Source organism: Malaclemys terrapin, chromosome 1, assembly GCF_027887155.1.
Source record: "Malaclemys terrapin pileata isolate rMalTer1 chromosome 1, rMalTer1.hap1, whole genome shotgun sequence".
In the NCBI taxonomy this organism is placed as follows: Eukaryota; Metazoa; Chordata; order Testudines; family Emydidae; genus Malaclemys; species Malaclemys terrapin.
The window spans coordinates 160,017,349-160,304,305 of NC_071505.1; the positions used below are offsets into that span (position 1 = coordinate 160,017,349).

At 42.7% G+C, this 286,957-nt stretch overlaps 3 protein-coding genes and 1 long non-coding RNA gene across 14 annotated transcripts; 3 read left to right on the plus strand and 1 right to left on the minus strand.

The window, feature by feature from the left end:
* Window positions 1-5,435: 5,435 nt before the first annotated feature.
* On the minus strand, window positions 5,436-18,563 carry LOC128846379 (uncharacterized). The gene is made up of 3 exons (XR_008446780.1): window positions 18,449-18,563; window positions 6,680-6,848; window positions 5,436-5,517 (listed from the first exon to the last, which is right to left on the minus strand). It is a non-coding gene; the product is annotated as an uncharacterized LOC128846379 (long non-coding RNA).
* Window positions 18,564-18,736: 173 nt separating this feature from the next.
* On the plus strand, window positions 18,737-228,564 carry BBX (BBX high mobility group box domain containing). 6 transcript variants are annotated; one of them, XM_054045385.1, is made up of 17 exons: window positions 18,737-18,815; window positions 21,819-21,891; window positions 95,066-95,135; window positions 118,140-118,310; window positions 118,853-119,095; window positions 131,098-131,296; window positions 146,051-146,118; window positions 156,349-156,429; window positions 159,440-159,520; window positions 167,653-167,733; window positions 171,949-172,029; window positions 174,302-175,232; window positions 176,262-176,400; window positions 181,148-181,296; window positions 205,297-205,494; window positions 206,228-206,420; window positions 217,183-228,564. In XM_054045385.1, the coding sequence occupies exons 4-17, from the start codon at window positions 118,149-118,151 to the stop codon at window positions 217,268-217,270; spliced, it is 2,694 nt and encodes an 897-aa protein (XP_053901360.1). In that variant the 5' UTR covers window positions 18,737-18,815; window positions 21,819-21,891; window positions 95,066-95,135; window positions 118,140-118,148; the 3' UTR covers window positions 217,271-228,564. The 6 variants fall into 6 exon arrangements, with proteins under 6 accessions (XP_053901360.1, XP_053901364.1, XP_053901353.1 ...); XM_054045389.1 differs by lacking the exon at window positions 18,737-18,815 and adding an exon at window positions 19,330-19,414; XM_054045378.1 differs by lacking the exon at window positions 18,737-18,815 and adding an exon at window positions 19,717-19,791.
* Window positions 58,467-60,957, plus strand: LOC128846369 (SRRM2 protein homolog rsr-2-like). Its single transcript, XM_054045429.1, has 2 exons — window positions 58,467-59,384; window positions 60,432-60,957. The coding sequence occupies exons 1-2, from the start codon at window positions 58,844-58,846 to the stop codon at window positions 60,923-60,925; spliced, it is 1,035 nt and encodes a 344-aa protein (XP_053901404.1). The 5' UTR covers window positions 58,467-58,843; the 3' UTR covers window positions 60,926-60,957.
* A 19,054-nt stretch (window positions 228,565-247,618) lies between the features above and the next one.
* LOC128830556 (tyrosine-protein phosphatase non-receptor type substrate 1-like) lies at window positions 247,619-277,741 on the plus strand. 6 transcript variants are annotated; one of them, XM_054016416.1, is made up of 8 exons: window positions 247,624-247,709; window positions 249,690-249,857; window positions 250,915-251,330; window positions 270,886-270,970; window positions 272,369-272,731; window positions 273,301-273,612; window positions 274,702-274,797; window positions 276,353-277,741. In XM_054016416.1, the coding sequence occupies exons 4-8, from the start codon at window positions 270,886-270,888 to the stop codon at window positions 276,481-276,483; spliced, it is 987 nt and encodes a 328-aa protein (XP_053872391.1). In that variant the 5' UTR covers window positions 247,624-247,709; window positions 249,690-249,857; window positions 250,915-251,330; the 3' UTR covers window positions 276,484-277,741. The 6 variants fall into 6 exon arrangements, with proteins under 6 accessions (XP_053872393.1, XP_053872391.1, XP_053872390.1 ...); XM_054016415.1 differs by having other exon boundaries at window positions 249,705-249,857; XM_054016417.1 differs by lacking the exon at window positions 250,915-251,330 and having other exon boundaries at window positions 249,705-249,857.
* The last annotated feature ends 9,216 nt before the right edge of the window (window positions 277,742-286,957 follow it).

Sequence of the window (286,957 nt, forward strand, 5' to 3'; positions counted from 1 at the left end):
TTGTAAGGTGAAATTCTTTATCTTAGGCTCTAAAGTGCAAGGAAAATTATAAAGAACTGGGTAAAGGTTTTTTCCCTCTTTTCCCCCTCCCCCATTTGTTTATTAGTTTGGTTACTAGGTTACTAGTTTAAACCCAGATCTGGCTTTGTCTTTGAGTTCCTCTGATATTGGCTTTGTGCAGTTATTGTAATGTTGCTTTAATAGGTTGATATTAATAGTATATGTGCACCCATTGTACAGGTTCCAAATAAAATTCACCTTGTGTAGAGGGTCTGCATGTGTTACATGTCCCTGTCTGTGCCCAATCTGGCTCTTTACAAGGTATAAAGGCTTCCCCAGTTCAATCCCCAATGTCACGGAGATGAGCTAAGGAGGGAAGACGTGGTATGAAAAGTCGTACTAGGCAAAGTCATGCTAGGCAAACTTGTTAGCTGTCTCTGTTCATGGCTCTCAGGAGAGTTTTGGAGGGAGTTGAGAAAGAATGTGAGAGGCTTACCTTCTAGATTCAGCACTATGTTACATCAAGATGGCCAGCAATGAAACAGAAACCTGCAATGGACATGCCATGGTCTGGTTTCAGGCAGGAAAAAGAAGGCATTTCTTGTGCACGATGTGCAAACTGGTGGCTGTACTGGAGGAAAAGATTCTTGAATTGGAGCAGCAAATTGAGATGCTACTGACTATCAGAGAAGCTGAGGAGCTCCTACACAGACAGGTTCAGGAAACACCAGTACCTCAGGTTCAAGGAAGAAAGGAGCTGGCCACCAAGGAATCAGAGAGAGAGAGAGAGAGAGAGAGAGAGAAAGTCACAGAGGAGGACTGATGGCTCATACCATTAGAGGCAGGAGGTCACAGTGGTATTCTACATGGCTGGATGAAGATGGACAGGCTGTCGCCACCAGAGAGAAGAGAAACAAGAGGAATTCCTCACAGCTGGAAGTTTCAAATCTATACCAGGTCCTCAATATGCAAACTACCTCTCAAGATCCAGCAGCTCCAAGGCAATGGAGAGATGTTTGGAACACATATGTGGAGGGCAGCTCGGCCCCACCTTTAAGAAAATCAAGCTTGCCCAAAAAGAGCTCTCCAGCCATCCAGGGAAGACAGATGATCTTGTTGGAGATTCGGTACTAAGAAGAATCCAAATAACATTCTGCAATGGACTGGTGGAGAACAGGACAGTGTGCTGCCATCCATAGGCAACTTTCCCCAGTGCCAGTGGGTGCTCGCGCCCCCCCTTCAACCCCGGGCCCCGCCCCGACTCCACCCTTTCCCTGCACCTTCCCCGCCCCCACTCCAACCCCTTCCCCAAAGTCCCCGCACCAACTTCGCCCCTCCCTGCCCCTATTGGATCCCTTCCCCAAATCCCTGCCCTGGCCCCGCCTCTTCCCCGAGTGCGCCGCATTTCCCCTCCTACCCCTCCCTCCCAGCGCTTGCTGCCATGAAACAGCTGTTTCGCTGTGACAAGCGCTGGAGCTAGGGGAGAAGCGGCGCGCTCAGGGGAAGAGGCGTAGCGGAGGTGAGCTGGGGCAGAGGGCGGGGTGGGGCGCTGCCGATGGGTGCAGAGCACCCACCAATTTTTCCCCGTGGGTGCTCCAGCCCCGGAGCACCCACGGAGTTGGCACCTATGCTGCCATCCCAGCATCAAGACACACAATGTCATTCTAAGATGGGATAAGCTTCCGAAGTCAACAGGCAAGGATCCATTGATGATGGTTCATATTGGCAGCACTGACACTGTGTCACAGGATATCTCACAGATAACAGATGACTTCAGGGAACTCAGAAGTGTGCTGAAGAAGAACGTCCTAGTGATCTTCTCTGAGATCCTTCCTGTCCCATGAGTGAAGGAAGGCAGAAGATTCTGGAAGTGAACTACAGGCTAGGTAAGTAGTGGAAGACAGAGGATTTTGGTTTTGTGGATCATTGGTCCATCTCAGAAGAGGAGGCTGTATAGTTTGATGGCTTCCACTTCAGTAGAAGGGGGCTCCATCTCCTTGGGGACATGCTGGCTAGAGTAGTCAGGAGGATGTTGAACTAATAGCAAAAGGGGAGGGTAAAAAGAGGGATGATATGAGCACTCAGCACAAAATCAAGATGTTGAGAAAAATTTAATTTGATTAATTTTTTTAATAGTGTGATTAATCGTGATTACTTTTTTTAATCGCTTGACAGCCGTTCTCTCTCTATCATATATATATACACCGGTATATATGGGATTTCAAGCAATTAAAAAAATTAATCATGATTAGTCGCACTGTTAAACAATAATAGAATATCATTTATTTAAATATTTTTGGATGTTTTGTACATTTTCAGATATATTGATTTCAATTACAACACAGAATACAAAATGTACAGTGCTCACTTTATATTTATTTTTATTACAAGTATTTGCGCTGTAAAAAAACAAAAGAAATATTATTTTTCAATTCACCTAATACAAGTACTTGTAATTATGTACACAGAAAACTGCATTCAAAACTAAAACAATGTAAAACTTCAGAGCCTACAAGTCCTCTCAGTTCTGCTTCTTATTCAGCCAATCACTCAGATAAACCTATTTGTTTACATTTGCAGAAGATAATGCTGCCTGCTTCTTGTTTACAATGTCACCTGAAAGTGAGAACAGGTGTTTCCATGGCACTGTTGTAGCCGGTGTCGCAAGATATTTACATGCCAGATGCACTAAAGATTCATATGTCACTTGAGGCTTCAACCACCATTCCAGAGGACATGCATCCATGCTGATGGTGGGTTCTGCTTGGTAACGATCCAAAGCAGTGCGGACCAACACATGTTCATTTTCATCATTTGAGTCAGATGCCACCAGCAGAAGGTTCATTTTCTTTTTTGGTGGTTTGGGTTCTGTAGTTTCTGCATCTGAATCTTGTTCTCTTAAGATTTCTTAAAGCATGCTCTCCACCTCATCCCTCTCAGATTTTGGAAGGCACTTCAGATTCTTAAATCTTGGGTCAAGTGCTCTAGCCACCTTAAAAATTTCACATTGCTGTCTTCTTTGCATTTTGTCAAATTTGCAGTGGAAGTGTTCTTAAAATGAACAACATGTGCTGGGTCATCATCCGAGACTGCTATAACATGAAATATATGTCAGAATGCGCATAAAACAGAGCAGTGGACATACAATTCTCCCCCAAGGAGACGGCATGAATAGAAACAGATTTCCCATTGATACTTTTATATAGATCTGACTTGCAATAGGATTCTTATTGATTGAGATGATGATGTGGGTATTGAAGGCACAAAAATCAGATTAACATTAGTCAAAATATAAATCTTATTTGATTAATAAGAAGATGGATTAAGAACTGTTATGTTTACCAAGTGAAAATTATCATTTCAAATAATTTATTGATTATTTTTATTCAACTCCTTATATTTTAAATAATATTCATCAAATTATCGTCAGTTTTAATTTTATCCGTTTTTTTATTCTTTAAAATATATTGTATTTAATACGCTTCTTTTTTTCCAATCACATATTAACTGTTTCATAGTATGATCCATAAAAATGAATCACTAAAAGTGAAGTGTGTGTGCAAGTGCATGTACGTACACACACACACACACACTTTAAAAGACAATGTCTGTACAATTAAATTATAATTTGCAATGTGGTCAGTCTTTCCTCCAGAAACCTCTCTGAAAAATATTGCCAGGAGGAATCCCATTAAGATTCAGTAATCACTGGAAGTTGAAAGAGACTTTTCATATGAAAAATCATCAACTGTTATATTGCAGAACTTTATGAACTTCAAAATGATATGGTCTAAACTGTCCTATTGAGCTCTAGCCTCACTTTCCTAGCATCAGATCAATATAATTTCTGTTGAAGAACAAAGTCTGTTACAACAACCAGAAAACATGGTATGCGGACACATTTGTGAGCAAATTTCTGCTTTTCTTAAAACATTTCCTTACTGAAATGAATATATAAGGAGTATTACAGAAATTCCTGCTACATCTAGTAGGACTTCAATTTTACAATCTTGGACCCTCCCAATCCTTCAAAGACTTATGGACATGCCTAACTTTTCACACTGTGAGTAGTCCAATGCATTTCAATGGGATTGCTCACTGTATGTAAAGTCACTTACCTGTGTAAGTCTTTGCAAGATAGAGACCTTAGGATTGATCCTCCAAGTATCTCTGCATATGTGGCCCCATGAAGACAATGGGGCTCTGTGCAGGTATGGGATCTGCCTACATGGAACAGCTCTGGGTAGTCCCATTTCCTGAAAACATTTCAGTAGTGTGTAACTCTACAGTGGAAGTACAATTAAAATAATTGCCTACTTATTCACACTTATATCTAGCCAATGATTTAACATTTAAAAAAAAACAAAAAACTTTATTTCTAGAACTTTCTAGTTCTTTGTTGGTGGCACATTTTGAAATTTTTGAAATGCCTTCATGTAGCACCAGGACCTTTTCTGATTTCTGTCTGATGCATAGATTGCACAAGAAACAATAATAGGAAAAAAATTCTCTTTGTGAGAAGAAGTTAGAAGCGTCTTCAAGAAGGATGCCCAAGAGAACCATCTTAGCATCTAGAGGAGAAAATTGATTCTTGTCCAAATTATGGACTCCTGCAGCTCCCACTGAAATCAGTGGGACTGGTAAGTGCTCAGCATCTAGCTCTCTTTTCCAACAGTTCATCCACTGTTTCTTGTATAATTTTCAATGTTGTTGTAATTTTGCAGAATTCCATATTAAAGGCCTGAGTCTGATCTGTCCTATCCTGGTGGAAATCAGTCGACAGTAATGGACTGACTTCTAAAATTATGATTTGTCATGGTTTACTGGTGCAGGACTGAATCTTTTCCATCCTAGGCTGTAGACCAATCTAATTTTTTGGAGCGGGTTGGATCTCGATATTTGGGGGGAAGATACAAAGATATAGGAAGTTGCGTTTTTTAAATGGCATGGGTTGAAGCTGCTCAGAAGTTTAGGATGTTGGAATTAATCCTTGTTGTGATGATGAACAGAGGGCCAGTGAGTTGGTCAAAGGTGCATGATAAATTCATTTATCACATCATCCCACAATGTATTACATGGATATAATTTCTGTGCAGACCTTCACTCCAGATGCACATTGGCTGGGGGGAAGTTGGGGCCCAGGTCAGAGAGCAGCCACTCACCATGGCATGCTCCCGGGTAGATTTCTATTTAGAAGTTATTGCTGGTAAAACCCGCAATAACTACCCAATCTGCACCTTCTACCCCACTGCAGAGAGTATTTGTGAGTGGGCGACGGGTGGGAGGGCACAAATATGGAGGGAACAGCCATTAGCAGCACAGTACCTTTAGATCATGGAGATGAAGAGGTGGAGAAGTGGCTGAGCAGAGAACATGCTCTGCTGGGATGATATCTGAGTCCCCCAAGGATCTATTCCTCCATCACGCTCCTTTCCCTCACATGGGGGATGTCACTTTAATCCTGGGTGTTCTGGTTTGCATGGCTGGGGACATGTTTTAACATCCCACGGGGCTTATCTGCAATATAGCATATAGTCTCATGGATGGGAGAGACAGTCCATCCCTGTTCAGAGGACCTACAAAAGACCTATGCACCACTTACTCAAAGTTGGGCCTAAGTAACATGTACGGTAATTGGTGCACAGACTTTATGATTGTCCTCTGCACAAAGGTGAATGTCATCCTGTGATCTGAGCAACAATAAATGTTTATTTAAATTGTACTTAAAATTCTCTTAAAGTATTTGTCTTCCTTTTAAAACCATGGGCCACCAGTCTTCTACCAAAACACCTAATTTTCTTCAGTCGGACACAGATACAATATGGCCCCAGTATCTGCAGCAAGCAAACATTTGAAAATCCATATATAAATTGTTAACAGCCCCAATGTAATGTATTCAATAAATATTTTGACACATTGTACATGTTTGTATTTTAGGAAAATACTATAGTGGAAATGGATGCTTACAAAAAGATTGACACAAGAAATAGTAAAGCATAAAATTATCATTCTCACATACTGAGAGAGTTTTCTTCTCAGAAATGGGTTCTCCTCTTTTTTTATTGGTTGAGCACCATCTGTTTGCTCTGTGCTGCACAACCTATATAGAAAAGCCTGCATAAATATTTTCAAAAATACCCAAGTGATTTGGGAGCCTAAGGCCCACTTTTTTTTTTTTTAATGGGGCTTACGTACTTTTGAAAATTTTATCTACGTTCTCTGCTCCATGGAGCTTGCAATGTAATGTCAATGGGAGTCTTGCCATTGACTCCAAAAAGGTTCTGGATCAGGCCTCATCTTTTGAGGTGCTAAGTACCTACCACAAGGAGTTGAGTGCTCACTACCTTGTGGGACCCATAGACTGCTCTAGATTACCAGAGACAGATTACCACAGGATACTGTTTGCAGGGAGGTAACAGCACAGCTGCATAAATGAGCTGGGTTTTATCATTCACTCCTAAAATGGTTGAAGCTGAGAAAGTGGGAAGGGCAGTATTTAACATATATTTTGTTCTATTCGTAGCGTGTTAAGATGATCCATGAAAAATACCCACACCATTTTAAAGTCAAATACTGCTGTCTTTGTTCATTCCTAATTCAGGCAACATTCCCGTCATCTCGAGTGGGACTGTGCCATAGAATCAACCCTACGACTAGCAAGCCAAAAAAAATGACCCACCTTATCTTCTTACACACAACTGTGAAGTCTTTTCAAATATAAGGTGCTCCTGTGGGGGTCATATTCAACAGTTGAGAGAGTCTTGCTGCTGCTATGAAATCCACCCACACGTGTATCCCAAGCTGCTGGGAGCAAGTGTCTCCACATGAATGCATCAGAAGAGGGTTATCTGGTAAGAAATATATAGAGAGAGCATTAGTAGTCCTGTTGCTTTGGGAATCAATGTGAAAACTACAATTGACTTCAATGGCCTATAGTGCATAAAATTCAAATCTGCACGTCTTCCAATTTCCGCAGCAACTGAGGCAGGGGCCATCTGTGGCACTTGTGGCCCTCAGCCAGCAGTTGTTCCAATAGGGCGAAATTCACCCCTTCACAGACACAGCACAAGGCCTATGCACCTCCTAAGCCATCACACTAGATCTAGTGCAGGGGTGGGCAAACTTTGTGACCCGGGGGCCACCTCTGGTTAAGGAAATTGTATGGCGGGCCATGAATGTTCACAAAATTGGGTTTGGGATGCGGGATGGGCTGAGGGCTCTGCGTTGGAGCCAGAAATGAAGAGTTCAGGGTGTGGGAGGGGGCTCCGGGCTGTGGTGGGAGGTTGAGGGTGGGGGGGTGGTGAGGGCTCCAGCTGTGGGTGTGAACTCTAGGGTGGGGCTGGGGATGAGGGGGTTGAGGGTGCTCTGGGCTGGGACTGAGGTGTTCAGAGGGTGGGAGGGGAATCAGGGCTGGGGCAGGGGGTTGGGGCATGGGAGGAGGTCAGAGGTGCAGGCTCTGGGCAGTGCTTACAGCAAGCAGCTCCCGGAAGCAGCGGCATGTCCCCCCTCCAGCTCCTACGTGGAGGCGCAGCTCTGCCCCGTCTGCAGGTGCCGCCCCTGCAGCTCCCATTGGCCATGTGGTAGCTGCGGGGGCAGTGCTTGGGGCAGGGGCAGTGTGTGGAGCCCCCTGGCTGCCCCTACATATAGGAGCCGGAGGGGGGACATACTGTTCCTTCCGGGAGCCGCGCAGAGCCCCCAACCCTGCTGCCCGGCGGGAGCTTGAGGGCCGGATTAAAATGTCTGATGGGCCATCTATCTCAACAGGTGTGAATTTCATCCTTGAAGAATAAGTGAGCAAGGCTGTTTCTCAGAGGCTAGTTTTTCTGTGTCAGCGTACAATAGATGAGTGTGTTTAAAATATGCTTTTAAAATGTATTTAGTTATTTATATTAAAGAAAGGGCTCATAGTGCTTGTGAAAGATGCTAGTGCCTTGACAGCCCTGGAGAGTCAAGCCTTGATTTTAACCACAGATATGAAATAAGCTTTTAACAAAATGAATCCCTTTCATAAGATCTTTCATTGGGTCAAAGCAAGAAGTGGCAGGATTTTGTAACTTCACTAGTACCACAGACTAACCATGACCCTCCATGGAACCCAACTCCAAGCTGGAAGGATACAGTGAGGTTAAAGCTTATATCAAGTACCATGTGCCAGGACAGGATGAATGCTGTAACATTCAGAGCTAGTATTTTTGTGGGAGTATCTAGGTTGGTATGGATGATCATAGCTATTGGGATGATAGATGGACCACCTGAATGGAGCTCGTGGACCACAGTTCGAGAACCTCTGATATATACTAAATGAGTCACAGACAAGACTAGGATAATTGGCAATAGCATCAGTATTGAGTCATCATGGTAATAGAGCTCTTGACTGTTGAGGGAAATCAAACCCATCTTCACTTTTCAAGCATATACACCTCTATCCCGATATAACACGACCCGATATAACACAAATTCGGATATAACACGATAAAGCAGGGGCTGCGCACTCTGGCGGATCAAAGCAAGTTCGATATAACGCAGTTTCACGCGGTATATAACGCGGTAAGATTTTTTGGCTCCCGAGGACATTATTATATTGGGGTAGAGGTGTATAACTGCTTGGGACCAAGAGCAGCTAGCTATGTATTTGGCTAAATACTCCAATAACACCAAGGTTTGTAGAATAAAGCCATCAGCCCCATGGCTGTGGTTTATGCCGGGTTATTGCCATGTGACTGAAAGCAGATCATCCCGTGACTCACTGTGGAGGTCATATCTTGGAGTATTTTAGTGTCACTATAAAAGGGCTCTGTAAAATTAGAGGTTAAAAAATAAAAATAAAGTCAGGAAAATATTTTAAATATTCTTACACTAATGAAAACAGCAGCAAGATTACTCCACCTTAGGCTGGCCTTAGGAAAATGCTGAATGGTCTAACAGGGAAAGCAACCTCACTGCCCCCTGTTAGAATCACCATGGCCTGCTGGCCCAAATGACAGGGCATCACTTGGGAAAGCCTGTTATCACTCATGACAATAATTAAATGTCCTAATGTATTTGGGGGCCCTTTTATTAAACTAGTACAATCAGTCACATAAAAGTCCTCGGACCAGGACTACCCCAACCTTAAAACATACAAGAATACAGGTTTGAATGAATTAATTTTGCCTTGATTTAAATGCTACTGCATTTGCATTCAATGTAAGGAGAACTTCTGGAAAAAGAAAAGCAATGAAATAATCCACAGGGAAAAGACAGGGTGAACCGCAGATGAGAAAGCAGGGAGAGTGAAAAAACAAATGCAGTGACAGTGTGGAAAGGAGCAAAGACAGTGAGAAAATGTATTGACTATAACCTGTACAGTGTTCCTACTTGAGTCAGTTTGTCTTTGGGGTAAAGAGTCTTCGATCCCTATGTATGGGATAGAATATAAAATGTCTGTATGTATGATGAAATGACTCAGCAGAACCAAAACACAGAAGCAGTCAGCAAGAGTTTTTTCTCAAGGGATAATGCTTTATAATCAGAAATCAAATCAAGTTAATATATAAGCAACAACAACAAAAAGAATAATAGAAAATCCCCAGCATGGGGTTCAACCAGTTCTATGATGAAAAGGATCCTACAAGTAAAATGGCTCCCCTGCTTCCTTATTCTCTCTGCAGCTAATAGTGGCTTTGGCCTGGACTGCTCTTCAAAGGAGAAGGTGCTCAAGCTGTTGCAATACACAGAACTGTTCAAGTACAAGCATAACTGTGTGGAGACATTGAAGTCCAAAGCAGTTCAGCCAGTCACCTAAGTGAGGGTGTTACTGTATTTAGGACCACTTCTGGGCAGTCACTTTGGCTAGGTGGTTGCTTCATACAGGCATAGGTGCTGAAATAGGGGTGCTGCTGCACCCCCTGGCTTGAAGTGGTTTCCATCACATACAGGGTTTACAGTTTGGTTCAATGGCTTGCAGCACCCCCACTATACACATTGTTCCAGCTCCCCTGCATACAGGGAACTTAACATTGTAGAATGCTTGGCATTACCAGAGGGTGGTAGCTAACTAAAGGTGGGGCCTTCAGCTTTCAATGTTTTCCAAGGAAGATTAATATCAAATAAATTCATTGTGTATAATTTTAATGGTTTATTTAATTGTTCTCAATAGACAATTTTGTAAACATGATAAATATGCATTCTAGGAACGGTGCCTGTAACCCAATATACCTGGCTGCACATTTGTAGAAATGTACCCGTGTGAGACAAATACATGTCTAAAAAAGAGAATACCAAACCCATGAATGTGAATTTGGCTGCATAGCCATGCAAACTTACCTGCAGGAATAAAACTGAGCCCAGTACTCACTTGACTGGTGAAAAATGGACAGGTCCAATTGTGGAAATCTGACTCATGTTGGTGAGCATTTATACATGCCACTGGAGGGAATGGGACTACTCGTGTGAGTAAGTGCTCACCAACATGAGCTATAGCTCCACAATCTTGCTTTGCATAATCAGGCTCTACCCATATGCATTTGAGGTCCCTATTCATGCAGCATTTTCCTTTCATTCAATAAGCTGTCGGCACATAGAGTTAAATGGGTTGAAATTTTTCATCCCCAATATTTTTCTTGCCAATGAAAGGGAGTTCCACCAAAAATGAAAATTTAATGGAAAAATGTTTTATTATTTATTATTATTTTATTGCTGCATCACCTCAGACTTTGGATCCCATTAACTATGTTTGGTGGTAAAGGTACGCAAGACTGGACTGATAGTCAGTCAGTCAGTCACACACGCACACCCCTCCCCCACCCACGTTAAAATATTCTCTGCAGACAAGTGACATATTGAGAATACTCCATAGCCCATTTATGGAGGTTATTGGGAACCCTTCCAATGACTTTGAAGGGCTCTGGATCAGGCCTATTTTTGGGGACAGAATGGGGGGAAGCCGTTGTCTGTGCTGTGTCAGTTGTATGGATAAACAAGGAGAGGCTTTTGCTCATTGCTGTCAGGCTAGCACCTTAGTTCAGCATTATTCACGTATACAACAGACCAAAAATAAATACGTTTTTTAAAAGTTCCATTTAATTTTGACATCCAAGGGGCTCTGCGCAGGGTTCAGCGGGTTGACCCATGTATAGGAGCTTGCAGGATTGGGGACTAAATGGGCAAGGCTTAAAAATACTGTAACAATAAAGTGAAAGTAGGCAAGGAAAACACGGCCAGGTGTGCATCAACACAAAGGATCATAATATGACTTCAGTGGGGGTCTGTGCAGCTGCAGGAGTCCACCTGCAAAGAGTTCTTGTAAATAGAGCAGAAAGATGGTCTAGTAGTTAAGGCAATGAACCTGGCATCTTGGGAGACGTGGGTTTAATTCCACGCGTGGCAACAAATTCCAGTGTGACCTTGGGTATCTCTGTGCCTCAGTTCCCCTTTGATAAAATGGAGATATTTTCCTGCCTGATGGGGGTGTTCTAAGATTAAGAATATTACAGTCTGTGAGGCTCTCAGATTCTACAGTAATGGGGGTCAAATAAGGATCATGGATATAGGATCAGGGCCATGCTATGAAGGCAGCCCCAATGATTTCAGTGGGACTGCTTGAGGAGTACCATGGTAGGGAACGTGAGTGAAGGTTAGGTAAGTTAAAAACACACAATTAGGCATCAGGTCAAGGAGCAATATCATTTGGAAATTGGGGATGAGGTCAAATATATGTAATTTTAAAAAAGTGTATTCCTTTCTCCTTCCCCATATGTCTATACATTGAGTCAGACCCTCACCCTACAAAAGCATCTGCTTGTGCAAAACTGTTATGCCCTTGCAGGGTCCCACTAAAGCCATTCCTCTGCAGGATCAGGGCCCTAGCTCATAAATTCTTTGAAGCAGGCACCTGTCTTTTTCTGTGTCTGTAAAGAACCTAGCACACTTATGTCCATGATAATATTATTATTAAGTATTAATTAATGTGATTGATTACATCATTATCCTATTGTGATCAAATAATATCTGTTTTCAGGTGCAATTAAGGTTTGGGTACTTAGTCGTCTGAGGCACTAAACTGGTCCATCGTGACACCTGTTAAATTTCCTAAACAGTCCTCAGCGCCCAATCCTGCAATAACATCCATATACACACAGAGGTCTGCCTGCCTCAGTTGCAGGGCCTATATTTGTATGTCTGGGGAGACTGATGGAATTGTTACAGGAAAGGGCCTGTAATGCTAGAACTTACGTTCCCCAAAGGTCTGACAGTCCAAGTTTAACCTTCAGAGCAAGGAGAAGGACACATCTGCCATCTTGAGCACAAGCTGGGAGGCAGGCAACCTAGGCTCTTTTCTCTGCTCTGAAACAGACTTCTTTTGTATCTAATGTAATGACTCACCTTTGTAAAGCATTTTGAGCTCTAGGGATGAAAACTGCTCTATATGTGTAAAGCATCATTATTATTATTATTGTTATCGTTCAGGCCTTAGTGCAAAGTGTGATGAGGAATGTTTATACACGGTTGTTTCAGATGAGAGTCCATGTTTGTTTAGGTTTTTGTATTATGTAAATTTGTATATGTACTCAGAGACATGGTGGAAAAATATTTAAAAAACAAATGCAAATTTGTCTATACTAATCCATGCCTTTCCTCTTCTCAAGTAAAGAAGATGCAGTGGTACTTAAGGGAGAAGTGGTGGATGGGTCCATGGACAAGAGCTGTCAAGAGCAAATCGTGGCATAACAAGCACAGGGGAAATGAAAGATCCTGGAGAGCAAATACAAGCTGGTTATGGAGTTTTGCCATTGATTCCTAGATTGTAAACTCCTGGGGGAAGGGAACATGTCTTAACATTAGGACCCAATTCTACAAGGAGCTCTTCATGGGCAGACCCCTACGCCCTTGCAGAGCGTCATTTACTTCACAACTTGTATATGGGAGCAGGAGTCTGCCAGCGCAAAGCTTCTTGCAGAACTGGGAATTTAGGCTCAAATCCTACAAAGACTTAAACCTTAATTTTACTCATGGGAGTAGTTCCAATGAAGCCAATGAGTCTATTAATTTGTTTAAAGTTAAGCATATCCACAAGTCTTCACAGGACTTGGGCCTAAGCTTGCAATGTATGGTGCTATATGCATGTTTTTAAATGATATTTTATGTAAATATTTTTATGTGGGATGGGAGCAACAAGGCAGCCTGAATTATTTCAGAATGAAAACTGATAGCACTTGGGGAAGTGCTAAGCACACAACTCCCATTCATTTCAGTGGAAGTTGTAGGCACTCAGCAGTCCTCAGGATCATGCCCTTAAGTCCAAATCTTGCTGGCCTTATTCACTGGAAGGATTTGGCACCTTGATTATAAATTCTTCTGGACAGAAATAGTTTCTTCTTCTTTGGGATCCAGTCCTGAGGTTCCTGGAGATCAATGGGAGTTTGGACAGAAGGAGAATGACTGAACTCCAGTACCTCCATTTTAGTGAAAGGTAAATTAATACATAAGAATTATAATAAATTTATATACGTCAGCAATAAGCACAGAGAGCAGAAAAGAGGGTAATCAAAAGAAAAGGTGAAAAGCTATTCAGCGGTATTGGAATGTGAAAGACATAAGAAGGAAGGTTAGAGCAACCTGAAATTAAGCTAAACTAAATAGTTTTAATTACATTTTATGTTTGAAGTGGCTAAAAGTTGTAATTGTGATTTATATATTTCTTAACGCTTATGGCATTAAGATACACTGCACAGTGACAGGGAAAATCCACTAGGTTTAGCACTGTGTTGACAAGGGCCTCACTATTACAAATGTTTAGGTGCATGCTTAATTTCAAGCATGAGAAGTCCCAGGGCCTCTTCAAATGGTTAAGGTTAAGCATGTGCCTAAGAGTGTGAAGGATCAGGGCCTATATCTGTAAGGCAAAGAGGCCAAAATGAGGCTGAAGGCACCAGATTATATGTGCTCTGTTCTGCTGAGGGAAGCAAAGAGGCTCCAGCTAGCCTATGACTCAGTTCTCCTGCAAGGGTAGACTCATCCGCTTGCTGAAGGAATGTTTGTTTTTTTTTCTGTTAGGGAGGTGAAGAGGGAAAACAATCTTTAGGGAAACACAGGTAATAAGAGAGGGCAGTGTATAGAGCACTGCACTGACAGGAGACCTGGATTCTATTCCTGGCTTTGCTACTGACCTGCCATGTTACCTTCAGTAAGTCACTTCACCTCTGTATCTCCCCCTCCCAACCTTGGTCTGTCTTGTCTATTTAAATTGTAAGCTCTTCAGAGCAGAAACTGTTTGTAAAGCACTTAGAATGATGGGTACCTGGTGTGGATTGGGGCCTAGTTTAGCCATTTAAAATAATAAAAAAAGAGAAAGGGGAAAATAGTAAGAAAAAAGTAGGAAATACATATGGAGATACAAAAGATGAAGGTTCATAAGGAACAGTTGAGGCATGGAAAGGAAAAATATAGCCTGAAAACGTGTATTCTAATTATAAATAATAGTATGAGGGAAACTGTGAACAAGGTGGAAGAGATGAAGACATCCAGCCATAGTGTTAAATTGTATCCTCTTGTGGAGACACCAGTGGAGGTTTGGCAGGCCTGTAAACACTGCATAATGATTCTCACCCACTTTCCTTGAATCCAGAAGGTTCTGAGGTGCTGCATAAGATGCAACAGCTTGCCAACTCTGTGGGTTTCAAGTGGCCCTCCTGCACTGGTCCTGTGGCCCGAGTTACCATTTCTGATCTGAAGGGGATATTCTATAGCTGTTCTGTTGTGGATGGAAACCTCTTCTTCCTTCGGTGTATGCACATAAATTATGGTTAATGTTAAAGTGTTTGTTTTGGGGGAGGAAAATAGGCCCTCCACTGTATAATTCTACTCCAGTGTTTCCTAACCTGGAGGATGCCAAGCTATGCCTGGGGCTGTGGATAGATATAGGCCACAGGAAAAGTGCAGGAGCCTGTTCCACCACTACATGATGCTGTACCTGCCTTACCCTTCCTTCCCCCCACAGCAAATATGCTTCCACAGCTGTGTATAAAGCCTAACAACGATAAAGCATATACTCCCATAGCTGTCTTACAGCCTTCTCTCTCTCTGCTCATGCAACAATGGTCACATGTAGCCACCACAGTAGAAGCTCCCAGGGCTCCAGCGTCTGCAGGCTCAGGCAGACGCTAGCTAGCTCAAGCTTTTCTTTTCCCATGCCAACGCACTCAGCACAGACAGGAAATCATCCTTATGCCAGCCCTACAGAGCAACCAAAGGTCACCTCTGCCCCACAAGCAGCCTCTGGTAGTGGTGGAATGGATAGGGAGAGGAATAATAAAGGGCCCACTCCTGTACCCATGGAAGTCAATGGACTTCCCAGCTGGCCTCAAAAGAGGAAAATACAAACATAAAACATAGAAAGGGGGGAAAAGAGAGTGGGGACAAATGATAGGATATACCGTGTTAATTGTGCCAAAGCATAGCTACTGGGGTACCACGGTACAGTGAGGGGCACCTAAACAACAAAACCCAACAATGGGATCTTCTCATCTAGGCCCCAAATTCTTCAGCATGTAACACCCAGTCAGAATTCTGTATCTGTGAAGAGCCCCAGTGACTCAAGTAAGGCTCTGCATGGGTGCAGTAGTCCATTCATTTGGAACACAGTCCAGGATCAGGGCCCTACTCTTTGGATTCTTTATTCAGATTTATAGAAATGCTTAAGAGGCTGCCTGGTCATACATTCTAGGCACCCTTGACATAACTTTAAAAATACAAGTTCAGCACAGCAGTACAATTTAAGATACTCCAAGGTGGTGGGCTAACTTAAAAATGCAAATCTCACACACACAATTCCTCACTGACTCTTCTTCCACCTTATAACTCTTGACAGTAGTGTGTGAACATCAGAAATATCTCCAAATGGGTGTTGTGAAAAATCCATCTGCTTAAAATAATATATACAAAACATAGGAAAGACATTCACTATCTCTCCCCCCCCCTCGCCCCCATTGTTTATAAAAGGTGGCAGAGTGATAGCCCTAGAAAATTAAAGTCCTCTCTTACAATATATGATAGGTACATCAAGGGCAATAGAACTCAAGCTTCTTATACTCCATACTACTAATGCACCTCGGTTCACTTGTGGAAGGACCATCTATCTCTAAGGGTGGTACTTTAGAGATAGATGATCCTTCCACAAGTGAAGGGTGATATGGTACCTTAGTTTCTATGGGAAGTGATTTTCCACTGACTTGCACCTTATGGAATCATTTACACCTGTGCAAAGTGGATGAAAATTTGCATTCTAATTAGTAGCATTTGACATCCATTTTGCAGAGGTGTGACCAACCACACAAGGTGCAAGTGGGGAATCAGGCCACATAGATTCGCTTCTTTGCTGAGATTGCCAATAAGGGCACCAGTTGTAATGTAGAATCCTATTATGAACTGGAGCAACATCATCAATTCATTTCACATACACCACCAAACAGCCGCACTAATTAATTTTGTTCAGTAATAACCTTGGCTGGATTTGAACTGTGATCAAGAAGTGAAAGGTGCCATGATACAATATTAATCCCCATGCTGTAAGGCAGTAAATAAGGTACAGGTACTAGAACTGGCACATAGGAACTTTAGGTTCTATTCCCAATTATGCCACTATTTAGCTGTGGCCTAGTTTATTTAACCTCTCTATGCATTAATTTCCCCGTCTGTAAAAATTACCAAATGTGCTAAGAACTATGGCCAAAATTTCCAAAAGTGACTAGTGATTTGGGATGCCTTGATTTTTTTACTGTCCGGCCTAAGATACCTAAATTGGACCGGATTTTCAGAGGATGACTCTCAGCCCTTAGCACTTTCTGAAAATCAAGAATGAAAACATTAAGTTGGGCACCCAAAAACCACTAGTAATTTTGAAAATCTTGGCGTATAATTCGTATTCAATTATCATGTCCCCAGCCATCCTTATTTACAACAAGAGCAAGAGTATGTGGTTTTACTATGCTGTTTAGAATTTTGCCCTTCTCCTAAGAAGAGTGTGATGCAGTGAAGGCCAAGTGTATCTCTTAGCCACAAAGAAATTAATATATATTTACACACATATACCCTCCTACAAATCTACTTTCTGTTATTTTAGTGAGATACATCATAATAAATAACTAATTTTAAAATGTTTGTAACTAAGGTGCACTGGAATAAAAGCAAGGAGAGGCCAAACAATAGGGAATGGGAGTTGAGGGGAATCAACCCCTTTATTATGAAGAACCCAGCAGTGGGAGCAGGTGGAGAGGACCAAAGGATAAAAAAACGCTCTTATATCTTAAAAATAAATGAATATGTTATCTGCATGAAGCTGTCACTCCCATTTTATGCTATTATTAGTTATTATTTATGATTTTGCCAAATGCTGCTTGGAAGACATAATCCTAGCCCCCAAGAACTTGCAATCTGAGGGACGGTTTCTGTAAATCATAAAATAAATGACACATTTTGTCTTTTAAAAATACTTAAGTAAAGTGCAGATGCCACAGGTTATCAGACATAATGAACAATAATACGGTGAATCAGGTTACAGAGAATGTTTTCCTTACAATTATTTTGTTTCATTTAAACAGAAAAAGGAGCTTTTCATAGTTGTAAGACGTGTCAGCAGGTTTTTCGAGGCTCAATTGCAACAGTGATGCAGTTACACCAAAAGTTGCTGGTGTCATACTGTTGTTTTGTTTGTGAAGGTCTGAGATTAAAAATAAATGTCTAGATTTACTTCACATCCATGTAAATGGTAATCTGTGAGAGACTCTTACAGGACTGCATGCATCACAGGGGAAAGAACATATGTATGGCATGCTGTGTAGATTGTATTGTTATAATCTCCTAATTTATTTAATCAGCTTCAGTTTCCATATTAACCACTAATTTTAAAAAACAACATACTGTTTATGTTAAATTGGTAAAGGCCTCTGAAACACCTTTTGGAGAGAGAGATTATTAACACAACATGCAGTACTAGTCCTTCATAGTATCGCTTTGCAATGTTATTGTCCGAAACCCTTTTGATAGTTCAGTGAGTAAATGACCATTTCAGCAAACTGTTTATCTTCATTGTTTTCAGACCAGTGTGATGGGATTGATTTTCTGTATTTACTTACTAACTAGTCATTGACTATATGGATGCATTTCAGCCTTTCTGAACTTCTCTGTTCTGTATGTTTTGGCCTCTGAATGAATTCATCCCGAGTAAAAATAAAAAAGAGAGATAACCAGCAAGAACTGAAATCCTGCCTTTTGCTACTTGTTTACCAGCTCAGACTGGCAAATCATAACACAAAGAATTGCTCTTCCATGGGGCACTATACAGTGGCAATAAAAAAAACCCACTTCGGTATCCAGTGGAGTCGTAGTTTATTACCACAACCCTCCCAAGTCAACCAATGGACACCAGTTTCAAGCGTTTTAACTAGTGCAGATCATCCTTGCTCTCACTGACCTGAGTTTGCTGGTCCTTCTACCTGCCCTGCTAGGCTGTCTACAGGTCCTGAAACATTAGTAAAAGAAACGAGATGATCTTTGTGTGTGAGTGTGTGCATATGAGTGTGTGTGTGCGTGCGAGTCTCTCGCTCTTTGGGTGTAACAGGCCAGCTGTATGGCTGGCAAACCTGTCCCTCAGTCCCTGAGCCAATCGCAGGCTGCCTTATATAAAAATGAATGTTTTCAGTCTCTCCGGGTTGCATGTACTGTATGTGGAGCAGTGTACGGTGAAAACCGAGGCTCTGCTGAGTGCTCTTCTCTTCACTTTCACATAGAGAAACACTGACTGGCCACTGAAACATACACACACACAGACACACAGAGAGGTAAGTGCACACAACCCACAGCCTTTCCCTTCGCAATCCAGGCAGGAGAGGTGCCCTCTTCACACACTTTCCTTTCTATTACTCACTTCACAGCACTGGGGCAGCCCCCAAGGACTCCTCCAGCAGCAGCAGCCGGTAGGGTGGACTTGGAGGCAGGCAGAGACCTTTACATGTCCTGGGGTGCTGCTGCCACGATTTCCAGTCACTTTTCCTCCCTCTTTTCACCCCAGCCTTCATTTCAAACTTTGGGTGGGGAGGGGGTTTGTTTCTGTCGCCTCCTTTCCTCGTTAAAAGGCCGGGCGTGGAGGGGGGGGGGAAGGGGAGGTGAATTGCAATGCAATGCATAAGGAAAAAAAAATACACCAGGGGTAGGCCAGCCAGTGCCAGGCTGCGTTTGAACCAGTACCTCTCACCACAGAGAGGCAAGAGCAGCAGCAGCAACAACGGAGGAGCGAGGGGTGGGGGAAAGAAGCTGAAATAGAGAGGAGGGATAACAACAACAAACCAGCCACACCGGCTGTGCGTTTGTGGGGGGCTTGACAGGGAAATCGCGGCAGCCAGAAACGAAACTTCATTCCAGGGGCCGGTGGGGAAAAAAAGTGCGTTGATTTATTTTCGGGGCCAGGTTTCTCTGTGGTTTTGTGTCACTTAAAAGAGAGAGAGAGAAGCCAATAACCACCAGGCTCAGTTGTTCGCTTTGAGAGTTGGGAAGCTATATTTTCCGGTAGAGCCATCCGTGCGATGCACTCCTTCCCTCCTCCCCCCCATGTTGTAATTTGCTAGAGAAAAAGTGGGGCTAGTGCAAGCCGGGGAGGAAGAAAGAATAAAGGGGAGCGGGGGAGGGACGGAGGAGGAGAGAGGCTGTGTCAGGATTTTGCATGAATGTGGGATTATGTTGTGTCAATAAGTTTAAGGTGGAGAGAGAGAGGCTGGGGGGGAAGGAAGGCCTTGGCTGTTTAAAGTCCTATTTCTGAAGGTAAGTTGTGACATTGGATGGTCGCGATGACAGAAAACTTGGAGATAATTTGCCCAGGGAGGGGGTTTGTGCCTTTAGTGGGGGTTACTCAGTCATCAGAAGCCAGATTGGTGTTAAACTGTTATTTGCTGCTGCGATATCGGGTCGCTGGTAAATTACAGAAATCAGACTCTTCCCCCCCCCCTCGTTTCTCTCTCTTCCTCCTCTCTCTGTTATTTGCAATGTATGAAACTTACATGGCTGGGAGGAGAGAACCGAGCCAGTGTAGGTTTGCAATGGGGGAGGAAGGGAGGGAATAGCATTGATCCTGGGATCTGTAAAACAGCAGGTTTGTGTTTAGAAATATCTTTTTACAGCCCGCTGCCGCTGAACGAGGAAGGTAAAATGAAACGATGCAAAAAGAAGCTGAGACAACATGTACGACAGAGACAGAGCGAGTGAGAGGCACAGACAAGCTATTTTTTGCTTTCCTTTTCTGTAGAAAGGGGAAAGAAAATGCCTGGGTCTCTCCCACTCCCTGTGAGCAATGGCTTGCTGCTTTTATTTTAACTGTGTGAGGGGCAAATTAGCGACTTCTCATGAGAGGATCTTGTTTAAAAGTTTTTAAGAGGTGAGAGAGTATGTGTTGGGGAAAGAGGGGGAGCCTTGTGGAAGGTGGTGGCGAGAAACCAGCCAGGCTGCTGAGGATGGTCACTTGGCCTGGGGCTTTGAAACCATTGCCTCTCCTACTAATGACACGTTCAAGTCCCAGATCTAGGCGCAGCAGGGGTGGGGGCAGCTTGCCACCCTCTCAGCCCACTCCTCGATATTAACACGCTGTGGAGATGGAGCAGGGACAGGAGTCTAGGTCTCCATGTGGCTCTTTGCAGCAGCAGCACTCCTCCCCGGTGGCAGCAGCGGGATCATCGCCCGGGCCCGCGGGGAGGAGGAGGGGAGCAGTAGCAGGGAGGTGTTTTTTGCCAGTCTGATTCACCAAATCTCGTTGGGGAGGGAAAGCTGGAGGACTGTGGGGAGCTGCCCCGTCGTCGTCCCCCCATTCTCCCCCTGCCTCCCTCCCTTCCTGAAAGGTGTTGTGCAGACTTTTCCCCCTGGGAGGGTGAGATTTGTGCACTACATTATTGCTCCTCTCCTCCCCCCCCCCAAAGCAAGATGGACTCTCTTCTCTCTCTCTCTCTTTCTCTCCCCCCTCTCCCTGTGTCTTGTCAGCCTTTAAGATCGACATTTTGTAACTAAGATGCAAACTTGATGGTGACCAGGAGGAAAAAGGGAAAGCCGTGGGTCAGTCTAGCCTCTCTCCATATTTAATACCTTTCCTTTCACCCCACCCCAGAGCCCGGATTCTAGTGGCTCTATACTTTGCACAGGGGGTGGGTAGCGGTGGTGGCTTGCAAATGCATTTCCCCATGCACTGTCTGGATTCAGGTCTCTAATCTCCGTGTGGATTGCGATGGTGGAGGGGCTTGTTTGGCGATTTCAAGACTCTCTAGATCTGGAAAAGGGGAATGGGCATTACCTGAAACAGTGCTACAACGTTGCAGCCGCCTCTCTCTCTCCCTGTGTATATCTCGTACCTGAAATCTGGGCTTGCTGATTTCCTAATATTATTATTACGTCGCTGAATTTATCCACGCTGGGGATTGAGCGAAAGCACTTGTGTAAATCGTTGGGCTTTATTGTGGTTTATTTTTGTGACCAACTTTCTGCCTTTTATTTTGATACATCGCAAATTTCATGGTGAGAGAGAGAAAATAACCCACCCCGCTGATGCACACTCAGATGATTTGTTCCATTTGCCCAGTCCTAATGCCCTTTAAAGACATGGTGCATCTTTTGTTTGCTGTTTAAGGTTTCCTGCGACTGTCAACCTGCTTCCCGTTTTAAGGAGAACTTATACGAGGGGGAGGGGTGTGTGAGGAGGAAGCAAGTTTCAAGTTTTGGGAATTTCTCCTCTTGTTGGCGTTGTGGCGAGTTGCAATATTGTAAAATCATGGTGTACTGATGATGTGCCTGTATTTGATACTTTATAGGTCACTATCACATGACCAAGGCTTCGAGACAGCTTCATCTTCCTCTGTCTGTAATTTCCATTTGCCTTCCTGGGTAAGTATGTAAACTGTACAGGGGGGAAATAGTGTAATTGTTGTTAATGAGATACAGGCTAGCTTCTCGTTCCTTTTCATGGAGGAGATGCTTGTTCAGGTTTTAGCACCTCAGAAAACATGTCTTCTTTTGGGTGCCCACGGGAACTGTCAGATTACAAAGTTTGTGTGTTAGGAATGCAAGGGGATGAGTATTATGAACATGAAAATTAGAAGGCCCTCAGTATTGGGATCTTATTAGCTCATTTATGAAAGAAAAGCCCTTGGCTTTCAAAGAATAGTTGAATTATGGCAAAAGTTTTAAAACAACGATTGGAATATGAAAAGTGCAACTTTGTGGGCTAAAAATTTATTAACCATATACAGCCTGTGAAACTTGAGGCTGGCAGTGGAGATGGGAAAAATATGAAGAGGCTTATGTTTAAGAAATTTAGGAGTTGGGGGATAGTTGTAATACTAGGGTGACAGGCATTAACTTGGTTTTAACATGCAAACCCCACTTTCCTGGTAATTCTTGTGCTTTCTGTATCTCTTACCATTTCTCTTCCTGGGATTGGTTAACACAGGTAGCTACTGAATTTGAAAGACAAATTTTAGTGATTAAATTGCTAAAATTTCCAAAGTACTTTTAGGAACCAGAGCATTTTTTGTTCATTTGCTTTGGAAGAGTTTGACACTATTGAACCAACATATTGTACTTGTTTCAAACAGAGGTTTGAATCTGTGGGGCCAAATGAAGAGCTGGTATAAGTGGGTGTAACTCAAATAGTGTCGGTGCAGTTGAACCCACTGACAGTGGTCTGAATTTGGCCCCGATGATGGAAAAACATAGCAACATTGCAAATATTGAATATATATAATTAAAAAAAACCCCAACACACACATTTAGGAGGCGAGTTTAGTTCTCATAAAAGCTCATTAATAACACAGTCTTGATCTTCAGCAGCCCCTGTATGGCAAACATGAGGTATGTGATGATCCCAAATAGGCAAAGGAGGCTGTTGGGAGTCGCTGCTTTTGTGGGATCTTTTGAAATGGTTGCAGCTACAATACTAACTAGTGGGATACTGGCACCAGAGAGACTGTGCCCCATGACTTGTCAGAGTGTTGGAGGGAGGTAGATTCTGTTTCTTTTCCCAGTTCCTGCAGAGATTAACACCCACATTCCAATAATTCAGCCTGTATGGGGAGTAGTGAGTGGGGGTATATACATGCCTTTCATCCTTTGACATAAACTATAATGTCGAAAGAAATTGAACACAAAATAAACTAATTACAATTTTATTACAAGACCAGTTGCACTGGAAAAATATAGTTCTCAAAAACTGCTAACCAGATTTTATAATCTTATTGATAAGAATCCATTATGTGCAGAATAATTGATACAACAGTCTTTACAAAGTGAAATCGCATATAAAATTCAAAAGCTTACTGATAGGACCCAGACTGTTGCTCAAAGCTGAACACACACACACACATTTGACTTCAAATGTAAACAGAGAATTTTTTCTATATCTATATCTATCTATCTATCTATATATATATAGACTTTTGAAAAAATTCTGTTTACATTTGAAGTCAAATTAGAATTCTGTACACTACAAAGGGCTTTCTCTTTATTTGGTATAATGGTGTAGGATTTTTGGGAAGAGCAGAACTTTGAGACCTTACATCATAACTGGCATTGTCCTATTACTGTCCTTGGTCCTAGCACTTAATATATAGCTTCCACACAATATTCAGATGTGTGGGTGCATAGAATTCTGTTCCATAAATAATGGGCTGATCGTGTTCTCCATACAGCTCTACAAGAAGTGGACAGTTTAATTCTACTCATACTTACAGAATCAGTGTAAATGCAGCTCCAAATAGCATTGAAATGGTATTTACAAATTAGGAAGCAGAGAAATAGTAAAATATCCTAGTGAAGAGGAGGGAGTAATGGAAACTTTAAGGAAGCACTGAATAAATTTTTGTTGAAATTGAAAAAGTAATATAAAAATGTATCTAGTTAATGGTAGAATGGAGATTTCCTCAAGTTTGGCTGTTACCAGATACTTTCATTTACTTTTGGGAATTCTTCTGTTAGATGAAAGTAAAGATTTTTTTTTTTAATCACATGGTTTTAGGAGCTATAATCACTGTATAATTTGATTTTAAACAGAGTTTAGTAAACAATTTTCATACAAATCCCAATATAATGCATAGGGTCAGATTTTGATCTCAGTTACAAACTAATCTACAATACTCCCAATGAAGTCAGGTGTTGTGGGGGTGCACGGGTGGGGAATTGTTTCCTCCAGGATCTATGGGCAGAAGGACCAATAATCTCAGACACTGGCACATAATCTCAAACGTTGGGCATATCATCAACATACACGACTTGTCTGAATTACTGGAGCAAAATAGTAAATAAGGTTTCAAGTAAACACATAATTAAAAATAATGTAAAATCCTCTTTTTGGTGTTTTTGATCAGCACAGAATGTTTTAGTGAGCAAATCTAAGACCTGTATTACAAACCTACTGCATGCCCATGGAAGTTACCTTCAGCAAAAGGCCTGTAGGAGAGAGAAATTCATTTATAGGTATCTTCCTGTCCAATGTCAGGAGGAAAGCCCTAATGTCTCCTAGTTGTTCTTTGAGTAATTAAAGATATTAAATGTCAGTTTTCTACATTTAATATCAGTGATAAAAATATTAAGTATAAAAATGATTTTCTTTCATCCCAAAGGATCTCAAAGCACCTTACAAACTGACCCCAACCCAGCAGATCACATAAGTAATTTTAAGCAAATGAGTAGTCCCATTAAAGTCACTCATGTGGTTAAAATTATACCTGTGCCTAGGTGATCTGCTGGAGAGGGGGCCTAAATACTAACAACAGCACTGAAACATCACCAACACTGGAGTGGAAAGTGACTGTCATCTTGCATACAACACACAATGTAACAATGTGAGGATAGGAAATTTCGGCCAACAGAATTGAGGTAAATCTTTCTTTTACATAATGTGCAAAAGGAGGATGTATACACACAAAGTAGCTAAGTCCTCTGTTTTACTTTTTATGGTAGATCTATCAGTGCAAAGTAATTAGATACATGTGTGTATAGGTTGTTTATGACTCCATTTACCCAGCACCCGTGAGGTGAAACATGGCATCTGTTTAACAGTGCATTGCCTCCATAATATGCAAGATTTCGTGTATATTCAAAAGTGGTTTAGAGTGGAAGGATGGCATTAAAGATTAGGCCCTGGAGTGGGACTCAGGAGATCTGGGTTCAGTTTCTGCTTCTGCCACACATTACCTGTGTGACCTAGGATAAATGGTTTAGTTCAGAAAGTTTCAAAAGTGGCCACTGGTTTGCCTGACTTAATTTTTCAGTGTGCTGCCTTGGGCTGAGCAGGCACAGTTCCAGTTGAGGTCAATGGGAGCGACAAGTGTTAAGATTGAGTCACCCTGAACTAGAGACTGCTTTTGAAAATGGAGGCTTTTATCCCCTGCTGCTTCACTTTTCCATCTGTAAAATGGAGACTGTTAATATTTCCTTGTATCATAGGAGTGTTGGAACATTAAACTCATTCATATTTGTGGGATATTACAGTGATGTGAGCAATAGAAGTACCTGTAGATAAATCACATAGTGCACATGCTATAGCACAGTTTTTCTTACTGATTATTATGTTTCATAATTACAAATGATATTACTCTAAATATCTTTTATGTTTCCTTTTTACTTAATAGGCCACTTAGCTTGATTTAAATACTTCAATTATAGGTATTAAAATTACCTCTAGAAAGTAAATATAAAAAAGTCAACTTTCTTTCATTTAGAGTATAATTTATTTAGTTAGTTTATTTATGTGGTGTCTTGTTCAAACCCATTTTATTTTTCAATTTTATATTAAAATGTTATTAGTTCAGACCCCCATTTGTAGGTCCACAATAACAACCAGCTCTCTGAGTTTAGCTGATGGTTTCAGTTCTGTTGCTAGTGGACATTTGTCAATTTCACAAAAAAAGACTATCACAGCTGACATCCTCCTTGATAGTTTCAGAAGAGCCCAGGACTGAATGAGCATAAAGATTAAGCTAATTGTAGGAGTGAGCCACCAAGTCACTGTTGAACCACATTGGTGAGGCAATGTGGGGAAGTTTGCATTCACATTGCTGTTCTTGTTCTAAAAATAAACAATAATAATTAGCAGTGATAGGTCCTGATTCAGAAAAGCACTTACACCTGTGCTTCCAGCAAAGTACTTGAACCACTCTGTAGTCATAAATCTCAGAGGTGGGCCAGCATTATTATCTCCATTTTGCAGATGGGAAAACCGAGGTGTAAAGAGATGAAATGGCTTGCGCAAGGTCACAAAGCAGTCCAGCACTAGACCCAGGAATAGAATCCAGATCTTATTCCTACACCAGTGCCCTGTTCCCTGGAACATGCTGCCTCCAAAGCCCTGATTCAGGTAGTTGCTTAAGCAGGTGCACTGAGCATGTGAGATGTCCAATTGACTTCAGTAGGACTACTGATATGCTTAAAGTTAGACACCTTCGGTACCTTTCTGAATTGGAGATTTGAACTTATAGGACGCCAGCTGTGTCTATTTGCTATTTTGCCAGTAATTCACTTAAAGTTACTAGCGCAAAAAAAATAAAAAAAAAATTGCAACTAATATTCAGCTGTAAGTTTCTCATTATAGTCAGATTTATGGACAGGAACTTCTAAATAGCCAGCAATTTATTAACCTGAGGCTTTTGCCTTTTCCATTATGTGCATCAGTATTTAACCAACAGTGGATAATTTTTTACTTCCCAGCATCAAGTTTTAGAAGATGTTGCCTTGCAGGCATGTGGTAGTAAAAGAAACAAAATGTACTAAAACTCACCCTCCCCTACAATGAAATTATGTTAATATTTATAATTTATTTAATTTAAATCAGCATTAACTTTAATATGAAACGTATAACTTCCTGAAGCATCTACTTTGGCTATATGACCATATTTTGGTAAATAAAGGTGATTTAGCAATTTGAACTTTTACTTCTGAGCTCAGTAAACATATTTCAGCGTATCAGATATTCAGATTTGCTGGTTACTACTTCTTGACTGAGGATATGTTAGCTTTGATTTAAAATAAAAGCTCTCTTGGAGGAGAGGAAAAATAAATGCACCTATTTGTAGTGTGCGCTCACAATGATAGCGGTGCTTTATTATTTTTAATATTTATAAACTCAGTTACATAAGAGATTAATGAACAAAGAAAAAAACACACTTTTGACAGAGTTTCCAGCACTTCTACTTTCTTCTTCTCTAGCATAGATATGCATAATGTTAGAGCAGGTCCATATGATTTTTTTTTTTTTTTTTTTTTGGTATGAATAGGAAACTTCAACAATTCAACATGTGAAAATATACTGGCTTCGGGTACCTCTGCCTGCAAGAAAGTTTAATGCAATGAAAACTTAGTCATTAGCAGGGGAAAGAAAGCTAACTGAACTTTATAAGAGTAGATTCAGATTGTTAGTTGCTTAGGAGATATAGAATTTTTTTTATAAGAAGAAGCCTTTTCCAATAGTATTTTGGTGGAAGAGATTTTATAAGTGATGTAGTTCTACACAGGTGAAAAAAATCACTTTGAAAATATGAAGTAGCACTCCACTGGTCTGTAATGTCACTAAGGGCTGTGACAATCAGGGGCCTCATTCAGCAAAATATATATTCAGTGGGTTTCCATGAGATGGGAGCTGTAGAGCTTAATTCAGAGTCGAGAGACCAAAAATGTCGGTCTGTCTTTGCTATGGATCTTAACAAGTTTTTGTCTCCCCTTTCCCTTGCTGGTTTGCAAGTGAACGGGAAGGTGCATCTCCTCCAGTGCTTGTTTTTCTGAAAGGTAATAAATATGACAGGCTGTGTCAGATTCTGCTCTCAGCTTCACCTTTGTAAAACCAGAATAACCCCAATCACTGTAATGGAGTTACTCTGTGTATGCACAAGTGTAACTGAAAGTTCCATGTCACCCAGTATGCCTGAAAGAATGTATGCTAAGGGATTCATCCTGCTTCCACCAAATTCAATGAAAGCAGGAGCAGACTGTAGAGGGCCTGATCCTGCTCTTATTAATGTCAGTGACAGCAGAATCAAGGCCATACAAGGGTACAAATGAAGAAGGCGCACACAAACTACCAGTGCCCTGGTAGATTAGGACTGCTAAATACACCATGCTGCTGTTGCATTGAGGTCTTTGAACCCAGGCCTTTTCAGTCTCTGCAACATAATATTTTCAACGAGCTCCATCAAGACCTTTCAGAATATGCTTTGGCATAGGTCTCATTTGTTCTCCAGTTTTATTTGTGTCTGTATGCCACTTTGTCAGGAGTTACCCACACTGCTAGCAAGAGCTCTTGAAGCTGGGTAATACACATCACATGATAATAGTTAGGATTATGTCTCTTGCAGAGGAATAGTCAGTCGTCTTTCTCCAGCCTGTGTTCTTTTTATGCTATTTTTGTGTGTATGGGATTTTTGTGGTTGTTAAAGCAATACATATGAGGATGTCATCACAAGAGATTTGCAGATGAACCTGGGGTAGAGGAGAAGCAGGGTGGCTAGATTTCCTTTCACTTACACCAGTTTAAATCTGGAGTAACTCTACCAAAGTCAGTGAAGTTAAACTCGTGTGAGATTCTGATCCAAAGTCTGACAGCGAAAGCCTCAGAAGGAAGTCTTCCCCCAGTAGTGTTTTTCGCCAGGTTGCTGAAACTGTATTGTTGGGTTTAGCCAGGTTGGATTTGCTTTCCACAGATGGTCTTTGAGCCGGCTAGGCAATGAAATATGCGACAGTGATTTTTCTTAGAGAGAGGATGATACATTGGGAAACTAAGGCATTTTTGGCCTAATTGTCACTGAATAACAGACTAGGGCCCAATTCTGCATCTGGATCCGTGCAGTTTGATTCCTCACAAGCCACAGTGACTTCAGTGGGGCTCTGTGTGAGCATAGGGATTCACCCATATGCGTCCAGGTGCAGGATTGGGTCCCTAAAGTTGTTAGAAGCCTCTAATTTTCCTCAGAGGAAGCAGCACATACCTTTGCTTCACATTATTATTAATTATCATTTATATTACAATAATGCCCAGAGGGCCCAATCTGGGTCATGGGCCCATTATGCTGGAAGCTGCACAAACACATAGTAAGAGACAATCCAAGTCCCGAGGAGCTGACAATCTGAAATGACAAGAAGTATAGGAAAAGAGAGAAGGGAAGAGAGAGAGTCAAAATATACAGACTTCCCCTACCTAGCTGAGAGGGTATTCTCCCATTTTATGTTTTCCAATCTATTTGTTGCTGAAGTATATGGCGCTCGCATTATGATTTGTTGCAGTAAAACATGCCACCCTAATTTGACCTTGGTCCCAACAAGAAGGATCTTCTCTGGGCCAAGCTTTCATTTATGCCTTGTTTAAACTACACTGCCAGTAATGCTTCCCTAACAGATAGGTATAAGTGTAGGGTTAGGAAAACCATTATGCTTCTAAGATTTGATGTTTGGGTTTCAATACTCATCAAGAAATCTTTAATAAACCTTCCATGTAGATTTTGACTGCTTGTTATTAAGGGAGCATGCCACTACCATTGTAGTTCAGAGCAAGATCAGCTATGAAAATCTCAGACACCCTGGATGGCTAAGTAAGGGGAGCTTTTGGTAAATCCAGAATAGAACTGTGTATTTGGGAAGAAGTATTATCACATCCACCTTTCTGAAATGTCCAACTTTAGCATTTCTTTCTCTTTACAAATGGTTTCTTCCTGCCCAAGTTTCAAGTTGACTATCCCTGATTTATGCCACGTGGAAAATGACATGCATGGCTCAAATCATGCCAGTCAGTGGGCATTCCAAGTACCATACTTGCAAGATCAGAGCATAATTTTAACTTGAAATGGTCTGTAAAATAGATTTAAAAAAAAAAAAAGTAGAACTCCTTTATTTAGTTTGTGTGGAATATTATTTCTGTACATCATGTTAAATATCAGCTATACACACTATTCTTAATATATTTTGAAATAAGTATGCAAAATTGAAGCATGATCAAATACTGATTATGAGGCTGGTGTACAAATTAATAAGCAAATTAAAATAGCATAATTAATTTCCAACTTCATTAGAAGAAACAGAGACATGGAGGGAGGGGGAGAAAGGGGAGGAATTAGATGTTTGCGAAATGAAAAGTGCCAAAACTGGTGGTGAAGTAGGTTACACAAGTAGCTATTGAAAATGTAGTATTCTGGTCCTATTGATAAGAACTTTCTTAATGCATAAATAGCAACCAGAAGTTCCAAAAATCATGAAATCAAGGAGGTTAGATTAAATAGAGAAAACTAGTTTTTCAACTGGAACAAGCAGAGGTAGCTTTAAATTTTGTTTATTGGTATACAGAAGATTAACAAGAGGAGGTAAAATATGAAGGGCTAAATGCTGCCCTTGGAAGTATGTGTGGAACTCTCATTGACTAGAAAGATAATTGCATGTGTGCATTTGGGGGTGAAATCTAGCTTTAAGTGTTTGAATGCAAATTTGGTAATACAGCCATATTTGCTTTAAAGCCGTTGTTTGTGCCTGTTGCCAAATTACAATACTGCTTTATTTCTAATTTAGTAATTCAGTATACAAAGTAGTCCATGGTGTTTCACTGCACTCGATATGTTGACAAGCAACTGCAGGGTATGTAAAATGAGTTGGACAGTCAAAAGGCACACTGTACGGCAAGGCTAAGAGTTTCAAAACTGATGCAGTGATTTGGACACTCCATTTCCATTCAAATTAATTAGAATTGAGCATCCAAAGCCCTTTGGCAGCTTTTAAAATCACAGCCAAACTGTTTAACTCTTAGAAATGACTAGTTTAGGGTGCCCAGATAGCAAGTATGAAAAATCGGGACAGAGTGTGTGGGGTAATCAGCACCTATATAAGAAAAAGCCCCGAATATCAGAACTGTCCCTATAAAATCGGGACATCTTGTCACCCTAGACTAGTTTGACTGTTCACAGGAACAGTCCTGTCACCCTGTCAAAAGCAAACTTTGGGGTGTGTCCCCTTTAAATTCTTTGCAGGATTATCTGATATTGGTTAGTTACAGAAGACCCATCGGTGGGAAAGCCACTGATCATGTTAAGTAGAAACCTTAATGTAAATTGTCAAGCGTTCCATCTCCATGTACTGTGTGGCATTTGGCCCAGACTGAATCAGAGAGAGTCTGAAAAAAAGAGGCAGCTCAGAAGGCCTAATCAGATATTCCACTGCTTCTGAGAATGGATTTCACCTCAAGAATTGTGATTAGCAGCCAGCTGTAGCCAATAGCCAAGTGGCTAGTTTATATGGGCAAAAATCCCCTCACTGGTGGATCTGTAGAGTAGCACTTAGTTTGCTATGGCTCTCCCTTTAGTGTGGTCAGACAGGGAGAAAACAAACCGAAGCTGTCAGCAGGCAAAGTGTCATCAGGGTCAGACACACCCTGTCCCACTGGTAGGTGGAGATAGGAGCTGTGCATTTCAACTATCTGTCCATCCCCCATTAAAGAATGCAAAGTTCCACATTTGGATTGTAGGCTCAGAAATGTACAAGTCACACAATTCCACCAAATATTCATATTTTAGATGCTTTTTTATTTTTTTGAAAGACCGGTTATCCATTTACAGGTCTATCCTAGCCCTTCCCTCAAAACTTGGGTTTTGTCACTTGATCATGTTTTTCCATATTTTATCCTAATCAGTGATGTTGGTATTCAGTCTTAACAGGTATGGTGACTCTTATATAACCAAATATTCATAGATGAGGTTAAATACATACATAGAAATTAAGAGAAAATTTGAAACAAAGGTCAAAAAGATAATGTAAATTCTAAGTAGTTGGAACAGTCTATTTAAAAAAAAAAATCTTCCTGAAAAAAGTATAAACCCGGGTCATTTAAAAAACAGATGGGAGAATTACTGAATATTATCTATTCTTTTTCCTAAGAGAACAGGGCTAAATAACAGGAATCAGTCACAATGAACCGGTCACCATTCTCATTTGAATATACATTTGGAACTAGTGCAATCATGTCCAGGGTCTAGGGAAAGCCAGATATTTGGGTAGCTTATTATTTATTATTGAAACTGCAAATTACGGAGATGTTCTCTGAAATCCCCTTAAAAAAATAGCACTTATTTAACATGAGTGTTTTGAACAGAATGTTTTACTGATGTGACTGATTTTTAGTTACCTCAGCTTCATATGGTTGAACCATCCTTTTCCTAACTGGTGTGGGTCTTAAAAAAACAAAACGAAAAAACGCATGTAAAATATTTTGGATATTTTTCACAGGAGCTCCCACAGTGTGAGTCGTGCCTAGTGTTTGACCCACGATTTTCAATAGTGATTTTTGGGTGCCCAAGCTGAAACACCCTAAAGGGACCTGATATTCATAAAGTGTTTAGCACCATTCTCTGAAAAATCAGACCCCTGTAAGGTCTTAAATGCTGGACACCCTGAAATTGAGCCACTCAAATTCACTGTTCATATCTGACAATATGTACTATTACACCCTTTTAAAATGGTCTCATAGTCTTTGGGCCTAACTCAGACCTAGTGTAAACGGTGCAACTCTATCAGCTCTTACAGCAAATGCAGGCAGAATTCAGCCTTTTGTTTATAATAAAAGCACTAGCTAAGCCCGCTAGGAGTAGTGCATGTTAAAAATATTGCTCTGACTACATTGATAGCATGTAGTTGGGAGGAACTATATCCATTTTTTATATCTCATGGCTACAAATAAAACTTGCTGACTGTTTCCCTTCCCTTTGATCTATCTGATTATTTCCCCAACTTGATGAAAACATCCCATCAACAGTCCAACATTTCTCTTAATATATCCTTATGTTTGGGCACTTACAGAAAATCTCAGCTCCATTATCAAATGACATAATCCCATAACACAGGAAATATACCACAGTGAGTCTGATCATGCTCCCACTGAAGCCAGTGACAAATTTTGCCATTGACTTGGTGGATATAGATGTAGGTTCATAAGGAATACCTTCATGAATCTTTCCTACATCAATAACATTTCTTAGGGCTCAGCTACACTTTAAAAAGTCTTACTATGGTTGAGGGGCTTATTAGTTATACCAGTAAAAGCCCTAGTGTGGATTCAATGATAACGGTGTATAGGTCCCTGACATCCATATAGTTTATTCAGCTTCCCAAACCAGAATAAACTATACCAGTTTAAGCACTTTTATATGGGTGTAATGGTGTCTGCACTAATAGGTTTTTTTACCACTTGAATTATACGGTATAATTTATCATGTAAATTCACATAAAGCCAGATTGATGAGTTAAAGAGAGACTAAATTAGTGCACTTTTCTAAGCTAAAGAAAGGGTGAGTGAAGAATGGTTCAGTGGATAAGGTTTTTTGGACCTGTCCTGCAGACTGAGCAGCCCTTAAAAAGTTCTGTGCACTCTTATCACCAGCCTACCCTGTTTGGTATAAAAGACCTGGGCACTCATCTGGGTTCTGCCACTGATTTGCTCTGTGGCATTGGACAAGTCAATTTGGGCTAGATTCATAAAAGGACTTAAATGCCCAACTGCCTCTTTTGGTACTTCAATCCAACATTTAGGTACTACTGACATTCTCAAAACCGCTGCTCAGCTGCTGCCTAACACAGTAGGCACCAAAGTTTCCCCTGGTAGACGTGCAAAGACAGCTAAGTACTGATGCCGTTCTACAGCTAATGAGCAGCTCAGAGCCTTAGCTCATGGCTAAGTGCTGGTGAGATTCTCAGGCTTGGCATCCTCCTGCTTCTCTTGCCTGTGGGACCCAATCTGGTAAGCATGCTCAATCCCCTTTGTGAAGCTAGTCCTTCCTCTTTCTCAGGCCAGGCCTATACTATGCACTTTTTTCAGTATAAGTGTGTTGCTCAGGGGTGTGAAAAATCCATACCCCGAGCAACGTAGTTATGCTGACCCTTAACCCCCCATATAGACAGCACTATGTTACCGGAAGAGTTCTCCCACCGACATAGCTACCGCCTCTCGCGGAGATGGAGTTATTAAGCCAATGGGAGTCCTGTTGTCTATAGAGTAGTGTCCCCCAAACTTTGGGGTTCACCCCCCTAGGGGGGCGCAGAGGAACATTCAGAGGGGGGCGTGGGGTAGGGAGGGAGCACCACGTTTCCAACTCCGCTCCGCCCCCAAACCAGCTCTGCTCCTCCCTCAACCCCATTCAGCCTCCAGACCCACCTCCGCCGTCACTCCCTCTCCGCCCCCAACCCCAGCTCCCCTCCGCCCCCAGCTCTGCCTTCAGCCCAAGCTCTGCTGCTGAGGAAGCCTTGGCTGCAGTGTAATGGGGAGGTGGGGGCGGGACACACACAGACAGATTCCGTTAATGGTGGGGAGGCCGTGTGCCTGAAAAAGTTTGAACGCCACTGGCTTAAAGCGTCTTCACCAGAAGCGTTACAGCGGCTCAGCTGCATTGGTGCAGTTGCGCCGATGCAAGTTTGTAGTGTTGACCTGCCCTAACTCTGTTTCCCTATTTGTAAAGCAGGGACAATAATACCTTCCTGACTTCATAAAGCATTTTGCAACCTATGGATGGAAAGCTCTGTGCTGTAGAGCTGGTCAGAAAGTTTGTGTGTTTGAAATTGACTCCCTTCTGCCTCCTCCCACCCCCCAAAAAAGCTTTTTTTCCATTTTTTAACCCTCTGTTTCATGTAATGAAATTATTTAGTGTTAAGGTTACTACTACCTGTTGCTGTTAGGCTCATGTGCTGTGTATGCCAATTCAATTTTTGTTTAATATGCTTGCAGATCACCTGTAAGATCTGGAAAAGACATTCTTCTCAGTTTCCCCGAAAGCTTAAATTTGGCTAGATTGATTTGTGGCTTTCTGTCCTGCCATAGACAGGAAATGAATCTCTCTCTAACCCAACGTGATATTAAATATACAACTAAATACATGTACATTAGGAAAGGCTTTCAAATTATACAAACCAAAGCAGGGGAGGTCATATTTTGTCAAACAGGGAAAATGTATTATAAAGTAATAATACTTAGCACTTTTATTGTGAACTTTACAGATATTAATTATCTGATCCTTACAACATCCCCATGTACAAGTTAGTCTCATCTCCATTTGGTAGATGGAGAAATACACACAAGGATGTTAAGGTGAAGCCACACAGTAACTAGCAAAGCCAGACAGTACTCCTGAAGTTCCTAACTTCTAGCCCTATGTTAAATCCACTAAACAATGTTGCCTCATTGGAGCCATAAACTAAGTACTGTATATGCAAATTCCTCATGTCTGGAAGAGAACTATCCCCCCAGCTAGCTAGCTAACTAAGGCGTGCGCTCGCTCTCTCTCTCTCTCTCTCTTTCTCTGTGTGTATATATATATATATGGTATTTAGTGTCAGCAGTGACATTTCTCAAGAGACCCTATCATTTCAGTATTATTAGCTATGTGTATGCAGGGTCAGACTAAATCTTTTAGTGTCCTGGATCAATATTGTGAAGTGTTGTATTTTCAAGATCTTGTGATGCATGATAAAAACATTGTGTTCTGCATCACATCCTTTAGAGCAATGGGGCCTGGTTCTGTTGATCCAAGGTTCCACCTTTAATCCTCTGCAGTACATACGTTGCCATGCACTTTTCATAAATACATAAAGATTCTGACAGGCAATGAGGTCTACTACTCTCAAGATCGGCATCACTGGTTTGGAAACAAAGACTGTCTCTTTGACATGTTAGGGTTTTGTGAAGGACTTAATGATAATAATAAGTCCCAAAATGTCCTTTTTCAGCTTTCCGAAGTTCAACAGTTTAATAACAGGCATAACAAATGACTGTCTACATAAAGCAAATCGGCCTGAAAAGCCTTTGCTCTCACTCACTCTTTTCCGTGGCTTACACTGTTTTCAGCTCTAGGTTTTTATGCTGACCCAGAACTCCAAAAACATCCTGCCTCTTAATAGATACCTCATCTGAGCACACTTGAACTCCAGTTCACAGCAAATTCTTAACGCCAAAACCTCACCCCCAGGTGTTCTAACCAGCACTGTAGTTGAGATTGTAAAACAGTTTCCATTAAACTCATTCAGAACTTTCCAAAACTTACAACGTCTGGGAATCCTGTAATACACTTTAAAAACCAGACAAACATGGGTACCGGAAAAAACAGTTGAAGTCTGGAACTTGGAATGAGGACTAATACTTCAGTTTGGCTTGAAAAAAAGAATTGGTTTTATTCAACAAAAGTAAGAGTTCTTGAAAATGGCGCCTTAATCATACATAGTAGACTCAGGTCTTTAAGCCTACAGTTGCTCACTGGGGGCCTGATCCTGCAACTGCATCGACATGTGCAGGTTCCTAAGCCCATGCAATTGCAGGAGCAAGGCCTTATATGTGTGTACAGCTAATTAAGGACCTGCTGCCACATTCAGATCTGTTCACACAGACTCCTGTGCACATGCAGAGTTCTCTTAAAGCTAGTGGAGCTCTGCATAGGTGCTGCAGTCTACCTGAGCAGATTTGATTGTGGTTAGGGGTCTATGCTCAGAGGTTTGTCTAGCAAAGCTGATGGAATTTGTAAACTGCACAAGCTGAATCTACTTTGAGTCAAGGAGCTTGTAAATCAGGGGTCAGCAACCTTTCAGAAGTGGTGTGCCAAGTCTTCATTTATTCACTCTAATTTAAAGTTTCGCGTGCCAGTCATACATTTTAACATTTTTAGAAGGCCTTTTTTTTATAAGTCTATCATATATAACTAAACTATTGTTGTATGTAAAGTAAATAAGGTTTTAAAAATGTTTAAGACGCTTCATTTAAAATTAAATTAAAATTCAGAGCCCCCCGTACCGGTGGCCAGGATCCGGGCAGTGTGAGTGCCACTGAAAATTAGCTTGTGTGCTGTCTTTGGCATGCATGCCATAGGTTGCCTACCCCTGTTGTAAATTCTGCGGAGTCACTCTAGGTTTTTTTTTTTTCCTTTTCTTTTTTCTTTTTTTTTAAGAGACACAACAGGTAACTGAATGGAAAAAAATTACAAAGTTAAGGATACACAGCATCATAAGGAGTCAGAAAAAGCTAAAGTTATAGTTACAACAGCACTGTTAACGTGGCTAGGTGGTATATATGTAGTTTTTTGCTATTTTTTTCTGGTTAAATGTATTGCTTAATAAATTATTTTATACCACTCCTTGAGAAGACAAAATCCACCCGCCCAGAGGGAGCAAGAGACTTTTCTGGTTGCTTGTCATCAACTTCAGCAGAATCTAAGTTTTCATTTAAAAAAAAAATCTTGCCCCTGTGATTGTGGAGAATAACCTTCCAGATGTCAACCAAGTGTAAAGCGAAACCATAATGTCTGCCTGAGTCTGCAGATGGGGCCAGAACTTCTCCTTCCGTTCTGCTTAGAGACTTTTCCAATCTGTAGCAGAGTGAAAAACTATTCTGGTCAGTTTTCCGTATTGCTGTTTGATGTCCTGTGGACAGCAGTGAAACTGAAAAGAATCAGATCCTTTTCAGTCTGCTGCTGTTTGGGAAAGCTGTCATCAGCAACATAGGCAGTCACTGGATTTATTCCCTGGGAGGAGGACTCGCAAATGAAGACTGGGAGAGAATAAGGTAGAGGAGAGAAGAGCCAATCCATCTTTGCAGCAACCAGGAGGCTCCTGAAGCAGCTGGGCTCTTACACTTTTTTCCAAAGCACTTGGTGCAGGCCACTATCGGAGACAGAATACTGGGCTTAGATGGGCTGGGGGTCTGGTTCAGTCCAGTGTTCCTAGCCAATGCTGCTTCTCCCTTTCAGCTGCCAGGGGGTTAGCTTTGTAACCTAACACCTGCAGGCAAATATTTTTAAAAATAGAGCTCCCTGCTAGAGTGAGGGATAGATAGCATCCTGGTGGGAATCCCAGTACCCATCACTTTCCCAGCACCTGGAGCAAGGGAAGGAACTTGTCCCCAAGACACTGCTTGCTTGCTTCCTTCCCCTGTCTTTCCTATTGGTCTTTGACTGCTAGGCTTAGTTCTCTGGCTATTGGATTGGGCCTTTTAAAATACAAGGGGTAAAGGGATGTGATGGCTAGCCAGACAGAAAGCGACTTGCACACTAGTCAGGGAAGTATATGACCCCTAAAAGTTCTTCCCATTATAGGAAAGAGAAAATGGTGTACTAAAATGAATGCTGGTAGAGAATCGTTGCCTGATCATAGGTGTATAATACCACTTTGTTCCACTCCATTGACCAAGATCTCATGGTTGCTTCAATCTGCTCTAACAGAAGTTAAAAAACAGAAGTTTTAAAAAAATACCCTGAGTTTGAATGAAAGAATGTTTCTCTCTCTCTGGGAAAAGGCCTGAGGATCTGTAATTGTTGCTTTTGAATGTACATATTAAACCCTGAACCAGCTACTATACTAAAGCCTTTACCAAAGAAGTTTAGCTGAAGTCTCATGAACAGGTGTGCTTACCCGGGCCTATCAAAAGCCTTCTCTGCACCTAAAGAGAGTCCAGAGGAGTTAAAGTTTGCCAGAGAGGCTCTGCTTCATCTCAAATGTATACCAGTGTAACTTCCCTGAACTCCGTGGTAAACACTTCCTTATTTACCCTGGTGTGAGAGGAGAATTGGTTCCTAAGTTTTCTCACATTGCTATACCTCTGCCTTTCTCACAGATCATTTGGTTCTGGCCTAAAAAGCCTAAAAAGAGGCCAGTATCATTTAGGTTGTTGAGGAGGGTTATGGACATCCATACCCCACTTTCCTCTATTCACTTTTCTTTCTGAGGATTGGAGTGGCAGAGGTTTTATTTAAATATAAGCAGGGACCTAGCAACCAGCAATTCAAAGAAAACCTTGCCTCTGGCTGTCCACTGCTTGTACCCTGTGTGGTCATTGGCACTTGTGCTAAGTGGGTGTGGAAGGCTATCATTCTGATTGAACTTTAGACCCACTTACCACAAGTGTCAGTGATTGCACTGGGAGTTGGTTAGAATCTAAAACAAAATGATCAATTTCCAGTTTACCTCACCTAAGACCTCCTCAACCTTCGAAGAACACATAAATGGGTTAAGTCCGTCCGGGATGGCAGCCATAGGCAGGGGAGAGGGAATATAAGTAGAAAGTCAGCCAGGCCTACAAAAGGTTCGCAGGAAGTCAGCTCTGCAATCAGGTGGCTAGAAGAACACAACTTTTGAAATAACGTCACCAACATCATCAGCACAATTTGATGTCAGTAGGGCTGCTCACGCTACTCAGAGTTAAGCACATGCACAAATTGTTGCAGGACTGGGGCTTAATGTGCTGTTGGATTCCATAAATATTTCTGATTGCCAAGGACAATAGTCATCTGCAGGGATTTCCCACCTAAATCTATGGAATTTCTGTGTGGGATTTATATCAAATATGTGGAATTTATATTAGTTGTGGTGATTACAGTTGACCTGAGTGGATTTTTTATTAATTTTAGACTTTTCCACAACATTAAGTGCCTATCCAGAGCTCAGTGTTCTTGACTAATATTAAAAACACAATCCACATGAACAATAAATCAGCATCCTTTTATCACACACAAAGCTGGAATTAGTAAACCAGGAAACAGTCAAAATAACTCTGCCCTTGCCACAAATACCTCCCCCCCCCCCTCCCGTTTTAATATTGGGTAAAGTAAAACACAAGGAGAGGCACTCATAAATATTTATTTGCTTAAACTGATCTGCAGCAGCACCAAACTTCCTGGGAGATCCACAGACCCCCACAAGGTGGCAGGAGCTAACTGCTCTAGATCACAGACATGCACACAAGAACAGATTTCTCCCATTGTTGCATGCACCCAACTCCTGTTGAAGCTAATGGGAGTTGGGTGGATGTGACTGCAGGGGTAAAAAAAAAAAAAAAAATCTAGTCCCAAAGAAACAAAACGACCCAAACCAAACCCCTCCCTCTTTAAACAAAATACTCCACTGCACACACTTCTCACCCTGGGGAGAAGACGGGAGAACCATCTTTTTGTTTGGGTGTTTGCAAAACAGAAATTTGGTCCATGTGTCAGGCTGCGAGGTGCTGTGGTAATAAATATAATAACAACAAACACATGTCAGATGTAAATTACATTGCTTAATGCACTACTTGAAGGTGCTCAGATACTATGGTGATGAGCACGGTATAAGAACTTGTATGAAAAGAAAAACTAATTTATGTTGGTGTTACATGGGCTTCGGACTAATTCAAGAAAACAGCCTAACACAGGAATACTGCAAAATGGGAGAGAGACGTCACTGAAGAAATTTGACTTTATAAAGCTGCTAAATGGCAGGGTATGAAATTCAAAGTTTGAGAAATTGGCAGTGAGTGTGCATAACCTGCAAACTCACCCTGAGAGAACTCACCTTGGGAAAGTTCATCATGAGTGCAGACACAACAGCCAGGGCAGAGGAACTGGGTGGAGGAGAGAAGACATTCTCTTCTGCATTTATAAAAGCTCTCCAAAAGATTTCCTGTGGAAACCATGAAGAATCAAAGCAGCATGATGGGGGTTTGGGGATAACTGAAAGGCATCAAAGTGCCTACTTCTAATTAGGAAGCCAATATAGGCTGGGGGATTAGGCCCTGGACAGTGATGCAGGAGACCTGGGTTTTCCTTTCAACTGTCCCACTAGCCTGCTGGATGACCTTGGGCAAGTCACTTTTCCTCTCTGTGCCTCTGTTTCTGCATACAATCCTCCTTTGTGAAGCACTTTGTGTTCTGTGGATGAAAAGCACTATGTAAGTTATTATTAACCCAGCTTCTTTCATCAAATACATGAATCCAAAGATAACTGGATCTGTAGGCATAGCTGCTTAAGCTCACGCTTTTGGTCTGAGATTTATGCTTTTGTAGGATTTCTCAGGCCTATCTCCAAATCTCATGACTTTTAGCTATGAAAGTGACAGTGTGCTGAGTACAGGAAGGACAGTGATGGGCCCTGATTAAGCAGGCCACAGAGAATACAATTTTTGAGACTTGCTGCTGATCAGAATCTCTTAAAGTTGGGGAATGTTTTCCTGACTTTGTTTAAAATCTATGTCGGGGTTTTGTTTTTATCATGAGACGCCACCTTGGGGACTAGGGCAAGGGGAGAAGCTAATACACTTTGGGGACGGGGAAAGGAGAGAGGGTCAGATAAAATTCTGCTGAGTTTCAGTGTAGCAGCCAGGTATTTTGGGGAGGTTGAAGACAATCCTGTTTATGTGGCAAGAGATTTCAGGATCTCTATTCAATCTACTAACCCCCAGAAAAAAGATATCTCGTGACCTTCTGAAGCAAGAGCTATATCTTCGGAATAGAACTAGCTTTTATTACTGTATGAAATTTGAGCGTCCTTCCCTCTCTCCACCCATCCTCTAATGCTATATGTAGAAAGAAGAAAGGCTATGAAAGTAACCACCATGTTAAGGATATCTGAAATACCTGCATTGGATGTCTTGGCATGAATCCTTCCATGCTGAGCTATGAAATCAAGTTGATCCTTTCCACTATGCTGATGGAGATGGCTTCTGAATTGATTAAGGACATTTAGACTCCATTCACAGTTGCCTCACCAAGATGCTCAGTTGAGTCAGATGCATGCTCATACAGCCTGCTTTCCAGAGGAAAGGCAGGTCAAGGCACAGAGATGTTCTGTAAATCACATAAGGTTATCATGAACTACCATGCTGTGGTAGCACCCACACTTGTCTCAGGCTTTAACCCATTAGAATGGTATGCTACTGGAGATTGGAGGGAACATGTCCTCTTTTAAGTCTCTGTATTCTGTGTATGAATTTCTAGGAAAACTGACTCTTTGGGTTTAATTTTTCCACGTTTGTTCTTAGTCTAGAGGTGAATACGTTTTGGAGAGAGTGATCAAATTCTGTTTGATCATTTTTATGATTTTCAGTGTAAAACATGGTGAGTCCCAGTAGTTAAGCTTTTAAGGTGCTTTTTATGTTTTATGTCTACATGTGGTTGTTTTAATGCTCTCTCTCTCTCTCTCTCTCTCTCTCTCTCTGTGTGTCTCAAAACTAAGCAAAGATTTAACTCTTGATGAGGATTATAGTGAAATATATGACGTTAGCCTGCAGACAGATTTGAAGAAATCTGGTTCACAAATGATGTAAAAATATGATGAGACCATATGTAACATGAGTTCTATTTAAATTGCAGGTGCATTTAGAATGATTACAGTGACACTGAAGGTCTGCACAGATTGCTGAATAGTTTTGCAATTAGTTGACCCTGCTGCATAATTCCCACTTTGCTGAAAACATTGGGGGCCCCTGCATAGGCATTCCTCCTCCCTAATGCACATACCCACCTCCTAGTCACCTTCCCCATTGCCGTCTCCAGACCCTGTCTTCAAACTCTCAGCCATGCTGGTGGTTTTAGTTAGTGAAGGGGCACCTGTGGCCATTTCAGCTTCTAGGGCATGTTCCAGTAAGGTACTGAATGCTTTTAGCTCTCAGTGACTTCATTGGGAAGTCAAGGCATTCTGCACCTCACAAGTGACCACCTAATGGGATAAGAAGAGGCCTGTAGTAAATGCCTAACACAATTGAGAAGTCTGTCCAGCCAGGCACATTACTGGCTGTTTAACAGGCTGGGTTGGATACATTCTGCATCCCTCCTGCCTCTTGCTTGTTTCAGGTTTTAGGTCTAATGGGCTCTACAGCACACAGGGCCTTAACAAAAGGTTAAAGGTTCTGTATTCCTACCAACCCTCACCTTCCCAAGCCATCCATTTCAGGTACAACATAGCTTGAATTTAACAATCAATAAAACTTGACATAGTATGTCTTAGGGTTTGAAATCATTTTCTCCAAACTGACCAAGATGTCAAAGATGATTCAGTTTATGCATTTCCTTTTAGTACCCAGGAATTGGAAATAACACTTTTTTCACTCAGAATTTATTTTGACATTAAATTGTCTTCAGATTAAAAGTGAACTCCGTGAGGTTTGCAATTGGGCTTTTTTTATGCAGTTGTTCTGTGTAGTTGTGCTCAAGTAGAAGAATCATCAACTTAATTTTTATGTATGGTTTTCTTTGAGAGAGTAAAAACACTAGTAGAAATAGTGAAATAAATAAATCACCATTGAGGTAAAGGTACCGATATCAATCTAAGGTATTTATAGAGCGTCAATCAACTTAGTATTTAGGAGGTGGTGTAATCCATTGCTCAAACAGACAAAGCCTGTCTTTCAATGGTTTTGGAGAAAATTGGGTATGTTTAAGTGACATCAATTGTCCAGCAAGTTATAAATGTTACATGTGTGACTAATGCTTTGAATATGTGGCCCGACCCCAAGGTCCTTACCCAGTCATAATCCCATCGAAGTCCATGTACATACCGCCTGTGTACAGCAAGATCTCTTTTTTTTTCCTAAGTAATCTCTTCTAGAGAAAATATTAGGATATTATTTTTTTTTAAATCAATACAGCATTTTAGTGTGTTGAAGGTTTAAGTAAGTGCCCATAGACAGGGGATTATTATGTCTTTGTGGTTGAAATAGTGCAGTGGTCTACAAATTAAGTAGCTGAAGTTCATAACCCACATCTATACTAGAGTCAAAAGATTAAATTGATAATTGTAGGATTGCTTTGGGGAAAACAAACAAACAATAAAACCCAACAAAAAAAAAACAGCACGGGACTCAAATCTCCCTGTGTTGTTAGTTACAATACACGGTTTTATATAGAAGAGACGGGTAAAATTCTGATTCCAACAATGCCTTTCACTGTGGGCAAATAGCAGCAACTAGCCCCCTGCTTTATCACATATCCCATCCAAAATACGATGGGGTAAAAATCTCTATGGAATACCTGTGGGGTCCAGGGAGAAGTAGGAGACTGACAGCCAGTAATTTCTCTACCTCCCCCACTTCTGCAGCCCCAGCAGGTGTGCATGGGGGGCCTTTCTGTCTGAATTTAAACCCCTGTGCTGCTTTAATAATACTGTTGCCACTTTTGGTCTGAGTGATTAGCCAGTATTCAGGAATTCTTCTATTAATTTAGTGGCATCAACCCATTATGCTGGGAGTTAGGTTATAAAAGTTTTTTTCACAGCCCTGAGTGACTTAGGCCTGGTCTACACTAGACAGTTAGGTCGGTTTAATTAGATTGGTCAGGGTTATGAAAAATCCACCCTGCTGAGCAGTGTTGTTAAGCCGACCTAAGTCCCTGTGAAGACTGCACTAGATCAATGGAAGAATTCTTCTGTCAACCTAGCTTCCGCTTCTTGGAGGTGGATTACCTATACCGTACTGACAAGAGAGTCCCTCCTGTCAGCATAGGTAGTGTCTACACTAAAGTGCTACAGCAGCGCAGCTGTAACATTTTAAGTGTAGGCAAGCCCTTAGCTAGGTCAGTCTCATTTTTAAATATAGATCAGGCCTTAGACACGCACAAGAAGTGAGTCACCAAGTCATATAGAGAGTCTGAGAAAGAGTTGGAATTGAACCCCTGTCACTTTGAAACCACTCTAGTGCCTTAGCCACTACACTGTGCTGCATCTCTGTATAGGAAGATGAGACAATTTGGGACTATAAAAATTTACATTCTGCAGAAATGGAGGGTTTATTTATTTAGTGTGTGTGTATGTATGTGAGCTAATCTTGATGCAGTAGCTGGATCCTGTGTAGCCACATTTGAATAACAGCCAAGGCCCCCTCCTCCTTCTACAGGTTCTCACTTAAATACCTCGCAATCATGACTGGTGTGCATTTGCTATGTACCGATAGTCCTCTCTTAGTTGATTTTCCTTGCAAAGAAGTATGCTGCATTTATATCTATATCATTTAGTAGTTTGTATAATGTGTTTACTTTTAAGTCATTAGCTTCAATTACCACAAGAGAGATTTTCTTAAGGATATAAGTGATCCACTGTTTTTAGCAAATGCTACTTCTGAATATTGGTAATTTGCCTTGTGTTTTTATGCTATAATGTTAAATGTTGCAGAAGAGAAACACACACACACACACACACCTCTCAATTTTTGATTGATCAGGAAAGGTGAATCAGTCAGTTTTAAACACCATGCCTTACAAGCATTGTATAAAAAGTCCTCGATAGAAAGGGATTTAGAAAAGCCAGTGATTCACATGTCAGCTTACTGTACTGTTTTCGGATACAAATGGATTTCATAGTGAGAACAGGTAAGGCAACTGTTTATTCAGGTGAGCAAAATTTCAGTAAACAAAATTTTTATCTCTGAAGGTGAAATGATCTAATTTTAAAGTGAGATTGCAATTAGCTAAAGCTAATCAATGATTTTATAAAGGTAAAATAATTTATTGTAAATATACACAGCTTAATCCAGAAGAGATGGACTATTGGCTGGATGACTTATGCACAAGAGATCTGTACCATGATTGGGGGGGCGGGAGGGAAGAAACCATAATATGGATCAGTTTGCATACTGAATACTCCTGAATATGGTGGTTCTGTGGTCTCACAGGCCTTAGTCCTCACTGCTTCCATACAATTCTGTAAAACTTGTATTGACTTCAGTCATAGCTGCCAAAAGGTTTGGCTGGGACTGTTCCTCGCTTCGGGAATTAGTTCTAGGGTGTTTTTTCCCCTGTCCTGGCCATTGTTCTGGGGACTGTGGGTTGCGGGGGCCGCAGCTCCGCTTGTCTGATGGCTGAGGCAGCATGTGATCAGCTCCTTGCTCCCCCTGCTGGCCCTCATAACCTTTAGCACCAAGTTGCTCCACTGTTCTCAGTGAGACTGTGAAAGCAAAAGGCAGCTGCTTCCACTGAAGCTGAGAAGCACAGTGCAGATACTTGGGTTGGGCAATCAGTGCTTTACATTGTGTCAGTGAGGCCAAGCTAGGAATATCCTTGGTTGGACGGAGATAGGATGATCCTTCAGGAGAGAGAAGGGGAGCATAATGGAGTGGGGAGGGGAAAAGGTTGTAATAGTTAAGGGACAGTTTCTGACCTAATCTGTGGTGTTCTGGGATCCTTCGTGCATGTACACACTCTCTTCCCTCTCGCCCTTCCCTTTGAGCATTCTGGTGAAGCTTTAGTTATTTCCTCTGCCTTTTTTTCACTCTTCTAGAAAGAAAGTTTGTGGTGAAAAATACAAGCTAAAATTCACCAGAACGGGCATTAAGGCCTCCTGCAGTGTCTAGACACCTCCCTGTGTTCTCCTTCCCTGCCTATCCCAAAGAGGCAGTTCTTACTTAAACTGGGGGCTGAGCAGGCCTCTGGCTTCTCCCAACTGTGAGAAATAGAAAGATTGCTTAGAGCCACCTTTGCCCCACCTGCCCCTTCTCCGCCCTCCCACTCCTGCACTTACTGCAGGAAAGGAACATCTCAGAATTGGAGCCTGGGACTTCAGTGGAAACAGGACAGGCCTCTACAGTCTTGAACTGTAACCAAGACACAAGCAAACCTTCAGGCCTCTGACAGGCATAATACTAATGAACGAGTAATGCTGCAGCCCTGACTTCAAGTAACAGTAACAGCTTTAGCGTTAGAACAACTGGTACTGAATTCTCTCTGGCTTCTGCACTTGTGCATTGCTCTTGATTGTTGCCTAATAATAAGCATACAGGTAAGTATCATTTTCAGGCTTTACAATATACAAACTGACCAGTGCTTTTTTTTAAATTGTAGTATTAAGGTGTTCTTAATAAGACTTTTTTTCTTTTTTGAATGTTGTAAGTTGAATTTCCCAGGAATCCAGTGTTGTGCAAAGGATTTAGTCAATGGCCTTTGAAGCTAGAGGATTTTCAACGGAGTAAAAACTGCCGTATTTGGCCCAATCATTATACGATTCAATAAAACAATTACGCGTACTCTAACAGGAAATTATTCAAACAAATAGTTGCATGCAGTGTCTGGTTCTAATTGAGCTTGCTGTTTTATCAGTTAGCTCCCCATTTAGGAGAGATGATAGCAAGCATAAAGCTAATACAAATTAGTGGGGTGAGATGGATTTCTTTGCAACTGCTCTTAGCGGCTTTGCCTCTTTTTAAAACAAATATTTATTGAATACTGCAACTTTAACAGTGCAGCAAGTGCTTTGAGCTTTGAAAGAAAAGTGAATATCACGTAAAGCAGCACAAGGATATGCCTTGTACATATTGTTTCTTATGTTAGAGCTATAAAATGAACAGAAGCATATATTAATGCAGTTTTCTAAAAATCTTTTTTGCTTTTAAATCTTAGATTCACTCCCATTATTCCTAAGCAAAACAAAAAACACCTTAATTTATAGAAGAGTTAAGGTTGAAGATATATTTTAATTGAGTCCAGCTAACATTCCATGCCATTACAGAATTATAAAAAAAATTCTGCACCTGAAAACCCAAATGTTAATAAGTCTCAAAATAAACAGTTACCCACACAATATTTGTCTCTTGTAGGGGTTTGCTCTGCTGCCAGTCACCATAGTATATGAGTGCCTTCCACACAGAATGAAGAGCAATAGTGGAGACCCTAGCACACTATTTTTGGGGTAGGTAGGAACTCTGCTTGTGGTAGGCTTTTGGTTTTGATATTTTTACATTTTATTTATTTACATTTTTCTCTTTTTAATCATCCCCACCTGATCTCATAGTTGACTATCACTTTGCCCCATTAGGGGTTTCTTTGTAATGGCAATATGTTATTGGATGCACACTCTATCTATCAAAAGTGGAGTAAAACTTTCAAAAGGTATATAGTACCAGGTTCATTAATTTATGTCTGATCTATAGGTTCTCACGGTGTGATACGTTTATGGGAATTGAAGAATATTTTTATGCACAACTGGAATGATCTGTGTAATGTTATGAAACACTGAGTGTTGATTATATGTTGTTTTTTTAAGTATGATGGATTTGGATGTTGTATTATATTGAGTAGCAACTAGCAGGATTTTTTTAAACTAGTGAGTAATGTTGTAGTGTTTGTTTACGGTATTGGAAACTGATCCCTTGAATAGGAAGTGGAATTAGTAGAAATCAGAATTTATTGACCTTTGCATATATATGTTTTGCAAATTTTAGGAGGCAAGATTAAAGATGGGTAGATTGGAATTGCAAATCTGGTGCAGTGATGGTGAGTGATTATATGGCAGTGGTGAATTGGTTGGATATCTTAACTGACAATAAGTTTGTACAGACATTGTGAAATTTTCTGGGTGTTTGTAGGAAGCCAGTGAAAGATGCCTTCACCCTTATTTTGTTTGTAACTGTTATTTCTGCCCTTCATATTTTTCCCAAAAAATCTTCTACAATCTTGGTCTCTTTCTCAGTAATTTTAGTGCTCAGGAAAAGTACCAGATTGACTGACCTCTCACAAACTCACTGAGCCTACTAGTTCCCCAGTCTTCCAATTTTGGAACTAATCATTCTAAACAGTTTGGTAAATTAAATCGCCACCTGTCCTTAATCTGGGGTGGGAGTTAGAAACTGTATCAAATAAATTTTGACAGTCCTAGTTAAGTAGTAGTAAAATGTCAGGGTACTGTTGATGATGTGACATCATATCCATTAGATTGAAAAGGTATGAATTAGAAATTCAGGCAGTAATTCAAAACATAGCTTGAAGAAAAGCAACAAGCAAACTGGCAGGTATTGATTTGCCAACATATATGTCAGCACATTCTGTGCTTTTTTCTGTTATACAATAAATAATTCCATAACCAATTAACTGATCCCATTTGATGGTCGCCATTCACTAACTCTTCACTTAATTTTTCCTGCAAGATAATCCTCAGCATAATCTAAAACTCCAGGGACAACTTTTTCAAACAGTTTTCTTTGTTACTCTTCTGCTAAAAATCCAGAGATGGTAACCTCTGAGTAAAAATATATTTGTTATTTTGATGCTCTCAGTCAAGAAATATCGAGAGAAGCAAAGATATAGAAAATAATAATTTGAACTACATGAGCCCAGGAGGCAGATGCTCCTCAAAGAAGGTTCATAAATACTAAGTATCAGAGGGGTAGCCGGGTTAGTCTGGATCTGTAAAAGCAGCAAAGAGTGCATCCGACGAAGTGGGTATTCACCCACGAAAGCTCATGCTCCAATACGTCTGTTAGTCTGTAAGGTGCCACAGGACTCTCTGCTGCATAAATACTAAGTTCATCTTGAAGAAATGAGGCATTTTGGACTGAAAACGAAGCAATGCTTACGGCAGTGGCTCTCCAACTTTTTGCCTAGTCCACCAATGGTCTGAAGAATGAATCATGTTGAGTACTGAGCACTGGAGTATTGAGAGCAGTGGGGCATCCGTAGGCGCATTCTATTATGAAATGGTTTGCAGAATAATTCAATTGGAGAATTACTGGTTTAAGACCCAGTTCAGTAAAGCACTTAAGCACATGCTTGAGTTCTTTGAATCAGGGTGGACATAAACACATATTTCAAGTGATGCATGTGCTTAAGTGCTTTGTTGAATCAGGCCCTTAAACTATTTAGAAGTTCTCCTTTATTAATAAAAATGATGATATATTTGAGTTTTAGTGTTTAGTATTTTAGTGGGAGTTTTTTTTAGTGTGTGTTGTTTGAACTATCTAGCTTGGCCACTCATCTTAAGTATGCATGAGGATGCTCCTTTGCATTTAAATACTCCTAAGTGCATGCAAGCAATATGAATTTGAATTGATGAAGAAAGCGGGAAAGAGGCTCATTTACTTTGACCCAACTAGTATCTGTATGAACTGATTGATAAGCACACTTGAAAAAGTATTGACGCTAAAAGTGTGAGATGCCGTTTGCAATGTTGTTTTTTTTAAGCACACTGCAAAGATGGGCTTGGTTTGATCTCATTCACACAGGGATAAATGAGGAGTAAGGCCCAGATCCACCCAGGGGCTTGCACACACATTGCAGATTTAGGCACCACTCTGATCCTGCTTGGCTCCTGCCTAACCCTGTGGGTACCTAAACTCACTTGGCACCTACATTTTTGCTATAAAAGTTCTCTTGGAGCCTCAGTTTCTGCCTCTGGGCATGTGCAAAATACCTCACTCTAGGCAGGTCTGGTCACTTTTTTTCTCTTGTCCAAGCCCCAGCAGGATCATCAAGCCAGGTGGGGATAGGTGTTCTCCCACCTGTCTTGCCTGTAGGGCCCAATCTGGTAGGCATGGTGTTCCAACATTCAGAGCTGGTTCTAGTGGTGGGCAAGTGGAGCAGTTGCAGTGGGCACCAGCTTCTGGGAGGACTGTAATGTGGTGACAGTTGGCTGGCTTTTCTGTCTGTCTGTCTTTCTTTTGGAGGGTTAAGTGTGGAGGGACATTTTCCACCCGGGCTGGCAAAACGCTTTGGGCTTCTCTTGGCAATGCTAAGCACTGTAATTGCCAAGTCCCTTTGTGGATCCAGGCCTAACCACATTGAAGGCAGTAGAACTATTCTGGTGTGAAATCAGCCTGAGATCAGAATCAGGCCCAAGATCTCAGCTATGTCTCATGTGTTCCCAGAGCTCTGACACAGCAGTGCTGTGACTTTGCCTGTGATTTGAGAAGTTTGGAGGCTTGTATACAAATAAGCACACCAACTGCGGCTCCGGAAAAAATGTAGGTGTGTGGAATTGTTGGTGCTTGCAGCTGTTTATAAAACTGCATTAGAAAGATCCTTTTTCTACATGTAAATTGTGACCTTTTGTCATACCACTCAACCAGTATGGCACAAGTTCCAAGACTTTCCGCTTTATAGTGGGGGTGACTGGATGATACATGAGCTCATTCTCATAGTAATACGTACTGCTGGAGTCAAGATGGTGCCACATGTATTTTCCCTGTTTAGTAATATTTTGCTACAACAGAGGAATGTTTTAGATGCTTCTAATTTACTTATGTTAATCCCTTCATTTTGCCTCTGTTTTTTGTGCTTGCACTTCCAACACAAACAAAGCTAAGCAACTGCAGCATGACGTGTGAAATTCTTTGCAGAGTGTTATGTGTTGCACAATTAAAACGACTTGTTCATATTAAAGGGTTACAGACTTAAATACTTAAGAAAAAGACTGTCTCTGGGTAGCATGATGAAAACAGCTAATGAGTGTGGTGCAATAGCCAAAATACAAAACAAAACCAAAAAAAACCCCAAGAGGTTAGGTTGCAGAATAATAGTGAAAATATTAAATGCTATTCTATAAGTAGATTCCCATGGTGAATGCTCTGTGCAATTTGGGTTCCCTGTCCTGAGGGTAACATAGCACCAAAGTGATTAGAGGCATAGAAAGACGTCCATAAGAAGGGAAAGTATATAAAATGAGTAGTATACAGGAGGTTAGTTGGGCACCCCTGTTTGCTGTAATACAAGGATAAAGGACACCAAATGAAATTAAAAAGGTGACACATTTAACTGGCAGACGGTTTCCCCCACAATGCAAAATTAATCTCTGGAACTCACTACAACATGATTACGAGGCAAAGCACTTGGAATTCAGTAGGTATGTTATTAAACAAAAATATCCTCCACAGTTATAGTAACTCAGTTTTTGAAAATGTAGGAGTTGTCTATTGTCATGATTTAGCATATAAACCAACCCCTGACTACCTAGGAATAAACTTCTTTCGTAGGCATGCTGTTTTCCTGTACGAGTTCTACTCCTTCCTTTGAAATATCTGGTATTAGCCACTGTCAGAGATAGGATACAAGACTAGATGACCCATTGGTCTGATGCAATCTAGCAGTTCCTACACATTCTGTAACACATTCTGTTAAATGACTGATATTTGCAGGATTTGTTATAAATGGCATTATTCTTCCAAACCAAAATCTATTAAGAATCTGCAGTAGCATTCTGTTTTAGTAGATCTTTTTACTGCCCTCATCACTGTAGTGACTGAATGCTTTCCAATAGTGCGTTAAGCAACATCACTGACATCAGTATTCTCATAGCTCTGAGGCAATACAATTCATAAAACAAAGACAGTGTTTTCTTACAATTAAAAACCAGCTAAATATCCTTTTGGAATTTGTACCTAGAAGGCTCTTAGTTCTTTGGGTCAAAATTATTCTGTAAATAATCTCTCTCTCCTTTCATCTAAAAAATTTATTTAAATTACTTATGTATGAGTGGCCATAGTTACTATTATTGAATGTACCCTAATCTCATTTTTGGTGCATAAAATGAATTGATGTACTTACGAAAGCAAGTAAGTTAACTCATGTTTGAAGACCTGGTTTCAAATTTAAAATGAAGTTTTAATGCTGCATAGTTATAGTTTGCATAGGCTTTCTTGATCCAGGGGAGAAACATCATTTCAGGGGCAGAATTTGAGGTGCATGGGCCAAGTTGTGTTGGATCTGCAGGAGGTGCTGCAGCTCAAGACTAACGTGTCTTGGCAGAACTGTGGAAGGAAGTTGGCATATCTGTTAGCTGTACTACATCTGGCTCTATCTAATACTCTCAAGCCCATTCTTTCATGCATACTGTGAATTCACTAACGCATGCGAGAGACTGGTGGCGGTAGGGAGGGCGTTTATTGGTGTTTGTGTTAGCAATAATACTGGTATTTCAGTAATGCAGTGGTATTCAACTATATTGCCAACAAAAAGCTATAAGCAACGAGTCGTGTCTCTGCTCCACTTTTCTTCAGCTCAGTTCTCTTCTGCTCCGCCTCAGCCCTGCTCTCGGTGCAGCTGAGATCAGCTTCCTGCTTTTCATGAAAGCTATTCTCCGTTAGACGCTAATACTCTTCTCCTGAAAGAATTGTTTTTATAAGTCTGGAGTCAGTTTCTTGGCTGGTTATGGGCTTTTTTCTGACAAGATAACATGACAGGCTAGGAAAGCAATATCATCATCATTTGTTTTATCAGCACATCGTGCCAATATTATAATCAGATCGATAGACGGCTGCACTGAAATCATTTCTGTGACAGGTATGTGACTGAAAGGCTGAGAGGTGAGTGTTTGTTTTAGACAGTGTAGGTCCAGGTAGTTGCATAAGTAGAGCTTAGTTCTTAAACCTAATTAAGCTTAGTATTAGGAAATAAGCAATCATTGTAATATACCATTTAATACCACTGTAGTATCAGGTAGTGATAGTTCATGCCTTTGAAGCAGTACAGTATATAAACATTTATGGTGTGTGAAGTAGCTTTTCTTTGATTAAAGGCAGACAAATAAAATTGTTTCAATACTTTATAGCCACAGGGGATAGGTGGCAAAGGTAATTTTTACATTAAGCAAGTTGCGGTAGACAAGTACTTAGGTGTGTAGCTTCTCAGATGGCTCTAATAATATCAGAAAGAGGTTATTTTGTGATTTAATAATAATTGTGGAGATAATCATAGTAGCATGATATATCTGTGGAAAAGACTTGAGTTGGTATAACTTCATATACAATAAATACAACTATGGATACCCAAGAACTTAGGCTTGATTTTAAAGTTAGATGCCCAAATCTCAGTCTCTCTTGAAAATCCTGGCCTTAAAACATTGGGCCCACATGTGGTAGCCCCTGGATAAAAATAATCATAGTTAGAACATCCCTTGGTTTTTAATAATAATCAGAAGGAGGAGGTAAAGAATGAAGATGACAGGACACTACTGTAATACAAGAAGGAAGGACAGTCATGCTTGTGGGAAGCGGAAGTAAGGTTTTTGGTGTTATAAAGACAGATTCAAACAAAACTATGGTAGTTGTGAAGCTAAAACAATACAGAGGTATCAGGTCATGGAGTTGTAGAAAATAAGGCCCCAACCCTGCAAATATTGACGTGTACTTAACTTTGATTTTCATTGGGACTTCTCACATGAGCTAAGCACATGTCAGCATTGGCAGGATTGGAGCCTGAGTTTGCGGACAACATTTTATAGAAAGAATGTAGTTCTCTGAATTCAAGGTAGTGACCCAAAGGATTGTACCAAGACAACACAATAATAAGTGAAAATACCACTTGTCTAGCAGTCGTCCCCCCCCGCCCCCATCCACACACGCCCAGAAGCACAAGACATCTACTTTAGTCTGGTGAATATTAGCTGGCGCTCAGCAGGCAGAATTTTTATAACAAGCTTTCATAAGTAAACCGTAACTGGTTGGTGATATTTCAGTTTATTTCACTTTCTTAGGTGTCTCAGTTCATGCAACCATGCTCTTATTGCCTGGAGACACCCAAATAAAAATATATTAACTAAAGTCTGAAACTTTTTTAACTTAAACTAATCCAAGGGTAGTTTTACTTCTAATGCTGTCTTCTCCAGTTCAGAGATTTAGGGGAAGAACTCCCTCCCCTACTCCCCCTGCCACAGAACTGTATGGAGTGGTTAACTGCCCTAATAGAATCTTAAAAGTGAAGCTAGCTTACCTGCTTCAAAAAGAGAAATAGTAGTTCAGAGAAGTAAGTAAAGGCCATGCATTCATACTATGGTAGATAGGACACTGGCCCTACCCTGCACTTCACTGCCCCTTTCCCTCAAAAAAGGCCCCACTGAAGTAAAATGGCAAAATTTCCATTGATTTCAATGGAACAGGATTTCACCTTGCGTGTGTAGTGAAGGGAGGGGAATCCATAACAAACTCTTCTACTTCAGGTCCCTTTTAAAGAGTCAATAGCCATGAGAAGTCCATGACATCAGTATCACCTCTGGCTAGTTATATCCCTTTTCTGCATTAGGGAGCTCTCCCATCCACCCAAGGGAGTTATAGACCAAGAGATGAAAGAAGTCCTTTACATCGATCATAGATCACAAAGTATGACAGTAAGTTAGGTAATGAAATTAGTACATTGAAACTCACAAAGAATCTGAGATAATGCCAGCAGTTCTAGTATGAAATATAAAACAATATGATAAATTCAGAAGACAGTATGGCAGGGAGAAATCTTTATGCTGAAAAGTAATTGATTAGTGAGTGATGCAACAAGAAAGAAAAAAGGGTAAAGACTATTAGAAGCAAGAGTGTATATTTGAATACACCTGGGTTTTTTTTGTTGGCTTGGGTGTTTTTAGGAAGTTTCTGTTTATCTGTCATGAAGTCCTCTTTGTGTTACCTAAAGGAAGTAGGGACAGAGATAGCAGCAACATACTCATTAAGTTAGCTTTATTTGAGCAATGGTTCTTATGTGCTATAAATAGAGCAAAATTAAATCATTGGACAGAGTTTAAGTGTTTAGGGAAAGTTTGTTTTCCCTAAAAGTAAGAATCCCTTCATGGCAGTTAATGTTCTGAATACTTTTGGAGATATACTCAATTGGGGAAAAAAAGTAAGGATATATTCAAATGGCGAACACGAGACGTGGTAAAATAGGAATTTTGATTGGAATTGCAGGAGCATTGTTAGTCAGGATTGATGTTTATTGGAATGTGTGTGCAGAGAAGTTTCTTTATCAATTGTCCTTTGTATGCTTAATGTAAATTTGCATTAATTAATCCATTGTTTAAGGTTTTGGGGCAAGCAGAACTACATTTATTTGAAGTATATTGTATTGATGGATTTATATTTACCTAATATGAAATGTGGGGACAGATAGTTATGAGGCCACTACTCAAGAAGCTAACAACCCACTAGTTATCACTCAGTCTCCAGCTACGATTGTTGGGGAAGGTTATTAAGAAAGTATTATTGAAGCTCTTCATGTCATACCCTGATCTCATGTGTGGCCCTAAGCCTCAAGTCTGGTTTCAGGCTTTTGGGTAGTACACAGAGAGGGCTGTTGTTATGGTCCTTCGCCTTCTGTGAATTCATTGCCACAGGATCAGATCAATCCCTTGCTGTAGAATTGTGCTTCAGAATCTAAACTTTCATTAAACTGACCCCTGTTTCTAGTCCTTGTGGTATGAAAGTAGCGTGTATACTTGAATAGAATCTAAAAGAATAGTTCTAAGGGGCATCAACAGCTCCACGCACCTCGATGTGCTAATTCTGAAACCTAAAGGTGATTTTTTAAATTGTCAGGACACACACTGAAAGTACAAGGACAGCATACAATTCATTATCGAAGTAAATAACCCAGGGGCTACTGTTCATTTTGATATTTAATGTAATTTAAAACTCCTTTTTAAATGTAAAGGAAGGTCCATCCATGAGCTTGTTCATTCCTCCTTGAAGAGATCCCTAAGTGCTGAGTGCTTCCTCCCCAAGGACATCTAGATGTGGGATTCTGTAGGATTCCATCTTGTCCATCCCTCCTGTTTAGTGTGTATGTATGATTGCTATGGGAGGCAGACACTTGGTCTGCAGTGTCCCTCAATATACATAGAAGACACTCTCCTTTTCATTGAACCTTTGTACAGCAAGGTATTTTCCCTTCCTGTACCCTCCACTCCCAACCCCAGAGGCCTGACACAGAGAAGTAGATGAGACTGAACTGGTTTAGACTAGTCCAGATAAAATGGATGGAAGAAAGAGGAAGCACCTGGGGAAAGGGATAAAATTTGTAAGTGTACTTTCCACTGGGAGCGTATGTCTACCCTCTGATAATATGATACACAGTCTGGTGGTCTTGTTAGATTAATTACTGCTGCTGGATTTACATGTATCACCTGTGGCATGTGGTGCTTCTTTCATCTTTGGTTGCCCTGTAGGCTACTTTCTTTCCTCTCTGATGCAGGCTTCACCTCGCCTCCTTCCCTTTCTAACCTCCAGCGTAACATATTTACTTGGGGCTAAACTTGAAAATTACAGGGAATTTTCAGCTAGTACAGAATGCAGTGGCCCCATGTATGAGTTAAGCATGGTGCGCGGAGCTTCGAAGAGGCTGTCTCCTTACTTCGGAGCATGATTCACAGTACTGGTTAAATGTATGGAGCCAGAGCCTGAGCTGGTGTAAATTGGCATTGTTCTGCTTAAGTTAGTGAAGCTACACTATTTGCACCAGTTGAAGATCGGAACTATGATTTGTAAAGTGCTAAGTGGTTCAGGACCTGGTTACAAGAGTGTGTCTTTGATCCATTATGGGAGTTATGCTCCAGTGGTTTGGACTTATAGTCTGTTCCTGGGGTTGAATTCTGACTAATGGCAGGGCCTTTTTAGTGGAGAGTGCATGCCTGCCTCCAGTCATCTGCCAGAACATGACCTAGTGTCAGAGTATAGTGCAAGATTTATTTGTTTGGTCAGTGCTTTAAAAGATTTTTGGTTTAGTTTAAAATTAGAGATTTAGTTGTTTGTGTGTGTCTCTTATGGTGTTTGGAAGTTTTTGTTACTATCTTTCAAGCTTAAACAATGTTGTTTTATATATGTAAGATGCCCAGGTGCTTGGCAATGGGAGTAACATTGATTTGTATATAAATTCTCTGGTCCCCCATGTTACTAAATTATTTGGATCCTGCAACTACATCCAAAGGCCAAGATCTTGCACTCAGATCAAATAGTATAGACCCTTGTGCTTGTGTGGAGTGCTGTTGCTGTCCATGAAGTACATACACCTCTACCCCGTTATAACGCGACCCGATATAACACGGGTTCGCATATAGCATGGTAGCAGCGGGGCTCCAGCGGCGCTTTAAAGGGTCCGGGGCTCCGGCTGCTATGGGGAGCCTCGGGTCCTTTAAATCACCACTGGAGCCCTGCCGCTGCTACCCCGGGGCTGCGGCAGCAGGGGTCGGCCGGCGATTTAAAGGGCCCGGACTTCCCTCAGCGGCCTGAGCCCAGAGCTCTTTAAATCACCGCTGGAGCCCTGCCACCGCTACCCTGGGGCTGTGGCAGTGGGGCTCGCCGCGGCCAGAGTCCCGGGCTCTTTAAATCATCGCTGGAGCCCTGCCACCTCTACCCCGATATAATGGCGTTTCACCTATAACGTGGTAGGGATTTTTGGCTCCCCATGACCACGTTATATCGGGATAGAGGTCTACATACATCCACTCTAGTGAATTCTGGTGCATGGTTAAAGGACTACGTTTGATTTGTGTGGAAGCTGCTCAGATAAGAGTTGAAAATATCACAAAAAACTAAATTTTAAAAGCTACTGTGGAGGCATTAATAGGGGGGCAAAGAATCCTACGCAGGGACTCTACAGTGATCCTAAGTAACACTTGAACATACTCCAAAAGGATACTGTCAACTTAAATTTCTTCCAAAATGCAAAGTGAGGGGAGAGTAGTGGAGGTTTCGGGGGGAGAAGGGAATGTTTTATAAAATCTTAAGTCAAAAAAAAGCTTCTGTGATATTTTTTAAAATTCCATTAAAAATGGTTAGTTTCGAAGTGATATTCTCACTACGCAATCCAGTCAATTTAAAAAAAAAAAACAGTGAAAGTGATTTCAGATACTACACTGACCCCTGATGCCCCCCACCAATTCTTGTGATTTTTTACAGTTACGTTTCATTTTTTAAAAGTTTTTTTTTTTTATTTTTTTTTAAAGCTTCTCTTGTTGCTGTGTGAAAATAACACAATTGGGGAAACTAGCTATATAGAGTAAACCCTGAAAGAGAGACTTTAGGGGCTTGTTTATACACAAATTGTGCTGTTTCTGGTATAATTAAAGAAGCACAACCCCTTTGTGTGGATGCAGTTATACAAGTATAAAGGTGCTTTATACTGGTGCATCTATTCTTATAGGAGAGGGGGAAATAAGCTATAACAGTATAAGATACCTTTATACCTGTATAAAGGTATGTCCACTCTAAGGCCTGGTCTACACTACGACTTTAATTCGGATTTATCAGCTTTAATTCGAATTAACCCTGTAACCGTCCACACAACGACGCCATTTAATTCGATGTAAAGGGCCCTTTAAATCGATTTCTGTACTCCACCCCAACGAGCGGAGTAGCGCCAAAATCGATTTTAGCAATTCGAATTAGGGTTAGTGTGGCCGCAATTCGATGGGATTGGCCTCCGGGAGCTATCCCACAGTGCATCATTGTGACCGCTCTGGACAGCAATCCGAACTCGGATGCACTGGCCAGGTAGACAGGAAAAGCCCCGCGAACATTTGAACTTCATTTCCTGTTTGCCCAGCGTGGAGAGCACAGGTGACCACAGATACCTCATCAGCACAGGTAACCATGCAGGCTGATAATCAAAAAAGAGCACCAGCATGGACCGTGAGGGAGGTACTGGATCTGATCGCTGTATGGGGAGAGGATTCAGTGCTTGCAGAACTTCGTTCTAAAAGACGAAATGCAAAAACTTTTGAAAAAATTTCCAAGGGCATGATGGAGAGAGGCCACAATAGGGACTCTGAGCAGTGCCGCGTGAAGGTCAAGGAGCTCAGACAAGCCTATCAAAAAACAAAGGAGGCAAACGGTCGCTCCGGGTCAGAGCCGCAGACATGCCGCTACTACGCCGAGCTGCATGCAATTCTAGGGGGGGCTGCCACCACTACCCCACCTTTGTTCGTGGATTCTGGGTCGGGGATAGTCTCGACGCCTGAGGATTCTGCCAATGGGGTAGAGGAGGAGGAGGAGGAGGAGGATGAGCTTGCAGAGAGCACACAGCACTCCATTCTCCCCAACAGCCAGGATCTTTTTATCACCCTGACTGAAGTACCCTCCCAAGCCTCCCAAGCCAGTACCCAAGACTCTGACCCCATGGAAGGGACCTCAGGTGAGTTTACCTTTTAAAATATAAAACTTGTTTTAAAAGCAAACGGTTTTTAATGATTACTTTGCCTGACTTTGCATTCGCGGTCAGTTCAGCTACTGGAAAAGTCTGTAGCTACTGGAAAAGTCTGTTAACGTGTATGGGGATGGAGCGGAAATCCTCCAGGGACATCTCCATGAAGCTCTCCTGGAGGTACTCCGAAAGCCTTGCCAGAAGGTTTCTGGGCAGTGCATCCTTATTCCCTCCTCCATGGTAGGACACTTGACCACGCCATGCTTGCAGCAAGTAATCTGGTATCATTGCCTGACAAAGCCTGGCAGCGTATGGTCCCGGTGTTTGCTGGCATTCAAGCAACATCCGTTCTTTATCTTGTTGTGTAATCCTCAGGAGAGTGATATCACTCCTGGTAACCTGGTTGAAATACGGGAACTTAATTAAGGGGACAGAGGTGGCCGTTCCTACTGGGCTGTTTGCCTGTGGCGGAAAATAAATCCTTCCCTGCAGTTAGCCAAGCGCAGATGGGAAATTGGCCCTGAAGTTTTCCGCGTTTGGCTAGCAGGGATCTTCCCTGTTACCAGCCACGCGGTGGGGGGAGGGGTACCGTGATCATCCCAGAGAATTCATGGCGGGGGGGGGGGGGGTTAGTTTGTTTTCTGGTGCTGCTGAATGTTAACAGAAAAACCGCAGCACTCTACTTGCCTGAAGGGGCCCAGACAAGCCCCCCCACACTGCCCCCCCCCCAACTGGCTGAGATTGGCCAGGCTTCTGCAGCACTCTACAGGCTATGCTTGGTATGTGGGAAAGGAGGGTGCAGAAGCTGTAAAACAATGGCTTACCATGGCCGCATGCAAGCCGAATTCTGTTGCCCAGACCTGTGATCTCTAGCAGCAAAGCCACAAGCACTCAGCATTAAGAGGCAAAATGCGACCTTGCACAGAAATCACATGTGCTATGTAATGTGAACAGTGTTGGTCACCGTGAAAGAGTATAAGCATTGTTCTGCAAAATGTAGCTTTTAAAACAATTCTCTCTTTTTTCCCCTCCCTACAGCAGCTGCAAATTCCTCAAGCCTCCCTCCTCCATCCCGAAGGTTATCACAGATAAGGCGTCGTAAGAAGAAGACGCGGGAGGACATGTTTTCTGAAATTATGCAATCCAACAGGAGTGACAGAGCTCATCTGAATGAGTGGAAGGAAACAGTTTCAAAGTATAGGAAAGAAGTCAGTGAACGTGAGGAGAGGAGGGACCAACGTGAGGAGAGGAGGGACCAACGTGAGGAGAGGAGAGACGATCGAGATGAGAGATGGCGGCAGGAAGACCAGAGAATGAAGGATGCAATGCTGGGGCTGCTCCGGCGTCTGGTGGAGGTTCAGGAACAGCTGCTGGAAAACAGACTGCCGCTTCAGCCCCTGTTCCCCCCTCCCCCCTCCCCATGTTCCGTATCCTCCTCACCCAGACGTGTAAGAACGCGGGGGGGGAGGCTCCGTACACCTTCCCATTCCACCCCAGTAGACAGCCCAAGCAAAAGGCTGTCATTTTTTTAACCTTTTCTTTGTGGCTTTTTCCTTCCCAGCAATCCTCCTCCCAAATACCACCCGGGTTCCCTCCCTCTTTTTCTAATCTATTAATAAAGAATAAATGATTTTTAAATGATAGTGACTTTATTTGGTTTGAAAGAAAGATGGGGGAAGGGGCAGGGTGGGTTCCTTACAGAAAATCAGTCAGTAAAGGGGGAGGGTTTTCATGAAGGAGAAACAAACAGATATTTCACACGGTAGCCTGGCCAGCCATGAAACTGGTTTTCAAAGCTTCTCTGATGCACAGCGCTTCATGGTGTGATCTTCTAATCGCCCTGGTGTCTGGCTGCGCGTAATCAGCAGCCAGGCGATTTGCCTCAGCCTCCCACCCCGCCATAAAGGTCTCCCCCTTACTTTCACAGAGATTGTGGAGCACACAGCAAGCAGAAATAACAATGGGGAGATTTCTTTGGCTGAGGTCAGAGCGAGTCAATAATGAACGCCAGCGACCTTTTAAACGGCCAAATGCACATTCTACCACCATTCTGCACTTGCTTAGCCTGTAGTTAAACAGCTCCTGACTCCTGTCCAGGCTGCCTGTGTATGGCTTCATAAGCCATGGCATTAAGGGGTAGGCTGGGTCCCCAAGAATAACTATGGGCATTTCAACATCCCCAACGGTTATTTTCTGGTCCGGAAAGTAAGTCCCTTGCTGCAGCCCTTTAAACAGAGTAGTGTTCCTGAAGACGCGAGCGTCATGAACCCTTCCCGCCCAGCCCGCGTTGATGTTGGTGAAACGTCCCTTGTGATCCACAAGTGCTTGCAGCACCATTGAAAAGTACCCCTTGCGGTTTATGTACTCGGTGGCTTGGTGCTCCGGTGCCAAGATAGGGATATGGGTTCCGTCTATTGCCCCACCACAGTTAGGGAATCCCATTGCAGCAAAACCATCCACTATAGCCTGCACATTTCCCAGAGTCACTAACTTTCGTAGCAGCACCTGAGTGATTGCTTTGGCTACTTGCATCACAGCAGCCCCCACAGTAGATTTGCCCACTCCAAATTGATTCCCGACTGACCGGTAGCTGTCTGGCGTTGCAAGCTTCCACAGGGCTATCGCCACGCGCTTCTCAACTGTGAGGGCTGCTCTCATCTTGGTATTCTGGCATTTCAGGGCAGGAGACAGCAAGTCACAAAGTTCCATGAAAGTGCCCTTACGCATGCGAAAGTTCCGCAGCCACTGGGAATCGTCCCAGACCTGCAACACTATGCGGTCCCACCAGTCTGTGCTTGTTTCCCTTGCCCAGAATCGGCGTTCCATGGATAGAATCTGCCCCATTAACAACATGATCTCCAAAGCACCGGGGCCTGTGGTTTCACTGAATTCTGTGTCCGTGTCCGTGTCCATGTCCTCATCATGCTTGTCGCTGCGCTGCCGCCGCCTCCTCGCCTCGTTTTTCTGGTCCTGGCTGAGCATAAACTCCACGAGAACGCGCGAGGTGTTTGCAATATTCATGAGTGCTGTCTTGACCTCAGCGGGCTCCATGCTTGCCGTGGTATGGAGTCTGCAGTGTTCACCCACCCAGGAAAAAAGGCGCGAAAATGGTTGTCTGCCGTCCGTTGCTTTCATGCAGGGAGGGAGGGAGGGAGGAAGTGAGGCTGTACCCAGAACCACCTGCGACGATGTTTTTTGTCCCATCAGGCACTGGGATCTTAACCCACAATCCCAATGGGCGCGGGAGACTGCGGGAACTATGGGATAGCTATGGAATTGCTACCCACAGTGCAACGGTGCAGAAATCGACGCTAGCCCCGGTACTTGGACGCACACCACCGAATTACTGTGCTAGTGTGGCCGCACTCATTTCGACTTTATACAACCTGTTTCTCAAATCCGAATTATCTAAATTCGGATTAATCCCATAGTGTAGACATACCCTAAGGGTACATCTTCACTACCCGCCATATCAGCGGGTAGCAATCGATTTATCTGGGATCGATATATCGCATCTCGTTAAGATGCGATATATCGATCCCCGAATGCACTCACCGTCGACTCCAGAACTCCACCAGAGCGAGCGGTGGTAGCGCAGTCGACGGGGGAGCTGTGGCCGTCGATCCCGCGCCATGTGGACCCCAGGTAATTCGATCCAAGATACTTCGACTTCAGCTACGCTATTCATGTAGCTGAAGTTGCATATCTTGGATCGATTTCTCCCCCCCCCCCCCCCACCCCCAAGTGTAGACCAGCCCTAAGAGTTGTACTAGTATATGCAGAGTTAACTCCTCTTGAGTTAGCCTAGCTCAGTGGTTCTCAACTTATGGCCCGTGGACCGCTTGCGGCTCAGTCAGCACACAGCTGTGGCCCATGTGATATCCTCAGTGCCATACAGGTAGTATTGGATGCGGCCCACAATGGGAAATAGGTTGAGAACCACTCGAGAGAGTAGTCATGCTGCAAAACAACAACACTTCAGCAGCGCAAAGTGGTTGAAATGTGAAGCTGAGGCTGTATCTGTGTCAGGTACAGAGTTTGAATAACAGGCCAGCAGACTTGAGGTAGAAGTATCCCCCCCTGCTCCCAAGTTAAAGGTTTTTGTGGACAGGACTCAAGTTATTAAACGATTTAGCTGTGCAGTGAAAATAAGCCCTGCATTGGTTTAAAAAAATCGCACTCCTAACAGAAATATTTATACCGGCAGAACAACTGTGTGCAGGCCGGACCTTAGTTAAATCTTGTTAAATACACAGAGTAAAGCAACTGAAAACAGATTCCCCCCCCCCCTTTTCTAAAGGAATGGACAAGGGGGATAAACAGTGACAAGTAGAATGAATTTTTGTAATACTTTCACTTCCGGTTACCTAAAGTGTTGTTAATTTAGATAAAGAAAGGTTTATGGTTACAACTTGTGGCGGGGTGGGGGAGGGGGTTGTTTTGTTTTTAATTGATAGTCACTTTCAGTGCTTGTCCACACATGGAGTTATTCAGGAATAGCAATAGTTATTCCTGAATAACTCCTGTGTGGACATTCTTATTCTTTCTGTTTCTTTCTGAAATGGATTAAAATAAACAGGAACAAGGTACCTATTCTGGAATAAGAATGTCCACACAGGGAGTTAATCAGGAATATCTGATGTGCTTTAAATTCACACCCTACATTAATCCAAACTAACTTAAGTGTTTGGGATCAAGTTATAAATGTTAGGAACTGCCACAACAACGTCCAATCGCCTACCCACATTACAGTACAGAAGTAGAATGTCCTCAAAGAGCAGCTACCCACCTCTGGGACCAATGAATATCATTTGCTTCATCCCTCATTGAAATGTTTAATAGGCAATATAGCAACTCACAAAGTAACTTTTCTATTTTGGAGAAAGTTTGGGAACAGGCAATAAAGTGAATGCAGAATTTTTCAGTGATAAGGTGTCTGGGAAAACTAAAAATTAGGCCTGCAGTCTTTTAAAAATACAGAAATAGTACTCTGAGGGAGAGATTTTTCAGAGTTGAGTGCCCAACTCTCCTTGATTTTCAGTGGGTGCTTAACTGCCCTTTGTGTCTTTGACGGTCTCTCCCTAAATTGTAACTTCTGAAACCTAACATGCATGCATGATATAGAAGCGGAGGACAAGAGGAACCCAAATTGACTATTTGTGGTAGTGATGTCAGGGTTGGGGGAGAGAGGTATTTCCCTTCAGAGTGTTTAAAATATATTCATTCACTCTGTGAAATACTTTCTCTTATTAGTGTTTTCTAGTAACATTTCCACTTGTACATCTGCCAACCAATGCTTGCAGTTATAAAAGAAAATAAATCCCTCATCTCTGCCAAGTCTGTCAGTGATCTTGCTGCATGTCCTGCAGGTCAGCAAAGGCAGGCTCTTCTGAATGATGAGAGGGCTCCCCAATGAGCATGCCCTGCCCCCCAGGATCAATGCATCTGTGGACTGACAACTCAGGTGTCTCTAGCTGATCTCAACTGCTGGGTTGAGACATGAGGAGACATCCTATCTCCTAAAATGCACAGGCCCAAACAGTGAAGTGCTTCTAACGTAGGCAGCAGCCATATCTTCCCGCTGAAGTTCCCAAGTGGTTTTTGAGTCTAGTCAGTCCCAAACAGAGTAGACTCCCTCAGTCTTCCCCGATGATTATAAAAGCACGAGTAATGTGATGAGGCTGATATCTGAAAGGAAACACTGTAACCTTCTTCCAAGCACAGGTAGAGGGAGACAGTACCTGATTGCTGCTATTTGAACACCTAGAAGTAGCTGAGATTCCACCAAGAACACCAAATTCCGATCGTGGCTAGAAGATGGATAAACACCCCAACGGTGGATGTGATGTTAGCTCTGCAGTTTCCTCCAGTTCTTTCTTCAAGCCTGCTAACGTTGCCTCTGTCCTGTGCAAGTAGTATTTCAGACATATAGCTGTCATCTGGGCAATGATCTCTATGCTAGATATTGACACAGCTGGTCAACTGCCCATTCTGGGTGTGATGAAATAGAGACACAGAGCTGAGTTTGCCAATATTACTGATGACCTTGCAAACCAAACCATCCCACTACCTTTTCTTAAGTGTCTTAAAGACCACCACAAAATGATACATATTCTACAGGACAAAGGACAGTAGATTTGTATCTTAATTACATACATGCTTTGTGCAAAATCTCTTTCCAGGTCCACATGGTGGATCTCGACTAGATATTCTGCTCTCCTGGAGGTAGGCATCCGTAAAGGGAAGGCAGAATATTAAATTAATGGTGTGACACGATGATGTGAGAGCAGAATTTTGCCCTTTGTGCTAGATCCTCAGCTGGTACATGTTAGCATAGCTCCATTGAAATAATTCAGTTTCAATGGAGCTATGCTAACGTATTTATTTATTGATTTATACCAGCTGAGGATCTGGCCCTTTATGTGTAGATATGTAACGTACACACATTTACATAGACAAAATAACCATAAAACTAGACTAGATCAAGAGTGTGTGATGGAGGCACAGGTAAGGAGACTTGCCTCTTGCAAGATAACCGCTTAAATCACAATAGAATGTCTGTATTTTAAAAAAATACAATCTCTATTTAGAAAATAGATCCATGCTCCACCTATTTGAACATTATGGGTACATGGAGCCCTGGTCTATGGCCAGGGCCCCTGGGCACTACAGTAATGCAAATAATATATATGTGCTGGAGAAATGCTGATGAATACAAACAAAGCAGCACTGCAGGACTGTTTTCTATTATACAGGCTCCTGAGAGCATGCAACTGAGCAGCACATAGGGTCCTCACTCTGGATAACAAATCTGATCAACTTTCAGCCAGGTTGAATGCAGTGGACATGTGAGTGAGCAAAATGTAGGCAGCCTGTTAGGAACACAGAGAAGCTGAGTTAAGTAGCAGTCTTAAATGTATTTAAGCTGGTGCTTATTCCAGACCATTTTGAGGGAAACATCTATTCTTAACTCTGATTGTAAGGATTGAAAGTAGTTGCTCTTGTTTGTTTGTTTCACCTGTTTGTTTGCTTTCGTCAGCAATTTGAAATATATTATTGTCCAGGAGTGCTAAACTACCAATGATAATTCGCACTTCTGTAGCACCTTCCATTTGAGAATATAAAGGTGATTTATAGACATCAGTGAATTGAGCCCTGTAATGCCCTTTTGAGTTAGGTAATTGGGGTAAATAGGGAATCTGAGGCAGGGAGGTTAAATGTGATTTCCCCAAGGTCTCATAGCCAGGTTTAGTGGAAGATTTGAAGAACCCATATTTCTTTAATCCCCCTTCCCCCCCCCCCCAAACCTCCAGTCCTGGCTTCAACTTTCAGGGTGAAGTAATAAGACTTCAAACTATATTGGTGATACACTGTTTCTATCCTTGCCTTTAATGTGCAACACAGCACCCATTTCAGCAATTTCACCCTCTGTAAAAGTGCAAGAATCTGGGTAGAAAAGGTCAAAGTAATGACTCACCAGAGCACTGTACAATTGTCTTCCACTTTTGGAGAAGGAAAAGCAGCTGCAACATTTGTACTGTTACTGCATGGGATATAGGTAGTGAAATACCCATGAGCGTGGCTTGAAGGAGTTACAGTATAGCACTACAGCAAATGGTACACATGGACTTGAGGAAAACTGAAATTAGTTAAACTTGCATTCCATTTATCAAAGTGCTTGTATTTCTTGTCACAAGGCAGGTGGGGAAAAAAGGATAAATGTTAAGCAAAGAAAACTGATCTGAATTTTTAACTAATTAAAAGTTTTTAAAAATTTAGTGCAGGCTTCTTGGCTTCTGATGTCTTATTTAATAGAATTAAAAATAACAATTCGTCAAGGAGAGATGCTCAGGCATAGTCTGAGGGATAAGTCTTGGAGTTGTCCTAACAAATTTTCTTCTTAACTCCTGAAATTTTCCTGACTGAGGAACTTATGAGTGGAGAATTAAGGTGTAAATGTGGCTGCAGTTGAATTTGTCCATTTAAACTGCTATAGCCCTTCAGTCATTGTGCTTTTAAAAATAATGTGGCTGAACTTGACCTCTTTATGATATGTTTATCTAAAGTACTTATATGGCCCGCATTCCTGTAGTGTCTGAGCATCTCATAATCTTTAATAATCTCACAACCCTGCTGTGAGATAGGGAAGTACCATTATCATTTACAGATGGGGAACTGAGAGGCTAAGTGACTTGCCCAAGGTTAGACAGGAAGTCTGTGACAGGGTGGGAAATTAACCTGGGTCTCCTGAGTCATAGGCTGTGTGGAAGAGTGGAAGCGAGAACTCTATTGAAGAGATAACAAATGTGCATCATTAACAGGATCGGAACCCAGTACCTTTGAAATGTGAAGTAGATGCTGTATTTGTATCTGGTACAGAGTTTGATTAACAGCAATTGTAACTGTATCACAGTAGTAATAAAGCTGGTTTTATACATACACACACACCTTTTAATCACTCAAAATTTGGAAAATTTCTACTAGCTCTATAGTAATATTTTTATATTACTTACAGCACTGATTTAAAGTATTACTTTATCATCACTCAAGTGTTACTTTATTAATCATACTTCAAGCACCTGTTAAACATGCTAGCATGTTAACTAATCTTCGCATCCTGTGTGGCAGGCAAATGTCTCAATTTTTAAGGGGAAACTCAGAAGGGTTAAGTGACAATGAATCAGTGGTAGAACAGAGTTTAGAACCCTGGAGTTGCCGTTCTGTAGCTCTGTGTGCTAATCACTAGACCACACTGCAGTTTCAAGTTGTACACATGTAACCAGCTGTTCAGAAAATCATTTTGTCCCTCTCTGAAATGAAGCTACATCGGAGGTGACAACTGCTCTGCTTAGGTATGATTAGGACAAAGTAAACTATTTAAGAAGGAATTAGGCAGGCAGAGTGTAACAGAATTAAAATGTGGTGAGGACTGGTATTGATACCTCCTACTTGAAAGAAAAGTGCCACTGGACATCTAATTGTAAGAGGTCATGCCCTCCGTTTGTTTCATTTGAAAGACTATATCCCCAGCAGCTGACTGCCTCCTACCACCACGCTGGGACAGCAAGTGACACTTACTGAATGGCCAACACCACTTTCTGTAGCAATTAGGTGTTTTTTGGAGGTCTAATTGTTTCAATTTGTGAGCTCCGATATAGTCAGGATGCAAGTTAGTATGACTGCAAGTATTATTTTAGGCCACCAGAGGGCTCATGTACCTTTCTGTTGGAAAGCACAGACCTGTGGAAATTTAACACACTGTGCATTTCTTGTTTCTTAACTTGGAAAAGTGAGAGAGAGTAATAACTAGGATTTTGGCTATAATTTTACAGATAAGGCACTTACAGAAATCACTTTGTCTCACTAGGAGTTTGTGAAAGCACACAGAATAAAGCTCCAAGTTCTGGTATGGTCAGGGAAGTCACATGGGCTATAGAAACCCTAGGTAGCTAATTTTGTGGTGTTCGTTCCTGTCCTTAATTAGGCTGCAAGTGATGTCTGTACTGTTGTTGGGCTCTGATATTGTGTCTTTTAGGATTTGTGCAAGTTTAAAAAACAAAAAATGACTCGTGGCTATTTGTTAAATAACATTATTAACTTTTGATTGATCATCCTTGTGTCTTGATGATTAAAATAAATGAGTAGGACCCACCAGAATGGAAAGTAATCCTCCCTACTGAAATTCTGCTGATTTTGGAGGGGCTAGGGCTAGGTAGAAATTTACACAAATTCTCTTTAGATTACAGTTCCTGCCCTGAATAAGATCTATTCACTTAGGCGACCCTTTGGGCAGTTGAGCTGATGGAATACTCTTCCTAGTGCAGAGGACCAGTGCTGCTGCTGCTACAGTCCGTATACCTATAGCCAGTATCATGTGCATGCCAAATATTCAAGTACTGCATCAGTATCTAAAATATGACGTTCCCTTTGTTATCCCATGTATTCTTTTTGGCATTCATTTCTGGTTTGGGTCTGTAATAATATATTGATATTGTCCGTTAACTTTGTTTAGTTGTTCTCTTTAAACCCATGAAGAAAACACACAAGTGATACAGATGGCTGACTTTAAAAAAGCAGCCAACAAATCACTTCCCGTAGAGAGATGTGACTTGGCTGTTTTACTTTCTTGTGAAGGCTTTATGTTGTTGCTCAGAGTTATAATGTGTTCTGGGTTTCCTGAGAATCCCAAAGTTTGTTGTATCTAACATGATAGGCATGCTACTGTAATTGATTCCATCTTAGGAGTGCACACGCTTTAAGAGTAGCACACTTGCCAGCCCTTTCAGTTCCACCTTGGTTCTTCATCAAAAGATCTTCCTTTCTCCTCTCTGATAGTAAAGCCTTTTGATATGCACAAGAGGCCCTTCTGAACTGGCTGCCTAAAATAAAGTGTTAGATTCTGGTTTGAATGAGCTCTTTACAGATCAGGAATTGATGCTTTTTGGTCCAAGCGTTAGTCCCTATGGAGGTTTATGTTTACCAGGCAGCGAACTGGGGCTTGGCTATTGAACACTACCGTTCATGGCCAGATGGTGTAAAAGCAGCCTTTGGAATGGAGACTTTTTTTTTTTTTTTTTTTTTTTTATGGACTCATTCATGTATGGCAAGCTGTTGACTTTTTGGATTTTGGAAGTGTAATGGATGAAAGATGAAGATGGATGATCCAGTATTTTCAATCCAAATAATAGTTCTTACATGCGTCATTTCTGTTCACTTGTAGGGAAAATAATTTCTAGGGCATTTAGTAACTTAAACCAGGGCAATAAAAAGTCATCTGCATCTTTCTTTCCTGCTGCTACTACTATTATTATAACAGTTAAATTGACACATCTGTCCTATTTGTTTTTAAAATTGAAAAGTCTTAGGTTCAGTTTTGTAGTGATTTCTTGCGCATTGTAACATAAACCAGCAGTTTTCCTTCGGAATGTGGCTGGGGAGGCAGGAAGGATGGAAAGGAGCAATCGTTGATTCAGTTTGTTCCAGATTCTCTTCCCGCACCCCAGTCTAGTGCAATTCCAGAGATTTCAGTGCAGTTACTCCTGACTTACTCCAGCATAAAAGAATTGAAGTTATAGTACTACAATTATGGGGTCATTCAACTAAGACGTGTACATCTAGATGCTACAGTTATTTAGTTTTATTTATTTATTTATTTTGAAATCTCATTGTTCCAAGTCTAAAACCTTCCCATTGTTGTAGGATTTAAACTTTCTGCTGTTGTGTGTTTTATTGTCCTCGGTGTAAGCTTTTCCTACTATTGTTGGTGGGAATTGCAAATGAGGATAGAGGGCAGTATACTGCATGGCTCAAAGTGAGGTGAATGCTGTGAATTGGGAATCTGACACATTTTAGCTGATCAGGCAGTCAGACTGGAATGTACAGCTTCATTTCACTTGCATCCATGTAAAAGGAACTGTCATTCACGTGTTTTGTTTTGTTTTTTCTCTGCAAGAATCTCTATATAAATCCTGCAGCCACTGAATGAAGTGTTGGAATTTACACATCTTATCAACTGCTGAACATCTTGCATTTCATGAAGTAGGGAGACAAGGTGGCTGAGGTAATTATTACCTCAGCCATCTTGTGTCTCTAATATCCAGGAATCAATAAGGCTACAACTACACTGTATTTCACGAAGTAGTAAATCTGGTATAGCAGTCACTAGTATGCGTGACTGCTGTATACTTTTTGTTCAACTTCCAGTATTAACTGGTTGAAATTAGTTGATTTGCTGTACCGACAGCATAGTGAAAAAGGCTGAATGAAATTCTCTTCCCTTTTGTACCCCTAACATGCAGGGTTCTGTTGCTTGTTTAGTAGTTGTTGTTTTCTGTTCACAGTAAACTGATGTGGTGATAAGAGAGCCAATCTGGATCTTTTTGACATTTCTTCATTTATTGGCCTTATTATAGAAACATCAACCCAACTGCAATCAAAGCACAATTTAAAAAAAAAAAAAGGAAAGTATTGAGAATAATTTGAACATGCTGATAGTATGCTCATTGTTGTACAAAATGCAGGAAAGAACTGACTGTCCCAGAAAGACAATGCAAAAAGTACCATGAGAACCATAAGAAGCTGTTCACTTGAAGCATGGGGTTGTTTTGGTTGGTTGGCTTCATTGATAGGGTTGCTAAGAGCAGTTTTTCTGATTTGGATTAGTGAGTTTAAGCTTCAGAAGAGTTTTTTTTATATGTCCTTAAGTTGCATACTCAGGATAATGGAAGTATGTGGATCTCTCTCCAATGGACTCAGTATGGCAAAGTGGTGTAGTATGATTTTCTGTCTAAGGCTGCCATTTGTCATTTTGTCCAGTGAAATTCTGGTATCATTTGAATCAAAATGTGCTGATGCTTTGTTCTGAAAGTGCTACCAGGACACAGGAATGTTGCTCAAACAAAGTTTGTGGGAGGAGGCATTGTTCCCCTCCCCCAAAATCAGCTTGGTCCCATTGCTGTCCTCACACTACCACAAGTCATGCCAGGCCTCTTGCAAAAGTTAAGTTTTAGCATTTAAAACGTTTATTGAAGCAAAACTGTGCTCTCATGTCACATTAAAGACTTCACTAAAATCCACGATGTGATTATAATGGAGTTGGGGAGACCTTGACAGTTAGGCAGAAGTTGCTTCAATGGATGGACATGGTGGATTCTGCATTAATACTTGAATGTAAACTTGAAACTCCTCCTAGTGCCTTTTTGCAAATGTCTCAGTAGGAGTTCCCCATTCTCGTTTATATGCTGGATTAGATTTCTTTAAATTGAAACAGGCGATCTTGAAACAAGAACCTCTAAGTTTTAATTGATCTTGAATCAGAAGAAGGATAGTTTCATGCCTTGACCTTGCATCATAAAATATCTGTACATGTATCACTATCATCTTAAGAGCAGGTGACATTGCACTAACATACCAGGTTTCTGTAACTGGAGTGATTCCCAGAATAAGTTGTGTTTTTTTTTTTTTTTTTTTTAGAAGTCAAACTTGCCCTTTCTTTGCCAATCTTGGCATAATTTTAAGACTAGTCTATTTTATTGTTTCTTCTGAAATGTAGATGTTCCTTGATGTATATCCTGAAGATCGCTTTGCATGTGGTTGGGGTATTCAGTGTTTTAGGAATGGGGATTACCTCTAGTATTAGTTTTCCTCATCCTCAAAACATACTTGGAGATGAAGTTCTTCCCCCTACTTCTTAGGTCTGGACTTGCCTTAATGTAGTGTCTGTTGACAATGCTTTGTGTATCAGGGTTTATTGCTGTAATGCTTCAGTGTGGACATTACCTATGCTGACCAGAGGGGTTCTTCTGTCCGCATAGGTAATCCAGGTCCCCAAGAGGCAGTAGCTAGGTCGATGGAAGAAGTCTTTCAATGACCTAGCACTGTCTACATGATGGGGCTATATTGGCTTAACTACATTGCTCAATGATGAGGATTTTTTACACCTTTGAGAGATGTAGCTATGCTGATGTAAGTTCCCAGGATAGACCAGCCCTCAGCTGACCACAGAGGATTGCTCTGCAAGTCTTTTCCACCCAGGGCTGAGTTTGCAAACTCCTGCATGCCCTGGCTGGCGTGGGGAGCAGCAGACAAAGTGGAGGAGAGCACTTGGATCAGGGGGGTCTCAAACTCAATTTACTTTAGGGCCAGTGCTGGTCCTCAAATCCTCCCAGCGGGCCAATAATGTCACTGAAGATGGTATTCAGAAAAGAAAACATTATATTGTATTTTTTATTTCGAATTTCTTAGAAATAATAAAACTATCATGCAACTTTATACAGTTCTTCGCCTGCCAGAGAGTTTTTAGTGTTTGCCAGACACCTGGCAACACTTCAGTTCTGCCAGTTGGTTGATGTTTGGTCTCAGTGACTGAGCAGTTGAAACCTTCAGGATTGCAGCAAGGTGTGCATCAGATAGTTGTGTTCGGTATTTTGACTTGTTTATATTCATTGTGGAAAAAAGTGACGCTGCCGCCATGGCTGACTCTGCCCGGCGACTAGTGATGAGGTCTCTGTCTCTCTCCCCCCGCCAATGGGAGCTGTGGGGGGCAGCGCCTGCAGCAGACATTGCGGGCAGCATAGCTGTAATGCGTCTCTCCTCTGCGGGCCGCAGTGGGGAAGTTCTCGGGCCGTACATAGCCTCCAGGCCGGGACTTTGAGATCCCTGACTTGGATTTTTGTATGACAATGCTACACTATTCAGCTGGCCCTGCAGTTAGCATATTATTCTAGCTTGATACTGCAGTTAGTCAGAGGTTTGTTGAGATTCTTTTAGGTCATTCATAAACATCAGCATGGATCTTACTGTGCCCAGTACAATGTTTCCTGGTAGTCTTCTGAACCCTGAAATTGAGGCCACAGGTGCTAGTTCTGCAGCAGAATGATATGTTCAAAGGTGGTGCAAGTATAACCCACTGTTCAGTGTGTGTTACAAGACTCCCTTTGTGCCCAGTCCACAGGGGATGTGAGACTGTTGCACTCCCAGCTACTGAGCCTGGTTCTTTAGCTCAAGCTGTAGAGACTCCTGCTTTCAGCTATGGAGTTTCCAGGTTAAATCCCTGGCAGTGGCCAAGACAGCAGCCATTTGTATAAGCTGACTATGCCTGGCGAGCCAGTTGCCAAGAAGCAGCAATCAAAAGTTGTGGATTCACCTAGGAGTTGGACATCTTATGTAGTTGGGCTTGTGCATCCTGCACCCAATCTGCCATCAAAATAGTATCAATGGAAACTTCTTGACCAGCCCTAGGCTCTGTCATTGAATGATCACATAGCACTGGGCAAGAACATAGCATACCATACAATTCAGCAAATACTTATTCTGCAAATATGGGTTAATGGTTAATTATGTGTAAGTCTAGAAACATTCATATAGTAATTATAGTTAATTACCAGACTGCACAGGTAAATTGACATCTGTGAGGTCCCCAGAATACTCTGCAATTATGAGATGTGCTGCTAGGAAAAGTATCTGAATATTAACCCATCTTTTTCACATACAACAGTACAGATTTAGTTCTTTAAAACCAAGAAAGGTACCAAACTAATGCTAACTAGTACACAATATCTGAACTGCATTATCAAATGCTAAGAGAACCTTCAAATCCAACGCCAAATTCTGCCCTTTGGGTGCAAACATTGCCATTCCCCCACGAACTTTCATGTGTGTATCTGAGAGCAGAATTTGCCCCATGGCCATCATAACTAAAGCTGGTGTGGGGAACAGTTGGCCCATTTCTCTGTGCTTGATCCAGATGCAGGAGAATAGGACACAGGTAGCTTTAAGCCACTATATGTGCCTCTCTTTTATTTTTGGGTTGTCTTGCAGCCTGCCTGGCCCAATTTAGAGCAGTTCCAGGGTGCCCTGGCTCCGGTGGACCTCTATTGGCCATCCACAAGCCCCAAATAGCTGCTGTGTTCCTCCTTCCCTTTCCATGCCTCTACAACGGTTTACGGGTGGGCATGCTCTGTGCTACCTGGGCCAGCCCTACGGTCTTGATCCTGTACGCACTTATACTTGTACATAACTTTAAATAGATCAATATCTCCATTGAAGTCAAAGGGACTACTCCTGAACTTTAAAGTTGAGCACATGTATAAGTATTTGCAGGATCAGGGCCATGGCTTGTGAAGCACCATGCAAATATACTGCCACTATATAATTTAAAAAATAATAAAATTATATTAACAGCTCACAATCATGATAAATATGATGTCCAATAAAGATCTCGGAATGGTTCATTATGAAGTTCTATTTAATTAGGTCATTAAATATTTCCAAAGGGGTCTGCACTACCATTTGAAAATTTTTAGAGGTACACAAATGAAAAACAGTTGAAAACCACTGCTCTACACTGAGGATGTTCATGGTATTGTAAGATGGGCAAGGGAAATAGGTGTGTGATTTATGGGTTCTGGAGGTTGAGTTGATCTGTTCATGGTATTTATAAAGAATTACTGCCTTGTACACTGCCCACTCAGATTGTTTGTTTGAATTCTCTCTCAGCATTCCATTTACTTAATAATAGGATTTAAAAAAATCTCTCATCAATATATGTAACTCCCTTTTTGAGACTTATTTATTTTGATTCATTTAAATTTATAATCACAAGAAAATAAAGCCTTGATCCCAGTTGCTCTGGGTGATTTCACAAATAATTAAAGACCCAAAACATCAAAACATAAAAAGCAATAAAGAAACAGAAATATATTGTCAATTTATTTTTTTAATTGTTTTTATTAGATTTTCAACTGAACATAAGCTGTTAGAATTACTAGAATTATTAGAATTTTGAATTACTGTATCATCAAGAAACTTCCACAAATGTAAACCTAGGGCCATTTTCTACCCTGTAATACACCAAACTCAAAGTGACTTTGATGGGAATACATGTCTTTATATAAGGTCAGAAGAAAAATAATACATAGGCTTTTCCACAGCACATCTCAAAGCACTTTTCCAAGGAGGTCAGTAACATTATCCCTATTTTACAGATGGAAAAACTGAGGCACAGGGAGGGCATTGACTTGCCTGAAGTCACCCAGTAGGACAATGGCAGAGCTAGGAATAAAATCAAGTTCTCCTGGGTCCCAGTCCACTGCTCAAGCCACTAGTCACAATTATTACTGGAAGAGTAGTTGTTAACTCTGTAGCAACTAAACATGTACAGTAGAACCTCAGAGTTACAAACACTTTGGGAATGGAGGCTGTTTGTAACTCGGAACAAAACATTATGATTGTTCTTTCGAAAGTTTACAACTGAACATTGACTTAATGCAGCTTTGAAACTTTATTATGCAGAAGAAAAATGCTGTTTTTAACCATCTTAATTTAAATGCAACAAGCACAGAAACGGTTTCCTTATCTTAGCAAATCTTTTTTTAAACTTTCCCTTTATTTTTACATTTAATGCAGTACTGTATTTGCTTTGTTTGTTTACATTTAATGCAGTACTGTATTTGCTTTGTTTGTTTTTTGTTTGGTCTCTGCTGCTTCCTGATTGCGTCCTTCCAGTTCCAAATGAGGTGTGTGGTTGAATGATCAGTTCTAACTCTGGTGTTCGTAACTCTGAGGTTCTACTGTATATTCCCCTAATGAAGACCCAGGTCACACTCTCTTGCAGAAAAACATCATGGAATTGGCCCCCTGAGGGGGAGGAAGAATTCATAAGGATTCCTTAGTGGAAGTCTCCCTTGCACATGCATGCAAACAGCTCATGAAAGTGGCAGGGTTCCCTCCCTCACTGTGAGTAGTAGGCCATTGAGTTAGCCCCCAAATATGTCAGAGCCCAAGGGATCTACAGGAGGCCCCAACCATACACATAGACAACCTGCTCCTTTGCTGTGGCTCTAGTGCCCAGTGGGCTCCCAGGCAGCTGAACTCCACTGGACCCATATAACTGGGAGGTCCAGCCCAGCCACCCAGGCCCACCAATTCATGTGAAGGCCATGCAGAAAAATCATATAAGCTCAGGAGCTTTATTCTCTCTCTTGCCTCATTTTCCATGGAGCTGAAGGAGTGGCTGGTTGCACAGTCCCCCTCTTTTTGTATCTCTTCAGGGCATGGCCTGGCCCCAAAAGTAATAGAAGATAGTTTTGTCAAAATAAAATGAAATCACAATGCATGGCAGAGCATTGGATCTCTCTGGTTAATACCTGTAGCAAATGTGTGTTTTCTGCATTTAAAATTTGTCACACTGTGTCCTAACATTATACAGGAGCTATGATAATACAAATAATATACCCCTGGTACAAGCAAAACTCTCCTCGGAGTCCAGTCAGAGTTTTTAGCTAAGTAAGTAGCAAGGGCCAGAACTCATACATATTTTGTTTTTAAATACTACTTTGTTGACCAACGGCAGTCCTTCATATATCTTCATGCCTAGATCAACCCCTCTTGAGGGAAAAGCCCACAGGAACAGGCTCTGAAGGAAGAAACCTCTACAAGTATTTCCTGTCTTGTTAGGAATCTGCTTTAGATCAGAAATGTGGTTCTTAACTTACTTTCGTGTAAAACCATTGATGTTGGTGGAGATACTCACTATTTACAGCAGTCTTAGTGGGACAAGAGTCAGCCTGCTACAATACTACCAGTCGGCTTCACCACACGTTTCATGTGTCACTTTAGTCTATCAACCTTTCAACCTCCACTGTTGTTTAATACAAAGTCAAAACAAGGGTAATGCATACGCACTTTTAAATAGATACAATTATCCACACTGCTGTTCATCTCAAGTAAAAAAAAAAAAGTCTAATATTCACATTCATGCAATTTCTGTTTACCATGTGTGTGCTACACTTTTCAATACACTTGACATCTCCCTCACAATTAAGCTTGATTTTTATTTTTTTCCTCACTTTGCACTGTCACAAGGCAGAAAAACCTGGTTCTAACTGTTAAAGTGTTTTATGCTGCTTTAGAAGGTAAATAACTTGTAATTACGGGGTAATTTATTTTTGTGGGCCAGTGTGTTTTTAGAAAAATCTCCAAACAAAATCACTGTGTTAACCTCTAGGGCAAAATTGCTAAGATTTCAGTTACCTTTCAAGTGTATCCCTGGCAAATAAAGGATAACCTGTCACAAAGATGTTGACTAATATTGCAACAGCCTGAAGATGTAGAGAGGCAAAAGGTTTTATTCTACTTATTTTAATGTCAGTTCTCAGCTGTGGCTATTATATTTTAAATAGCTGGCTTCGGTCTCCAGAGTAGCCTTTTCATAATTGGATCAGTGACTGCTGCTCAATCACAAAGCATGGAAAAAGTGGCAGCTATTCTAGTCCATTTCTGAAACTGCCCGTTTCAATGTAGGAAAGTGTATTTTAACATCAACTAATAATTTGCTGCTTCAAGACCTATTTTCATCAGTTTGAAATGCATACAGACTTTTTGTCTCTAGAGGAGGAAAGAAATTTAACAATTCCTTGTCATTTTATCTTTTATCCATTCTACCATTTTCATCCCTTCCGGAAAATCCTTATAGAACTCAATAAGGATGAAATCAGTAGCGTTAATACAAAATTATCGTTTCTCGAACCATGCTATAGTATTCTAAAGAAGAATTGGACTTCAATAGAGAATTTTATATGGTGGATCCAAAACATAGTTTTTTATTTCTTATTTTCTACTAAATGTGAGAGGGCTCTTTCATATATGACCTGTTTATATGTATTGCAGTAATTCACAGATGCTCAAATCAGGAAGCCAGGTCCCTCTGTGCTGAGCACTGCACAGACATACCTAAAAAGACAACTCGTACCCCGAAGACCTGGCAGTCTAAAATATAAAGTATTTTAACTTATTAAACAAATGGTAATTGTGGAAAAGACAAAGTCAACAGAACTTTTGCCTCCCTGCCAGTCTGCCCCGCCACTCTGACTGCACTTTTCTCTAAAATTAGTGTCTTCCTGATAACTGGTTTGTAGGTCAGTTTGAAGAGTACGCAGATAAAACAGATTAAATGTTTTAGGACTGTGGTTCTGTAAAGTTCAGTTTTATTCTGTAAAGAGATTCTGTTAAAATGGCATTGTGGGGCTCCAGATTACTCTTTCAGTGACTCGTTATCAGATATGTTGGATCAACAAGTCACAAGCTGATTTTATGTTCATTATTTGCCATTCTTTGAAACTCACCCTGCATCTGGAAGCCTAAGTTGGATTTGCTCTGGCTTATGCATTATTGCCAGTAATAGAGATGTGTTTATACCAGATTCTCTGTTCGGTTGCACCTGTGCCAACTTATATTTCAATGCAGAGGAGAGGGGAATAGATCATATTTGTAACTGTGGACAGAAAGTGGCCCTGCAATTAAAATGTGGTTAGTGAATCTGTTGGTGATGTATCAGTCAGAACAGAAGCGTGCTCATTCTCTTGCAGCTGGCTCAGCAATGGTAACAGGAGCAAAAACTAATAAAATTCACCTTTTGTCATGAAAGTGAGCAGATATGTCTTTCCATACACATAGTGAACAGATCTGCTGAAGAAACCATTTTTACAGTCACTTTTCAAACGAGAGCCACGCTTTAACAGTAGATTAATATTTAGATATAAGCTAACTACTCTGATAGCAAATCAGTGCATTTCAACCTTTTTCCCCATCAAGAGCTTGAATTATGTACCGTAAATAGTAAGTTAACAAAATTGTCAGCAATTAAAATTTAGTGCTTCCATTTGGGACAACCCAGTTAAAACATTAGCACTTAAAATTATTCCAAACTAGGCTTTGCATTAATACTGTTCAAATTAATGAAGGTGGATGTGTGCTGGGATTCAGAAGTTCTTGGGTACTGCTGTTTGCTATGGAGCTAAAAAGTCAGCAGTGCATTGTAGAGCATGTAGGTTGTATTTGGGTATGGGAGGGCTAGACCCCCCCCCCTTTTTTTTTTTTTTTAATACATAACTTTAGATTTTGCACAACAATAGCCTGTGTGAGCAGAATTGTGTGGGTGTACAGGTCCATCGAGAGAAATGAGGGGTCCTAGGTCATTATGTTCGCCCCCTCACCCCATTTCTTTATTTACAAAGACATTAAATGTTTTGGGTGCCAGCCTGAGCTCAGGGCCCCAGTACAATTGTCCTCCCTTTCCCCCCACTCTGGTCAAACCTGGGTGTGCTTCTCTCACAGAATCCTGTTGTCCTGGACGGTGGCATCTGTCATGTATTCCTGTAATTCAGGGCCTGATGGCCACCTGCGGGTAATCCATGGGATGAGTCTACAGGGGAGGAAATCTACGAATCTCTCAGTCTTTCCCCCCCAGTTCCATCAGGGTTTTGCCCCTTGCAGCACAGGCCATAGATCTTACCTCATGCTCCAGAGATCATCCAGTGGGAGACCCTGTGCTTCCATGCCATCTTTGTGTCCCACTGATATCCCCACTCCTTCAACTTCCTGATAGGATGGCTCCAATGAATCTACGCTGCGTCAGTGGCTGCCCTAAGTCCCTTCTCTAAAGGACGGTGGGTGTTCCCTTCCTGCAGAGGTGGGGCACAATGTTAAATGCAGCTTTTAGGCTTTTATCACAACTTCCTCCCTGGACTTTGTGGGGGCTGTTGGTGGGACAGTGTGCAAGCCCCACTCTTTGCTCAGCCCAGCAGTATTGGCAATCCCAACCATTCAAATATCACATCAGCCCTCAAAAAATCATGAGATTGACTTAAAAACAGATGATGTAAAAGAAACTGGGGAGGGGGAATCCTGTTATTTGCGTTCTGGTTTTTGAGCTTTTTAGGGTGTGCTTGGATCACGTTTTCAAGCATTTCTCTGCAACCGTGATGGCTAGAATCTTGCTTTTATTTTTAAATGAAAGTAGAGAAAATCATGTAATGACTTGACTCCTGGAACTGGGGCTTTAAGAAAAATACCAAATATCACACAACTCATAATAATACTGGTCCAGGCTCTTGCCTAGTCAGTCTCTCCCCAGCACCCTCTAAGCCTCAGAGAATGCACTGCATGGGGCACACAGAGACAATACTGCTATGGAGGTTGATGAGTCAGCAGTTTCTGAAAAATCAGGCCCCTTTAAGCTATCTCCAGTTGGGAACCATGAAACTTAGGTGCCCAATATTTTAATCACTTTTGAAAATGTTGGCCTTGATCTTCAAAGAGCCTATGTGTTTTTTTTTCTCCTTTGCATATAGATAATATATTAATGTCCCCCTTTCCCTGTCTGGTTTAGCCTGGAAACCTTTCTAAAATTAAATACACCCTTTTGAAAGTTTCTTTCTCCGATCTCTCCTTTCAGGCTGATGGGTTTACCTGCCTCCTTTGAAATTTAGAAAGGCAGAGCGCAAGACAAACTTGAGGATTTTTGCCTCACTTTACCAAACCCAGCTGGGCCTGCTAACCAAACAATTAGCATGTCCTTATTCAGTTATAGTGCCAAATTAGCTCTAGCCCCCCTATAGGATATGATTTATTTTTTATTTGTTTGGGGGGGGGGGAAGTGGAGTGGGGAAACTTTCCCTGATATGATGAAGTCAAGTCTGTGAGATGTTTTTATCAGGAAGCAGACAATAGGTTGTACCCTTTGACTCTGTCTTTGCTGAGGCACTGGGCATTTGTCTGTGGGGACCTAAAGGATTTCCAATTGGAAATTCATGCTAGTGTTCAGCACTTCTAGAGGCAGCAGTAACTCCCCTCTTACCTTCTCCCACCACTGGAGAAGGTGGTGGTATATACCATAGCTACTAGGTGACCAGTCAGTGGCGGTATGAGTCCTAACGGGGCTCTAGAAAGTAGAGCTGAGAGGAAGGACATCCACTGAGATGACTTGGTATCTATGGGGTTATGCTCTGTTTTCCCTGTGAATGATTAGGATTTGGGAACTAGTTCCTCTCTCATGCAATGTAAATACAGTTAAAAAATGTCATTTAAACAGTTAACCGATTAAGTGGCAGATCCCTCTGACTGGGCTGTGCTGCTTTGGCCGCTCTGGCCGGGCAGGTGGCTGGGCCCTCTCCAGCCGGCGCAGGGCCACTGAGGCCAGTTGGCTGACTGGCCCCGGGTTAACAGTTAAGGTGGGTTAACCGGTAAGACTATTGCTTACCAGTTAACCTTTTACATCCCTACCTCTCTCCACTCTAAGAAGCTGTAAAAACCTCATTTTGTAGTAGAGGTGAATCCAGCTCCACACACTCTCACCCCTCCATCTGCCACAGCCCCCAGCTCCTGCCAGCAGGGAGCATCAGGATACAAGTATTTAATGATCAAAACCGAAGTTGTTTTTATGTCAACAAAGTGCAGCTGAGTATCAGAGGGGTAGCCGTGTTAGTCTGAATCTGTAAAAAGCAACAGAGGGTCCTGTGACACCTTTAAGACTAACAAAGTGCAGTTGGTTTGCAAAATTTGGACACCAGAGGGCAGGCTGGTACTTTGCTGTATAGTTTAGGAATTGCAAACTGTAAAACTACAGAATTACTAAGATCTAAAACACGTTGATGTGTGACTAGAATGCATGTGGCTGCTGGCTTGTTTTAATAAACTAAATTAGAAAAACAAATTTTCACTTTAGTAAAATATTGTTAACTGGAAATCATAATTTTCTTCAAAACAGGGTTCCTTTCAATAAAGGAAAACCATAAAACATAGTTCAGAAGGACTTAAGTGGTGATGCAGCTATGCCTTAGAAGCCCTACTGCTTATTAATACTGTAGTGCACTGGGACTTGATTGGTTTGACCTTTTAAGGAAGAAAACTGCACATTATGGAACAAGTTTGTTAACTTTTATTTTATGTAATGTTTGTATGTAACAGAAGTGTGTGTGCCCGTACCACACCTAAGGGCTAATTGGTTACTCTGCATTCAGTGAACTAATTAGAGAATTCTCATGTATTCTGCAGTTCAGCAGAAAGAAGTAGATTCACTGAAGCTTTGGGCCTAAATCATATTTGCCCTTCGCACGGATGCAAACATTTACACAAGGAGAAGTAGTAATACTTAGCTCTTACGTAGTGATTTTCATTAGTAGATATCAAAGTCCTTGACAAAGAATACACTATCATTATCTCCATTTTTTACATTGGCACGGAATGGTGAACTGACTTGCTCACTGTCATGCAACAGGCCAGAGCTAGGATTAAAAGCTAGATCAGGGGTCGGCAACCTTTCAGAAGTGACGTGCCGAGTCTTCATTTATTTACTCTAATTTAAGGTTTTGCGTGCCAGTAATATATTTTAACGTTTTTAAAGGTCTCTTTCTATAAGTCTATAATATATAACTAAATGATTGTTGTATGTAAAGTAAATAAGGTTTTTAAAATGTTTAAGAAGCTTCATTTAAAATTAAATTAAAATGCAGACCCTACCGGACCGGTGACCAGGACCCGGGCAGTGTGAGTACCACTGAAAATCAGCTCGCGTGCCACTTTCGGCACACGTGCCATAGGTTGCCTACCCCTGAGCTAGATCTTCTGAGTCCTAGTCAAGCGCTATCCACTAGGCCAGTGTTTCTTAACCTTTCTGATACCAGAGATTGGCTTGCTGCCTTCCTAACTGTCAGGGAGATCTCAGGGACTGGCACCAATGCACAGACCGGTTGTTGAGAAACACAGTACTAGGCAACAACTCTATCATTCTGATTTAACAGCATCTTGCACTGGTGTAAAGAACTGCGTGAGGCATTCAAGAATGAGGCCAAAGGTATGAGGCAATACTGAATCAGGCCCTTTTTCAAGCTAGCTGAGGAGAATAATCCACAAATTAATATTTCAGTCATTTTTTCCCCTAAGAACACACAGTGGCAGATGAATTTTACCTCTAGACCAGACTTAGAATTTTCAGCCCCATATATTTGTCTTGGCTGTCTTTTATTCCCCCTGAGAACAAACTTATTAATAAAATATGATAATGGGAGTTGATCTGCTCAGTACTATCCCAGGATCATAAAAAGAAGTCTGATTTATTGCTTGTTACCTCAGAATATTAAAAAAAAATGAGAACAGCTGGTGCATACAGGATTGGGGGGGCTCATTTAGAAAAAATCCTGTTACAAAAGAAGAAATCTGATTCGCTGATGAAGACACTGAATGTGCAAATTTCTGGGTAACTGTGCTAGTGGGAAATTATTAGCCAATTTATGACTCATTCACTTTTATACAAGAACCTACAAAATCTGCTTTCAAGGGAAGCTGTTAACTTAATTGTTGCCAGTTCTTACAATTTTATTGCAAGTCTTATAACATTCGATGTCCATCTCAAAGCCTCGGCTCCTGGAATCGTGTTGTTAAGTGAGAATCTCAGATTTCATTAAAAAAAAAAAAGTTTCAAACCCGAAGTATCAGAGAAAAGCTCAGGCTTAAAAAGAGAAGGCAAATAAAAAGAATCCATAATTTATTGTATTTAAAATCTCTTGATTTTTAAGCCCATCTCATCTTTGGAGGTCTGTTCCATGATGCTTGAATGCTTGGGATCGTCAATACTGTTATATCTTTTCACTCTCTGTAATAGATTATATCATCTACTCACTCTTTTTAAATAGTGTGCCTGGAGATTAAAAAATAAAAACAAACTTGTTTGTTTTAGCTGGGGGGTTTTTTCGGTGGGTCTGAGAGTAACAATACCAAACAAGCCATCATTCTCCCCTCTCTCTCTTTTCTTTTGTGTGCACAATTGGCTGGGGCCTCTTCAGTTTCAGCTCTCTAGCTCATACAGCTAAATGGCCTCATGCAGGGCCTAGGGAAACGCATGTGCCATCAGCAGAACACCTAACGCTGATCATGTGCAAACATACCTCTCAACCTGGCCAAGCTTCAGTATGGGTGGGATGCAATGTATAAGAAAGCCGATGCAAACAAATTATTCCTGCAGAAAACTTCAAATGCTGTGGGATTCCTTCCTTTAAAGAGCCCTTTCAACAACCACAGTTTCATTATTCTGCGTCTCTGGCGTAAATAATGTTTTTGACAATAAAGGCAAGGGGGCAGCAAATCTATATGGAGCATAAGTAACTTTGGGGCTAAAAATGTTCTTAAAATGAGTTATAGTTGAAATATATGTATTCAGATGAAAGAGGCAAGTGTCTCCCTCCCATCTCTTTCAATAATTATAGGCATTTTTAGAGGTTACTTATAACAATATAGGTTCAACATATTTAGATTGCAATTGTGATATTTCAAACTGATGGTGTGCTTGTTAAAATCCTGGATTGTTGTTTGTTGATTATTGTTGCTTCACTCTTCAGAACATCTTTTTTTCAAGCAGGTGACCGCCTCACAGTTAAACTATCAGGATGACACATTCATTTGAATAAACACTGGAAATCACAATGGCTTTTTCAAGCTTAATTGAAATTGTATTTTAGCCTCTATTTTTCTGTCTCTGTCTCCCTTCCTGTCTCCTCTGTGTTTCCTCCTCTACCTTTCCAGGCTGCTTTCCATCTCCTCCTGCTATTCAGGGCTTCTTATTGCTGAGTTGCATTTTCTGGGAGTAGGGTGACCAGATGTCCCGATTTTATAGGGACAGTCCTGATTTTTGGGTCTTTTCTTGTATAAGCTCCTATTCTCCCCCCCCCCCCCACCCCCATCCTGATTTTTCATACTTGCTGTCTGGTCACCCTATCTGTGAGCGATCTCAGAGCTCCATCAATAATTGGATAAACTCCTCATTTTTACTATGTATGTAAAAAAGTTTAACTTAAAGCTTTTGATTCCCTTTTCTTTTCTGTTTCCTTACTTTTCTTTCTTTGACTATTCAGTCAGCTATCAGGTAGCGTGAGTAATGCAGCAAGGAACTGTGGTTGTGGCATTGCTTTTGAAAATGTAAAACAACTTCCTTCCCCTTTCCCTTCAGCATTGGAAGAAGTGGAGGCAGGGAAGCACTTCACGACCTCCAAACAGTGTCATAAGTCTCATGCCTTTCTCCCCAGTTTTCCTGGTAGCGCATACATGACCAGATCAACTGATTAATTTTAGTTTGCACTGAACATTTAATGCTCCTGGCATATGTTTGTCCATACAAAATGAAACTGAACTGCTGATTTCCTTGAATCTTTAGGGTAGTTCCTAGGTGAGACTGGTTTCAGAGCCACAGGAGGAGGTAGGCGAAGAGTGATGAATCACAGTAAAAAGTGAGGAAAAATTCAAACAATAAAACAATTGCATTTAATTTTTCCATACTTGAAATTCCCTAGAAACTTTTGTCAGGCTTGATATTGGATAAAATAACGTTCTACACATCAGACATAGAGTATGTACTGGGTATTTCCTAAAATGCCTGTTTCTGATCTCAATAAAACATTTCAGATAGTGTAGCATGAATTAATATCCCCCGGTTTGATGCTCTGGAGCTAGAGCTGGGCAAAATGTGTCAATTCCTGCCCTTGGGTAGGGAATGGGGATGAGTGAATGTGTTTTAAAGTTACCTTTTGTACTCCCTGTATTCTACAGGAGCCAGAGCCTCGCCAGTGCAAGTTAGAGCAGACTCAGGGCTGTTGTAATATGTGTCTTGCTTCCTGTGGGCCCTGGCTATTACCCAGGATGGCCAGGGATGCAACCCCGTGCTGTGAGTGCCCCTGGCCTCTGATTGCCAGAAGCTAGGAGTGGTGACAGGAGATGGACCAGTCAATGATTGCCTATTCTGTTCATTTCCTCTGAAGCACGTGGCATTGGCCACTATTGGAAGACAGGATATTGGGCTAGATGAACCATTGGTCTGATCTAGTATGGACGTTCTTATGGAAGAAGATGACAGTTGTACTACAGTATGCAACAGCCACACATCCTCTCTACCCTCTCGTTCCACCTCCCATTACCTCCCCCTGACCTGCCCACTATGCTGGGGGCTGGGAGCCGGGAGCCAGGTTTCAGCAGAGCCCTTATGCTGGCCAGGCAGACAGGAGCTATTGTCAGTGGGCCCTTTCCACCCCCTTTTAGGTCCCATTATACTGCCAGAGCAGTTTGCCAGGGCCTGGGCTTGAGTGAGTGGCTGGAAATAAGGGAAGCATTCACCCTCATTTTTGCAGACTCTGACTCCCTTTTGATTCAGCCATGTTCACAAACCTCTTGTTTACGTCATGCGAACATCCAAGTGCGTGAAGCGTCTGCCCATATGGATGTTTTAGGGAAGCGCATTCCAGGCCTGGTGCCAAGAATTGTTTTAATCAAGAAATGAAATTTGTTTTGTGATCTAATTAAATTTGTTTCAAGCAGAAGCTGAATTCAGCTAGAAAGATTACGTACATCTTTCATTCTGAGATTAGAAACCATAATGTGGCTCAGAGCTTCCCTTCCACCCCCCACCCTCTGTGGTGAAACCTGTGGAAGAAGCTCAAGAGATGAAAATCTCAGAGAGGCTCAAGACATTCATTCTCCTCTCTGCCCCATCTGAGGAGGTAAGATTTGGGCTTCCCCTGTGGAACAGGCTGTAGGACCCTCCCCCAATCCTGGTAAATTCATGGGTTATCATGGTCATCTGTCTGAGGACCCTGTGCCTCTGCACTGGATTTGCTGTACCCCATCCCCCCCAATTTCTTGATAGCTCACCTTCACTGGTACAAGACTTCCTCCTGACCACAGCTTCATTCTGATCCCTTGGAGAGTGGGAGGAGAGCTCTCCACAGAAAACATAACACACAGCTTTGACTTTTGACTAATCTCCATAGGGTTGAAAGGGGGACAACGTTGTCCCCCATCTTGGCCTTCCGAGGCTGTAGCTTGCTGCTCAACCCTCAGCATAGATTTCGGAGACTCTCTGGAGAGGCCTTACATGGTGTGGGTGGGTGGGTGGATGGATGGGGAGGGAGATGTGTGTGCTTGATGTGTTACTGTTATCAATAACCAGGATATTTTCCAGCTCCGTGGCTATGTTATGGGCCTGTGTTAATTTAACTCATTAATTAACATTTTTAGTATGCTTTGGAAGATGGAAAGCTATGTGAGTATTTTTGAGAATTCATTGGACAGTGAGTGCCTTGGAGCAGAGGTTGTACTCGAGAGTTTGGAAAGCCTGGTGAGCACTACCATACATAGAAAATAATACCTTGGATCCAAGCCTTGCTACTAGGCATAGCATGTATTACAGTGAGATGTCCCACTAAGCAAATAGGGTCATTATTATTGTTTAGAGTGACACTTAAGCTCTAGGTACAAACCAGAAGTATGTGTGTGGAGCATTTTAAAAATATTACAAGTGTAGAAAAGAATTAACATCTTGTTATGGCATCTCAAGTGCAAGGAGGTTGTGTTGGGGGAGAATCTTGCAGGCGAACCTCTGTTCTTCCCTTTCCCCACTGTTCGGTCCCTGAATAAGGTCGAAGTGTAAATAGGGTACTTACATGTTCTGACCAGTGTGTGAGTAGTGTCCTTCTCATGCTTGCCACTGTGGCTGGTTTGCCTGGTATTATGAATGGGGCCCATTTCAATAAAGAGGAAGAAATCAGTTTCAAGTTCGTTGATAGGACAGAATGATCATCATTACTATGAATCGTGTGCTGCTTAGTCTTTTCAATTTCAGTATGAATTCTGACTCTTCCACAGCGCAGCGCTCTATTTTCCATATAGACAGGAGCTCTAGAACAGTTAACTCGAAACATTCTAGATCACAATGTACAGGCCAGCAGAGGTTCTTGTCTGTTGACTTGGATAGACTCCTCCAGAATGTAACACTTCTACGGGGATTGTGGATAGGTTTATGCTGTCTTCTATATTAATGGTGTCCATTCTGGAGCAGAGTAAGTGAGTCTTTAGAAGTCTTTTCAAGTGTAATATCTCTCTTTATTTTTATTAACGTGGTTTCCTGAAGTAGTTGCTGTTCACCCAAGTACCTTGGGGGGAGAGAGAGGGAGGGGTTAAATTCTTCTCATCAAAACAATGACAAGAATGGTTTGGCTTTCTTTTTAATAAATAATGTTGGGCCCAGATTTGTAGCTGTTGTGAATCAGGGTGGTTCCATTGAATTCACTGGGGCTGTGGTGATGTACAGTAGATGAGGATATATATCACTGTTTTAAAAATAAGGACTGAAAAATGAGAATGTAATGCTGGCTAATAAAATGATACCTGCAGTATTTGATGATGTCTGAGTCTTCAGAAAGACACCCAGTGACTAAGTCTCCTCTTGCTCAAACCACCAATTTTATTAAAAATAAAATACAATGTTAAACTAAATCTCAGGAAATCTAAAGTTATGCTGTTTGGCTCAGACAGCAGGTGGGGAGTGAGGGGCTGCTGCTAAGCCTCCAGTCTTACAATCGGGGACATGTGTTAGTGGGGATGAGGTGATGCCCAGGCTTAAGGCCAAATGCTGCTTGTCTTACCCAGGTTTTCCCATTTACTTCAGGCAATCAGCCCCAGGTTTTCAGTGAGACTTCTTGGATGTCTAGGGTAAGCAAGATTTGGCCCATAGTGTGCTCCTGGACTGTGGGCTGACTGGAAAATCCGATGTTGGCTCTAATTGGGCTCTTTAAAATAGTAAACACCATAGGAATGTCACCAGCCTGCAAACCTTCCTCTTGAACTCTGATCTCATTACTATGACTCATGCCTTTATGGCTGCATTACTGCAACAAGCTCTCTATTGACTAACTGGAAAGCAGTTCTGTTGCCTGCAGATGCTGCAGACCTTGGTAGCAAGACTGCTTTCTAGGGTGGCGAAAGGAATTCTGCTTGCCTGCTTTTTCCATGCTCAACTGTGCCTTTTGGGGGTGGGGATTGTGTTTGGAATGTTCTTGGAACCCAAGGACCTTGCTCAGGTTCTGACACTTCTAAGATTTCATGGTGACGTGTGATGGCTGAGGGTTTGGGCTGGGCCCCTGAGGGCCTCTGCAACCCTCTCTCTGTGGAATGCTCCTCAGTTTTATGTTGAGAAATGGTACTGCTGGAGCAGTGAAAACAAGCCACAAAGCTTTATTTCTTTCCATTTGAAAAAAGTATTCTGCGTGTCACTAGACTCCATTTTAATTCTTCTGATGGACTTATTCTTCAGTCCTTTTAATGGGCTTAAGCCTTATTTTTGAGGCCCCTACAATACTACAGCAGTTTGAAATACATATATTTTATCTGAATCAACTCTGTTACACCAGTGTATCATCTCCTGATTTTCAAGGAATTACTCAGGATTTACACCCGGGGTAAGAGAGCAGAATCAGGCTCATTATTTTCTGTGCCTTAGTCCCTTAGAATATAAACACAATAAATGAACTAGGGTGTCCTCCATCAAGGTAGGGGGTGGGGAAAATGTAAGGGAAGGAGATAGAAGAGATGCAGGAGACGTGGTCGATGGTTGGGAAACCAGGACAAAACCCCCATTTTCCACAAACACACCGGGATTCCCCAGAAAACCAGAGCAAGCCTGGCAACTTAAGTATTGTCAACTCCAAGCATTCAAGAATCAGGCCTCAGGAATCATGAGATGGGATTAAAATTCATGCTTTTTTGTAAAGTTGGCTTTTTATTTGCCTTCTGTTTTTTTGAGCCTTTTGGGTCATGTTTTCAATCTTCTCGCTGTAACTTTTCCAAAAGGCTTAAGGTCAGGAGATGCTTGTTGTTGAATATTCAGACTTTTCAAAAGTATGGTTCTGACTATATGAAAACCCACAGCTTTATGAATAGGCTGCTTTGGTTTGAAAATTAGCGACATCTAATGTACTGTAATAGAACCGTGTAGAAAGAGTCATGCTGCTATGTAAAATACAGTGCTCTTGCTCATATTATGTCATCTGTAACGGTGGAAACTGTTTACATGATGCAAGAATGTCTACAGAGTAGCTGTGTATCTACAGTGCTTTCCATGGTGTCAAGTATCAGGGGGTAGCCGTGTTAGTCTGTATCCACAAAAACGACGACGAGTCCGGTTGCACCTTAAAGACTAACATTTATTTGGGCATAAGCTTTCGCATCTGAAGAAGTGGATTTTTTTACCCACAAAAGCTTATGCCCAAATAAATCTGTTAGTCTTTAAGGTGCCACTGGACTCCTTGTTGTTTTTGTGTATCTACAGTCTTAGAAAATGTACCAGATATTAGCCAGAGGCTGAGTAAGATGAGGGGAGACTGCATAAGTCAGATCCAGGGGCCAAGACCTAATTAGAAGCTCATTATTTCCTCTTTGTCCAGCCATCACAACAAGTCTGAAGAGACTTCTAGAACTCCTGATAGGGTGCTGCCCCTGAACTTTGCTTGGGAGACCACTTCTTTTATATCCATCTCTAGTTACGTAAGTGATGAAGTGTTCGGAGCAGGGGGCCTTCAAATATATTCAAGAGAAAAACATGCTCTTTCTCTGTTCCTTTCCCCCCATCAACCTCCATGGGTTTCTGATGCTTTTAATTTCTCCTCCAGTGAATAGCTTCTGACTTTCTCAAGCCAGCAACAGCAGAATAAAACTAACCTGATTGTCAGTTTCACTTTGGCCTGCAAGATTCTGAACAGCAGTGTGTTTATTCTTTGCTCCAGCCTGAAAATATTCATGACCACAGCAGAGGGCACGGTAGCTGTCTCCGGACTTAGGTAGTCAGCAGTACTTTGGTTACGCTTGGTCCACGTTCAAAAAGTTATCTTTGCAAGAGCTGGAAGCTTTTTATATTATTTTTATCAAAGTTCTGATTCTGCAGGAGAGTGCCAAGTATTATTGTTAAACTACTATAATTAAACCACTATTATTTTCTTGCAGATAAGGACTTATTTACATGCAGAGTTGTACCAGTTTAATTTAAGGTGTGATTTTTTTTAAACCAATTTAGTTAAATCAATGCAAAAAAAAGGGTATGTTGAGACTCTCATATGAGTTTAAGCCAGGCTTATTTCAGTCCAAGTTAGTTTTAAGCAAAACCAAAACAAGCCACCCTTAAACTGAAATAACAGTGTCCACTCAAGGGTTTGAACTAGTTTAATTAAACTAAAGCAAGGTTGTATGTAGAGGAGGCCAGACGTTTCATTTTCCTGTCTACCATGCAGTAACTTATATGTAGATCTGCTTAGGTTTCAGTCATAAAAGAGTTGTCCCTGGGCTTGAGTGAGTGGCTGGAAATAAGGGAAGCATTCACCCTCATTTTTGCTATCAGTTAATTCCTTCCCCAAATACATTTTATTGGTATGAATGAGTGTGCAGGAGGCTCATAATAATAAAACTGTGATTTGTACAAAATGGAAAATAGTACATATATGAGAGGATTTTGTCCTCTGCAACATTGAACTTAATAAACTCTTATGCCAACAGTATTTGTATTTTTACATCCTATCTCTGTCTTACCCATCACCACTGCCCCCTCACCCTGCCCCTTTGGAGGAAAAAAGCAAACCTTCCCACCAAAAATCCTGGCTCTTCTATTAAGATGGATTTGGCCTTACTGGGTACTATCTACGATCGAGGGATGGTTCCTACATTAGGTCATTTATCAAATTCACAAGGGTCTTCAGGCATCATAAAATAAAGCTGTCAGTTTGTTTTCATTCTTGCCTGGGTTTTTTCTCCAGGAGCATTTGATTTCCATTGTCATAGTGCAGGTAGAAGGCCTTTATCTAGTTTGTAAGATCTGCTTTCTGTGCTTCAGAAAAGGGACAGCCTCAAACAGTTCCAGACTGACTAGGGAAGCCCTTTAAAGGCAAAGATATGCAACAGATATCTTTATGACATGCCTTACTAGTACAGTCCAGCTCTTGGGCTGGGCAATTAACAATGATCCCAGTGTGCCACCTGCATACCATATTTCATACATGCTGATTCAGATTCCTTTCTGAATGCAAAGCTGATATAACCCTAGGTATGACTTTGTCCTGAGTTTCTCTGATACCAGCTACAATGGAGATCTTAGATTACTTTTTCTACCTCTTTCTAACTGTGATCACTTGTTGTCCATCAAGGGATACCCTTACAGGTTTCTCTGGCCTAAGACTTATGAAGGACCCAGTTTCGTATATAACTTGTAATGGGAGATATTCCTCCTCTGCAAAGGGCATGAACATTTAAAAAAGAAAAAAGTTGTTACTTAACAGAGACCGCTTTCTAGTAAAGGAGGAGGAGAATTATATTTAAAACATTTGGGAATACTTTGGAACAATTTCTAAGACGTGCAGTTGCTTAATAAAGATGGTCTCTAGTACAGGCTTTACTGTGATTTCTGTTCTCTGTTTATCCCTTTAGGAGGTCTTAGCATTCTACATGTTATCCACCTAAAACAATAAGTAGATGAGAACTTTAGAGTGCATGCTCTTAGAGCCAGGGTCTGGGTCTTCCTGTGTATGGAAAAAGTTTATAGCACGTGTGGTGTACCATTGCTTTCTGAATAATAAATAATTACATCCTACATGAGAAAAAGATGAATTAAAGAGATTGTAAATGTATGCTGTTAACAGCACCCCGACCGTATTTTTTTTCCAATCTCTTAGTATTACAGGAAACACCTATGATTATTACAATTGAAAGAGATTGGTCTCTAGTTCTTGTTTGTTTGCTTTATGTACATTTGACAGCACTCTGTGAATAATCATGAACACTGTTTCCTTTATATAGTGAGTCAGTTTCCCCTGCTTCTAAGAGTCTTACAGGTAGTGAAAGGGGAGCGAGAAATCTTTTTTTTTTTTTTTTTTTTTTTTTTTAAAGAAACTGATTGTAAACCACTAATATAGGCAGTGGGACTCAGGGACACGTGTGTAATATCGTATTAACTCTGAGAGCTCCAGCTGGGAGTGCCCCTTCAAAAAGCACTTGGATTTTATGGACTCTTGACTACTGTTGCAATGAAGACCATAAAAGTACCTAAGAAAAGGGAACCTGTGCAGATGATTAACTATCCCAAATACTTTGCGAGGATTAACCTTTTAGCTGGATGTACTTCACTGCACCTGTGTGCTGATGTCATCCTTTGACATCAATTTAATGTTCAGGCTTGCCTGATGCAGTCACTTTCTGCAGGTGCATGCTGCCTGAATGTACTGGGAAAATTTAGCAGCAGTTAATGCAGTTAACATAAGGCAATATTCTGAGGTATGGTAAAAGCACTTTTCCAGGCAGCTTGAGTAAGGAGCTATCCAATGCCACTCATTCGCAGTGAATTTCCTGTAAGCCTTGCTACAGAGTGATTTGACTTCAGGTTTTGTCATCATTGTCATTTGTAGTTGAGAGAATTTCACTCTGAGGATTTAATGACCTGTCATGTACCCTTGATCATTTTGATTATTATTTGAGTGCCATTGGGGTGCAAGAGAGTCTGTTTGGTATTCCTGGCTGGTATTTGAAGACTTCTGTTTGCTTCAGTTGTTTTTCAATTGTCGGGATCAGGCTGAATGTTCTAGGCATAGGCGTTACCCAACTCGGTGGCTGGTTATGGGAAAATAGTTCTCTGATTGCCAATGGCCAGTCTGGAAAGTATAGTACTGATTGTAGGGATAAGTGCTAGCATCACCTCATTTCAAACTGTGATTTGGAGGTTCTTTTAAAACTGCCTAGATTCAGCTTATGCTGCAAAGACAAGAGAAGTTTTTAATTGCTTTGGAGAAAATTAAGTGGAGAAAAATCTATCGCAGTTGAGGAAACCCAAGCTAAGGCAAGAACTGAATTATGATGCCATAAAAAACAATGACAAATATGTCACTACAAGGGGAAAATTGCAGACTATCTTTCTCTGTTGAAGAATAGCTCTTTATTTGTAGCGGGTGCTTTGTAAACAGGTGTTTTCTCTGATCAGAGATGCTTTGGTGTTGGCAATTTCATTTGTGTGAGCTTCAATTTGACTTCTGTGTTGTTTGTGCACGTCTTCAATTTGTCTTTTGCTGATCGCAGTGTAGTTTACAGTAAACATTTTTACTTTTTATATAGTATCTTCCATTCAAGGATCAGAAAGCACTTTACATACAGAATACACTTCATAAAACTCTTTCTCATCTCCTTTTTTCATGATCCATGTCAAACTTAACTTCTCAGTAAGTGAATGTGGTAAATACACAATGGAAGACCTTTTAATGACCAACAGAAATGGGGAAAGGAGCTGATCCCCTTTTTTTGCTTCTTCATGCTGTAAAAAGAAATGGACTCCCCCCTCCAGTTTTAGAAATATCAAATCTTGTTTTACCTGTTTTTGTTGGAGAATTGCAGCAGGAGTTTTCTCTGCCCTCAATTTTTTGGGGCAGAAGTGTTAAATCTTTCATAATGAACTATTAGGAATTGAGAGTTAAATAGGTGATAATGTAAACAAAAATCAAAGGTTTTTTAAATAGTCTGACTAAAATCCCTTCCTCTTTTTGCTTCCTTAGGTTTCAGTCTCTTGTGATGTCATAATCCTACTAGTTCTCCAGGCTGCCGAGACACTTCACCCAGCAGCAGGTAAGACAAGTCGTAATAGGCCAGGCACCTCAGCTGGTGTCAGCATGACTCTAGTGTAGTCAATGGAATTATCCCAGTTTGCCTCAGCTGAGAGTCTCTCTCATTATTCCTACTGTGTGTAGTTTCAAACAAACAAAAACTATTTCCAGACCTTCTTTATTCATAATCAGGAAACAAAAATAACACAAATCCTAATATTGAACGGCAACTTTAAGGTAATTAGATGGCAGCAGGCTAATAATGTATGGTAATGGGTCACAATCCTCTTTTCTGATACGCGATGCAAATATGTTATTTAGAGACACGGAAATTCATTGCTTCCTTCCATTTTTGTGGTCATTCAATTTTTCATCAGCTTTACCTATTTGGCTAGATCCACACTACCCACCCGATTCGGCGGGTAGAGATCGATCTTCTGAGATCGATTTATCGCGTCTCATCTGGGCGTGATAAATTGATCCCAGAAGCGCTCCCCCATCGATTGCGGAACTCCTGCTCGCCGAGAGGAGGAAGCGCTGTCGATGGGGGAGCTTGCCTGCGCCGCATGGACCCGCAGTAAGTAAACTTAGTTTGATCTAGGAAAAGTCGACTTCAGCTACGCTATTCTAGTAGCTGAAGTTGCGTTTCCTAGATCGATCCCCGCCCCAGTGTGGACCAGCCCTTCATGTAATTACTTGGAGTTTCTGCAATGCTATCCTCATTTGTTTTGGTTTTTCTTCCTGTCTCAAAGAAAAATACGAAAGTGTGGCATGTGGATTTTGCTAATTTGTTTATTTTTGGTTTGGTGTCTTGGTTTTGAATTTTGAGCTTTTTTTTTTTTTTTTTTTGGCCATTACGTGTGTGTACTATTTTGATTTTAGTATCTGGCATGTCCAGTGGATTTGGTGAATACAAGGTGACTTTAGGAGCAAAGACCATTTCCTGTGATTTAATTTTGTCCCACTAGGGGAAGAATCTACAATGAAGAAGATCGATTTGATACTCTGAGTTGGTGGCAAAATGTTTGATTTATCTTATTTTAGATTTTGAGAGAGGCAAACTGAGATACTTAATAATGAGATACTTTATGCTAGCACCAACTGAGTGACATCTAGAACCAACTCTTATAAACCCTTTGCTTTTAATTGTGGGCAGATTCATTTAATCTGGGGAAAATGGAAGAAGCGAAGAACCATAGGGCGTAAAGATGTTTATTAGATGTTCGTTCAGCTCTTTCCCTGATCCCCAAAAGGGTTAATAATTAACGCCAGGACAAATGTTGGAAATACCTGCAATGACATTGTACTAAGGAACAAATTCATAAGGATGGAGGCTGTCTTCAGGATCATCCTTACTTTAGGATTCCTAATGTAGCTGAGTGAAAATAAATCCTTTAAGTCTCACCACACAAAGGATTTCCAACTTAGAATAAAATATAGTCTGAGAAAAATGGAGTCAAACAAGTTGCTTAGGGTCCACCGACTTAAGACTGCCTGTCTCCCTGTACCATACTGCTGCAGTCAGCAGAGGTGCTTATGTTGGATTCCCCGTGATTTAATAGAAAAGAGGTCAGTGGTAGAACATACTCTGTAAGGAGCCCTGAGTTGGGGAACAGGCTTCTGCTTTGGTCCTGAGCATTACACTGGTCTATACTTTTTGAGAAGTCGTCTGCTTCAGAGATAAAATGTGCTATTTATTATGTATTTTGATGTGCTAAATTCAAATATGACAATTAAAACAACTGGCTACTGTTTCTAAGATATTTAAGTTTTTACATTTTATGTCTATGTATATTGTGTAGATAGTAGAGTTTTAATCATAAATTGTAAACCTAGGTCTTTTCATGTGTTTATGGTTGCTTTACATGATAATATTTCACCTGTCCTGTTTATGTAACACTTTAAAATCAGCAAAAGGCTTATATAAATAAAATTTATTATGAAACAAAAGGCAAAAAAATATTATGTACATAGTTTAGTCCTATTCAGTGTCTACTCGGCGCTTCTTGGCTTGTCTCTTGTATTCATTAAATGGAGCATCTCTTGTCACTGTCCAGCAATAGTCTGCAAGCATTGATGGGCTCCATTTGCCCTGATAGCGTTTCTCCATTGTTGCAATGTCCTGATGAAATCGCTCGCCGTGCTCGTCGCTCACTGCTCCGCAGTTCGGTGGAAAAAAATCTAGATGAGAGTGCAAAAAATGTATCTTTAGTGACATGTTGCAACCAAGGCTTTTGTATGCTTTAAGGAGGTTTTCCACCAACAACCTGTAGTTGTCTGCCTTGTTGTTTCCGAGAAAATTTATTGCCCCTAACTGGAAGGCTTTCCATGCCGTCTTTTCCTTGCCACGCAGTGCATGGTCAAATGCATCATTTCGAAGAAGTTCACGAATCTGAGGACCAACAAAGACACCTTCCTTTATCTTAGCTTCACTTAACCTTGGAAATTTTCCACGGAGGTACTTGAAAGCTGCTTATGTTTTGTCAATGGCCTTGACAAAGTTCTTCATCAGACCCAGCTTGATGTGTAAGGATGGTAACAAAATCTTCCTTGATTCAACAAGTGGTGGATGCTGAACACTTTTCCTCCCAGGCTCCAATGACTGTCGGAGTGGCCATTCTTTCTTGATGTAGTGGGAATCTCTTGCACGACTATCCCATTCGCAGAGAAAACAGCAGTACTTTGTGTATCCAGTCTGCAGACCAAGCAAGAGAGCAACAACCTCAAATCGCCACAAAGTTGCCACTGATGTTGGTCATAGTTTATGCACCTCAAAAGTTGTTTCATGTTGTCATAGGTTTCCTTCATATGGACTGCATGACCAACTGGAATTGATGGCAAAATATTGTCATTATGCAGTAAAACAGCTTTAAGACTCGTCTTTGATGAATCAATGAACAGTCTGCACTCATCTGGATCGTGAACGATGTTGAGGGCTGCCATCACACCATCGATGTTGTTGCAGGCTACAAGATCACCTTCCATGAAGAAGAATGGGACAAGATCCTTTTGACGGTCACGGAACATGGAAACCCTAACATCACCTGCCAGGAGATTCCACTGCTGTAGTCTGGAGCCCAACAGCTCTGCCTTACTCTTGGGTAGTTCCAAATCCCTGACAAGGTCATTCAGTTCACCTTGTGTTATGAGGTGTGGTTCAGAGGAGGAGGATGGGAGAAAATGTGGGTCCTGTGACATTGATGGTTCAGGACCAGAAGTTTCATCCTCTTCCTCTTCCTTGTCTGACTCAAGTGAGAATGATTCTGGTGCATCAGGAACCGGCAGCCCTTCTCCGTGGGGTACTGGGCATATAGCTGATGGAATGTTTGGATAATGCACAGTCCACTTTTTCTTCTTTGACACACCCAGAATTAGTAAAGTTTGACTGCATTTATTTCAGAAGTATTTTGGCTGTAGAGCAGTGTTATGGGACTGGTGTTCTCCAGAGCATTTTGTAAGGCCCATCATGTTCCCCTGGGTGTTTTGAAGATGGTGGATTATGTTGGGAGTGATTATTTATGGGGGATGGGAGTTTGCGTGAGTGAAAGAGCTACTGTTTGGGCTGTGTCGGGATAGGGATTTGTTGGAGTTTTTCTTGTTTTTTTTGCTGCCATTTTTTGTTTATTAGGTGATATTATTGTTTTAATAATGCCAAAGGCACCCAGAGTAACAAATTGTAGGAGAGAGCGAATCATTTTGTATCATTATATACTGAAATAAATAAAATAAAATAAAAATGTTACCAAAAGATGTTGAATACTTCAAGGCTCCACAGACTGTGTCTCTGTATAATGACTTGAAATATTAAGACCTAAAAAGAACATTGTGTCATTCATATATAGTAACTCCTCACTTAAAGTCATCCCGATGAATGTTGTTTCGTTATTACATCGCTGATCTATTAGAGAACATGCTCGTTTAAAGTTGTGCAACGCTCCCTTATAATGTTGTTTGGCAGCCGCCTGCTTTGTCCACTGCTTGCAGGAAGAGCAGCCCGTTGGAGCGAGTTAGTGAGGGCTTGGAACCAGGGTGAACCAGCAGCCCCTCTCTCAGCTCCCCTAAGTTCCCTGTGCAGTAGCCGTCCAGCAGGCTATCAATTGCCCAGCAATTCAGCTGTCCCTCCCCACACTGCAGTGTGCTGCTCCTTCCCTCTGCCTTGGAGCTGCTCCCGGGAGCCTCCTGCTTGCTGTGCAGAGGGAGGGGAAAGAGGGGTGCTAATGTCAGGGTGTTCACCCCTCCCCCTGCTTCTGCCCCCCCACTCCTAACAGGGCTCAGGATGGAGGGAGCTTGCTGGCAGCAGCTGCTATCTCAACTTGCTGATCTACTTAAAAAGACAGTGTACTTAGAGTGGGGTCAGCGTACTTAAAGGGGCAATGCATGTCTCTCTCTCATACACACGGTGTGTGTCTCTGTCATTCTCTGCCATGCTGTCTCACCTCCCTCCATTCCTGCTGCCTTGTAGAGTGTGAGGCTACATTAACAATGTGTTAACACTTGAGGGCTCTGCCGAGTGCTAGTTCATCATTTAGCAGTAAGGCACCACCCTCTGAATTCACCGCTTCAACCAAGCTTCACAATCATCATTGCTGTGTACAGTATTCAATTCTTTGTTTAAAACTTATAGTGTGTGTGTGTGTGTGTGTGTGCTTTTCTCTGGACACTCTCCAATTTATCTGCATCTTCCTAAAGTATGGTGCCCAGATTTGGACACAGTACTCCAGCTGAAGCTTTGCCAGTGCCAAGTAGAGCAGGACAATTACCTCCCATGTCTTACATACAATACTCCTGTTAATGCATCCCAGAAAATTAGCTTTTTTTGCAACTGCATCACGTTGTTGACGCGTATTGAATTTGTGATCCAGATCTTTTTCAGCAGTACTACCACCAGTTGTGCACCCACCTTTAATAATTTCATCTAGACCGTATTTCCCTAGTTTGCTTATGAGAAAGTCATGTTGGACTGCATAGTTTGTTCTTAATAAATCCATTCTGGCTATTTCTTATAAGCCTGTTAGCCTAGAGCAGGGGTCGGCAACGTTCGGCACGCGGCTCGCCAGGGTAAGCGCCTGGGCCAGTTTTATTTACCTGCTGACGCGGCAGGTTCGGCCGATCGCGGCCCCCACTGGCTGCGGTTCACCGTCCCGGGCCAATGGGGGCAGCGAGGAGCCGCGGCCAGCACATCGCTCGCCCGCGCCACTTCCCGCCGCCCCCATTGGCCCGGGACGGCGAACCACGGCCAGTGGGGGCCACGATCGGCCGAACCTGCCGCGTCAGCAGGTAAATAAAACTGGCTTGGCCCGGCCCGCCAGGGTGCTTACCCTGGCGAGCCGCGTGCCAAACATTGCCGACCCCTGGCCTAGAGGATACAAATTGATTGTTTAATAATTTGTTCCAGTATCTTTCTGGGTATCGAAGTTAGGCTGACTGGTTTATAATTTTTAAAGATCGATGCTATGTTTGCCTTTCCTCAGTCTTCTGGGACTTGATCCGTCGTCCATGAGTTCTCAAAGATGATTGCTTCAGTTAGGTCTTGAAGTACTGTAGGATTAATTTAATCAGGCCCTGCTGAAACATCTGAAATTAAGTTTCATACCTTTCCTTTGGCTTTCTCTGCAATAAGGAATAGCCTCTGTACGAGCTTGAAAAAAATCAAGAAACTTGGAAAATAACATTTGACATGCACACTATGAAACCTTACTACATGTTATTATGCATATTTGTGTTTGGCCCCCTGAATGTGATCCCATGTGATGTGTTCATCTTGGCAGACAGCTCCTTGGTGTTGCTGGGCTCTGTCCCTTCCCCATGAGCTGAACTTCATGTTACTAGGATGATGGAACATCAGGGAAATCTAGGGTGATAGGATCGAAATCTATAAAATCACGAATGGGGTAGAAAAAATGAATAGAGAAGTGTTAATTACCTATTTTGGCAATAAAAAACCTGGGTCACCTAATGAAATTAGTTAGCAGCAGGTTTAATATAAACAAGAGGAAGTACTTTTTCTTCTTTGAGTGATGGTCCCTGTTGTATTCCACTGAGGGATTACGCATGTGCACCCTGTGTCTGGAGCCAAAGAACTTGAAAGTAGAGGTGATAAAGGGCCAGGCGGACCCCTGGCGTCTCCAGGTCCTTCTCACCGCCATATGGTCCTGGTCGGAACTATTAGTGTCCTCTTATTTGTAACACACCTTTAAAAGAGTGTAGTGTGTGTAGTTTTGGTTGTTGTTTTTTTGGTAGTATTTAGCTGCTTTTACATAGTTTTTTTAGAATGGGCGAGTTCATGGGAAATGCAAAGAATCCTATCAAGCAGTAGGAAAGAATCCACGATGTTTTCCTACTGAGCCAAATGGAACCACTTTGCCTCCTGGGCCCAAAAGACAGGTCTTTCCGCAGATGACCCGTCTTCCCCAGCCCTGCAACTTTGACTGTATGGCTAGGATGCAGCCAGAGTTTTTATAGAGGGCTTCCATACCCAGAACTCTTTGCAGAGAAGGGAAATCCCTCCCCTGTCTCTGAGTGATTGGCTAGGCAAACTGTCAATCAGCTTCCTTTACTCCTGGATCTTATAAAGACTTCACCCATCACACCCTATTATTATTTTTTCAGTGAGTATGATTCTGCCACAGCAGGAGAGAAAGATAATAGAAGATCTTTGGCAACAGTATATTTTTTAATTTCTCTCTCTCTCAAACTATGTAATACTTACCATGTGTGTGTATAGATAGATCTCTTAAAAGGCTTAGCTAGATAGATAGATCTAAATTTTCAAAAGAGAGGTCAGTATTTTGGGTGCCTAACATTCAACTCCTTTTCTCCTGAAGTTAGGTACTCAGGTTTAGAGATTGCACAGAGAATTTGGGCCTACATGCTTTGTACAAGGTCACACATTGAGTCAAAGGCTGAGCTCAAATTTGAACCCAGGTCTCCTAACATCCATCATCATGCCAATCCTCGTGGCCTACTCTGTTTGATGCTGGGTCCACTCAGGATTCAATAAGGTTGTTATTTATTCTTTGGGACTTCATTATATGTCCATCCAAGGCCTTAATTAGCTTGCTGGCCTTAGCTATTGGACAGTATTCCACATCACAGAACCAGCACCGATGATTAAAAACTATTGTTAACCTATGCTGATGAAAGGTCTGGATTCAGTGAATGGTAGAGTTTGCTTTTTTTTAAAAAATGGTATCTCTAGATAAGGGATCTCTTAAAGGGCTTGATCATCCAAGATGCTGTGTACACTGCTCCCAATCCAATCAGCAGAGCGTGTAAGCATATGCTTTACTTTCAGATCGTGCTTATTATTATAGGTCATGATCCTGCAGAGAGAAGTACCAGATTTTTGTTTAAAAAAAAATGGAGAGTTTTAAAAAAAACACTAGGTGGCGCCTGAAAGTTGTGTAATGAGACATTGCACAACCTTCCTGAGCTTTACTACATCCAGAAGTTTATGCAACTCACTGTGGTTAAAAGCGGCAGAATCCTTTTGCAAATACTTTACACACACACACTCAAATGTAGAGTAGCAAACCCTTTGGTTTCAGTTAATTTTTCTGTGACTAAATTGAGGCTCTGAACTAAAGAATTTACAGTGCTCTAAAAGTCCATTTAAAATAATGCCTGCAGTAGAGGGAAAAGCGTAAGTGAGAGTGAATTTGCTTTCTCATCACATTTTGTAAAAATATTTAGCTCTAGGTTTTTGCACAAGTTCTGTTTTTCAGTCTGAATTTTTTAAAATCTTAAACGTAACTCTAGAGAACAAATATATCCTAAATTGAGCAACTGTCCATTAAACTTTAAGATGGGCATGTGTAATACTAGAAACTTGGTATAATACTATCTATTGACAATCTACTAGGGGAGAGATGACAAAGGAATTGAATTCATAGGTACAATATTTTTCACACTGTAATTCTATAATCAGAGTATTGTAGCTATCTCATTTAAACAAACAAAAAAGACAGAGACAGCTTGATTTTGCAGGATGTATTGTGTTAATTTTGATAATAGGTAGCAATGTATTTAAGTTCATCTCAGGATATTTCTCTCAATAAACGTTAAGCATATCTGTCTTGTTTAAAATGAATCCAGGATGTTTTCATTGACTTTTTTTTTAAGATGCAAGAATGCTACAGTATTATAATTTATGGCCTATTAGCACTTAATGGATCAGCAAATCAGGTTAAATAAACTGTATAGACATTCATTTATCTTCCTTCGGCTGTCAAGGGAGCAGTGGGTGGTGGTGGTTATGATGGCTTATTAACACTGCTGTTTTAATCTGTTGTACATGAGTTCAAGGCGAAAGTGGGAACTATAACAAACACTACGATTGTGCAAAAGAATATTTTATATCCTATTAAAAATGTATTAAAGGCCTAATTCTTTTATTTGTTCCTACAGCTGTATATGGTTCCCTTGACTCCTGTAGTAATTATGGGTGAATTTTATTACGGAAGCTTCATTGTGTACACTCAGGCCTGTCAAAAGAAATTTGGGGACCCACTACATCATGTTTGCTGAGGCCCCACCCTGTCTCTTTTCATCCCCATTTCACCCCAGTTACTGACATTTTGGGGCCCCTGAGCTTGAGGTCCCAGTACAATTATCCCCTCTTTTCCCCCATCTTGTCAATATATTTGAAAATGTAGAAAAACATCCAAAAATATTTAATAAATTGGTATTCTATTGTTTAACAGCGCGATTAAAACTGCGATTAGTCGTGATTAATTTTTTTAATTGTGATTAATTTTTTTGAGTTAATTGCGTGAGTTAACTGCAATTAATCAACAGCCCTAATTTTAAGTAAAGAAGGTGGGCCAAGATCTTCAGCTGGTTTTAACAGCATAATTCTATAGACTTCTATACTCATTTATATAGCTAAGGATCTGGCCCTATATCTGAATTGTATAATGTTGCCAACTCTCACATTTTATTGAGTCTACTGATGTTGGATGTTTTACTTGAAGCTCCAGTTCCTAGAGGTACGTGTATATGTGCGAATCTCAACTTAAAAAAAAAAAAAGTTTCTAGTTTTTAGGATTCCAAAGAAAAGCTTGAAAATATGAGCTGAACATAGCCTAGCAGCTCAGAAACCAGAAGGCAAATAAAAAGAAACCAACATATTTATTTTAATCTTTGTTCCATATGCGTGCAGGAGTCTGCCCACGTGCAGCAAGATGCAGGATCAGGGCTACTGACAAATTGTTATAAATTTGGAAATAAAGAATGCAGAGGAATGCTATTAGGTTTTTTTCCCCAAGCTTCCTTTCTTATTTTCTCATTCAGTCAGTTTCTAGCAGTTGGGAAGAGCTAGATACTTCTACTTTTAAGATAATAATTTAAGTGGAAGACAATTTGAAGAAAATCTCTGTTGCTTCTTTTGTTGTTCTCTTTACCAAGCAGATATTTGGGAAGTTAAAATCTCCCCTAATGACATTATTTTAAAACTCTGTCTAGGAATTGTTTGGCTCTCTGACTTCTCCTGCCCTGTTTACAGTAGCTTTTGGAGTTAGATTGTGATTTGACTCAATCTGCCCTGAGTACGGGTCTGCATGTAGCTGTGCTATCTCCAGAGCATAGTCACAAATCACTTTCTAGCCTCTGTATTTGTTTGCCAGGGGAGTAATCTGCTGCTACGTACCAGTAATAGATCACTCCCTTCTCTATGCTACCTCAGCTGCACTGACCAGTACGTTTGGGGAACAGAGACAGGGTTCCAACCATTCTCCATTCCTTCCCGTGGAGGGACAATGCAGCATTGTCCGTGCAGGCGAGTAAGAAGGAACTTTATACGCCTTTCTGACTGTGTAGGCATGCAAGGCCACTGTAATCTTGGCCTTAGACTTTATTCCTTGTTCTCTTGCTGTCCCTTGGTGTCAAAGATATTTACAATGTCATGTAAACACAGCCATCCATTTCTTTTTTCTCCTGCCTATTGATTATATCCGTCTTCACTGATGTGAAAATAATCATCCACGGTATGCCCACTAGAGGAAGATCTGCTGATATTTAGTGATGGCTTCTAGTTCTCCTTGCTTGTTTTTTCATTACAATCATTCACGGATATTTCAATATATCTATTAATTTCTCTCTGATTTTATTTTGTTTTGTTTTGGAACTGCTTTGCCTTCTACTAGACATTGCCTGACCAAAGTCACTGCCAGATTGAGTTATGCAAAACCACTTCCTGAACCCTTCTCCTTTCTTTCCTAGTCTAAAGCCCACCTACTATGAGTATTGTGTGTGTTGAATGTAGGAGTTTGATACTTCCTCTTCTTAACAGGAGTCTGTCCAGTCCAAACAAGCTAGATGATTCCTTTCTCATGGCTGGACTGTTTCACCATTTGAATTAATATGAATTTTATTGCAAGTTTATTGCAAGGTGACAGAGCCTGTTGTGTCAGGTTCAGCAAGTGTATTTAAAAGCTACTACATGCTGCATAATATTTATTCCTGAGGGCATTCTGCACCAAAAAAAAATTAAAAATTCTGTGCACAATATTTTAAAATTCTGCAAGTTTTATTTGTCAATAAATAAATGCAGAGGTTCCAGCATGGCAGTGGGAAGCACAGGCCACTGGCTTGCTGAAGGTGGGAGATCACCCTGGGGACACAGACTCTGTGGTGAGGCTGCACCCTACTCTGACACAGCACAAGACCTGGGCCTGCCCCAGAAACACCCTGGGGGCCTGCCCCTCTGCGCCAGGCGCACCAGATGTGGGGCACACCGGCTCGATCATAGAATCCATATAACTGGAAGGGACCTTGAGAGGTCATCTAGTCAAGTCCCCTGCACTCAAGGCAGGACTAAGTATTATCTAGACCATCCCTGATAGGTGTTTGTCCAACCTGCTCTTAAAAATCCCCAAAGATGGAGATTCTACAACCTCCCTAGGCAATTTATATCCAGTGCTTGAGCACTCTGACAGTTAGGAAGTTTTTCCTAATGTGTGTTTCCTAATGTCCAACCTAAATTTTGCTGCAAGTTAAGCCCATGGCTTCTTGTCCTGTCCTCAGAGGTTAAGAAGAACAATTTTTCTCCCTCCTCCTTGTAACAACCTTTTATGTACTTGAAAACTGTTATGTCCCCTCTGTTTTCTCTTCTCCAGACTAAACAAAACCAATTTTTTCAATCTTCCCTCGTAGGTCATGTTTTCTAGAAAAAGTTCTAAACTGAGAGAGAAGAAGCAAGAGATTGAGGCTCTTGATATTATTTAAGATCTTCTAGGTACCCCAGAACTGTTGCACCCTGATTATATTAAAACAAAATTTACTAGGTTGATGTCATTGGTTAATAGCTTCAGATTTTAAACTCAAATACATTTTAAGTGATTTGAGGAATTCATTCAGCAATTCATTTTCTTGTAATGTCAACTTGTTATATTTACAAAACAGAAATGTCTAGGAACAGTATCCCTGAACTATTAGTTAACTGTATATTTTGTTCTGTGTAAAGGCAAGCATCTGCTGGCACACTCAATCACTTTGCAAAACTACCATTAATACCATTATACCTGCTACCTCATTTGTTACCATGTGTTACTGTATTAAATTTCCAGTAGGAGAGCACTTTACTTGGTCAAAACCAGTTAGTTGTTCTTGTTCTGTTGCTGTTGTGTATGAAGGCCAGTTGGTTGAGATTAAAAGCAGTTTTGTGTCTAAATCCCCTACTAAGCTTTGAAAAATCTCAGCTCTCTGGTGCAGATGAGATGTGGAGAGGAGGTTGATTAGAGTTGGTTGATTCTGTAGGATTAGAGATCGTATAGCACTTTGCAAACATTGAGTTAAGCCTCACCGTTCCCCTGAGATTAGTACCTATTCTACCTATTTTGCAGATGACTCAGTTTAGCTTTAGAAGATGAAATGCTGACCCTAATGAAATCAGTGGTGGTTTTTCTATTGAATTGAGTGGAAGCAGGATTTCACTCAGAGAGTTTAATCAAATATTGCAACACCTTTCTACAAAATACAGTTTACTCACATGGATTAAATAAATGCATCAGGCCAAATTAATTTCTGGTTGACCACAGTCTTCATTCTGGAACTTTAGATGGAGGCCCAAGCCATGGAGCGCCTTGACGATAAAAACCGACACTTTGAACTCTACTCTGTAGTCTATGGGAAGCCAGTGCAAAGAGTGGAGCACAGGTCTGATGTGCAGTAGACATGGAAAGTGGTCTGTCTTGTCTCTTTTAATTTTTGAGAATCTTTAGAATTAGAGGTGTATATGTGTGCAATATACGTGGTTTTATTTTACTTAGATGGTAATTGAGACATATGCATTGCTGTAACCGTTTTGGAGGAAATGAATTGAATAGTTCCCAATGTTTCCAAGTGGGAAAAGAGTTTGTGAAAAGAAGGGAAAGTGTTAATGATGAGTAAAGGAAATGGTTGCCACTGGAAATAAGTGTCTTGTTCCTCTCATATACAACAGTTTGGGTTTTTTTTTCTTTGAAAGCTCATATTTTTTTGGTGGGCAGGAGAGAGAACTTTTGTAGACCTTCCATGATCATTTAAAACACAAATTCAGAGAGTACTATTTCTTGGGTAGTCATAGATAAATAAAATTAAAAACTGAGAACAAAAAAGGGATCAATCAATGAAAACTCAAAAAGAGAAATAAGGAATAGTTTGTCATTTACTTAAACAGGAAAGAGAGCTTCATTAAAAATTAAGTAAGAATTGTTGCTGTGTTAGTTACATGTGGTGACAGGCTATCCCAAATTTCTGCCGGCAGACAGTATTCCATTTATTCACAGCATGTCCTCCATTAAACCATCACTTCTGTGAAAGTTAGAAAAGCTCATTAGTGGCTCTCTGCTGTGAAACAAGAAGAAATACATTCACTATCTGGTCAGTAATTAGTACCAATTAATTTCCTTTCTTCATTATAGTAAGCTAAAAGAAATTCTGCAGGTCAAGTTACCCCAGAGCTAAATAAACTATTTAATTAAAAACATACTCTTTTTTTCATTTATATATATTTTATCATCTTGCAGTTTAATTGTAATTGAAATATAAGGAATTGAGCTTCTCTGCTTGGAGAGAGAAGGGAAAATCAATGAGTTGGTCGAGTTAAGCTTCTTTACGGTACCCCTGCTTCCTGGTTGAGACAGCTCACCTCATCAGATCATTAACAGTATCAGTGTCTCAGTGATCAATCCTTCTGTATTTGTTTATGCTCTTATGGTATTTCTTAAAGAGTAGCTTAAAAATTTGACTAGTGTGGTATGGGGTGGAAGATGCTGAATAAATTGCCTTAACATTACCTCATTCCTGTTCACGTACTAGTATTCCATGTTGACATAATAAGAGCCCAGTCTAACTCCCAATAAAGTCAGTTTGAAAAACTCCTGTTGAAATCAAAGGGAATTGGATGGGGCGCTTATAGTCTGAGATGCCAGTGTTCTACCTGAGAGTCATAACAGTTTAGGTTTAGATCTATTTATCACTTGCATCAGTTCTTTGACACAGCAATTCAAGCTATATCACCAAGTATGCAAGAGTTGGTTTGCTGCAGTAGATATGGCAAAGAATACTGACTTGTCCATTAAAATGTTGGCTCTGCCACAGTTATCCTGGCAAAGCAGATTCGTTCATATCGTCAGAACGGCAGGATTTTACCAGAATTTGTATGGTAAAATCCTGCCATTCTGACACACATGGCACCCATAGAAAACACAGACCCATTGAAATCTTAGACCACCTAGGAGTTGCCATTCAAATCTCTGGAGTTTTGCTTTTGCAAGTAGACAATGTTGCTGTGGTGTTTCTTACACTTAATATTCTGCTTCAAGTGCTTGCTCATGTCCATTCAACGTAGGTGTGTGTGCTCACCACATGCACTGGTGCCGTAAGTTTTTCCCTCAGCAGTATCTGTAGGGGACTGTCTCCGGCGCCCCCGGAGTGGCACGCACATGCCGCAGTATATAGGGCGCTGCTGGTTTCCCCCATCCTCAGTTCCTTCTTGCTGCCAGTGACGGTGCTGGAACTGTTGCTGCTTCAGGTAGTGCTGTTGCTGCTCGTTCGTATGAACTAGTTATCTCTTGTATTATACTGTACATAGTTTTCTGTTAGTGTTTTTAAATCCCTTAGCTATAGTTAGAGACTTTGTAGGTCCCGAATGGGACTTTGCCTCGGGACGGGGCAGGCCCCGGTTCCCAGGCTTTAAGCCCTGTGATCGCTGCAAGAGGCCCATGCCTGTTAATGATCCCCACAGCAGTTGTCTGCGTTGCTTGGGCGAAGGGCACGTTAGTGAGAAGTGCAAAATTTGCAAGTCCTTCAAGCCAAGAACTAAGAAGGAGCGCAATATTGGTTTAAGAGCGCTCCTTATGGAGTTGGCTCACCCCGGCACCGGAACAACGGTACAACTTGGCACTGAGTACTGTAACCTCGGTACGCGGTGCCCCACCAGGACCGTCCGTTGGCCAGCACCAGTCCCCATCCGTGGCTCCAACCAAGAAGCCCAAGAAGGTGGAGCGAGGCCGGTCTCCAACCTCCCACAAGGGAAAGGATAAGACTGGGTGTGAGCAAGGTCCCATGCTGCGCAACTCTTCACCCACACCGGGATCTCGGGCCCAAGCTCCAGTGGAGCGATGTAGCCCAACCTGCTCCCTGCCAGCTACCCTGGATAGCCTGCTGGGCAGCCGAATGGGACACCTCCCCTTTGTATTCTTCAGTGCAGTCATCTTAGACTACATGCTTCATTTGAGGTATCGGGGCCTGGCGCACTCCTCTATCAGGGTGCATCTGGCAGCCATTTCTGCCTTTCATCTGCCAATCCAGGGGCAGATGGTGTTCTCCCATGACATGAAAGTCAGGTTCCTCAGAGGCTTCGAGAGACTTTTTCCTCAAGTTCGGTCCGCGGCCCCTCAGTGGGATCTGAACTTGGTTTTGTCGAGGCTCACGGGCCTGCCCTTTGAGCCTTTGGCCTCGTGCTACCTGTCTCATCAATTGTAGAAGATCGCTTTCCTGGTGTCAGTGATGTTGGCAAGGCGAGTCTCTGAGCTGCAAGCCCTGACCTCAGAACCGCCGTACACAGTCTTCTATAAGGACACGGTCCAGCTCCGTCCCCACCCAGCCTTCCTTCCCAAGGTAGTGTCCTGGCTCATGTGGAAAGTAGACATCTTCCTTCCGGTCTTCTGCCCTAAGCCCCATAAGACTAGTGAAGAGAGGCACCTTCACGCTTTGGATGTAAGGAGGGCCCTGGTTTTCTACCTAGATCGGACAAAGCCTTCCTGTAAGTCGACTCAGCTTTTCATCTCTGATAGGATAAAGGGCCTCCTGGTGTCCACGCAGAGAATTTCTAACTGGATCACCTCTTGCATTCGGACCGGCTATGAGTTGGCGGGAGTCCCTCCGCCGCCGATTGTCAGAGCCCCCAGAACGCAGGCATCTTCGGCGGCCTTCCTGGCACACTTCCCGATCCAGGATATCTGTCGAGCCGTGGCGTGGTCCTTGGTGCACATGTTCACGGCCCACTACGCCATCACTCAGCAGGCCAGGGACGATGCTGGGTTTGGCAGAGCTGTGTTGCAATCTACGCATCTGTGAACTCCTACCCACCTCCGAGGGGTACTGCTTGGAAGTCACCTAAGTTGAATGGACATGAGCAATCACTCGAAGAAGAAAAGACAGTTACCTTTTCCATAACCGTTGTTCTTCGAGATGTGTTGCTTATGTCCATTCCGCAATCCACCTTCCTTCCCCACTGTCGGAGATTCCAGCAAGAAGGAACTAAGGGTGGAGGGAACCGGTGACGCCCATTATACTGTGGCATGTGCGCGAGACTTCAGAGGGCGCCAGAGCCAGTCCCCTACAGATACTGCTAAGGGAAAAACTTCCAGCACCAGTGCATGTGGCGAGCACACACACCTAAGTTGAATAGACATGAACAACACATCTCGAAGAACACCAGATACGGAAAAGGTAACTGTCTTTTTGTAGGCTTGGAAAGGTTCGATTTTTATCAGTAAATGTCAGGAAATATTGATTGATGATAAAAATTTACAGATAGGCAAAGTAAGAGAAATGCTGTCTGAGAACTTCTAGGGGTTTGATATAGGGATATTTACTTTGTATATGTTGATATGTGATGTTGACAATTTGTGTTTTAACAATTATAAAGCTTCATTTTGATTCACAGTCTGTCATTACATAATTGTTTGACATCTCCCTGCAACTGTAGAAATTTAAATTGATAAAAAGAAATGCTTGAAAATAAACATAGACATTATATATTGAAATTACAAACAAAAAAACCTTGAATTTTGCCAAGCTTATTGGTGTAGAGACTGTATAAATACTTTCCTAATGTTTAATTACTTGTAAAGACATTTGTAAAGACTTTGATGATCAACACCGTAAATGTATAATTTTGTAGGTGCTCCATTAGTGTTAATGCAACATGTAAGGTTAAGAAATTATGCAGGCAACTATCAATGTTCTCAAAGTTAAGACCATGGAATTGGTCTTATTTTTACGTACTGTTTTGTAAAGAATCTAGGAACATAGGAAGAGGGAGGGCGGAAGTAGATGTCAGAGAGAAGGCACAATAAAACAGTTTGGGGGGGTTGAATTTTTAAAGATGAAAATTTGCATCTAATTCTATAACTAAATTTGAAAAAAAAAATTGTGTAAAAACCAAAAACAATCCCTACCCGCCCAAAAAAAAATTTACATTTTTACAGTTCATTACATTTTTCTGCTGAAAGCCTGCATTGGGTGTACAGAGAATATTGTGTTTCCAGCAACAGAAAATAAAAAGATAGCCAGCAGGAAAAGGCTGAAAAAATATTTTGACAACAATTCTATTGGTAAAATTTCTCTTTCACATCTCATCTGTATCTCTGCATGAAAGGTACTTGTAAACAATCACCCTGGAGGTATCTCTGTTGTCAGTGGATCTGGAACATAAGCTTTGACAAGAATCGTCTGCTGATGTTATACAGCACGTATGATTCATTTTAATCAAGGCTACCATACTTTGTCCAATATTTTGGAACATAACTCTTCTTTCTCCTACTTTTGTATCAATTCTTTATTGAGCATGTACCTGACAATTGTTTGTAATTTAACAAGCTTGTGAATTTGTTTCAATTTCCTTTTCTCTTTTCATAGTAACGCTGCTTTAAAAATTATCTTGTTTATCTATATTATCATCTTTTTATTTAGACTGTCCATCTCAGACAGATTGGAAGATACCATTTAGCTCTACTGAGATTATAGGAGAGTTGATACCTCTCCTGATGTGATGTACTTCATAAATTGCACTTACGAGAGTTGCAGTTCTGTGCAATGTATATTAATGTAACTGTTCTTTTGTTACCCTTATGGGATTGCAAGACTAAGGGTTCAGTCCTGTAAAGACTCTTGCAAGTGCTTAGCATGCCACACCATGAGTAATCCTGATGCTTTCAGTGGCACTACTCAGAGGGTAAAGTCCTTGCAGGGTGAGAGCCTGAATCCCCAACCATCTCTCCAAAAAGTTAGCCGTAGAGAGGCTTGCCAGCCCTGACTTTTTCTTCTTATGTAGAGTGTGCCTTCTCTTCCAAGATGAATTACAAATGCAACAGTGGCCATGCTAATTTTGCAGGCACCTCATTACCTTTTGTGATTTTCCCATGAGGTGTTGTGGCGAGGTGGAGTCAAAAGAGCGTTTTTTATACTACTATTGATGGCAGTGTGGAATGGTTATTGGAGACCTATTAATAGTTTTGCATCCGGAGCTGAGATCATTGCCCTTAGTGTGTATCATCACCATATGTGTATAGAGCTGTGTGAAGAACATAGAAATGTCATTTGTAGTCAGTGTAAACTTTCCATTAGATCTGGCTATGTTTATTTATCCATGATCAATTCCCTGTGTAGGAAACAATCAGCTACTATGCTATTGATTATATATTAAGAAAAAAGGATAAACATAAGAGCCTAAAGATTCAACTAAATGAATTCCATTAATGTTCACTTAATCAATAAGTAAGCAATGGTAGTATAGTACAAGATACCATTAACTTATTTATGTGTTCATTTGAACTTTAACTGGATTTTATCCAGTGTGGTAATACTGTAAGTAGCCAAGAACTTGAAAGGAAAAAATAGGGAAATATTAAGTTCATGTGGATTAGAGGTATTTTTTGCTGCCGTGTTAAGCAACCCTTAGTAATTTACTAACTATGACTATATGTCATTATGAGTATACTGTATCTGTGGAGCACATGGGGAGAATGGAGAGAGAACCTATTCAAAAGGAAAATGTTCAGCATGTGGTCTCTCAGCTTCAGTCTGCAAAAGAAAAGTCTTACAGAATTTGGTAGAGGCTGATATCCTTTCTATACAACATTTACATCCACCTATGGAATTCTCTGGCCTTCCTCTTGTGAGAGACTTCTGCCAGGAGAAGAAAGTACAAAGGATCATTCTCAGTAGACACCAACAAATTAAAACTACTGTGAAATGTGTAGAGCAAAGATTATGTAAAATAAAATGAGCTCCCCCCTCCCCTAAAAAAAAAATCAGAAAAGCTAAAACATTACAAAAGAGTGATCCAAATAGCTTGAAAATGCCTCCTGTGATTTTCCTCAAAGTTGGTGGGAGGGGAATGTGTCTTGATGGCACAGGATATAGCTTTGCATACTTCATGAGGGCATTTTGTTTGGTTTCCTTGCCCTGCTGCAAAGTTAGAGGGAAGATTGAAAGCTGGCCTTGTTGTGGCCCTGATCCTTCTCCCACTGAAATCATGGCAGAAGTCCCATTGACTTAAGGGGTACAGGCTCAGGCCCTATCAGAGACTACTCCAGCCTCGATGGAGGAGAGACCATGTGTGTATCTCTAAAGAGATCTACCTCTCTAATATCCAGGGGTTTGATTGATTTTGGTACCACAGACCTGAGATTCTTGTTCCCTTGTTATGGTGAGCTGGTAGCTGCCTTATTGAGAGTCTCACAATAGATGCATCATAATGACTGCAAGGGTAAAATATATCACAATTTAAAAAAAAACAACCTAATTATTGTAACTAAATTCCAGGAAGCTGAATATTCATTTTTACCCATTCAGTAATGTGCAGAACAATGAGTACACAATTCAGTTAATTGTTTTTAAGGAATAGTTAGGTACTCAATGTTTGGCCTATGTATAGGGAAAATATAAACAATCATTTGTGAGCAAGGGACAATAATAAATAAAGATCACAACGTGAATCCCTTACGGATTTTAGAAATGGCTAGTGCTCAGGTCCTGTTTTCACTTGCCTTTTCCAAAACTACTTGCTGGATACATTTTCAGATATAATTGAAAATACTTCTAAAACATGCTGTGGGATTACTTATCTTTTGTGAAGATTTATCTTAATCCTCTTTAAAACTCGGGGGAGCAGAAAACTGCCTGTTAAACTTGATTTTTGAAATAGTAATGAGACTTCTATAGTGCCGGTAATATAATTTTAAAAGAAGTATTGGTTACAGATAATTATCAGTGAAATAACTGACATGAAAAGCAGGTCTTAAATTAGCATTAATGGGAAATCAAGATGATACACACAACAATAAAATAAGTATCTTATGGGAAAGTTGGTAAGTTCTGAAGCATCCAGAACTGAAGGGGTCCCTGATGTGTTAATGTGGAGAAAGGAACGAATAACAATTCGAATACACATGTGTGAAATTATCAAAATGGTACACATGTTCCCAGTTCTAAAATTACTGAACCAACTTCTTTTGAAGTTGATTTTTTTTCCTTTTTCATTGAGGACTATTGAAATTACGCAAGTTAGAACTTCTTGTGGTAGCTTCTGACCTTTGGTGTGCATGTTCCCCAGTGAAGCTTTGATCATATGGGGCAAGTGGCTTATGTCATCTCCCCCTACCCCCTCTACCCTCATGTAATTCTTAAGTGAACAAAAGGATATTGTCCAAACTTAAACAAAAACCACGTCTTGGATGAGATGATGCATGGAAAGTTCTATCTTGAAAATACTGCATTGGATTCTTTTACTGTGCCAACCTGTATTCTGTTGTGGCTTCCTGATTCTCAAGCACTCTGACCCAGATATAAGTTAGGCTGCTCTAACCTATGAAATCTGTTTATGGATGCTTTCTGACCATGTGTCAGTAGAGAATTGGTGTAGTGGAGATGAGCTCTGCCCTCTCCCTCTCCTGACACAACTCCTGTGCCAGAAGGGGGCACTTAAAGGGGCTTGGCAATTTTTGTGCAAGTAAGTTTCCCCCAACAAGGAATTTCTCAACTGCTCAGAGGCAGCCAAATTATGTACCCTTATGCAAAGGGGGACAGAGCTGGGGCTGAGAATCTGGCACAATATTAATAACTAAAAATTGTGTTTGGAATGGAACATGTAATTTGGCCCCATCCAACCCCTCTTCTCATTCCTGACGGCCCCCTGGGGACCCCTGCCCCATCCAACCACCCTTTCTCCCTGTCCCCTGCCTGCCCCCCCGCCCCTGCCTGCCCCCTGACGGCCTATCCAACACCCCCTCCTTCCTGACTGTCCCCCCCCGGGACCTCTCCCCCCATTCAATCCCCTGTTTCCCCCCCGACCACCATCCACACCCCCGTCTCCTGACCACCACCCCAAACTCCCCTGCCCTCTATCCAACCTCCCCCACCCCCACCCCCCGCTCCCTGCCCTCTTACCGCACTGCCTGGATCACCGGTGGCTGGCAGCGCTACAGCCGTGCCGCCTGCCTGGAGCTGGGCCACACTGCCACCACCGCACAGCGACCAGGTCAGGCTGGGCTCTGCAGCTGTGCTGCCCCAGGAGCTCACAGCCCCGCCGCCCAGAGCACTGCGCCAGCAGCGGCGTGAGCGAGTTAAGGTTGCGGGGGAGGGGCCAGGGGCTAGCCTCCTGGGCCAGGAGCTTGGGGACCGGCCAGGATGGTCCCGCGGGCCGGATGTGGCCTGCGAGCCATAGTTTGCCCACCCCTGGCCTAGAACTAAAAAGTCATAGTTCTGCAGTTACGTTCCAAAAGCAGCATCTTCACCATGTTGCCTTCCTGCCCTTAAATGATTATACATCTTTCCCAATAGCCAAACCCTTGTCCTATTTGAAGTTAATGATGAAATTTCCATTGGGACCAAGATTTGGCCATTATTGTTAGCTTGCCACTGAGAGATGACCATTAGCCTTTCAAAATCTTCCACAGATATTTTTATAGGCTATATACTTTATCCATTGTCTAGATTAACTCGTTTTCCTATGTGTTTTTTCTGGTTACCATCAGTATAATCTTTGACTCTAGGCACTGTATGTTAATGTCATGTTAACAAAAGGATGCAAATGAACAAACCAAAAAAGTTCCATAAATAATTGCTAACTCTTATCGTGGATACACGGAGGAAGGCTGGATTGAGTTAAACCAAGGCAATTTAAATAATTGATTTTAATCAACTTTTCATTTGTTATTTTCATCAGTTATTTTCTAAAGAAAGGTGCATTTTCATTGGTTGATATAACCATTAAAACATATAACTAAATACAGCCTTTATAGTAGATTTGGTACTTTTTTTTAATTTTTTTGGCTACCTAGAAAGGTACACTATAACTATATATAATTATTTGAGCAATTATATAGCTTTAATATTTTCAGATTCTTATTAATTTTACATTTTTAGTATGTTAGAAAATTGTGAATGATATATTGCTTATTTAGTAGATTATTAACTTTTAGCTCATGATTTCTGTCAAGCTGTGTTAGGATGGCAACTGGGATTTAATTAAACACACAAACCAGCATACAAAATTTATTTTTAATAAACAAAACTAGCCTTAGTGTATTACATGAACTATTGTGCCATATTTATAAAGCTTGACTTTAAAAATTAGATGTTTTCCCCCTGAGTCTTTCTTTATATAGAAAAGCAGCTTTTAACTTCAAGGTTTTGGTAGAGGGTCATGGATACAGTATATTTATTTTTATATAAATGTTTTAAGAGATTATAATAAATTTAGGCCTTAACGTATTAAATTCAGACTTCATTTTAAACAGGTGTATTTTTCAAAAAGAAAAACTTATTATTTGAATTATGAAATAAAAAACAATTTAAAACAAAATCTGATTTTTTTTTTTTTCAAAAAAGAATCATTGATTTGTATCCAGTGTGCATGGAGGGATATTATGCCTTATTTCAAGATGCACCTGGTTATCAGATCTTATAAGCAGCACCTTAAATTGGATGTTAACATTCAATAATTATGTATTTCAATAAAAACAGATCTGAGACATTTAATATGAAATACAAATATGCAAGAGTGGTGGATAAATATGATCTCTACTGTGTGGGTGTGCACTTCATTCTTTCAGGGGGGGTTGTATTGTGTACATGTTCATGTAGACAAGCACTTTGAAAATGTTTTTAGTGTAATTGCTTGTTGTTTGCTTCAAATTCATAATTCATCCCTTTAGGATTTGGAGTCGGATTTCTCTACTGCACTTGAGAATGGCACTGGGGAAATCCTGGTTCTTGGTGTCACAGGATTAAAAATCATCATTGCTAAATATAAGTGCATGATTTGCAGATGAGTGGCTAGCAAGATGTTCTGGTCCTAAAAGGAGGGATTTCCTGGCTTGACAAAATATGAAATACTGCAGTAGACAGGCTTGGGAGAAGCCTGAAGCCTCTTGCTGATTCACTTAGCTGGTGAAGTGTGAATACTTTGAACTGTAGATTGGGTAAGAGTGTGTTTGAGAGCTAGATAGGGCTAGTGTCTCCATTATTACGTAGTCATAATCTGGATGTCACGGGTGGATCTGGTAGCTAAAAGGGAGTGTTAAGACAAGAAAGGATTCATCCACAGCGAGCTCTCATAATGCCATATTAATAACTTATTAAATTAAATGTCCATATATAGTGTTGTAAAAAAAATTGAGAATCTTGTATTTGATAAACCTCTGAATTGGGTATTAGTTTGTTCAGCTCTTTACAGGATGATCATTTATGCTTAACATACATAAGTGATCTGTATGAATTTGGTAAAATTACTTTTGTGTCTATTTTTGCATGGCAGGTCACAGTAATGAAAGGCAGTAATCGGAATAAGGATCATTCAACAGAAGGAGAGGGAACTGGGAAACGACCAAAGAGAAAGTGTCTTCAGTGGCATCCACTACTTGCAAAGAAAATCCTTGACTTTTCTGAAGAGGAGGAGGAAGAAGAGGAAGAAGAAGATATTGATAAGGTAGTCTGTCCCTTCCAAAAGATAAGCCCTTAGCATTACTCCATTTGTGTTGAGAGGCAGTCCAGTAAAGATCTTTGAGTGGATCATTGAGAGTCAGGAGCATGGCTGATAAAATGATAACTTTCTTGGGTGTGGTTAGAAATGTGTGACATATTTGAGGATATTTATGTGTTTTGGATTTTGGGTTAGCACTCATTTTATCTTTTATTAAACTGTGAGGAAACAAAGAACATCAAAGTGGATTTATAGTAGGCTGAGGAAACTTAAAATTTCAGTGTATATATTTAATTATTCAAATTAAGAAGTTTACCAAAGGTATAGTCAAGGTAACTCAACAGGATGAGCTCAAGTTTGGGAAGAGAGTTTGAGTGAAACTTTGGCTTGAACAAGCTTTTTCTGTAGACATATTTTAGGAAGGCCGTGTGCGTATCATTGTCTTAGTTATATATATGCATGCACAAATTTTAATATAATGGGTGACGCTTATCCATGTTTTATTGACGGATTTATTTTTTTTAACATTTCTCTTTTGGTGCTAATAGGTCCAACTTCTTGGAGCTGAAGGTCTAGAGCACGATGCTGATGAAACAGAAGATGATGAATCCTCAGAGCAGCGAGCCCGCAGGCCAATGAACGCATTTCTTTTATTTTGCAAACGTCATCGCTCCCTTGTGCGGCAGGAACACCCCCGTCTGGACAATCGTGGTGCTACCAAGATATTGGCAGATTGGTGGGCTGTTCTAGACCCAAAAGAAAAGCAGAAATACACTGACATGGCCAAGGAGGTATGTACTATCCCAATTGTGGGTGGTTGTCAACTGAATTTGTGCTGTAAATGTCTTTTCTTCTGTGCATTATAATGTCTTAGCATTTAACATGATATAAATGTGTCACATGGTGTATCAGAAATTCTCTGAAGTGCCATTTTCTAAAGTAAGACTCTGTGCCCTGTGGTTTTGTACAGTGCTTTAATTTTACGTTTGTTGGTGTGTGTTACTGTCACTAATGCTCGTGTTATTTTGAATCAGAGTGCAAGGGAAGCAGTCTGTATCCAAACTATCCTGCCCTTGGTAATCTTCTGAATGCACTGGATATAGAGCTCATGATACAGCATTCATATGATGCTAGCATGTAAATGGCATGTCATCGTCCATTCAGAAAGGCGTGGCAGGAATGTGCCCAGTGAAGGCATAATTAAAAGTCCAGTCCATGTTAATCAACAGTACTGATAGATGACATTAGCTTGAACTGTGCTTTTCCTATTGGTAATAGAGCTTGTTAAACAATCCTTGTTGAACCAAAAATTCCAAAAACATAGCCTATTTTTTTCCTTTGCTGATAAAATCATTGTTCACCAAATAGTTTTGCCAAATAATTTTTAAGCTGCCAGTGGTTCATGAACTGTTCACTTTGCGTATTCATTGTTTTCTCTCTGGTGTGTAATTGATCAGGTGGCAAGTGTTGCTATGGCAGAATCCAGTCCCTGAATCCGTGAACAATATGTCATCAAATTCCCTTATCTGGGAATCCCGTGAGAAGGCCCTCATTTCATAAAATGTCTGCTTTATCTCACAGTTTAAATGTGAGGTTTTCTGTGGGAATAACTTGCCAAGTAAATTGGTCCCAAAAAGATTTCAAGTGCTGACGTTGGAGTGGGTTTGTCTGTAGCCAGTTATATAGGATAGACTTCTTAGCCCAAAACAGAAGATAGTAATTAATTGTTTAACATGGATTGTATGGAGAACTATGGAGTTCGACATCAAACAAGGCAACTGCTGGGGCAATGAAAAAGAAGAACACTATGTCTGAGCTCATGGACCGTAGAATAAGCTGTAGATGGAGCCTGAGACAGAGCTATTCTTAGGACAATTAAGGAGACAATTATCCATAACCTGTGCATATTATTTAGGATCATTTCTTTCTGTTTCCAAACACACATGAAGTTTGGATATCTTGAGGGAGCCGTATTAGATCATGTGGATCTCTGGAGATCTGCTTATTTCTGGAGCTTCTGTCTTGGGATATGTTCAGAAATAGTAAGCACTGTACATGGCATAGACATACTTTATAAATAAAAAAAATAGAAAGCAGATGTAAACAATTTCTGAAGCACCCAGTATTGTTCACAGTCTGTGACAGGGAACTGAGTTAGATGAACTATGGGTTTGTTCCTGTTATTGCAGTTCCTAATTTATTTTACCTTCCCACTTTAAATTAGGCAGTGCTTTTAAAAATTAAGAAAAAGTCAGGGAAGAGATATAATACATATATTGAAAAAAGGAAAGAGGAAAGTTTTTTTACTCTTTTTTTTTCAAAATAAGTAAATCTAATGTACTTCTTTCTTTCTTTTTTTAATACTTTCTCTTGCTGAAAGAAACTTTTATTTAGTAAGGGTTGGGAGGGGAATAATTGCATAACTCATGAGAAGTGACAGATCTGGAACTATTAATCATACTATTATATGTCACTGTTCCTGTAATGATTTAGTTTTTCTTGGCTTTAAGAACACATTGTGCATTCGCTATTGAAGAGAAACAATATATCCAAGGGAGTTCAGATCATTAAAATGAGTTCCAAGAATGTGTAGAAGATATAAAGCATATAATTTTTATTCTTCAAACAGTTGTTCAGTACAACAATAATAATTAGCAACAATAGTCTACAACTGAATATCTTTAGTACCTCTTCATAATCAGGCTCACATTATAAAATAAACATAATCAACTGAAACCTCATTTTGAACTGTATTACTTCATATTATTTAGTGCTTGGGTTTGTTGTGGGGATTCTCAAGTGGGGTAACACAAACCTGTTAAAAAGTATTGTTTGCCTTTTCCTAAAGACAGGCAATTTACAGGCTAGCAGGTGGCCACCAATAAGAGGAAAGAATAAAATTACTTTCATATTGCAATTTTTTTTCTAATTATTAAGCCATCTAAACTAACTGACAAATTTCAGAAAATTATTATTTGAAATATTTCATAAAAGCTTTTCACTGTGGTGGTATTCCACCATTGCTGTCATCAGATCTCAAGATTTGTACTGCAAATGGTCAAGCTTTCAAAATTGGATGCCTAAAGTTAGGCATCTAATAAGTGTTCTGAATTTCCTCAGAAGTGCTGAGCACCCAGCAATTCTCATGGACGTGAGCAATTTTGAAAATCAGGTCATTTATATAGGTACCTAAACATGAACTTAGAAACCTAGCTGTAGGCACCAAGGCCGGATTTTCAAAGGTGTTCAGGCACTTAAAGGTGCAGGTAGGTTCTTAATGGGATTTTCAAAGCTCTTAAGCAGACTGAGTGCCTAACTCTCATTGCCTTTCTATGGGAATTAGGTGTCTAATGAACTGAGGCACCTACTGGGTATTTCAGAAGAGCCTATCTGAATCTTTAGGTTCCCAAGTACCTTTGAAAATCTGGCCCCCAGTTTTAAAAATCTTAGCCAACAATTCTGAGAGTACATGGAATTTTTGTTAGTTTAAAACATGGAAGTCAGTGCAAGTTCTGCTATTGTCTTCAGTGTGAGTGACGGCAGGCTTTTGATTTGTATCCTGTAACCTTTGTAGGTCAGCTTCAACTTAAACTATGAAACTTTTATTGCACAAGGGCAAAAGCTCAATAGCTGCTAAATACTTCTGGCAGATCCACATGTGCTCACTGCCATTTATTACCATTATAGTTTAGAGTGAAAGAGCCATTTTCTCCTCAGTAAAGGTAGTCCTTATTCCCCAGTCACTTATAGCTTGAATTGTACATAAATATGTTTGTCTATTTTAATTACCTAAATGCACGAAAGGGATAGAGTTCACCTCTTAAGAATGCCTCCCCACTGCTCCTTTTATATTTGGGCTAGAATTTTTCAAATAGCTTTTTAAAAAAAACAGAAAGGGCATTAGTGCTAAAGCCTTGTTGGAAAACAGTTAATTTTAAAATATGTCTTTGAATCCACAATATCTGGGCCAGCAGAATTGTTTGGCCTCTTTCCTGTGGTGAACAGCCTGATGAAAAGACGGTTACTCACCGTTGTAACTGTTGTTCTTCGAGATGTGTTGCTCATATCCATTCCATTAGGTGTGTGCGCGCCGCGTGCACGATCGTCGGAAGATTTTCTACCCTAGCAACACCGGCGGGTCGGCTGTGGAGCCCCCTAGAGTGGCGCCTTCATGGCGCTGAATATATACCCCAGCCGACCCGGCGCCCCCTCAGTTCCTTCTTGCCGGCTACTCCGACAGTGGGGACGGGGGGCGGGTTTGGAATGGATATGAGCAACACATCTCGAAGAACAACAGTTACAACGGTGAGTAACCGTCTTTTCTTCTTCGAGTGCTTGCTCATATCCATTCCATTAGGTGACTCCCAAACCCAACTTAGGTGGTGGGGTCGGAGTGAGACATTGCTGTGTGCAAAACCGCTGACCCGAATGCAGCATCGTCTCTGGACTGCTGCACTAGTGCATAGTGAGCTGTAAACGTGTGGACTGATGACCAAACCGCCGCTCTACAAATGTCCTGTATCGGAACATGTGCCAGGAAAGCAGTCGAGGAGGCTTGGGCCCTCGTGGAGTGAGCGGTGAGGTGCGGTGCTGAGACGCCTGCCAGGTCATAGCAAGTCCGGATGCAAGATGTAATCCAGGAGGATAGGCGTTGTGAGGAGACCGGTGAGCCTTTCATTCGGTCGGCCACTGCAACGAAGAGTTGCGTCGTCTTTCTAAAGTGCTTTGTGCGGTCAATATAGAAGGCCAGGGCCCTTCGTACGTCCAGGGAATGCAAACGTTGATCCTGGCGAGTGGCATGTGGTTTGGGATAAAAGACCGGGAGAAATATGTTCTGGTTGATATGAAATGGAGAAACCACCTTAGGGAGAAAGGCAGGATGTGGACGAAGCTGCACTTTATCCTTATGGAAAACTGTATAAGGGGGCTCGGATGTAAGCGCCCTGAGTTCAGAAACGCGCCTTGCTGAGGTAATGGCTACGAGGAAGGCTGTCTTCCAGGATAGATACAAAAGTGAACAGGTGGCTAGTGGTTCAAATGGAGGACCTGTGAGTCTGGAGAGAACCAGATTAAGGTCCCACGTTGGGACGGGCTGACGCTGTTGTGGGTACGTCCGGTCTAAGCCCTTGAGGAATCTAACGACCATCGGGTTAGAGAATACCAAGGACGCGAATTCCCCTGGGTGAAAGGCTGATATAGCAGCCAGGTGAACTTTGACTGAAGATATCGCCAACCCTTGCTGTTTTAGGGAGAGGAGATATTCCAAAATGAGAGGAATAGGTGCCTGCAACGGGGGCGTGGCTCGTTGTTCGCACCAACAGGAGAACCGTTTCCACTTGGCCAGGTACGTGGTCCGTGTTGAGGGCTTCCTACTGCTCAGCAGAATCTGTTGGACAGAGTGCGAGCATTGCCGCTCTGCCTGGGTGAACCATGGAGCAGCCACGCTGTGAGGTGGAGTGATTGCAGGTCGGGGTGACGCAGCCGACCGTGGTCCTGAGAAATGAGATCCGGACATAATGGAAGCGGGATCGGTGTTTGAACCGAGAGTTCCAACAGTGTGGTGTACCAATGTTGTCTCGGCCACGCTGGAGCAATCAGAATTACCTGTGCCTGGTCTCTGCGCAATTTTAGCAGTACCTTGTGGACCAGAGGAAACGGAGGGAAGGCATAAAACAGGTGGTCTTTCCAGGGAAGGAGAAACGCATCCGAGAGGGAGCCCGGAGCTCGACCTTGTAGGGAGCAGAACACGTGGCACTTCCTGTTGTCTCGAGATGCAAACAGGTCTATCTGGGGAAACCCCCACCTCCGGAAGATGGAATGTATGATGTCCGGACGGATAGACCACTCGTGTGTCTGGAAGGACCTGCTGAGTCGGTCCACTAGAGTGTTCTGGACTCCAGGGAGGAACGATGCCGTGAGATGGATTGAGTGGGCGATGCAGAAGTCCCACAGGCGAATGGCCTCTTGGCATAGAACTGACGAACGTGCTCCTCCTTGCTTGTTGATGTAAAACATGGCCGTGGTGTTGTCGATGAGAACTAACACACAACGGCCACGTAGTTGATTGAGAAATGCCTGGCACGCCAGGCGCACCGCCATCAGCTCCCGAACATTGATGTGCAGGGCTAACTGGGGTGCAGTCCACAGGCCCTGGGTATGGTGTTCGTTGAGATGGGCGCCCCAACCCAGAGATGAGGCGTCTGTGACCAGATGCAGAGAGGGTTGTGGGGCGTGAAATGGCATCCCTTCGCAGACCACATTGTGATCTAGCCACCAGGTGAGGGAGGTCAGGACTGAGTTCGGGACCGTGACCACCATGTTCAGGCTGTCCCGATGTGGACGGTATATTGATGACACCCAGGTCTGGAGTGGGCGAAGCCGAAGTCTGGCATGCCTGGTTACGTACGTGCAGGAAGCCATGTGACCCAGCAGGGTAAGGCACGACCTCACCGTGGTAGTTGGGAAGGCCTGTAGCCCTTGAATGAGGCTCGTGATGGTGCCAAAGCAGTTGTCTGGCAGGATGGCTTGTGCACGTCTGGAGTCTAGAACTGCGCCGATGAAATCTATTCTCTGGGTAGGTTCTAGAGTGGATTTGTCCTTGTTGAGTAGGATGCCCAACTCGTTGAATGTGTGCACTATTCTGTGGACGTGAGCTTGAACTTGCTCTTTGGTGCGACCGCGTACCAGCCAGTCGTCTAGGTACGGGAACACCTGTATCTCCTGCCGACGAAGGTACGCTGCCACGACAGCCATACATTTCGTGAACACTCTTGGGGCCGAGGATAGGCCGAAAGGAAGGACTGCAAATTGGTAGTGCACCGTGTTTACCACGAATCGCAGAAAGCGTCTGTGAGGTGGGTAAATTGAGATGTGAAAGTATGCGTCTTTCATGTCGAGGGCGGCGAACCAGTCTCCAGGATCGAGGGAAGGGATAATGGCCCCCAAAGAGATCATGCGGAACTTCAACTTTACTACGAATTTGTTGAGTCCGCGCAAGTCCAAGATGGGCCGCAGACCTCCTTTGGACTTGGGGATCAGGAAGTAACGGGAATAAAATCCCCTGCCCCTTAACTCTATCGGAACCTCCTCTATGGCCCCCATGGCCAGGAGCGTAGAAACCTCCTGTATAAGAAGTTGCTCGTGAGAAGGGTCCCTGAAGAGGGACGGGGAAGGAGGGTGGGAGGGGGGGATAGAAGAAAACTGGATAGCGTATCCCTTCTCCACCGTGCGGAGGACCCAGCGGTCCGAAGTTATAAGGGACCAAGCACGGTGGAAGTGGGAGAGGCGATCCCGGAAGGAGGGGGCTGGATCCTGGGGGATGACTGGGGCGCCGTCCTCGACCGCACCTTCAAAAGTTCTGCCTGGGGCCTGAAGGTGGTCTAGGTGGCCCTTGGTTTTGGCCGGGTTGAGGGCCGGTCCACCTTCTTCTACCACCTCGCCCTCGCCTCCGGGTCGAGTCCTGTCTCTGACGAGGCGGGGGGGGTAGAAGCGCTGAGGCTGCGGCCTAAATGGTCTGCGCTGAGGGCCCACAACATGCATCCCCAGGGAGCGCATGATTGTTCTCGAGTCCTTGAGGCTCTGCAGGCGAGAGTCCGTCTTGTCCGAGAACAATCCATGTCCCTCAAAGGGCAGATCCTGTAGGGTTTGCTGCAGCTCCGGAGGCAAACCCGAAACTTGAAGCCAGGAGATCCTCCGCATAGCGATACCCGAAGCCAGGGTCCTCGCAGCTGAGTCTGCTATGTCCAAGGAGGCCTGCAAGGAGGTCCGAGCCACCTTCTTACCCTCCTCTACCATGGCTCCAAACTCCTCCCTGGACTCTTGGGGAATCAACTCCTTAAACTTCCCCATAGAGTTCCAGGAGTTAAAATTGTAACGGCTCAGTAGCGCCTGTTGGTTCGCCGCTCTAAGTTGCAGCCCTCCGGCTGAGTAAACCTTACGGCCAAACAAATCGAGCCGCTTAGCCTCTTTTGATTTAGGCGCTGCAGCCTGCTGGCCGTGGCGCTCTCGTGCGTTCACTGATGCCACCACCAGTGAACACGGTTGGGGGTGGGTATACAAGTACCCGTAGTCCTTAGACGGGACAAAGTACTTCCTTTCCACCCCTCTCGCTGTGGGTGGGATAGAGGCAGGAGTTTGCCATATCGTATCCGCATTGGTTTGTATCGTGCGGATCAGGGGTAGCGCCACCCTCGATGGGGCATCCGCTCCGAGGATGTTCACGATAGGGTCCTGTACTTCCACTATCTCCTCCGCCTGCAGGTCCATATTACGGGCCATCCTATGCAGGAGATCCTGGTGAGCCCGAAGATCTATCGGAGGGGGACCCGTACATGAAGTGCCCGCCACTGCCTCATCCGGAGAGGAGGAGGAAGATGCCTCCGGTGGTACTGGATCCAAGGGGGGGTCCTGATCCCCCTGCTCTTGGGCCGGAGCATCACCTGTACTTGGGTCTATGGTGTCAGGTGGCGTGGACACGGAAGCCTCCATGCCCCCTGGCGGAGGCCGAGAGATGGTGGATTCTGGGGCCCTTCTAACCGAGTGACCCGAGCGAGAGGTCGATGGTATTGGAGCCCCTTGCTCCTGGTGGTACGCCCACGGGGTCCAAAATGACCAGTGAGATGGTCCATGAGAGTGGTCCTCTGCCATCTCCTGCCAATGGCCCAAGTTCCGTTCCTCGGCTTGCCCTTGAGGGGGGTATGCCGATCTCGACAGGTCCTCCGAGGAGCGAGACACCGATCTTGACGGCCATGGCGGTGCCGAGAGAGATGAAACGATCCCCGTGGGCTGCGGTGCCGCACGGTACCGGTCCGGAGATGATCTATCTCTGCGCGGTGCCGGCGAACGGTGCCGGGACCGCGATCGGTGCCGATGACCTCGTCGGTGCCGGGAGCCGGATCTGGACCTCGACGAGGACCTGGAGTATGCCCGGTGCCGGGAGCGGCCTCTCGACGTCGAGCGTCGACCGTAGCGGTGCCGAGAACTACGTCTCGACGTTGATCGGTGCCGACGATCATAGCGGTGCCGAGACGTAGAACGGTGCCGCGACGAAGATCTTGGCCGCGAGTACGACCGGTGCCGAGGTGATATTCGGTGCCGGGACTGCGAGCGGCGTGGGGACCTGCTTCTGGACCTGGACCGGTGCCGAGGTTCCAGCCCTTGTGATGGAGGGCGCATCAAGGCAGGTTTCCCCCTTGACTGGACCGGGCGGGTCAACGGTGCCGTCGGTGCCAGTGGTTGAGGCGGTGCCGGCTCCGTGAGAGCTATCAAGTCTCTCGCCGCCACGAAGGTCTCCGGAGTCGACGGGAGTTGTATTACCGCCGGTCTTGGTGGAGACGCTATCTGCACCGGACTCAACGGCCTCGGTGCCGGAGTCGACAGTGCTGGAGGCACCTGTTTTCGGTGCTCCACCGGCGCACTCGGCTCTACCCCCGGCACTGGGGGAGCCGGCGTCTTCGGCACAGAGGTCCCCGTCTTATGGGCTTTTTTATGCCCCGGGGATAATGACCGGCGTCGAGGTGCCTGCTGCGGTGCCGACGAGGTCCGGTGCCGGGGAGGTTTGTCCGACACCGCCCGCGTTGTCGGCATTGCCGGTGCTGCTGGGGCACTGCGCACCGAGGCGCTAGGTGCCGGGGCCTGGCTCGTAGAAGGAGTGTCCGGGCTAAGTGCCGCCTCCATCAGGAGTTGCCGGAGCCGAAAGTCCCGCTCTTTCTTTGTCCTTGGTCTGAAGGCCTTACAGATCTTGCACTTATCTGTTTGGTGGGACTCTCCCAGGCACTTCAGACAGGAGTCGTGCGGGTCGCTCGTGGGCATAGGTTTAGCGCAGGAGGCGCACTGCTTGAAGCCGGGAGCTCTGGGCATGAGCCCGGGCCCGCGGCCGGGGGAGAAAGGGGGCGACGACCCCCTTAGTCCCCTGGACTATTATAACAAATCTAACAACTTTAAAAACTATTTAACTATTAAACTACAAACACTAGAACTATAACTATAACTACAACTGCGAATAACTAACTAAGCTAGGGAGAGTGGAGAACAGCTATGCCGCGCTCCACAGTTCCAACGACCGTCAGGGGCGGTAAGAAGGAACTGAGGGGGCGCCGGGTCGGCTGGGGTATATATTCAGCGCCATGAAGGCGCCACTCTAGGGGGCTCCACAGCCGACCCGCCGGTGTTGCTAGGGTAGAAAATCTTCCGACGATCGTGCACGCGGCGCGCACACACCTAATGGAATGTATATGAGCAAGCACTCAAAGAAGAATACAGACTGTTGCCACTCAGCAACAGATTTGAACACTTCTCACTGTGAGGACTCTTTCAGCTATTTCACAGACAAGCTCAAACTCAGACCTTGTTTTGTGGCTGCTTTGGAAGCAGCATCAAATTGAGAAGAGACAAATATTATGCCTTCACCAATGGAGTTTTGCTAGATATGCTGGGAGAGATGTGGACCATGACATGCATGTAAACCATGTCCTTCACAGTGTTGCCAAAACTCTTGGTGTTTTTTTGGAAAGTCCAAGCTTCTGGATTCATGTGATTTGTGAGAATATTTCTTTAAAAAGAGAGAGAGAGTGTGTGTGTGTGTGTGTGTGTGTGTGTGTGTGAAATTTCTAGTGTTCATGTTTTCAGAGAAAAGCTGGAAACAACAATATAATAATAATAATTGCCTATATTTTCATCAATAGATCTCAAAGCCCTTCCCAATATTTTGATCCTCACTGTGAGGTAGGGAAGTGTTATTATCCCCATCTACAAAATGGGGATAATAAAGGCACAAGAGACTAAGTGACTTGCCCAAGTTCACTCAGGAACTCCATGGCAAAGCAGCGAATTAAACCCAGGTTTCCCACGTGCCAGGCCAGCATCTTAACCACTGGACCATCCATCTTCCCAAAACCACAAATTTTGAAGGCTCAAATTCCAGGAGGGAAATAGAGACCCAGATTTTATTATTTTAAATCAATCTCATGATTCTTTTTTTTTTTCTCTCTTTTTTTTTTTTTTTCTTTGAGTGTCTGTGTATCCGTGTCACCCCGGATTTGTGAATTTTGAATGCTTGGTGTTGGGAATACATGGCTGACTGAAAGCCAGCAAGGGAGCCCTGATGGAAATTTTTAATGCTTCTTCCAAGAGGTGCTGGCAGTCATTAAACAACTAATGACTAGGCCCTCGCTCAAGAAAACATCCTGTGCTATGAATAGCCCTACCAGTTACAGTGCTGCCTGGAGCCATCTATTTTTATTTTTATTTTGTTTTAAAAATGTTTATTATTTTTAAGAAAAGAATTAAGCATCTGTCAGGACACATTTAGATCCTGCTTGGCCTCCCAAATCATTACGAATAGTTAAAAATGAATGGTAATTAAGCAATAGCCAGGAGTTTTGTAATACAATAATATGAGTAGGTGATGTATTATGATCCTGTGGTGTTATATACTTTAGTGCTATTGGGGACTCTGTGCTTTTAACTGTGTGAGCAGGAAAACTGATTTATGAGTGGGCTTGATGTTCTAACAATAGAAAGTAAAGCTATTTCTTTGTCTGTGTGTGTGTGTGTGTGTGTGTGTGTGTGTGTGTTCCCTTGATGATGCTATTTTCATGTGATGCACATTCACTATAAAATGAACTCTTCAAGCTGAATTAAAAAAAAAAAAGGGGAGGAGGTGCCACAGTCTTTAATTTTCCAATCTAATACGTGATCCCCATTCAAGATATACAGAGAGAGAATATGTGAGTCAGCAGCACCTACAAATTATTTATAGGAAAGCCTACAAATAAATAAAAATAGAACTTCACACAATGTATTCACATAGTATTTTTGTTTTTCTGAGGTGAATCATCTATATCCATGCTACAATCTGGAGGCTGACAACGGCAGTTGATAGATTAAGATGGAAATGAAAGTATAAGAGACACACATGCAATGATAATACTGCCACAAAGCACACGGGTTTTGCAATTCACATGGATATTGATCTGGGAAAGCACTGGAGTATCTCTTTTAGAGGACGTGGTTTTCAAAGCATTTATTACCTGTTTCCATCAGTAGCCAAAGGATTTATTTTCTTTAGTTTTGTTTGTGTGCAATATTTTTTTAAAAGAAATTCAGTGCTTTTGTGCGAAAAGTGGTTGGGCTGATGTCACATGAATGACTGGAGCACATGGTACTGCACATGCTTTGAGTGTTCAAGGCCATAGAAAGTTTTCAAACAGCCACAGTGTATTCTAATGCTAAAGATCGCTATGCGTGGTGGTAAATTCTGATTATGAGCTCGGAGCAAAGTATCAGATGCACTGTCACAGAAAATGAGACAGTATCTGTAAGTAACAGTTTATTTCCTCATGAATATACCTGGCTTTGAAAAGAAAAGAATATAACTACAATATTGTAAAATACAAAGTTGTCATCTTCCCCTGCTTCTCCCCCCCCCCCCCCCTCCGAAAAAGTGTGTGCAGAGCAAGGAGCCATGAAATCTTGCCACATTTATCTCCAAATGGTTTATTATCAAGCTACAGATAACCAGTAAGGAGAGGGAAAACTCTTGCTATTTTTAAATCCTACTGTTTAATAACTTAATCTTTTAGGTTTGGCTTGGTGGTCAGAGTGAACTCAAAGCACAGGTTTAGAGATATGACTAAGACCTTTGATGAAACTCCACAAGTAAGAGCATAAAAGACTATCTGCTGAATTGAACACTCTAGTGAGCAGGGTGCTCTCCCATTGTCCTATACATATCAGATTGCCATGTCTGATATGAATATTTTCCTTACCACTTATTTTTTCCTTTCCTGTCTAGTACAAAGATGCATTTATGAAGGCAAATCCTGGCTACAAGTGGTGCCCTACAACAAACAAACCTGTGAAAACCCAGTCATCCACTGTTACAAACAGAAAAAAGCTATGGGCCTTCCCACCAGAATCTGCAAAAGATTTACCAAGTCCCAAGAAAGTGGCAAAGAATGAAGAAATGCCTCAGCTGAACTTTGGAATGGCAGGTGAGCTTTATGTCCTTGTTTCCTGTGAGTATTGTCGCTGTCACTGATGGCATTAAGAGAGTCTATCCTGAAAGACAATAAGACTAGCTTTCTCCTATTATAATTCCATGTTCTCCATTCCATGTTACAATTATAGACCGTCATTCAGGGAAGCGCCCCTGTTTAGGACCACACTGAAACCTGTGCTTAGGTGTTTTGAGTAGAGATGGACTTAAGCACATAAGCTCTATCGTAAATCAGGGCCAGAGATCTGACAACATCTAAAAGTGGGGCAGTTTTTGGTCTGGATACAAATTTTGCAGCTCTTGCCCACCATTAGTTAGTTAGAACTAGATCTTTTCACTATACATCAAAAAATTATACTATTGATTGTATGCATTTTCTTTCTGTAATTTCATGTGGCACTGTGCTATGTTTATCAATCTCATGTCAACAGAAATGATACACTGGTAACTACTAAAAAAAAACTTGGAGTTTTTAACAAGCAGAGTGGTCAGAACTTTCAGGATCAGGTCTTTGATTAATACAGGCTCTAATGTGCTTGAGTATTGGCAACTTGAAAACCTAAAACTGGCACAGACTGCAAGTGATTTAGAGGGAATAAAACAACCTCTTTTTCTCCCCTCCCTCACTTTTGTTGAAGTCAACATTTACACAGGATGTTACAAAACATTTCAAACTTGTTTAGCCTGTGCTCTGTGTGTGACAGATAAGACAGGCTCTCTGCCCTGGAGAGCTTACAGACAAAGGGGTAGGGGAACTTTGTGTGTGGGATGGGATTGAAAGGATAAAAAGCTTGTATCCATTTTTGCCCAACCTAGTGGTCTGAGTTCCCATAATGAAATCGCTCCTCAGCATGAAGGAAGTGTGAAATGTATTTCAAAATGAAGTTTGTCATGCTACAAAGCTACATAATGTGTGATGCTTGTTATGTGGGAGCCCAGCATCAGATACTGTAAATCCCTTGGTTCCATTCTGCTTTTAACATCAGAAGAATAACGTTAACCATCTTTAAATGTTCTTGAGATTACGTGATCAGCAGCTTGCATGGCTTATTCCTCATGAGTGTAACCACCTCCCCCCTGTACACAATAAACCCCTACAGTATCCTTTAGTATAAACAGAGCTCATAGACTCATAGACTTTAAGGTCAGAAGGGACCATTATGATCATCTAGTCTGACCTCCTGCACAATGCAGGCCACAGAATCTCACCCACCCACTCCTGTAACAAACCCCTAACCTATGCCTGAGTTACTGAAGTCCTCAAATCGTGGTTTAAAGACCTCAAGGTGCAGAGAATCCTCCAGCAAGTGACCTGTGCCTCACGCTGCAGAGGCTGGCGAAAAACCTCCAGGGCCTCTGCCAATCTGCCCTGGAGGAAAATTCCTTCCTGACCCCAAATATGACGATCAGCTAAACCCTGAGCATGTGGGCAAGATTCACCAGCCAACACCCAGGAAAGAATTCTCTGTAGTAACTCAGATCCCACCCCATCTAACATCCCATCACAGACCATTGGGCATATTTACCTGCTAATAATCAAAGATCAATTAATTGCCAAAATTAAGCTATCCCATCATACCATCCTCTCCATAAACTTATCAAGCTTAGTCTTGAAGCCAGATATGTCTTTTGCCCCCACTACTCCCCTTGGAAGGCTGTTCCTCTAATGCTTAGAAACCTTAGTCTAATTTCAAGTCTAAACTTCCTAATGTCCAGTTTATATCAATTTGTTCTTGTGTCCACATTGGTACTAAGGTTAAATAATTCCTCCCCCTCCCTGATATTTATCCCTCTGATATATTTATAAGGAGCAATCATATCTCCCCTCAGCCTTCTTTTGATTAGGCTAGACAAGCCAAGCTCTTTGAGTCTCCTTTCATAAGACAGGTTTTCCATTCCTCGGATCATCCTAGTAGCCCTTCTCTGTACCTGTTCCAGTTTGAATTCATCCTTCCCAAACATGGGAGACCAGAACTGCACACAATATTCCAGATGAGGTCTCACCGGTGCCTTGTATAATGGTACTAACACCTCCTTATCTTTACTGGAAATACCTCGCCTGATGCATCCCAAGACTGCATTAGCTTTTTTAACGGCCATATCACATTGGCGGCTCATAGTCATCCTGTGATCAACCAATACTCTGAAGTCCTTCTCCTCCTCTGTTACTTCCAATTGATGTGTCCCCAATTTATAACCTAAATTCTTGTTATTAATCCCTAAATGCATGACCTTGCACTTTTCGCTATTAAATTTCATCCTATTACTATTACTCCAGTTTACAAGGTCATCCAGATCTTCCTGTATGATATCCTGGTCCTTCTCTGTATTAGCAATACCTCCCAGCTTTGTGTCATCCGCAAACTTTATTAGCACATTCCCACTTTTTGTGCCAAGGTCAATAATAAAAAGATTAAGATTGGTCCCAAAACCGATCCCTTAGGAACTCCAGTAGTAACCTCCTTCCAGCCTGACAGTTGACCTTTCAGTATGACCTGTTGTAGTCTCCTCTTTAACCAGTTCCTTATCCACCTTTCAATTTTCATATTGATCCCCCATCTTTTCAAATTTAGCTAATAATTCCTCATGTGGAACCGGATCAAATGCCTTACTGAAATTGAAGTAAATTAGATCCACTGCGTTTCCTTTGTCTAAAAAATCTGTTACCTTCTCAAAGAAGGAGATCAGGTTGGTTTGGCACGATCTACCTTTTGTAAAACCATGTTGTATTTTGTCCCAATTACCATTGACCTCAATGTCCTTAACTACTTTCTTCTTCAAAAAATTTTCCAAGACCTTGCATACTACAGATGTCAAACTAACAGGCCTATAGTTATTCGGATCACTTTTTTTCCCTTTCTTAAAAATAGGAACTATGTTAGCAATTCTACAGTCGTACGGTACAATCCCTGAGTTTACAGATTCATTAAAAATTCTTGCTAATGGGCTTGCAGTTTCATGTGCCAGTTCCTTTAATATTCTTGGATGAAGATTATCTGGGCCCCCTGATTTAGTCCTATTAAGCTGTTCGAGTTTGGCTTGTACCTCAGATGTGGTAATATCTACCTCCATATCCTCATTCCCATTTGTCATCCTACCATTATCCATAAGCTCCTCATTAGCCTCATTAAAGACTGAGGCAAAGTATTTGTTTAGATATTGGGCATGCCTAGATTATCCTTAACCTCCACTCCATCCTCAGTGTTTAGCAGTCCCACTTCTTCTTTCTTTGTTTTCTTTTTATTTATATGGCTATAGAACCTTTTACTATTGGTTTTAATTCCCTTTGCAAGGTCCTGTAAGAGCCGTAAGCAACCCGGAAAAATTAAGGCTAGGCATTTAAAGTGAAGGTAGTCAATCTATGCAGACGGAGTTAAAACTGGGCAACAAAACAATCACTAGATTTCTGGCAGGATCTGATACATTGAATGAAAAGGATCCACCATCTTCCCTAGAGGAAACAGTCATCTATAAACAATAATAGGAAGGCTTTACAATTCCCGGTCCTAATGCTGCAATTAATTATGCCTGTGCTTACCTCTGCTCATGTGAGCAGGCTACTTGTGTGAATAAAGTTAAGCATAGTTCTTCTTCGAGAGATGTCCCTGTGGGTGTTCCACTCCAGGTGTTGGCACGTCCCTGTGCCTTCGCTCGGAGATTTTTACAGCAGTACTCATACTGGTCGCGCACACGCAGAGCTTGCCCCTCCGCTCTGAGTGTACCTTAATAGTGCGCATGCGCGACCAGTCTCCTCAGTTCCTTCTCTACCGTCCTCGGCCTGAGACGGAGCTCAGCAGACTCATTAGAGAATTTCTTCTCTCCCTTGTTCAACTTTTTTCCCTCTTAGTTTAGCTTACCAGTATTAGTTAGGTACTCTTTGCCCTTCTCTTCTCTTAAAAAAAAAATTAATTAATTAATTAATTAATTTTTTTTGTTCCTGTCAGCACAGCTGCTTCCGACATGCCTGGCTCTCCGGGTTTTAAGCGCTGCTCTAACTGTAATGATGCCATCCCTCTTTCAGATGGCCACTCTAAATGGATTAAATGTTTGGGGGAGTCCCACATCCCCCCAAAATGCCCACTGCAGCAAGTTGAAGTCCCGGGAACGCAAAGACAGGGAGCTGCGGTTAAAACTACTCCTGCTGCAAAAATCTCTCGGACCAGCCTCAGACCCAGGCTCTGACTCTGCTGTACACTGCAGCCCCCCTGCTTCAAAGAGACAAAAGAAAACTTCAAAAAAAATCAGTCTCTCTCACCCGCAAAGGGTATTCACAGGGACAAGCCTTCTCTGGGTACTGCTTCCTTCCCTGCGCTCCCCCGGCTGAGTCCCTTTGATGTGCCGGGCTCCTCCAGCGCTGTGTGAAACCCTCCTGCGGCTGCGGGAGTCACGTTAACCTCCGGTGCTGAGGCTTCAGGCTTTCAGTTGCCTGCCTCTCACACGGCACCGTTCGGCACCACAATGGAAGCGGTGCCGACGCATACTAGCTCTCCCAACACCGCCAGCCTTTGAGCTAGCCAGCAGTGACAGAACGCTCAGGACACCAGTGCAGAGGAATCCCTCCTCACAACAAATTCCTCTCGCTCAGCCCTCCCCTCACAGAGGCGCTGCGGCACAGCAATTCACACACTCGAGGGACCTCCTGGTGTCACCTATCTTGCAATCACCCCTACTTAACACCTACTTCTCTCCGGACACTTAGGCAAGTTCCGCACAGCTTTCCTCCAGTGATGAGGAATCTGGGCTGCAGGGAGAATTTTCACCTTATCAGATCTCCCTTCCACAGACCCCAATCAAGAGAGGTCATAGAAAAGCTGCCTGTCCTACTCCCAGGGCTGGCTCCAGGCACCAGCTAAAGAAGCAGGTGCTTGGGGTGGCCAATACCACGGGGCGGCACTCCGGCCGCTATCGGGGTGGCACGTCTGGGTCTGCAGTGGTAATTCGGCGGCAGGTCCCTCAGTCCCTCTTGGAGCGAAGGACCTGCCGCCAAAGAGTGGAACAGCGCAATCGCGCTGCTGCGGCTTTTTTGCCGCTTGGGGTGGCAGAAAACCTGGAGCCGGCCCTACCTACTCCGAGGGTCCTGCCCCATGGTGCGTGAACCCCTGGATGGCACCACCCATGCCCTTCCCACCACAGTGGCAATATTGGGCTCCATTGGCTCCTTATACTCAGGACCACACTAGTTGTACCAGTGCAGCTAGGTGTGAGATCGGCTTGGTACCACCAGCTGACGACCCTGCCACTGACTCCAGACACCAGGCAGCCCTGTCACAACCGTAAGAGCAAGCACGGCCTGCCTCTAACCTGGTAGAACCAGTTGTTCCGCCTGATGAAGCATTGCTTCCTCCTCCCCTGATGTCTTCAGACAACTTCTCAAAATTTCAAGACCTCTTTAAAAGAGTTGTCAATGAGCTACGAATTAACCTGGAGGAAGTCCCTGAACAGCAGCATGAGCTAACCGACATCCTGCAGCCCTCTTCTTTTTCTGGAATTGCATTACCTATCAACGCAGCCCTTTTAGAACCTGCCAAGGCCATCCGGCTGCAAGCCTGCCTACCTGTAAGAGAGCAGACCAAAAGTACTTTATTCCTTCCAAGGGCTCAGAATTCCTGTTTACTCACCCAGCACCAAACTCGCTGGTACCCTGTTTCCCCGAAAATAAGACATCCTCCGAAAATAAGGCCTACTTACAGTTTTGCCTCTCGTTGTAATATAAGGCATCCCCCCGATAATAAGACCTCCCCGATAATAAGGCATCCACCGATAATAAGGCATTTTTCATTTCTGAAAAATAAGACATCCCCTGAAAATAAGACCTAGCGCATCTTTGGGAGCAAAAATTAATATAAGACACTGTCTTATTTTCGGGGAAACAGGGTAGTAGGCGCAGTTAACCAAAAGAACAAACACCAGTTTCCCCGCTCCACCCCTTCCAACAAGGACAGTAAGCGATTAGATCTGCGTGGCCGTAAGGTATATGCTTCTTCCACATTGCAGTTTCACATTGCTAATTATACAGCCGTTCTAGCAAAACGACCACAAAAATTACAATAAATTCATGGACTTTATTGATCACATTCCAGAAGAAAAGAAACAACAATTTACAGCCATAGTTTCCGAGGGACAAATCATCTCCCGCGCTGCTCTTCAAGCTGCCCTTGATGTGGCCAATACTGCGGTACGGTCCACTGCCACAGCAGTTGTGATGCGCCAAGGGTCATGGCTCTCGTCCTCTTCCTTTCCCCGGAAAGTCCAGAGTACCATTGAGAATCTCCCCTTCGACGGTGACAAACTGTTTGCCTCCACCACAAAGGACGTACTCCACTCCATGAAGGACTCCAGGGCAACTCTCCGGTCGTTAGGAATTCAAATCCCTACTACCAGAAGGCGACAATATAGATCTCACTCTTACCAGCGACCACACTACCCCACATACACCCAGCAATTCCATAGATCTCACGAGCAACAGCAACACCAGAGAGCCAGATACCAACGCCGCTTTCCCAACTCCTCGGCAGCGTCTCAACCCCCTCAGACCAATACGCAAATTTGAAGCCTTGGTCAAGGGTATAGAAAACAATATTCCCACTTCAGCGCTTACACCACCTGCCCCTATTTTTGGTCACTGCCTACGCCCATTCTTCTATCAATGGCAAAATATTACTACCGACAAGTGGGCTTCAGAGGTTGTCACAGTTGGCTATTCCATCCCTTTCCTATTCCCCGCCACCCTCCCCGTCCCTCTTCAGGGACCCCTCTCATGAGCAACTCCTCCTCCAAGAACTACAACATCTCCTTCAATTGGGGGCAGTGGAAATCAGTGGAACAACACAGAGGGGAAGATTTCTATTCCCGTTACTTCTTAACAGAAAAGAAAACTGGGGGATGGCAACCGATCCTTGACCTCAGGCTTATCAAATTTATCAAGAAGCAAAAGTTCAAAATAGTTACCCTCACCACCATAATCCCAGCGCTGGAGCAGGGCGATTGGTTTTCAGTCCTCGACCTACAGGACGCCTATTTTCATGTGACTGTTCACCCAGCCCATAGATGTTTTCTTTGTTTTATCCTTGATTCAACACATTTTCAATACAGTCTGTTGCCCTTCAGTCTATCTACCGTCCTCCGAGTTTTCTCCAAACTCCTAGACGTGGTTACTGCCCACCTCAGGAAACGGGGTTATAATATTTCCTTATCTCGACGATTGTCTCCTCAGAGCCTCAACACTTGATGAAGCTCTTGGATCCACACAGCTTACAGTCGCTTGCTTCCTTTCCCTTGTCCTACAAATAAACAAAAACAAATCCACCTTATCTCCTACCATAGAATCATGGAATCATAGAATATCAGAGTTGGAAGGGACCTCAAGAGGTCATCTAGTCCAACCCCCTGCTCAAAGCAGGACCAATTCCCAGCTAAATCATCCCAGCCAGGGCTTGGTCAAGCCAGGCCTTAAAAACCTCCAAGGAAGGAGACTCCACCACCTCCCTACCCAACAACTGGAGTTCATAGGAGTGCATCTCGATTCCAGAATGGGAATAGCGTCTCTCCCGCTCCATCATTTCAACACCATAAAACTCCTGGTTACAAAACTCGCAACAGTCCCCAGGTCACTGCACGAGACTGCCTGCAACTATTAGGCCACATGGCCTCGTGTACTTTTGAAAAATGCATGCCTATACATGAGGTGCTTCCAAACTTGATTGGCCACGGTTTACAGACCGAACATACATGCTGTAAACAATCCTCTATCCATACCCTTCAGAGTCAAAGACTCCCTCCAATGGTGGACGGTTCCTTCCAACCTCTGCTCAGGAGTCCCTTTTCTCCAGGACTCCCCATCACTCATAATGACTACCGATGCATCCCTCACGGGATGGGGAGCACACATGTCCCACTACACAGCCCAGGGCTATGGTCTTCCACCGAAGCCTCCCTACGCATAAACATCCTAGAACTGCGAGCCATACGCAATGCCTGCCATCACTTCCTCCCATTCATTCAGAACCAACATGTTCGGATAATGACAGACAACATCGCATGCATGTTCTATGTCAACAGGCAGGGAGGGGCTCAATCTCACTTGCTTTGCACGGAAGCCGTGAAGCTTTGAAATTGGTGCCTCATGAACAACATCCGGATATCAGCCGCCTATCTTCCCTGGGCCCTGAATACCACCGCAGACGAACTAAGCAGACATTTTCCCTGGGATTACAAATGGGAGATAAATGACACGATCATATGCAATATATTCCGCATTTGGGGCTATCCAACCCTAGACCTCTTCACGACTGCGAAGAACAAGAAATATCCTGAATTTTGCTCCAGAGTGGGATTGGGCAAACATTCCTTAGGAGATGTGTTCCTGAGCTCATGTAAGCCAAGATATGCTTCTCCCTCCCTCCCCCCCAATACTGGTTCTCCACAGAGTTCTGACAAAGATACGAACAGATTGTGCTACGGTAATTCTGATTGCCCCGTCGTGACCCAGACAACCGTGGTTTCCGTTCCTCACCAGAATGTCAATTCGCCCACCGTTTTCGTTGCCCCTCACTCCGAACCTCCTATCACAGCAACACGGCCAATTTCTGCACCCCAACCTGTCCATGCTTCACCTCAAAGCTTGGTTCCTACATGGTTCTCCCAAAATGAACTAGCATGCTCTGAGCAGGTTCAAAGAGTGCTCCTACATAGCAAAACACAATCTACTCGCACAACATATCTCCAAAAGTGGAAGCGATTCACACAATGGTGCTCAACTAAACAACTTCCTCCTACTTCTGCACTTCTTCCGCCCATACTTGACTACTTATTAGATCTTAAGCAATCCGGACTTTCTTTCAGCTCCATCAAAGTCCACTTAGCTGCTATTACAACTTTTCATGACAAGATTGACGATACCTCTGTTTTTGCTCATCCAATCACCAGACGTTTTCTCAAAGGACTCCAATCCCTATACCTGGATATTAAACCTCCTACCCCTCCTTGGAACCTTCATTTAGTATTATCCTACTTAACTCAACAACCATTCGGGCCTCTAGTCACTTGATCCTTCTTACGCCTCTCTATGAAAACAGCATTCTTAGGGTTTGGCTACACTTGCAGCTATAGAGCGCTTTGGGTTAAACCAGCCTTCGGAGAGCGCACTAGGGAAAGTGCTCCAGTCTGTCCACACTGACAGCTGCAAGCGCTGGCATGGCCACACTTGCGGCATTTGCAGCGGCATTGGGAGTGGTGGATTATGGGCAGCTATCCCAGCGTTCAAGTGGCTGCAACATGTTTTTCAAATGAGGGGGGTGGGGTGGAGTGTGTTGTTTGTATGTGGGGGGGGGGGTTGCAGTGCTGAGAGTGTGTCAGCACGCTGTCTTGTAAGTTCAGATCCCCCTAACCCCCCTGTCTCTCACTCAGTAAACGTTTGCTTTGCCCCGTTGCAGATAAGCAGCCGCTGTCTGAAACAGAGCTCTGAAAAGGCACTTCCACATTCCTCAGCCGATTTCACAACAAAGAGAAGAGAGGCCACTTGACTTAAGGGGATTATGGGATGTTTCCGGAGGTCAGTCAGAGCGCTGTAACGTAACTCCTCGTTCACACTGGCCCTGGGGCGTCTCAGCCAATACGCAACAGCCGTTATCCCTCTTGTGGAGGTGGAGTACCAGGAGCGCTCTAGCCAGGGAGTCAGAGCTCTCTACGTGCCTTGCCAGTGTGGACGGGGAGTAAGGTAGAGCGCTCTGGGAGGCTTTATTGCGGTATAAAGTGCCAGTATAGCCAAGCCCTAAGTGGCAATCACCTCCGTCAGATGTGCAGGAGAAATAGCAGCTCTCATGGCAGACCCACCTTATACACTATTTTTAAGGATAAAGTTACCCTCTGACTACACCCCAAATTTCTTCCAAAGGTGCATTCGTCATTCCACATCAATAAGCCGATACACCTACCAACCTTCTTTCCTAAACCACATGCAAACTCTTGAATCCACAATGCATACGTTAGATGTACACAAGGCTTTGTCCTTCTATTTGGATAGAACCAAGCCCTTTAGGAACTCTTCTAGACTCTTTGTCTCCATTGCAGAGCACTCCATAGGGACACCTGTTTCTACCCAGAGACTTTCAAACTGGATTTCTGAGTATATCCGACTGTGCTATCAGATAAAGAAAGTTACGCCTCCAGCCGGCATCAGAACTCACTCCACTAGATCTGTGGCTACCTCCGTGGCTTTTCTATGCAAAGTTCCTCTGGCTGAAATCTGTAAAGTGGCCACTTGGATTTCTAAACACACATTTGTTAAGCATTATGCCCTTACTCAAGGCCCTCTCTCTGATACACGATTAGGCAGAGCAGTATTATCTACTGTATTCCTATCAAATCCGAAGTCCCTACCTCCTTGAGGTACACTTTTAAGTCACCTGGAGTGAAGCACCCACAGGGACATCTCTCGAAGAAGAGGAGGAGGTTACTCACCCTGTGCAGTGCCTAACATTCTTTGAGATGAGTGTCCCTGTGGGTGCTCCACTACTCACCCTCCTCCCCTCTACTTCAGAGTTGGGGTAGCCTCTGTTGTAGAGAAGGAACTGAGGAGACCGGTCATTGCATGCATACTATTAAGGTACACTCAGAGCGGGGTAGCAGGCTCTGCGCGTGCACGACTGGTACGAGTACTGCTGTTAAAAATCTCCGAGTGAAGGTGTAGGGACGCACCGACACCTGGAGTGGAGCACCCTCAGGGACACTCATCTCGAAGAACGTCAGTTACTGCACAGGGTGAGTAACCTCCTCATTTGTTTAGTAGAAATGAATGAAGTAAATATATCCAAAACAACACAATTGGATGACTGCGGCAGGGGGGAATTTGAATAGTACATTAATGCTCCCAGATGTGCTGAGTTCCAGGCCAGTGTCTTAGTCACCAGACTACCCTCCTTTTGTAAAGAGCACAATGTTTTTATGTTGTCTAGGAACAGTGTACTTCAGTCTGTGGGTCACAGATTAAGTTGGTAGGGTTTCTGCTCCTGCCATGTCACAGTTGCACCCCACTAGTGAAAAGCAGATGTTCCACCGGTACATACTACGTGTTCACAATGGAGAAGTTCACATCACTGAATCATGAAAGGCCTCAGTGTTGCTATACCAACTGGAAAATCATAAATTCCATGATTTCAGCTATTTAGGAGTTGGGGGGGACAAGGTTATTGTAGGGGGGGTTGTGGTATTGCTACCCTTATTTCTGCGCTGCTGCCGGCAGTGGCACTGCCTTCAGAGCTGGGCAGCTGGAGAGCGGCGGCTGCTGGCTGGGATCCCAGCTCTGAAGGCAGAGCGCCTGCCAGCAGCAGCGCAGAAGTATGAATGGCATGGTACAGTATTGCCACCCTAACTTCTGCACTGATGCCTGCAGAGCTTGGCCCTCAGTCAGCAGTGGCCACTCTCCAGCCGCCCAGCTCTGAAGGCAGTGCAGAAGTAAGGGTGGCAATACCCTGACACCCCCCCTCCCAAAATAACCTTATAACCCCCTAGAACTCTCCTTTGGGTCAGGGCCCCCAGTTTGAGAAACGCTGGTCTCCCCCGTTAAATCTATATAGTATAGAGTAAAAGCACATAAAAGACCAGATTTCACAGTCCTTGACATGCTTTTTCATGGCCGTGAATTTGGTAGGGCCCTACTTATAGGGCATAAGGCAAAGCTTAAATGCATTCAGTAGGCAGACATTCTGTACAGTGTGTCTCTTGCATGGACATTTCTTGCAGTGTTCTGTCTTTTTTATAATCCAGTAGTAATAAAATCCATCATTTTCAAACAAAGTGATACTCATGTTGTTAGCTTTAGCAAGAAAGAAAGCTGTAGTTAAGGTCACAAATCAACTTCCATTATACTATTAACATTTAATATTCTTTTCTGAATAAGCCGATAACGAGAGAGAGAGAGAGAGATCTCTTCTTTATTGTTGAATACCTGTAAATAATTTTAAAATAGCATTTACCATTTTAAACTATTTATCTTTCTTAGTTTGTTCTGAGAGCCCTAAGTAACACTTAAGCACAAGAGGGTATAAACATAATGCAGTGTGTTATCACACAAATCTTATTTTTCCCTTTTGTTATTTTATTTTGCAATCTGAAACCTTGGTAGCAGCATTTTTGTCCTCATCAAGAGCAGCTATCCAACCTCCAGCTCTCTGCTTCAGCTGCAGCACGACTATTCTTTAGTTGCTTAAGCACCAAATTAAACTTTCACTTTCCACTAAGCTGTCATTTTTTCTCCTTTTGATTTTTATTTTTAAATACATGGTTTTAGTGTCTGTTGCAACTACAGTAACACTTTAAAATGAAACCCTTAATCTTACCCTATAATTAAGAAGGTGCTCATTTAAAGGGAAGACAAACAAGACCTTCTTTTGGAAAAGAAAATGCTTGGAAATGGGGAAAGGGTTTGGACCAGGCTATCACGCACATCATCATTCTGTATTTGAAGGATGCCATTCCCCCTCCACCCGCTGAATTGCCCCATTCCTTTGCTTTGGTGTTCCCCGACAGGAAGGACAAGAACTGCTGCCTGTTATTGCAGTTGGATTACTTTTCTGGTGAGGCGGGCTTTTAGAACCGGATAGCTTGGCCTGACAAGACAATACTTCTGTCATGTGACTGTTTTCCCCTTCGTCCCCTCCCTACCTTTGGCCTCCAGAGTTTTTTCCGTTCACTGCTTCTTACAAACCCTGCACCAAGCCAATGTATTTCCTCTTTGAGGATTATTTTATCTTTCTTCTCACTACTCATAAGACTTTAAACCTATATTTGGCCTCATTAAGCTTTATTTTTTTTCCCCCATGAGAAATGAAATGGGAAACTGGAAAAAGGCTCCTCGCAGTGCTCATTGTGGTAAGGCAGAAAATTAATTCTGCACCAACGTGGTGCCTGGAGTGAGTCTCTCTGGCATCAGGCAGTGTTCTTCAGTCATTGAGAGTCAGCTTGTCCCTCTTCACCTGCTAACTCAGTGGGTGACCTGGGGCAAATTGCTTAGCTTCTCTGAGCCTCTGTTTGCTCATCTGTAAAAGCAGTATAAAAATACTTAACCCTATGAATGTAGCCATTAAAGTTTAGAGAGGAAAAATGGTTGTGTGATTAAGACAATGGATGGGAACTTAGGAGAGTGGGCTCGATACCCAGCTCCGCCACAGACAGCTTGTGTGATCTTGGGAAAGTAATTTAATCTCTCCATGTCTCAGGGTATATCTACAGTGCATTGTAGCCCAAAGTCTGTGGGGCCTGGGCTTGTGGACTCGGTGTTTTCAAGCCATTGCTTCAGCATCCATGCTGCATTGTAGATCTGGGATTAAAATTGCTAGATCCAGAACTCACAGTCATGCTAATGCGTCCATACTGCACTATGCAGACCTTCTGACTTGGGTCTGTAACTTGACCTCTGTCCACACTGCAGAATGTCAGGGCTTAAACCTAATACATAGCAGAACTCGGACTCTGGCCCATCCCCCTAGCATGGGTCCTAGGACCCAGGTCCTGAGTGCTTGCTGACCTGAGTCAGGCTGATTTTGATTTGTGTGTGAATGGAAGGGGGGCTTGGGCTGAAAACTGAGTCAGAGCCCGGGCTGAGTGTAGACGTACCTCATCTGAAAAATGAGGATAATTGTTTTCTCTCTCTCCCACTTGGTCTGTCTTGTGAGTTCTTTAGGCCACAAATTGTCTTACTATGTGTTTGTACAGCACCTTGCATAGAAGGGCCTTGATCTTCAATGGAGCCTGTTTGCACTACTCTAATATCAATTATTAGTAATAATAGTAAAAAATGCTAGTATTGTGAGTACACGGTGTCACTGTTCATTGCAATGTCAACACCAGACATTTATTTATTAAGATTACTTTAACTCTACCTAATATTGTATTGGCTGGGTGACATGTGGGCAGGTTGCCCAACTAAATGCCTGTGCTGTACTGGTGCCGTGGATAAATAGAGGGCTACGTTCTTCAGCACTGTCAGCCTGGCATGCTTGAACACTAAATTCAGCTCTAGTTTAAAAATAAGTAAAAAGCAAACATGCTTCCCTTTTGTTAAAAGGAAGCTTCATCTCTGATGCGGTCCCTCCTCTTTCCTTGTTCTGTAGCTGTGGGAGGATTACCCCCCCATTTTGAGCTTCCAGTTCCATTGTAAATATTTGTGATATTAGCGCTGTTCTGTGTATGTTTGGTATGAGATCATCACACTTGCTGTTTTAAAGATATCCATCACTGTAGTGCTTGGAACCTGTGGTAGTAAAATTGTAATGCCACACCAAGGGGAGTTAAGCACACACATCCTGTCAAATCCCTCAAACGGCTTTGAATGTCTATCCCAGAGGGTATATAGAAATGGTTATTTGTGATTCTCTTGGGCTGGCTTTGTGGCATCTTGCTTTGGAGTATCTGTGACAAGTAGCCTTTTGAGGTTTTTCAATGCACACAGTAATTTCTTTCAGTTTGCAGATGAATCACCTTAATATTTGTAACAGAGGGTCCTGTGGCACCTTTAAGACTAACAGAAGTATTGGAGCATAAGCTTTCGTGGGTGAATGCCCACTTCGTCAGACTTCAGTGATATGAGACCCCTTTACTTGTGTCTGATGAAGTGGGCATTCACCCACGAAAGCTTATGCTCCAATACTTCTGTTTATCTTAAAGGTGCCACAGGACCCTCTGTTGCTTTTTACAGATTCAGACTAACACGGCTACCCCTCTGACACTTAATATTTGTTTTACTCTTGAACAGATCCTACGCAGATGGGAGGCCTGAGTATGCTGCTTTTAGCAGGGGAACATGCTCTGACTGCACAAGAAGTAAGTAACTATCACTCTCTCTCCTCCCTTGTCCCCAACCAATCAGTTAGCAGGAGTGCTTAAGAGGAATATTTGTAGGTATTATTACATTAATGTAGTATACATCTTAGCCAACATTTGATGGCACCCATGTCTGAGCAGCATGACTCTCCTCAAACCAATGAACACACTTTAGGCCTAATTTTGGTGTGTCTTCTGTACTGTAGCAATATAATTCACTGAATGACTTCAGTGATATGAGACCCCTTATATCTCCCCATTAAGAGATTGTTGTCAAAACCAGAAGTACTGGAAGGATTGCAAGCTCTTCAGGGAAGGGACCATCTTGGCCTGTCTGTTTGTATAGGAGTCCAGGAGAGCTGACGATATTTTAAAGAATCCTTATTGAGGTTGCAGGAACAAACCATCCCAATGTGTAGAAAGAATAGTAAATATGGCAGGCGACCAGCTTGGCTTAACAGTGAAATCCTTGCTGATCTTAAACACAAAAAAGAAGCTTATAATAAGTGGAAGATTGGACAAATGACCGGGGGGAGTATAAATATATTGCTCAGGCATACAGGAGTGAAATCAGGAAGGTCAAATCACACTTGGAGTTGCAGCTAGCAAGGGATGTTAAGAGTAACAAGAAGGGTTTCTACAGGTATGTTAGCAACAAGAAGAAGGTCAAGGAAAGAGTGGACCCCTTACTGAATGGGGGAGGCAACCTAGTGACAGAGGATGTGGAAAAAGCTAATGTACTTAATGCTTTTTTTGCCTCTGTCTTCACAAACAAGGTCAGCTCCCAGACTACTGCACTGGGCAGCACAGTATGGGGAGGAGGTAACCAGCCGTATGTGGAGAAAGAAGTGGTTCAGGACTATTTAGAAAAGCTGGACAAGCACACGTCCATGGGGCCGGATGCGCTGCATCCAAAGGTGCTAAAGGAGTTGGCAGATGTGATTGCAGAGCCATTGGCCATTATCTTTGAAAACTCATGGTGATCAAGGGAGGTCCCGGATGAGTGGAAAAAGGCTAATGTAGTGCCCATCTTTAAAAAAGGGAAGGAGGAGGATCCGGGGAGCTACAGGCCAGTCAGCCTCACCTCAGTCCCTGGAGCAGGTCCTCAAGGAATCAACTTTGAAGCACTTAGAGGAGAGGAAAGTGATCAGGAACAGTCAGCATGGATTCACCCAGGGCAAGTCATGCCTGATTAACCTAATTGCCTTCTATGATGAGATAACTGGCTCTGTGGATGAGGGGAAAGCAGTGGACGTGTTATTCCTTGACTTTAGCAAAGCTTTTGATATGGTCTCCCACACTATTCTTGCCAGCAAGTTAAAGAAGTATGGGCTGGATGAATGGACTATAAGGTGGATAGAAAGCTGGCTAGATCATCGGGCTCAACGGGTAATGATCAATGGCTCCATGTCTAGTTGGCAGCCGCTATCAAGCGGAATGCCCCAGGGGTCAGTCCTGGGGCCGGTTTTGTTCAATATCTTCATTAATGATCTGGAGGATGGCGTGGATTGCACCCTCAGCAAGTTTGCAGATGACACTTAACTGGGAGGAGTGGTAGATATGCTGGAGGATGGGGACAGAATACAGAGCGACCTAGACAAATTAGAGGATTGGGCCAAAAGAAATCTGATGAGGTTCAAGAAGGACAGGTGTAGAGTCCTGCACTTAGGACAGAAGAATCCTTTGCACTGCTACAGACTAGGGACCGAGTGGCTAGGCAGCGGTTCTGCAGAAAAGGACCTAGGGGTTACAGTGGATGAGAAGCTGGATATGAGTCGACAGTGTGCCCTTGTTGCCAAGAAGGCTAACGGCATTTTGGGCTGTATAAGTAGGGGCATTGCCAGCAGATCGAGGGACATAATCATTCCCCTCTATTCGGCATTGGTGAGGCCTCATCTGGAGTACTGTGTCCAGTTTTGGGCCCCCCACTACAAGAAGGATGTGGATAAATTGGAAAGAGTCCAGCAGAGGGCAACAAAAATGATTTAGGGTGCTGGAGCACATGACTTATGAAGAGAGGCTGAGGGAAGTGGGATTATTTAGTCTGCAGAAGAGAAGAATGAGGGGGGATTTGATAGCTGCATTCAACTACCTGAAAGGAGGTTCCAAAGAGGATGGATCTAGACTGTTCTCAGTGGTACCAGATGACAGAACAAGGAGTAATGGTCTCAAGTTGCAGTGGGGGAGGCTTAGGTTGGATATTAGGCAAAACTTTTTCACTAGGGGGGTCGTGAAGCACTGAAATGGGTTACCTAGGGAGGTGATGGAATCTCCTTCCTTAGAGGTTTTTAAGGTCAGGTTTGACAAAGCCCTGGCTGGGATGATTTAGTTGGGGATTGGTCCTGCTTTGAGCAGGGGGTTGGACTAGATGACCTCCTGAGGTCCCTTCCAACCCTGATATTCTATGATTCTATGATAGTGCCTGGCACAACTCCGAACCTTTCCTGACCTGGGCCTTTGAGAGCTACAGCAATGTAAATATTTAATAATAATACAATTACATTGGTCATATGTAAATTTTGATCTTGAAAGGGCTGCAAGTGCTAGCATATGTTCAAGATATTATAGTCTATTCCTGTTAATTAGGGCTCTGTGTTATGCGCAGCAGGTATAAATACTTTATAGTTCATTCACTGTAATACAAATATTTTGCACTTACATAAGACTTCAGTAAATAAAAAATGTTTTTCCATTTCTCTGTAGGTTTCAGTAGATTGGTTGCTATTTAGGGTACATTTGAGGGCCCAAATTGTGCATTTAGTGGCTCAAATAGGCACAACAGGGGCACTATGAGTATTGTATATCATGAGTGAGATTTTTGATGCCCAGATTTGAACATTTGGACCTGTGGCATAAATCCCTATTCCAAAAAGTATATAAAATTATCTTTGGCCACGGATCAGGGAAAATATTTTTATCCCCCTCTCTCTCCCCCCCCTCCCCCCCCCCCCCCCCACACACACACAGCACCAGCACATTGCTGCACCACCACCACCCAAGTTTTATTCACTGGTATTTTTAGTAAAAGTCTTGGGCCGTGAATTTTTATTTACTGCCCGTGACCTGTTCTTGATTTTTACTAAAAACACCTGTGACTAAAACGTAGTCTTACAAATGAGTTTGATAGCTATTTGCTAGATGGCAAAGGAATGCTGAGCTTCAGGACCAGGGGGGACTGTAGCAATGTAAACTCTAATGGTCGTCTTTATCTGCCCTTCTCCCTCCCTGCCTCTGTCTCCCTTCCCACTCAGGCTCCTCTTCTCTCTCTCCCCCAAAAGCTCCTGTCCCTGTCAAGAAAGAGAGTCTTCTTGCTTTCGGTTCTGTTGCCAGGCGCCAGGGCAACCCACAGCAGCCAGGAGGAACAATTGTAGAGAAAGTCCTGCTAAGTCATTACAGTCCAGAGATGCACTTACAAGGCTGTTGTGACAATTAGTTAAGATTTATAACATGGTGTGTGAGTGCTATACTTCACCAGAATGCGCACACAGCCTTCCCCTGACTGGGGACCTAGCAGTTCGCAGGGATCAGTTATTGGGATAATTGTCCTTTGCAAAACCCTTTTAAATGCCAGCGTTTACACTCTGTCTCCAGTCCAAGCAGCTCGACTCTGCTTCTGAAGCAGGGGGCTGAGAGGTGGAAATGAAACTGCAGATCTCCTATTATGTAACATGAGCTCAGCGTGGGGTGTATTCACAAGAATCATCTCAGTTAACCCTTCCCAGAATCCTCTGGTGAGTGCTAGGCATAGCAGTGTCATCACTGTTGGTGTGTTTGGCCAAGGGTGCATGGTGTGAAAACCCCACCCAAGATGGTAATAGACCCTGGGATTAGGAACAAGTGTAGCTATGTGGGTTAAAATACTTCATTTTGCTACTTATTAAATCTAAAGTAAAGGAGCGAGAGAGCACTAGTTTTATTAGTAAGAACATACATTTCTTGAGGATTAACAGGGATATAACGATACATATCTGTTGAGCCTCAGTCAATTATTTGACATACATTAACTTCCTTGTTAAATCTACATTAAATGAGGTACCAAGTGTTACTTATAGTTGCAAAAGCTGTGAATGGGTGGGAACAATGTCTATATGTATCAGTAGAGGAAGGGAAAAAGAGAACTCAACAGTGGCATTTGCACAGAAGGTCTGAGGTTTATGCCACCATCCCTATGGTCATCATACTGCCAGCTACATCCCTGATTTTGTAATTGTTCAACCAACTACACTCTGTTTTCCACTCTGTTAAGAAAATTCAGTTTTCCTGACCAACACAGTTTCTAAACACAAGATTGAGCTTATTAGACAGGTGGTCAGGAGAACTTAAAGATGCACACAACAAAAGAGGTTTAATGAGAAAATTAGTTATTTACATGAGCAATTAACTTGCACTAGCCCCCCAGATAGATTGCATCAGTTATGCTAAATGTTGATGTAGACTTCTCCTCTGTCATCTCTTAAAACAAAGGGGAAAAGTTAGAACATAAGAGTGGCCATACTGGGTCAGACCAAAGGTCCATCTAGCCCAGTATCATGTCTTCTGACAGTGGCCAATGCCAGGTGCCCCAGAAGGAATGAACAGAACGGGTAATCATAGATTATCAGGGTTAGAAGGGACCTCAGGAGGTCATCTAGTCCAACCCCCTGCCCAAAGCAGGATCAATCCCCAGATAGATTTTTGCCCCAGATCCCTATATGGCCCCCTCAAGGATTGAACTCTCAACCCTGGGTTTAGCAGGCCAATGCTCAAACCACTGAGCTATCCCTCCCCCCCATCGCCCATTCCCAGCTTCTGGCAAACAGAGGCTCGGGACACCATCCCTGCCCATCCTGGCTAATAGCCATTGAACTTGTTCTTCAAGTGCTTGCTCATGTCAGTTCCATTTTAGGTGTGCGAAGTCGTCGGAGATTTTTGCCTTCGCAATATCCGGAGAGTCAGCTGTAGCACCCCGATGAGTGCCGTGCTCATGCTTTGGTATATTAGGCGCTGCCAACCCTACGTCCTCTCAGTTCCTTCTTACCACCCGTGACAGTTGGTCAGAGCGCCTTGTCCTACATTGCAGGAGCGTTAGCAGTTCTTACAGTCCATTGTTCTGTCTCCTTTGTTGTTAGTTCATAGGTACTTAGTTAGACCATTAAGTGTTAGAATAGTTGTTTAGGAGTTAGAGTCCTGGCTGGGACTTCGCCTTAGAGTGGGGCATGCCCTGTTCCCGTGGCTTTAAGCCTTGTTCATTGTGCAGCTGTCTGATGCCCATTAGTGACCCCCACGAGAGCTGTTTAAAGTGTTTGGGGGAGTCCCACAGAAAGAATAAGTGCAGGATCTGCAAAAAACTTTTGCCCTCGAACTCAGAAGGAGCGGGATATCCGCTTAAGGGCCCTCCTCATGGAGGCTGCGCTTGGCCCTACCTCGGAGTCCTCTCGGTTGGACTCCACGCCCAGCACCTTGGCATCGGCGCACAGCACACCGCTGGCACCAGAGTCCACCTGACATCGTTCCCCATCCCGAGTGCCTAAGAAGCAGTCAAAGTCGACGGGCCCGCCAGCACTACAGAAAAAGGAGGCTATGGGCAAAGGACCATGTCAGGCCATGTGCTCGCACCAGAGCTGATCGGAGGTACCGCTGCAGTCGGATCCCCTAGTCTACCCAGGGACCTACCTCTGACTCCTGGGAGCAACAGGGGGTCCCAACCCCTGGTAGGGTCATCTGCCCTGCTTTCCTGCCCAAGGTGGTCTCACAGTTTCATACAGGCCAGGACATCTACTTGCCTGTCTTTTTTCCAAAGCTGCATAAGTCAGAGGAAGAGCTTAGATTGCATTCCCTGGACGTCAGGAGGGCGCTAACTTTGTACATTGAAGAGACCAAGACATTCGCAAGTTGATGAAAAGTCATCCAGTGTCCGCTCAAAGAATTTCTTCTTGGATCACTACTGCATTTGCTGCTGCTATGATCAGGTGAAGGTGCCACCTCCAGTGATTGACACCCTGCACTCAACCAGGGCGCAAGCCTCTTTGACAGCTTTCCTGGCCCAAGTACCTAACAAGGAAATCTGTAGGGTGGCCACCTGGTCGTTCGTCCACACATTCACATCCCATTACGCACTTACCCAGCAGGCCCGGAACGATGCTGGCTTTGGTAGAGCAGTACTGCAAGCCACTAGATTGTGAATTCTGATCCTACCTCCGTGGATACTGCTTGTGAGTCACCTAAAATGGAATCAACATGATCAAGCACTCAAAGAAGAAAAAATGGTTACCTACCTTTTCGTAACTGTTGTTCTTTGAGATGTGTTGCTCATGTACATTCCATTACCCGACCTTCTACCCCTCTGTCGGAGTTGCTGGCAAGAAGGAACTGAGAGGGCGTAGGGCCGGCAGCACCTAATATACCACTCAAGGGGACACCACAGCCAGCTCTACGGATACCACTAATGCAAAAATCTCTGACGACCGTGCACATGGACGTGCACACACCTAAAATTGAATGGACATGAGCAACACATCTTGAAGAACAAGTTACAAAAAGGTAGGTAACCGTTTTTTTAAATTACCTTGTGCTGCTCCTATTTTAGATGTTGTTTTACTTGTGTTGTCTGATTCTGCTATTTTGTTAGAAGAACAGAACATGAAATGCAGCAAAACACATCATGGGAACAACAGAATCAGAAAGAGCTTCAGGATATGTTGGCTTGTCTCCATGGGAAATGCCTCTTGTATCAAATCTGACATCCCATAGATAATATCCCGTTTTCCTGTTAATGGTGTTTTTTATTAGACTTGCAGCAACACCTAGTGGCTTCAGTGAGTTACTTCAGAGAAGTTCCTCGGAGCAGCAGTGCTGCAATTTTACTCTCATTATTCCCACTGCCCTCAGTCATAATCTAATCTTGTAGCAGCCTAAGATATTTATAAGGTGCCAATCACTGCAATTTCTTTATTCCTCTCTTTTACTTTCGGCCAGGAAAGATGTGGGGAGAAGTGAGCATATATGTGTAAAGTATAAGAATGCTTCTCTTCTGCTTCAGGTAGAAGGGCTGGATTGTGCTGTATAGGGGCTGGATGTTGAGCTCTAGGCTCGATTGATAACTACAAAGGGCCACATTACCTGGGGTGTAAGTCATGAGTGATGGTCCAATGTCAGTTGTGTGTTGCTGAGAGGAATCTGGTACCAAGCTGGAGTGGACAAAAGAGGAACAACCAACAAAAGTAGACGATTTCTACTTACAGCGGCATTAGAGATCACTATGACCCTTCTAGGCCATGACCAAAGACCTAAGTACGTACTTCAACATTGAACTTAGCAGGGCTACTCATTTGTAAGTCTTTGCAGTGGTCTTAGACTCTTTCATTGCTGCAGTTCCAAATTCATATCTGTACAGCTGATCCTGAACTTGGAAAAACTGTTCTTGGCTTGGGACTAAATGATTTTGGGGGGGGGAAATATTTAACAGAATTTTGTAAAGAACACATTCTTAGGGGATTTCAAGGGGAAAAAAATCAGACTTGGTTTTTAATTACTTTAATTGATTTTAATTATGCCTAAATCGACCCTGCAAGATGAGTATCAGTCTGGGCTTGATTGTCTACAACCACGGTTATTCCACAACCTTCAACAGTTACTTTTCAGTAATTGTGTTTTTGTAGAGTAGCGCAAACAGCATCAGGCCAGAGATTCTGCCTGGCCTCCTGCACCACAGTGTGCGTAAGTGTGGGGTGACAAGGAACCTCTTCGTTTCTGTCCCTTTGCATGCCCTCCCAGGAACAGAGCACATTTGCAGCCTTGGTCCTGCATGGGGCTAGCCATGCTCACCACCCCAAATGGTTGGGAAAAGGAGGTGTGCAGCAGGACCCCTCCCCCCTTGCAAACTGGCCAGCGGAGTTCTGAGGCACCATACTCCCTGGAACTTCTGCTGGGGGCTTCACACTGCCCCACATGTGGAGCTTCACACTGCCCCACATGTGGAGCTCTGCTTGAAAGGCAAAATTAAGCCGTTGGGAGATTTTCATACTGATATTCCACAGTTGTGTATTACAGTCAAACTTCACTAGTGGCTGGGGCACCATGGTAGATGACTGAATTTTATCAATTTAATAGGTAAGGGACAAATCCTGAAGACCCTTTACTCTTTGCAAACTCCCCATCAATGCAATGGCCTGAAATTAACGGACTGAGTGAAACGGCAAGGCGTGTGCATCACAAATGTATCTTTTTCGGTCATTGTGATGATTATAATTAAGTTCCAATTATTTATGATAATCTGTCGTATACTAGCAAGTGTACTATGCGGTATTTTGTGAACCCACTGATGCTAGACTGTGCAGTAACTGTGAAAAGTAACTGTGCAGAATAGCAAATTGCTATTTGGTGAGATTTTGTTGGAATACAGATACAACACTCAGGAATGGTGTTTTGTTTAAGGGGGGATAACTCTTTTGAGGAGAGGTGGCAGGAGGGTGTCAAGGTAGCCTTGTGGGGCTGCTTGTGTAGAATCTCATTCACTTGTGGCATATGAATTGCATTGATCATCTTCCAGGACAAAGTAGTCCATAAGTGAACATAGGAGGCTAATGAGTCGAGAGATCATCAGCAGCAGGGTGAGATCAGAATCCCCAGTAGCAAATTCTTTGGCGGTAACTTCTATCTGTGCCTCGGCTGCAATGAGTAGCTTGCAGGAGCAATCTCCAAAAAGAACAACCGGACGTTCTGGTGCCTTTTCTTGTCCTCGTTGTTTTAATGAATCCCTGTGCTTATAGACGACAGACACGTGTGTTCTCACAAGTGTACATCCTTAGCTTGTAAACTCCTGAGTCACACCACATAAGCTGCAGGTGGGTCAGTTTTTCAGCTTATGCATAATATGAGCCCCCCAAAAAGCACACTGCTTGAGGGGTCTCAGCACCACATTTAAAATGCAATTATAGAACAATACAACCAGCAGTCCCCCCTCACCTCCAATTCAAAAATTACCAACCAGTACATGGGGCGGGGAGACGACTATTTGTATCTGGCAAATCAACAAGGGCATTTGGGGCCCTCCGTGTTTTGGTGTACAGCATTTGTTACTAATTGCCATTGGCAAATGTATTGTGGTGAAGAATTTAAGATAAATGCCCAGGAAATTGTCTTGTTTGTTTATAAAATACTTGCAATTTCCTGCATTAAGAAGATTTAATCTGGCATTTAAAAATTCTGTGGGGGAGGATCCCTAGATCCTTCATTTTGTGTGTGTGTGTGTGTGTGTGTGTGTGTGTGTACGCACATACCCACAATTCCACAGAGCCTCCTCACTTTTGATTGGCTGTTGATCAGCTTCCAAAAGGTCCATGTACATAATTTTACCGTGCAATGCTACGCACTTCTATTAAGCTGAAAATACAAGTCTCCTGAGACAGCAACTATAACTCTTCACCCTGAAAAAATTGACATTTCATAAATATATTTCGTACTTAATATTATCCTTTAAATGGGACTTGTTCTCCTAAGTCACTTAAATGCTTTTGAAAATCAAGTACCAAGTAATGCATATTCAATCACAATAGCCTTTATTCTGACCCACAGCATAGTGTTTTAAATGTTCTATTTTTGTTAGCTTGTTTTGTGTTAAGTGAATTTCAGTGGAAAGTTCTAAGTGGTCCTAAGTCACTTAAGCACTCTTAAAAATTCCATACCATGTCTTTGTTATGTGAGCAATTCAAGACTTATGATGTCCTTTAACTACTCATTTTCTTACTTTTAAGAAGTTGGTTGTTTTTTTAATGTTATAAGTAAATACACTTTTGTCACTTAGCATACTTAATCAGTTTTTGAAATGGTGTGGGTTGTGTTTTTGCTTTTGGAATAATCTAACTTTTTCTCCATAACAAATTTTCAAATAGGAGGTGTAGTGTGACCAACACAAGTCATATGTATTTTTAATTTGAGACTGTCCTTTTAATATTTGGTTTCATAAAACCTTTTGTGAAGTTTAAAATCAAAACCAAACGTCATATTTTGGGCCTAACTGCTGTTTAAACCATTGTGAGGTGTATTAAAAAGGATTCTATAGTACTGACCTCATCTTTATTTCCATTCACTTCTGTGTATTCAGGATTATGAAACATCAGGCTGTCCATCTTCTGTTAAACAGTGCTTCTGAATGCTGTTGGTGCTGCTGCACCGTATTTCTTGTTACTAGATATTGCTGCTGTCTTTATTGGCACGTCATTGATGTTTTATTCCCTGTCATCACTGTTTCAGGTTTCCTCCAGTACTTGCCAGTCTGATGCATCTAATTCTACTGAAGCATGTCAGAAGTCACCATTGTTCCAGTTTGCAGAGGTGAGTTTCCAAAAGTAACAGGATGATTTTTTCCACGATTTTTTTTTTTTAAAGAAATCCCAAACCCTTTAGCTGAAGAAGACAAGCCTTGACTCAAATGTTTTCAGCTACATGCTTCCCTCCCTCCATTCCTGTTATTTATGGGGAAGCCAGTTGGGGAAGCCAGACTTGAGCTGCAGAAAAGTGTATATAGCGCATGATGGAAACCCTAAACACAGCACTGTAATAGTGTTCAAAGAAGCATTCGGTTCGATGTGGTGCAGGAATAGCCTTAGCTGACATGGCTCTTTACTTACAAGCCAAGGGTTTGATAGAGTTCTGTATAGTTAAATGATATGTCTGAGCCAGTGTAATCATTTTAGCAGCTGACTCAGTCAAAAGTGATTGTATTGCTTCTGACAGCCCTGTGGATGCTCCGCAGTCTTCCTTTATTCTACAGCCACAGAGCTGACCAAACACTCCAGGCCCATTCCTGGAAAGTCTTATACGCCTCAGTCACTATAGACTTGTGAGTAGTCCCACTGAGGACAGAGTAAGTCTTGTGTGGATTAGGTCCTGAATTTTCAACTGTCCTAGAAGGCAGACTTTGTACTATATATCCCTTTCCCTGACTCCTTTCATTACATACCAGCAGCGCTTTCTTTTGGCTTCACATATGGCAATTTGACTCCGTAGGATGACTTCACTTGACTTCTTGAACTTGTTTAAGTCCTTTGAGAGTCTGTCAATAAAGCGGGCTCTCTTTTGCTAACAGCCAGGAAGGGTCTCAGGTTAATGATCACCTGGAGTTTGTTAGAAACTCCCAATTTTCAGGATATTGTAGTTTGGCAACAAAGTTCCCGTTTGGGCTTAAACTTGGCATATATCCTAGCCCAGCACCAAAGGATTGGTACATTCATGGATTTGTTGCAGGGTGACATTTTCTTCTCATTTCAGTTTTGATATTCGGTTAAGCACTATTTTTAAAATGTATCTTTTTGCATGCCTGGAGATGAATCTGTTATTTTTCAAAAATATAAAACAGCAGGAAATGTGAGCTACCAATATAAGGCTATTAGGCTGAGTATTCAGTTGAACCAAACTCTTCAAACGTTCTGCAGCTGCTATTGTTTGGTATGTAGGGCATATACTGGAACATCTGCAGTAGATGCTATATGCTGCAAATGTCTTTTATGAACAGTACACCGGTCCCAAGGAACTTCAGCCCTCACTGAACATCCGTGGCTCATTTGAGTTCATACAATGTTTTTCTGATTTGTTAAAATGATTGTAAATAATGAAATCACACACACATGTAAATATGTGAGCTGTGGAAATCTTGAGAACTGTAGGGGGCGTTGTGTGGCTAAGTTCCGTACAGCTCGGGGGGAGGGGGGTCGGATGACACATAAGGGCTAATCTAAACCCATAAGCAAAGACATTTAGTTAAAGCAGACGCACTGGGGCCATATCCTTAGCTGGTCTAAATCACTCTAGCTCCACTGAAGATAATCAAGCTTTGCCAATTTACACCAGCTATGGATCTGAGCCCCCTGTCTTTTAGTGCTAATAATGTTTCCCTCTCTTCCTGCACCCCCAAAATAAATGAATGCTCATATCTTAACTTCAATCCACAAAACCCAAGGTTTCAAGCTAAGATCTCAAAACTCCTGAAATACATGAATAGACAGATCCTTAATGTATCAGGAAAGATAACAGCCAGAATAAAATGTATAATATTGAATTTTTAAAAGCTAATGGCTTCACTTTCGAGGGGAGGGGAAACTCAGTTTGCCAGCCAGTAATAAGATCACTTACCACCACCTTAAAAATCCAGTGTCCATGGTGGTGGTGGTGGGGATAATAAATAAATATTCATCATCCAATATTTCTATCGTAGCATTTGCACAATTCCTACAAAACAGCGAAAATCACTCTGCTCCATTTTTTTTTTTTTTAATGGCCTTTTGCTTGGAGTTTCCTGGTAAGTTCTGGTAACATAGGGGAAATCACAGCTCACTTACTGATTGCATTTATTCATTTTGCAATGCCGTGGGCAGGAGGGACGTTGTGCAGCATTTTGTTAGGTGCTGTAGTTATGGTTATGCTGAGGCCCTGTGATGACCTACTAAATCCCATTGGCTTTTCCTTACCCAGTGGCAGGGTAGGGTGCCAATCCACTGCCACATCTGCACATCCATCTTGTGTAAGGTGAGCAAGTTGGAAGCTACTCATATATGTCAAGTATCAGGGGGTAGCCGTGTTAGTCTGTATCTACAAAAACAACAAGGAGTCTGGTGGCACCTTAAAGACTAACAGATTTATTTGGGCATAAGCTTTCGTGAGTAAAAACCTCACTTCTTCGGATGCAACGAATAAGTGAGGTTTTTACTCACGAAAGCTTATGCCCAAATAAATCTGTTACTCATATATGCTTCATCTCAGATGCCTATTTGTTGGCCTGTTTTAATTTCCTTGGAAATTAAAACATGCTTCTGGTTACATTGCAGGCATTTGTGGCAGTAGAAAATAAATCGCTATACAAACCCAATGTTAATCAGAAATTCCGATTACAAAGTACAGCATCTATGGCTATGGCTACTGGCATTTATCCAGTGCCTCGCTTTGGTTTTGTGCAGCTGTTACGATGTCTGCATCCACACACATTCCAAACTAAGTGGTTTATTGTGCTTTTTAAATGCCAGCATACTGCAGTGAAATACCCCTTTCACTGAACTCTGAAACATGAGGTGGTGGTACTTTTTTATTTTGACTATTCGGTGAAGCAGGAAAAGCTCTTTAAAAATCTATTATGTTGTATTCATTCTCACGGTGATTTTAATAGTGAAAGTGATGTAATTATTCCTCACAGATTACCTTTTATTAGCCCCTTAGGAAAGCCAAGTACTCTTGACAGTACAGTTATCTGCATGGTCTTGGATACAGGGAGTCTTTGTACATTTCGGTATTAGAAGTGTAGAATGTTGAAGCTAGAGATGATTATATACAAAATAATTGTTTTTCCCTCCAGCTCTCTTCAAGCCCATCACAACCTGATGCCCCGGCGGCTGCAAAACAAACAGAGGAGTCAGCACTGTTTCAGTTTGCAGAGGTATAACAACTTAACTATTTTTTTTAAGTGGGAGAGAGGAAAGGATATTGTTAATTATGACTGATCAGCCTTTGCAAGCGCAGTGGGAGGATGGAGCTGTACAGGCAATATTCTGTATAACTGTTCACTTACCTTCTTCCTGCACCTCAACTTAACTCTTGGCTGAAATGTTACCCCATTTTCTCTCTCTCTAGCTCAGATAGAATCCAAGTTTAGAGCAGTTAGGTAATATGTAGCTAAATGTAGGTCCACAGGCTCTGTAGCATGTAGGGGTAACAAATGATCCCCTACCAGCTCTCTGTTTATGCCCACAAAACACACCATGGTGGACCAAACATTAGCCTTCCCTAGTAAATACAGCTAGAATAGCCCTGCCCCGTATCCAAAGTGGCAAAAGAAAAGGGACTCATCCCTCACAGTAGACACATCTTTTGGTCCTGTATCCATCAGCTGCTGAGTCTACAGAGCTGTTTTTAACTCCTCTATAATCTTCCCCCACCCTTTCCACTCCGATTGGCTCAGCATTCAGAGGGTGACAAGGGTATGACCTGTCAGGTGTGGTGACCACAATGAAAAAAATTCCTATAGTCTCAGAACAGCTACTGAGCATATCTGGTAACTCTTCCACCCCATTCTGGAAGTACCTGGATCCTTCCACCTGAGTTGCCCTGCCCTGTTCTCTGCATCTGTGCAGAGAGACAGAGTATCTGGATAAGATTCATGTCTCCTCATCCCCCACCGCCTGTCTCCTCCTCCACAAGAGAAACAAATTAAAATGCTGCAGTATAAAGCATGTGGGTTACACCAGGTGGTTACATCGGTAGCAGCGAAAGGAACAAGCAATAAATTCCCAGCAGCATAACAGAATTGATTTGAGCTTTCTGCTGGGGCAGAATGTTGGCGTAGTAACCAGTGATCCAGGGAGAGGTAGGCTTGTTATTCTAACACACCGCACATAACACCAGAGCCCCACATACACAAAAGCAGTGAAGCCAGGGATATTATGTGTCTTTCCATACCAAAGAAGAGCCGCAGACTTTCATTCCAAAGGGCCTCTTATTTTAGATCAAGGGAAGCAACAAACGGAGGATGATCGAAAGTGGCCGCATGCTTCTCCTTTGTAAGGAGCTGCAGCAGCTTGCAGAATGACAGCTGCCTCTGCAGGCAGGAAGCATACACCTTAGAAATAGAGAGATGCAGAGCAGAGCAAACAAATCTCAAGAGTTACAAGGCCACATAATGCCATAGTGGATCAGTAAATAAAGCACGTTAGACGATGTATCCAAAAATACCTTCAACGTGTGGCTAGAGCTGCTGCTGCTTTTTTTTTTCCCTGCTACCTGTACTTGAATGTGTACATTATGGTGACCTACGGATAATTTTAACAGAGTTCCCTCAGCTGTAGGAATATGTTGAATGTATTTAATACTGTGGTCCTACCTCCTTCCAGTATACTTTGGGGAGTCTAGTATTGCTCGTGGAGCTAGGTGTTCGTAGTCTCTGTTCTTTGAGCATAAGAACTGGGATTGTGCCTGGCCCTGCACGGGTGCATTATGGGATCCAGGAACCCCCGTACTCCCTACTCATCACCCTTTGTTCTCATATGGGCTTGGGCATAATCCAGCCCTGTGTCTTCCTTTGTGTTAAGCTTTAAGATAATTAAAAATAATTGCCTGGCTATGATGGGCATTCAGGACACATCATTACTGACAAGAGATCTAAGTGTAAAACAGTAATTTGCAGGTAACCATTAACGGGCCAGAAAATGTCTGAATAGCAGTATCCTGGCAAGACACACAATAACATGAATGTACAGTAGCAGTGAAGGTTCCAGCTGTACTAAATGTTTTTCGTGAATGGTTATAAATCAGATGGGGCAACCCTCATGGAAAAAGCCTATAGAATTTAATAGGATGAAGCCATAGGGTGAGACTTTTGAAACTAGCGCCAGAATTTGGATACACAACTCCTGTAAATGTGAATATCACAATTGAGTTGTGTAGCTAAATCCCCTCGTCAGCTATTAAAATCTCTACCATTGTTTGTGTGCTATCCAAATGACTCTATTAACAACCACCTGTAGAACTGAACAAAATATGATCACCTGCCTACAGAATTATCAAACCATCCTAAAGAAGTTAATAGATGATTATATCTCTGATTTTAGGATTTCACAGAACCTCTATAAAAATGTATTAATGTTTCCTAGCTTTCCTGTAGGAAGGTACCGTAAGTGCGTTTAATGATGCACCTACTTATGCCCAGCTAGTTCACTCAGTATGCTGAAGACGTGTGAAACAGTAGAAGTCAGGGGAACTTGGAAGGTGCATTTTATTGGTTATTTTGAAAGGGGGAGTTTTTAAATATAGGATCTGTTTTTTCTATTGGAAATGTTAAAACCTTTCCTTACTCTGCTACATGTAGGTAGGACTTATTTTAGGTTGGAAGAGAAGAATGTCTGTTCCAGACTGGCATTGTCTCTGAAGTTTAGGACAATAATTTACTTCAAATCTGGTCAGGGTCATAAAAACACTTCAGCACCAAGAACCTTTGTTCACCAAGGGTTACTCCCCTGTGTCATGCCAACATCATTGCAATGCTAACTGCAGTGACTAACATCTTGCTGCACAGCACTGGGGAGGTGGTATGCAGCCTGGTTTCATCTAGGTTGTTCCAGGGGGAAACACACAGCAATCTGTACTATCTCTTTAAGTTAGGGTTACCATATTTAAAAAATAAAAAAAATTTGGCCCCGCCCCTTCCCCAAAGTCCCCACCCTAACTCCGTGCCCTCCCCTGAGCGCCCCGCATTCCTCCTCCTCCTCCTCCCTCCCAGCCACGCGAAAAGGGCTGCCCGAGCGCTACCGGCTTCACGGTTTGCCGGTCAGCCCCCAGACCCTGTGCCCCCGGCCGGCGCTTCCCCAGCACAGCTGGAGCCCGGGAGGGGAAGCACCCAGCTCGGGGTGCAGGGTCTGGAGGCTGGCTGGCAAACCGTGAAGCTGGTAGTGCTCGGGCTTCGGGCAGCCCCCATGCCTCTGGACCCTGCACCCCCGGCCGGGCACTTCCCCTCCCGGGCTCCGGCTGCTGTGCTCCTCCCCTGACTCTACTGGCTTCGGGAGGGGAAGTGCCCGGCCGGCAGCTGGGGTCCGGAGGCAAGGGGGCTGCCCGAAGCCAGTAGCGCTCGGGCAGCTCGTCTCTTAAACAGAGCTGAAGAGTCAGGGGAGGAGCACAGCAGCTGGAGTCCGGGAGGGGAAGTGCCCGGCCGGTGGCCCAGGGTCCGGAAGCATGGGGGCTGCCTGAAGCCGGTAGCGCTCGGACAGCTCGGCTTTAAACAGAGCAGAAGAGTCAAGGTAGGGAGCACAGCAGCTGCGGGAGGGGAAGTGCCCGGCCGGCGGTATTTTTCCTGGACATGTTCGGCTTTTTTTACCAAAAAGCCGGACATGTCCAGGAAAAACCGGACATATGGTAACCCTATTTAAGCCCTTCTTTCTGCTGTTAGCTCTGCTTCTGCTTTTTTCTAATACAGGACTTTCATTCACACAGGGCATCTTTGTCACACTTGACAAAAGTCCCATTCCTTGCTTTGCCACTTCTTCCTGTGGCCGGTCTATTAATGCATTGCTGCCATTAGTAAGCTGAGTTATGGTAAGCAGTTTGCAGCATACTGCAATGAGCAATGTACAGTGCCACTTAAAAAAAAAAGAGTGAAAGTAGATATTTAACCAGTAGTGGAATAGTCCTGTGAAAAGCATTGTGAGCCAGTGTGCCTGGGGATTCTTGGCAGCCGTCCCAGATAGCGTTTTGTTCTGACTGGGTGTTCCTCATATGTTCCCTTTCTCTTTATTCCCTTCACAGCAGGAGTGGATAAGACTGACTCTTTGTGAAAAGAGTGATCCCATCAAGTAGATGGGTCACTTATAATGGCCATCCTTTGCCCCAGGAATAGAATTCCCCTGTCACTCATAGAAAGCTCATTATATACCATGGCATTCTTTCTTCCTGAGAGTCCCAGTATGCCTTTCACCTTCTTGTTTTCACCAAGTGCTATATTTTTCAATTAAAACTGATGATAGGGCTAATCAGACCTGCCTTTTCTTGACCGGCCACCACAGGGGACGAGAGCCCTAGGAGTAGTGCAGCATTATCTTGATATGCGTGCAGATGCCATAGAGATGTTTAAAAATCCATAGGAAAGTCCAAAAGATCTGGTGGTGATATTGAGTTAAGGACCCAGGCCCCTGCTCACCCTGTAGTGGTCCTGACCGCTTGAAGTCAAAAAAGCAAACAGGATGTTAGGAATCATTAAAAAAGGGATAGAGAATAAGACAGAGAATATCTTATTGCTCTTATATAAATCCATAGTACGCCCACATCTTGAATACTACGTCCAGATGTGGTCTCCTCATCTCAAAAAAGGTATACTGGAATTAGAAAAGGTTCAGAGAAGGGCAACTAAAATGATTAGGGGTTTGGAATGGATCTCATATGAGGAGAGATTAAAGAGGCTAGAACTTTTCAGCTTGGAAAAGAGGAGACTAAAGGGGGGGATATGATAGAGGTATATAAAATCATGAGTGGTGTGGAGAAAGTGAATAAGGAAAAGTTATGTACTTGTTTCCGTAATATAAGAACTAGGGGCCATCAAATGAAATCAATGGGCAGCAGGTTTAAAACAAATAAAAGGAAGTTCTTTTTCACGCAGCGCACAGTCAACCTGTGGAACTCCTTGCCTGAGGAGGTTGTAAAGGCTAGGACTAGAACAGGGTTTAAAAGAGAACTAGATAAATTCATGTAGGTTAAGTCCATTAATGGCTATTAGCCAGGATGGGTAAGGAATGGTGTCCCGAGCCTCTGTTTGTCAGAGGGTGGAGATGGCTGGCAGGAGAGAGATCACTTGATCGTTACCTATTAGATTCACTCCCTGCCTGGCATTGGTCACTGTCAGTAGACAGGTTACTGAGCTGGATGGACCTTTGGTCTGACCCAGTATGGCCATTCTTATGTTCTTAAATTTTGTCTTTCCATGGAAGGTCGTGATCTAGGCCAGAGGTTGATCAGTGGACAATGGTTTGAGGTGCACTTGCTGGTGGTTCTTGGAGAGTTCTCTGACTATGTGCTGCTGGTTGCTCTTCTCCTTCTTTCCGGGTGAGGGAAAAGGAGCAGATGGAAACACTTGCTCTTGGGGCCTGTTGAATCTGTTTGGCAAATGAGAACAGATGGTGATGAACGCTGTGTAGTGAAGACTCGCAAGCTCCCCTTGGGTTTACTTAACTAAATTCTCATCTTTTATTAAACAACAAAAATGTTTCCAAGGAACGATGGGAATAAAATCATCAGGCTAATCACCTCAAAAATCATTACTCTTCTTTTAGCTGCTCTACTAAAGCTTTTCTCTAGACTAACTTCAAAACAAGTGCAGGCTAGTACTCTTGTTGCAGCAATGTATAATTTCCCTTTCTATTCCCTCACCCTACTTGCAGTCAGGACACGCAAACGCTTGGGGCAGAATGCATCCCGTGTAGCTTCACTGACCCACATGCAATAGACTTAGAGACAACTCTTTACATTTTGTTTGGGTTTTGTGCAAAATATTTTAATCTAGCAATTAGAGGCAAAACACCTGCGAATTAGGGGTTGACCTAGAGGCATGATATTTGTATACACAATGGCTGATTCTCTATCCCCCCTCTCTCCCAACTCCAAGTTTAGGAAAAAGCCATAATCTTCCTATATAAATTATTATGTAAATATGCTTATAATATTAGTGTTAGTTAAGGCCTTAACATTTTACTAAATGTCTGAGTTGCCCTATACGCCATAGGCAACAAAAAGTATATGCTATGGCATAACATACAGCCCATGCCATTAACAGTAGCTAAAATATTGGCAATTATTGTAGAAGAACTCTGAGATAGTAACATGATCCTAAAAATAAGTGTGTTTGTGGGATCCGAAGCCAACCCTGTTTATAAGAACTAGCCATTCATGCTTGAGGTGAATGGAAATTAGCAAGGTGTGGTAGATACTGATAATTCTGTTAAAACTAGAAGATTGCATTTAATGAGAAGAGAGTAAAATTTGAAATCATAATTGAGAGCTGTTTGATCCTTCTGTCACCTCCCAAGCCCAGCAAACATCTTCTCTGTGGTAAATTCTAAGCTTGCTGTGTTTCCTGCAGTTTGTTCTCAAAGCTGTTGAGTGTATTTCATGCTAAACTAATATGTTGACTTCTCCTCCCACGTTGTAAAACTGTAACAACAGCTCTGCCATCATTTGGTTGTGAATGTCCACATCACAATTAATGATGTATTTCCACTCTGTTTGGTTTGCATGTGTGGTGTCAAAAATCAGAACATGCCTCTGCGTGAGCTCATGTTCTGTTTAAGCAACATGGAGTTACTTTTCCAGACCCCTCTGTAGCTTTGATGTTGAATTGAGGAGATCTGCCTTGTGGTTAATATTTGTATCATGTAAATTACTATAGAATAGAAATGAAAGAAACTAAGGCCCAGATCCTGCAAGCCAATCTGTGCCAGGGGATCACCGAGTACACTCCCTCGTTGACTATAATGGGGCTCTGTGTACTTAAGGAGTCTGCCTCTATGGAGCTCATTGGAGGATCAGGTTTTAGACTGGAAGCTCTTTGGGGCGGGCTATATAGGCTATATAATGCCTCACACAACAGAGACCCAGTTTTGATTGGACCACCAGGAGCTACTGTAATAGAAGTAATAACTATTAATAAATATTAAACAAAAATAATGTTCCCGTGTATTTTAAACATAGGCGTATGGTGAATGAGTGGCAATAAAATGGGTGGTGATGTTTTAATTCCAGTGTATCCCCTTGAAACTGCAAAGTAAAGTAATCTATTCCAAAGGAAAAATGTGATATAAAAACACATTTAGACCCAGGGGTGGACAAACCTGCAAACAAAAATTAGAGTGGCCTTGTATATCCCAAAAGACTGTGAATATAAATGTGTTATGAAGAAACTGTCTCAGGAACACCTGTGCCCTGAAAAACCAGTGTTAAGGGATGGAGTCTCTCATTCCAAACAATACCATTTAATTCTACAAAGCCAAGATTGGGACAGCACAATGAACTGCTACGCTGATGCTCTCTGAGCAGTGTGACTGCCATTAGGTTAAAATGCTCTCTTTGCTGTGCCACCAGTAACAACAGGCAGATTAAGACACTTCTGTGAAGTGGCCCACTAGGCATCTGCTAAGGCAGGCATAGCAGTGTCTATGTAAAAGGGCAAATAAGACCTTATTGATCCAGAAAACTTTACTTACTGAAAGCTTTTGTTTAACTTTAAAGCAGGGGTAGGCAACCTATGGCATGCGTGCCAAAGGCGGTAGGCGAGCTGATTTTCAGTGGCACTCACACTGCCTGGGTCCTGGCCACCGGTCCGGGAAGCTCTGCATTTTAATTTAATTTTAAATGAAGCTTCTTAAACATTTTAAAAACCTTATTTACTTTACATACAACAATAGTTTAGTTATATATTATAGACTTAGAGAAAGAGACCTTCTAAAAACATTAAAATGTATTACTGGCACGCGAAACCTTAAATTAGAGTGAATAAATGAAGACTCGGCACACCACTTCTGAAAGGTTGCCAACCCCTGCCTTTAAGGAATACATTGAAGGCTGCACCCATCTCATACAAATAATACTCTGCTTTAAGTAACCACAAAGAAAAATTCCCCAATGTTTCCAGTATAACTTTATACTTGAGCAAAAGACCCACCTCTGCTAAGTAGCAGATGGGGGTTTTTTTGTGGTCCCTTAGGTGATCACTTAAGACAAGTGATGTAGAAAAACCTGCCTGGCCAGCATGTGTCATCTAATTGGAGGTTACAAATCCAATAAAAAATGTGGTTACTCACCTAGGTCCTGATTCAGAAAAAAACTTATACACACACTTTGTCCTGTTGACTTTCATGGAACTTCAGCACATGCTTAAGTGCTTCCTGAGTAGGGATGCTTTCCTAACTTGGGGTTCTGTGTTTATACTGACTGTCTGCAATATCCCAAGAGAAGCTGAGGGACAATCAGCCTCCCCCCCCCCCATCCCCATCCCCAGTAACCCTGAAATGTTCTCTCTTCTGTTTGTTCAAAATGTAGATCTCATCAAATACTTCACAGCTGGGGAGTCCTGAGCCTGTAAAGCATTGTGGGAAGTCAGCACTCTTCCAGCTGGCAGAGGTAAGGTTCCTGTTACCATCACGATGTGAATATGTGTGCAGATTTTTCCCAAAACGCATGGGCTACACAAGTTAGTCTAGCACCAAACTTACCGTTAGTAACAAGGTAGCCTGAATACTAACTCAAATAATGATGCTGTCATTGGGGATACCTACGGCTTACCTTTTTTTAATTCATTTATGTTGTAAATGTAAATGGTCCCTTAGAAAGCAGGATCAGATTCCTGCCCTGGAGAACTTACAGTACAGCTCGGACAAAAACACCATTCAGGACAACAGGTACGGCAAGAGAAGGTGTAGATGATTGGTCACTGCGGATACCAGGGTCCTGATTCAGAAAAGTATGTAGTCACACTTCAGTATGTGACTTGAATAGGACTTACACATGGGTGATGTGACCCAATTTAGGAAGCAAGAAGCAGGTTTTGAGGAATGTGAGGGTCTATATAAACAGTGGGGGCTGCAATCAGTATCCAAGATTAAAATTACCATGTGAGTATTTGGTAGTGATAAATAAACTAGCTGAGATTTAAGTGTCCTAGACCCTACTGGAAGTCCTGATGCATCTGAAATGTCAGCTTGTTTGTTGTTGATAAAACATACCCCATCCCCTTGACTTTTGGCTTGATTATGTTGTTTTTAATATGTCGATAATTTACAAATTAAAGGATGTGTGCTGGGGTCCCTCAAATAAATAAGGGAAAGTGAACATTTCAGCATATTGTTCATTAATCATTTTTGTTTACTATGCAAGACCACAGCTTGCAGGTTTCAGTGCCCAAAATGGTTCGCTGACTCCCATCCAGTGGCATCCCAACACTCATTCTATTGAAGAGAAATCTAGAATCTTGAACCATTGAAAAAACTATAGAATTTGGACCCACGTAGAGTGGGTTTTTTTCCCCTGACTGCATAACAGTAATGTTTTGTGCCTTCTTGGTTAAAAAATAAGGATATTAGAAAGATACATTTTAAAGAAACATGCATGAGTGAAAAGAAGAGATTTGCCTTACCCTTTAGGCAGTCCCCAGGCTCAAGCAGGGTTCATTAGTGTGTGTGTGCTACATTGCCAGCAGGGTGCATGCTAGGGTGATCACAGTTAGCAGGAGCTAGTGATCTGTAGGGGGATGTGACCTTTGCCGCTCTGAAAACAAGCCAAAAAAGCTAGTGAACACTAGAAATGTGTTGAACTATCCCCTTCCTTTGTTATTAGGCAGCATTCTGTACGTCATCTTAATGTTGTACCCCTTTAATAATAGTGAGCCTGACTTCACTGGAGTAACACCAACACGGCACTGGAGTAACACTGTTGAATCGGGCCTGATGTTTGCATATCACCACTAGGTGAAGGTCTGGCACCTCTTAAGAAACAAATCCCTAGGGGTCATAGGAAAGTCCATATGCTTGCCCACAGGAGTGCAGAGTTGTAGCACAATTGAAGCAGAAGAGGAGACTGAGTCTGGCAGTGAGAAACTTGGATCTGAAACAAATATCCAGGAGTTTTCTCCATACAAACCTAATTTAATATACAAACTAAATGTAAGGTACAGGCTTCAACTTAAATTAATAAAAACACGGCAGACATTCTGCACACATCCTTCTTAAGATGCAGCATATTAGCTCTGGCTGAGTCAGCCTGAAAAGCCTGCCCTTGTGGCCACTACAGCACTATTCACCATGCCTCTATTTTTGCACTAGTCTTCTGGGGAAACTCTTACATACTTTAGGCCAGAGGAGACCATCATGATCATCTAGTCTGACCTACTGCACACTGCAGGCCACAGACCCTCACCCACCCACGTCTGTAATAGACTCCTAACCTCTGGCTGAGTTACTGATGTCCGCAAATCATGTTTTAAAGACTGCAAGTTACAGAGGATCCACCATTTACACTAGTGTAAACCTGCAAGTGACCCGTCCCCCAGGCACCACCTAGTGAGGTGCTGGTAGCAAACATAGTAAATAGTCCCAAGCTCAACATAAAAAAAAGGTCTTCTGCCCTTCCTGGGCTCCACGGTCCGTTCTTTTCCACTCTCCTACAGAGAGAGCTGACTGTCCGGGCTTTTCCCCTCTGGGAATCTCCCTTCCTCCAGGGCCAGTCACAGAGGCCAGATAGTCTCCCTCCCGCAACCCTCCTCAGTCCTCCTCCAGGCCATCTGCCTGGGAGCTACCCTTCTCCTGAGTCTACCCGATAAACAAGGCCATCTGATTCCTAGCTGATCAGCTGTGAGGGTCACTGGTCTGTTACAGGTGATGCTGGGCCCAAGTCCCCTTCAAGAATCAGCTAGCCTATGAAAAGCTCACATAGGTTTTTTGTAAAAAGCAACAGAGGGTCCTGTGGCACCTTTAAGACTATCAGAAGTATTGGGAGCACAAGCTTTCATGGGTAAGAACCTCACTTCTTCAGATGCAAGAAGTCTTGCATCTGAAGAAGTGAGGTTCTTACCCACGGAAGCTTATGCTCCCAATACTTCTGTTAGTCTTAAAGGTGCCACAGGACCCTCTGTTGCTTTTTACAGATTCAGACTAACACGGCTACCCCTCTGATAGGTTTTTTGGTATGGTTTTGGTTTTGTGTTCTCTCTGATCCCAGTTGGACGCATAAAATATGAGAGGTTCTGTTTAACTTTTGAATTTCTTAATTCTTTAATGACTACTGGGTGAGCAGATCAGGCATTAATTTGAAGCTGCTCAAACATGCAGTGTTCAGACCCCTGGAGTGAACTCCAGAATTGCAAGTTCATTTGGCAGGCATTTGCATCGCACCATTGTAATCCAAAGATCATGTGCTGTGTGCTGGAGAGGAGCAGGCTTCCCACTCCCCACCCAGACTGAACCCTAAGCTCTGGGGACCCATCACCGGACTCTGGGACCCCATCGTCGGCGCCCAATAGCTAGTTCAGGTTTGACCATACCTGCATTTCCCCCCACTCTTTTTTATTTGTATGGATTAGAATCAAACTCACCACTTCATCTCTCTCTCCTTTTAGATTGATTTTTGTCAGTATTATGCAAACAGTGCCAAAAATATATTTAAAAGTGGGCCAAATATCTTAGTGTAAGCTCTAGTAGTAGTTGAAACAGCTACTTTTAGGGCTACAATCTGGTGTCTGCTTGGAAGGCCACAGCCATGCAGTTCAGCCGTGGGTTCCATAGAGATCTACATCTCTACAGAATCACTCTCTATCCTGTTTCCGGTCTAAGGTGAGGAGATCCATGTCAGGGAGGCAGTGAGCATTTGCAGTATCTCCGTGACTCAGTGCAGGGAGTCTGGTTCTACCACAGATAGTTTGAGCTGTGCAGCCTCAACTGCTGACAGCTCAGGGCCATTGAAGAATAATTCTGAATGATTAAGAGATTATGTGAAAAAATGCAACCTCCTCAAGGATATTGACCCCCAGTAGGATATTTTTGGTCTCTCTGTCTCTCTTCCTTCTATGGTAGTGATTTGGGGATGGGGTGGGGTCCCTGTTAAAGTAACTCTCATGGCTCCAGTGGGGTTAGATGGAAGGACCAAAATGAGTGCAGAGTTGTTTGGAGATAGGCTCACTACCACCTCAAGTTCTGCACCTCATTCCCCTGAAGCAGCTGTGCATCCCCTTCCCCCATTGCAAGGCTGGTGTAGAGCCTAACTGACGGTGTCAGAGTTCTTGGAGTATAAAAATAACGGCTTTGCAGGAATGTTGAGGCCTAATGTTGAGAGGCTTGGATTGGTGCTCTAATACGTTTTAGAAAGTGGTTGTGTTTTAGAGTCTTCCTCAACACTTCTTATTCAGGCTCCCTTGAAGTACTGAAGATAAGCACTAAACTGATGCAAGGGGAAAGGTACATTTAGAATGAGTTTGGGCTAGATTCTTAGTGTAAACCAGAGCAGTTCCATTGACTCCAAGCGGAGCTACGACAATGTACTGGAGCAGGAGAACTTGTCCTTTATGTCAGCCTTCTCCTAAATGATGCCCTGATTAAAAAGAATCCAGAAGTAGAAAATCACCCTTAGTGGCATTGTCTGAGGGCACTGGTTTCTTATTTATAAGGAGGAAAATCCAACAATGAGCCCTTTGGATGTACCATGAATGAAATTTTTTTCTCACAATATGGACGTTTATGACTGTATCGCTGGAGGAAAAATCATCCTTGTAAAAATTTTAAATTCAACATACAGGAAGGATGTATTGGAGAAGTAATGTTTTTTTTCCTTCTTTGTTTTTTGCTTAAGATTTCCTCAAGTACATCCCATTCAGGCCCTCCTGACTTAACAAAGCAGTGTGGGACGTCAGCGTTGTTTCAGTTGGCAGAGGTAATATTAAAACAGTGGTGATTAATTACCACTGGTGCAGTGGGGAGGAGACGCTAATAATGCTGATTGCCCAAGTCTGGCAGTCAGAACAGTGGCACAGTCATAATTTATGCTTCTATAAACAACAATACTAATTATCACTGGGGTGCCAAGAGTCAAGATTTCCCCAGACTAGCCATTAAAGCACAGGCTCTTAATGCTACTGAGTTAACAGTTAAAAAGTCAGAATCTATGATGGCAAAGGACTTATCTGATTTGTATTCAAATTATTTTAAATGAACACTTCTGGGGTTTTATTCAAATCAGGGCATTGTCATTTCAAATATGTTTTAGAAGGCTTCAGTCACTTCCATTTCTTTCCACTCATGCAGATTGTTATTTTAAAGTGATGAATACATGTATGACTTCTGGAGGAACTTTGTTCTGATACGTTGCAGCTGACATCAGACTGTCCTTCTGGGAGTAGTTACAGTGTGGAAACATTTAAAGTTCTCTTTTTTTCCAAATCGTAAGACCACATGCCATGAGTTAGTTTATAGCCTCCAACACCCAAAGCCCCTTTCATAGCCATGCAGCTAAAGCAGTCCAAAGTCTTTTCTGCTGGTTATGTTACAAGCTTTAGAAGAAAAGGTATGGAGCAGAGAAGAAGGGTTAAAAATGGAGTTGCTGTCACATGAACAGGATATTTTAAAGATTGAGATTTTTCAAGCCTCTTAGGGGACTTGGAAAATTTCAGTTTATTTAAATAAACAGACTATGAGAGATTATTACCAGGATTTTTTTAGATACTTTCTTATAGCCAAATCTGAACTCATGAGATAAGTTTTCTTCGACAAAAGTAATAATAATAAAAAGAATCATGTCCCCCAAATAGGGTGACCAGATAGCAAGTATGAAAAATTGGGGCAGAGGTGGGGGTTAATAGATGCCAACATAAGAAAAAGCCCCGAATATCGGGACTGTCCCTATAAAATCGGGACATCTGGTCACCATGCACCCAAAGGATCTCTAATTTCTACAGATTTAACTAAAAGGACCTATTGAACTGTAAAGCAGGTAAAATAGGTTATGTGATTTAAAAAGATGTATGAGAAAAAAAAATGTTCAGTTTCATAGTGATAGGAGGCCCAGGGGATTTGTAAATTAGTACTAGGTATGGAGACTTCTAGGCCAATGGCTAAAATCCAGCCCAGGTCAGTAGTTATTACCTTCAAGTGGTTCTTTTGGTGACCTCTGTTGAAGGAGTTGGTGGTCATTTGTTTGTATGTTTTGGTTTGATTTGTGTTTCTCTTCAAGTTTTGGACATCTTCCCAGAGGAAGTTGGTCTGACACTTGTGGTTACCCCTGTTAGCAGCGTTAGCCCAGAAGCCAAGGCATGGAAACTGTGAAATACCCTGTCAGGTCCTGCATTGATCACTTTGTCACTGCTGACGACCAATGGGAGAACAGTTAAGAGAAGCTTGCACTTAATGCGTCCTTTACAGTAGCTGTTCTGTGGGTCGATAGAGGGATTCAGTCTCCATTACTGGTATCACAGGAAGGTTGGCTCCGAGGTAGGAACACTTTACATTTCTGTGTTGAAGAGGCTTGTGATTTGAGAGGATTTTTCTGTATTACGTAAGAGGAATGTAAAGATTTTGTTTTGGTTTTTTACTTTGTTTTGCCAATTGAATAAAGAAAAAATCATAGTATCAAGAATTGGTTAAATTCTTCATTCACTGACATTTTGAAAGTAGGAACCAGAATTAGAAGGAGGGGGTGGAATAGTTTGTAAGTTACCTGGTTTACTAATGGTGGGTTCTATTGGTACACCACTACATTTAGGTACTACACCTCTATCCCGATATAACATTGTCCTCGGGAGCCAAAAAATCTTACCGCGTTATAGGTGAAACCGCGTTATATCGAACTTGCTTTGATCCACAGGAGTGCGCAGCTCCGCCCCTCCCGGGGCACTGCTTTACCGCGTTATATCCGAATTCGTGTTATATCAGGTAGCGTTATATCAGGGTAGAGGTGTATTTGTGTATTTTCAAAGGATGTCAAGGGCATCTACAGCCTGATTCAGGCGTCTTTCTCAAACCTGGAGATCATACAGCATACTATCCCGAATGGGGGGATGTTTAAAGTTCTGTCCGGAATGTGGGGGGCTGCTTTCCTAAATCAGGGCCTTAGATAAGTGCCCTTTTCTAGTATTTATGTAAATCAAAATAAATAAATTGAATGATCGGGGCATTTAATTGGTGGTGATTGGTTGTTTTAAACTTTTTAGATGTGCCTTGCATCAGAGGCGGTAAAAGTGAAAGAACCTGGGAAGGTGGAAGTGGAAACATCGGTGGATGTGAAAGCAGAAGCTCCAGAGGAAGTGAAGGTGAAAGAATTGGAGAAAGTGAACGTGAAAAACTCACAGGAAGTAAAAGTGGAAGAATCTGAGGTGGTGAAAAATCAAAATGACGAAAAGACAAAAACCGAGGAGTTGGAGAAAGTTACAAAATGCAGTCACTTTATTGATCCGGCAGCAGACAGCAGTACTTTAGAGATAAATAATAGTACCAGTGCAAAGGATCACACATGCCATTCTCAAGAGCTTTCACTTGCTGACTTTAATACCTTGGGGCTGACCAAACCAGAAAAGATCAAAAAGAAAAAGAAAAAAAATAAGCTGGACCGGCACACAAACGAAAAATCGATGCCCAAGAAGGCTTGTAAAAAGAGGCAGTCCTCTGAGTCGGACATTGAAAGCGTCATGTATACTATCGAAGCAGTTGCAAAAGGCGACTGGGGCGCCGAGAGACTCGTCGAAATCCCCCGGAAGAAGGTCCGCCCTGCCTCAAACATGAAGGGAAGTGTGTTGGACACAAAGTCACCAAAGAAAAAAGTGAAATCAAAAGAGAAGAGAGCATCAAAGGAGAAATCCTCGGAGACCACCAAAGAATCAAAGCCTCCCGACTTTCTTAACATTACAGCCAATACGGAGGCGCCTTGTGAGGTACCTGACAACATAAAAGCAGAACCATTGACCCCAACAGAGGATGTGGTACCACACAGTTTAACTGGACAGGTCAAAACAGCAGACAGTGACTGTAATAAAAAGATTGAAACCTGTGGCTCCAGGAAATCAGAGCGATCTTGCAAAGGTGCTCTTTATAAGACTCTGGTGTCAGAGGGCATGCTCACGTCCCTGCGTGCCAATGTGGACAGAGGTAGGTGATTTTTGCTATTTATTTACAGAGGAAGAGAAAAAGAAATCAAAAGGTCTTATATTATGTTTGAACAGCATCTCTCTCGGTCTGCCATGAATCAGGTGCGGGCTTGTAACGCAACCAGTGATTTATTTGGTTCCATTAGTAGACATATTTCCCTCCCCTTTACTGCATATCTGATTGCAAAATATAGTCTTTAAAGCACATTTCACTTTAAAAATACATGTGTTAACAGACCAATCTGCTGGTTTGTGCAGGGCTTGCATTTTTATGTAACCCTGACCAGCTACATTGGAGTATTAGTTGCCTATATGAAGAAATGCTGTTGGTCTCTAGACATAGCTCTGAATCCTTGAAGAGGTAGATGCGTCTCAAACTCCTTTCTGGTGTGCATTCTGGTCTCCAGATAAGGTACACAACCAGAATAATAGAGAAGGGATCTAGAAACAGTATGGAGTTCATTCATTCAGGATAGACGTAGGGAGATTAGCATGTGACATCAGTTTCCAAATTTAGCATCTCTGTTGTTAAAAGTGGATGATAATAATCAGTGAGAGAACCTTGAATTTGAATGGAAAGATGAATTTGGGTTTAAAATATGTGATGTACCTTTTCAGTAGGATGCATTTAAAAGCATTTCTCTGAGCAGCAAATCGAAGATGATAATCTGAACAGCCAAATTGAAGAGAGAACCCTTGAGGTTACTTTTGCTTTAGATTAAATCTGTGAAACCTTTTCTCATTCATTATACCTCTGCAGATCCTCACTGTAGGGATCCTGCAGTTTAGCAGAAGGTTCCAAACGTGGGATCTTTTTAGGTAGTAAATATGGGTAAATTTGGTTGCTACTAGTTAATCTTCTTATCCCTTAAGAGCCCAAGTTGGCACAGAACTCATTTTAGAAACATGTGAAGAGTCGGTCAGCAGAAGTTGCACTGTTGAGTGACTCTTGATATACAGGGTCCTTGCAAGTCCAGTGCACTGTGACACAGACTCCATGATGAAAGTAAGAATCTTTTTCCTTTCCTAGGCAAACGAAGCTCAGGAAAAGGCAACTCCTCAGACCATGAAGGATGCTGGAATGAAGAAAACTGGGCCTTTTCCCAAAGTGGGATGAGTGGGAGTAAAAAGCTGAAAAAAACTAAGCCAAAGGAAGAATTTGTTCTAGGGTAAGTTGATGTAACTCACGTGAACAGAGTTTTGCACAAGCAGGATTTGTTTCCAATCTATTTTACGCTACATAGGAATGGATTTGGTTGTCATAGTAAAAGTAGATAACTGTACACATTCCACTTGAAAAAAAGGATAATCTTGTATGTAGGGCACAGGACCGGGAACCAGACCTTCCTGTGTCCAGGTCTGGACTCTGATTCGGTTTAGCTTTAGGCAAGGCGCAGAGATCAAAATTGTCAAAACGGACTCTGATTTTTCAGTGCCACGTTTCAGACACTTGGGGTCTGGTTGTTAAAGGTGCTGAGCACTCCCAACTGCAGTTAAAGCCAATGGGAACAGCTGTTGTTCGCCACCTCTGTAAATTAGGCCCAAACTGTCTCAAGCTAGATACTCGCAATTAGAGAGCGTGTCTGAAACACTCGGTCCTCACCTCTCTGGGCTTGATTCTGTCGTCTCACTGATTATTAAACCAATCTAATTCCATTGTGATCACTCACGATTTACACTGATATAAATCAGAATCAAATAATTATTTCCATGTTTCTAAAAGAACCACAGTATTTACCTACCTAAGAGGTGATGTAGAGGGTTAATTTAATTTTCAAAGTACATTAGAAACATTATTTAAAGTTCTAGGTAGGCGCTTCATCAACTGGAAAAAGTGTTAATTTTTACCTCCAAAAAAGGAGATAATTTAACAGTGCTCCTTTCACTTATTTATTATTTCTATTCTCATAGCACCTAAGAGTCGTTATTTTCCTTTGTAACCGTTGTTCTAATGCAGTGGAGTGAATAGGGTAAATGGGTAAATGGTTTTCAGTCAAGGAGATAACTTCTTGACGGGGCGGCTCTGTTTTTTGCCGCCCCAAGCACAGCAGTCAGGCGGACTTCAACTGCGTGCATGCGGGCAGTCCGCAATCACGCGGATTTGGCGGCATTTCTGCGGGTGATCTGCCGGTCCCGCGGCTTCGGCGTGCTTGCCACCGAAACCATGGGACTGGCGGACCTCCCGCAGGCACACCGCCAAAGGCCACCTGACTGCCGCCCTCACAGTGACCAGCAGGCCGCCCCCCGCGGCTTGCCGCCCCAGGCACGCGCTTGCTGCGCTGGTGCCTGGAGCCGCCCCTGCTACTTGAATAGGAGATAAGTAGATTAAGGCAGTGGAATAAATCAGTAGAGAAATAATTATTAATTATTTTTAAAAATTAACGCTTTTGCAAATCTACACAGAAGTGGCTCTCAGGAATATGAATAGCAATTCTCCTCATAGCACTAACAGATTTACTTAACTTCAGTAATAGTGGTGAAAAATCTACTTAGCCATTCATAGTTTGCAAATCCTTGGATATTTCTAATTATCTGAATTCAGAGGGAATAAATTGGATTAAAGGGAATAGATTCTCTTCATATTTCAGGCTTAAAGTTTTAATCGGTTTCTTTTGTGTACCCTGTTTCCCCGAAAATAAGACATCCTCCGAAAATAAGGCCTACTTACAGTTTTGCCTCTCGTTGTAATATAAGGCATCCCCCCGATAATAAGACCTCCCCGATAATAAGGCATCCACCGATAATAAGGCATTTTTCATTTCTGAAAAATAAGACATCCCCTGAAAATAAGACCTAGCGCATCTTTGGGAGCAAAAATTAATATAAGACACTGTCTTATTTTCGGGGAAACAGGGTAGATTTATAGTAACATTTTTCATAACATGGTGTATCTGAAATTTAGTGGTAATGCACTTATAGCAAGGACATTCAATATTGAAAATCTCAAGGTGGTGTTATTACCTGGAATACACTACGCAAAGTAATGCTGCACTTTTATTATTCTCAGTACGTAATGTACTAGTCGGTGATGTGGAGATTTTGTAAAGATCTTCTTGTACTACACAATGTTCCATCAAAAAGTTAACCAGCTTTTCATTTATTTAATTACATTAAAACATTAGGTCAGTTTGAGAAGATGATGAATTCCACAGCTCATCAACTAATCTAAAAAATGTAGATGCAAATAATTTATTCAGTGTTTGCCAGTTAACAGTTTTGAATAATGTATTTGACAAATATTGTGCTACCATCTGTACAACTGATTAGATAGTGAAGATATGTATGCGAGGATAACTTATTTCCTCTCTCACCAGTGTTATTCATTACTATTATTCAACCAGTTCTAATAGAAGAAACCTTTATAATACATGAATTTAAGATTTTTACTAAAAGTTCAAGAAACGATGGGCATGTCTCCACCACAGCGGCACACCTGTGGTGCTGCACCTCTACCACTGTCGCTCTGTAGTGTAGTTGCTTCCTACGTTGACTGAAGGGGTTTTTCTGTCGATGTAATTAGTGCACCTCTCCGAGAGACGGTAGCTAGGTTGAGGAAAGAATCCTTCCACTGACCTAGCTGTCTCTACACTGGGGGTTAGGTCAACCTAACTACGATGCTCAGGGTGCAAAATTTTTCACAGCCCTGAATGGCATAGCTAGGTCAATCTGATTTTTAAGTGTAGATCAGATCTCTATATTAAACATCCCTCTTTAAGGCTCTGCATAATCTTGTTCCCACCTACATCTCTCCTCTTATTTCCTCCCCCGCCACAAGCACACCTTGTTCCTCCCACCCCTCTCACCTTGGTTCCTTCTTCTCCCAGACTCAGATTTGGTACGTTCTCTTGCATTACTTGCCCATTACCATGGGAACAATCTCCCTCTTCTTGTCTGCCAGGTATCCTCTGCCTTCTTCATATTCATCCTTTTAAAAATCTACTACTTCCAGGTATAGGGTGGCCAGGTGCCTGGTTTTTTGACCGGAAAGTGCAGTCGAAAAGGGGACCTGACAGTGTCAGATCTACTGACCAGACACTCAAAGTCTGGTTACTGCGGGTGGGGGAGGCAGGGAGGCACTGAGTCATCACCCGCACCATCCCCTACTTAGGTGGGGCCACCTCCTACCTGTGTCAGGTGGCTGCAACTCCCAGCCCCTGCTCCGCAGGTGAGTCCCTCCTGATCCAGGCAGAGGTGGGGGAAAGAGGGGACGAGCAACAGGGGGCAGCAGGGAAAGAGGAGCGAACGGGGGGCTTTAGGGGGAAGTGTCCGGTTTTTAAATATTACAAAGTTGGCAACCCTATTCAGGTATCCTCCCTACCGCCTCCTCCACTGGCAACTCCCTAGTGTTGCATGCCATGTTTGTCTTGTCTGTCTTAGCTCCTGTCCTGTCATGAGCTCTGCAGAGGTAGACCCAGGCACTGTACCAATGCAGGGGTCTGCCTATGTGAATGTCATTACGGGATCGGGGCCTTCGGTTGCAAACTCCTCATTGTCTGCTGGTCTTTCATAGCAAAGAGAATTAGAGCTAGGAAAACTCAGACTTCTCATGTCAGCACCAATTTATTGATTTGTTATTAAAAACCACACAAGCTCAGAGAACATATGTGCAGGAGCTCTAGTCAACTGAACAACAGATACTTTAATTGCTTGTAAACGTATCATGCAGTTGGCTCTGTGTAATAAAATAATTAATATATCACCAGATAAATGCAGCAGCCAATCCAATCCTGCTGCATCCCTAGCCCCATGCCCTCAGTTCTTCCCAGACGCCCTATTGAAGAGCTATGTATATTAAGTACACCTCTACCCCGATATAATGCGACCCGATATAACATGAATTCGGATATAACGCGGTAAAGCAGTGCTCCGGGGGTGGGGGTGGGGGGGGGACTGCGAGCTCTGGTGGATCAAAGCAAGTTCGATATAACGCCGTTTCACCTATAACGCGATACGATTTTTTGGCTCCCGAGGACAGTATTATATCAAGGTAGAGGTGTAGTTTGGTTGGTTGTTTATTGCTTGCTTGGCTTTTGTAAATTGTTTTTCTTATAGTTTTGGCGGGGGCAGGGCCGGCTCCAGGCACCAGCCCACCAAGCTTGTGCTTGGGGCGGCACCTGGAGTGGGGCGGTGCGGTGCTCCGGCTCCGGCCGCCGGGGAGAGCGGAGCCCCGGCTGGGCTCTCTGGCCTCCCACCGGCGCTCTGGCCGCCGAGGAGAGCGGAACCCCGGCCGGGCTCTCCGCCCAGGGCTCCGGCCGCCAGCAGAGCCGCGGCAGGCTCGCCGCCCTCCCCCCGGCACTCTGGCCGGTTGGGGAGAGCGGCCTGCGGCCGGGCTTGGTGCCCTCCCCTGCCGCACGGGGGGGGGGGGGGGGGCGGCAGGAGGCTTTTTTGCCTGGGGCGGCAAAAAAGCCAGAGCTGGCCCTGGGTGGGGGGAAAGGGGTTTTGTGTGTGTGTGTGTGTGTGTGTGTGTGAAACCAATTAGAGCTTTAACATAAAGGCGCCCTTTATAATGTGTGTGTGTGTGTGTGTGTGTGTGTGTGAAACCAATTAGAGCTTTAACATAAAGGCGCCCTTTATAAATAAAAAGGAGCAAATCTTTAAAAAAAAAAATAAGTTGGCTTTTTCAGAAAACCTCTTTGTTCATAATCTAGTATTATTTACTCATTGATATTGGTGCCACTCTTTTTCAGTGTTTCTTTGTCCTCCTTTTATGATTGATTAATCTCCCTCACGTGACAGATCAGGATTGAATGCAAACACAATCATTCAATTTTTTAAAAAGTGTATATATAAAATGACCTAACTGTGGTGAGTTCAGGTATAAAAGTACCACTGAACCTTATCGACCCAGAACCTGTTTTAAACTTTATCTGTGTGAACCATGTGATTGACTTTGGTTTTTTCCCTTCCTTTCTTTAGTTTAGCAAAATTGGAAGAAGAATTTGAAAAAAAATTCAACAGCCTCCCTCAGTACAGTCCCATTACGTTTGACCGGAAAAGCGTATCTGTTCCCAGGAAAAAGAAGAAGGTTGGAAGCTGTCCAGCAGAACAACCAAAATCCAACAAAGGTAAGGTGCTTTCTGAGGTACATTCGTAATCCATAATAGCTGCTGTGCTGGGTTCAGGAGTTATTTTCTTACCTCAGCATGCTTGCCTACATGTGAGGAATGTGGAGTCAGTGTTGCTTTCTTCATTGTGACAAAGTTGGTTATCACCAGGACTTTCACAGATTTTATTTTTCCTTTTTCCCTTTTATTCATTGATTTAACATATTCTCACTCTGGAAATAAAACATTTCTGCAGTAATGCCTCCGTTCTAAACCCTTGTAAGTCCAGTACTCAGTCTCTCATGAGCAGAAACTTCCAATTGTGTCATGTGTGCATGGTTTGTGTAGTGTGGGTGAGTATCCATTAGGCCTAATTCTTTGAGCCTGTGGTACTATATGTGAATATAAATGCATCAGGAAAGGAGGAATGATTACCAGTAATTCTGTTGTTCTGAAGAGCTGAGGCAACAAGATGCTGAATACACCGATAAAATGAGAATAACTCTTACTGCCTGATCACTGTGTTGATGGCACTAACTGACTACTTTTGCAGATCTAAATATCTTATTCAGACATACATAGTTTTGTGCTGTTTGTCTGAATCGCGAGCAACCAAATTACAATACATGGAACAGAACTGTTTGTGATGTTGTTTATACAGTGTGCCCAATATAGTATTGATTTTGTATTTATGCAAGTAGGGAAGGGCTGAGCAGGTTCTGGCAAAATTAGCCATTGTCCATAATATTTACTGAGGCCTGATCGTTGCTAATTGCAACTCTATAGTTTGTATCTGAGAAATCTACAAGCCAGCCCAGAACAAATGAACCAATTCTACAGCACAGTAATCTGGTGGTTTATTAGGCAGCACGTTTTGGGAGCCAACTGCTAATTGATGGTAATCAGCAGTAACTGCCCTGATTTCTAGCAACAGTAGGGTTACCATATTTCAGCAAGCAAAAAAGAGGACGGGAGGAGCCCCGCCCTAGCCCCTCCCACTTCCCGCCCCCCCAGAACCCCCAACCCTCCCCCCGTTCCTTGTCCCCTGACTGCCCCCTCCTGGGACCCCTGCCCCTAACTGCCCCCCAGGACTCCACTCCCTATCTAAGCCTCCCTGCCTCTTGTCCCCTGACTGCCCCAACCCTTATCCACACCCCCACCCCCAGACAGACCCCTGGGACTCCCACGCCCCATCCAACCACTCCCCACCCCTTGACAGCCCCCCCCAGAACTCCCAACCCATCTAAACTCCTCTGCTCCCTGTCCCCTGACCGCTCCGATCCCTCTCCGCACTCCTGCCCCCTGACAGCCCCCCCCAGAACTCCCAACCCATCTAAACCGCTCTGCTCCCTGTCCCCTGACTGCTCCGATCCCTCTCCCCACTCCTGCCCCCTGACAGCTCCCCCCCAGAACTCTCAGCCCCCCACCCCGCTCCTTGTCCCCTGACTGCCCCCTCCTGGGACCCCTGCTCCTAACTGCCCTCCAGAACCCCACCCCCTACCTAAGACTCCCTGTTCCTTGTCCCCTAACTGCCCCCTCCTAAGACCCCCCCAACTGCCCCCCAGGACCCTACCCCCTACCTGTACCCTGACTGCCCAAAACTTTCTCCACTCCCCCCAAAAAGCTCCCCCCCCCGTTTCTTGACTGCCCCCTCCAGAACCTCCCTGCCCCTTCTCCTGCCCCTTGGCCCCCTTACCCTGCTGCTCAGAACAGGGTGTTGGGCTCTGTGCGAGCCGGACACGTGGCTGAGCTCCCCAGCACAACAAAACCCGGTCCCTGGCCCTGCACAACAAAACCCGGTCCCTGGCCCGGACCGGGCTGCAGGGGAGAGCTGCCCTTGTATCAGCACAAAGTGCTCTCGCTCCCGTTTTGCTACGCTGCATGGCAGAAACCGCTCCCAGTTGCAAAAGGGGAGGGCTGCACTTTGTGCTGAGACACTTGCTCAGAATGCAGGGCGGATCCGGCTCCTCTACAGCTGCTCTGGAGTCCAGCCCGGGTCTTTCCTGCAGCCCTCCCAGCCGCTCGGTCTGCTCTGCCGGGGGAGGGGGGAAATCCCGGACATTGTGAGTGCTTTACAAATTCCCCCCGGACGCTATTTTTAGTACAAAAAAGAGGACATGTCCGGGTAAATCCGGACGAATGGTAACCCTAAGCAACAGCACACACTGTTTAGTGCTTTATTGACATACTCATTTGTCTGGATATCGTGGGATATGTTCCATAGTCAGATAGTGAAAAGTTGAATTCTGGCGTTGGCTTTGTTAGTAAGTTGGTCTCATTCTCATCTCTATTTTTGCAAAGCACATTTGAATTTGAATTTTTCCAGTTTCTTGTCTTAAGAGAAGGCCAGCAATACAATTGCAGATATGTAACAGGTCAGGTATGAGTAGTGCTGGCAGAGTCCTCTGGGTAAGATTATGCAGCACTTGCCTATCCCATGGGTACATTTACACTTCCAGCTAGTGGTGTGATTCCCAGCTTGAGGAGACAAACTCATGCAAGCACCAGTCGAGCTAGTGTGCTAAAAATAGAGCACAGGAGGCGAACTAGTTGCTCCAAGTACGTGCCTAGGTTCTCAAATGGGTATGTAGTATAGCTAGCTTTGTTTTTATTGGATGTGTCTCTTTGAGCTGGATATCACACCCCGAGCTCAAAGTGTAGACATACTTTGTGTCTGGCCAAGCCACAGCTAACAGTTCCTCATTTCCATGAATACTAAATTCACTTGCAACTATTGAGTGAGATTCTCAGCTGGGATAAGTCAGCACAGCTCCATTGTGGGCTGGCACTGAGATACCAAGAGGTAGAGCTGGTAAAAAAATTTCCATCAAAGCAATAATTCCATTGAAAAACGTCGATTCAACAAAATCAAAACCCAGGAACATGTTGATTTTGACATAATTTTGTCTGAGGGGGAAATAATTGAAGGGAAGCATTTCGACAGGGGAATGGAACACTTAGATAGTTTGTTTTCAGATTTGTATATTTAAAATTTATATACAATTAAAAGATATATATATATAGAGAGAGAGATATAGATATACATATAGATATATAGATATAAAAAAGTCTCAAAATTAAAACGTTTGATCTGAAACAAAAAAAAATTCAGAAATTTCATTTCGTGGGAAATTTCAAACTTTTCACATTTCATTCCAATTCAGAACAACAACAACAAAAATGTGAAATGTTGCAAGTTCCCAAGGAATGGAAATTTCTAATTTCAGTCACCTCTTCTAAGCGGTGATTGTGCTGCCAACAAATGTATCAGATCAACAGAGATGAGTAGTTCAAGTGTTGACCACACTGGCTGGAAGTGGACTCTGGGATACTGCAGATCATGTGAGGCAGGGATAAGAAGCAACCCAGATCCAACCGTGTGCAAGAGAATTTTAACAGTGTAAAAGATAACTGCCCCACCATGGCTAACTTCGTTAAGCTGGATCCCAAACTTATCCTGAGATGTAGTGAGCTTAGACCAACTGTGGGCTTTCCAAGCTTGCCTTTACATTAACAGCTGACCAGATAGATGACCTGCTATATAGACTGTTACGTCTACGAAGGTTGCTATCGAATATTGACCTGAAAAACTGTCAGATGTGCATGTCTGTGAAGGGGGCCCATGTGCATGCTGCTAATAAAGAAGCACATTAAGTGCAGCACGTATAGTGAAAAGTCTTACGAAAATTATAGAGATAGTTCTGAGGGGTACTTTTTGCCTGTGTTAGAACTCAAGCATTTTTCAAATGAATCGGAGAGGCAGTATGGGTCGAGTCCAGGGGTTTTCCTCCAAGGGTACGCATACCCTGGGGGTACACAGAGGTCTTCCAGGTGGTACATCAACTCATCTAGATATTTGCCTAGTTTTATAACAGGCTACAGAAAAAGCTCTAGCAAAGTCAGTACCGACTAAAATTTCATACAGACAATGACTTGTTTATACTGCTCTATATACTATACACTGAAATGTAAATACAATATTTATATTCCAATTGATTTATTTTATAAGTATATGGTAAAAATAAGAAAGTAAGCCATTTGTCAGTAATAGTGTGCCGTGACACTTTTGTATGTTTATGTCTGATTTTGTAAGCACATAGTTTTTAAGTGAGGTGTAACTTGGGGGTATGCAAGAGAAATCAGACTCCTGAAAGGGGTACAGTCGTCTGGAAGGGTTGAGAGCCACTGGGCAAGTGGATATGGCACTGGATTGGGACTTAGGAGACCTAGAGTCTATTCTTGCCTCTGCCACTGACCAACTGTGTGCAGCTGTCTTCACTTCTCTGTACCTCTGGTTCTCCTTCCACGCTCTGTCTGTCTTGTCGTTATAGACCCTTCATCAGATCCGGGACTGTTGCTTACTGTGTGTTTGTACAGTACCCAGCACAATGGGGCTCCAGTCTTAGTTGAGGACTCTAGGTCTAACTGTGATACACATGAGAAGGAATAATGATAGCATGGCAGCAGGGCTGTCCTTAGGAATTATGGGGGCCCTATGCAGTATTATTAAACTGGTGCCCCTATGCCCGACGGCAGCCCAGGCTCGCATGTTTATTTTAGATAAGGGTGGTCTTTTGAAGGATTTATTTTAAAAACTATATGTCTGAAGATCCAAGCATTTAAGGCTAAAGATGAATACTCAGATTGTGCATCTAAAAATCTATGCAAGGATTTTTTAGAGATGTGATTTTATAATCTTCAGCAACACACTAGTGAAATATTTTTAAAGCAAATTTTAAACTAAGGTCCTGTAGACTAACATGTTCTGACTAAATATTAATAGTAATGCACAACTGATTTTGGTCAGTAAATTCAGAAACTGACAGTATATACCTGGGGGTTGACAAATGCCTGTTAAATGGCTTCATTACCACTTGAATGGCTCTTTAAGAATTTCAGTGTTTCACTAGGTCTGGCAGGCTGGAAGCCTTTTTCACTTTTAAGTACTAGATCCCCTCTTGAGGAAGACTCACCAGGCTGCAGCAGCCAGCTGTGGTGGGAGCCTGCAGGAAGGGTCAGAACAGGGATAGCAAGAGGCGGGCGGGTGGCCACTAAGACCCAGTGGTGCACCAAATTTTTGGGTGCCCTACACAACCGTGTATGCTGCGTATGCCTAAGGACGGCATGTAGGCCAGAGAAAACTTGTTTAAGAACATACTACCTTTCTCCTGGACAAATGTCTACAGATTTGTAGCACATACAATAGACTTCCCATGTATTCTTAGTGCCCAGTAGTTAGAGAAGCTTTCACCGTATCAGATCAGTGCTCCATAAACTGCCATTAAAAATTCAGTAAGTAGGCTTCAATGTGACAGAATATTTTCCAGGGTGCCAGGACATGACAGATTGAGAGGTTGTATGTCATTTTTTCTTAAGTAAAATTTTTTTTAAAAGTAACTGTTTCTTAATCATGTCTTAAATACTTAAGAAATCACATACATTGCTTGTTTCAGTTGAATACAATGGTGTTACATCAGTTTGTATTGTTGTAAAGCCGTTAACTTCAAATGGAGTTTGATTTATAACAGTCTAAACAAGAGGCAGTTCAGGCCTGATGCGTCGAATAATCAAAACAAGCAGGATAAGCAGGGCATTCAGCACATCAGTCAAATTAGCTTTTTTCCCCAATCACTTTCTTTCATTTGCCCCAAGTGCCAATCCCTAATGAGCTGGTGCCTTTTCTGCCTGGTGTGACACCCCTCCAGCTCTGCAATTTAACTACACCCGCCCACTGAAGGACACCGGAGCAGGAAAGCTATGTGTATGGGTAAGGTACCTCTGAACTTTCTCCCTTAAGAAGCAGTTTCCTAAAATATGTTTAGGGACAGATTTTCAAAAGTATTCCACGTTAGTCTACTTCTGTTCTAGTTGATGTCAGTGGGAGATTTTACTTCAAAGGGAACGGAGTTAGTTTTGAAAATCTCACCCTAAATATTTTTGTTTCATACATATCAACGGTATAATAAAACTGCTGAGAACTGGAGGAAAGAGACAGGCTTAACCCATACAGACAGCATCCTGCTCCAGAATTCATCACTCGTGATTGACGTCTTTAGCAGAACGTACGCTGGGGCATCGTATCAAGCAGAAGCCATTGATCTACAATGAGTTGCCAATTTACATATCTACAGAAACGTAGGGCAAAATCTGTAGTTATCATTTCTCTTTTGAACTATGAAAAATGATTATGTGCCAAATAACCCAACTTACTTGTTGAGGGGCATAGAAGAGTGGCAATTCAATATATTTTCATTTGAGACAGGGATTGTCTTTTATTCTTTTTGCACAGCGCCTAGCTCCAGGGGGCTCTGATCTCAGCTGAGGCCTCTCGGCATTTCCAGAGTACAATCAAGAAATAGCACCATAAAGTTATTGCTCCTTTGGAGCATTGCTTTCATGGAGCCACAGTCTTTCGCTTGCTTTTTAGCTGCTCGGCACTAAGTCTACCTTGCGATCATGTGCTGCTATCCATGCGCCAAATGGTTCACAGACAACGCCTTTAAAAACAGCACTTGAGTTCTGAATCTCCAAAGATAGCTGGAAATGGAGAGAGAATAGATTGGTAAGTGTAGAGACAAATATTCGGAGAACTCCAATTATTCTGCACAGCTCTGGCACTCTTGGCGTTTAGCTCACAGTAAGTAGCCCTCCCCAAAGCAGGGCTGAAGCAAGTTGCAATTAAACTGGACAGTAATGCAGCTCAGTGAAAATGGGTATCTGAACTGAGCTCTTGGAATCTGCCTTACAAATGTCTGAGATGGGAGTTTTGCCGCGGGAAACCTTAGAGACTCTATTAGCACTAGTAAAACGAGACCGGAGACTTAATAGGACGAGTACATATGCCTCGTTTCTTGGAATTCACTGTGCTAGCCATTTGATCCATTCTTCTGATATTTTTTTTTTTTTTTTGGAGGAGGATTTTTTTTTTTTAAATCCACCCATGAAATTTTGAACAAGTGTTGCTAGAGTTAGTCACGCACAGTCTGTTCATTTTGTTGCTTGCTACTTTACTCCAGCTGCTTCTAGCTAATTCTCACTAATCCCTGAGTGGCGCATATTCCTTCTGATATCAGGGAGCGTACTGGACAGACCGAGAAGTAAACTACAAGCAGTTCCCATATGGTAGCAACTGCTGCAACATTAAAACCCCAAGAAAAATGGAGTATTATGTTAACTGCTGAGAAATATCTGCAGGGAAAGGATTTACTTTAAAACCAAGAAGGCATTACAAAAATGACAAGTAAACCATTGTAGCCCAGTAGTTCTCAAAAGTTTTTCTTGTATAAAATCATTTCAAGACAAGCAAGCTTTTAAGGTTTGCTTTTTCAACCTTACATTTTTTGTGAATTTAGTGCTGGTGGATGGAGTTGGGTTGACCTCCCTAGAGACTTAACATCTATCTCCATGGAGCAAACATAGCACAAGCAGCAGCTGTGTAACCTTCTGACCGAGAAGGACAGCTTGTAAGAGTGAAAGATTCTTTGATCTCCATGACTGGCTCGTTCCTTGGCCTCTACTGATACTGATAACAGGGGTGACACTTGCACCCTGAGGTCTGGACCTGGTATCATCATCTTAGTATTTCTTCCTTGCATGTTTGTGTGTTTCAATCCAAGAGCTTTGGTTCTTAGACTCATTGAATCTTAGAAATGTAGGACTGGAAGGGACCTCAATAAGTCATCTAGTCCATTCCCCTGCACTAAGGCAGGACTAAGTATGATCAAGACCATCCCTGACAAGTGTTTGTCTAACCTATTCTTAAAAACCTCCAATGATGGAGATTCCACAACCTCCCTAGGTAACTGTCAATCCCATGCTAATATACTCACCTGCAATACAAACTGCATCTGTAATTAGCCCATCAACCAACTAAATAGATTAACATGAAGAAGGAATTTTTCATAGAATCAAAACTTTCTGACTGTTGGGCCAAAGTTTGGGACTGTATGTCACAAAAATTACCTGCTTTCGCCTTTGCTCCACTTCAGTCATTTGATCCCTACTGAAGGATGTTCTAGTGACTATTTGGGAAAAATAGAACCCAGAATGAGGGGACAGAGAAGAGTTTCCTTTCCCTGTCACTGAAGTCCATGTCCTTGAGTTTCCATTTGAGAACAGAAGTTTGCATGAAACCTCTACCCATTGAGGGGGTCGTTTCAATGTTTGGTTGTGATGAGCTCTTTAGAAGGGATGGTAGAAAGAGGATCATAAACAAAACACATTCTTCATTCTGTGTAATATTTGTAAAGCTTATAACCTATTTCTGTGGCTTCCTTAGTCACTGCTTCTGTGCAGAATATCTGCTCCAGTGCTCAGCAATCTCTCTGACACTGCTGAGCTGTACTTTTCTATGCAGTGTTGGTATAAGATGCAGATTTAGAGTATAGTAGTATAAACCTCTGTACTATTTTATAATGAGAGGGATAGCTCAGTGGTTTGAGCATTGGCCTGCTAAACTCAGTGTTGTGAGTTCAATCCTTGAGGGGGCCATTTAGGGATCTGGAGCAACAATCTGTCAGGGGCTTGGTCTTGCTTTGAGCAGGGGGTTGGACTAGATGACCTCCTGAGGTCCCTTCCAACCCTGATATTCCATGATTCTATGAATGTGCCACATATCCCGATAACCTCCTAACTGAAATCACCCCTTTGGTCATTCCAAATGCATTTTTTCCCCATCTTTTAGGGCTTGGCCCTTCATTGGGATCTGCTAGCATGGAGCCCTGCACCAATATTCAGACCTGCTGGAGCCTTCGGGTGAAATCCTAACCCCACTGATGTCAATGGGATTTTTGCCATTGACTTCAGGGAGCCAGGATTTCAGCCCTCACCTTTCCCTTCGCCTGCCTGTGCTTTTCCAAGCCTGGCTTTGCTTAACCCGTCTCAACTTTTCTCGGCTGCTCATCAGCTCCACTCAGCTCTTTGTTGCTTTGGGTCGTGTCATCATTCTGAGGCTTTCTTCTACTCTCCTTGTCGCCGCTCTAGGAGAGTAGAAGAAAGGCGTAGGATGGCACGTGGTGGTGTTATACATGAAGGCATCTCTCTTAAAAGGACAAATATAAAATTCTGTAAAAGAAAATCAGGCCTTCAGGAAAATCAAAGGTTGAAACAATTCCGTGGTGCTGACTAAATCTATTTATGGTGTTACTTCTGCCCCTTTTAACCATTACAATAGATTAATAACAAGTCCAAGTACAGACAGCAGATTTGTCTGCTCTTTTTTTGTTGTTGGATATAAATAAACTTGTAGATAAGAATAGCTTTAACATTTTTGCTCACCTTAGAATAACTCCCATGTAACTCTGGCATCTGGCTTGCTGTGGTAAAAAATGCAAAGCGGGCCAGATTCTGTGCTCAGTAATATGAATGCAGCCATACGGACTGAAGAAGGATTGAACTTGTGTAACTAATTTGGCCTACTCTGTTGAAGTTATTTAACTTTTATCAACCCGTTATAATTAAATTAGTTCAGACTTGAGCTAAAATTACCCATGATGGGTACCAGCTGAGGACTGTCCTTTTTTGCATAGTGCTATAACTTTTCAATTGTGACTTCTAACTACCATATCAAACTGAAAAAATTGACTGATGACAGGAACTTCCCAAACCAAAGTACATCAGCACCTTACAGTTTCCAAGTTTGTTGCTTGATTATATTGCTTTTATCTTTACATGTAGGTATGAGAATCTATATCTAGTCTGAATCTAGCATGAAGACTAGGTTCCCTGCTACTTTTTTGGAGGTAATGCTTTACAGTGCACTTTTGCTCTGAAAAGTGACTCCATAAAAATGGCATTGCAGTGGAGGAGTTACCTGTTTGTTGTGTCTTGGCCACTTTCATGTTATTTACCAGTCAGAAAGATGTTTTTCTAACTGCCAGTGCTCAAACTTCCCTGAGATATTTGTAGGTCAAGCAGTTCAGGCACCATCCTAAGTAATAAAGTTTCTGCAGTCAAAACTGAGGATGATGTGTGAGCCAGGAGAGACTCCAGCTCCCAGAGCTGCGTTAGCTCTGCAATTAGTAAAAACTTATTGTCACTGAAACCAAAGAGCTCTGACTCTGGATATACACAGAGAGCAGATGTTTGGAGGGAAAAGGGGCTATTTTTACATAGTCAACTTTTCTTGTCATCCTCACTCTCTTAAACTAAACTGGTATCTCTCTTTCACGTTCGAGGAGAATGATCCAATGCCCGCTGAGGTCAATGGAAAGCTTCAATTAACTCCTGTGGGTGTTGGATCAGGCACTACATTGTAAAATGAAGTGGCATGCTGTAGTCATTAAAGAGGGAGTTATATTCGACATGCTATAATTGTTTTGTTGTATAAAAACTTCTAATTAAAAATATATTATTATTAATATTGTCTGTAGGTTCATTCCAGTCTCAGAAAAAGAACTTATTCCACAAAATTGTCAACAAATATAAGCACAAAAAGGAGAAGTTTAAGGTTCCGGAAAAAGGTACTGGTGCATTACGCAGTCAAGGCTTCTGGCCACCTTCTCTCTGAACTCAGTCTTGGGTAATGCTTCCATGCAGAGGATACTCAATTCTGTATCCCTTTCGCTCTTTTGGCCCCTTACCTCACTTTCTGTCTGCTTCAACTTCACCAGCTTCTGGCTCTAGCAATATCTTCCTTCGTTTCAATATTTTTAAAAGCTGATTAATTGAAGACCTCCCCTAATGATCATTCCACCTCCTCTGCTTAAATCTCACCTTCCCCTCTACAACCAGGAGCTGAGTTGTTGAAATTGATCCTGAATTCCTTTCACCTACCTCAGCTTTCTAATGTTGGCTGCTTCTGTCTCCATCCTCCCTATAGCAGACACAGTCTTGAATACTCCTCTGTCAAAACTCTTCTATATTGTCTCATCTTATCACCTCTTGACTGGAGTAACACCTGCATTAATGATTTCCCTGTGTCTCAGTTCTACAAAATGTGACTTTTTTTCCACACCAGTACCCAGGAATATATCCCCCTCGCCAACCCTCCATCTTCAGAAATCTTTACTGGCTTCCTATTCTTTACAGAATCCAGTTGAAAATCACCTTCCTAGTCTTCAAGTTCCACTGTGGATTTGCCCCTCCCTTCACCCAGCCCCTCCAGCTCTCCAAAATCATTTCTGTCTCTGTTCTCTGGGTCTGATCCTGCATTTCCAGCACTCTCAAAACTCCCATGGGAATTTGCAAGTGAACAAGTTGTGCAGAATCAAAGTCCAAGCTGTTGACGAAGTTTTTCACTAGATTAAATTTTTTCCTCTTGTCTTCACATACCCATTTGGTCTTTCACCAATGGACCGGAGATTCTTCTCCCATATCGACCCTGCTGCATGGAGCAGCCTCTCTCCCTCTTTTTATTTAACTGACTCCTTGAATCTCTTCAGATGATCCCATTGCAAGACTCCCCCTCTCCTCTGGTCTGACTCCTAACCCTCTTTCTCAGATAATGCAATTTAAATCCTACTCCCCAACTCTCCCCATTTCCCTGTGCTTAATCCTTCTCCCTGGAGCTTGGCCATGGTGCTCCTCTTCATTCCCTGCCCTGTCACATCCACCGATGTTATTGTGCCTGTGTGCTGCATTGTGACCTGTGTGGCCTATTTGTGCTATATTGGAATGCATAGACTGTACCCAGCTGTGAAGCATTCAGTGATAAAGAAATTTTGTGTGGTCAGTGGTATATAACAATATACTTACTTGCACAAGTATATGTTGTGGTGGTTGTTTACAAGAAGTAAGTACCTTTCTTAATGGCTGGATGTGAGACTGAGTATTGGTATAATATGTAGGTAGAGTTCTTACTGAGTACCTTTCAAATTACCATGCCTAAATTATGAATGAGTTGTATAGGTCATCTGCTAGGAAATATGTTTCTGTTTTGCTGAATCCTCATTAGAAAAAATAGGGGAACCATTGAATAAATATATGAGTTTAAAAAAAAATATATCTTCGTATCTACAACCGAAAAACAAAAAATCCTCCAAAGCTCAAAAGCACTTTGATTCTTAAAAATTTTCTGATACAAGGTGAAATACACATTGTAATAAAGGACTCGATCCTGCCAGCTGTTAAGCACTCTGGCCCCAGTCCAGGAAAACACATAAGCATGTGCTTAACAGTTAAGCATGTGAATAGTCCCACTGCTTAAACATTAAGAATGTGCTTATGTGTTTTGCTGGACTGAGGCCAGATTGGTTAGCTCCATGCAGGGTTGCATCTTAAAGTAAGGAAAACTTGGAACTTCACAACATTGTTTATTTGTCATATAAAGGTCATCAGGGAAAGAACTGTGTGATTCTGTTATAGAAAGCTGCTGATATAAAATACTGGTTAGAATTCAGGACTGAGATTAAGAGGATCTAGATTCTGTGTCAAATTTTCAGAAGTGAGTTGGGCATTTTCGGATTCTAAGTCCCATTGACTTTCAATGAAACTCAGACCCTTAAGGGCCAGATTTACAAAGGTATTTAGGTACCCAAGATGGAGATAGGTGCCTAGTGGGATTTACGGAAGCACTAAGTGCGTAACGCCCATTGAAGTCACCTGCTTTTAGGGGATTTTGAAAATCCCACTAGGCACCTATTTGTAGCTTCAATCACCTAAATACCTTTGTAAATCTGGTCCCGAGTGCCTAAGTCACTTTTGCAAATGGAATTTAGGAGACTAAATCACTTAGACACTTTTGAAAATTTTATCTTCTATTTCCAACTCAGCCATTGGCTCACCGTGTGACTTTAGCCAAGTCATTCTGACTCTGTGCCTCAACTTCCTCATGTGCAAAATAAGAAAGAACTTTACCCACCTTTTGTAAAGTCTTTTGGAGATCTTTGGATGAACAGCTCAGCAGACTTAGGGCAGGTCTACACTAACCCCCCAATTCAAACTAAGGTACGCAACTTCAGCTACGTGAATAACGTAGCTGAAGTTCAAAGTACCTTAGTTCGAACTTACCTAACTACGGTCCAGACGCGGCAGGCAGGCTCCCCCGTCGACTTCGCGTACTCCTCTCGCCGAGCTGTAGTACCGCAGTCGACGGCGAGCACTTCCGGGTTCGACTTATCTCGTCCAGACAAGACGCGATAAGTCGAACCCAGAAGTTGGATTTGCATGCCGCCGAACTACCAGGTAAGTGTAGACCTACCCTTAGTCTTCTCTTATGTTTCTATCCGGAAATATTGGAATCCCAGCAGAAATGGAAATAGTTTGAGCAAAGAAACGCACAAGAGCAGTACAAGCAGGGAGCAAATAATTGATGTCTTAATTTTGTGTGATTATGGGCACACTCTTAGCCCAGTCTACCCTGAGCTGCTTTTTAAAATGTCCTGCCATTGTAGTATCACCAGTTCTACTGGTGGGCGTTCTAGTGTAGACAGGGCTTTGGCAACCATTGGCATTTTTACCAGTGTCTCCTAGACATGCTCTGTGCAGGAATAGACAATTCTTAAAAATCTGGCGCCTTGTCCAGTGGAAGTGCACTGGTACTATTGCAGTAGTGAGAAATGTTAAGCAAAAATTCAGTGTAGTTACAGCCCTGGGATAAAATGATGCCATCTCACCCATTGTATCCAGACCTTAATAGTAAAGGCTCCATGCATTCCTAGGCAAGCTGGGCCTAATTTTTTTCAGCAAGGCCCTGGATTCTGCATCGTTCTGGTGTAGCAAACTGGAAAATCTGTAGCAGCTTTAATTAAAAACCTCTTATTTTTTTAATGTAAATAATCAAATATTATAATGAGTAATTTCCCTTGAGTTTAATTTGGTATGAAATGTTGTTAATTTGTGCTGGCCTCGTTTTCTGTGTCACAGATTTTTTGTATTGACAAACGCAACTGCATAAAAAAATGGAAATGGGGGAAACTGGATATTTTGATAAGTGGATCAGGGACAGGTGGGGCTTTTGGCCACTGGGGAGGCATGGGAGGTAGTTTATGATTGTGGGATATCACCTTCAGCTGGATGTTTCTGCTAAAAATAATAAGTCGTGAAAGAGTTAGCCATATTGAAATGTAAACATTTGCCTTTAGGTTTTAGATTTAACATCCCATGGAGATGAATGGAGCAGTTTACACCTCTCAGTGGAAAATGCTGCTTCATTTCACTCATCGTTCATGTTTTCAATGTTTTCTTGGCAACCAGGAGAGCTAGAAAAGTGTGGGTGTTTGTGTAATAGATGTTGTTTTGTTGTCGTGCAGTAGCTCCTGGGAGCACCAGTCATAGACCGGAACCCCATTGTGCTAGGTGCTGTACAAACACAGAATAAAAAGACCATCTAAATAAAAGACAAGAAAAAAACATATAGATACAGACAGGGGAATACAAGGAAACAGTGAGACAGCATTGTGTAAATAGGATGGATACAAGGTGGGGGGGAAGTAGAACACAAGCAGAGTGAACAATGGAAGGGCAGCAAATGTACTGTTGATTCCTTTTATTTTATTTTGGGGTGAAGGGTTGGTTACTTAGAAGGGGATCAGCTAACTGGAAAGCAAATGGAAGGAAAAGGAATAAGAGGAACAAGTGTAGAATGAAGCTGAGGAGAAGAGACTCCAAGGAGGGTGCAGAAGGGTTGGCACAAACAACCAATCCGCACAGGACAGTGAAAGTCAGAGAACATACTACAGTTTTCACTGTAGTGTTCAGAAGTTGGAAGGTTCCTGCATTTCCAGTCGCCCTCCTCCCCCCCCCTTCCCCCATTCATGGAATTTGTCATGCCTCCCCTTTCATTACCTGTAATCTGAAACTGTTTGTTTTTTGGAAGGGCTCTACCCCGTAGCAGAACTGCGATCCCATTGCCGTAATAGTGGGAGCAGGATAAAAATTCAACAAACAATGCACAAGCAATTGGAGTGGGTATAGTGAGACGGGAACGGGATTTAAAAAATAGTCCTCCTGTGCTGCAGACAACATGATCTCCCCGGCCGCTCAACTCTGAAGGCAGCACCACCGCCAGCAGCAGCGCAGAAGTAACTGTGGCAGTGCTGGCAGCGGCACTGCCTTCAGAGCTGGGTGGCCAGAGAGTGGCGGCTGCTGGCCGGGGCGTTCGTGTTTTTTGCAACACGGAAGGCCTTTCTTTTTTTTTTTTTATTATTATTATATATCATATATAAATATATAAAATACCCATTCTATTTTTATCCTGCTCCTGATATTATGGCAGTAGGTCCTACAGGACCCCAGTTTCTTTGTGCCCCACTCCCAGAGAACCTCTTGCTCCTCCTCTCCCCCTCCCACTCCCTGCTCTATAACCCACATGGCCAGGGGGAGATTCTGCTTGGGGAGGGGGATGCAAGTGTGAATCCTGGAGCACAATTCTTCAGCAAGGATAAATTCCATGGCGAATTCTGCAGCTGTGGGATTGTGGGATGTATGGATCCTCTTTGCACTGGGCACCTATTTGGATTTTGTCTCATCATAGTCATGTTGTACACAGTATTGCTAATACAAGCTATTTCTTCTTTGGGTGTGAAAGATTTATTTTTTAATTCCAATAAAACAGTGGTGCTAAGTAATTGGGAGTGAATTGGGAGTGGGAGAAGGGGAGGATAATACCTCATCAGCTTCCCAGCCACTATCAGCCAGCTGTGCTTTGTAGGCACAGTGGCAGAGGTGAGCTGTAAGGAGGGTACTTGTGGGGAAGGTAGGGATTACTCCCACCACTGCACTGTAAAGGGGGTAGAGCTGAGCAACAAAATGGCAGATGAAATTCAGTGTTGATAAATGCAAAGTAATGCACATTGGCAAACATAATCCCAACTATACATATAAAATGATGGGGTCTAAATTAGCTGTTACCTCTCAAGAAAGAGATCTTGGTGTCATTGTGGATAGTTCTCTGAAAACATCCACTCAATGTGCAGCAGCAGTCAAAAAAGCGAACAGAATGTTGGAAATCATTTGAAAAGGGATCGATAATAAGAGAAAATATCATAATTCTACTATATAAATCCATGGTATACCCACATCTTGAATACAGCATGCAGATGTGGTCGCCCCATCTCAAAAAAGATGTATTGGAATTGGGAAAGGTACAGAAAATGGCAACAAAAATGATTAGTGTTATGGAACAGTTTCCATATGAGGAGATTTAATAAGACTGGGACTTTTCAGCTTAGAAAAGAGACGACTAAGGGGGGATATGATAGAGGTCTATAAAATCATGACTGGTGTGGAGAAAGTAAATAAGTGTTATTTATTCCTTCTCATAACACAAGTAGTAGGGGTTAGCCAATGAAATTAATAGGCAGCAGATTTAAAACAAACAAAAGTAAGTATTTCTTCACACAACACACAGTCAAGCTGTGGAACTCTTTGCAAGAGGATGTTGTGAAGGCCAAGACTATCACAGGGTTCAAAAAAGAGCTAGATAAGTTCATAGAGGATAGTCCATCAATGACTATTAGCCAGGCTGGGCAGGGATGGTATCCCTAGCCTCTGTTTGCCAGAAGCTGGGAATGGGTGATGGGATGGATCACTTGATGTTTACCTGTTCAGATTTGGATTGAACTGTATGGGGAGAGAATCGTGTACTTAGCCCTGTGCCTAAACTTTGCACAGTTTCTTAAGCATATTTTACTCTCTTTTGTTTAACCTTCACCTTTGCCTGTTCTCTTATGGTTTTTAACCTCTTTCTGGTTCTTCCTCTGTTATAACCATTGCCTATTTCTCCTTTCTGGGTTTTTACTTTTTTAGTTCTTGGATTTTTTATTATTTTGTATTGTGAGAACTGAAGGGTTACTTTCAAGAGGAGCCCATCCTACATGGATCCTTAGTGGTTCTGATCCAAATTGTTTGAAAGCAATATGACTCGGTATATTTTTATACTTTTTATTCAAGCTAACAATCAAAAATAAAATCAAGAAAACATATTGTTCAGATTAAACCACGACAGACTCTTCTAAACTAAGGATTAAACAATACAATTGTCAAAATAAGGTCAAATTAAGATCAAGTCACCAAATCCAAGTGTTAGCTACACTTTTGAATTCCAACTAAATCATCAGATTAACACATAATCAGCCCTTATAAAGCCCAAATTAGGACATCTAAAGAGGAGGCTGTCCAGTCAGGGTATGTCTACACTGCACCTGGGAGCCAGCCTCCCAGCCCAAGTGGACAAACTTGTGTTAATGGAGCGCGAGCTAGCGCATTAAAAATAGCTGTGTGGATCTTTCAGTTTGGGTTCTCAAGCCTTTGGAGTCAGTTATAAACCCTGGTTATGATTTTGTCCATGGCAGTGTAATGTGTTTATCTGGTTGAATATCTAAGTCAGCAGTTCTCAAACATTTTAATGGGGTCGCCAAGGCTGGCTTAAACTGGCTGAGGCCTGGGGCCAAAGCCTGAGCCCCACCACCCGAAGTCAAAGCCTGAGGGTTTAAGCTCTGTGTGTTGGGACTCAGGTTACAAGCCCCCTGCTTGGGGCTGAATCCCTTGGGCTTCAGCTTTGGCCCTCTCCTCCTCCCGCCTGGGGCAGTGGGGCTCGGGTGGGCTCAGGCTTCGATTCCCCCCTCCTGGGGTCGTGTAGTAATTTTTATTGTCAGAAGGAGGTGGCGGTGCAATGAAGTTCGAGAATCCCTGATCTGAGTATTAAAGCCAAATTATTGTTACTCTTTTAAGTGGAGTCTTCAGACTCAGGTGGAACTTCCTCTTTAGATTTCACTAAATCTAAATTTACTAGATTCACTAGATTTCACTGTTGCATGTAGTGGTTGGTCTGCTTCCTGCTCCTCCCCCATCTCCTGCCCAGAGTTTAACACCACACTTCTGATGCATGGAGACTAACAGCATCTGATAAGCAGAAGTGTTAGCTGAGAGCCTCTATATACTTTTACCAATCTAGAAGCATGCATGCAGACTGAATTATTTTTAGGAGACCATATTTTAGGGTGAACTAAATCTGGAGATTATTTCTTGGCATTTCCCCCGAGGTCTTGAGAAGTGCTAATGCACACATGCATACAGTATACACACCCTTAACTAATAAAAGAAAAATCAAGATATCTCCCACTTAAAGACAAAAACTGGTTGTAGCTAGATTGACCTAGTTACATTGCTCAGGGTAGTGAAAAATATTGCGTCCTATGTGATATAGTTAACCCCCACTGTAGACATAGCTAGGTCAACGGAAGAATTCTGACGTCAATCTAGCTACCACCTCTTAGAGAGGTGGCTTAAGTACATAGATGGAAAATCCCCTTCTGTCTATGTAAAAAGTGTCTATATTACAACTCTTAGAGGCACAGCTGCAGTACCATAACTGTGCTGCTGTAGCCGTCGTAACATAGACAGTCTGTATTCAGGTATACACTATTTCTATCACAGTATTTTATTCCTTATCTGATTTCTCTTTTAAGTGTTCACCTTTTAATCTGTCTTGTTTTTTTCTTCCTTTTAACCATTGCCTTACTTGTGTATTTACTATTTTTAAAAGGCAACAATATTATCTATTGGGGTAGACAGCAAAGGGTAAGTGGGGAGTGTGGATTGAGAATGTGAGTCGGGAACTCCAGCGTTTTAATTGTGGCTTTGACTCCCTTACTCTCACTTTATGCAAGTCATTTAACTTATCTTTGCCTCCAGTTTCCCTATCTGTAAAGTGGGGATTATCCTTAGCCAGTCACAGAGGTGATCTGTTAATGCTTGTAACTCACTCTGAAGATAAAAAGCACTCTGAGTGCTAAGTATTATGTTAAGTATCAGAGGGGTAGCCGTGTTAGTCTGAGTCTGTAAAAAGCAACAGAGGGTCCTGTGGCACCTTTAAGACTAACAGAGGTATTGGGAGTATAAGCTTTCGTGGATAAGAACCTCACTTCTTCAGATGCAAGTAATGGAAATCTCCAGAGGCAGATATAAATCAGTATGGAGATAACGAGGTTAGTTCAATCAGGGAGGGTGAGGTGCTCTGCTAGCAGTTGAGGTGTGAACACCAAGGGAGGAGAAACTGCTTCTGTAGTTGGATAGCCATTCACAGTCTTTGTTTAATCCTGATCTGATGGTGTCAAATTTGCAAATGTTGTATTACTTCTATAGCAGACTACAACTCACAAAGTAGTCCTCATACAGCAAGCAGTTTCCACACTTTGCCAAACAAAGGAGTTTGGGGGAGTGGGGGTGAGTACATTGGTGACTTTCTAGAAGCCCAGTAGTATAACAAATTTGTGTCTACAGAGTCCAGGTACCCAAGTTCCTCTGTTTTAAGATGAGCACAGAAGTGGGCTGCTTTTTATAATTCCTTGGGCTGCATTTAGTCCTCTGACCACCACCACTTAGCCACTCCTAGTCTAGGGTCTTTTACATACTGGGTTAAATCCTATTTTCATTGATATCCGTGGTGCCAGGATTTCACCCACTGTTTGTGTCACAGTTCAGGGCAACAGCATCTGTACTCCCCCCTCTATAGTCTAGAAAAGGCCCCCTAGGCTTCAAGTTGCCCTGGCCGTCACCTCTCTTGAGTGGAAATGCATCTCTCACTCCCTTCTGACCAGGGCATTTCAGGCGGCACAGTCCCAGCCCTGAATATACAGTAAGAGACTCTGAAGAGAGAGTAAGCAGGTCTGCTTAGGCAGAGACTAATACCAGAGTAATTGTTCTGCGAGTGCTGGTCACTTGTGTATTCCAGGGTGGGTACACATGCGCGCGCCATGTGCCTGGAGCCAGAGAATTTTGAAAGCATTGTCTATTGGTCCACACATACGCCCTGGCTCACCTCGTGCCTCTGACCGAGGAGACAAATGATCCAACCACTTCTCCGGTTCCTTCTCACCGCCGTGTGGTCCGGGTCAGAACCTCCAGTTTCCAAAGCTTCAGCTTTCTCCGTTACCTGTGAATATATTTAGAGATCTGTAAATAGGTTTTTTTTAATCTGCTAGTTTTATTTTTTTATGAGTAGTAAGTCTCCCAGGCCTAGAGAGGCCCCCTTCTGTCTCCCCGTCCCCCCCTCCCCGCCCCCATCCCACTGGATCCCTAGTTGGATACTGGACTTTTGTCCAGGACTCCAGGCTTCAAAATTAGTGCTTCCTGCCCGCACGCCTTCTCAGTCAGCTTGTACTGCATCAAAGAAGCTTACATCGTGGTGAGATGCAGAATCTCCCACTCATTCCCCAGCCGTACCCAGGAAGGACAAGAACTTAGCTTTAGAAAGCACCTACTGGAAAAGCCCATGAGGCCGCAATCAGACCCAGGCCTGGGTACACCCTCTTCCCCCGCACCCCCATACATCAGCCTAACTCAGCAAGGAATGCGCCTCCTGCCAGGAGGTCCAACTCAGGAGCGAGAGAGTCTGCCCTCACAGTTCCCTCTGTGGGGTCTTATCTGGAGAGCAGGGAGCATTCTCATAAGCAAGAGACTGTCTTCCTCCAAATCCACTTTGAAGATGTAGGATCCAGCCCTGCCTAAACCGAGCAAGTCTATAAATTCAGCCCAAGAGAACTTAGTACAGCCTAGGTTTCAGAGGCATGACAAGAAAGCCCACAAGTCTAGGACTCCATTAGCAACAGATCTGATTCAGTGGTACCAGTGCCTCCGGTACCCCCAAACACAAACGCCAGGATCCCCTGACACTGGTGAAGACCATTCACCAAGAGCATTGGTTACCCATGATACCATCTTTGTCTTCAACAGCTGTGGCACTGACTGTTTCTACAGTGGCTCTGGTGGTTTGGGTGGACAGGACCCCTCTCACTCCAGGAAAAGCCAAGACCTACCGTATGCTCCTCCTGAGGACTTCTTCGCTCTCCCAGACCCGGAGTCTCCCCATCTATCAAGTCCCTTCCCCTTGAGAGAGATTATTACTCCAGCTAGAGAATGGGAATGGGAGGAGTCTGTCTCCCATTCCATCTTTAGGCTATGATTTCCCTCCAGTGGCACCATCAGTTCCGCCATTGGAACCAGAATTGGCTTTCTCCTCATCGGGAGATTCTGAAGTGCCTGATGAACCGTTATTCCCTCCTCCAAGACGCACCTTCCTGGTCAGAAGAGCTGGACCAGCTTGTGCCCAACGTCCACCTCATCACCTGCCTCAGAGCCGTCGGTACCTCATGCCATGGGGACCTCTACAACCCTCATTCAATCCATCCTATTGGCCATACTGGAGGCTATGGAACCAGTACCATCCCACAGAGTCAGCCCAATCTGCTAGGGAGTCGCTTCTTCCCTCCCCATGAAAGAACAGCCGGAGCTGCCCCCAGATCCCACTTCGGATGAGGAATATGTGCTGGATCCAGCAGTTGCACCAGAACTGATGAGATTGCCATTTTAGTCTCCAAATGAGGCAGTAACTCCAATGTCCCATCCCTTCCACCCCCGATAACTATAATCAATTCCAGGAAGTCCTTTGCAGAATTGCAGGAGAGCTGCAGATTCCTCTTGAGGGGCACAAGCTTCTGGGCATCCTTCAGTCTTCCCGCTCCAGTCAAATAGCGCTCCTTATTAACAGAGCCATCCTGGAGCCAGATAGAGCAGCCTGACCCCTACCCCAGAAGGGGTCAGAGAAATCGTACAGTCTCTCAGCCAGAGGGGTAGAATTTCTGTTTTCTCATCCTACTCTACTCTTTTCATGGTCAGATCATCTGAACTATGCCTTCCCTTCACTACCACCCTGCCTCAGGTTTTACACAAGATTTGGCCGGACAGGGCACAAGTCATTCTCATTGCCCCAAACTGGCCTAGACAGTTTTGGTTCCTGAACTTCCTATGTATGTTGTTTCAGGCACCAGTCATTCTTCCCAATCTCCTAACCTGGAGAATGACAAGATCAAGCATACCAACCCACGTCCACTTCATCTCAGAGCCTGGTTTTTGGCTGGATGTCATCTTTAGAGTGATCATGTTCTCAAGCTGTACAGAATATCTTTTCCAAGGATTCCACTAGAAAATGTTACCTAGCCTAGTGGAAGCATTTTTTTGTCTGGGTGCATCGAAGACTTATATCCCCAAAGGCTGCAGATATTCTTTTCCTTCTGGACTATATTCTTTCCTTAATGATAGACAAACCTACTATCAGCACCATATGGGTCCACTTGGCAGCAATCAGTGCATACCATCCACCTTCATAGGGCTACTTGATCTTTACGCACCTCACTGAGTAGCAGATTCTAGAAAGGCCTAATCAGAACCATTCTGCCTATAAAAAAGCCTATGCTCAATGGGACTCTAACTTTGTTCTCTCAGTACTCACAAAGTCTCCTTTTGAACCATTAGCTTCTTGCTCCATGTTTCTCCCATCCCGGAAAGTCTCATTCCTGGTAGCTATCACCTCAGCCAAGGGGGTTGGTGAGCTTGGAGCACTAATACCAAATCCTCCATATACTATATTCCATAAGGACAAAGTTTCATTATGTTTACACTCTCAATTCACTTACTTCCCAAAACTATGCACATCCCCAGTGGAAAGGAGGTTCCACCCCCTCAATGTTCAGAGGCCTTTTACCTGCAGAGAACAAAAACAATCAGAAGGTCTCCTAAACTATTTGTCGCCATAGTTTAGGGTCAAGGGTCAGGCGTCAGGCTATATCCTCTCAAAGAATTGCAAAAGGAATCTTTGGCTTTATTTTGCTTGGCTATCAGCTGTCTAATCTTTCCTCCTCCTCTTGCGGTAAGAGCAAGCAACATCTATGGAATCTCTTCAAGAGGTGCCTTTACGTGATACCTGCAAGGAATCTATGAGGAGCACCAACCACACATTTGTAAGACACCATGCATTGGTACAGGACTCCTCAGCATCTTTTGGAATGGCAGTCCTTCGTTTGACTCTGCCGTCTACAACCTCACATGCTCCTCCTCTCTGAGTACTGCTTGTCGATCGCCCAAAGTGGAATTCGCATAGGGACCAGCACTCAAAGAAGAGAAGGTTACTTGCCTTATAGTAACTGGAGGTTCTACGAGATGCGTGATCCCTCTCTGTATTCCACTACCCCTCCTCTCCTTCCCCTATGCTTTAGATCTTCTCTGATTCGCGATAGAGAAGGAACTGGAGGGGTGGTCAGTCCACCTCACCCTTTATCCCCTGCATTTGAGAGACAAGGTGAGCCAGGGTGCATATGCGGGCCAATGGATGCTGCTTTCAAAATCTCCAGCTCCAAGCATGGCACACTTACATACCTGTAGTGGAAAACAGGTAGGGAACCACATGTCTTGAAGAACAGTTATTTTAAGATAAGTAACTTTCTCTTATAAAGTGCCACACAGCACTTCTTATGCAAGCCTGTTTAATTCTTAAGCTAAAAGCGCTACAGAGAACAATAAAAGGGACCTACATGCATGCCAATAAGCTTACCAGAGTTAACCCCCAACACTAACATAGGCTCTGGCAGGAGCAGTCCTTCAGAACCCCACTCAAAGAATTTCCTTCTGGTGTTAAGTTCATTACAGTTTCAGCTCACAGTTTAATGGGTCCTCCGTAAGCCCAGTCTTTCCAACCCTACCCTAATGGCCTGGCCATTTCTGGATCAGGAAGAAGGCCCTGAGCCTGTTTAAAACCAGGCTATTTATCCAAAAAATCCTTTTTCTGTCTCTTGGCCCCTGGAGAATCCATTTTAAACTAGTATATGCGAACCTCTTCAAGGGATGGCTTCAAAGGACCAAAAATCAGAGGAATTACATTAGGGTCCCCCTCCTAGAGGAGTTGCATACAGTTTCCCAATAACATGCACTATTATGTTTTTAATATAATGGACCCCAAAGGTATTAGCCTTAATTCAATAAAGTTTCTCTTAATTCCACAAGGTGTGTCCAGGATGTTGCAGGATATTGTCAGTCTGTCACAGTTTGTACTCGCTAGATCCTTTTAAAACAATAGAAACTTGAACCTCAGAGAAACCTGCAAGAATTGGTCCAATACTATTCCTTGCAAATCCAAAACACAAGGTGCAGCTCACAAACACTTCCATGACTCGAGCCCTGCAAATTTCATGCAGTCCCATTAGTGAGTATTGTAAGTGTCATGTGCAGACAGATACGAATGTGCGTATAGTTAGCAATTCTAGTGTTTTACGTTTGACTTGTAATTGTAACTGACTTGTCCCATTTCAGCCATACTTGCAGAAGACAAAAACCCCAGTGAGCCTGCACGGAAGAATAAAACTTCTGTATCTGTCCCAAATACTCCAGAGCCAACACTGCTGCATGAACCCTTGGTTGGTAGCCAGAAGAGGAAAGCGAGGAAAACTAAGATCACACATCTTGTTCGGACAGCAGATGGCCGAGTCTCACCAGCAGGAGGGGCTCAGGGTAAGGAGACGAGAGTCTAAATTTATGATAAATCTAGATTATTGAGAGTGGTTCTGAGGTATAAGTAAACTAGTAGGGAAACATATCCCTAGTACGGAAGAGGTCATAAGCCTGTACTGGAAAAATAATTCTATAAAAACAGGTACCAATTGGGTCATACCATCTAGGGACTCAATAAGCTCCAAATAGGCAATTTACTGTTGGATAAAAATTTTAGATGTCAAAAAAAATCTGTCTCTCTAAACTTCTGTATGAGGAGTGGAGAGGCACACAGAGAGAGTGCTGGAACATAGTTTACCTCTCTTAAGGTAACATGCTACGGGTCCAGCAAAGCGAAGGTACTGTGCCTGCATAGCGGGTGCAGTTAATGGATGTGAAATTGGGCCCTGTAGTGTATGTAAAGACAGGGGTAATGTGATGTCCATAGGTAGGTCATCAGCAGTGGGGATTGAACTCGGGATCTCTGGATTTTTTAAAAGCATGAGCTTCCACTGCCTGAGCAAAAAAATCCATGTGTTAGATCACAGTGCATAGCATAAACTTCTATGTCATCCAGCCATTAGAGGGAGGCAGAGAGCCCCAGTAGTAAATTTGGATTACAGATGATAAAGTCTCAATTAATGATGGAAAAATGCATGTTAACATCTTTATACTAAGCACTGTTCAGTACACAGCTGTAGCTGACTTTGTTGCCCCGCTGCCTGCAAGTTTTACTTTCTTTCTTTTGTTATAGAGGAAAAACCAAAGGAGCTACCACAGAGTAGTCTCCAAAAAACATCAAGTGCGGAGACCGATTGCAATGACGAATGCTCAAGAAGCACAGAAGCAGAGGACACTCATAGTATTACGCCAGGCATGCCAGCTGTGTCTGCATTCTTTAGCCTAGCTGCTCTAGCAGAAGTAGCAGCAATGGAAAATGTACACAGGTCAGTGTATGCTGCATTCCTGCGTTGTCTGATAGGGTTCTGTATTACGGCCCTCTTACCCAGAATGCATGTGAAAGATTTAACACCTGAGACAATTGGTTTTGTCATTTTTTTCCACCACTACTTCTCTTTTGACTGCTTAGTTTATAGCACTGTCCTGTTTTAGAAGGGTGAAATGCTCACTGGCTTAGTTACCAGTGATATTGCCTTTTAATAATACACCAAAAGAACCACAGCGAGCAACGCTGGTTTGCTGAGACGGGAGCAGGGAAGGCTTGGCATTTGTGCCCTCACAACTGTGCAATGCAAGGCAGAAGCAGACAGTGCTGAGGACATCCAAGTGCTTTTGTCTGCAAGACATACAAACATTCTGTGCTGTCACGGAGAAGAGCAGCTCAGATTAACCAGGCTTTGCATCACGTACAACAGTTCTGCCCTGTGAGATTTGGTTGAAGATGTGGTGAAGGCAAACAGACCTTCCTTCACTTCCCACACAGCAGCAGCATAGGAGTCAAAAGAACAAATTAGCTGCAGCTGGTCAGGTTTAGCTTGAGATTTCTGCCAGAAGTGTCTCCTCTCAGTCAAAGGCCACAGGCACATTGTGGTTCTCTTAGTGCCACTGGTTACTGTCTAGGAGGTGGACCTCCTGTCCTTCCCAGCTGTTGAAGGCAAGTGGGGAATTCTGGGCCCTAATTAGTGCTTCCTCCATAATTAGGGCCCTACTAAATTCACCGACCATTTTGGTCAATTTCACTGTCATAGGATTTTAAAAATTATAAATTTCATGATTTCAGCTATTTAAATCTGAAATTTCACAGTGTTGTAACTGTAGGGGTCCTGACCCAAAAAGGAGTTGTGGGGGGGGGGAGGGTTGCAAGGTTATTGTGGGGAAGGAGGGGGTTGTGGTACTGCTACCCCTACTTCTGCACTGCTGCTGACGGCAGCGCTGACTTCAGAGCTGGGCAGCTGGAGAGCAGTGACTGCAGGTCGGGAGCCAAGCTCTGAAGGCAGAGCTGCCGCCAGCAGCAGCACAGAAGTAAAGATGGCATGATATGGTATTGCCACCCTAAATTCTGCGCTGCTGCCTGCAGAGCTGGGCCGTTTGTCAACAGCCGCCACGCTCCGGCCACCTAGCTCTGAAGGCAGCAGCACAGAAGTAAAGGGGGCATGGTATGGCATTGCCATGCTTACTTTTGTGCTGCTGCTGGCAGGCTGCTGGCTTCAGAGCTGGGCACCTGGCCAACAGCTGCTGCTCTCCAACCACCCAGCTCTGAAGGCAACCCAGAAGTAAGGGTGGCAATACTGTGACAACCCTAAAATAATCTTGTGATGCCCCTGCAACTCCCTTTTGGGCAGGACACCCAATTTGAGAAATCCTGGTCTCCCCCGTGAAATCTGTATAGTATAGGGTAAAAGCACATGAGGGGACACCAGATTTCATGGACCATGACCCCTTTTTCATGGCCGTGAATTTGGTAGGGCCCTATCCATAATGGGGCTGAGGGACACGCTCCCAGCTGTGCTCAAGGAACTCTTATGAGAAATCTGCTCAAAGAAATCATGTCAGGACGTTGACAGTCTTGCCAGCTGCTGAACTTTATAAACAGTATGGACAACCTCATGGGCCAGGCCAATAGTCCCCTTGTTAATAAAATTGGTTTTAATATTCAGCTATGTGTATTTGACTATTGCAAGGAGATTTGGAAAATCACACATGCACAGAACAAAAATCAGATAAGTCTTTGAAGTCTTTTTGCAATCAACTATCTTCTGCAGAAGTCATTTTCTTTTAAAAAGACATTTCTCATAAGAAAAGTTTTCACACAGTGATATCCTTGGTCTCTCCACACAGCCCTGCAGAAAACAACCCTATTAATAACAAAAGCAAAGGTGTGAAACAACTTCTGCTTCCTTGCATGTATAGCAATATGAAAGACCAAAGAGAGACCAGGAGAGATGCTGAATCAAATTCTATTCTCAGTTACAGTGGTGTAAACTAAACTTCTCTGATTCCAGGGTAATGCCTCGATTTACACTGGAGAAAAGGAGGTCAAGTTGGTTCAGTCTTATTCATTCCCTTAATTTGTCCAAGAGTTCCTTGCCCACCTTTTTCACTGTTTCAGTGCCTATTCTGAAGTGATGTTGGGCTACTTCAACTTGTTGGCATTTTTTTTCTTATTTTGTTCACAATTTATTCTCCCCTAATAGCAATGCCAAGTAACACATTACCTATGGTCAGGGGTGAAAGTAATAATAAACTTACCAGTACGGGGGCCAAGCCTTGGGTGGAAGGGGGGCGCCGGGGGGGTCAGCATCCCTCAGCCAGCCCATCTGTGCTGCCTGGCCCCTGCCGCTCAGGGCTCCGGCGGCAATTTAAAAGGGCCCGGGGCAAAAATTTAAAAGGGCCGCCAACAGGGGAGACAAAAGGGACAGGGACAATAAAGCACTGCCATTGCGCTTGTGGGCTGCATACGGGGTGGTAACGGCTTCTTACCGGTACGCCATATCGGCCTGTACCGGCTCACTTTCACCCCGCTTATGTCTGAATAACAGACATGTAGATGTAGTAGTAGTTGGACAAATCGCTGTTCAGTTTCCAATCACATGTGGAAACAATGCCTGGGATCTCGTTTCTAACAGAAACTAAGCAAATGCCTCTTACAAATCTGGAGAATTGAAGACAAAATACAGACTTGGATTTGCTGTGCCAGATTCTGCCCTGATTTATACCCCATGCTGTCCTGCGAGTATCTGCCGCCGCCCTTTTCTTTGTATGTAAAGTACTTTGTGGATACCTGGGAGTTGTAGGAAGAACATCACAGGAAGGTTACCATGTTTAACATGTTTTGTTTGGTTGCCTATATTTAGTTACTAACTCATTTTACAAAGCCCCAGAGGCTATGGAAAACAAGTCCTCTTCTCTAATTAGAGCTGGTTGGAAAATGCCAGTGTTTTTTCATCTGAACACTTCTGATCGGCTCTAGCTTAAGATCTTTTTTGAGTGCTGGTTCTTATGGGTATTCACTGTGGGTGTGCATGTACTCTGAACACTCAGGACCAGAAATTCTTCATAGCAGTATCCAAATTCCATATCTGTGCCTCCTCATGCTGCAAACTGTAGGCATAAGAGCTGGCACAGACCGACTGACTCGTCAGTTCCTTTCTACCGCTCACAGTCTGAGACGAGACTTTCCTATGTCCATAGCCTTCGAACTTGCTTGGGCTTTAACCTGTACGTATTGTAAACAGTTTTTATTATCATTTTTCTCTGATAGTTAGTCAATTTATAAGTTGTAGTTACTTAACAGGGATCAGGGGGTTCCCCTGTTCCCCCAATGTTTGGAGTGCTTAAGCCCCAGGTCTGATGCTTCAAGCCTTGCCTTGCCTACTGGGTATTACAGTAAGTGACCTGCATGAGAGCTACCTTTACTGCCATCAGAATGTGACATCTGTCAATCCTTTTCCCCTCCTAGCAGGCAGTCCCAGGAGTTCAGGCATCTGATAGAGCTCTCCATTAGGCTTTTGTCTGATCTGGGATTCTCTTGCTCTCCGCCGCATCGACCAGAACCTCCCACCAGTGTCCCTCCAGCATCTTCAAGTAGGCCCAACAACTCCTCTAAGACGAAACATAATGAGGGTAGAGAGAAACACCCACATAAGAAGTCAGAATTTTCCCATAAGTCCTTGAGGAAGAGGGTGGCATCTCCCCTTTGCTCGTGACTAAGTGAGACTCCATGCCCTGGAGTGGGTGTGCCTGGAGCTCATGGGGAACACGGGACAGCACTGACAGTACCATGAGCTTCCAGTGGCCCAAAACCAGCCATGAAAGTGTATATGGACAGTCAGTCAAGAGCACTCGCCATCTGCCTCCAGCAGTACCTCATGACACCATACCTCAGGCTGCATTGACAGATCCCATACCAACGATTCTGGCCAGTTTTCCTCCGGCCATACCTTGGTGTACACCCTTCTCAAGGATGTAACAATTTACACGGACCAGGAATCATTGATCCTGTTGGACCTGGTGCGAGTGAGACACGTCACTACACTCCCCACCCATTACTCACCAGTCCTGACCATGAGCAGAGCTGGGGATGCTCCATACTCACCAGAATATGCCTTGGAGAGCTGCCATAAGACACATGGTATTGATGCCTCTGCCATTTGAGTCAGACACCTTGTACTCTGAGGAAGAGCAGGAGCCAATACCTCCAGTTCCGACAAGTCCCCATGCTGAGCATCAGCCCAGATAGGGTTTCTAAAGCATTCTGGAGACCCTTGCATCTGATGGACCCATACCTGATGACAGCAATCAATGATACCCCCCCAAGGGGTCTGCCCCTACCCCTGTGATCCTGCCCATTGGCCATACTGGAGTGCTTGGGACACTTACTATTGACTCCCAGACTTTGACCAGACGGGGCTCTGCTCTCAACAGAAATCACGACCAGCAGAACACTTTCCAGAGGAATTGGAGCAGCCAGCTCCACTGGATCTGCTGATGGCAGCATCATCATCTCTGGATGAAGGGATGACCCCTTCCTAACCCCTCCAGATGCTTACAGGCAGTAACAAGAACTTCTCCAGAGGATTGCTAAAACCCTTTAGATCCCATTGAAAGAGATTCAGGATCCCATACACAAGCTCCTAAATGTTCTGTAGTCAATGGCTCCCTCCAACGTGGCACTCCCTATTAATGAGGTAATTTTGGAATGACATTTGGCACACAAGGGGTACCAATTAGGATCTCAAATTGGGGGGGGGGGGGGGAGGGTGAAGTCTAAAAAATTTACCAAACTGTTCCCACAATGTAACTGAATAGTGTCAGGGTTGCAGGCTAACTAAACCAGAAATCCTGCAGCCTATGATGAAGCAACAAAACAGGCAAGTAATAATTACTTTAAATGTTTTTAAATCAAGGGAAATTTTCCGTAATTTAATTGCACTCCACTTTTCCGTTATTTTCTCCATGTGCAGGGAGTCAACTATGTCCGTTTCACAAGCAAGAAAGAACAAATAGTCCACTCGAGGTAGATCTCGGCACCTTTTTAACCAGTTTCATCCAGCTAAAGATTTGTTCTCCTATTGTAGAAGTTACAGTGATTGTCTTTGCTAATTAAGGCAGCCCACAAATTTTAAAGTCCCTTTTTGAGCCCAGATGAATGTCTGATTAGTTCATGCAAACTAAATTTGTTCAGAAATTCTTCTCAACGTGTGCTTGGACTGAGTCCGTTCCATCACCAGCTGTTAAGATTGCACTTTGCAAAAAGGAAATGCTTAAGTGAAGTTTTCTCATTTTGTTGTGTTGAGGTCTTTCAGGCACGTGATAACTGGAAGGATCTTTTGTTTCATCTCCTTATAAGCTAGATCCATCTCCTGCGCCATAACTGCGAGCACTTTCTCCACTTCAAATCCGTAGATCTCTTCAAATATTTCTGTTTTGGGAATGCATTAGTAGGATCTCGAAACCAAGCAGGGGTCTGGCTTGGACAGTGACTCATTTTGTACTCTTGCTCAGGGTCATATTCCTCAGAGTAGATGACTTGCAAATAATCAAACATCTTATTTCCCAATAATACTGGTGCCTTAACTTGGGAATCAATATCAGCCTCTGTAATCTGGTTCAGACATTTAAGATGGCGTACATCAGTCAAGAAGCTGTAACAATGTCCAAGTCCTTGACTTGCAAAGATATAATTAAAGCATGTGATTTTTCGAGCAAAGGTCTCGAGAGAAAAACTCAATCAAAAGGATAAATGAAGGCGAAGAAGCTTCCAGCTTTAGCTCTCGTTTCTGAACCAACCTGTAAATCTTGAAAAATATCATCAAGACGTTACACCAGCCACTTGTGCTCCTACCCCGAAGAAGGTTGAAAAGAAGTATTTTGTTCCCTTTGTGGGCACAGAATATTTGTTCTCGCAACCAAACCCAAAACTCCGTGCTTGTCCAAGTGGTCATGGAGTGAAATACATTTCACTATGGTACGGGCAAGGATGACAAGAGACTAGATCTCTTTGGCAGAAAGAGCTTTTCTCCAGCCACTCTACTCTTCCATGTTGCAAACTGCCAGGAACCCACATCGAAATATGATGTTATTAACTGTAACAATCTCTCGGAGTTCATCAGTAAATTACCCCAGGAATGTAGGCCCCAATTCTAGCTATTCTAGATGAAGGAAAACTAGAGGCCAGGTAATCCATTCAGGCTTCACTGATTGCAGCAGACGTAGCTTCTCACTCCATGGCGATCTTAGTGGTTGCTAGAGGGTCTTTTTGCTTGCAGGCATTGGGTTTCCCAAAGGATGTACGGGTGGTGGTAGATATCCCCTTCAAAGGCAACAACCTTTTCACTGAAAGAACTGATGAATCACTTCACTCACTTAAAGACTCGGGTGCCACCCTGCATTCCTTTGGAATATACACCCCAGCACATCACAGAAAATATTCTAAGCTGCCACAGTATAGATACCAGCCAAGCCCACAGCTGCTCTATCCCCAGGAGTCCTATGAGCCACTGAGAAAGAGCCAGATGGCATAGTGTGCAAGACACACTGCACCACTGTTCCTTCTCCAGACACAGCTGTCTACCAAGCCGTCATTTGGAGGGACGATCAAGAGCCATCAACCAGTCCTCACACAACCAGTCTTCCCCACCCCCTTTGGTGGCCGCCTGGCCTGTTTTCTTCCAATGTGGCAGCACTTAACTACGGACAAATGGGTCTTAGACACCACCTCAACACAATTGAGTTCCTGTCTACCCCTTTTCCAAAACTTCCCTCACCGTTCCTCTGCAAGGATTCTTCTCATGAGAGGCTTCTCAGGCAGGAGGTAGACTCCCTAATCCACCTACCAGCTATAGAGCCAGTAGCTTCTCAATGCAAGAGGAAGGGCTTTTATTCCAAATACTTCCCAATGCCCAGAAAGGAGGAGGGGTGGACCCATCCTGGACCTCAGGCAGTTGAATGTCTTCATCCACCACTCAGCATGCAGGCTGATTACGCTGGCTGTCATAATTCCCTCTCTGAATGAAGGTGACTAGTTTGCAGTTTTTGATTTAAGACACGCTATCCACCCAGCGCACCGGCGATACCTGCGTTCTATGGTGCATGAGACCATTTCCAATAGAAGGTGCTCCACTTTGTCCTTTCAGCAGCCCCGCGGGTTTTTACAAAGGTCAAGTCTGTAGTGACAGCACATCTATGCCATTAATGCTATCATGTATTATCCTATTTAGACATCTGGCTCCTCAAGGGACAGTCATATCAAGAAGTGCAAATAGGAGTCACACTGCGCACCCACAGAGAATTCTCATAGGGACCTCACATATTGAAGAACTCCAGTTGTTATAAGATCAGTAACCTTCCTTTACCTAGCATATATCATTACTAAATACAAAGGACCCAATTCTCCTTTATGCTGGCAGTGTTAAGGTGCCTTAGAATGGGCGCAAAACACATCTGCACCTACTCCCACTTTAAGGCACCTTAACGCTTCCAGAGTGGTGTAAAGTAACTTAAAAGGAGAATGAGGCTGTCACAGTCTGGGGTGCAATCCAGACCAGTGATGGTCTGTGTCACCACCTGCCCTGCAACCTTGGGTTCCTCCCAATGCTTTGCTGCTGTAGCTCCCAACCTGGGCCTCTCAAACAGCATGCAGGTCACTCCCTGAGTGTCTGTGTATAGCTACAGCCTGCCAGCCACCCTCAAGTCAACACTTTGGCTTCCACCAGCCTTGGTTATCGTTTGCAGGATGGCCTTAACACACTCCCAGTTCCAGTTTTTTTCCCCAAAAATGTGTGTTGTGCACTATCCAGTCCTCTCCTGAACAGTTCAGATAGTACAGGTCCATGGCCCCTGCGAGGGGGTCAATGTATAACAGTTTGCTACTTTTACTGGCGTTACCAGATAATTCAGTTTAAACACAACACTGGATTAGTTTTGATTAAAGAATGAAACAAATTTATTTAACGATAAAGAGAGATATCAGAAGTGAGTACAGGTATAAGGTGTTAAAGTCAGAAATGATGACGAGAAATAAAGATAAAATGCTTTCTAGTAACTAAAACTTAACAGGTTAGACTTGGTTCAAGGTAAAATCCTTACCACGTGTTCCCTGCAACAGAGCTGACCAAATTCTCTGGTCAGAACCCCTCCCAAAGTCCATCAGGATGGTTCCTTTTACTCCGGAGGGAATTGTGCACCAAAATATTAAAAATTCTGCACACAATATTTTAAAATTTGAAAAATTCTGTGTATTTTAGTTGTCAAAATAACACAATATAATCACACCAGTTTCAATTATTTTGGCAATTTATTTAAAAATACCTGTCAGGAAGTATGTCTGTAACAATACAGACAACAAAAAGAGATTTGGAATTTTTTATTTTTTATTTTTGGACAGGTTCCTTACTAGACATATTAATACAGAACTCTGAGTAATAATTAATTTAAACTACACTACTGAAACGTATTTTCCGCACCCCTCAGAAGCCGTGCAAAGGCTTGGGGGAGTCAGGTAAGAGAGGAGCTGAGGGAGAGGGAAGTAATTGCTGGGAAGGAGCTTGGGTGTGAGGGTTGTTGAATATGGGTGGAAAAGTATGGAACAGGGTTTTGGGGGAGGGGACAGGAGGAGGGATTCTTAGGGAGCTTCCCCCATGAAGACCCTGGCTGACCTCTAGCCTCTCTAATTCAGTCAGGCACATCTGCCCATCCCTATGTGTCCTGCACCCCCATGTGTCCCTGCACCTCCTCCCCCGTCCTTGTGTCTCTATGCCACCGCATAGCGGCCCCCTTCCCCCATGTGTCCCTGCACCCCGCCCCTGTCCCCATGTCTCTGTGCACCCACTCAGTCACCTCACTTCCCCCATGAGGCCCTGCACTCCATTCCCCCCGTGGCCCTGTGCCTCCACTCCCATTCAGCCCCTGCCCTTGTCTGTCCTCCTCCACTAGCCCTTATGAACCCCTGTTTGTGCCCCCCCATGTGCTCATGCTGTCCGTCTCCCCATATCCCGTGTCTCCTGACCTGGACTGAGAGGTGCTGTGAAGAAGGCACTGCAGCCTTTCTCTTTCCTGTGGTAGCTGGGGCTATCTGGGAGCGGCTGCTCTGTTCTAGCGCCACAGCGCCCTCTTGTGGGGAAAAAGGCAGAACTGCAACAACTTTCTGGGTAGAAGTTATTTTCTGTGGGGGGGGGGAGGGAAATTATGCACAGCACTTGAATTATGTGTGTACGCTAGGGTGACCAGGCAGCAAGACTAAAAAATCGGGATGGGGGTGGTGGTGGTGGGGGGGTGTTAATAGGAGCCTATATAAGGAAAAGACCCAAAAATCGGGACTGTCCCTATAAAATCGGGACATCTGGTTACCCTAGCGCACACAGTGGCACAGAATTCCCCCAGGAGTATCCTTTGTCATCTTGGGTGAATGAGAGAGAGTGAGATTCCCTGGTGTGTTTTTGCACCTCATTTTTATAGTCCAGTCCCCCTTTGAAGTGGATTCTTCTGAGGGTTTCCTCTCAAAGCAAAGCTTATCCAAACAGTAAAGAAGGCGACAGGAGTCTGGGGGTGAAGGTGCACCCATGCTTTTTTCTTCTCTCCTGTGTATGCTGACATGTATATTTGCCTCATCTCCCTCTTGCTGTCTCAAGGACCCTGTTTACTACATATAGTCACTTTAGGTAAACACATGCTCCTTTGTGTAAGATGGACCTGCTGCCTAATCAGGGCTATGTGGGTTTGAACATGTGCTACCAACCTCATATGGGGAACTCATAACTCTACCTATAATGTTGCTACATACATTTCACCATGATAGTATTGACCAGTGAATGACTAGTTTTCAAATTATACCTCACAGGGCATATTTTGTGCAAAGATTATTACACAAGTATGTGGGGTGTGAATACAGGGTTGCACTTGGTCACATGGGCCCAAAGCTTTTGTTAATATATATTTGATGTGTTACATTACCCTCAGAAGTCATCACTATTTTTGTAGTTAAAATGCAGAGATGGGCTCTGTGCAAATTTAAAAGATGAACTACAAATGAAATCTCCAAAGTCCATCTGCTTCCACGATTTACGTTGAATGCCAGCACATAATACTAGTGAACATGGACTTCTTTTGGAGTTCGTCTTTACAAAGTCCTGTACAGGGGTATCCTGTACAAACTAACGTAAATATAGTAACAACGTGGAGTTGGTCATGAAAAGTTGGCAGCAGATTCTAGAGGAACCAAAATACTTTGCCACTCGCAAGTCATTGGATGCGCTGTTTACTGCTTCCTGAAATGCAGTAAGTGTAAATGGGATGAGGGGAGTATTTCACCATATTGCTGTAACTCAAATCCAGAGCTGGTGTTTATTTTCAACATGTGCCTCCTTGTGTGTTTACGTTCTCTTCCACACGTAAGCAATTTTCTTTTATTTCTCAGGTCTCCAGCTGTGTCACAATATAAACGGCTGCCCCTGTGTGCTTGTAATTTATTGTTTAGCTCTGTATTTTCTGTTGTGCTTCTGTGGCCTACTCAGATGCCATCAAGACTTCAAATTTGTTTCACATTGGCTTCATAGGACATTTTCCGTGACTATTTCCTTGTAGCATGCCACAAAATAGATAATGTATTAGTGCAACAGCAGCAGCAGTTTATGGTTCTGTAGAATAAGACAATTAAATGACTTCATCCACGCGTTTCATCCTTTCTAGTCTCAAAAATCTACCATTTTGCATATAATTATGGATGTTTTTCTGTTTTGTTTTGTTTTGTAGAAGTCAGAGGGCAGCGCCTCTCCCACGTGACGGACAGCCAAAAGAAATGTCTCAGGCTCCGGTGCTTATTTCCTGCGCCGACCAGTGAAGCTCCACCTTATTGTAAAACATTGTGCTTTACCTAATATCCTAGCCTTGTCTTTACCAAGGGAAGCTAGTCAGTCCATATGATGGAAAATATAGACCTGCAAACAAGTGCTTCTTGCTGTGAGTGGCCCAGATTTCACTTGAAGCCAGAAGTTAGCAACTTGGGCCAATTGGAACCCAGAATCTAGGAAGGTGGTGTTATTTGTCTAATAATGAAAAGAAATGGAATGATCCTGGAGCTTGCTTTCTATTGAAGGCTTTTAAACAGTAAATAGGTGGTTTGTGTGAAAAAGGCTGCCTTTACAGTAGCTCACACAGCATCTCTTCTATCAACCAGAGGGTATGGAAACTAGTTTCATATAATACCTAGTTATTCTAAACAAAAATACAAAAAAAAACAAAACAAAAAAAAACACTGACGCACTGCACTAGTTATTAGATATTCTTAGTCATTTTTGTACATGAAGATTTAAGTTCTAAGATGGTTTATATAATAGGTTATGCCTACATTTATATTGTAGAATGAATTTAAAAACCTGTTCTGGAGAACATAAGGCAGCATGGACAGATGTACCATTGTTAGCGGTGTTTGCTCAACCATGTGGTCCAGATGTTCTGCACTTTTATATTTGCTACCACAGTGGTAGAGTTTACTGGCAAAAATTCTGACAGGCTGTGTTTGATTTTTGTTGTTTGTTTGGTTTTTTTTTAATTTAGCATTGAATAACCAGAATGATTTGCATTAGAAAAAAGAGTGGCATATGGGAAAGAACAATACTGCAGATTATGGACTGGTCTTTCATGCATTGGAGGGTTCCTTTATTCTGCATAGAGGTCTAAATGACTGGGTGAAATGCTCATGTAAACAAAAAAAAAAAAAAGTACTACAAATACATTGTTCAGAAGTGACCTTAGTATTACTTCACTATTCTAAAAACCTTGAAGACATGACTTCAGTATACATGCACACTGATATACATACCTTTTACATTTGACAGACACTGGAATTGTTGTAATTACTATGCGCAATCTAAATTGGCTTTGTAGATTGTATAAAAAGAGCCAGTTATAGTTTGTGTTAGTAAAGTGGTAAGTTGTATGCAAGAAAACCAGGATTGAAGAATAATGTTTGACTAAAGTTAGGCTATTAAGCAGAGATCCACCTGCCAGTTCCTGTCCTTTTGTTTTCTTTATGTATTCTGCTCTCATAAATACATCCCAAAAGCCAGCACCAAGTGTATCACTTGGACTATATCTTCACTATATTGACTTAAAATATTGCATAAGCCAGGTGGTTGTTTCCTACCAACAGATGCAAAATGATTACTAGAAATTAATCTGAAGCTACAAATTCAACAGGGTACTTCTTTCATAGCACAAGATGTTTCCCTACGTTTTGCGTCATAGCACAAAGATTGACCAGATTGGACCCCAGCAATAACTTTCTATTAGTCTTCTTCATACTGGCTGAAGTTTTGATAGTATTAGGTTGAGTTTAAAGCTCTTGAATTAAGTCTTTAAATAATGAGAGTTTACATGGTTCTATCAGGCATTCTTATTTATACTTGACTGAATTGATGTGTTTTTTTGGGGTGGGGAGGGATTTGTAATTCTAATTTGATGTAATAGCCATATGGAAAGTAACTCTATTAATAGTTGCTAGATTTTAGCCTTTTGTTGCTGTAGATAAGTGCAGATCTTCAGTTTAAATGTTGGGAAATGCTATACAACATAACACACTAGTTGTAACAAATGATGACGTATTGATAAAAAGCAGATAGCTTGGAAAATATGATTAAAATGCATGTAAAATATCACCCTCAAAGATGCTGGAGGAGGATATGTTGGAGGAAGGGAAGAAAAAAGAAATAAACTTTAATAGTAATAAGAGAGTTAAAAGGCTTTTTAAACTTCAGGTAGAAATGAGACTGGTAAAGAACCCCTTATTATGCCATTGTAGCATGTGGCAATATTTTTATTAAAATTTTATTAACCTTTTCTAAATTATTTTAACAAAACAGAAAAACTGTCAACATTTAAAACTGTTGGGTCACAGTGAGGTGGCTGTTGACGTTTTGGACCACTTTATAAATTATAATTAGCTGAAATCCAAATATTGTATGGTGCAGGCCATTCACCTTGACAATGGTACTAACTTATTTCTCTAGAACCCAGTAGAATAGATATATTTTTGCCAGAGCACCCCATCATTCTTCAATTTAAATTTCAGTATTGTTCCTTAAGATATTTCTGTATATTAATGGTACCTTTTTTAAAAGAAAAAAAAATTACTTTTTTCTATGTGAATCAAAATCTTACTTGATCTGCTTTTCCTTAGAGAGGGGTTAGGGCTGGGTCAATTTACTGGATATGACTGTTTTCAGATACTTAAAAACCTTTTTGTAGATATGCTTAATTTTTAAGCAGTTAGGCACTGAGAGTAGCAGAAATCCTGCAAAGCTTTATAGTTCATTAGGCATTTGCCTTTGTTGGTTCTCGGAGTGATGTCTTGATTTCAATAGCAAGAATTTTCCCTGAATCTACTGGAAAGGGTTGCAGTATTTTCAGGTAACAAAATTTGTTAGCACAAGAAAATTTCAGACCAACATTTTACTGTATTGGGTTTGTTTTTGTTTTTTAATTTTTATTATTTTCAGTTGCTTTCATTCTGGAAAATCGGATTGCTGTGGTATGTACTTCAGCAAATACTTTCACCCATTGACATATGTCCACAAATGCTTCTAGAGAAGAAATTGTTGCACCTTATGTATATCTCAAGCAAACCAAAATATGATGCTTTTCTGCTTTGTTTATTCTAATTATGTTCATTACTGAACTCATTCTCACTTAGCTAAACCTGTAGATATTTTTGCATTTAAACTTAATTTCTGGATCTGAACCTATGTATAAATCTTTCTTTTAAAAAACAAAAAGCAATTATCCCAGTCCTCTCTGAATTCTTGTTGGGAGTGAGGAATCTTGTCTCAAGTGTAAAATGCAGTACTGTTCCAGTTTTCTTTTGCTTTTATTTATTTGGTGATCTTTGATATTTTATGTGTAGTTTTGAGATATACAAAGTGTATTATAGTAGCTAAAGCTACAGACATAAGCAGCTGGGAGAAAAATACTGTAATGTTTTTTTAATTGTTTCAGTACTGTAAATGAATACAGGAAGAATGTTCTGCAGAGCATTTGAGATGCAGGTTCTGATCCCCACGTTGTTTTATAGTCCAGATTAGACCAAAATTGATCAAAAACGGTATGGAGATTAAATCATGCTGTTGTAATTATGGCAGTATTTATCCCTTGAATGTGCTGTAATTCCAGACATCGAATATATTTATTTAAGATGCTTGAATGCTCTTTTATATTAATACAGTGTCCCAAAGTCATGAGCAAAGGATTTTTTGTTAGTTTCAATTCCCAGTTTATAGTGTCAGTGCATGAGTTTTCAAATAGAAAATAAACATTGGGTGCAGGGACAAGGGATTGACAGAACCATATGAGCTGGTATTTAAATTTCAACTCTTTTTTGTCATTTTACCCCCTTATTTAATTGAGTGACACTCTATGTAGCATGAAACTGGTAGGCACTGTGCAGTCTTTGACTCTATGTATTGCCACTTTGCATCCATGTCAAAACCCAAGAGAGTTGTAACTTGCCCCAGAATAAGGACATACATTAATCTGGATGACATCTTTAATGATAAAGGGGACATCTTTTAGTATGAGGCATTAATGTGAACCAGTTCTAAACTGTGCTGCCTATTTAGCTACTGGACAAATACTGGAATAGGCTCTAAAGCCATAAACGTGAGACAGTTAAGAGGGTGTCAAAGAAAAGAAGGCCTCTTCTCAGCATAGTGAAGTTATGGCAACAAAGGAGAGGTAAAAGGCTTTACATTCTGTAAAAGAAAAAATAGGATGATAAATAATTCATTGGGTTTGCATGATGCTATTGTGATTGTTGGCTGCACCTCCCCTGATGAATGCTCATTTTAATAGGGCTTCCTCTACTAAAAGGCTACTTTAGTTGACTTCCATTTGCTTTCCATTTTCATTTTAAATGGAATGTAATCTGTTCAGCCATCAATGCCATTTTTATATCATGGTATGTTTTATTTCCAAGAACAATATTTATACAGAGGGAACAGTGTAACACAAGATATACAGTGAAAGCTGTACTATTTATATAGCTATTATGCTTTTGACTTGTGTCATATTCATATAGATTGTCAGACATTGTCATTTAGCTCTTATTGGTTCAATAAGATGGTTTTTGTGACAACAGAAAATGTAGAGCTCATCAGGTGATTAACTTCAGATATTCCCAAAGGAAATGCAGTAATCCAAAAGCTGCCTTTAATACTTAGTGGGTTACATTCACTATATCATGATTTCATCTGAAAACATAATTGTGCAACTCATATGTCATAAACCATGTTTTATCCATTAGACAATCTTTCCTGTGCTTGTTAGATTGTAGAGTTTCTAGATATCTTTGTCACATTTTGTAATATTTCCAGCATTGATTCTCTTTGCCTTGTACATGTATGAAAGAGTCAGCTACAACTGTCAGAACATGAAGTCATTTCAGGTCATACAGAGCTGTAAATTAATGCATTTAGGCTGTGGCAGAGAAGTTTGCCTCTTCCCCTCAATTCCCCAATAAAAAGTCACAGTGAGGTTTATACTTCTCAATTAAATACCAAGTTAGTCTTGCAAATTTTCTAATAATTAAATTTACATCTTTGAAGAAGAGTGTAGAGAGGACACACTGTACTTAAACTTGTCTGCAGCTCATTAAGGGAGAGAGCCAATTTTATCCCCTAATTCTGCAAAGTATGTAAACTCAAACTTACTAAACTCTTCAGCACATGCTTAAATGTTAAGCATGTGTTTGTGTGCTGTCGTGACTGTGGATGTTTCCGTGAATTGGGGCCTTAATTCACATTGGACTTTAAACAAATACTAACATTTTAACATTCATTAAGATTTTCCAGAGAATTATTTGCTAATTACTGGATTCTGATTGTGTTATCAAGTACCAGGTAGAAACTCTCCATATGCTTCAGTGGAAAAAGATGTGTTACCTCACAATCTGTAATAGAAATTACTTGCCTAAACATGCCTCCTAAAATAAGCCTATCCTTTTTACTCACAGAAGTAAAACAATCCCCCTTCCCCATCCCCTCCCAAATCATCTTCACACCAGTGGCTGGAACTTTGAAAGTGACCAAAGAAATGTATGTAATGCAGAGCAGTGACCTGCAACTTTTTCTGTATGAACTAGGTATTTTACACTCGGGAGTTCAACTGTAAGACAGCCTGAGGTTTCTCACACTGTCTTATGAACTTTATTTTCATAGGTTTCAATCTTTCCCTTGCATATCAAATGGTAGGATGAGATTTTTCAAAGTGTCTAAAGTGAGTAAGGAATACAAACCCCATTGAGCTACTCACTTAGCCACATTAAAAAATCCTACCCCTAAACAGAGTTTGCTTTGGCCATCACGTCTTTCAGTCTATCAGGAGCTGAAACATGACTGAATTTCTACTGTCTGTTTTCATAGGGCCTGATCCTTCAACCTTTATTCTTACACATAATTCCATTGACTTCTGGTCCATAATTTGTCTTTATTTGCTCTAAAGTTTGGTGTAAACATGCTTTGTAGTAATTATTTCCATTCAGTGGTCTAATAGAGCTCTTGCCTTCTTAGATGTGTGTCGTTAAAGTTAATAATCACATTTATAAAATGTCTTTCTTCAAAAACTTATACCTAATTTGATATTTTTTAAAATGCACATGTTAATTCATGTGTCTAACATGCTAAAGTACATTAACTGTGATCATGAAACTGAATAAAATATTTGAAAACAACCTTTCAAATAGATTACTTTATATTCACTCTATTTTAGCTATCCAATATGTACTTGTAAATAATTTCCCATTTTAAATTAATGGATGCAAATAAATACTTTAAGAAAGTTGAGCTTTTTTGATATTTCACCTGTGCTTGTTTACCTTAATGTGACTAATAGAGTAATTTATTAGTCTGGTAGTGAATAAATTCTACTAAAATTCAGAATGTTTTTTTAGCCCCCTGAAAAAAAACAGCTTATTCAGAAACAAACTGAACTAGATTGTCCAAACTGCATACTATAATTTCTGTTTTCTTTAAAACGAACAAACAATGTAACTACTCCAGTAGTCAATCGAAAATATGTTGGCTGGGAGTGGTGGTGTTTTAAATATTGGTGGTTGTTACATAGAAAACCTGCCCAAACCAGCGTAGTTGAGACTGCTCATTTTGACAAGCTGAGCTTCCAGTTGGTTTTTAAAACTCTAGGCCCTAATCCAACACCACTGAAATGAGTGGAATGACCCCTACAGATCTCAACAGGCTTTGGATCTGGCTCTTACTGTGTGCTAATGCTGGCAAAGCACCATTGATTTCAGTAGAAATACACTAGTGTAAAACTGGAGTAGCAGAGTGAAGAAACAGGCCCTTCGTCTATCTCTGCTTCCTTGGATTTCATCTTACACACCTGGTTGCACATTTCATCTACAGCCCACAGACAATTAATTGAAATCATCTTTACGTAACAAAGCCCTTACTTTATCTGTAGTCCTAGGACAGCAAGGGATTTATTTTTAAAAAATAGATCCTTATTTAAAAATGTAATACTGATGGATTATTGCTTAGGGTTTATATTGTGGTAGCACCTCCACAACCAGGCTGGGCCCCATTTGAACTTGGATTGTATTCAGTCCATACAGTCCCGTCTCCCCCCACCCCACCCCACCCCCGATATGCTTGAAAATGTAGATTCTTGGGATCCAATCCTCCACTCTTCATGGACCTGAAACTTCCATTGACTTTAGTGGGATGTTTTTGGTGTGCAAGGAATGCAAGATTGTGCCCTCTCTGGATAGTATATAGAAGATAATACTCAGGGAACTGTGGCTGAAGGTGGGGTTCTGTGAATGCACATGTGCTCTCCTGGCCACAGCAGATGCATGCCTATTGAAACCAGTGGAAGCCCTTTATACCTATGACAGCAGAACTGACTGCATATAAGAGAGTCAAAAACAGTGGGAGAGAGTCCCTCACTCTTTTTTTAATACTTATTCTGTCCTCATTTACACAAGGGAGCGGAACATGTGAGCTGTCCTTCGTCTCCTATGTCTGAAAGCTCTAGGCTCCCTACAAAGACATGCCAGGATTTGAACAGATGCAGGCAATGTTACAGGGATGAAGAGATCACATGGAAAAAAGGAAGGGCTTGTTATAATGAAAGAGAAATGCCAAGGGTAGATCTTCTTATCAGGAGAGCTCTAAATCTTCCACCTAATATTCTAAGTCTGTCACACTAGGGAATTTTAAATCACCATCCTTTTTCGATTACACAGTAACTCTAAAACATGATTATCTTTGCTTCATTACTCAGATTCTGTCTTTTTTTGTCTGCTTTCATTTTGTTCTTACCCACAAAACAACTTCTTAGCAAGATATTTTAAACTGGCTCCAAGTGCATAAGACCTCTTCTGAAATCCAGCTCTCACTTGCCTTGTGTCTGCCAGCTACATGGCATTACATTTACATTGTCAGTTGAGAGAGACACGTCCCTTTGTCACTCTACACCGTTGACCCATTTTCCCACCATTTGTCCATTTCTTTAATATGCAACTAATCCTTTCAAAACAGAATTTTTTTTTCAAGTGGAAAAAGCATAGTTTGAATACAAAAAATATACGCGAGCATTCCATAAGCAGCCTAAAAATCATGGAATAACCAATTCCTCAGTAGGATACTAGCACTTTGTAACAAAATGAGATACATTATATATTTGCCGCAAAGTTTTGTTTTGTGTTTTTTCTCAAAAATAAAACCTGTAAGATATCAAGTCTACAATCCATTCAGCGTGAACTTCTTGTGTGGACCATTTCCGGCACAGAAACTATCAGAATTTGAGTTTTTAAACAGTTACAATAGAATTTTGAGACTTACTCTGATGTATTTAAGCTAATTGTCCTTTGTTAACGGCTTTCCATTAGTACTAGACAGGTATGTCAGATCTTCAGCTGTTGTAAATCCCATTAACTTCAGCGGAGCTATCCCAGTTTTAAATTAGCTGAGTAATCTAGCTTATTTAAAGTTAGACAGTAATTTCTTTCACTTATAGGAGTTCACCAAATCAGTCCCTTTTTCAGTCCTTGGGGAAAAAATGGTCAAAAGAGACCCAAAAACCAAAATCTACTCAACAAGTTCAGTTAGAATATTAAGCTTAACACTAAGCTTGACACTTGTTGCTTGAATGCAAACCTTTGATGCTTTTAAGTCACCACTGTAGCTGTTGTTCATTTTAAATCCATTGGGTTCCTTTGCTAGCTTAGCATAATTGGTTATGCTTCTTAGTCACAATATCTAGTGTACCAGGTGGATTTTTTGTTGTTGTTTCTTTTTGACATCCGTTTGATAAATTTCCCTGAGTCACAGCACATTATATGAATGCAGTTTGTCTTTGATCAATAAAAGTGTAAAAAAGATTTCATGTGCACTTGAACTCTGTCCTTGCATACAAACAAGGACTGCAGACTGAGGTACAATGTATTTACTTTCATTATATTTCACACCAAATTCCGTTCTCAGACCAAAGAAAACCTGAATAACGACATGCACGATAGTAAAACTGTGCTGCATCTTCTGCAGTGTAAGAGACAGCAACGTTCATTCAAATATTTATGTTCAGCTTCAAGCATTCGAAAATTTAAAGGGCCAGATCCTTGGTTCTGCTAAAGCTGTGTTGTGTTGCTTTCATGGCTGCTTTTCATGATTCCTCCTGTGCTGGAGAATCCTTCAGAGGCATAGAGTCAGCATAGTGGCTCCTGTGCAATCCACTCCCAGCCTTTGGTACAAGGTGCCTGGGTGGAGATAAAACAGGATGTGGTCAGGTTTTCTCTATCCTCTGGCAATCACCGGTTGCCAGAATGGTCTCCTGAGCTATGCCTGGCATCTCAAGGTCAGAACTGAGGATCTGGTCTGAAAAGCTGAATGTGAAGTTTAACAGAAGACCATGTTCTGTGTCAATATGTTGCCCATCCTGCATTAGTCAGTAGTCATTATAAAAACAAAGTTTTCACTGTATGTCTTAAAATAGCTTAATAATTTGTCTGCTCTTCATTAGGAAACTAGTGTGCTGATTCTAAAATATTCCCTATAGAATTACCCTATAGGTATACATAATTGACCAGATGGTTTTTGCTCATATATTTCTTATGGTCTTCCATTTGTGTTCTGCTCCAGTACATTACATTCTGCCTACATCTCCCAATTTCCATCGGCCTCGGATTTTCAAAGAAATTGTTTTCGACTGTAGGTTTGCAGCCCTGACTTTCTCTCTAAATATTGCTTGGTGTGGGAGGAGGCACAGTTTGTGACTCAGCCTCTCCTCAGCCCAAAATCTGAGACGGAAATCGGTGAGGTTTCTGTGTGTGAAATGACACAACTGAATGACTAGTAAGTTAGCTGATGACTAATAACAGTGATATAGTCTAGTGGTAGAGCTGTAGCGAGCTTGGCAGGAACTAGCAAGCGGTAAAATTAAACTGACAGTTCTACAGGGCTTCCTGCTTTGAAATCCCATTCCTCACTGCACCCTAAAGAGCAGCCAACCATCTAAGCGTCCTTGGCCAGATCACACTAACAAAAAATCTCATGAGGCTGGAAAAGCGTAGCAAGCCCATAAATGTGGGGGAATTTCTGGTGCGGTGGAGGAGGTTAGAGGGATTTTTTAGCTCCAGTAGCATCCTCCTCCTTCAGATTCCATGGAAACCTCTTTGAGGCTCGGTGGATTTGAGCAGCATTATCCCTCCCTTTCAAAATCAGCAGATTCAAGGCTGACGTAGTCAGTATTACCTTGCCTGATTCATCTTCCATGTGCCAAACCATCTTCCATAGTTTAAGGGTGGGAATTTAGGGCAGTTTCTGGCAAGGTCTGGTTAAAGTGACGGGGAGGTGCTTCGCTGGATTTCCCTGTAGATCTTGGGATGTCTGTGGGTTTGGAGGGCTCCATACTCTGCCCGGTTGAGGGAGAAAACCTGTTTTCCACAAACTGGGATGGCCCCACAGCAGCTCAAGTTTCCTGGTCCTTTTGTGAGAACTTGAGAATAGAATTTGGTCTGAAATATAATGAATGTAACAAAATTGGTACCTCAGTCTGCAGTCCTTATTTGTGTGCAAGAACAGAGGGTTCGAGTGCACATGAAAGTATTCAAGTATTGAAGTGAGGCAAGAAGGACATTCCTCCATTGTTTAAAGCACAAAATAACTTCCTAGTGACCCTGACCTGGGAAATTTTTCTGTTAAACTCCCAGTAATACCCAATAATAGTTGACACTGTCCTCTCTGTCATCCATTCAATTATTTCTGTGGTAATATTACAGTGTTTGAATTTATCTTGGTTAATAATATATGATAAAACAAACCTCAAGAGAATCCCAGTGCTGATAATCATGAACAGTTTATTTTTTCTGACACTCAGGGATAGAAACTTTTTTCTGATCTCTAGTCCAGCACTTGTGTTAAGAAACAACAGTACTGAAAGCATTTGTACTGGTCCACCAAAAGGTTTCTTCCTTTTCATTCAATTTCTACTTGAGCTTAGTTGCTAATGCATAGCCGACTGCTGGAGTTCTGATTCGACACTTGGATTCCAAGCCTTAATATGGTGAAAAACATTAGGCTTGAGGAGTTATCAAGATAGTGGCTGCTAAAATTATGTTGCCACTGAGGGGTTTAAAAATAAACAACATGGTAATTAATCTGAAGTTTTAGGTCTAGTATCTCAGATTGTACAATCTCAAGAAGTTTACTGTGGGACTTCTATTCCAATTGAGGCCTGTAGGTATTACTACTGTAATATAAATGTTTAACAATAAAGCATGTGATCTTCAGGGACTTGAAACAAATGTTTAAATTATCTGAAATGCTGGCACTCCCAGCTTCCCAATGGTTTAAAGTATTTATTTTTAGCCCTGTTTCACAACATATTGTATCTTGGAACTGTCACTAACCCAGCAAGTTCTTTGGCACTTGCCCAGGACTAAACACTGTATGGTAAACTTTGGACCTGAGGCTAGTGCAATTTTCAGTTCCTCAAAACTGTTTACCCGGGTTTTTAAGTGGCATTTTAAAATGACCTGTACGCACATGCCTGTGGTGTAATCTGCCCTGATTTAAAATCAGAGTTTGCAAAAGATTATTTCTGTCATCACAGAAAGGAGAAAGGGCGGAAAAATGTGTTAGGTGTCCAGCCTTCTGTCAATAAAAGACTGTTCCCTGAGTTGCATTCGAAGTGCTTTGTCTAGTCTAATTCGAGTTGACTCAACCAAACACCAAATGTTCCCTTGGGTAAACATGAAATAGGAAGGGATGCTAATTTATGAAATTTGTCACAGCAGAGGGGTTATTAAGCTTTGTCACAGTGAGGCTCATTACTACTTAATAAAGAGATGTGTCTCTCGAATACCCCTTCTGCCAGTCTCCTAGTCACAATCCCATTCAGGATAGTGCAACATTCCTGTGACCGCTGCAACATTTTTTTTTCTTAGTGCAGCCAGGCTGTCTTCTTTTTTGCAGCTGCTCCTACAGATGACCAGGCTCTTTACAAAAGAGAGCCAGTAATGACAGCTGGAAATGAGAAAAGTCAGTACTACAAGACCTTCCAGGTCTCCATAGACCACACTTTGAGAACTGCTGACGGAGCATATAAGTCCAAAGATGTTCACACTAACATTGGATCAGAAATTACATATTAGATCAAGAAAATAGGTTGCTTCCTGGAATAGCAGTGTTTCTTATTAGAAGTGAGAGAGTGGGAAAATTCCCCATCGTAGCCAATTTTTCCCCCTGGGGGGTTCTGATTTCAAGAGCTAGACATAGCAGATTCTAAAAGTAGAGAGAAATTAAAGCTAGTATGTGGTCGGAAAACAGCTGCAGTGGTTTGTTTTCGTGCCCGTGGCAATAATTTATATGTCAGAAAGAGGTGTGGTGCAGTTTCCAAGTTACAGTGAGGCTTCCCCATGAAATATGCCCTCAGCATCTGGCCAGAGTGCAGTTAACAAATGTATTCATTCACATATTTCATTAACTATGTGAAGCACTTAATTACAGCTTATGCAAACTCTGCACAGCAGGCTTCTGTAAAATATATTGCGCTGGGCTGGTAGACAGCATAATCTTCCTTGGAAAGGAATAGATAGAAGTAAACAGTTTGGCCATTTAGTTTTGGCCTATGATTGTTCTCCTAAACCTCACTCACTCTAATGCTGTAGAGTACGGTTTCTGCCATGATGAGATTTTTTTTTTTTTTAAGTGGGGTCGACTACTTGATTTTTCATGCATAAATCAAAATAAGATACTGTGTTAAATATGGAGGATGCTTAGTTAAATGTGAAACCCACAAACTCCTGATAGCCTTAAGAATGCCTTTGTTTGGTAAATGTTTATGACATCGATCAAGGAGCCAGATCCTGAGCTGGTGTAAATGAATATAGCTGCATTCAAATCAGTGAAGCTATGCCACTTTACTCCAGCCAACCACCTGGGCCTACGTTTCTTAATGTTAGGAATGAGACTGGGTTAGAGAGAGCCTTATTTAAAACCAAATGTACAAAGTTATCGATACACTCCGCATAGTGGTCTTGCCTAGGCAGTTCAAGGGTCATTAATACAGATTTCCTTGGTGTTTTAATGATACTTTGTGTTTCAAATATAGCGTAACATTGCCAGGAATTTCTTGTGTGTTGCCCTGTTTTCCACAACTGAACATTGTGAAGTTCCCACAGGATATACAGTGGGAGGTAGAGTAGTGGGCTATACGTTGCCCTAGAACTGTGAGCACAGCTCCCATTGACACGTATGACAGCGCCACTGCGAACTGGGGGGCAGAAAAGTGGTAATCATTAAAGAGTCCACACATGCCAGAAGTTACCAGATGGTGAGGTCTCCAATCCCATTGTGTTCTATTCTAAGGGAATAGAAATGTAGGTAATAACTGGAAGATCTCAGATGCCACTAGGCTGTTACTGTTACCATATGTTGATTTATTTTTTTAAGTGGTTATCTTTATTTATTATTTGTGGTGTGCTGGGTCCCGTAGAAACAGAAGAGAAAAGAGAGGTCATCCTTAAATTGCTAATTAACCAGTTTTAAGCAAATCTATTCAAGGGACCAACAGAAATTGATTGGGTTAACAAAGCTGACCTAATAAAGGTGGAGCAGATTTGTATGCCATACACTTGGGAATATTTTGAGCTGACCTAAAAAGCGTGGTCTCTTATACAGGTTTCACGTTATGCTGTAGTCTCTATTGTGCATAGCAAAAAGAAACCAGAGAAAATATTCTGTACATGAATATATCCCTTTAACATTAATGGTATACATACCTATCAAGGGCAGATCAAGTCAAATTCTCTCCTCTGTTGACCTGGAGAGTTACTCTGGTTTGACACCTGAGTAACAGAATTTAGTACTACGCCTCAGAATAGGGTGCAAATAGCTTTGCATAGAAAACTGTAGTGTCTAAATAGCCTTAAAAATCTTGTTCCAGGGGCAAGGACTTTAGGCTCAAGTAGCAAGATGATTTTTATAATTAGAATTAGTTAAAAGCACAGCAGGTGCACTTCTTGCCGGTGTTTTATAGTAAAATGACCAATTTGTATTTAGATTGAATTACATTGACATGGTTTAAAAGTTGATTCCCTTACTGCCTATTACGTGTGGATCAACAGGCAATCCTCTATATCAGGTCTGCACATCATGCGGCCTGCGGGCCACATGCGGCCCGCGTGGGCTCATTGTGTGGCCCGCGGGGGTTGAGTAGGGGGCTCACTGTGCGGGGGGTGAGTAGGCAAGCGGCAGGTGAAGGAGGGGGGCTGAGTAGGCGAGTGAATGGGCAGTGGCGGGGAGTGAGTAGGCGAGCCGGGGGAGGGGCGCTAAGGAGGCGAGCGGCGAATCAGTGGCTGACCTGTTCTACTGATCTGGTCTAGCTCCCATCCCCTCTCCCAGGGCCAGCTCCAGGCACCAGCAAAACAAGCAGGTGCTTGGGGCGGCACATTTCTAGGGGCGGCATTCTGGCGCCAGCCATCATAAGCGCCGACTCCGGGGCGTGGGGAAAAAGTGCCCCTGCCGCCCCAGCTCGCCTCCACTCTGCCTGCTCCCCTGAGCACGCCGCCGCCGCTCTGCTTCTTCCCCCTTCCTCCCAGGCTTGCCACGCGCAAAACCACTATTTCACGCAGCAAGGCTGGGAGGGAGGGAGGAGAAGCTGAGTGGCGGGCGCTCAGGGGAGGCAGCGGTGGTGGAGCGGAGATGAGCTGGAGTGGGGAGCGGTTCCTCTACCCCCCTGTTACTTCCTGCGCCCCCCACCCTAGCTCACCTCTGCTCTGTCTGTTCTCCAGAACACACTGCTGCTCCGCTTCTTCCCCCTCCCTTGCCTGAGAGGAAGGGGGGAGAAGCGGAGCGGCAGCGTGCGCGGGGGAGCAGGCAGAGCGGAGGTGAGCTAGGGCGGAAGGTCATGGGGGGCCTGCAGGAAGCAATGGGGGGGGGAATGCGGCACGCCAGGGGAGGAGGCGGGGCTGGGGATTTGGGGAAGGGGTTCGGAAGGGGTGGAGTTGGGGCGGGGCTGGGGGCAGAGGGGCACGAAAAAAAATGGGGGGGGTGGCCAAAAATTTTTTTGCTTGGGGCAGCAAAAATCCTAGAGCCGGCCCTGCCCTCTCCAAGGGTTGCAGCTGTCTGGAGGTGCCTGCCTTCCACGCCTTCCTCATTCACACCTCATTCATTCAACAGGACAATTGATTACAAAGTGGGGGAAGATCTTATTCTGCTTCTAGCAAAAAGACATTTTTCTTTTACCTTAATTATACTACCTTAAGGGCCCGCTATAACAAATTACCAAGGTTCAATACTGCTGTTTCGGTGGGGTGGCGCTAGAAAAGGAGGGTTTGTTTCCACGGGGCAGGTGGCACTGGGGGGGTGGTGGTATGTTTCGGCAGCGCTGGAGAGGTTGTTTCCATGGGGCCGGGGGGGGGGGGGTGTTGTGTTTCGGGGGGAGCCTAAGTGGCACTGGGGGGGGGGGGGGGTTGGCGGCACTCGGGGGGTTTTGGCCCTCAGCTGTTTTCTTTGGAGTAATATGGCCCTCGCCGCTTTACGAGTTGTGCAGGCCTAATCTGTATCCTAATAGGAATGAAAGGAACTTGTAGAATAGATGAATAAGTTGCAGAGAGCATCTCTTGATCTAGGCAGACAACAATGCAGGACTCATTCTATGTAGGGTGGTTTATCTTTCAAAAACCTGAGATAGGGCTGAGCTATAAAATTGGGCTCTTAATCTAGATCAGAACTTCTCCTAAATTTGGGAATATTTGAGATTAGGTCTTATCTCTACATCAAAACTAAAGAAGTTGTCATTAAGGGAGTAGTACCCAGCATGGTTGGGAGGATAGGATACTGGATAGTGCTCAGAAGACCAGGTTTCTGTTCCCAGCTTGGCCATTGGCTTGGTATGTGACCTTCTACTAGTCAGTTTATGCCTCTTAGCCACCATTAAAATGGGGACGATATTATTATTATTATTTATTATTTTATCAGAGGCCTCTGTCTGTAACCCAGTTTCATTTCTAGATAAAACAAATTATGTTATTCGGTTACCAATATTTTTGGAACAAAAGCCTCATATACATCTACAGTACAGCTACCTGTACAAATTTTTCCATGACATTCACACAACAGCCTAATTGCAAATAAGTGTATGTGCATTAGCCCATTCCACAGAGAAAATGTGGTTTGGAAATGTGGATCTCTTGTTCCATATCCCCATATATATGATAACAGGATGACCAAATACTCTTTTACAACATGTGTGTGGAAACCTAGTGGAATACATTCGGTGTGGTATGCAATTTTTACTGGTGTGAGTTTTGGATGGCTGTGTTACTCTTAAGACTCTCTCTCCCCTCCCCCCTTTTCCACACATGCAGACTGAGTGCACATTACATATTTGTGATAGAGTGAGAGAAACTGTTGTACTTTGTCACCAGGTAATTATACAAATAATCTTCAGATCATCTGTAAGATTGTATTAGCACATAAGCATGTTCAGGCAGCTAGTGTCTACCAAATGGCTTAAAAATATATGTAACTCATTTGTGAATGCTGTATACTTTATATATGGGACTGATAATATCACACTAATGCATAAGAACTAAAATGAAAGCAGTCCTTTCATAGCATAATTCAGACATATAATTAGTGTGCAGTTATATTTTTAAAAAACCCAAATACTATTATATAACATACGTACATTATCCTTTCCACATGAGTACATAACTTTACAGTCTGTTTCCTTCTGGGATCTAAAAACCAACTATAATGGGATAAAAATATATTCTTAGTGAGACCAAAATGTGTATGTTTTGATATTTGTTAGAAGAAAAATATTCCCATCAATTAGCTGGAACAATAATTTGCAGGGGACACAAGGGAGAACTAACATATTAAGTATATTTTATTATGTTTGGATAAAATTCCAAAATTCAATTAAATCAATGGTGCAAACAAAACAATGGATGGTGTTTTAAAATTACACATGTAGTTTCCAAATGAAATGAATTCCCTTGGCAATGTTGCTCTTTTGCACTTCCACTGAGATATGTTAACATGCGTGAAGCTCACAGCTGCCATAACGTCCTAGAAATCACAAAAGCTGTTGAAATTCCATTGCCATTCCGAGAGCAACTTTCACTAAAGCCTTTTTTTTTTTTTTTTTTTTTTTTTTTTTTTAATCAGTTCTTGGTATTTGTCATCTCTGTCAACTTCACAGCCCAGCTCGAGCCACCATTTACGTTATGAAATCAGATTCTCCTAGATGGAAATGCTTATTATTTTATAGTTCATTGTAAGATAGGAATGTCAGGCCTTGCTTAAAATTGTCAGGCCCCCTTCCATGTCTTCCTCCTCTTTCCTTGGGCAATTAAGGGCTTGATCCCTCACTCATTGAAATCGATGGCAAAACTCCCATTGACTTTAATGGTGCAGGATCAGGTCCTTTAAGGGTCTTTCAGAGATGCTCAGCAACTCTGAACATCAGGCTCAATATTTCTTTATGCTGTTTGGTGATCTTTCCACCCACTGTTGCTGACAAAGGACAAGTATTCCAAAGAGATTAACAAAAAGGAAGCAGTGTGGTCTAGTGGATTGAGCACTGGATTGGGACTTGGGAGACCTAGATTCAATCTGTGACTCTGTCACTGACCTGCTGGGTGACCTTGGGCAAGTCATTTCACCACTCTGTGCCTCAGTTTCCCCATCTCTAAAAGGGGGATAATTCTGACCTCCTTTGTGAGACCTAAAGATGAAAAGCACTAGGTAATAGCCAGATATTATTACTAAAGCTGCATGGATCTATTCTGCCCCACCTTCCTCAAAACACACAAGCAACTCTAATAAATATTGAGTTCTGCTCATGCATCAACCTAAAAATATTCCCTGAAGTCAAGAAACTGAACAATTCTTCAGGATGAGCTTAAGTTCTTTCTCACCATTTCCCAATGGCTTGTTGCTGAGAGTAATGGACCATCTCCTTAACTGGTGTGAATTGGCATAGCTCTGCTAGATTTCCATGGATCTGCACCAATGTACACCAGCTGGGAGGATCTGGCCCATTTTTTAATTGAAGTTCTGTTGTGGTAATTAGTGTACACTGAAACAATATATTTGGCCTCTTCTGTTTTTTTCCAGAACCATTTGTTAGCTCTGTCATGTACTGGTCATTTCACGCTGGGCCTAAACCATACTATCCAAAATGTTTATTAAGAAATCACAAAAGGGGAAGCTTGTTTAACTTTCTTCCTTTCAAAGAATAGCGTAGCTGAAGTCGACGTATCTTGGTTCAACTTACCTCGCGTCCTCACAGCACGGGGACAATTACCGCGGCTCCCCTGTCGACTTTGCTTCTGCCTCTCACTGAGCTGGAGGTCAGCAGTCGACGGGAGAGCGATCGGGGATCGATTTATCATGTCTACACTGCACGCTGTAAATCGATCCCCGATAGATAGATCGCTACCCGCTGATCTGGCAGGTAGTGTAGACGTACCGCTTAAAATAACAGGTCATTGTTAAGCTGTAAATTGAAGTGCCAGAGGAAGAGGTACCAGAATTAGGTTTTGAATACAGAATGGTAACTAATTAAAAATACATGCTCATTTGCTTGGTTGACAAGTTACAGTCACACCAAGATATTTACATATATAGTGTCTGACCATAACTTCGAAATACCATTATTATGCTATCTCAGGGCTTGTCTACACACCTGATTAAGTATTCCAGAATAAGAGCATCCACACACGCAGTTAATCAGGAGTAACATGTATAGAAAAGCACGGCACACAGATTAAATTCTGCAAAATATACTTGCCTTTCCACGTCATTGTAAGGGTTGATTAATGATATTATAATGAATGATTTTTGTAGTGAGAAGTAAATTAATCCCCACAACCATTCATAAATCAATTCAGCATCCCATACAACAAATAGCATTTGGGGTTTTTTTTGGTTTTGTGTTTGTTTCGGTTCTTTGGTGCTAATTACTAGTAAGATCGTCATGTTAATTCCTCTATCAAACAGCTGATGAAAACTGTTAGTGAGGCCAACTTTTGACTTGGTTAAGTTTGAAAATGTTGTACATGTTCTATGCAGCAAAATATCTTCCAAGTGTCAGTAGTTGTCAGCGATCACTCACCTTGAAGCTTATGAGTGTCTCTCTTTAAGGCTCTTGTGTGGAGTGGTTTGAAATCTTTTTCAAAAAGGATTATGAGTTCTTTAAAAAGCATGCTGGGGAATAGTGTGGGGATTTTATATGGTTAGTTTAAAAATAACAAAATCAGCCCTCCTTGAAACATCAAACTATGCCAACTACAAACTAGAGCTGGTTGAAAATTTTTGAATTTTCAATAACTTTTTGGAAAACTTTTTTTGTTCCTGTTTATCAGCCACCTAATAGATTGGTCAAAATGTTTCAGAAATGCAAAATGATGGATTTAAAAAATTGTCATCACAACTGTCAAGCTTTTTTTTTTTAATACTCTTTTTACACTTTTCAACAAGCTCTACTCCAAAAAAATGTTGAACAGGTTTGTAGCTGGCAAGTGTTCATATGTGAAGAAAATCTAAATAGACTCTTCTCAGAATCCTGGAACCGTGTACATATGCTGTTGGATTAATGGAATACAAAGGTAGATGGAGAATTAGGAAGCTGGTCAAGATCTTTAAATAGGCATCCCATATTGTAACAGTATAGGAAATAGCTAGTGTCTTGCATGCCCTACTTTACTAAATTAGCAAGCTGCTAACTTCAGGACCTAGCAGCAAGATCAAACCCCAGATAAATATCGTAACCATTTTTATAAATGCAACTTTAAATGTTCCGTTTGTTTCCTTCTTTAAATGATGAATTAAAAATCTGGGGTGACATTTTCAAAGGCACAAAGGGGTAGTTCTGCACCCAGCTCCACTGGCAGTTGGGCGCTTGTAACTGTCCTTTTGTGCCTTTTATAACCCCGTCGCTCATTGTTCAGATATCCCTTTGGTGGACCCGACTGTCTATGACAATTCTTAGCCATATCAGCAGAGAGATTCCAAGCAACCTTTCCTCTAAAGGTGTAGCTTTTATCTAAAAGTTCTTTATTTTTTTACCGAGTTTTGGTGGTAATCCTAAACCTGCTTGTTTTTTACTCAGAACCTTTTTACAGATTTGCTATGAGAAGTTCATTTTTAAAGCCAGGTTGTGAGGCACAAACCAAATAAAGAAAAAATACATCTACCCTGACAGTGCTTGTGACCACTGATAAAGACCAAAAATGTTCAGTGATCCCTTGTAGATCTAGGTTTCAGTCACTTGGGTGGTGCACTCTTTGTATATACACTGCATACTATTCTAAGGCTTTTATTCTGGCTATTTGTTCGTGCTTTTAATGGAACAGTTTTCCTGTGTACGCGAGTCTGTTTTATGACTGTTTTTTTCATTGATTGATGCACCAAGATGATGTATGCAATCTGCAATAAATTATAGAGAGAGGTCCCCATATGGGACCTGATCCTGCTTCCATTTAAGTCATTTAGAAAAATACCATGAGTCCCATAGTACAGGAACTAGCACACATATCTGTCTCTAGAGTTAAGGTGACACCATTGTTTTTGTGGTTAGTTTGAGATACACAACTAGACTAACCTATATTCTCTCTCATGCAAAACAAAAAACAACAACAAAAAAAACCCCTAAACAAGCTCAGTAGAATTTTAAAAACCTTGTTATTTCTAATCTGAGATAGAACCAATTCTTAATCAAGATTCAGGTGCTCTTTTCCTGTAGGTGTAGTAGTTAACATAGACAGATCTTGCTAATCTAGCATACTGTTATATATTTTCTGTGTAAAGGGGGCATATTCAACCCTCATTCTCCAGGCAGACCTCCCCTTGTCATGAATGGGAGTTCACGTAGAGACCAAGGGCAAAGTATGTCTCTAAATGTTACTGAAACTGGTTACTTTCACCTTGCAACCTGGCTTTGCCATATGGAAGCTCCCTGAATGCAATTTTTATGGACATCAATGAGAACTGTATGGTCAGGACAGTGGCTGACTCCTACAGCCGCAACTTTTGGTCTAACCTTGTTAGACCAAAAGTTACAGGCTTGGTGTTTCAAAAGAACATATGAGTCATAGGCCCGGATGCTACTGAAATTTTTAAAGCCTTAACTCCTTTGAATATTCCCTTCATAATCAAGATCTCCTACCTATGATTATCACATTAGGGCCAATATTTCTAAAGTTGATTAGGTTCAGTACTTCCATCTTTTAAAAAAAAAAGTTATTTGCTAAATAAAAGTTAATGGTGATACTTAACACTTTACACAAGTTCATGCTTTCAATACTCTTGTGAGTTAGATAGGTGTTATCCCCATTTTACAGATGGGGAAACTGAGGCAGGGGGGTGAAGTGATTTGCTCAAACCTGCTATGGGAGCTAGGAATTCCTGGCTCCCAGATTCACTTTCAGTCCACAAGACTGGGGTGAAAGCTTATCAAACTTTATTTTAGTTGCAAATTAAGCAATAAATACAGCAGCCCATTATTTTAATGCCAGCAGAAATCCTTAGTTATGTCTTAAATGCAATTTTTTTTCCGCTCTGGTGTTTCACACACTGCCCCCTAGTACAAAAGTCCCCAGCCCCTCTTACCCCCATTGGTTTCATACGCTTGTGCCAGCAGCCATGCCGAGGATAAACAAAAAAGGATTGAAGAATCATGTAGCAGAGTCAGAAAAGACAACTTGGGTCTCTGTTGGCCCTGCATTTTGCAGATTTGCTCACTACATGTACAGTCTTGAATGTGCTTTCAGAATCCCACATTTTGCTGACAGTATCCAAAGACATCAAAGGTTTGTCTCTGATTTTAATTTGTTGTATTTTGTATTCATTTTAGGTGTTCTCATCCCAGATTTTGCCTGTATTTCCCATACAGCTTGTTGGGTATACCTCTCCTACCTTCCTGATATTTAAAATCCGCATCTAAGTGTCAACAAATGCTTTTAGCGTGAATTACAAATTTAACAGGAATTACCGATCTAGTCAGCGAAACATGTAGGGCCCAGTCCTGTCAACTCTCCAGATACAGCACTCTCATTGAAGTCATTCATTCGAAAACGGGAGTTTGTTTGCTTTTATTTAAATTATACACCCATCTGAGCTGGGCGAGGTGTAAAGTAAGACCTGAATGTGAAGTAAATCTTTAAATTTTCCCCTCATGCTCACCCAGTAATTGAGATATGCACAACTTAAACTCGTATCAGAATGAATATCCCTAGACAAACAGAAAAAGCCCAAGCCCAATCATGCACAGTACAGATGACATTCCAGCTTCAGTGTTTTGTCGGCTCTTCCAGAGCTGTTTAAATTTAACATGCTGTAGCATCCAAGAATTGCTTTTACAACTCAGCCCTTTTTGGTGCAGGTCTTGATCCGTTTTGCCCAGTGTAACTATATGAATGAAACTAAGAGAAACTTATTTCTAGTAACTCAGGAAGCAATGGGGAATTATCTGGCTTTACTGTCTTGTAAATAGAGTCAAACACTAATGTTGAATTCAGTAAATAAATGTTTGCCTTCCATAAGTTTAATTTTATTGTAGGTATGTTTATAAATTCCCAGCATCAGCTGTCTATTCAGTTAATTACTTTCTATCAGTGGTATTGCAAATAGGTCTTGTTCCTCTAAGATTAACAAATAAGCTTTTTTATTAAAAAGTTAACCCATCAACATATTATAAAAACTAAAAAGCTTATAAAGTACTTGTTAAATCAGTACATTGTTGTGGAAAATTCTATCTGTCACCACACAGTTATTGAACAATGCTTTGAATTATACTCAAAATATGGCATATGTTTGGCTAACTGTATGTTTTTGTTCAGATATCACATGGGTATATGATTTATATGCAAAGGCCTGTGGCATGAAAGAGGTAAAAAAGGTGATCATAATGGCCTCTTGTGGCCTTGAAATCTGAGCTAAGCTACATGAGCTTTCAGGTTTGTAGCTTGGAAGGTATATTACAATTAAGCATTTGTAAGCCATGGTGAATACCTGGCCAAGTGTCAAAATGAAGCAAAACAAAGTATTTATTGCACCAACTAGTTTCTGACTCAAATGTTACAAGTAAAAAATGAATCTCAACATTCCTTGGCCTCCCACAGCTCATTTATCTTCAGTGGGAGTCTTGCCTCGCTTAAGATTCCAGATCAAGGCCCATGCCTTGTATGGACTGGAAAAAAATATTTGTTTTCTTGTAACTCTTTCCATATCCAGCCCAGTAAAGAACTGGATTTACAGAAAGTAGAACAATCAAGTATCAAAATGACAATGTTGATTCTGGAGGATGAATCTGTGAACTACAGAAAGCGTATTAAGGGGCATACATTTATGGGGGGGGAAGAACTAGTATTTCACGAGCAAAAAGCTGGGGGGTTGTTTTGGCAGTTGGATAACATTACATTTGAAAGAGGCATTGTCCCTCTGTTTTTAACAGACAACCCAATATGAAAAGTTGCATCTTGTACATGCACACAGATAGATGTTGTGTATCCAGGGCCGGCTCCAGGGTTTTTGCCGCCCCAGGCAGACAAAAAAAAAAAAGAGAAAAAAAGCCGCGATCGCGATCTGCGGCGGCAATTCGGCAGGAGGTCCTTTGCTCCCAACAGGAGTGAGGGACCGTCCGCCGAATAGCTGGACGTGCCGCCCCTCTCCGGAGTGGCCGCCCCAAGCACCTGCTTGGCAAGCTGGTGCCTGGAGCCAGCCCTGTTTGCATCTGCATAGACTTCTCATCCGAAACCCAACTGAGAGTGGACTAGAGACAAATGGCACAAAATAAGGGCTCAGTCCTGCAAGGTGCTGACTATACCTCTTACCAATTGCTGACAGCCTCCCTCTCCTTTGAAATTAGTACACAGCAGCTCACAGGATCAGGCTCCAAGAGGATTACTAAAGAACATTTTCAGCAGAAGGGACAGATCCTCAGGTGATGTAAACTGGCACCCCTCCACTGACTTCTTGACTTTTAATGGAGTGATGCCAATATACCTGCTGAGGATCTGCCCCAAGATATGTAGCAGTGATTCCTTAAATATAATGATGGATTTCAGTTACTCACATTCTCTGATATTTAGTTACTCTAAGAAAAGTAGACTGACTGTAGAGGACAGAAAGGATATCATCTGAAAAATATGAGCTATCCTGCATGAAGGACCGCTGAGTTGCGTGGTAAGACAAGTAATACATTTTCCCTAGAAAGAATAGCCTTTCTGGGAGTGGGTTGGAGTACATATTTTTCATGAGTACAGCACTCTGACTGAACAACTTATGTTAAGATTAGACAACAAAACTCTGCATGCAAATATAGGCTAGCTCTTTATCATGCTGTCAGACTTTGACAATGTATTGCCGCATTACTGCTATTTATAATCAACAGAATTACTAACACTAGAATCGCATACACTTGGTGTTAGCAATTAGGGCAACATAAATAGCAATCCGAATGCCTAGATGCATCGTTCTCGATGTTGATGGCAACTATAGCCATAGAAAATTTTCAAGGGAACATAACTCAAGTCTATATGCCAGCTAGGGTCGGCTAGCCTTTTTCTATACCATTTTTAATATACTTCCTGAAATAAAGCTTCAGAAAGGTACACTGCCTCTTTAAAATTAGTCTAGGAACTACAGGTAGTTCACATTATTTTTAAAATAATAAATATATATCTATATTAAAATATATATGTATACATAAGTTGGCCTGCCTGCCTTATGGAAAGGCAGCTGCAGAACAAAGTTCTGAGCTAATATTGTACTACCATGTTCTTTTGTTTGTAGGTAGTCGTCCCTTATTAGATGAGATTATGTTCTTGCTCCACAGAAGGTGCCTGTGTATATAGCTCCTTTGTATTGCTTTCTGCAGAGTCCCTTATATATTTCTTACTATTAATGCTGTGTAGAAAATGAAATCCAGAGATTTTACTACTGATAACTAATCCTATAATGCCACTAGCAAAATAAAGATTGAGTTGTTTGAGAAACAGATAATTTATATTGTGTACAGTTTATTGCCTGATGCCTTGTTTGGTGACTGAATATTCTTTCCTTCTCCTGGACCCTTTGTGCTTATTTCAGCTATGGTGTTTACTCCTCACTTTAATTAACTAGCAGGCAATAAAGTATATTCTATGTTTTGAAGCCAAGTAGTGTGCTTCTTAATTATCCATTACCAGGGATTAAACATGGATGGAAGGCCTGCAAATGGAGTTCCAGCTTTCCCTCAGCACAGTAAGTTCTTTCCAAACACATGCTACTGGTGCTCAGAAGATAGCTTCTTGACAAGACAGGATTGAAATGGTCAAGACAAAAATCTCTTCGTACTGAAAAGGAACAGAGCAGGGAAGGAGTGTTGAGAGCGGACAGCCGCTGCTAGAGGCTGTTATTTTTGCTTTCTGGTCAACATTAAGAATATAAAGAAACCACACGGACACACCTGGGTTCCAACTAATCGTATCTACTAACTGTATATAAATATATAGGCCTACTTACGTATAGACATCGCTGCTCGGGCAAGGTTCTGGGGTTTTATGCAATAGAAGACACAAATGCCCACTAGAGGCCTGCCAAACTAAAGGGATACATACGTGTTATTCACTACAAAGGCATAATGTGATCTGATCTGTTACACAAGGACATGTCTAATGGGAGAAGTTTCTACCTAAGTCCCATCTGTGTGTGTGTTTGTGAGAACTTAGCCCATCAAATTTAGTCTAATTTTATTTAGAAGTGGAGTTTTTGGACAGAAAAATATTTTTTATCATTTTCTACTTTTCAAAATTTTCCCCTGGAAACTTTTAATGGAAAAGTTGAACCCATTGGCTATTCCATGCAACATTTTTTTTGTTTTTGTTTTCCCCCCTGCTTTCATTGCCATTGTGTAACTACTGATTAGTCAGCTTAAGGTACGTCTACACTTACCGGAGGTTCCGGCGGCAGGCAATCGATGTTCTGGGATCGATCCCGGAAGTGCTCGCCGTCGACGCCGGTACCCCAGCTCGGCGAGAGGAGTACGCGGCATCGACGGGGGAGCCTCCCTGCCGCGTCTGGACCGCGGTAAGTTTGGACTAAGGTACTTCGAATTCAGCTACGTTATTCACGTAGCTGAATTTGCGTACCTTAGTCCGAAGTGGGGGGTTAGTGGGGACCAGGCCTTAGTGACCTGATATCCCATGGTATCTTGCTGTTCCCTGAATGGATGAGTGTAATCATAATGCGAGGGGGTAGGGAGGGGTTTGCAAGCAGAGGCTGTGATCAGTCCATTTGGCCTGCAGTTCGGCGGGGGAGGGAGGTAGAGCACCTCGGCCAGATTCTGTAGTGGTCTAGAATATTACCCTTCCTTGTCTGGGCCATTGATGGAGGCGCAGTGGTCAGTTTAACGCTATTGTTTAGATCTCCCATACAGTCTTGCTTTGGCCAGAAGCCAGGCAGCCTGCCAAAAACGGGCACCCGCACAGAAACAGCATTGTCCTCAGGGGCATCTGCAAGTGGCAGGCCAAGGGCTACAGTAAGGGAACTGCAGCTTCTCTGCTGAAACCAGAAAGGAGCCCTGCACTTATGGTGACCAGACAGCAAATGTGAAAAATCAGGTTGGGGGCGGGGGATAATAGGAGCCTATATAAGAAAAAGACCCAAAAATCGGGACTGTCCCTATAAAATCGGGACATCTGGTCACCCTACCAGCACTCCCTCTCCTCCGTGGCTGGAGTGATGAGAGCTCTGCCTCCTGGTTCAGTCTGGTAATCTGCTACCAAAAAAACCAGCTGTCTTTGCTACACATGTGGCAGAGAGGGGGGAAGGGAGCCTATTGAGTGAGAGGAAGTGGTGAAGGTCACAAGTGCTGAATAAAGAGATGCAGAAGCATCTAGATATATTTAACAGAGTGGCAGCTCTCACGGCTCCCAAAGTGAGAGAGAAGAAGTGTGATCAAGCTAGCAGAGCCCCTGTCAGTCGGTGAGGGGATGGGGGCCATGGAGGACTGGCTCACTATGGAGCATTCCTGTGGTGACTCAGCAGTGTTGCTCCAGAGAGTACGCCTGTTGCCAGTGGGAGACAGGGAAGCTGCCACCCAAGCAGCAAAGGAGGAGGGTGCACAACCTTCCCCTGGTCCTGGGTATTTTCTTTAACTTTTCACCTCTGCATCAACCTGCAGAGCCCACTAAATAGCTGAAGTACAAGTGATGGGCATGCACTGTTTTGACCTGGGCTACAATGATAAAACCTGAGTAATCTGTCAGCTAGGAGGAGCCACTTCACATGAGAAAAGGGGAGGGCCAGGGCTTCTGTCACCTGATTTCAGAGTAGCAGCCGTGTTAGTCTGTATCCGCAAAAAGAACAGGAGTACTTGTGGCACCTTAGAGACTAACAAATTTATTTGAGCATAAGCTTTCGTGGGCTACAGCCCATTTCATTTGATGCATAGAATGGAACATATAGTAAGGAGATATATGTACATATAGAGAACATGAAAAGGTGGAAGTAGCCATATCAACTCTAAGAGGCTAATTAATTAATTAATTGATATGGCTTTCCTCTCCCAAACAGGTCATGCCAGGGTGGTGAGGACTTCAGTGAGGCAGGGCCTTTTGAGCTGCAAGGGCGGGAGCTATGCTTGAGCATAGTCAAGCTGCAGATTACAGGCCAGTGATGTAAATTGACATTGACTTCCATGGCGCTACACGAAGTTATGCCAGCAGAGGATTTGGTCCTACATCTCACCCTGGCTGGGCTGCTGTAGCAGCGTGATTGTTTGCTGGCAAAACACACAGAGACTGCTGAGGAAACAAGACGTTGCCAGCAGTACATTAGAGAAACCAGAGGCTGTTACTAAGGAGTGGGTGATGCCCTCCTCTCTCCCGTCCCCACTTACTTTGAGGCCCAGAGAGAGTAAGTGATTTTCCCAGGATCACACAGAGAGTCTGTGAAAGAGTGAGGAGCTGAATTCAGAGTTCCCAAACCCTAAGCCAGTGCCTTAACCACAAGACCATCCTGTCACTAATCTGGCTGGATGAATGAATTGAACGTCTCCCCCTCAATAGAAATGTCCACCTTAATCAATTAGTCTCATTAGAGTTGGTATAGCAACACCAATTTTTTCACGTTCTGTGTGTGTGTGTGTGTGTGTGTGTGTGTGTGTGTGTGTATAATATCTCTTCCGACTGTATTTTCCACTGCATGCATCTGATGAAGTGGACTTTAGCCCACGAAAGCTTATGCTCAAATAAATTTATTAGTCTCTAAGGTGCCACAAGGATTCCTTGTTCTTTTTGCTGATACAGACTAACACGGCTAACCCTCTGAAACCTGTTGTCTGGAGTGACACCACTGAGAGTGGCTACCTTGGGGCAGACTGTAAGAAACAGGGCAGATACCCCAAGCTGGTGATGTGTTCTGTAATTAGATTTCATCAAGTCAATAAGCAATGTGAATATCTGGATCACTATATCAGTCTTACCATAAAGTCACAGACAGTCCCTTTAGACTCTCTAGCCTACCTTGCCAACCAGGCAAACTGAACTTTGTGATGATGGCTATTTAAACCAAAAATCACATCAGATTGTTCCCAGTCCCAAGAGACTAGCCACTTACCTTAAATCAGTTGGTACCGTAGATCTTACACCAAAGACAACGCTAGCAGCCAATTCTATAGTAAACTAACTATAGAATTTATTATAGAACTAAGAAAAGGAAAAGAAAGTTATTGAGAGGATAAAGCAGGTAAAGTATAAGAACAGGTGAGTGACAGTCTGTAATTCAAAATGGTGGCAGTGATGTAATAAACTGCCAGGCTCCCAAAAATCTTTTTCAGGGAACCCAGATTGTCTCTGGGGATCTCCGCTTTGCATCTGGTGCACATCCCTGTAACAGTCCAGAGATGAAGCATCTTTCTTGGAATCCATTCTTATATCATCTTCTGATAGAACACAAGCTGATAGTGTCTTCCCATGTGGGCTTTTCCTTTGATGATGGTAAGTGAGGAATGCACTTAGAGGCTTTGACTTCCATCATCCCACATACTGACCACTTGCTTTGAAATTAGCATTTTCTGTTAACGTCCTTCATTAGCATTTCACAAGATTTCTTTGATGGGTTATAGTTAAGGGGTATATACGCAATATAAATGTTTGCTATTGCATTGTAACAGAAACAGATCAGTGAAAACAATACAAGAAACATTCTACCAGTCTTTGTGAAGTTTAAACACCTGAATACTCTCTTACATTTACACTCATTTTGCTCTATCCTAATACACAAGTGAATTGGCCCGTTGCCCTGGTCTGACCTGGTCTGCCAGCAGCACAAGAAACACCAAACTAGCAATGTGGTTTTAGGAGAGTTCTGCCAGAGGAGGGAGGTGGAACCAGTGGTCAGAGCAGCAGCCTGGGAAGAAGAGATCTGGGCTCTGTTCCTGCCTCTGTCCCTTTATACATTTGGGCAACTCATTTGTTCTTCATTGTGTGCCTTGGGTTGTACCATGTGGGGGATTTGCCTCCAGATGAGGATAGGAATGTCTCTACTCGGCGGGTTCTGCTAGCAGCTTTAGATTAAAGCAGAAGCTCTGCAGCAATGCTGCTGGCAGAGGCTACCCAAAAAAGATCAGGGCCTCCTCTGACTGCCTTCACCATATGCCCCCAAAACCTTAGATAGCCGACCTGCTTTTTGGATGACACTGCTCCCCCTGGCCCAGGTGAAGTTGTCATAGCACAAGGCAATGGCATCCACCTACTGGCTGCCATGGCACCTTGGTATATGCTGGCAGTCTGTGTAAATCAGACATAAAGCCAGCCCCTGGGTAGTCGTATTTACCCAACTCACAGGGCTGCTGGGAGGATTCAAGTTTGTGAAACACTTTGAGATCCGTGGATAAAAACAGTGTGAAAGTACAAAAGACACCATGCTGTTGTGTCATGACAAACACACAGCCCAGCTCTCTGTGGTGAGTACAACTGGTTGAAACTTGGACTATCCAGTCCATGGGAAATTACAACATTAGCAAGAAAATTGTTCTGAATTGGAACCAAATGTCAAAATTTTGAAATTCCCAGGAAACAAAATTGCTGGGGGGCAGGGAGGGAAGTGAGGGAGAATTGTTGCAGGTTGACTGAAATATTTCATTTCAATAAAATTGAAATTGTTGGAATTTCAGCCTTATTTTATGCTTAAAATTAGGGTGTAATCATTTTTCAGTTATTCAATACTATAATATAAAATAGTGATTGGTATAGTAATTTGTATTCTAAATGTGAATGGGTAATAAGCGATACTTGGTTTGCTCATTGCTGGTAATTGGTATTTTAACTGGGCATTTGTAATTGATATTGTTCTTGGTTTGGCATTGTAACTGATGAAAAATTGAAACATTCCATCCCCAAAAAGGTCAAAATGGCATGTTTTGAACTTACCAAAATGTTTCATTTCAATTTTTTTTAATGAAGTTTCATCAGAATCAAAAGAGTCCCATGGTATTGTGTAGATTTTTGAGACACTATTTTTTCTGCCAGAATAATGTTCCACTTGAAAACATCAGAGGCGCTCTACTGGTGAGCAGCGTCTCCCCTTTGAAGTTTTCTGACCCTCAATATTATCATGTACTAGAGATACAGGACTTCACAACTGAACTGTGGTTTGCACACAGTGTGCTATGTGGGATGGCACCATTCCTCGCCTTGCTGAAGTGCTCTGCTGAGAAACATGCAGTGGGCTTGGTGTGAACAGAACTGCATGCTGTAGAAGAGAAGACACCTGGTAAGAGCTCTATTTATTGCAAACAAATAGTTTCTGATTTAAGTTTTCTTGCTATTGGGGACGGGGATGGTGCTCCTGTGGGGTGTAATGAAGGCTTTTGACATGGTCAGAATCCACAAATTCACCCTCCTTCTGTCCCTAGTTAGAACACACGCAAACACAGAAAATCAAGGACTTTGTATTGTGTGTGAAAACTAACTGAGGTCAATGCTCCGGTGTGACCCTTTTATCTCACATAATCTTTCCCTTTTGTAGTTAAGGATTGATAGCACATGGGGAGGGGGTGGATTGGTAAGTGGGAGGTTGCTTCCTAGCAGCTCCGTGAACAAACCACATTTGAGTACTTAAATGTCAAGTCTATCTGTTAAAAAATTTCAGTCTTCCTCGTTCTGCAAATGGAAGGGTTGTGATTCATTTGGCTTTAGCAAGGTATTCCCTGCAGTTATTACTTTAACATTTTTGTTGCTGGATCCCTTGGAGGCCACCTAGATCAGGTCACCATTATGCTAAGCACTGTACAAATAGACAGTGAATAACAGCTCCTTCCCCCTGGATCTTACAGTCTAAAGAGGAGATTTTCAAAGGGCCGATTTTCACTTGGAGTTAGTCACCTAACTGTCATTTGTGCCTTTGAAAATCTCCCCCTACCAAATTGAGTATCTCAAGAAATCCAGATTGGAAGGGAAGCAATAATTAATTGAAATTGATTTATATCTGAGCGCTAGCATGTGGATTGGAAATTAGCCAAAGAACTTTAACAAATAATGTGACCATCCTAGAGACTAATGAGGAAGTCATGGAATCCCTGGAGAAGCACAGGTGCCACGCATCATGAGGAATAGATGTTTTTGATATGAGGGCCCTGAATACGGTTACCATATTTAAAAAAAAAAAAAAAGAGGACACTCCATGGGGCCCTGGCCCCGCCCCTTTCCCGCCCCTGGCCCCGCCCCAACTCCGCCCCTTTCCCACCCCTTCCCCAAAGTCCCCATCCTAACTCCGCCCCCTCCCCTGAGCGCCCCGCATTCCTCCTCCTCCTCCCTCCCAGCCACATGAAAAGGGCTGCCCGAGTGCTACCGGCTTCATGGTTTGCCGGGCAGCCCCCAGACCCTGCGCCCCCAGCCGGCGCTTCCCCAGCGCAGCTGGAGCCCGGGAGGGGAAGCACCCAGCCGGGGGCACAGGGTCTGGAGGCTGCCCGGCAAACCGTGAAGCTGGTAGTGCTCGGGCTTCGGGCAGCCCCCATGCCTCTGGACCCTGCGCCCCCGGCCAGGCACTTCCCCTCCCGGGCTCCGGCGGCTGCAGTGCTCCCTGAACTCCTGGGCTCTGTAAGCGCCGAGCTGCCCGAGCGCTACCGGCTTCGGGCAGCCCCCATGCCTCTGGACCCTGCACCCCCGGAGGCCGGGAGGGGAAGAGCTGACCGAAGCCAGTAGCGCTCGGTTCTTACAGAGCCTTTCCCCTGTGGAGAGGGGAAAGGAAGAGAAAAATGATTCCTTTCAGTCCTTCTACAAGAAGTTCCTGGGGAAGCCTCTGGCCTAAACTCCTGAAGGGGTTCAATATTTGGAGAAAACTAGAAAAGACAGTATTATGCAACTCTATTTTAGGTGTGGTTTTCAGTACTTTTTGTGGCTAGAAGTGTCAAAAGACTTGTAGCTAATTTTCTAAGCTTTACCTGTAGTCAACTATTTCAGACAATGAGCTCTCTGGAAATTGGTTATTCTGTGGCTGGGATGTGTGCATTCTGCTAAGACAGTGTCACTCCCCATATAAAGGTCATTTGCTTTGCTTGGAAATCAACGTCACTTTTTTATTGGGCCAAAAACTGAACAAGAACCTTTCACTTAGAAAGATGACACAGACGTAGTTTGTCTCATTCTTATTTTTACCTGCTGGAAGGACAGTGACAAGAACAAGCTTAGACTTGTGAACATTCAGCCCCTCTGAAGTTTTTGTTTTTCCACAACATCTTTCCCCTGAAAACAGCCTTATAACTTGCAGGGCTCCAAGTCAAAAGCAGCACCCCAATATGATGGAAGAGTTTTGACTTGATCCCGACTATCTCCTGTTTGGCCTTCATGCTGGAATTTGGGAAAAGTTGGGTGGCGAGATGATTCCTTGTGTATTGGTCTTGCTGCCACAAGAGGCGTAGAGGTCAGTTCACTTACTGCAGAGTTTGCATGAGATTAAAAAGAAAGTGGGGATCTAATAAGTTACTTGCTTGTTATGTAATGAAAGCGGTCCCTGAGTGATATTTATAATTGTAGCTTAAAACTTTTTGGACTCAACTATGCCATCTCCTCCACAGAGAAGAGCTGAGGTAAGTGGTGTCCCTGAAGTATTATTTGGTTTGAAAAATTCTTGAAGAGCCTCCCGGTAGGATTTGTTGCAGCAAACAGCCTAATTAGTTTCAAGATAGAGCTTGATAAATTTATGAAATAGAAACTGTGATGGGGGTGAGGTTGGGTTCAGTGGCCCAGGGATTCTCTTTTGGTCCTATGTCTTCTGTTCCTAAATCTCATGCTTCAGGGCTTCCACCAGTCACCTGTAGGGGTCAGGAAGGAATTCTTTTTCCTCTTGTTGTATTCAGGATTAATTTTTTTTGCCCTTCCTTTGAAGCATTAGAGATGGAAACAGCTGGAGATGGGACACTGCACTGGTGGGCCAGTACTCTGATGCAGTACAAAGAATTCTCTTTCTCAGGTGCTTGGCTGGTGGGTTTTGCTCACATGCTCAGGGTTGAATTGATCAGTGTTTCCAGGATCAGGAAGGAATTTTTACCCAGGTCAGATTGGCAGGAAATTTGGAGTGCTTGTTTCTTTTTAACCTTATGGAGTGCATATGGTTTGCTAGGATCATCTGAGTATATCTCACCGAATCAATTCCCTGCCATTGCAGGTGCCTCGGGCACCGGCGCACCTCAGTCACTCCTTTTCTCTGCCTGGGGCACACAATAGTTTATTGTCTTGGGGTCTGTAATACTTTTGTTTAATCCAGGTTATTGGGCTCAAAACTGGTAACAGGGTAGAATTTAGAGGCCTGTGATGCACAGGAGGTCAGTCTAGAAGATATGGTGGTCCCTTCTGGCTTGAAACTCTGTGATTCTAGATGAATGGAAATCAGTGAGTTTCTACCAAATTTCAAACCTTGTTTTACATTGGATTCACTCCTCTCCTACATTGGGTCTAACACAGTGGTTTTCAAATTGCAGGTCATGACCCAGTACAGGGTTGTGGAATGTAAGGCACTGGGTCGCGGTGGCTCTGGTCAGCACCACCAACCGAGTCATTAAAAGTCCTGTCGGCAGTGCTACCTGGCTAAGGCAGGCTAGTCCCTACCTGTTCTGACACTGCGCTGCGCCGCGCCCTGGAAGTGGCCAGCAGGTCTGGCTCCTAGGTGGGGGGATATTGAGCTCTGTGCACTGCCCCTGCCCCAAGCACTGGTCAATGGGAGCTAGAGGGGGCGGTGCCAGGGGGTGAGAGCCACGCGGAGCCACTTGCTCACCTCCGCCTAGGAGCCAGACCTGCTGCTAGCCGCTATCAGGGCGCAGTGCGGCCCGCAGTGCGAGGACAGACAGGAAGCCTGCCTCTGCACCCTGGCTGAGCCACTGACGAAGAGCTGTCTGAGGTAAGCCTGTGTCCCAACCCAGCGCCCCAATCCCCTGCCCCCCCCAAACCCAGAACCCCTTCCTGCACCCCAAACCCCTCATCTCCAGTCCCAGACCAGAGCCCTGACCCCCTCCCGCACCCCAACCCTCTGCCCATGCCCCAAACCCCTTATCCCCAGCTCCGTTGGATCGCGGGCATCAACAATTTTCTTTAACTGGGTCGCCAGAAAAAAGTTTGAAAACCACTGGTCCAAGAGGGTACAGTTTCATCAGAAATGGGTGCACCAGGTTCCCTACCTTTGTACCATGTTCCCCTGACCCATACTGATGCTGGCTGCAGCAAAGGCCATTTGGTACTCAGTGACTTCCTTAGGATGTGGAACTGCTAAACAGATGGCTGGCTACATGTGCAAGTGCAAACATTAGCAGTTGGGAGCTATCGGGACTTGGGACACCATTGGAGAGTTTTCCCCCTTATACTACAACAAAGGTTGTTGCTAGATGTGACAGATGAAATCCTGCTCTCATTTATTTCAGATGACAGGGCCTGAATCTGCTCCCATTGAAACCAAAGGCAAAACTTCTTTTGAGGGAAGTTTCCCATTTAAAGGGACACAGTGCCATTTTCCTCAGGCCAGCCTTCTCAGTGGTGTATGTTATATAGCAGTATTCTGTGGGCGGACATCACATAATTCATTTTTAGTCACCCCTGTGCGTTAAACTTACAGTCCTTTCGCTTGCTATGCATAGCTCTAGGAATGGTGAGACTCAAATGTTGTCATTTAAACTTTCCTGCTACCCCACTGTTGTTCAGCAAGGATATATTCCTGCCTCCTTCAATAAAGAAAGAGTATATTCTGTGCACTCAGTGTGTACTTTACACAGTCAGCATTCAGTTGTCAGGAGAATACTTATGAAACTTAATTTGGTCTCTTACAAAACAAACACATAGATGCCAAACATGAGATTCAGATATGGGTTAACTATGGGTTGAACATTCAGCACATATTTCTGAAGTGCAGAACTATAATTCCTTCTTGGCCAAATCTACCCTGTGAAATCCACATTCAGGGACAGGGAGGATTTGCAAAGTGAATAAATATTCACCCAAATTCAGAAGTGACATGCAAAAGTCTCCTGGATGGTTGAAGTCCTCATTTAAAATTCTTCAGGGTATATGAGTAATATTGTGATCTGGGTTGCATGGAACAGATGAGCAATGCAGCTTGAAATTAAATCTTTGGGATGAAACCATTTGTACAATCATATCTAAAATATTGAGTTTCTATTATGATTTAGCTGCCTTTGAAAACGCTGGTACTGTAAAGATGAAAGCAACAGGAGGTCTAAATCAGGAAGTTACATATTCAGGATTCAACTTTGCACCAAGGCAAGGGCTCATTCTTACTGAATACAGTCATGCGCTAGCAGCATAGGGCTCTTCGGCAGGAGCTCTGCTCCCTACCGCTTATTCTTAGGACAATGTCAGGAATTCCAGCTCCTCTATTGCAGGTTCTGCTACATTGTAGATCTCAGAAGGTTCTAAAGGCAGGCGACCACAAAATGCATGATAAAAAGGTCATTAAACCACGGATGAGCTGAAAATAACACCCAGCTGCAAGACAAGGTAAGTTTGCAGTCACTAATACGTCTAATGGGGTAATTGACTCCCGGCTTGAACAGGCTGTACTTTACTTGGCTGGTGTGTCAAGTTCATTAGTAAGCCAGTGCAATTTAGACAAGAAAGCTCTAGTGACTGAAAATTCATGATAGAGAACAAAAGGGAATGAATATGGTGGAAATGTGGTATAGAGGCGTTTTCTTGCCGTGACTTTGTGCTTGGACAATAACGTTAATGCTGAATCTGAATTTGGATGTGAACTATTAAGAGGGTAAGTTATAAATCCGAATCCTGAAGTCTAACTTTAGCAGCATTTTGAGCCACATTTGTTAATTGCCAGGTCCGCTCTGGTTACAATTCATTTTGGAACAAAGACGAGTGAAGGTTAAAGAGAAAAGGGAAACAAAGAGAAAGCCAGGCTGCAGGAGCGATTAGATGAACTCCATCTGTGGTTCATAACTGAATGAGTTACTTCTTCATTCTCCTTAGGAATATTCATCTAGGTGTCACAGGTTTGGAGACAGGCTGGCAGTGACCTGTTCACTTTTCAAATTCATTGACTTTATTTTTCTTCATATCTATGCCAGGCCATTATATCCAACTGAAAAAGTTATTTGGTTGCTAAAAGGACTGAAGAATAGTCTTTCTGTTAAAGTTTAATACAAACACCCAAGATATGTCTATACAGCAGATGAGACCTGGGGTGTATACTTGGGTGGCTAGCCCTTCACATGTGGCGGTTCTGCTATTTTAAGTGAGCTGGCTCAGGAATGTCTACACACCTCCAACTTCTGGGTAAACATACAAATAGTTAGCAGGGTGAAGAAAATTGTATAATGTCTTTGGGCCAGATCCTCAGGTTGTGTAAATCAGCCCTGCTCCATTGACCTCCATGGGACTGCACTGCTACACAGCTGCTGAGAAGCTGAAACTTTTATTCCCACAAGTTTCGGGTGTGTGGTTTTTGAGAGAGAATTTTTTTTTAAAGAAATTTCCTGTTGTCTGTGTCAAACTCCGTGAACAAAACAAGAGAAGAAAAAGAGATGGCAGATAATTCTGAAGCTTTAAATCCATACGCAGTTTGGGCATCCTTGAAGTTTTGCTTTACCAGGAGGTACGGTGGTATTGGTATGAACAGGTATTCCCATTCTTGGAAGTAATAGAATCTCTTACAATGGGGACTACCCACACATAAGTGTGATACTAATAGTAAAATACATTTTATAAAAAACCTGCTAAAGGCTCCCAAAGGACTGTAAAAATGTGCATAGAGTTTGACAAGGTAAAATCGATCCTGCACGTTGTGACTAACTCTCTGAGTGGTCTCATGAACTTCAGTTGGATTACTCACAGTGCACAAAGTTAAGCAGGTGCTGAAGTCTTCGAAGAATCAGGACCTTAATGCACATTACCACTTGCTGTGGTATTGTGAGATGATAAATGGTGCAATTCAGGGCCACACAAAGACAACTTTAACAATATTAGATTTTAAAATGTTAGCTTTGTACTGTGTATGCAGAGCGGTTGTAGCCATGTTGGTCCCAGGGTATTAGAGAGACAAGGTGGGCGAAGTAATATCTTTTATCGGACACATAGACTTTAAGGTCAGACGGGATCATTGTGATCATCTATTCTGACTTCCTGCGCATTGCAGGCCACAGAACCTCACCCATCCACTCCTATAATAGACCCAACAACCTTCTGTTGTTGAGCAAGACAAGCTAACGATCACCTTGCCCACCTTGTCTCTCAGCTTTGTACCTTCACAACAATCAGGTGGGGTCTTCTTCTTAGAATCTTTCTTTACTTAACTTTTATCTGGTTGGTTTACCTCTGTTTGCCACAGTCACAATAGGAGCACAAGACACGCATCAATCAGACCATTCTAGTTCTCAAGGAATAGGAGATAATCTGTATTAAAATTGATTTGCAAAGAAAAATAAATTGTGGAGAAGTTTCCCCCTTTACCCCCACAAGTTTTTCTTACATTAGAAATTCAGATCTTTCCCACCCTGATTTCCTGGAGCATTCTAAGGACAGCTGAGTAAATGCCAGTCCCTCAGCTTACAAACCAAAGACAAGATGTAACTGCGGGGAGTGAAACAAATGAGTGGGTTGGTTGGGGGTGGGTGCAGACTAGAGGATGGAGTAACAGTCATAGAATGTTTTAGCATAGATGAGAGTTGTGTGCACAATTAATAAGCCAAACAGTAACAACTTGACACCCACCTAAACTGTGAACTTTAGCAATCTGTATTTCTGAGTAATTGCATCTTATTTACGTATGTTTCAATCATTAAAAATTCAGCACCCTATGTGCTTTCAATTAAGGGCAGAGAGAACTCAGTCTTCATCTGAAACCAACAAAAAGTCCTCTAGCAAATTTTAGGAAGACCAGATGAGACACCTGATATTTTTCTTGTTTTGTTTTGTTTTGAAAAAGACACAACCTCCTTTTTGTTCTCTCTGGCAGGTCACCCTTAAGTTACTACCTAAAGTCTCTTGGACAATAAGACATTCATTAAGTTACAATACGCTGTTGCACATAAAATAGTCTTTTCCCCCATTTTACTTTCTCAAAAACTTGGCACACAGGCAACTTGGGCACTCATCTTGGGCCCAGAAGTGATCAAGCAATGTAATCAAGTCTAGTGTTTTACAGCATAGGTACAAAATATCCTCCTTGCCGTTAACTAAGTATTTGCTAAATTAGTTATACAACCAACTGCATTCAAAGTATATATGTCACTAATTATCAAAACTGGGATCTTGTTGAAAGGTTTGTGTGTTTGATTTACAATCACTTGATTAAAGGCAGTAGTTTAGCACGTAATACTGCAAAGTAACAATCCAAAATGAACTCAAGTTGTGTAAAGATTCATTTTAAGGGCTATGTTGATATAAGTGGCTGAGAAGGTCCCAAAAGTTGTTACCAGGATAACTTATAGTGTACGTATTAGGAAATTGAAAAATAGGGTGCTAAATTAAACCGTACTGGAGTTGGAACATATAAGGTGGTCAGAGAACTCAAATCTGCTCGTCATATTTCAAGGCAAAAGCCAATCTGTCCGTCTTTTAAAAAAATGCATTTTCCACCCTATTGGAGAAACGGTGTGTGTGTTTTGGAATCAGGAAAGCTTCAGCTAGGAATGAAAAGAGGAACATCAAATTTAGGATGCCGTCCTATTTTTAAGATTTTACTTTTATAATTGCTTAACTTCCTCCTGCTAAATCAAGAACTATATGCTTCTGCAGCTGAATTATGGATGTGAACACTTCCATTTTGACTGAGAAAATAAATCAACATCAAAAACTGAAGCAATAACATTTGTTAACCTTTTAACCACATTGCAAAACCAGTGCTTTTTGGCTCCCCCCTTTCCTTACATGACCACAGAAGAGTTACAGCATTGATGAATTATGGTGGTTGCCATTTTTGTTCCTGAGAAGTCTTTAAAGTATTGTGTGAAGTATTGAATTTTTTTGTAAAGCACTCTGAGCCGCAGCAGTGTACCGGGGGGAAAAAAGTCTAGTCGGAAGTATTTTTTCTGTGTGTGTTCTATATAAGTCTAGTATCTGCTAATATTAAAGAAGGAAAAAGCATGTTGTCTTCATAGTTCTAAGGTTTGTTTTACAGAGGTAAATGTGTTTATGCAGATGTTTAATAAAGGCTTTTTCCTCATACCAAGTAAGTAAACTATCTGTGCTTACATAACACTGGGTATGTTACTTTACATCCACTGACACGCAGAAATATGAGTTTTGACAGCTTGTCCAAACATGTCATTGTTTAAATTTAAGGCTTAAGCTATATCCATGCATAATATAAAAATAACAGGACCGCCTACTAGTGTGAGATTACATACACACACACACACACACACACACACACATATATATATATATATATATATATATATATATATATATATATATATATATATACACACACCCTAAATTTGATGCTGCACCAAGCACTGCTCCATGCAGCAGAAAGTAGAGAACTGTCAGAGAGCTGGTTACAGCTCCCTGATTCTTTTGCGGTTTCTGTGCCAGTCCCAGCAAAGCTTAGAAAAGCTTCAAATTGCTCTAAACTATGCCACCTGATAATAGTTCTCCAGAGACTATCTGCCACCTGGGAATTGTTGGTGTCGTGTGTGCTTCAGACAGGCTCTCCTAGAGCTGGCAATGGGAATTGGTAGAGGAGCTGATTAGGCTATCTCTACACCAGCTGTGGACTCTTCACAACGGAGGAATCATCACTGGAGAAGATCTATCAAGTTTCCATCCCTTTTGCACCGTCAGAGGACATAGCCCAGTGGAGAGAATCTGTCCCAGTGTATTTTATTGATCAACTAGTGCTGAACAATACTTTAACAGAACTTAGCTTTATCAATGTTACACAGTGTTGTTAGTGTGATCCAGTGGAGTTAAGGCCCAGTCTGCACTAAATCTTTTCCAAGGTTATCAGCTAGACTTGAATCCCTGGTGAAGAAGCCGTAATCAAAGGACTAGGGATAGGTTTGTTGCGTGAAATCCTGACCCCTATTAGAGTCAACAGGGAACTTTGCTATTTAACTTTAATAACACCAGGATTTCACCCATTAACTTCGGGAAACATTTTTCTTTTGCAGTGTCTCTTTTCCCCAACAGAAAATTAAGCCATTTCCGTTTATGTGGGAAGAAGCATAGGAGATATTTTCTTCCTGTGACTAAACTATAGTTTACTTTGTGTGACAGACCCAGACCAGTGGGATACAGAAGTCTGGTAGAGGGCAGATATGGTCACTGGATGAGTAGTTTTCTGTTCCCTGAGTGACCAGAGCAGGGGCTGTACTAGAGTAATCAGGAACCTGCTAGAACCAGTTGAGGCAGGCAGGCTAATTAGGACACCTGGAGCCAATTAAGAAGAAGCTGCTTGAATCAATTAAGGCAGGCTAATCAGGGCCCCTGGGTTTTAAAAAGGAGCTCACTTCAGTTTGTGGTGTGAGTGTGAGGAGCTGGGAGCAAGGGGCGCAAGGAACTGAGAGAGTGAGAGGGTGTGCTGCTGGAGGACTGATGAGCACAAGCGTTATCAGACACCAGGAGGAAGGTCCTGTGGTGAGAATAAGGAAGGTGTTTGGAGGAGGCCATGGGGAAGTAGCCCACGGAGGTGTAGCTGTCATGCAGCTGTTACAGGAGGCACTATAGACAGCTGCAGTCCACAAGGCCCTGGGCTGGAACCCGGTGTAGAGGGCGGGCCCGGGTTCCTCCCAAACCTCCCAATTGACCTGGACTGTGGGTTCTTCCAGAGGAGAAGGTCTCTGGGCTGTTCCCCAACCCACATGGTGAATCTCTGCGGCAAGAAAATCCACCAATAAGTGCACGACCCACCAAGATAGAGGAGGAACTTTGTCACACTGGTGTCAGGAATGGGATCTTGGGGTGCACAGCACGGCGGAAGAAGGAGGGTGATTTAAAAAAATAAAAAACAAACAAACAACAACAACAAAAAACAAACAAAAAAAGGGAGAGAGTTTTTTTTTTTTTCCCCACCACAATGGATGACGTAGTGCGGGCACTGATACAAGCTACGGCGGCCCAGCAGGAGGCTACCCGTGTCCAGGCAGCCACCCAACAGGAGGCAGTGCGGCTGCAGCAAGAGACTAATCGCCTGCTGATGGACCAGGCTGCTCAAGACCAAGCTATGTTGCGGGAACTGGTAAACCAGGTAAAGTCCCTTATAGAGCTGAATCGTGGCCATGATGGGATGCGGCTCATACGGGCCAGCCATTGGCTGCAGCAAATGACATGGGAGGATGATGTAGAGGCATACCTTCTGGCCTTTGAGAGGACAGCCCTACGGGAGGCCTGGCCTCGAGATCAGTGGTCTGGCATCCTTGCCTCATTCCTGTGTGGGGAGGCCCAGAAGGCCTACCATGATCTGCCTGAAGAGGCTGCGGCAGACTACCCCCAGCTGAAAGCAGAGATCCTGGCCAGATCTGGAGTAACGACAGCAGTGCGGGCCCAGCAGTATCACGGTTGGAGGTTTCAGGAAGACAAAACCCCGCGGTCCCAATTGTATGACCTCATCCATCTCGCACGAAAGTGGTTGCAAACAGAGTCCCGGAGTCCGGAAGAGATACTAGCGGTTCTGGTCATCGACCGATACATGAGGGGACTACCACCAGACCTTCGTGCCTGGGTAAGCCAGAATGAACCCTCCACCTATGACGAGGTTGACGCCCTGATAGAGAGGCGAAGGACAGCGAGGGAGCTGATCCGACCAGTTAAGGAAGAGGCACCCCGGGTTAAACTAGCAGCACCAAGCCCTAAAGTTCGGGTGACTGGGCCACCAAGAGGGTCCAGGTGGAAAAAGAGAGAGGCTGAAGGCCCATCAGAGGCCACAAAGAGTCAGAGCACTGAGGGAGAAGAGGATCATAATGTTAGACTGCTCAAACCAAGAGACCGGGGAACACCTAGGGCTACATACAGATGTTATGCCTGCGGGGAGTGGGGACACATAGCTACACAGTGTCTCAATGCTGAGGAGCCTATGCAGTGTACCCTGGGGAACTGGGCAGATCCATGCTTCCTAATCCACCTTGTGGGGGTCTCACTAACCCTACATATGTATACCAGACCAGTGAAACTAAATGGGGTAGGGACCACGGCACTGGTTGATTCGGGGAGTGCTATCACGCTTATCTTGGGGAAGCTCATGATGCGTAGTCAGCTGCTGCAGGCTAAACATACGGGGATAACATGTGTCCATGGGACAGTTAGTTACTACCCCACCATCCCAGTAAAAATCGAGATCCAAGGGAACACTATTGAGGTAGCAGCAGGTGTAGTCCCTAAACTCTCATACCCAGTGCTCATAGGGAGGGACTTCTCAGGGTTTGGAAACTTACTCCCAGTAGGGGGATTGGAGAAAGATGAGGACCCTAAAATTGATGAGGCATCCACAGCAGACTGTCAACCCCCAATCTTCTCTGAAATATCCCCAGATTTGTTCTCCACTCCCAGACAGGGTAGAAAGACAAAAAGGGAAAGAAGGCCAGCTAAGGCCTTGGGAACCCGAATACTGACCCAAAGCCAGAGGGTCACTCTTGTAGATAGGCGGACCTGCACAGCTGAAAAGGAGGCCACTCAGGAGGGAGAAGCACCTGAGTCTGACCCCCACCCTAATGCTTCTGAACCAGTAAAGGCAACAGAGACTGGGCCCCTAGATCTTGGGCAGATTAGCCCCGGGAGAGGAAATTTTGGACGAGACCAGGCAGAAGACCCAAGATATGACAACATTAGGAAGGAGGTGACTGAAATAGATGGGGTCCCCGTGGAAGGAAAAGCCCAGGGACCAGGACCCTACTTCATAATGAAGAAGGATCTCTTATACCAGGTTGCACCAGTACAGGGGCAGAAGGTACAGCAGATCCTAGTACCTCAAAAACACCAGAACACTGTATTAAGTCTGGCTCATAGTCATCTTTTGGGGGGGCATTTGGGAGTAGAGAAGACCCTGGCACGAGTCCTATGACGGTTCTTCTGGCCCGGAGTACATGAAGAAGTGCGGAGGTACTATGCCTACTGCCCGGAGTATCAGCTGCACAGTCCCCGTCCCCACTTGAGGGCACCTTTAGTATCTCTTCCCATCATAGAGGTCCCCTTCGAGCGAATAGCCATGGACCTAGTGGGACCACTGGAGAAGACGGCTCGGAGCCACCAATACATACTTGTTGTTTTGGACTATGCTACTCGCTACCCAGAAGCCGTTCCCCTGCGGAACACGGCCTCTAAAACTATAGCCAAAGAGCTGGTGGGGATCTTTGCCTGAATGGGGCTACTGAAGGAGATATTAACTGACCAAGGAACCCCATTTATGTCAAAGCAAATGAAGGACCTCTGTACACTGCTCCATATACATACCCTGAGAACTTCGGTCTACCATCCACAGACTGATGGGTTGGTAGAAAGGTTTAACCGAACCCTCAAGGCTATGATAAGGAAGGTGGTAAGTTGGGACGGGAAGGATTGGGACACCCTACTACCCTACCTTATGCTCGCTATCCAGGAGGTACCACAGGCCTCAACTGGGTTTTCCCACTTTGAGTTATTATATGGGCGTCACTCCCGTGGCATACTAGATATCGCCAAAGAGATCTGGGAAGAGGAACCCAATGAGGGGAGAAATATAATAAAGCATGTAATGCAGATGCGAGACCGGATAGCCCGGGTTACCCCTATTGTACGGGAACATTTGGAGAAGGCACAGGAGGCCCAGCGAACCCATTACAATCGCCAGGCAAAAGTGCGACAGTTCCAACCAGGGGATCGGGTTACGGTGTTGGTACCCCCCAGCAGAAAGCAAGCTTCTGGCCCAATCGCAGGGGCCCTATGAGGTGGTTGAACCCGTGGGGGAAGTAACCTACAAGGTGCGGCAGCCAGGACGCAGAAAACAAGAACAGATTGATCACGTTAACCTTCTGAAACCTCTTGTGCATGCACAATGGTCCAAAAAGACCTAACCCAGGAAAACAAGCCTTCCAAACAGGTGAGAGTATCTCCCGATTTAACACCAGACCAGAAGAATGAGGTGTCTGAGATGATCTTCCGGAACCAAGATGTGTTCTTGACAAAACCGGGTCGAACAACCGAGACATATCACCACATAGTCACGAACCCTGGAGCCAGAGTAACAATGAGGCCCTATCGGGTGCCAGCGGCAAAAAGGGAGGAAATAAAAGCAGAAGTAAAAATAATGCTGAAGTTGGGGATCATCGAAGAATCCCACAGTCAGTGGTCCAGCCCAATCGTGCTGGTGCCCAAACCTGATGGCACCACAAGATTTTGCAACGACTTCCGGCGACTAAACGAAGTATCCCAGTTTGACGCATACCCCATACCTCGCATAGATGAGCTAGTGGACCGTCTGGGTAATGCCCGTTACTTGACTACCCTAGACTTGACAAAGGGGTACTGGCAGATTCCCCTTGCGGAAGACGCAAAGGAAAAGACTGCGTTCTCTACACCAGAGGGTCTTTTTCAATATACTGTCCTCCCTTTTGGACTACATGGGGCCCCAGCTACCTTCCAGCGCCTCATGGACAAGCTATTACGCCCGCATAACAGTTATGCTGCTGCCTACTTGGATGATGTGGTCATTCATACCCCAGACTGGGAAACCCACCTGGAGAAGGTGGAGGCAGTCCTTGATACCTTCAGGAGAGCTGGCCTTACAGCAAACCCTGCCAAGTGTGCTGTAGGGTTTACAGAGGCCAAATATCTTGGTTACATTGTGGGAAAAGGTTTGGTAAAACCTCAAGTGAACAAGTTAGAGGCCATCCAAAATTGGCCCTGACCAAGTCGCAAGAAACAAGTCTGGGCGTTCCTAGGTGTGGTGGGGTATTACCGACGATTTATGCCCCACTTTGCCACAAGGGCAAGCCCCCTGACAGACCTAGTGAAAGCCCGTGGACCTGATCTAGTGAGATGGTCTGACACAGCAGACGAAGCATTCACAGACCTACGGACTGCCCTCTGCAGTAACCCCGTACTGATAGCCCCTGATTTAACCAAGGAGTTTATCCTGCAGACGGATCCATCGGAAGTAGGGTTGGTGGCCATTCTATCACAGATGGTCGGGGAGGAGGAACACCCAATTCTATACCTCAGTCAGAAACTCCTTCCAAGGGAACAAAAATATGCAGTGGTGGAGAGAGAATGCCTCGCTGTAAAATGGGCCATGGAAACATTACTCTACTACCTGCTCGGGCGCAAATTTGTCCTCGTGACCAACCATGCCCCTCTTCAATGGATGCAGCGGAACAAGGAGAAGAACACAAGGGTGACCAGATGGTTCTTATCCCTCCAACCTTTCCAGTTCCGTGTGCAACACAGAGCAGGGAGCCGTCATGGCAACGCCGATGGCTTGTCACGTGTGCACTGTCTGGGGTCCCAAGCTGCCCAACCCCTTGGCATTGAGCAGGGGGGAAGGATATGTGACAGACCCAGACTAGTGGGGTACAGGAGTCTGGTAGAGGGCAAATATACTGGTCACTGGATGAGTAGTTTTCTGTTCCCTGAGTGACCAGAGCAAGGGCTGTACTAGAGTAATCAGGAACCTGCTAGAACCAGTTGAGGCAGGCAGGCTAATTAGGACACCTGGAGCCAATTAAAAAGAAGCTTCTAGAATCAATTAAGGCAGGCTAATCAGGGCCCCTGGGTTTTAAAAAGGAGCTCACTTCAGTTTGTGGTGTGAGTGTGAGGAGCTGGGAGCAAGAGGCACAAGGAGCTGAGAGTGAGAGGGTGTGCTGCTGGAGGACTGATGAGCACAAGCTTTATCAGACACCAGGAGGAAGGTCCTGTGGTGAGAATAAGGAAGGTGTTTGGAGGAGGCCATGGGGAAGTAGCCCGGGGAGGTGTAGCTGTCATGCAGCTGTTACAGGAGGCACTATAGACAGCTGCAGTCCACAAGGTCCTGGGCTGGAACCCAGAGTAGAGGGCAGGCCCAGGTTCCCCCCAAACCTCCCAATTGACCTGGACTGTGGGTTCTTCCAGAGGGGAAGGTCTCTGGGCTGTTCCCCAACCCACATGGTGAATCTCTGCGGCAAGAAAATCCGCCAATAAGCGCAGGACCCACCAAGAGAGAGGAGGAACTTTGTCATATTTGATAGATTTCTTGTTTCTCCCTCCCCATCCCCTTAATCACCATGCTCAGATTCAAATGCCCCCCGGTATGTCTCCATGACAGCTGCCATCTTGGCCACATGCTGGAGACTTCCAGAGCTAAAAGCATGAGTTGCTAGAACTTGAGCTAAAGAGCCAAGGTTCTGTCACTGGGGCTGTAACAACTCATCTCCTCTGTGGAATGGTGCAGATGGCGACCTGGAACACACATGCACAAGCAGGAGTCACTTCCGTTTGTTGTTGTTATAATTGTTGTTTATTTGTATTGTGCTAGCATCTAGAGGCTCCAATCAGGCTTCGTGGCCTTGCTGCCGTAGTGTCAGTTGGGCATACCAAATTTGGCAAGCGTAAAATCAGATTTAGGGACCAACCCTGCAAGCACTTAATGGAGGTGAGTGACATTACTCTGATGAAGAGTCCTGTTAAAGTCAAAGGGACTATTTATGTGGGTCAAATTACTCATGTATCTGTTTCCTCTTAGAGGAAACTCAGGGTAACATAATCTGATACTATATAATTAAATAAGATATGCAAATGAAAGCCTTCTGGGTATATTTTATAATACGAGACCTGAAAAGCTTTTGGTTTGGTCAATTATTTTATTTATATATATAATATATATATATATATACACACTCCCTATATATAGGGAGTAACTACACTGATAAGTGATGAATACATAGCATCACTTATGAATGTAGTTACCCCCTTTATTGAACATTAGTACCTTTTTATTCTCTATTGCACCAGCCAACCACAGTGGTTTGAGGGATTGTCTACACAAAGAGTTGCATCAGTTTAACTTAAGTGATTTCAAACTGGTTTAGTTAAACTGGTACCATAGGCTGTGCAGACACACTTATTTTGGTTAAACCAATCTTTACTTTGTTTCGATTATGTCAGTTAGAAACAGGCTTAAACTAAACTGAAATAAAAAGGTTGTATGTCAGACAGTGAGTCTCAACCTTAACTGTAACAAAATTGCTGCTCCATTATAATAAGCCATTCTGAAACCAAACCAAACAGGAGTGTGTACTGTCTAACTAAACCGGTGCATGTTTGTGTGTACACAGCTTCTCAATGGAAGCTTTCTAACAACATTCCAGTGTGGAAGCAGAGAAAGAACTGACAGGAAGGGGATGCAATGCATGACAGTTCGTTACCTCATGGTCTCATAGATCATTAATTATGTTGTCCACAGAAAAACTTACAAGTATTCTAATAAAACTTACACCTATCATTTACATACATGACTCCTTTCAATCAGAGAGATGAACAATATCTGCAATATGAAGAAGCATGCACACTCTGCTCCTTATTAGTGCTATTAACAAAATCTATCATTATCTCGTGTCATTTTAATGTATTATATCCATTTGTCGAGCACCTTTTGGAAATATTCGCTATCCAAACACGAACTTCTGCTTACCGTCATAAAGATCATTTAAAAAAAATGCAGAATGGGTCACACACAGGCCAGATCCTGCAATCGGTTTCACACAGGAAGGCCCCTGCCTCTGCACAGAGCTGACACATTTCATCTGGGCTCCACATGTGTGCAGGAGTTCACCTCAGCAAGCTCACTGCAACACCAGGGCCTTAGTTAAAACAAGCGGTCAGTTCAGTTGAGCTTGTCCAAACCATTAGGACAGCTGCCCCCCAGCAGTAGAGGACCCGAGGGAAGCTTTGTCTGACATCTATTGTCAAGCACAACTGAAAATCCTAATGTAGGACCATAAGTATAATGTATGCCATCATATTGTTCACTCTGCTGGTGTCGTTATAACCCCTTCCCGCACCTGTGCTTTTCCTGTCCATTTAGAGTGTAAGCTGTTCAGGGCAGAGACCATCTACTGCTCTGTTTGTGCAGTGCCTATCGCAACAGGCCCCCCTCTTGGCTGGCCCTTAGATTGTACAAGCCACTTTTCAGAAGAATTTCTCACTCACCGTATGTTATTTGCCTTCTTGTTTTTGAAGTCGTATTTGGGCCACATTTCCAAGGCTTTCTTCACAATCACAAGGGCAAGAAATTGACTTCTTTTAAAACAAAATTTAAATGAAAACAGAGAGCCCCTTGTCCTCGGGAGCTGGGACTTTCAGTAAAACTTAACCATTTGTCATTTTTCAACACAAACTTTCTCAGCTCTCTAGATGTGGATTTACATAGAGAAAATGGGTGGGGTTCACAAAGGTATTTAGGTTTCAGAGTAGCAGCCGTGTTAGTCTGTATCCGCAAAAAGAACAGGAGTACTTGTCTCTAAGGTGCCACAAGTACTCCTGTTCTTTTTAAAGGCATTTAGGTGGCTGATGCCTAAATACCTTTGTGAATTCCACCCAAAGTATCATCATAAAGAGCTCTCTATATGTAATCTTAGGGTATGTCCAGACTACCCGCCGTATCGGTGGGTAGCGATCGATTTATCGGGGATCGATATATTGCGTCTCGTTAATACGCGATATATCGATCCCCGAACATGCTCCCCGTCGACTCCGGAACTCCACCGGAGCGAGCGGCGGTAGCGAAGTTGACGGGGGAGCCGCGACCGTCATTCCCGCGCCATGTGGACCCCAGGTAAATCGATCTAAGATACTTCGACTTCAGCTACGCTATTCACGTAGCTGAAGTTGCGTATCTTAGATCGATTTCCCCCCCCACCCCCAGTGTAGTCCAGCCCTTAGACATAAATGGCTGAATGAGAATTTTTTTATTGAAAACATCTTTCAATTATTGAATTTTTCACAAATATTTTGCGTTTTGTTCAAAACTTTCTACTTAAAAACAAAGCTGAAAAATAAGAATTGCCTGTTGGCTGTGTTGTACATGTTTTATGTGTTTTCACACATACTCCTCCCCAATTATTGGGTTCTTCGTTGCTAATTGTGATTGATTGTATATGACTAACCAGACCAATCTTTTCATTTTCATTTGCATGAAGATAAATAAGTTTAAGGCTACCCTAGACCAGTGTTTCTCAACCTTTTAGATACCAGGGACTGGCTTGTTGCCTTCCTAAACTGTGTCAGGGAGATCTCAGGGAGCGGTGCCAGTCAACAGACCGGTCATTGAGAAATACTACTTAGACCAGGGGTTGGCAAACTTTTTGGCCTGAGAGCCATATCGGGGAATAGAAATTGTATGGTAGGCCATGAATGCTCACAAAATTGAGGTTGGGTGAGGGAGGGGGTGAGGGCTCTGCTTAGGGGCTGGGGATGAGGTGTTTGGGGTGTAGGAGGGTGCTTTGGGCTGGGACCAAGGGGTTTGGAGGGCGGGAGGGGAATCAGGGCTGGGGCAAGGGGCTGGGATGTGGGAAGGGGAGCAGGCTCTGGCTGGGGGTGTGGGCTCTGGGTTGGAGCTGGGATGAGAGGTTTGGGGTGCAGGAGAGTGCTCCAGGAGATTCAGAGAGTGGGAGGGGGATCAGGGCTGGGAAAGAGGATTGGGGCATGGGGAGAGGCTCAGGGGTGCATGCTCTGAGCAGCGTTTACCTTGAGCGGCTCCTGGAAGCAATGGCATATCCCTTCTATGCGTGGAGTGGCCCCTGACCCTGCTAGTGCCAGAGTGGGGCCATGCGACTGCTTCCGCCACATGGTTTGGCCCCCGACCCGGTGCCCCAGCTGGAGCGCCCGTGGACCATAGTTTGTCCACCCCTGGCTTAGACCAAGTCACAGTAAAATGTGTTTTCGATGAACATGGACAATCTGTGGCTTAACATTAAGGGCCTCCATTCAGAATCCTACTCGGTGTTCCAGGTACATTCCTAGTGTTGGAAAAGGGATTCATCCTTAGGAGTGAATTTGGCCCACTCTGTTTTAAGGCTACTTCAGGCCAGTTTCTTAAGACAGGCAGTTGTCTAATAAGTATGTCCTCTTGGACAAGCTTCACTGCAATGCAAAAAAAAAAAAAATGCAAAGTAAAAGTCAGCCCAGAGTGCAGTGTGCTTAAACAAACCCTTCAGCTGAAGTAACAGAAAGATACTGGATATGAATAACACAACTTCCGTTATATTGTGGGAGCATCGGTCAAAGAACAAAGCCTTTTGGGCTTGTCTACACCACGCAGCTTTTAGTGACAAGGCTGTGTCCATGCAGCCTTGTCACTAAAAGTCAGCGTGTGTAAACGCTCTTTGTCGGTACTTTGCCTGCACTTTTGCCGACAAAATACTTCCAGCCCTGCGAGTGGCGTTAGCTTTGTCAGCAGCCATGTTCACGCTGCCACTTGCATCAGCAAAACTTTTGTCTTTCGCAGTGTGAGCTTTTTAAAGTACACCTCTACCCCGCTATAACGCGACCCGATATAACACGAATTCGGATATAACGTGGTAAAGCAGTGCTCTGGGGGCGTGGGGCTGCGCACTCCAGTGGATCAAAGCAAGTTCGATATAATGCGGTTTCACCTATAACGCGGTAAGATTTTTTGGCTCCTGAGGACAGCATTATATCAAGATTGAGGTGTACCCATGAAAGACAAAAGTTTTGGCGACAACTTCGCAGTATAGACATACACAAATATTTCAACCACACATGGCCTTTTTGCCAAACAGTTTAACAGCAACACCAAAGATATATTTAAAGTACTCGGAAGCAAGGTATTTTTATGCCTAGTAAGGTACAGTCTCACTAGTAGCAGCAAGCAACTGTAACTTTCTTGTCTCCTTGTGGATCAACAAGAAGGCTGAATTCTGGCATAAATCCTGTTTTAATTTTTACTAAAAACTCTGTTTTCTTGATGTCAGTGAAGTTATTTGTGCCTTACACTGGTGAGAGAACAGAATCAAACTTCTCTTTTCAGTCTCTTTGTGGCTTAGAAAAAGGATATCATGCTTCTGCTTTTGTTTTATAGACTCTCCACAAGATACAAACTCTATGCGTATGTGGTTTGGTGAGCATGCTTGGGCTTTGGATATCTTATGGTGGATTTTTGAGGGTGTCCAACCAGGGCCGGCTCCAGGCACCAGCTGAGCAAGCTCGTGCTTGGGGCGGCAGATTGTACGAGGTGGCATTCAGCCCAATCCTAGGGCAGCACGGCCGCTTTTGTTTTGTTTTGTTCTGCTCCAGCTGCCCTGTAGGGGGCGGTGGTGTGGAGGAGGGGAGCGCCCTGCAGCAAGCCCGGCAGGGCATCCCACGTCCTTCCCTCCCAGCCGACCGCGGCGCGGAGCCCTCCCGGCAGCGGCTCGGCGGTTGGGGCCGCTGACAGCGCCCCACTGAAGCCCTGGCTGCCCCCTTCTCTCTCTCCCCGCTCTCTCCCCCGCTAGCCGGGGCACCAGTGCAGGGAGTCCCCCTGCACCCTGCTCCGGCCACTCTGCAAGTTTTTTTTTTTTTTTGCTTGGGGCGGCAAAAAAGCTAGAGCCAGCCCTGTGTCCAACATTATGTAGGTGAGAAAAATCAAACCAGTTACACCCACCACCGCAATTCTCTTTCCACAGACTGTCTTTAATGAAATCCTCCTCCTATACTGGGCTATGATCGGTGTTTTAAAGTAGCCAAGACTTTTTTTAAATTTAATTTTGACTGTAGCTAGTGATTGACAGGCACGATTACATTATTTTCCTCCTTGTGAAGGGAGAGGAAGTAAAACAGAGATGTTTGGGGTGGATAACCGAGGCACTTTCCTTTCAGCTATGTGCAGCTGTGTGAAGAATACTTAAATATCTCCCTAATTTCTTCCATGCAACCTGACACTCACCTAGGAAGAATTATTACTGAACCAACCTTTTCAAAATGGATGCCTATGGCTAGGCTCCTATGACCATACCTAGGCACCTAATGAAGTGGCTGGATTTCCAAAACTGCTGGGTGTGCACTGACTGCTTTGACACCAGCAGTGTCTATGTAGGCTTTTTGAAAGTCTTGGCCTAAAGTACCAGGCAGGAGGAAGTAAAAAAAAGTGCTCAAAACTCTGTGAAAGCATCTCCCAAAGACAAATACCAAATCCCTCAATATAAGATTTCCAGATAAGGGTAAAGATATAAATGAATAGCAAAATAAGGAGAGACCCACAAAGCTCACCCAAGCCTGTCCCAAATAAACAGGTGTAATCTAGGGCTAAAATGTTATGGGGGGGCACCCCAAGGTAGAAGAGGGAAAAAAACATGGAATAGAGGAGGGTAAAATATGCCCTGTAAGCCCAACGTCATATGGACCAAATGAAAAAGAGACTGTATTAATTTGTCTTTTGCTTTATACACAACAAATGTAATATGAAGGAACTACATGGGCCTGGTGGGGTCCAATTAACCATGTTTATTAAACATATACAACAGACCTATCCTAACTACATACACACCCTGCTGCTCTGGCAGGGCTCTGTGGCTTCTGAAGCATAGAGGGCCGAGAGGGCCACTAGAGTGCTCAAGAATTACATAAAGGGCTATTACTCAGTTCCTATACACTAGGCTATATGGTTGCTCAGAGGCTGCCTATCCTATTCCTGCTCCTTTGCTAAGTGGCAGCAAATTTCAGGGCTTTGTATGTCAGAGCAGAAATCGATGATGCAGAGTCAGGTATTTTCGTAGTGTAATTTGTTTTTGTATAAAGTCCGTTTCATTGAACTCATCTGAAGTTGACTGCCTTGGTAGTACAAAGCAGCTGTCATGGGCTCCTGTCTCTGTGACTCCCCAGAATCTCAGTACTTAAACACACTGTTCTCTGTCCCTCCCTTAAGCGCCGGGCCGTCTATCTAGGAAGCTCCCTAATCCAGCGCTCCTCACCAAGGATCACATGGCCTTGCCGAGTGGCCTGGCTTTTGTGTAGCTGCTCTGCAACCCAAAGGGACCCCAGAAGAGGTGTACTTGCTGATGAGAGCTACACACAGTCTCCTTAACATCTGTCTCGATTCAGTTGCCACATGGCATTTTTTAACTCTTTCTGTGGGGAGTATCATCCTAGGTCCTTGTGTGCCTCAGTGATGCATGATGACAGCACCTCTTGCCACGTCAATATCTGAAAATTAGCAGGTGGAGATTGGTGTTGGACCAGTTGCTCTAATATTCATTTCTATGTTAATCATTCCTTTCTAGGTTCCTAATAACGATGGCCTACCGCTGGCTAGGCTGGGCTGTGCAAAAGATCAGCATGCAAATTGCTCAGCTCCACCAATATCCTCTGCACTTGTTATTCTTTATATTACAGGAGCACTGACTTAACTTTGAAATTTCCTTGGAACTTGCAGTACTAAGTGCACTGTGGCCTCTGAAATCCTAACATGTCTATGATCCAAACAGATGCTGTTAATGATAATAAGGACCAGCACCTTGCAGGCAGGCGCTGGTTAACTCAACAGTGTTTTGCAGATGCTGCCCAGGGAACTTCAGCTGCCCAGAAGAGAGACTAAATTACTGGTGCTTTTAATGTTCATCTTTCTTCTTTGTCACTCAGGTAGGCACACCGACTTGTAGTTCTGTTCAATATCCTTGTTCCCAGAGCTGTGTGTTCTCTCCCCTGGATGGTGGTTGGGGTGAGGTAGGGGCATATCTTCTCTTATATTTATTATAAAAATGAAGGGCCAAATAGATCCCTGGATTTATCCCCATTGACTTCAGTGGAGTTTGATTGAGAATGAAATTGGCCATCTAGACAGAACTCTGTTGTCACCTCAATATTTTGAAAACACTCCTGCCTCTTTCCAACTGGCTTATTTTAAAGGGTTCCATTTGTTTCCTGTGTGGAATTGATCATGATGTGAACCCTTCAGAAATGTCTGTGCGCTTATTGTTGACTCTGCTTCTCGGAAGAGGTGAATCATTGAAAGCTGCTGTTACTTCACTGATTAATGCTGAAACCAAACTGTTCTGATTTTCCTTCACCCTTTCCCACTCCATCTACCAAAGCCCAAATAAGGGATCAAAACTCAAAATAAGAGACTTGAAAAAATTATAAATGCAGGAAGTTCCAAGTGAAGGAAGAATAACTTCTTTAATATAGCTTCTGTTTCAGGTACTCTCGCTTTTCATAATTTACAGCAATAAAATCAAGATGTAGAGTATGAAATTTGGGCTGTGTTCTGCTGGTAATTACTTGACTGTAAATACAAAGTAACTCCTCTAAAGCCAGTGGCGTTACTCTGGATTAATTCCAAAAGAAGTGAGATCAGAATTTGGTTTTTGTGTGCCTAAAGGAAAACTAAGGGACAGCTGAAAGATATGTCCCTAACCTCGGATATCTGCTACCTGATCTTGCAATATATAGGGGTATAGAAATAATCCACAGCTGCTTACAGTATTCAAGAGCAGATTTGAGCCCAAGCATGTAAGGGGCTTCTATACACTTATAAAAGAACAATCATTTGCCTCATAAAGGAGAGGTGGACTTGCCAAAAATGATTCTAATAAATCCAATTTAAGTTGCAAAACTATTTATTAACACTAGTACTATAACAAAGGATTAACATTTTCCCCAGATCCTCAGGCAGAATCCCAAATGAAGACCTCCATTCCTGTAATGGAGTCCGCTTGTGGCCTAACCTCCCTCCTCACCAAGGCCAGCTCCAGGGTATTGGCCGCCCAAAGCAGCCCAAAAAAAAAAAAAAAAAAGCCACGATCGCACTCTGCGGAGGAAGATCCTTCGCTCTGAGTCAGAGTGAGGGACCGTCCGCCGAATTGCTGCTGAATAGCTGGACGTGCCTCTCCGCAGTGGCCGCCCCAAGCACTTGCTTGACAAGCTGGTGCCTGGAGCCAGCCCTGCTCCCCACTCATCTCTATTTACAGAATGTGAAGGAGCTGTCTTATTCTTTAATATACGTGTAACTTACCTGTTCTGTTTTCCTTTTCCATTTAGGGCCAATGATCCAAACCACATCCATTGCACTGAATTCAACGATGGTCTCAGTGTTACAGGGTGAAACAGTGAAAGCAGTCTGTGCGCAGAACATCAATGAAACGGAAGGGCTCGCTATAACTCTGAGAAGAAACGGCAGCTCTGCTGAGCTGTGTTACATACAGCTTGGAAATTACACATTTTGGAGCAGAAATTGCACAGACCGTATGAATCTAGAATACAATAAACTGACAAAAGGGGTTTATGCTGTTATGGAGAGAGTCTCTGTCAAACAGTCTGGTGTTTACAGCTGCACCTTGGACAAGATACTTCCCCCTCCTGTGAGACTGCTAAGCCAGTCTCACATTTCCCTCACAGTGTCAGGTGAGCCAGGAGTTCCCTGTGTTCCATATATCCTAAACGCTGCAGTGCTCTGATATGTGGGTGAAAGGACAGGTTGAAATGCTTGTGTGACGTTCACTGCTGTGGAGTGTGGGCTGCTTTGTGATGACTAAGCTTTGTAATGACAATCTGAACCAGTATGGTTACTGGGATGGCTTCCCGTTCATCATAGTCCTTGTGGGGATGCATCAAAGGCTCCCTCAGCTCCTGTTTAACAGGTAACACCTCGTTCCCTGGTGCTCCCCATAAACACAGACACCAGTTCTGTGCACGTGACCTATTTCCCCCACCCCTGGGACTGAGACACTCTCTCTGATATGGCAGAGCAGTTCAGGGCTGTTGAGGAGGAAGAGGTGGCAGCACTCTGACCCTTGAGCCAGGCCACTGGAACCCCAGCTGAATGGCTTCACAGGGGACCTCCTGATTTATGTGACCCAGCCCTGGGCTATCCAGCAATGTCCCAATTTCACAGTGACTGGTAGCAGCTATGGGGCATTGTACAGGTAAAGAGTTACAGCGAGCAGTGACTAGCTTTCTTCCCTCTCTTTCAGCTCTTCCAGTGGTTGAGGTTTTTTTGGCCTCTTCTTCATCCATTGACAAGGAGATCACGTTAACTTGCAGTGCTTGGGACTTCTATCCTGTAGACATCCAGCTCTCCTGGAGTAAGGACAGCCAGTTGCTCACTAACTCAACAAGGAATGACTCTCTGTTCCACAATAGCAACGGGTCTTATTCCTATATAAGTAACCTTGTTGTTTCCAAACATGACTGGAATGAATTTGCCCAGTTTTTCTGCCAAGTAAATCACTCTACACTGAAAATGCCTGTTGTGAAAAACCTCACCCTGACCCAGTCTGGTAAAGGTAAATGGGTACTGTGCATTTTCAAGTTGTTTAGTAGCAGTGGCCATTCAAGATGTTCATCTGTGTTTGTGTCAGGAAACATGTATTAGCATTCATTTGTACACAGTGAAATAAGCCCTTTATTTTCATTGTTTACTCTGAGTTTGCTGAAGTTGACACTTGTTGGGAGAGCTCACAGAGATGGAGTAGTAAGACCAAGGCCCACATATTTAAAGATACTTCCACATTATGGTGCTCTGCCTTGCAACAAATAACTGATTTAGGAGCCTAACTCTCAATTTCAAAAGGGATATAGGCACTTAAGAGCCAAGATTCCATTGACAGTCCGTGGGAGTCACAGCAAAACACAATTCAAGTTTTAGGACAATACTCTGCCTCTAAATGGCAACATCTTTTAGTTGTTTAAGTTGCTATTATTAATAAATGAATAGAAGCCGGGTCTCCTGAATCCCACTCCAATGCTTTCTCCAGTAGGCCCTTGTGAAATTAAGGTCCTCGGTGTTTATCATTAGTGATCCCACTTTTTGTAAAGAGTAGGAACGATTACACTTAACTGGGTAATTACTAAATCTGATTGAAAAATTTTAGCTAAAATATTTTCTTGATCAAATGAGAGATTTTGTCCTAATGAAAATATGTTTGCAGGAAAATGTCAATTTCAGTAAAATGTTCCAGTTTTTTGAAGGGGAAAATTCTAAATCAAATGTTTTAAATTGACATTTTGCAATGTCAACATTTTCAATGTTTCAAAACAAAATATTTATGTTTTGATCCAAAATTTCAAAAAATTTTGTTTCAACGTCATGGAATCAATTTTTTTTCTGAACTTTTGTTCCCCTAGAATTTCTGTTATTTTGATTTTCATCCCAATTCAGGATGAAAACAAACATCAAACTATCAGAATTTCTCACAGGACAGAAATTTCTTTTCCCTACCAACTCTAGCAAATACATCCTGCCTTCCTAAATTCCCCTTGTAATTTTCTTCAAAAAAGTAGGGTTTGTTCCCTGAGGAGAAACACGGATGTGCACTCTTGAATAGCTGCTGAGCTTCCTATTGTGTAATTTACCTGAGTTTTGTTTTCTAAAGCAATTTCAGATTCCAACCTGCACTGGATCCCTGTCATACTGCTTGGTGTCTCGGCAATATTGGTAGCAATAATTGTGGCAAAGTCTATGAAATTAAGTGAGTATTCAGCTGTTTCTTTAGTCTTTTTTATTTACAGTTAATCTGATTAATTATAACACCATATAGGTGGCACCGTTGCCTTCTGTTTGAGGGAATCAAAACAACTTTAGTGTTTGTGGTTATGTTGCCTTCTAATGACTTGAGGCCTACCAAGTTGATGTAAGCCTTAATACTGATGCAAAGTCTTGCTTAACTCAAGTGATAGATTTCTGTGTATTTTGAACTGAAGAGTTGAAATAGAAAGAAGGTAAAAAATAAATAAAGATAATATCAATTTTTGTTAGAGTGGAGGTTATTGGTACTCATGCAACCCCTTGGTGCTCTCCTGCTCTGATGGACTGAATTATCACTTTTTCACTTCAGCAGCCGGCTGCCTGCTAAATACCGGAAATACCATTTCCGCAAACGTCCCCTAAAGGCTTCCAAAGCTAACAGGCTGCTGTAGAGCTTTAAGCTGGGAAAAAGCTTGATTATTATGAAACTAATGATGGTAATACCAACATTTAAAGAAACATATATAATATACAGGGAATGAGGTGGATAATGGGATATAGAGAACCTTTCACCTCTAGGTCACCAGTCTCAATTCATCCTTGGCCCAAAGTGACCCAGAGTTTTTTTCCAACTGAAAGGTGACCTGTGTGAAATGAGTTGTTGGTCTCAGTTCATTTCCCAGTGGGTAAGTGTTCAGATAATGAAAATCTTCCCTACAGTTGGTTTAATTGATACCTTTGTTGGCAGTCTGAGCAGAGATGCCAAGGTCTGAGTAAGCATAGAGACTCAATTAACCTTTCCCTGCAAGGTCGGCATGGAGGTCCATTGACAGGGCAGTGTAGGGAAGTCTGCACTGCTGCTGTCCATGCTGCCCCTGTTGTCTGGCTGAACAAGGGAATTCATGCCCAGGGCTGCCAGCCTTGCACATTTCATCATCGCTAAATTTGGGTGCTGATTTTAAAAGAAAAAATTGACAATGTACCCACAATGCTATACAATCGCAGCACACATCATGTGCAATAGCTTTCCCAGCTGTGTGTCACTTACGCATTATAAAGACATACACATGCACAGTGGGTGGAATACCAATCAATGTTGAATAAAACACTCCCCACAAAAGTGCGTGACACAAAAAGACATCTTCTGCTGGGGGTGAAATACGAGCTTTAGTTCCACCTGGGGGTGAAATACGAGCTTTAGTTCCACCTGATTAATCGTAGAGTTAAGGTTTTGCTTTGCATTAACGTTAGTGAGTGATGAAATTAAACAACCTCATAAAAACAAAACTGTGTTCCTACCCCAATAAGAGGATGTGTATTACCCCTCTGTGCAAAAAGATACTGTATGCATTGTGTTTTATGAAATATACTCCCTCTCGTGGGCGAATATAACCCAACATTAACACAAATGTATCACTGTTCTGTATAAATTAGAATATAATTTGTTAAAATATCAGTGACAGATCAATAATCAGTTCAACATTCCCAAACTGTGTTTTATGTGTATAAAATGCACTGTCTCTTTTGGAGCTAAGCCCAGTATTATCTCCCTGTTTTAGGATTCAAGTCCACATCACAGAGCTCCGCAGAAAGGAGATTGCCAGAGACAGCTGAGACACATCCTCCACAAGAAAGCCAGAGTGATACAATCTATTCATTGCTTACTCATTATCCAGAATCTACTTTATGAGCTGCTGTCAAGTGTAGTACGTGGGCCCTGAAATATAGAAGAAGAAAATGTTGCATTCTATTGCAGTCTTCAGTGCTGGATGTGCCTATCGGATGATTACCGACAGGAGTGTCTAGAGAAACAAATAATGACTTGCTCCTGGTAATACAGTACGGAAACCTAGAGCTGTTAAACAAGTGGACTAAAAACAGGGGCAGAGCAGTTTGCTGGACGCTCGTTGGAGTTCTCAGCGATAAGACAGTACTATGAAACAAGAAGACAGGTGTGTAATCTGACACATAAAGGGAATTGAAACACCCTGGGGATTTTTTAAAAGGTGCCCAATCTGAGGGCCAGGTGCCTTGGGGAGACGATGCACTTATCTGGAGGTGGAGCATTATGGGAATGCCATGAGGTTAGGTGATTGTATGCATCCAGCAGGACTTGATACTCTTCCTTTTGAGTCAGTATTGAACCAATATTCCATCAGAACAGTAGGGGGATGTTTTTGTTCAAGGTTCTGTTTTTCAGATGTCATGTTAAACTTAGGTACCAATCACTTATGATCATTAAATGCCAAATACATCATATGTAAGATCATGAGTGTTCTGGCTATATTCCTGTGTAACAGCAGCCTGTCGAAAATTCCCCATCTAGTTTAATTCAGATACAGCATGATGTGTTCTGTCACACATCTGCCATATTCCACCACAGAGGTGGCTGCATTTCAATAGCTAGCAAAGTGATCCTGCATGCAGTACAGTATATAGTTTGCAAACCACTTTGTGATGTGCTTGGGATGCTTTTTGGATGAAAGAAGAGCTAAATAAATGCAAAGTTTTATCACTGAGTGAAATAACCCTACACTTATTGTCTTCACAAACGTTACACAAATCCATACTCTCACCATATTTAAGTGTATTACTCTTTGCTTCCTCAGCCACACTTTATGAAAGACACTGATGATCTAAGTTGTTGACTTTCATAGAAAAAAATATCACCATGCAGCAATAAGAATGGCTATATTTTTTTACTATATTCTTACTAATCCTCAATTCCGTGTGTTCATACCCAGGACACTGGTATATTAATGCATTGAAATGACAATGTCTGAAATTTCTAGACTTGAGATCAAAATGGAGGTGTTATTGGGAAGAAAATGGTGTTGCGGGTCACGGCTTTCTGTTAAGTGTATGCTCACTTGTCCATAATTTGTTCTCATGTGTTGATTGTATAATTGTTTACAAATCATTAAAGATATTTAACAATGAAAGGTAGCTAGAAGGATGGATAGAGAGTCTAGATATCCATTTGTGTCAGACCCAATTATTTCAATTTTGTTTTTATTCGGTTTTCCAATGACCACTAAATCTGAAGTAGTAATTCAGATATGAGAAAGAAAAAAAATGGAAAGAGGGTGAAAAGAGCTAATCAGAAGTGAGGGGGTTTTGTAGGCAAATTGCTAGCTGCTCATAAGGTTCTGAATTAACAATATAGCTGGGTCACATTTTGAAAGCTTTCTTTTAAACCATAATGGATGGGATTTTAACAGCTGACTTTACATCCACTCCTGTTACTTTTAATGGGATTTAGGTATCCATATCCTTTAGGCAGCTTCAAAAATCTCAGCTTTAATATTGTTTTCAAATGAAAGCATAGCGCTCAGCCCTGCAAATACTTGCCATCAAGCATTGGTGCCAGTTGATTTACCACCAGGACAACTAAGATCAGAATCAGAATCAGGTTCCAGAGAAATAACACAAGTTTCTCTTTCTTTACAATCAAGAGACACAGAATACATTCAGGTGGCCAGATATTCAGTAAAGAAACATTTCTAACTTACTTAGAGATCAAAACTAATTCTAAGTGGCCCACTATCCTACGGTACCAGTGCTTTCAGGTTCTGCATTATGTTTCTCAACTTTCTAGAAACAGAAAGCTAACTTCAAAGGAAGTAATAGGGATTGGTCAATTAGGAAACAAACAAACAAAAACCCTAATCTGTATCAGTCTTTGCAGACAACTTCCCTAACAAAAGGATGTCCATATGAGGCACTGGGAAAAGGACCAGGATAGACAAATACCCCCAGAGGAATAGGGTTTGATCTGGAAAACAGAACCAGTAACCTCAGTCTATAGCATAAAAAAAGAAAATTTCTTTAAGAGTCTGTTTCAATGGTAGCTCACATCAGTCAGGTTAAAAAAAAATATTGAATAGGGGGAAATAGTGGAGAAATAGGAGATTTTATGCATGTGCGGTGGACGGTCAAGTCAGTAGAGAATACTGGGATGCAGTTCATAACCAATATAACTTGCTGGATATTTATTACCAAATGACCCTTTGATAATCTTCCTGGGGCTTCTTGGCAGAAATGTCACACAAAAGGAAGCGAAGAATTAATCTCTCAGATGTTAGTAGTTGCTCAGCTAATCACAGCTTTTCATAGGAAAAAGAAAAAATAGTCCAGCCATAGAGGAATGGTTCTAAAATATATTGGAGGTGGTTGTTATGGAAAAGTTAATGCACCAAATATGTACTCAGCAAAATACACAGATGACAAATAGATACTTAGATATTTGGTTACCATTTATTTAATATTCAGACAAAATACATTCATGTTTAAAACAAAAAATCAGCACATCTGTTCAATTTTTTAAAAATATTAACATGTGATAGACATACCTGGACTGTTAAATATGGGTAATCAGAGATTTCACTCAATTTAATAAAATCACTAGAAATGACATGTCATTGACATTGTAATGGTGCTTACTCTGTAACGTAGTAATACCCTGTTAAACAGAGAGATCTGATTACAATATTCCTGCATAATGTGTCTCTCAACAAAAACTCTCTGTTGTAATGACTATCATTTTGTTTCTGATATTTACATGGCAAGGATTTGTAAACCTGCCAATACTTCCTAAATATATAAAGAGTTAAAAAAAAAATCAAGGGGCTCAGAGTTCAGCCTTCGACAATTCTGCACAAGGACAGTCATCTCTTTCCCTGACAAAGGTGACTTAAAGACAAAACAAGACAGAGTCTTGCAGGGACCGCAAGATCTAGTGATGTGTACCTCAATTTCTTGTTTCACATTTGAGATCAGAGCTCACCCCACGCAGAGGACCATACACCCCTTAAGTACTTGAGGAGGGGGAAGTACTTTTGGATTGGACCTCAGAACAGTGGTAAAATTCATTGCAAAGCTGCAGCAAACAGGTGAGGGGAGGAGTCATTGCTGGAGGTCTGATAAGGCCAGACTGAATATTTATTCCCTGAAAGGTTGAGTGGAAGATTCCATACCAGTAATAAGAATGACCTGTTATTTCTTAAATATATTGATCTACCTACTCCCCGAAGAACACATTTTTGTGTGTCTCAAATGGCAGCACTATATCAGCAAAACCTTACATGACCCTTACATGTAGGAAGTTGTTAGCCTGCAACAATGTTCTGTCCAGTGACACTTATAAAACATAAGGTTAAAAAGTGTTGACGATGCCCCTTCACTTGTAATCTGCATGATGTACCTGGCCCTGGGCTTCTATGAGAGCTGGCCAAAAAGTTTCTGCCAAAAATATTTTTGACAAAACATTGGGGTTTTGGCAAAATGAAAATTTTTGTGAAAACCCAAAACTTTTCAGGCAAAAACTCAAAATATTCTGGGGGTTTTCGGGTTTGTTTGTTTTTTCATGGGGTGTGCAGGGCAATGGGGAATCAAGCCCTCCATCTTTTTTCAGACTGCGTCTGCAAACCTATCTTTTCATGCCTGTCAATACGTTTTAATTGCTCTTTCCCGCTGCTATTTAACATATCATTCCTTAGCTCTGCAGCTCTGCTATTTAATTCTGAAGCATACTTTTATTGGCAAGACCATAACCAGTGTTGGGCTCTGAGCTTGCAATCAGGGCCGGCTCTGGCTTTTTTGCCGCCCTAAGCAAAAAAGCCACCCGCTGTGCCCCCCCACCACTACCACCACGCTGAGCCCGCCAATGGGCCCGCAATCCCCGACCGGGCCGAAGCGCCGGGAGTAGGGCGGCGAGCCCGCTGCGGCTCCGCTCTCCCCGGCGGCCAGAGCGCCGGGAGCAGGGTGGAGAGCCCGGCCGGGGCTCTCCGCTCTCCCCAGCGGCCAGAGCGCTGGGGGGAGGGCGGCGAGCCTGCCGCAGCTCTCCGCTCTCCCCGACCGGCTGGAGCGCCGGGGGGAGGGCAGCGAGCCCGCTGCGCCTCCGCTCTCCCCGGCAGCCGGAGCGCCGCAGGGAGGGCGGCGAGCCCAGTCACAGCCCCACTCTCGGGCCGGAGCACCCTGCCGCGCCGCCCCCCTCCAGGCGCCGCCCCAAGCACATGCTTGGTGGGCTGGTGCCTGGAGCCGGCCCTGCTTGCAATAGTCTCTGTCTCGCACCCCTGCACAAAGTCCCGTTGAGATTAATGGGGTGCCTCACAGGCATGGTGGGCCACCCAGGAGAGTTGTATTGAGGAAATTGTGAAATTGTATTGTAGCCTCACACTGTACATCAAGGAGGTTTATTTTATTATCACTGTCAAGAACAAGATGCATTAGGCTACAATCTGTAGAATAAGTGCAGTTCTTGAGCCTAAAAATTACAGTAATTTCACAACAGAATATTGTGCGTGGGAAGATCTCGGCTTATGCACAAGGGCTACTCAGATGTTACAGAGCTGATGTTAACCACAGGTGTTGGTGGTAGTGTGTTGGTATTTTGCAGAGCATTTGCTATTTTCTCTCTCTGTCAGATCTATCTCTTTGGCGAGTGTCTCGGTCACAGGGTTCTCTGCACTTCTGTCCCATCTCTGGGCTCTCTAAGCCTACCCCTTGAGGCCTCAGGCCTTTACCTTGCCTGGGCTGGAGTCTCACAATTCTCCTGCTCCTTAGACGAGGCCCTGAGCTACAGCACTTTGTGTATCACTGTGCTTACCCAGCAGGGCCAACTGAGTTCTGCCACCTGAGGTTCTTCCCTTTGGGAGTCTGTGACCAGTGCTGAATGTAGTAACCAAACAGCCTTCTCAACCCCAAGTATTGTTTAATTTTAACAATGGGAACAAAGCTTTTGGAGAAAAAAGATTTAAAAAACAACAGTCAGTCTAGACATTTCTCTCTTACCTAAAGGTTTACCATCCCTTGATGGCTACGTAGGCAGATCTACCTTCTTCAGACACCCCCAGCAGGCTTCACTGTCTCATTTTGGTTCCCGCAAACAACTCCCCCTCCACTCCCTTGAGAGTGTGTTCCTTTTTAAACCTGCTAGGGTTCTTTTCATCTCCTTTGTTCTCAGGCCTTTTCTCATCTTGGCATTGTTTCTCAACAGCCCTCAAGTGTTTGAGGGGAGGCTTATTCTGAGTCATTTTTTCCTTTGCTGGTTGTTTTTCCTGATAGCCCCCTATTACAATAAACCAATATTTTCATCCCGCAAACACCCCAGTAACCAGGTCAACATACACTATCCATAGATAGCAAAAAGAACAGGAGTACTTGTGGCACCTTAGAGACTAACAAATTTATTAGAGCATAAGCTTTCGTGGACTACAGCCCACTTCTTCGGGTGCATATAGAATGGAACATATATTGAGGAGATATATATACACACATACAGAGAGCATAAACAGGTGGGAGTTGTCTTACCAACTCTGAGAGGCCAATTAAAAAAAAAAAAAAAAATTAATGGAGATATCCCATCTCCTAGAACTGGAAGGGACCTTGAAAGGTCATTGAGTCGAGTCCAGCCCCCTGCCTTCACTAGCAGGACCAAGTACTGATTTTGCCCCAGATCCCTAAGTGGCCCCCTCAAGGATTGAACTCACAACCCTGGGTTTAGCAGGCCAATGCTCAAACCACTGAGCTATCCCTCCCCCCAATAAAATAATGGAGATATCCTATCTCCTAGAACTGGAAGGGACCTTGAAAGGTCATCGAGTCCAGCCCCCTGCCTTCACTAGCAGGACCAAGTACTGATTTTGCCCCAGATTCCCAAGTGGCCCCCTCAAGGATTGAACTCACAACCCTGGGTTTAGCAGGCCAATGCTCAAACCACTGAGCTAAGAGAAAAAAAACTTTTGAAGTGATAATCAAGATAGCCCAGTCTGTACTATCAAAAATAAATAAATTTGTTAGTCTCTAAGGTGCCACAAGTACTCCTGTTCTTTTTGCGGATACAGACTAACACGGCTGCTACTCTGAAACCTATCCATAGATATTACAGCACAGCTCCACATCCATCACATTGTGTCAAATCTTCATTCTTTATATTTTTGGAGGTAGTCATTGACAGATGTCTAGTTCACAGACCCTGCACTTGGGCGACAATGTTATTGGTAAGCATTTCAACTTCCTCCTTTCTACAGCACATTGAATACCAGCTGGAGATTCCATACTCCTACCCAAGCCAGTATGAATCTGCCATGAGGTGATGTGTTTCTTAGGGCTTGTCTACAAAGAAATTGCACTGGTTTAACTAAATGTGGCATGTTAAACTCATGTGACTTTGTGTGTGAATACTCTTACTTTGCTTTAAATGTAGCTTATCAGTTTAGCTTGTACTTATGACCTTATCTACATGACCAAGTTGTACTGGTTTAACTAAAGGAGTGATTTTTTAAACAGATTTAGTTAAACAGGTGCAAACCCCTGTGTGAACATTCTTGTTTTGGTTTAATAATAGCTTAAATTGATTAGGAATCCCTTTAAATTAAATCATAATACGTCATTCTTAAACTGAAATCAGTGTCTACACTGAGATTTATGCTGGTTTAATTAAAATTAGTTGAAAAATTGATTATAGGTTAAACCAGTCACACTGTCTGACATAGACAAGGCCATAGATTACATGTGCAAGCTAAACTCATGTAAGCCAAGTTTAGTAGCGTCTACATACCAAGTTGCAACAGTTTAACTAAACCAGTTTAACGTCACACCTCTATTAAACTGGTGCAACTTTGTAGACCAGGCCATAGAAAGAGCTAATGGGCCAATTCCTATCTTCGAACCTCATAAAATGCCATTGACTTCAACAGAGTTGCAGCAGACTGAGACCAATTCTGGAGTTTCACAACAGGGGCTGTATTGTGGCACCTACATGTGATTCACCCATCTCAAATACACAAAGCACTTTAAACCAAAATTGGTGCTATATGGCTCATTTGCTCAGATTATGTGAATTAGGTTTTTGGTTTGTATTTCAGGAAGTTTACTGTACAGCAGGAGGGGAGATGCCAACAATTATCTATCAGCAGGAAACCAGGATCCAGTGATGGCTTTCTATGCATAACAAGAAAGCTAAACTGGCTGACAGCATCTGTGCGAGTAGCACTTAGTTACTGATTTCATGACAAAAGGTTTTGCTGAAGTTAGCAGCACTGTGCTTTTCCCTCTAAAATTCTAAATGCTGCTTTAAAATGGTTGTTTTGTGGCAGCCAACTTTCTGTCCTTGCTAAAAACTATTACCTAGACACATACATGGGAGTCCTGCACTGGGAAGAGATGGCCGGTTTAGCCCTAACTGTGTGATGTCTAATGTGGCTATTGAAACATCTACCCCTTATTTAGGTTGTAAGCTCTTTGGGTCTCTTTTTGTCCTGTGTTTGTACAATGTTTGGTCCATGACTGGGGCTCCTAGGTACAGAGTCATCCCTTGGGTTTGGTGAATCGGGGCGACTGCCCCGGACCCCATGCTTTGGGAGGCCCTGCGCTTCGATAAAATTGTGAGGAGGCAGACGGGAAGGTGAGGTAGGTGGGTGAGGAGGCGAGCGAAAGGTGGGGGGGGCAGGTGGAGCCCCGCTACCAGAACCTCCCCTCCCCCAAGCGCCTCCTGCCTGCTGGTGGGCCCTGTCAATCAGCACCTCCCCCTCCCTCTCAGAGCCTACTGCGGATCAGATGTTTCGCGGCATCAGGAGGCACTGGTGGGGAGGGGAGAGGAGGCAGAACTGGGCTAGGAAGAGGTGAGGTGGGAAGGGGAAGAGCAGGGGTGGGAAGAAACAGGGTGGGGCCTTGGGGGAAGGGGTGGAGTGGGGGAAGGGCCTGGGCAGAGCCGGGGGGGAGCACCGCCCAGCAGATTAGAAACTTGGCGCCTATGTTGTGGGGCCCACATCCTACTAGAGACGGCCCTGCCTAGCTGTTAAGATAATGCAAATTTAAATATTACTGACCTCAACCAAAACCAAGGCATTCAGTACTGGAACTTCAGCATAATTCTGATCCAGATGTCAATTTAATGACTCAGGATCATTTCTACTAAACATTGATCATTCCATATTTCAGCTTGGGGGGTTAGAAAGGCCCCAAATTTGACCAGCTTTGTTATTCCTGTTTTGTTGTTGTGTGATTTTAAATGTATCTTTATTAAAATCATTGAAATAATAACAAAGAAGTTTCTTTCCAAGGACAAATTGCAGGAGTCAAATAATACTTCCAATAAAGAGATGTTCTATAGAGGGGAATACATGACAATCCCTGGTCAGGGGAGTCAGCGAAAGAGGTTTATGCTTGGAATTTTATGGGGGAGAGGATGAGGAGTGTTATCACTCTTTTGTTTATTAAAAAACGTTTCCATCCGATTTCCTGTTAAGAAAAAAATTTGTATTAATCAGAGACAAGACAACCCAGCTCTCAAGAGAAACCCTACAAAAACAAACCTCTATTCAGGCAGGAGGAAAAGAAAAATTTGCTGAGGGAAACCATTTGCATCCAGGCTTTTAAGGGGCTATTCTAAGCAGGTGAGATAATCTACCTCAATATGAGGAGAAATGCTTTAATTTAATAACCCTTTTGATACACTGAGATCCTTCCCTGTGGAGTCTCAGATAGAATGGGCAGCTTCAATAAAACTGTCATTAAGAGAACGAGGATGTAGGAGGGAGAAGATAATCTTGTGATAGTTGCCTTTTTTAGTTATACAGTCATATTCAAATGCAAAATCCCTCCTTGTTCTGCTCCCTGTAGTTTGCTTTGTTCATATTCGTGTGTTAGTATACTGGTCATTAACCACGGGCTCATGCTATAAACCACAAACTAAGTCACAAACTTGCTGCTTCTTCCTGTAGACTCTCTAATATGCAAATATCTTTAAGGTGCTCACTCTTTGTTCCACTTTGGGAACTTTTTTCTTGTTAAATTTTGTTTTTACAGTTTAAAGGGAAAGAAACCCCATTTTATCTGTTTGTTTGTTTGCTGAATTTTTGGACTGATGACGGAAGGGCGAAATGCAATAGAAAATCATCCATGAAATGAAATCTAATAGAATTAAAGCTTGAAACACAAAAAACAGCTGTCACCAGAGAGTCTGGAGGCTGTAGAAGCCAAGACACCAATTATTTGGAGGACCTATTGGGTAAGGAAATTAAATGATGGTGCTTTCTCTATGCTAAATTTGTAATACCTGCTGGTCATGATAGTGGAAAACCACACAAACTAGAGAGTTTGATGAAGCTTGTATCGTAAATGTTTGCTTTCATCCTGGACCATCAAAGTTTTTGAAGTTAATTTTCTTTGAGATGTTCAGGCAGCGAGAGGTTTAAAAAGGCCTCAAAACATAGCCTTGATCCCAAATCGCAATTCGTAATGTGTGGACCTTTTTCCATCCATGATTTCACTGGGACTCTGCATGAGCTCATGGGTTTGCCCTAGTGATCCTGATGAAGGATCAGGGTTCTATTAACCCTGTTATGGTGAAGCCGGTTTTCATTAAACAGTCTCTGTTTGAAATCCCCACTCCCCGTTACGCATACACAACACACACTTTCTCTCTTCTGGTATAATCACCTTCTAGTTTAAATGCAGCTATGTGCTACCACTTGAAAAGTGACATGCCCTGTTGATGTGAATAGCTTGATGAACTCCTGCAGGAAGAGTTCATTTGGAGACTCTAATAAAAAATGGCACTGGCTGCAGTTCGGAGTGTTCCACAGCGACTTGCTTTCTACACTGCAAGACCGTGCGTGGGTGTTTTTTTTTTCCTAGATGAATTTATGTAGTTGTAAGTCTCTAGAGCAGGGGCAGGCAACCTATGGCACACGTGCCGAAGGCGGCACATGAGCTGTGTTTCAGTGGCACTCACACTGCCCGGATCCTGGTCACCGCTCTGGGGGGCTCTGCATTTTAATTTAATTTTAAATGAAGCTTCTTAAATAAACATTTTAAAAACCTTATTTACTTTACATACAACAATAGTTTAGTTATATATTGTAGACTTACAGAAAGAGACCTTCTAAAAACATTAAAATGTATTACTGGTACACAAAACCTTAAATTAGAGTGAATAAATGAAGACTCGGCTCACCACTTCTGAAAGGTTGCCGACCCCTGCTCTAGAGCAGTGTTTCCCAAACTTGGGATGCCGCTTGTGTAGGGAAAACCCCTGGCGGGCTGGGCCGGTTTGTTTACCTGCCCCATCCACAGGTCCAGCCGATCGCGGCTCCCACTGGCCGGGTTCACTGCTCCAGGCCAATGGGAGCTGCTGGAAGCGGTGTGGGGTGAGGGATGTA

Coding starts and splice junctions, on each gene's coding strand:
- LOC128846369 (XM_054045429.1), top strand. CDS start 58,844: ATGCAGGCTGATAATCAAAAAAGAGCACCAGCATGGACCGTGAGGGAG. Junction 59,385..60,431: donor CCCCATGGAAGGGACCTCAG/GTGAGTTTACCT, acceptor CCCTCCCTACAG/CAGCTGCAAATTCCTCAAGC.
- BBX (XM_054045385.1), top strand. CDS start 118,149: ATGAAAGGCAGTAATCGGAATAAGGATCATTCAACAGAAGGAGAGGGA. Junction 119,096..131,097: donor ACACTGACATGGCCAAGGAG/GTATGTACTATC, acceptor TTTCCTGTCTAG/TACAAAGATGCATTTATGAA. Junction 175,233..176,261: donor GCGTGCCAATGTGGACAGAG/GTAGGTGATTTT, acceptor TTCCTTTCCTAG/GCAAACGAAGCTCAGGAAAA.
- LOC128830556 (XM_054016418.1), top strand. CDS start 270,886: ATGCTGCCCAGGGAACTTCAGCTGCCCAGAAGAGAGACTAAATTACTG. Junction 273,613..274,701: donor CCTGACCCAGTCTGGTAAAG/GTAAATGGGTAC, acceptor TGTTTTCTAAAG/CAATTTCAGATTCCAACCTG. Junction 274,798..276,352: donor GGCAAAGTCTATGAAATTAA/GTGAGTATTCAG, acceptor TCCCTGTTTTAG/GATTCAAGTCCACATCACAG.